General features: G+C 42.5%; 13 protein-coding genes across 19 annotated transcripts in view; 7 read left to right on the plus strand and 6 right to left on the minus strand.

Annotated features, from left to right (window-relative positions):
* The first annotated feature begins 574 nt into the window (after positions 1-574).
* LOC310993165 (putative methyltransferase-like protein 24) lies at positions 575-4,814 on the plus strand. Its single transcript, XM_083981480.1, has 5 exons — positions 575-1,013; positions 1,935-2,033; positions 3,194-3,330; positions 3,526-3,793; positions 4,429-4,814. Exons 1-5 carry the CDS (start codon positions 654-656, stop codon positions 4,732-4,734), a joined length of 1,170 nt encoding a protein of 389 aa, XP_083837606.1. The 5' UTR covers positions 575-653; the 3' UTR covers positions 4,735-4,814.
* Positions 4,815-6,118: 1,304 nt separating this feature from the next.
* On the plus strand, positions 6,119-16,044 carry wasf2 (WASP family member 2). Its single transcript, XM_083981902.1, has 9 exons — positions 6,119-6,576; positions 8,187-8,356; positions 8,567-8,701; positions 8,814-8,967; positions 9,970-10,087; positions 10,211-10,332; positions 12,298-12,456; positions 12,701-13,170; positions 14,551-16,044. Exons 2-9 carry the CDS (start codon positions 8,224-8,226, stop codon positions 14,706-14,708), a joined length of 1,449 nt encoding a protein of 482 aa, XP_083838028.1. The 5' UTR covers positions 6,119-6,576; positions 8,187-8,223; the 3' UTR covers positions 14,709-16,044.
* A 1,133-nt stretch (positions 16,045-17,177) lies between these two features.
* On the minus strand, positions 17,178-18,176 carry gpr3 (G protein-coupled receptor 3; the record flags this gene model as incomplete). Its single annotated transcript, XM_083981659.1, has 1 exon — positions 17,178-18,176. The coding sequence occupies one exon, from the start codon at positions 18,174-18,176 to the stop codon at positions 17,178-17,180; it is 999 nt and encodes a 332-aa protein (XP_083837785.1).
* A 5,512-nt stretch (positions 18,177-23,688) lies between these two features.
* Positions 23,689-25,190, plus strand: cd164l2 (CD164 sialomucin-like 2; the record flags this gene model as incomplete). Its single annotated transcript, XM_083981537.1, has 5 exons — positions 23,689-23,764; positions 24,151-24,237; positions 24,543-24,635; positions 24,726-24,767; positions 25,027-25,190. 5 exons carry the CDS (start codon positions 23,689-23,691, stop codon positions 25,188-25,190), a joined length of 462 nt encoding a protein of 153 aa, XP_083837663.1.
* A 2,305-nt stretch (positions 25,191-27,495) lies between these two features.
* On the plus strand, positions 27,496-35,472 carry sytl1 (synaptotagmin-like 1). Its single transcript, XM_083981469.1, has 15 exons — positions 27,496-27,587; positions 28,710-28,836; positions 30,649-30,797; positions 30,912-31,026; positions 31,133-31,232; positions 31,318-31,354; positions 31,437-31,477; positions 31,756-31,872; positions 32,073-32,239; positions 32,337-32,439; positions 32,669-32,830; positions 33,212-33,290; positions 33,413-33,512; positions 33,755-33,960; positions 35,008-35,472. The coding sequence occupies exons 2-15, from the start codon at positions 28,712-28,714 to the stop codon at positions 35,145-35,147; spliced, it is 1,641 nt and encodes a 546-aa protein (XP_083837595.1). The 5' UTR covers positions 27,496-27,587; positions 28,710-28,711; the 3' UTR covers positions 35,148-35,472.
* A 927-nt stretch (positions 35,473-36,399) lies between these two features.
* Positions 36,400-38,499, plus strand: LOC310993403 (uncharacterized protein). Its single transcript, XM_083981745.1, has 2 exons — positions 36,400-36,617; positions 37,276-38,499. Exons 1-2 carry the CDS (start codon positions 36,437-36,439, stop codon positions 38,166-38,168), a joined length of 1,074 nt encoding a protein of 357 aa, XP_083837871.1. The 5' UTR covers positions 36,400-36,436; the 3' UTR covers positions 38,169-38,499.
* A 92-nt stretch (positions 38,500-38,591) lies between these two features.
* pex1 (peroxisomal biogenesis factor 1) lies at positions 38,592-52,515 on the plus strand. Of its 5 annotated transcripts, XM_083981743.1 has the most exons (28): positions 38,592-39,113; positions 39,310-39,468; positions 39,841-39,945; positions 40,036-40,187; positions 40,365-40,469; positions 43,278-43,424; positions 43,582-43,665; positions 43,802-43,916; positions 44,173-44,876; positions 44,997-45,116; positions 45,257-45,377; positions 45,547-45,653; positions 45,770-45,855; positions 45,953-46,085; positions 46,183-46,279; positions 46,367-46,537; positions 46,666-46,820; positions 46,903-47,089; positions 47,217-47,383; positions 48,077-48,211; positions 48,313-48,377; positions 48,557-48,699; positions 49,188-49,291; positions 49,416-49,592; positions 50,176-50,418; positions 51,125-51,319; positions 51,458-51,588; positions 52,198-52,515. In XM_083981743.1, exons 1-28 carry the CDS (start codon positions 39,038-39,040, stop codon positions 52,280-52,282), a joined length of 4,269 nt encoding a protein of 1,422 aa, XP_083837869.1. In that variant the 5' UTR covers positions 38,592-39,037; the 3' UTR covers positions 52,283-52,515. The 5 variants fall into 5 exon arrangements, with proteins under 5 accessions (XP_083837869.1, XP_083837868.1, XP_083837865.1 ...); XM_083981742.1 differs by lacking the exons at positions 38,592-39,113; positions 39,310-39,468; positions 39,841-39,945; positions 40,036-40,187; positions 40,365-40,469 and adding an exon at positions 42,430-42,618 and having other exon boundaries at positions 51,436-51,588; XM_083981739.1 differs by lacking the exons at positions 38,592-39,113; positions 39,310-39,468; positions 39,841-39,945; positions 40,036-40,187; positions 40,365-40,469 and adding an exon at positions 42,430-42,618.
* On the minus strand, positions 40,487-42,276 carry rbm48 (RNA binding motif protein 48; the record flags this gene model as incomplete). Its single annotated transcript, XM_083981744.1, has 5 exons — positions 40,487-40,793; positions 40,881-41,446; positions 41,557-41,702; positions 41,796-41,986; positions 42,148-42,276. The coding sequence occupies 5 exons, from the start codon at positions 42,274-42,276 to the stop codon at positions 40,731-40,733; spliced, it is 1,095 nt and encodes a 364-aa protein (XP_083837870.1). The 3' UTR covers positions 40,487-40,730.
* Positions 52,516-60,339: 7,824 nt separating the features above from the next.
* elmo1 (engulfment and cell motility 1 (ced-12 homolog, C. elegans)) lies at positions 60,340-162,104 on the minus strand. Of its 3 annotated transcripts, XM_083982812.1 has the most exons (23): positions 162,049-162,100; positions 156,500-156,537; positions 129,437-129,593; positions 123,280-123,320; positions 122,998-123,070; positions 122,848-122,898; positions 122,568-122,737; positions 119,140-119,175; positions 117,441-117,540; positions 117,130-117,281; positions 116,880-116,958; positions 115,258-115,308; positions 114,554-114,676; positions 113,085-113,213; positions 111,095-111,199; positions 109,556-109,664; positions 91,137-91,273; positions 73,252-73,415; positions 70,495-70,607; positions 66,140-66,247; positions 65,740-65,822; positions 63,448-63,525; positions 60,340-61,846 (listed from the first exon to the last, which is right to left on the minus strand). In XM_083982812.1, exons 3-23 carry the CDS (start codon positions 129,512-129,514, stop codon positions 61,646-61,648), a joined length of 2,181 nt encoding a protein of 726 aa, XP_083838938.1. In that variant the 5' UTR covers positions 129,515-129,593; positions 156,500-156,537; positions 162,049-162,100; the 3' UTR covers positions 60,340-61,645. The 3 variants fall into 3 exon arrangements, with proteins under 3 accessions (XP_083838938.1, XP_083838937.1, XP_083838936.1); XM_083982811.1 differs by lacking the exon at positions 156,500-156,537 and having other exon boundaries at positions 162,049-162,104; XM_083982810.1 differs by lacking the exons at positions 156,500-156,537; positions 162,049-162,100 and adding an exon at positions 138,784-138,988.
* A 3,591-nt stretch (positions 162,105-165,695) lies between these two features.
* rp9 (RP9 pre-mRNA splicing factor) lies at positions 165,696-171,774 on the minus strand. The gene is made up of 6 exons (XM_083981924.1): positions 171,447-171,774; positions 171,172-171,202; positions 170,919-171,048; positions 168,928-169,019; positions 168,367-168,428; positions 165,696-166,591 (listed from the first exon to the last, which is right to left on the minus strand). Exons 1-6 carry the CDS (start codon positions 171,590-171,592, stop codon positions 166,354-166,356), a joined length of 699 nt encoding a protein of 232 aa, XP_083838050.1. The 5' UTR covers positions 171,593-171,774; the 3' UTR covers positions 165,696-166,353.
* Positions 171,775-172,389: 615 nt separating this feature from the next.
* rmp24 (ribonuclease MRP subunit p24) lies at positions 172,390-191,745 on the minus strand. Its single transcript, XM_083982416.1, has 5 exons — positions 191,465-191,745; positions 185,800-185,828; positions 184,883-185,103; positions 173,903-174,096; positions 172,390-173,601 (listed from the first exon to the last, which is right to left on the minus strand). The coding sequence occupies exons 1-5, from the start codon at positions 191,569-191,571 to the stop codon at positions 173,439-173,441; spliced, it is 714 nt and encodes a 237-aa protein (XP_083838542.1). The 5' UTR covers positions 191,572-191,745; the 3' UTR covers positions 172,390-173,438.
* A 23,478-nt stretch (positions 191,746-215,223) lies between these two features.
* poc1bl (POC1 centriolar protein homolog B (Chlamydomonas), like) lies at positions 215,224-250,943 on the plus strand. Its single transcript, XM_083981538.1, has 22 exons — positions 215,224-215,341; positions 218,348-218,799; positions 222,274-222,443; positions 224,247-224,436; positions 224,584-224,769; positions 224,873-224,990; positions 226,644-226,820; positions 228,141-228,272; positions 229,016-229,126; positions 230,806-230,958; positions 231,055-231,182; positions 232,804-232,831; positions 235,682-236,109; positions 236,442-236,611; positions 236,931-237,120; positions 237,377-237,562; positions 237,700-237,817; positions 238,264-238,440; positions 242,270-242,401; positions 244,866-244,976; positions 246,191-246,346; positions 247,551-250,943. Exons 2-22 carry the CDS (start codon positions 218,414-218,416, stop codon positions 247,713-247,715), a joined length of 3,612 nt encoding a protein of 1,203 aa, XP_083837664.1. The 5' UTR covers positions 215,224-215,341; positions 218,348-218,413; the 3' UTR covers positions 247,716-250,943.
* A 33,740-nt stretch (positions 250,944-284,683) lies between these two features.
* Positions 284,684-288,358, minus strand: part of LOC310993781 (hemopexin-like) — a 4,755-nt gene continuing 1,080 nt past the window's right edge. Inside the window, exons 2-10 of the mRNA XM_083982258.1 lie at positions 287,175-287,203; positions 286,988-287,065; positions 286,724-286,863; positions 286,453-286,606; positions 286,128-286,340; positions 285,908-286,003; positions 285,578-285,708; positions 285,342-285,489; positions 284,684-285,217 (exon numbers count right to left, since the gene is read on the minus strand). Of these exons, the coding sequence (XP_083838384.1) occupies positions 284,988-285,217; positions 285,342-285,489; positions 285,578-285,708; positions 285,908-286,003; positions 286,128-286,340; positions 286,453-286,606; positions 286,724-286,863; positions 286,988-287,065; positions 287,175-287,203 (1,219 nt within the window). The 3' untranslated portion in view covers positions 284,684-284,987. The remainder of the gene's footprint in view (positions 285,218-285,341; positions 285,490-285,577; positions 285,709-285,907; positions 286,004-286,127; positions 286,341-286,452; positions 286,607-286,723; positions 286,864-286,987; positions 287,066-287,174; positions 287,204-288,358) is intronic.

Below are 288,358 nucleotides of genomic sequence, written 5' to 3' on the forward strand. Positions count from 1 at the left end.
AGAAGTAAAAAGTAGCATTACGTCAAGTATCACCTTAAACCTTTAGTAGCCTAGTGGGTTGAGGAAAGAACCAACTTTAATTTCATTTTAACAAAGTGTTTTGGTGACAAGAGTAGGCCTTAAAGTTAGATTTATCAGACCATATAAAATGGAAACCAAAATAATACTTTGAAACCAAGCCGGTGAAGCAAGATTCTGTGTGGAAAAATAAGTAGGGCTGTGTTTATTCATCACAGGAAGAACAGTGGTCTCTGTGTTTATGGCTTTTTTCCCCCCTTCTTTTTAATAGGATTTGGAAACAGTTTATGGAACAATAACTTGAAAGAAATGCCCTTGATTTCATTTGTAGCTTAAGAGGTTAGGTCTCCAGGCTCGATTTCAGGGGGTTAATTGTTACCTGTGTACGAGTGAGATACATGGGTAAAAATAAAACAGCGGTCACTGTGTCAATAAGGCCACCAGGAATGCGCTTCGTCATCAGTGCTCTCCCTGGGGGCAAAGGAGGAGGAGGAGGAGGAGGAGGAGGAGGAGAGAGGAGGAGGGGAGTTCTCAGCTGGGACTTTCCTCGCTGCCCTCTGGAGAAGAAAAAAAAAAAAAGTTAAATCACTGGGCACCGCGCCGGAGATGTTCCCCGGTGCCGCCACGCAGGAGGCATGCGGACCTGCGCGCGATGGTGGGGCCGCGGGAGCCCCCCGCCCCTCCGTCTGGGAATAATACTCCTCTTGATCCCTCCGGTTCTCCTCGCGCTCCAGCTGCTCGTCGTCGCCGGCCCCGGGGTGGAGGAGCAGGGGCGGCGGGAGGAGGAGGAGCAGGGCGCGGTTGCCTTCTCCGTTATCAGCATCGAGCCGGGGAGGAGGTCGCTCCGTGAGGGAGCCCGCGTGTCCCGGCGACCGGGTCTCGAGGAAGAAAAAGAGGAGGAGGAGGAGGAGGAGAAGGAGATGAAGGTGGAGGATGAGGGGAGGAGGGAGGGGACGCGAGCCTTTGAGGATGAGAACGAAATGCACTGGCGTCAGGTAAGAGGTGAAATTACTGATAGAATTTAACTGGGATGAAACCACTTGTTTGAATCTCATAAGACACTTGTTTATGTTTTCATTATCAAAACTTCACTCAATTAAAGATGATTTCAAATGTAGTAAGGACACATTCAGCAGTGTATACGTGTTCAGGGATACAGATGTATAAAAAAAGATGCTGTGGTCGGGCTTATTCATTATGCTGGGTCAGTTTGTGCACAGCCCTGTGAATTATTACAGACATGATGGAACAGGTGAGCGCAGAGGGTGAGCGCAGCACTGACCCCAGATCAGAGAGAGGTGACAGCTGTTCTCTCTCTCTCTCGCTCGCTTTGCCCTTCAGTTGCTCACTGCTCCAAACCTCCATCTGTGTTTATGTGAGTGCTGGTTCATCTTTCCCCTCTTTACCTCAGACTCCTTCCCCTTCCCCTTCCACACACACACACACACACACACACACACACACACACACACACACACACACACACACACACACACACACACCCTCCTCAAACTCTTTTTTTTCATTCTCTTTTTCTCTCACTGTCTCTTTTTCTGCCCAAGGCAAAAACTCTCTGACTCATTCTGTGAATCATCACCCCCTCCCCGCCGCCTCCCCAAAGAGGTTGCCATGGTGACCACGGGGTTCAGTCTGAGCAGGGTGGGGGGGCTTTCTTTATACTGTGTGTGTTTGTATGTTACAGCGCCCCAGGCAAATGTCTTACCAGCAGGACTGGGGTCAGAGACCGTGACCTGCCTCCTCAGTACTCATACCTGGGGCAGCGAGTGCAAGGCAGCAGAGGCACCGACAAGACTCACTGTCGTTCCTATGCATTCAGCTCTCCCCTCTACTTTCACATGCATCTGCTGCTCTGTGGTATCAATATATTGATATGTATATATCTGTATGTATCCCAGGTTGGGTCCAGAGGGCTGGAGGTGCAGCCGTGGGCGTCTGACCCGCCGTCATTCACAGCAGAACTCGACCGTATCATCACCTATGCCACCAGGCCACAGGTAGATTACACAGAGCATCACATAAAACACTGTCCTGCTGTCAAATAAAAAAAATCTTAGCTTCTTGAAGAGCTGTCATTCACTCAAGTGAAACAAACTCATGAACACAAAAAAGCTATCGAAATTGTGCGAAAAGTCTGATGATCTCTATTTACTGTATGACACCTTTTAACTTTGTGAAACTTTTCTATAAACTATGAAATTAAAAACTATTTACATTTATAAAGGAATTGGGTCTCAAATCGGTAGGCCTATTTAACCTATAAGAAACCTTTTTTTTTTGGCTTTTGACCCTTTAAATCAAAAGAAAGTTCAAAAGAAAATGAAATTTGGTGTGTCTGACATGTTTATTCGTCTTCTTTTCTGTCTTTTCAATCATCTTGTGACCACATTTATTTTGTGACCCCACAAGACAAAAATCTGATCCTGAGTCTGGCAATCCCCAGTCGAATATACAGAGCTTTGCTTGAAGGTCTCAGGCTACACTCTTACTCATAAGGGACCTACACATGCCGTAGCCAGGAGTTAGACCTTGCCAAGACTTAACAATAATCAATAAAACTTCACTTTTTCAACTCCTGCTTCTTCTTCAGTTCACTTTTTCACTTCTAAAACTGCAGACTTCCAGTGTGGGGGTTAACATAGCAGTAATATGATCAGTCAGGCGCTGTCAATATGCTGGCAGCAGAATTCTGCCAAATCTGGAGCCAGTAAAGCCTTTCAGTTCCAGACTGAAAACTCCCGAACAAGAGTTACGACTTACATAACACCGCGTGCCGGGGAACTGGGAGGGAAAATTATATATCGACAGATTAAACCTAGCATGTTGTGTTGATTTTGTTCTCTAATTACCCAGTACGTGCCACAAATTAAAATGACTCTCAAATCTGCTCTTGCTAAATGAGCATCATTGACAGCATCTCACGTTTAAGAGTCGGTTTTACCTGAATTGTCTGCTTTAAAAAAAAAAAAAAAAAATGAATGAAATAAATAAAGTTGATTTGATTTGCTTTAACGAATGACACTTGGAAACACCACCTAACTAATTGTCAGAAGACAAGCTTTCACAACTTCTTTTTCAACTTCCTCTCCTCACCTGGTTTTATATTGGCTGTGTGTCCAACATGTCACATGACCTCTCTTCTCCTGCCCATCTCCAGCTGAGCTGCTCCAGGGTGTTATCTCCAGGTCAGGCTCAGGCATCGCAGCCTCCTGCGGCTTCACACCGCTGGCTGCTGTGTGCCGAGGACTGGCTCATTCCAGCTGCAGACAGACCGTGTGTTGCATACTCCTTCAGGTGAGCCCATATGTCTGTACAGTATGTGCATGTGTCACTGCATGTGCTGTGATGATTCTTCTGCATTCATATCACTGGCAGACTTGGAATAAAAAATGCAATGCATATTTAATCATGCATGCAATAATCTTCAAACCACCTCTGTGCTCCCCTGCCTCTCTGTCTATCTTTTTGTGTTTGTCTTTGTCTCTCTAGTATGGATGGGAGAGATGCAGACTTTCTAAAGACTGTGTCAGGGCTAGGGTGTGAAGTGCACAGTTTTGATCCCAGCAACTCCAATACATCCCATGGTCACCTTGACAACAGTTTGGCTAGTAACCATGGTGACGGAGGTGTGGTCAGCCAGCACAAGATGTGGCTTGAGTGGCGCACACTAAGGAAGCGCAAGCACAAGACAAGAGGCAACCTGGGTGGTGTTTCTCAAACACTGGCAGATATCATGACGGCTCTGGGACATCACACAGTAAGACACACACACACACACACACACACACACACACACACACACACACACACACACACACACACACACACACACACACACACACACACACACACACACACACACACCAATCAGAAAGATAGAGAGAGAGGGAGAAATTTAGAGAAACAGTGCCAAACAAACATACCTTAAGAGTCTTTTCACCCCAACATACCCAGAAAGCTCTCTTACTTGTACGTTCCCATGGCAACAGGGCTCTGCGCCATCCCTGGCTGCCATGGCAACAGTTTCAGTGAGTGAATCACACACCGGCCCAATTACATCCTGCAGCCACAAGAGGGAACTGCAAACCTACAGTTTGAGTGTGTGCTGGTTGACAGGATAAGAATTACTTTGATGCATACATTTTGAATTATTCAATAATAATATTATTTTATATTTAATATTATATTTGACCATACAGTTATACTACAGAAAGTAGCAAAGCTGGACTACATGAAAAATGTGACAATAAGAGCAGTAACATCATTTGTGGAATGGTCTTGTAACAGCAAATTAATAGGCTACCAAAAATGAAAAAAATAAAAATAAAAATACCCACTATTATACTGAATGTATAATGATGGACATTTTTGACTATTTCCTATTCTCTTTAGGTTCACTTCCTATATGCTGACCTGCTCAGTGCCGAGTGGAGAGTTTTCCAGAGCTGGATTGAGTCAGGAACTCTGCAGAGTGTCCATCATCTGGTTGCCACAGTGCACCTGCAATGGGCAGGGTTTGAGGTGGGAGGAACCAATGAGCAAGTGCTTCGCTATTGGTTCAGCATCCTACAGGGTCTCCAAGCTTCTGGACTCAAGCTGGTCCACAGCTCTGCAGGAGAGGGTCACAGTGTCCTAAAACGGACAGTAGCAAATGCTCACAGCTCCTACACACTCAGCTGGGTCAACACTAGATACTGACACTGCATGAATGAGCACAGGTGGACACACAGGACTAGACACTGTGCGTATCCTCAGACAAAGAGGAGAGGGGATTCAAAATAGTTAGTGGAGTTTGTCTATGAACTTTTCTTTTCAGGCAAACACATTTGTTAACATGACATCTCCCTCTAGTGGAGGTGAAAGGATTTACTTTTTTTTATGACTCCACTGTCAGAGGGAAATAATGTTGCATCTGACCATAACCCGGGTTAATTTGACCAAATATGAGCGAAGGGGGAACCTGCTGATTAAGCTGGGTAAGAGCGCAATAATATAATCGAGAGATTTACAGATTTATATTTTTTTCTCACCATGTCAACAGCGGGTATATTTAAATTGTAGCTACTGCTGGACAGCTATCTGGCAGGTACCAACACATTTTTTGATTTGTTAAGTTGAATCACAGATATAAATCACTGTATCAATGTATATCATATAATTCTTATATGACATTTTTTATTTTAATTGGATCCAGCTCTGGTTTTGTTGAATGGAAATTCAACAAAATAAATGGATTCAATTCAACTGATTATTTTATGTATGTGTGAGAATAAGGTGTTTTAATGTGCAATAAACACTGAATAGAGGATTCAATTTTATTGAAACCGAGTGCCTATGTGAAATATACAGAAATACTTCCATTTTGCACTGTACTCTGTACTGTATAACAAATGAAATAAACAAACAACACCAAACAAGACTGTGTTACAAATGTGCATTTATACCACAATAAAATCCCAAATAAAGCTACAAAGTCTGTACTATTAGTTTGTCTGTCTTTGGTCATCTGGGTTGTTGTTTCATAAGAGGAATATTTATTCTCAAAAATGAGGAAACATTGAACTTTGTTGCATCTATTATGCACAATGTTTTGCACGAATCTTTGCTATGCAAAATATTCAGGAAGGAAGTTTGATACATAATACAAATCACCCATATAGAAATGCACAGTTACAATTAATTTACATACAAGTTTGTTTTGCTCTAATGTTGAATGAAAGAAAGATGGACACACAGCGAGCATATACATATACTTGTGATTTATGTGATACCTAAGTTGATGTCAGTATTTGGTTTTCGCTTTAAACCTATTTGCATTTTGTTCCATTGAGAAAATCAAAGTAGAGGCTGTAACTGTAGCGTAAGACTGATACGCCCATTGGTGCCACACCGCAAGTAAATGCAATAATTGCATAACATACTGTAACATTCAAACAAACAGGTCAATACAACCATTTGCCACATGGTCATAGGTTGTGAACCACTGAATAAATGATTTACCCTTCACTGGAGGGGTGGTCGATTCTCCTACCATGAGCCTTGTCAACTTCCCGTTTGCTGGGCTGAGTAGAGTTAAAAGATGCTCTTCTCTTAACAGTCACCCGGTGAGGTTCACAGGACATCTATTTATCCTCTTAAGTGCTTTTCTCCACAGCGGGCCATTACTCACCAGGACCGATGCCAGTCATTCCTCGGACTCGTTCCAACTCGCTGGAGCGCACGTAGGAATGTGCTCCTCCTGCCTCCACCCTCCGCTACGCAAATTACGTACAGATGTTTTGCCACTAGTCAGGGTGGAGTTGCGCTCTTTACGTTGAAATTTCCACATCCTGTACTCGGCAGAGCCCGTCGACGGGCGCCGGAGCCAATCAGCTTTGAGGAACTCGGTCTCTCGACCAATCAGAAGTTCAGAATTCCGGGACTCTGGAGATCTGTTTCGCTCTGTCCGCAGACTGCACCGCTCAACATTTCTTGTGGAAATCTTGAGACAGGACAACAAACAGAGGGTATAGAGAGACTTTTCAGCCGCCGCTGTTGACGGTAAGTAAAGTAGGTTCAGTCGGTGTTGTTTTCATAAAGTGAAGGATGTAACTTAGCTGTTATTTGGCTGTTTCTTCGAGATAAGAGGCGCCTACAAGTTACTTCCTGCTCTGACAAGGCCGAGATCCCAAGTTACATTTTAGCCCCTAGCTAAGTGTTGGTGTAAAAGTGCTACGTTTCTGAGACTGACTGTATCTCATAGTTACTTATACAGCAGAAAACTCACAGCCTTTTCAAAACAATGTACTTCCAACTAGCGAAACCGTTGCTAACTTCGGCCTGTCAGTTTATTATCAGAGACTGGCATTGACTGTAACGAACTTATGTTAATGCCGAACATACCATTAACCACATTAAGCGGGGACTGACTGTATTTCAGCTGGAGGCAACTGTGAGAAGGTCGAGGCATTTCAAGAACAAAGGAATTAACCTGCCACTAACAACAGGCTCACTATAGAAATGCCTATAATAAGGTGGCTTGTCAAGTGAACTGCGGGCGTTTGAAACCCCACCGAGGAAAACTTGTGTCACCACTTCGCCTTTCTCACAGGGGCCCAGCGCTAACATGAAAAACTGGTAATTAGGCAGGCCCAAATGGGGAATAGGAAGCAGTGCAGGGTGTACTTACATCAAGAGTACAGCTGTGCTCTGGATGCCCCGCACACACACACACACACTGCAAACCTCAGAGTGGGAGATGACATTTTATAAACAGACTCCATATGGTACTGTAGGTAGACTAGGTGCTGCTTTCTGTGGAGAGATGACACAGTAACTTTAAATATTTACTCCACTGTAAGCTGAATTAGTTTGCAGAGTTTTCTCCCCTCTTTTTTTTTTTTTTTTTTTATCTGGAGAGACCGAGTGTGGTTCACAAGAAATTGGGTGTATTTTTGTTGTTTGCTGAGTTGAGCAAAGCTTTTAGTTTTGCTTCTGCTTTAGCTCCGTCTGGCACAGTGTTTATTTATATGTTCCTGTCTATGAGTCACATGAGTGAGAGATTTATTTAGGGATGCAAGTGGTGATTATTTGGTTATTTATTTCTTCTTTTTTTTAAATTAATGTTTCCCCCACAAAGTCTCATAAACCATTGAAAAAGAGCCGACATTATGCCTACCGAAGATGTTTTTAAAATGTTCCATTCAACAGTGCGGGACAGTTTTTAGATATGTACTGATAATTAAAGTAGCAGATATGAAGCAGGCATGCACATTACAGAGCCAGTGAAGTTTGTTTTTGTTTGATATGTCCTATCTATTATAGACTAATTATCCACCTATAAACACTAGACTTGGTATCACAGATAGGGAAAATAAGTATTTGATCCCCTACTGATTTTATAAGTTTGTTCCCCCACAAGTTTTTGTGGTGGATTTATTTTAACAGAAAAAGACAGAATATCAACAAAACATCCAGAAATAATATCATCATAAAAGTGAAACTTTCATTTACATTGATTAAGTGAAATAAGGGCAAAAATCAGCAGGGGATTAAACCCCCCACTGTATGTATTACATGGTAACACATCTCTACATCATTAATTCACTGCTGTGCTATAATCACTTAGTGTTTCTGTGTCTCAAAGTGATATTCCCTCTCGTCTCCATCAGGGTTGGACCCCCCCCAACCCCCCCACCCCACCCCACCATGCCTTTGGTGACGAGGAACATAGAGCCGCGGCATGTCTGTCGCCAGACCATCCCTACCAACATCCGCAGTGAGCTGGAATGTGTCACCAATATCAGCTTGGCCAACATCATCCGCCAGCTGGGCAGCCTCAGTGAGTGGGAGCTCTCTGTGTGTGTGTGTGTGTGTGGGTGTCAACATGCCTGTCATTAAAATGTGGTGTGAATCGTTCATAACACGTGTCAGGTGTGAATGTCGTTGTGAATTATAAATGTGTATGTGCTGGGTGGGCACATGTGAGCCGAAGGCTTTAATCTGTGGAGATGATTTACTCACGTGTGTCTGTGTGTCTGTGTGTCTGTAGGTAAGTATGCAGAGGATGTGTTCGGGGAGCTGTTTGTCCAGGCCGGAGCGTTTGCCATCAGGGTAAATACGCTGGGAGAGAGAGTGGATCGTCTGCAGGTCAAAGTCACCCAGCTGGACCCCAAAGAGGAGGAGGGTAAGTGCCTCTTATGTCAGTAGTAAAGTATAATTGGCTTGATATAACATCAAATATGAAATAATGAATATTCAGTAATATTCTCTCTGCTTCGTCCGTCTGTGTCTCTCAGTCTCTCTCCAGGCCATCACTACCCGTAAGGCCTTCCGTAGCAGCGTGACCCAGGATCAGCAGCTTTTCACTAGACCGTCTCTGCCGATGCCCGTGCAGGACACCTACACGACCTGTGATCCGCCGCCACCGCTCGACCAACTCAGCAAATACCGGTAGGACTCGGCAGACACACGAATAAACATCCAGGGCTCATATTTATTTATTTACTGGAGCGTAACACACGAAGAATAGTAAGACCACGTGCATTCACATGTGCGCTCATGGAAACACGCAAACATACTGTATTTTTGTCATGGTTTATGCATTATTGAAATCCGCCTCTCGGATGCATGTGCTCTCGAACCTCATCTGATGGTGGATTTCAACAGTCGTCCTACAGTAGGCTTTAGATTAAAGCCAGAAATCACCATAGTAGAATTACAGTATTTGTGACATCAAATATCACTGCAATGTCAAATGTTTTCCAGGACAAATGTAGACTATTACTACGACTCTCCAAGCTGTTATTGGGAAATTTACTAGAGCTAAAGTGTTTTGATCAACTTATGTAGCCAAGAAGATTTTGGTAAAGTTAATAGCAAACAGGACTGGATCATTTATACTATACTTTGTTCTAAGGATATTTAATCAAAACATTAAATCAAAGCAGCGGCGAAGAAATTCTGAGGGGAAAACAATAACTAGATATGTCACAACCCAACTGAGATATACCATTGAGCTCTCAATATAAATTATGCACGAGGCTTGACATGTCATCGGAAGTATGATTAGAGACCAGAACAAAAGGAGCTTGTGTTGTAGACGTTGAAGTCTGTATAATCAGTATCCACAGCAGTGGCTTGAATGATGCACAGAGCAAGAGTGTAAGCTTTTCCAATTATATTATAAAGGCTCTCTTGTCTGAATGTGAATTAATCTGACCATGACAGTTGTAGCATACAGACTAGACACAGTGGATGTGACAAAGGAAGATGGCCTGCGTCTATTAAAGCTCTGTTATATTGAGCTGAAAAGGGGAAGTGATATGTCTATATAATGCTTTAACACATAACACAGATAAAGATCTGTCTTTCTGTGGACAGAACATTATTTATGCCTGTGAACACAAGATAACATGAAGTGTAACTACAGCGGTTTTAAATGGTCATCTACAGGGAGGATGGGAAGGAGGCCTTGAAGTTTTACACTGATCCCTCCTACTTCTTCGACCTGTGGAAGGAGAAGATGCTGCAGGACACCAAGGACATCATGAAGGAGAGACGCAAGCACAGAGTGAGTCGGACACATAAGTATGCTCATGCACACAAACGCATGAGTCACTAAATTGAGACAAGTTAACTTTAGCCACATGAAATAAAAAGCACTGTCTTTTTTCACTGTCTCTGTTCTGAGCAGAAGGAGAAGAAAGATCATCTGAACCAGCGGATACTCAATCCTCGAAAGATTAAGACCAGAAAGGAGGAGTGGGAACGCCGCAAGATGGGAGAGGAGTTTGTGGTGCCAAAGAATGACCTGATGTAAGCTGAGAAAGTGACTGAAGTGAGGGGAGGATTAATGGGGGTGTGCACTGGTGCAGGGTTGTGGTCATCCACAGACCCGCGAGGCCTTTGAGTGCATTTCAACAATACCTTGAAATGAATGACTTCATTATTCCATCCGCTAGTTAACACAGTAAAAGTACACAGTGTGTACTTGCATGGCAAACTCCACTCTCTCCTTCCTTATCAGCCAATCTGTACACAGTGATATGGGTGGTATGTCCTGTCTGAAAATGTTCTCGGGGGCTTGGGTGTAGAGCCAGTTGCAAAAGGGCAGACGACAGTAAACAAGTGTGAGTCACACCAAGCCCAGGGGTTGTAAACCCAGAGAAAAGGCCCAAACATGTAACAAATAAGTATCTAAGAATCTCAAATTGATTAAGTTGGCTGTAGAGCGGCCGTGGCTCAGGAGGTGGAGCAGGTTGTTCACTAACCGGAGGGCCGGCGGTGGATTGATTCCTGGCCCCCACAGTCTGCATGTCAAAGGCTGTCTTTACACTGCAGGCCTTGATGCCCAATTCCGATTTGTTGCCTATATCCGATTTCTTTGACGGTCTATTTACATGTTCTATCAGAAGTGACCCAGATCTGATAATCTGCATTTACACCTGCTGTGCTTGCATGAAACAACCCGCTGGAAATAAACTAGTGATTTCAGGAAATTGTCACGTAATAATATAATAATATTTTTAAACAAAGGTGAGTCTGGTGTTCAGAGTTTATATCCGACACGTCACTTACAAAGTGAACGTTACAAAATAACGTTAGTGAAGTGGCTGCGGCGCTGCGTGGATGACGGTGACAGTAGTGCCACCGTTTGATCCTCCGTCGCTCACGTCGTGAGGACGGGACAGCCTCACACATTTGTATACAATGTTTGTTTTTACTCTCTTGATTTCTTATCAGCTCGGTTCAGTTTTTGCCGGTAGGAAAACGTGAAATCTGGTGTTTATCTCGCGCTCCCTCGCTTGCCCTCGTATCGATCCGCATAGAAATGAATGTTACTGTAGTGGCTATATGAAAACAAGAACTAGTGAGGGGGAAAAAAAACAGACGCGCAGACACCACAAAAAATATTTTTTTATTTATTTAAACCTTTATTTTAACTCGTTGGTCACTGAGGTTTCCCTCATTTACAGGGACGACGAGTTTATTAAACACTGTAACACCTGTGACAGTGATTACAGCTGGCCACAGCTAGCCACGGTAGTCCAGGTCAGCCCCACGTGTGTGAGCACGTGAATTAATATTATCATTGATGACATATGACACGCATTGCCAGGGAAGATCCGATCTGTCTGTTTAGACTGCAGACGCATTGGCAGAGATCCGATTTGTATCTGATTTATTTCCACATATAACGGGGGCCTGAATCTGATCTGACAATATCCGATTCCATGCGCATTTGTCCCGTTTACACATTCATGTTACAGATCCGATCTGAGCCACTTGAGAGAAAAAAATCGGAATTGGGCCACTTGAACCGTGCAGTGTAAAGACAGCCTAAGAGTCCTTGGGCAAATCACTGTACCTAGACTTGCCCTCCGATGTGTGTGAATGATTGAGTGGTCATGTGCTGCATTTTCTGTCTTTTTTTTAAAACACGATGCCAGACCCGATGAGGAAAAAACATTAAGTTGAATAGGAAACCTTTCTCTCACCACTGTGTAAATCACTGCACTTGTTTTGCGCTGCATATGCTGCTCATTTATAATGGCAGTGTAAACCAGTCACCTGAAGTGACAGTGTCACAGTTGGTGTCTCTTCAAGCACTCATGGTGCGTTCTCTGACATTGTTTCTTTGTAAATGCTCCTTATCAAACGGTGCATGACCCACCACCAGTGTCACGGGTTGTTTACCACAGTTCATTGGTTTTTCACAGAGCAGCGATGGATGAGATTCTTTATTTTGGGCAGATACTGATGTTTTGAATTTGTTTCAAGGAATTCCTCTGAGGGTCTGAACGGCAGCATTGGCTCTGGAGAAGGCTTCACTTCTGACGGCCTAGAGCTGAGTACCGGCTCCTATGCTTACGATTCGGGCTCCCCTCTCCCTCCGCCCGGTTCTGAAGACTTCCTGCCTCCTCCACCACCAGACATGGCGTAAGTAGCATTGTGAATATGAGCCCGCACTAAACACCAACATCACCTCCAACATGTAGTGAATGTGCAGCAGTCCTACACACAAGATTATAGGGTTTGACAGGATAAAAGTGGATTGTACACCAACTGCTCACTTTCAGCTAGTAAGTCTTTAGTGAACACGAGCGGCAGAGGTCAGGTGCAGAGAACCGACTGGTCCACCAGTGTTTCCTTTCTTCTCTAACTTTGGCTCCATCACCTGCAGGTACGAGGGAGCACCGGCCCCGAAGCGTGTCAGCGTGCTCAGTCCAGCCCACCCACCTCCTGCTCCCCCCATGGCTTCCTCCCAGCCCAATGCCCGCCCCAACCTTGCCCCTCCACCCGCACCTCCTCCACCTCCTCCGCCCTCTGGTTTCGGGGTTCCCCCGCCTCCCCCTGCCTTCGACAATCCACCCTCTCCTCCCCCTCTTTCCTCCTCTCCCACCTCCTATCCCTCCCCACCTGCTCCGCCTCCTCCACCTGCCATGTCCAATGTTGCTCCTCCCCCTCCACCACCTATGCCTGCAGGTATAGGTGCTCCACCTCCTCCTCCTCCACCACCTCCCCCTGGCCCTCCTCCCCCATCCTTCAACCCCGCTCCTCCTGCCCCCTCTGGTGCACCCGCACCCAAACCGCAGCCAGCGCCTGAGCCGGCCCCTGACGGCCGCAGTGACCTGCTGCAGGCCATTCGACAAGGTAAGACACAACCAGACTTCCTGTTTACAACGTAGTTAGTGGTTGATGTGACAATATGTGCTACAACCACTTCTACATACCTAACATTGTGGTAAAGTACAGTAATAACACCTGAGGGACAACATTTCACAATGATTTCACTATGTCTATGGTTACTTTTCAAATGAAGATTTTAAAAACCTATTACGATCATGTAAAATACAATTAAGTGTTATTACACAATAAATTAAAATATGTAACAGGTGGGGCGTCATTTAGCTCAGTGGGTAGAGCAGGCGCCCCATATGCAGAGGCTATAGTCCTCGCTGCAGTGGCACCGGTTTAGATTCCACCGGTATCATTCCCCCTCTCTCTGTCTCCCCATTTCCTGTCTCTCTACAGCTGTATTATCAATTAAAGGCATAAAATCCCCAAACATTACTAAAAGAAACCCCAAAAAAACATAACAGGAAAGTTGAATTAACCCTACTTCAACCAGAAGTATCATTAAATAACAAACATATAATTCTAGATAAATGCTACTCTACTTCAACCAGAAGTATCATTAAATAACAAACATATAATTCTAGATAAATGCTACTCCACTTCAACCAGAAGTATCATTAAATAACAAACATATAATTCTAGATAAATGCTACTTTTTGTTTTTAAGGATTTAAAGTAAAATGTGTTGTTTTCTTGTAAATAAAATTATGTTTGCATTAATACAAAGTGAGCAACACTTTAAAAAATGCTACATAGAGCTACAGGTGGCCAAAAACTCTAAGTAAAATGCTCAATGTAGATAAAACTGGGAAGAAGAAGAAAGGTCGCCCACCTATGAGCTTTCTGATAACCACGAGATGTCACTTAAAGGGATAGTAGCATTTTTTTTTAAAGTGGGGTTGTATGATCTACAAACAGCCCCTAAGTACTTTAATTGCAGTAGTAGCTAACCAACTGCTGATCGGCGGGCGCTAACCCTGGGCGGAGGGATACGTGAGTTGGTTAGGTCCAAATAAAAACTGCGTTTTTTTCCTGCACTTTGAAGGGCTGGAAAAAATTATATTATAGCGAACAATGGAACTGTGTATTTTTTTCCCAGGTAAAACCTCTTTTAGGCCGCGAAAATAGGCCGTTTCTTTGGGTCTGTTCACAACAATGTATGTTGTAAATCTCTGGGCAGGGCTATGGGCTGGCGTTGCTAACGGGAGGAGCGCAGAGAGTCTTCTACTGCAGTTAAAGTACTTAGGGGCTATTTGTAGATCATACAACCCCACTTTAAAAAAAATGCTACTATCCCTTTAATAATCAATACTATAAAAGAAATTGACTTAAAGACAATCAACCAAGTCTGTGCAGATGTGTCAGGCACACACTTAATTTCTACTCCCTGTGTAGGTTTCAACCTGCGGAAGGTGGAAGCACAGCGGGAACAGGAAAAGCGGGATCATTTCGGCAACGATGTGGCCGCCATCCTGTCCCGTCGTATCGCAGTGGAGTGCAGCGACAGTGAGGATGACTCTTCAGAGTTTGACGACGACGAGTGGTCTGAGTGATCACCGTCCGTTTTTGACGTCACTATTTCACCTTTGTGCCCCCACCTCCAGCCTTAAACAACATCAGAATATCTCCATTCAGATTTCATTCTTAAACACCAGTGGAGCAGAGGTCCATGTGCTGTTTTGTGTGTGAGTAAGACAGTTTGCGAGCGCGTGTGTGTGTCCATATAATGTACATGTGACCTATTATTAATCACATTCCTATTTATCATAAATGATTCAGATCAGAGGTGCGGCATTCAAAAAACGAGACGTGAGTCAGCTTGGCTGTGTCCCAGTTTGCCGTTGCTTTCACTGGATGATACACCACTGTTATTGATGCGAGGGTGTTATGTGATGTGATGCACGTGCCCCTGCTGAGTCTGTGCGTAAACACATCACATCTGTCCTTATTTAGCATCTATTAGAGTCAGGTGCCCTTTGCTGCAGGCTGCAGTTCCTGATTTTATCTGCTTTACTGTATCATGGCAAAGGATAAAAGAGAGGGAACACACACACACACACACACGGGCACGTAGGCAGCCCCTTCTACACAGTATTTTTTATATACTCATTGGAAAGACACAAGGTGTTGACATCAAAACGTTGTCCTTCATATATACGTTTTATGATATAGATGTAAAGTTTATGTTACACATCAGATCGTATAAAGAAAATTAATGCAATCTCTTTAAAAAAAAAACCTTTAAACCCAATTTCTATCACTTTCCCTTCCCTCACATTTATATTCAGTCTTCTTTTTCTCTGTGGTTGTCATGGGAACAATCGACTTGTGGATGAGACACAGTTGTAGCTGATAAACAAAATCATGAATGAATTATTCAGCGTGATAGGGGAAGTATTGCCTCATGTCAGACACCTGGGGTGTTTGGTGAGATCACAGAACATATGCAGACGTATATCATGATTCATTTTGTACTGCTTTTCAGCTCTGTGACATATTTCTTCCTGCCATTTTTATTTTGAACTTCTCTGGGGATGAACTAGGCTCTAATGCTTTAACCACAGGCAGCTTCTTTTTTGTTGCCTTATCCTGCTTCTTGATAAGTATCTTTTTTATGGTGCATTTCAGTGTCAGTGCAGGTGTTTTGTTTCATCCATGCTGGTCACTGATCAGCTTCTTCCAAAAAGAGTTTAACAGCTGCCATTAACAAGTCAAATGTGGAACTGACTGACTGAACAGTTTAATGTGGACCACACATTTTCCAAGTGCCTTTTTATTTGAAGTCTGTCTGTGTAAAAGCACAATCACACAGCATGCTTGGCCAAAGTTCTGCTTCTCCTGCCTTAAATTTTCAAATGATTATAGTTATTTCAATAAAGATAGAGTGACTTACAAGGATTGTCGAGATGATTTTTTTTTTCTCTGTGAGAATGCTTGAATAGCACTTATGCTTATGCTGCATTGTGTTAAATAACAAGTTCCCAAGAATGTCGAGACTTGGCAGGGCTTAGCAAGGCCTGGCCTTATCCATGACTCATCCTCTATCCTGTTGATGTCATCTTTTCACAGAACCCAGCGCTGGCTGTGTAGGGAGTGTGAAAACGAATCGACCGGAGAAAAGTTCAAAAACCGGGTAGGAGGAGAGAAAAACCTCTTGCATAATCACTGCATCATCAGACTAGGGCTGCTTTCTTTGTAGATTTTAAAGGCACACAGTGGCTGTAGGGTGATGGTAATAACACTGAAGATTACTTTAGCCACCAAATAATTTAGGATACAAGGACAGAGAGCAGCAGTGTGTGCCCTAATTGAGTTAAAGTGTGAGAGACAGAGAAAAAACACACACTAAAAGCCTTTGCAGCAGTGAAGGAAAGAGAGCTGACATCACGCAGTAGAAAAAAGCATATTTTTTATTCATTATAAAATATTCATTCATTTCAAAAAGGTTGTGCAACATGAACATATGGTCAGAACCTTTCAAAGTGCCTTTAACAGCATGTGCAAAATAGACTCTCAAAGATCTAGAGACACAGTTTTCTAGACATTCAAGTAAATAAAATTGGGCTTTGGATCTCGCATGTCATCACACTGTGACAGGCTTACATTTAAAACCCATCCCTTCTCTCGTCTTAAAGTGCAGATGGTCATTAGATCCACCATTTAAGAGTGGGGATAGATATACGTCCCCGTGATTGTTTCGTTCTCGGGATCCAGTGGAGCTACAATTAACTGTGGATGAGGCACAAAGTACACACAAGACAGTACGTTTAATCTTTGTGGCAGCAGTGGACCTGTTCCAACATGGCCGTCAGCCAGGACAGTTCGGTACATTCTGATCTGCAGAAGGACGACGTCTCCTCAGAAAAGTGCTGCCTCTGTATGTGTGTGTGTGGGAGTGTGTGTGTGTGTGTGTGTGAGGCTTCATGTTCTGGATCTGGACGACAGTCAACACAGCTATGTGTGTATCTTGGCACACAAACAGTGATATGTCTAGCATAGATTGTGTGTTGGTTTGGCAGTCTCTACACATCCACGGGGTAGTGTATGTGTGTGTTCTGTGTGAGTCTGTGGGGGCAGCAGGCCTGAAGCAGCACCTTGCGAATGTCTTTATTTCTCAGGCTGTAGAGGATGGGGTTGAGCAGAGAGCTGCCCGCCGCTGGCACCAAGGTGGCATAGGTGTACAGAGGAGGGCTGGACGCGTCTCCCAGCAACCCCCAGAGGGAGAAAGGCATCCAGCATCCCACAAACACGCTGAGGACCAGGAGTAACCGAGAGAAGCCCCTCCCACCGCCGTGTTTGCTTGCATATGATTGGTTGGCAGGGAGGAAGTGCCTCTGGGTAGCAATGGCGTGGGCGTGCCTCCTCGCCACCCGGCAGATTCCAGCATACAATTGCAGGGTCACCATCACAACCACCAGGAACCCACCACAGAGCAGCGATAGGTATGTCCGGGTCAAAGGTTTTGCAACAGAGCAGGACTCTGGCTCTCCAAGACAGTGCCATCCCATCGCTGGTCCCGCCCCGATGACACATGCACCAACCCAGACCAGCAGCAGGAGGATGGCGGCTCTGCGGCGTGATTCGCTTGAGCCGTAGGTGAGGGCGTGGCTCAGAGACAGGTAACGATCCAGAGCAACGCCCATCAGGCTGCTGAGTGAGGCGACCAGTGACGTCACCAGTAGTCCTGAGGTCAGCAGCTCCGACCAATCACTGGGCTCCACACAGAAGAGGAAGAGGAAGTGAAGGATGAGAGCGACGCCTGCCAGGAGATCCGCCAGCCCAAGGCTAGCCAGCAGCAGGAAGACAGGGGCGCGTAGAGATGGGGTGGCCAAGATGGTGGTGACGACGATTGCATTCTCAGCGGCGATGAGAGTTCCTGAAACACACAAGGCCACGCCCCAAACTGTGAGGGGTGGGAGGTCATATGTAGATGGGGTGGTGTCCTGCTGGTCCAAGGGGAAGAAGGGGTCTTCACCTCCTGAGGACTCGTCCCAGCCGAGGTCAGAGGTGTTCAGGATCATGGCTTGTCAGCAGTCAGACAAACACAGTCTAAGAGGGGAAGAGAAAAGGAAAAACATGTTTGACATTAGCTCTCATTGGTCATTAGTTTGTCTCCATTTGTCCATTTAAGTTAACAGCCTTTCCTTGACCAGAGTTGAGTGGTTGGAGTGCGGGAAGCTGCTGGAGGCCGGATGTGGCAACAGATAGAAGAGAAGATTTAATGTGGTAATGGAGTATTTAAGACCTTGGTCTCTTGTAATCCAGTGCAACTGAGCTATTGATTTAGTTTGATTAACACTATTAGTGCACTAAGTGGTATTTGTATTTGACATGCAGTGTGTTTTCTTCCTGCATCCTTTGTGGTGTTATTGTTTTTGTCAAAGAGGGATAAAAATATTACATTTGTAAATAACACATCCTATAATTGCAGTAAAACATGAACCAAACTAATATAGAGTAATTCAAAGTACACCAAATGATAATGATATTTCAATGACCACAGATTGTTTTTACTGTAGGCCAATGCTGCTGCTTTTGAAATGGCAGTGACGTCACAGTCTTGCGGGAAGTCACGCAAACTTGATCGATCTGTCGACTTAATGCATCGCGATACATAGAGTTATCACAGCATTAATTCGCCAGCAGGCTTACATCAGTGAAACTATCACAGATTGTTCTTCATCAGTGCGCTTCGTTTCAGGACCAGTCACTCTCAAATATATGAGAATCCACTGCCAGGTGAATCTCTGGGAGCTTCCACCTGAGGTTTCCCCTCTTGATACTGTCTGGACATAATGTTCAAGACTTGAGAAATGCCGCTATGAGAAGCCCGGGGTCAGATTCATGTAGCCCACCATGCACTGACTGCTGCATGTCTGGACTGAGGAAGCCTGCATAGTTTATTAGACTGAGGCTATTTAAAGAATCCGCCTGTTACAAGGTTAAGATGATTTGCGCTCTCTGGTATGTTATCATCTTGTATTGTACAACGTGTAAGAAATGTTCCTCTTGTAAAGGAACTACCACATCGTAGGCGTAATGCAATGATAAGATTGTTAGATTTGCTTACACAGGAGGAGATTTTATTTTTATCATTATTATTTTTCGATGAGTCCTTCGCCCCCCCCCCTCCCTCTCACGTTTCTCACTGAGGAGGTATATCCCACCTCCATGTGCGGAGGACCCTCTTGTATAATACAATTGCAGGTTCACTGCACCACAGAGGATGTCCCCCGCACATGCACGCATACTTGAACACGCACGTGCGGCACACACACGTATATACAACACATATTTGCATACACTGAAAAATGAATCTTACCTTATCAAAGCGATTCAGCGATTCCTTTGCAAGAGTTAAATAAATCAGGTCTCTTGTTAAGATCCGAGCCAAAGTGATGCTGTGGTGATGCTCTCCGCGTGGCACTGGTTTAAATAAGAAGGGCAGTCCTCGTGCTTGGTACTCCGTGCTCCCGTCTTCATCAAAAGTTGCGTTTCACTCTCACTCGGAGTCTCTTGTATCTATTTTTCTTCGGTCTCTCCGGAGCGCTTATTGGAGGCAGAATGGATGCTCAAGCGCGCGGACTCATCCACAAGAGAGCCTGTCTGACGTCAGTGACTGGGACCCTCGACCAATCAGCGGCCAGCACTAAGGATGCGGGGAGAGAAGGGAGGGGTCTGTATATGGAGTAATTTCATTCAGAAAAATGCGGCATCTCTATCGCCCCTCCCACTGCGGTTCACTCTTGCTCTCATTTCTTGTAATAATCACCACCGATATAACCCCCCCCACCCCCCACCCCCAACACACGTACATTTTCTCAATAAGACCCAGGGGCCTGGTTGAATGAGGGGATAGTGTTCCGAGATGGGCAGGGCTGGGAGGTGTGGAGCTCAGGGATGGCGCTGTCCACGGTGCTGAAAAGCATCTGGATGACTCATGGGGAGAGATGTCCTGCAGAGACACTGCAATCTGAGGGAAACAGACACTTCAAGTGAAATCTATCCTCCCAAATGAATGAATACAGGACAGTTTTGCACAAAATATTAGGCTATATAATTACCTTGGCATGAGGAATATTCTTATTATTCTTGGTTAAGTAGTGTTAGTCTTGGTGACGTGTACATAGATGAGGAGAACAATTGTCCACATAATACAACATCTTTTCATACATTAAAATAAATCACAGCGACAGACACTTCATTTATTAAATCTAGATACAATACAACATGCATCACACATGTCACGGCCCTAAAATCACTTAAAACTCTTAGTCCTGTTCTAGTAATGGTGCAATATTGGCATGAAGATTTGTGTCTTGGTGTAAGTGGTGAGGGAGGGTTTTCCTGCACCTGTTGTATTTATTTTTGCTTGTTCAGTCATGCATCGATTTGTCTAAGCATCAGTTCACAGAAACACCAGCACCTATACAGTTTCCTAACAGTAAGTATGTGTGTATGTGTGAGTGCGTGGGGGTGGTGGGGGGTGTCATGGCTTCCCCGGTTTGATAGTGTGAGCGTGGGTGCTGCTGCAGGATGGACTGTCTACGTGGTCGCGCATATCAATGCGCTAACTCGGGGGAATCTCGTCCGCGCTCGAGCCATATTAGGACACACTTCCTGCCGATAAACCCCTCCTACGTCACAGACAGGAACTGAGGTGCAACACTTCACAACTTGAAAAAAAGAAAGAAACTGCAAATTTCTGCAACATCACAACATCAACATTACACAATGAAGAGGTGTAAACGTGATAAGGACAGCACTATTGGCCTATCACATGATATTTATAGGGCATATTGTAAGTAATGTGTCCTGTGGAAAGTCCAGGTAATGTCTACAACACTCAAAACTGGGATGGATTCGTATTTCTTATGCTCCTGGACTCATGTCTTTTATTCAGACAGATAGATGATGTAACACATCGTCTGACAACATCCTACAACCAGGCTGTAAATTTCTGCATTATCCACCCGTTAGTCGCTGGTGTTACCGATTACTGCCAGCAGTGCGAGCATCAGTGGAGGAGGAAATCGTGTTTTACAGGATTGCGGAACAGCCCTTTGAATGTGCGTGCGTGCGTGCGTGTGTGTGTGTGTTTGAGAGAGTTTTATTTTTATTTATTATCACGCCAACACAGAGACCGAGCGTCCTGTGGCTCTGCACAGACAATGTTTGAGATAGAGCATACATAACATACATACAGTGCGAGATGTGGGAGTGGGCTGCATGAGCCACGTCGGTGTGAGTGGAGGAGGTGGTGATGGAGGAGTTCACTGCATTCAGCCTTATAGCAGCAGAAGAGTGTGTCGTGATGCTGGGATCAATGCACATGAGTGTGAGGGCTACAGTAGTTCCGGGCTATGAGTCAGAGCATCACAAAGCAGCACTTTCAACTTACTCCTTGTTCTGATGCAGGAGCAGGACCAGGAGAGGAGAGAAAAACCCATTTCTTAGTTGGACAACCTGACCTCCTTTTCACAAATTTGCACATAGCCTAATTAAGAAACCACCCAGTACACAAACACACATTCAAACATTAATTCACTGTTCAAATTTGGACAGCTGCTAAACACAGTAATACACATCTGTAATAAAACCTCAACTCAAGGTCATCTTGCTGTTATCATTCAACACTGCTTTATATATATATATATATATATATATATATATGTGTTCTTCTCTCAGTTGTTTGTCATGCACAAATCAATTATGGGTGAGAGGGGTTGACAAGTGACAAGACAGCACTGTGTCACAGACAGTGACACATTTGAAGTGATAATGGGCCATTGACGCACAAAGCTGTCTACTGTACGTAAATACATGGGATCTGATCGTCTCTACCACCCACGCCACTGTCATTCTGTTTTAAAATCATTCATACCTGGACTATATTTAGAAGTGTCTCAATTGGTTTGGATCAACAACCACACATTATTAAATGTACAATATGTAATTTTCCCTCAATCAAAACAATAACAAAAGACCAAGTTTGTGGTGTTGTAAAGTAGTTTTGGTTCATTGGCGTTTGAGTCTTCACTGCTCTTATTGCAGTCAGGTTCTCCTGGTTGAGATTTCTTCGTTGTCAGTCACTCATCTGTTTTTTTTCTTCTTTTTACCAACATTTTTCCTCTCCAAAACAAAGTGATTAAAACACTAAGCAGTTTCACATAAAAAAAAAAATCATCCCAGAGGGCCTGTGAGCTGAGCTGCTGTTAACGTTTGCTCAGTTTGTTTCTCTGATAACTAATGACCCAGACATTCAGGTGGTTTTGAGCCAAATTATCCACAGAAGTCCCCTCATCTCCAAAACAAATGGAGTTTGTGATTAAATCTGGTGACAACACAGAATAAATCTGCATGAAAATTTAGTATTTCCCCCACACTGTTCAGCAGACACAGAGCATTGGATGGGCTATATTGAGTTTGTTTCCCCAATACCATAAGATAAATCCATCTGAATCATATAAGAGACAACCATGACATAAAACATGTGTTGTGGCTTAGACATGGATACACATGTGTAAGGAGATACAACGCCATTTAGAAAGTGACAAATAAATCAATTATTACTGTATTAGTCCTGGTTTGAAAGTTGTTGCAGACATATTGGATAATGCAAGCACACAACTCAAAAAAAGTTATAGGATATTAATTTTTAATACCAACAATTACATATAATATCACATATTAATCAGATATTTTCATTGTGGAGAAAAGAAAATCTGTGTTTGAATCTTCAGACAAATTGATCTCAGATCTCTCATAACAGTCATTAGCACCTTTATTTGTCTTTATACTGCTTAAAATGCAGACACTTCAGACACCTTATCACCTTTCGTGCTTCTTGAATTTTAAGTGTAGAGGCCTGGATAGGTGAACATACCCTGTATTTCAAACATAAAAAGAAAAAAAGTCAGACAAACAATGGTTGGTAGCAGGAATACATTCAGCCATGAATGTTGGTCTGGCAGTCAGTCCCTTACTTTAGTCCTAATAACGATTGGTTATATTGCTGTGGGATTTGGTAGAGATGTTCACAGGGGACCCTGGGGATGGATTGTCAAAACTCTGATCTCCTGTTATTTCATGGACCCTGACAATGAGGATATATCGGTAAAAAAAAAGAAAAAAAAAGGCTACAAAACACCTGTGTTAACTAGTGCAATTTGTATGGTATCATGTGTGAATACTAGTGCGTGCATGGACAGTCAGCTGAGGTAAACAGGTGTCAGTCCATCCAAACCGGTGTGTATTTCAGGAGTGCTGAGCTGGGCCAATTGGTTGCTAGGAAACCAAGTTTGGGTGTCTCTCATGTTACACAGATCTCTGTGTCTCCTGTCTTTCTTTCTCTGTATCTCTCTCTCTGCGTACAGACAGGAATCATATCTCTATTTGCAACCACCGGCCACTTTTTGGAGGACTTACAAAAGACGTCTTTGTTGGAAACTTCTTTTGTCTACAACAATTCGACTCAAATCACAGAGGTTCCCAGCTGTCATTTTCAGGTGTCGCTGCTCTGTGGCTGTCAAGATGCAGCGGTGGGTATTGAAGGTCCTTTGCTCCACGCTGCTGCTTCTAGCAGGGGTGTCAACTGTATACTCAGCAGGTAAGGGTGCACATATATGTGTAACATCTTTTCTTCCTGTTCCCTTCACTTTTTTTTTTGTCTTGAAACTTGTTCTACATTTTCTATAGTGACTCTTTCACTTGATTCCACGATAATGTCTCTCTTCTAATTTGCTCTGATGATGATGATGATGATGATAGTAATTTTACAAACTGACAAAACGCAGGTGAATTTGTACTCTTCCATCCTTTCTCTGGCATGACTATGGTCATTTGCCCACACACTTTTGCCTTTTCTGGCTCTGTCCACACTGGTGAGACGTCTCTCAGTAATTACAACTTTAAAATGGTTCTGCGGAAAGATAATTGTGCAATTGGCATTGATTGACATTTCCAATTGACTGCCTGTTTTATTCCCTCCTCCAGACTGTTCTCAGGCCGACTCATGTGACCTGTGCGTTGGCGACTCCATGCTCAACCTGACCGGCTGTGTCTGGAGGCTTTGTCCAGATGGTGACGACACACACACACACACACACACACACACACACACACACACACACACACACACACACACACACACACACACACACACACACACACACACACACACACACACACACACACACCTGTGACCTCCGGTAGTAATTCAATCATCACAGCTACTGTAACATAATCTTCCCTGGTTTGTACAAGATGACTGAATTATTTAGTATGCCAGGAATGCACACATGACAGACAGACAAACACACACACACGCACGCACGCACACACACACACACACACACACACACTAAAAGGCTTGTTCTCTGTCTCAGGTAATGATACAGGCATGTGTGTGACTGATGAGGGCGACTCAGCAGACAACACCATGAACTGCAGCTGGACCCGAGTGTCTGATTTGTGCACAGGTAGTAAAGAGTTCCCTCTGAGACTGACACAGATCATTCCCATCATGCAACCTCACTAACTCATCTCTTTTGCATGTTTTCATTTTCCAGTTGCGGAGAACGTGGCTGAGGGAGGAGGTGAAGGTGACTCAGGTAGTTTGTATCAGCTCTACTCCAGCATCCCAGCTCCCCCTTCCTCTTGCGTCAGACATTAACTATTCCCCTAAGAGCTGAGTAAAATGTTCCCCAGTGGCACTCAATTAGTCATTTTTATCAGGAAAAATCTCCATCATGCTTTCTCTGAAATAAAAAAACAAAAACCTGACGCTCTCCTCTTTTTTCCCCCACTCTCCTCTTGCTTTCACGTAATCCCCTGCCATTAAACCCATTAAACCCTGTCCTTTCCCTCCAGGCAATGACAGTAACACCAGCTCATCCCCAGAGTTCTCCCAGGCCAAGTTTGACATGTCCAGTTTCATCGGTGGCATCATCCTGGTGCTGTGTCTGCAGGCGGGAGGCTTCCTTGCCATGCGCTTCCTCAAAACCAAAGAGCAGAGCAGCTATGACCCCATGTGAGTTTGTGCATGTAGGTGTTAGAGAAGAGAGAATTTAGCGCGACTCTATCAGTTTAAGTATGTGCATGGAAATATGTCTGTCTGTGTGTGAAGTGGTGTAGGGTTGGTGCGACAGCAGCCTCTAGTGGCAGGAGCGACCAACAGCAGCCAGCCCAGTCAACAAAGAGATTCACCTTCAATATCCTCTAGATTGTATTTTGATTCCGATCACTAACTTCATCTGTCCATATCAAAATCCTGTCTGTCTGTACGCAGAGAGCAGCCACAATGAAGTCAAGATGTGTGAAGGACAAGCATATGAGGGTGGAGGACAGCAGAGCGGTGACTCATCGACTTGTGGTGACAAGATTTTTTTTTCCTTTCCTGAGCCTCTGTCATTTTTGGTTTGGTCCCCATCTGTACCCCTGAGGGTTGGGCGTGTTTATTAGAGGATACTTCCCTCAGATTACTGCATTGTGTAAGGAGTGTCTGTGCATGTGTTCACTGTCTATAGCTCCATATTTACTTCTCAGAGATACAGGATATTGGCTGACACAAAAAGACTCTGATTATGTCACTGATTCACCTTTGTGATTGATATCAAACATAAATCCTAACTAATATTATTTTAACTTGTTCAAAGTTTGTCCTCTTGCAAACAAGGCTGTATCAAATGAACTGTTTTGACTGTGTAAACAGTACAGTGCAGTTATGGGAAAGAGTGATATAATCCCATGCAGACAGAGGGTCAGACAAGGTCATTACTGGCATTTTAAACTTTTTTTCAACAACACTAAAATAGTACAAAATGAGGACTGTGGGTATTGTATCTAGGAATACTTCTGTATGTCCTATGGAGTGTGAAATACCTTAGTATTTTATTGAAACCAAAACTTAAAGAACATATTATGTTTTATTTATTTTATATATATAAACTTCTAGTGTGTGAAATAGTTTGTCCAGGAACCCTAAGAAGCCACTGTGAGGCTTCCTGAGGGCATCCAGTCCCCACTTTTGGACCATAGGAAATGACTTAGAAGTAGTAGACCTTTAAACTTCATGCCCTCCAGTATGCTACTGGCACTTCATGACTTTGATTGGTGTGCTTTTTTTTTTTTTTACAAAGTTCATTTTCATGGGATGGATTTCAGGTTTGATTGCCCACATTTTTATGAGAAACATATCAGCTTTAGCCCTTACAACCCAGAGAGATGTGATGTGACTCTGTTTACTCGTGTTAACACTTGTTAGGTTAGCTATTATGAAATGTTTGGATTTTTTTTTTTGTGATGCCATTTGAATTTGAATGTTTAATAATGCTGGTTGTCTGAATAAACAAAGAACAAAAACCTGTTTCTCCCAGCATGTTCGTACAGATGTGTGTGTGTGCATACCTGATTTCTTGCATGCCAATGAGAACATGGTGGCAGCGAATCACTGTTAGGGATTGTACAGCATGTGCTGAATGCGTGTTTGCCTATGCCAGGAGAGCAAGTGAACAGATTCAGCTGTATTCTGGGTGCAACCGCAGATGTATGGAGATACGAAACTCTAAGACTGTATGTTGGTGTGGGTATGGATGCAGTGAGATCACAGCGCTTGGTGGAGGCCTTTAGGGGAGCAGCAGGATGGCTGGTTGGATGCACCAGTCGCTGTCTGAGCCAGAACCTGCAGGCTTGAATAAACCCACACAAAAAAGCTTCCCAACTGGGCAGACTGTGGCTGTAATCCAAGTCTGTTGACAAAAGACAGGACTGAATACATGGTCTTTTTTTCCCACTCTGAGCTCACCCTCCCCCTACACACACACACACACACACACACACACACACACACACACACACACACATTTCTAGTGAGAGAAAGGAAAATCCACCACACACACATCATTACAAGTCCACACTGAAGTTATGGGTGTTTTTTTTTATATGCTGCTGGCATTTCTAACAAGCAGGAGACTGTGTTTGTGTCATTGTGTGTACATACGGTGGAGTGGGTGCAGCAGTAGCACCCTCAGTGTGCAGCCGAGTGTGTGTGTTTAGCAGGTGTGGACGGCCATAAGGATGAAAGTTACATCCCACCTCCACCCTGCAATTGGTGGTAGAACATCCGTGTGTGAGTGAGTCATATCACACAGTCAAACAAACACACACCACACGCACACGCACGCGCGCGCACAAACACACTTGTCATCCTCCTTCTCTATAGGCTACTTTCTGTTTGTTTCCGCCTCGCGCCCGGCTCCCAGCTGAGTGGAGCCCCCGTGCGCACTGACTCTGGAGGGCGTGTTCACTGCGTTTACTCAGCACACAGACCTAGACACGCACATACACACACAGGCACAAACACACACTCACACTCAGGACAACTTTGCACTAAACTTTTTCACAGATGGAACCGACGGAGGCAGTAAAGTAAGGTAACGCATTTTGATTTTTTCACTCTCATGTTTCTCTGTGTGTGAGTTTTAAGGGGAGAGTTTTACCCTCGATCCAAAAAAGAAAAAAAGCGAAAAAAGTGGCGACAGGTGTCCTGTCTCTCGCGCTGGTTATGATGAGGAAAGTTTCTGCACGGGCAGACTTTCCACTGAGAGACTTCATGGAAATAATAACGATAGGTCAAGTGAATGATCACTCAGAAATATAGTAGTCGTGTTAAGAAAACAGAAGCAACTGTCCAGTCGGGTTAAGCAGGAGTGGCCAGGTATGTGGATACAGTTATATGGGGGAAATCACCCAAACTCTATTTTACCATCAGTATTTTATATTATTATTATCTTCTGTGGTGGTTTGGATATCAGGTTGTAAGAGCTGTGCTGCTTTCTTTCTATCATATCCTGTTCACATAACTTCTTGGGAAAAGAAAACCTTTTGCGCATGCGTAAAGTAGGTGCTCAACGGTAACAGCCTCAGGGCCGTGGACACACACTGAGAGACATTTAACTGTAGTGCAGCAGTTTAGTTAGTTTTGTGTCCACGGAAATTTGCGACCCTTCTTTTAAACACCACCTCAGTCTCAGTATCAGAGCAGGAAATGGCAGCTTGAATAATTCAAATTTCCTTTCAAGGCTATTTTCTTTTCTTTTTGTAGTTTTAGTAGACAGGTTACAGTAGAGAGCATTTGGCAGAGATTATAAAGTCACAATAACAGACAGGAATAACCTACCTGAAACAGCATGTGTCCTCACACACTGAGACACCGAGAAGCCGCATGAGGACAGGATTTCAAAGTGCACTTGGGCCTGGAAAGTTTGCAGTGCCTGGTTCAGTTCTCCTCTAGGGATGATAAACAGAAATGAAGGAGTTCACAACATATTATGTCTTTACTTAAACTCAAAAATAATCAACGACAAACGACACCAACTGATATACCTACACAGGACCACATAGAAAGGTAACGTAAAAAAGAAAAGAAAAAAGATCCAGGTAGTTTTTACACTGTCGTAATGTAATATGGTGCCGTTAGGACACAAATCTGACGAGTGATGAATAATTTTCATGTGTTTGTTTGAGGATGGTGTTCATGTGTGCCTCTCTCTCAGGGATGGATGGGGAGCGGGTTGACTCATCTCTTGACCTGAGCCACCTCACAGACCAGGAGCAGTCTGTCATCCTGCAGGTCTTACATCGTGACCAGGAGCTGCGTCTTCGTGATGAAGGACGTGTGAGGTGAGAGGCGAGTGTTTCTCCATTCAGGGGGCCACTTCCAGTAACCACAGTGTCCAAGTAATGAGCACTAACATTACAGACGGAGGTGACAAATTAACCGCAGGTATAAAGTCTCACCCTAAGGGCACAGTTGGTTTGACATCTGGCAACTACGAAGGCTGCAGTGTATGATTCATTTTCATACTCATCAAGCCATTCAGAGGCCTTTTGTGTGTTGTGGGTGGGAGCATTGTCAACGTGGAGACAACTGCTCCCGTCAGGTCATAGTGTCATCATTATCATTAACAGTGAACATTAGAGGTGATGTATTACAATCATTTATCTGTAGGACACCTGTTATATATAAACACCTGCATTAGCTTTGTTTCTCCACTCTTTTTTTCCCTTTAATTTGCCATCACCATATTGTAGTTTTATGCTGAGTAACTGAAACGTCAGTGGGCACTGGGCAGCGTCAAATAATTACTGCTGTATGCACTGCTCTTAAGGTTTTGATCTTATTCAGGATGTGATATTTGCATGGTATAGAGACATCTGGCCATTCATATCCGAGGGTACATGTTCATTACAAGATCTCTGATTGTCTGGCAGCAGCTGTGTCCTGATCCCTCAACATCTGATCACAGGCAGGAGGACGCAGTTTTATTTCTGGCAATTTCTGCACTTATTTTTTGTTTTATACTGACTACAACGTAACTTGAGTTGATGATGCACCTGTATACATGGTGCAGTTTTTCTTATTTATTTATTTCGGACATTGAATCACTTCATCACACACAATTTCAGTTACTCAATACAAGCACATGACCAAAAGGGAAAACGGGAGAGGCATAAAGCTTATCAGGTCCCGCCCCGATTACCATTCAGAATACATTAATTTCATCACAATTTTTCTTTCTTAGCATACGTGATACAACAGCAGAGCTGCGGTCTGGACTCCAGACAGCCAGTACAGAATATCGTTAAACCGCTTTCTCTAGGTTTAAATCAATTTATAATGGTCTAGAATAGAGTTTCGTATTTCTTTTTTAAAAGCCCACAAGTTTCTTGATTTTTTTTAACCTCATCATCTAGTTTGTTCCACTGTTTGACACCAGTGACTGAGATAGAAAAGTTAAAGATGATGGAAGTTTCTCAGGTTAAGACATTGAAGGTGACATGAACTGCACAACCTAATCACAAAGGTACATATGAATATTCTATGTTGACAAACTGGAAAACCTTTTTTTTTTTTCTACTTTATGTTAACTATTTAGATAATTGCTGTTTTCTGAGAAAAGTTTGCAGATGTTGACAGGTGGCCTCCGGTTGGGGATCTCCATTGTACCTCTGCCTTTGTTAAGTCTAACAGTTGAAACACCTAACTCTTCTGTTTGTTGTGCTTCTTATGATTAATATTTCTGGTTGGACCTGAGCTAATGACTTTTATTTATTTTCTTTTTTTGATCTATTTGAGACGCTAAGAACAAAGATTGTTTGTCATTTAAGGTGAATCTGTTACTATTACTTAATAGTGTAATATTTAATCAAAAATCTTTTATTACATTTTTATCATTTTAATATTTCATCGTTTATTTTATTTATTGATGGTCTCTATGTGTGAGGCGGGTGAACTCAACAGAACTGTGCAAACATAGACAGTTGTTAGTTACTGTGCATATTAACACGTGTCTTTTACAAGCCGAGTGTTCTTTGACAGCAGTTCCAGCGGCGCCTGTAAACCGTCTGTTTAGTTTCTGATGTCAGCTGACCTCTGAAAACAGGAGGTTGTGATTCTTTGCTGTTTAACTTGGCTACATGTCAATGCTGCAGGGACCTGGAGCAGGCAGAGACAGACCCGACGCGTCTGCGCTTCCTGTCAGGAGCGTGGTTCAGCGAGGAGCGCAGCAAACGTCATCGCAAGGTGTCAGGCTGCGACCTGGTCCACGCCACCATACGTCACAGGAAGACTAAGAGCAGAGGTGAGTTGTCATTCAATAAATAAGTACTAGTACTATGTCTGGCCTGCAGGGCTGCTCTCCTGTTGTTATAGGGATATCCCGATGATGGGTCTGTGGTTGTTTCCATGGTTACAGATGTACCCCTGGCTGGGCTGTTTAACGGAGGAAGAGACGAAACCTCACACAATGATGACGACTCTCTCGAGGCAAAGGGAAGACTGAAGGACAACAAGGGAGATGAGATTGGAGGGTGAGCGAGGGCAGGGAGTAATCACATCATGTGCTGCAGGATTTGTGTGAAACATTGAAACATTACATTAAACTTACATTTAATCCCTTCTTGTTGGTGTTTTCAGGAGTAAAGGAGGTTTTAAACCCCCACCAACGCCCACACACGCACTCACACCCACACTCACACCCACACCCAGAAGAAAAAGTCCACTGCTGCTGATCCGTGTGAGTAAGCATGTTTCTCATCTCCACACCTGAAATAATTTCCTAAATAATCCTCCACGTGTTAACAAATCATCTGTGATTCCAGGGTCTCAGACACAGGAATAGTTCCTTGTCATCCAAAGGTAAGAAAGTTTCCGTCTCAGCACCTCTGTATCTATCTATCTGCCTCTTTGCACCAATATTAACCCATCACTCTGCTCATAGAGTCTGAAAGGAGAAGTAACGGCCACTCAGAAGAACCTGAGGTGATTAAAAAACACATCCACATTCACAGATTATCAAGACTAATGGTTTTAATAAACACTGCTTTTAACTAGCTGATGGCTTTCACACTTTCTTTTCAGACTCTCCATCAACAAGGAGTCAATATCTGTAATGATCTGAATGTATAAATCAATCACACATATTCCAGTGGTGGGGTATAAGAGAATAGCAAAAGAACTTGATATGTAGGGAGAGGGTACCAACTGATAGATAATCAATAGTGGTGCTGTATCTGAGAAATGTGTTTGTGTGCATCTAGGATGACTTTGACCATCACAACAGAGACTCTGACTCTATGGGCAGCAGCCCGACAGAGGGAGACCCATGCTCTCTGAAAACCAGCAGCTCCACCAGCAGCCTTCAATCAGGCTACACGGTATTGGTCACACACACACACACACACACACACACACACACACACACACACACACACACACACACACACACACACACACACACACACACACACACACACACATTTGATTAATTGACTATCCAACAACGCAATGATGACTCAGCTCAGGACAGTGACGTCAGTGCTGATCTTTGTTCTGCGTGTGTGTGTGTGTGCTGCAGCTCAGTGGAAGCATGATGAGTCTGTTCAGCTCGGGGGATTTTGGGCTGGTGGAGGTGAGGGGCCGTATCCTGTTCTCATTGGTTTACCATACCCAGAAGGAGGAGCTGCAAGTCACAGTGTATCGCTGCGAGGACATCGCTTCAGCACGCAAGAACCGCTCCGACCCGTAAGTGACGGGAGTGTTGCGCGTGTCGTGCGTAATGCAGCAACAATGTTACATGCAAAAGCAGTCCCACATAACATTTGTGTGTATGTTTCTACAGATATGTTAAAACCTATCTCCTGCCGGATAAGTCGAGTCACAGTAAGAAGAAAACTTCAGTGAAGAAGAAGACACTCAACCCGGTCTATGATCAGACACTCCGAGTGAGACACTCTCTCATTTACATATTACATAAAGTGGCAGCTTCACATGAATCTTCCATCTTTCTTTTGTCCTTCACCTCCTCTCCACGTGTCCTGCTGCAACATGCACTGCACTCACTTATTTCTCCACTGACCCTGATTCTCCATGAATATAAGATCTCATAATTATTTGCCCTGTCCGTCCATCCTGATATATGTTAATACTCATACTCTGGCTCTGTTCTGTCAGTACAAAGTGAGGACTGGGGAGCTCCAGAGTCGGACCTTGAACCTGTCGGTGTGGCACGCCGAGCCCTTTGGGAGGAACGTGTTCCTGGGTGAGGTGGAGGTGGCTCTGGCCCACTGGGACTGGACCTCCACTCAGCCGCTGTGGCAGGACCTGCAGCCACGGGTAGGGAGAGGAGAGCAGATATGAATGGATTGCATGCAAATACACACTCGTGCGGCCACACAAATTAGCATGTGTGTTTGAATATTCCCAGACTAATATTTACCAAAACACTATGTGGCCCGCGTCTACATTTGTTTAGTATCTGAGTGTCTGTGCAACAGCAGTTTTGGCAGCTTTGTTGAAGACACAGAATACAGGGAGGAGTGTCTCTTGTGTCTGGGAGAGCTGAAGGGAGAGGAAGACATGCTGTGAATATCAACTAAGGTTTTACGTAACCTTAATCTTTTCCTGCTTCCACACTTCTGCTTCCCTCCTCCTCGCTTTTTCATTCTTTTGTCTTTTCCTCCCCTTCGGTTTTCAACTCATCACCTCACATCACAGGTTTATTTGAATCCAGACTCCATCAGCAGTCGTGGGACCATCATGCTCTCTATTAAGTTCATCCCAGAAGGATTTGAGGGTGAGCAGATCACATTTATCGTGAATGCACATTATGTCCTACAGTATATCACTACTGCGTGACTCTCATACATTTTCTGTGTGTGTGTGTGTGTGTGTGTGTGTGTGTGTGTGTGTGTTAAGGTGTTGGTCAGCCACTGACAGGAGAGCTTTACATCTGGCTTCGAGAAGCTCAAGGTCTCTTGTCCAACAAAGGAGGTGCTATAGACTCATTTGTTAGAAGGTGTGTCAGCTCTGCATCATATTTTCTGGTATTTTGACTCATCTCCAGTAGTGAGTGGACGTCAGTCCCCTAAATGCTGCCTCAAAACACACTCAAATCAGTGCATGCCTCCGTATACTGTAAAACAATGACCATAAAATACTAAAACAGTCAATCTGCCTACATACACCCACAATTTCAAACTTGACTCACAATTTAACACACAATCATTCATAATCATGTCATATTTTAAACCCCCAAAGCTTCATACTCCCAGATGCAAGTAGGCAGAGCGGCCAGAAGACGCGGGTGGTGAAGCGCTCCATCAGTCCGACCTATAACCACACCATGGTGTATGATGGCTTCCACGCCGGCGACCTGAGAGAGGCCTGTGCCGAGCTGACTGTGTGGCAACGTGAAGGGTTAAAGACACACGTCTTAGGAGGGGTTCGTCTAAGCTGTGGAACCGGTGAGAGTTTCTGTGATATACATATTCACATTAAAAAGAAGAGTTTGTTGTTTCCAGGAGTTAGCTCCTGTAAAGGGTTTAGAGAAAGTTTCCGTCACATCCTGACATATTCTTGTTTTGTTTTGTTGATGTCATATTCAGTATAAACTGTGTATGTGTGTTTCTTGTTGGTGTTGCAAGCAAATACCAGATGTTGCTTTCATAAATATAAAATGCTTCATGTCTTGAGCGGCTTACTACTTCTCTCGGGAGCCCCTGGGTGTTTAGAAAACTGAAAGCTACTGAAAAGTAGGAACCCCGTTTTCAGGACACTGAAGGTCGACAGAAGTGCCACCGCGACACAGGAGCTTTTCACCGTAACTGATCTGTTTTTTTGTTTAGCTGCTATCATTATACATGTGCAAAAGTGAAAAGTGGTAAGACTGGTTGCTTTAACAGGTTTCTTCCTGTTTGAGTGGAATCTCTTTGTGACGGAAAACAATGTAGGCAAGTCAGGCGGTGAACCGATGCTGCGGCCTTTACTGAAAGTAGCCAAGCTTCATCTGTAGGGGTGTTTAGCAGTGGTGTGGTGACAGTATTTTGGTCCAGTATGTCATGTTGTATTTCATTCTGTTGGCATTTCAGGCATCTCATATAGTCCTGCTGTCGGAGCGAGGTCGTTTCTAGGTGACGTCTAGTGCACTGCTGAATATCCTATATCAGGTTGTTGGGTGCTGAAATCCTCCACCTAGACCTACAGTAGGGTGGGGCAAAACTTATAGATGTGAGCAATGAGGAAATGATTTAAAGATCAGTAAACCTTCACCTTTGACTGTGTTGTGTTGCACATACCGTAGCGGATGTTGCTGTTGTTGATAAACTGTGTGCAGCATAGAAGATCAAACCACTGATACACTAGTAGCAACTGCTGCATCTTATGTCTCGCTGTGGGTTTCCTGAAGGAAGAAGATGTCAGCAGATTGGTGTGTGTGTGTGGGTTGCGGTGGGGATTTCTGTGGTGATGTCTTCAACATAAATTATATTGTTTTTTTTATTTTTTGATGGCAGGTCAGAGTTACGGTGAGACCGTCGCTTGGATGGACTCCACAGAAGAGGAAGTCGCTGTGTGGTCCTCCATGATTGAAAACCCAAACCACTGGATTGATGCAACACTATCAATCAGAACTAACCTCAACTCCCGGCCTTAGTGACTCAGACACACTTCATGCACAATCACACACTTGAACACACGCTCAAATAATGGATGGACTGAAAGAATACTGAGCACATTAGCACATTTAACTCTGCACAATGACACACACACACACACTGTTTATTTCTGTTGTTTATACAGACGACAACACACGCAGGGGGAGTCAGTAGCGGTGCAATATTGTGAATTAATGGTGTAGAAATATTTAGTTCTGAAACCAAATCGGTCTGCTTTTCAAGTGTTTTACTTGTATGTTTTGGGTTCAGTCTGTGTCTTAAAAGTGCATTTGCAATCCCCATGTAGTTTATTAATTAAATATCAAACCTGAATTCATGTAGCCTTTTGATTTACTTACTGATGTTATGTCAGAAATAATTGAATTTCATTAAATGAATTTCCCTTTGGGGATTAATTAAGTAATTCTTATTCTTATTATTCTTATTGAACAGAATTAAAACTTTTTAAATAGCTATTTTAATTTTATTTACAAAAATTGTTTTATAATTATTTTGTTATGTCTCAGATCTTTCAATCATTTTTGAGTATGTCAGAAACATACAAACTGCAAAATACATCCTCTGATTACATTACTTTAATTGGAATAGACTTAAAAAGCCTGCATTAATTACATGTACTCAACTTTCCCTTGTGCTGCACACAGACTGTAGGTGCTGCATTAGCTGACTGCCACCTTGTGGTCAGAGTTTGTAACAATTCTCATTTTAAATTTTCATGCAAATTAAAGAGGGAGCAGTGAATGATACAGTCAAGAAGACAAGCAGAAAAAACAATGTTGAATAATTTCTCCTAACTTTTTTTTTCATCGAAACCCCATCTTCAATCAATACATTCAAGGACATTGGAGACATTTATCATGTGAGCCCTATGTGTGAGCCATTTGGCCAAACATCCTCTCCAACAGGGGGCGATCTGCACATTCCTGCTTCAAGATGAAATGTAACCGGAAGTAGAGCTATTTGGTTTCCAAAATTAAATCTCAATAAAGGTATGTCTGTTTTTACTTTAATCCTTGTAATTAATTAATGATAAGTCACTTTAGATGCACTTCACTTCAAGATTTGTATAAATAAATTATAATTGATATGGTGTTTTTCAAACCCTCGTCCTGCTGCAGTTCCACTTTCCTTTATCAGTCGTTGCGTACTTTGCACTTTTATTTTGGAGGTTTTAACCGGATATAGGGACCTATATATCCCATAGACTGTTATATCGTGCTTGACAACACTGTGTGCTTCAGGAGGTGAGAGCTGACAGGTGTGTAACATGTCTGGGATGCAGCTGCTGAGGCAGTTCATCAGGGAGCGACTGAGCGCAGCGGCGGAGGAGATCTTCACCGCCGTGCAGAGGAGCATCAGGGAGGAGGGCGAGGGGGAGGAAGCTGCTCAGCCCAAAGAAAACAACCAACAACATGGGTTTAAACAAGAAGTGTCGTTACACGGCGAAGGTTTGTTTACTTATGTGTTTGTTAACATGTATTAGGAGGAGTTGAGATGGTAGGAAGTGAAACCGGCTGCTAATCCTCTTCTGCCTCGGGCTAGTTGCGCAAGAGACTGTCCGTTACTGGCACAACACACTTGAACCTCTGCTCTAACTGTCAGCAGTGGGCATTGCATTGTGGGTGATGTAATCGCAGTGTTATTAAGAACACGGCTCTCAGGAGATAAAAATAGAAAGTTTTGCCATATAAATGTGTTATTCATAACCATGTGTGCACTATAGACCGTTTCAGAGAGTATAAACAAATACAGGTGTTACCAAGGATACTAATTAAGGCTCCATTCCATTTAGTGTACCAGAGCGTTTTCTAATGAGCCACACCTGTCTTTGTTTATACTCTCTGAAAGGGTCTATAGTAGATCTTCTAAGTTGTCTTCAAAGCCGCCCTGTATAGTGACCAACAATACTGAAGCCCTATGATCACTGATGCCACTAAATGGTGCTGCTCCTGATGACTCATGGTCATACACGTAACACGTCACATGTCACAGTGTGTATCCATGACCATGAGGTATGACGAGCCAAATATTCTCTAATTTTAAATGCAGGTAAACTCATGTCTAGGTACTGGGCAAATTGACCTCTCACTTTTACCCTCTTTACAGACCCACCACAGGTCCTTGTCTGTGCACATGAGCAGAAACACTCTGGGGAGGAGTGGAGTCCTGAGAGCTGCCCGACTGTTGACTCCAGGGACTGTGGCCAAATCAAACAGGAACAGCAAGAGCCATGGGTCGATCCAGAAAGACAACAGACAGATACGGAGAACTCTGAAGCTGCTTGTTTGAAACTGACTCCCACCTGCATGAAGAGCGGCGTTTACTCAGACGTGGGTGAGATGAAAACTCATGACGAAGGGAGTGAAAACAGAAAGCCTAGCTCCTCAATGGACCATGGAAAGGTTGAGGGAAACTCTCTGTCAAGTGATAACTGTTGGACTCTTTTGCCGGGTTGTTCTGTAACTCTAAATAGCATTGGGCCTCAGCTGAGTTTAGAAACACTAACAGGCAATAGTGTCAGTAAAGACATGAAAGTCCACATGCACACAGGGGAAATCCAGCTGACTGAAAGTCCTGAACCACATAACCCAAGTCCACCAGACAAAGAGGCAAGGAGAAGAAACAAATCCCACTGCTGTCGTTTCTGTGGCAAAGAGTTCGGCCACAGTGCACATCTAGCTGCACATACTCAAATCCACACCGGGGAGAAACTGTTCCAGTGTGAAGTGTGTGGTAAAGAGTTTCGACATGGCAACAGCGTGACCGTGCACATGAGGATTCACACGGAGGAGAAGCCGTACCGCTGCAGGATCTGTGGGAAAGAGTTTCGTCATGTAGGGAACTTAAATGTACATATGAGAATCCATACGGGCGAGAAACCCTACAGCTGCAAAGTGTGCGGAAAAAGGTTCAGTCGAAATTATTTGATGACTAAACACATGGGTGTTCATACAGGTGACATGAGCGCAGGCAAGAGAAGTGTCAGTCTCACTTCATGAGATCTCAGGAGTGCTGGGAGACGGTTGCAGATTTGAGAAGGAAATTGCATTTGATAGTAATGATCAATTTGAATACCTTTTTGTAAGTTAATTATTGCAAATAAATTGTGGGTTATCAAAAAATGAAATGAAATGATATAAAACATGATATTCCATTATGCACAATTGTGCCATATAGGCCTAATTGCCATTTCAGGTGGTAATTGTATGACAGTGCACAGTATCTCTTCACTTTAAATGATATGGAGCTTTTAACAGTCATCTTACTTTAAGTGCCTCAGTCATGTAGCTGCTTAGATGTTATTAATAAACTTTAAATTTCAAGTTTTGATTCTGAATGTATTTTATATTCTGTATTCAGGCATTGCTTAATACACGGACCATGACACTGGTAGAATCAAAACAGGAAATGCATTACAACCATAGACTGTAAAAGATTACTCACAACACAACACAACACAACACAACACAACACAAATGTTTTAGTTAGTAGCCTGTATGGAAATGAATTATAGGCATGTGCAAAAGGATAACTCAACCATGCACTTTATTTCTATTGGTCATTTATAAACTAAATATCTGTATTTCAGCTATTCATGTTCTTTGTCAAAGTAATTATGGAGTATTTAATTTCTACAAACTCCTGTATTTTGTAAAAATGCGCCTGTAAACGCAAAGCCAGTAACTTCCTGTTGACCACCATCATGTCAGTCTGCTCTGCTGCTCTTTTCATACAGCAACACCAGCTTGAACACTACGCGGTTGCCGTGGTGACGGCATGTCAACATCGCCCAACGTCTCGAGGTCGAGGACTCGTGCTCAACCTGTGCGGCGACCTGCCTCTAAAGTTAACAAATAAATAAATAAAAATGTCAGAAATGTCCGCTATGAACAGAAAGTTAAAACAGACCCTCGCGGAAACGATCTCTAAACACGTGCAGCACTGTGAGTACTCAACTTTAAACTTCTTTACCAAAATATTTCATGCTAAACTGAGCTAGTTTGTTGTTCTGGTGGGTGCGGTCGGGGCTAACATTTGTTTTAATGAACTTTTTAATTAGGTTTTAAAATGCAAAATATCTATATAGAGTGTAAAAAAAAAAGAGAGAGAAAAACTCAGCCTCTGGTCATGTGATCCTAGTCAATAAAACAGAGATTGAGAGCCTTATCCGAGAGTTCAGTGTGCTGATGGGGGAGGCTGCTGCCCAGGGGAGAGCAGTCACCGGCCTGGACAGAGCCAAGTTCAGGAGCATCCTGCACAACGTCTTCGGGATGACCCATGGCATGATCATGGATAGAGGTAACGTTACTCTGTCGATTGCCTTTCATTAGATTTGCTTGTGCCATGTGTATGCTTTGTTCAAGTGTGTAAGATGACCTTTCATTCATATTTTGGAGGACAGACATTTCAAGACATTTCACTTTTGGCATCTTCTGCTTTGCTATTGTCCAACTTTCAGGGTGTGCTATCTTAGCATTAAAAAATAACAAATGTTACCAATTGACCACTTTTTGACCTGATATTAGAATCAAATTGTTTAATAAACATTTAATAAGATTACATGGAATTCATGGACCTGTAAAATAAAGCTTTGCCGAAATTCATAAACAAACTGCAGTGTTGTAATGTGTAATTTGTTGTTGGAATTATCACTGATTATCTGTCTTACAGTATTCAGGACATTTGACCAAGACAATGACAGCTTTGTGAGCATAAAAGAGTGGATTGAAGGACTGACTGTTTTCCTTCGAGGGACCTTGGAGGAAAAAATAAAGTGTGAGCTGTCAGTCTAACATATATCAAAATCACTATGACATTAAGTTATCACATGGGTAATAACTCTATCTCCTTTTTTGCATGGCTCAGATTGCTTTCACGTGTACGACTTGAAAGGTGACAACTACATCTCAAGGGAGGAGATGTTTCACATGCTGAAGGACAGCCTCATCAGACAACCCACAGAGGAAGACCCAGATGAAGGAATCAAAGACCTGGTGGAGATCACACTAAAGAAGATGGTGAGACATCAAACAATGTGGTGCATTGATGAGTTAACTCTACATGTGCTCTCTCTACAACTTCCTCAAATCTGGAAAACTAGCTATATGCGTTACTGTTTAGAAGGAAATGAATAATTTAATAACTAATAACTAAGTTGACCACAAGCCTGTTACCAGTGTTTCTCCCATTTGCAGGACCATGACCATGATGGCAGACTGTCTTTTGCCGACTTTGAAAAGTCAGTGAGAGAGGAGAACTTATTACTGGAAGCTTTTGGAACCTGCCTCCCTGACGCCACGGTAATTACAGAGTAATGGCTGATGAAAAATTATATACATTTTCAAGCCAGAGGTTTTAATCTTAAATTCTATTTGTATTCCTTTTCAGAGTATTGAGCTATTTGAGCAGCGAGTATTTCAAGAACAAGTGGAACCGTGAAGAAATCATGTGCATTTTCATCTGTGCCTTCTTTAATACAAAAGCTCATAACTCTTTACATTGTGATGCAAGAGAGAGTAAATAAAAAAAACAAGCTGCCATGAGAAACTGAGCTGGTATGATCAAATTCGACGACGTGGTTTTATCTTTTTCTCCGCTGGTTTGACGTCAGGAACCGATCCCACCTGAGGAAGATGACGACAGTGATTTCACTAGCAGTGAAGAATCAATTTTGTTCTGAATTGCTACAACCAAATCAGATTATAGCTCACCTGTTTCATTGTGCTCCTGATGAGGCTGACGGTTGTGTTCAACGATTCATCGTCCATGTCCACTTTAGGTGGTTCAGGTAACTTTGGTCCAATCAAAGGCTCATTTTTTCCAGAAACATCAGTCACCGAGTGCTCTGCTGTCTCTTCCATTTTGCGTTTCCTCTTCTCTAAGAGTGTGGTCCTTGGGACAAATCTGACTGCAGGAGCCTGATTTGAAGCCAGTCTGTGTTCTCTGCCTCTCTCTCTGTCTGAAGAGGTTTGATTGAAGCTTGAACTCTGTTCTGGCTGTTGTTTTGTGTTGGTTACGGCACTATGCAATGTCCCCATTTTGTCCTCTGTTGGTATAGTCCCATGCTGATGTTTATGTCCATAGTAAAGGTGTTCCCGTGGAGGCAATGGCAGTAAAGGAAAGCCTGAATAATGACTGATGTTTGAGGTCTCCCCTGTATTATCATTGCCAGGCATTTGTTTAGGGTTGTGATGAGAGATGATCCTCTCTGCTGTGGTGGCTGTGTTTGATGTTGTGGGCTCGTCATCTGCTGCCTCCTTCTGTTCTTTTTCTCTTGCTTTGTGACAATTAAATATAAAGAGAAGTATTAACCAACTTCAGCAATTAAGGATATTTTTATCCTTCACAAATGTAAAGTAAAAACACACAATGTATGTTACAGCATACCTTTATTCTGAACAGCCCTCATTATGTATCTCCTCCGATCCTGCAGTTTTAGCCTGGTGTCTTCCACAGTTTCATATTCTGGGACGTAGCATACGTGCAGCACACCACCATAGAAACTCTTCTCATCCATGTTTCGCTTGGCAGCTCTGTAACAGACATTTTAGAGCAAACTGTGTTTAGTAGAGCTTCTGAACTTCCCCCAGGGGAGTTTAATGAAGAGGATGAGACAGATCTTGAACCTGGCACTTGTGAGTTTCTGGAACTTGACAAGGTAAACCTCTGTGAAGTCCTCAGCAGGATACTCATCTAGGGGCCTGTACTCCTCCACGACCCCGTACAGGGCACACAGCTGGACCAGCTCCGTCATCACGCCGATGGCTGGGACCCCCTGGACCATCAGGTACCGGGACTCTAAATTGATGGTGTATACCTAAATAAACAATGCATAAACATACGTGTGTCATGTCTTGGGGACATTTACTGAGGTGCAAAAGGAGCATATCAACAAACACGTTAATGACACCCTGTAGCTAGAGTGTCTACAATAGATTAATGTGTTTTCTTTGCCGATATTTAGGTGCATTTTCTTACCTTAACTGCTTTTGCTCTCCTTCCCTCCCGATACTTGGGTCTTGAAATACACACTTTTCGCTGTTCATGGTGTTTATAAACCTCTGGGGCGCCCCAACAGCCTGAACTGTTACCGACAGGGGCCGCCATGTTTCTAGGAATAATTTCCCGGTTGACGTATTTCAAAATAAGAGCCTGTTCTTTCTCGCCTGAGTCTGTTGCCGTGCTGTGTCCGTGTGTAATATCTTATTTTGAAGAGTAACGCAGCCGGCATCATCTGCTTTGGTCTAGCTGGGCTCAGTCAGAGCACATCGATCGATAATGAACTTTTTGCACACTTAACGTCAGCCGAGCCTCTTGTGCACAGATGCACATGTGGAAATTATGTTTAACAATCAGGGCATTCAACCCATAACTGTTGTTTTTAACAACACAAAAAACTGCTTTCTTCACCTGCCCTCGAGGCTGATATCACATCTTTCCCTGAACGAGGTAAGTTAGCTTTAAGCTAACTTAGCTATCCACCTGTCATTACCATAAACCCTGTGTCAGTAGAGGTTTAACTTAGTTAGGCTAAACAACGTTTAAGCTAAATGACGAACACAGGCCATCTTGCATTTTCAGCAGTAGCAAGAAGGGATTTAATTCAGTTGTTCCCTGTTAGGGTTTAATAACATAGCAACCAATAACAAATCGTTACTACTTCCTCAAGGTACCAGTTGCGTGTTAGCAGAGACGTTGTTGGTGTTAGTTTGTGTTGCAGAATTAATCATTTCTTGACCTGTTCTCCTGCAGTCCCACTGGGTGGTAACAAAGCATTAAATTAGGAATGGAGTTGAATGCTAAGGCTCTTATAAATTACTGCACTGTCTCTTAATTTGTTTTGCTATGGTATTTAGAATACTTATAAACATAATAAACAACCCTATAGTTGTGTGATATAATTTAATGGAGCGAAATGGCTGGTTTGTCAGAGAAATTATCGGCAAAGCCCCCCTCCAACTTGATATCTTTACACAGAAATCAACCCTGCATTAGTTCTGTCAAGGATTATTGGAAAGAGAGTCCGATGACAAGGACCTGCATGCTGGTAGAAAAGTAGGATGATGATGTTTAATCTTGCTACAGATAAAATGTGCATTGTGTTTCAGAACCAAGCTTTGGAGCTGTCTTGGGGCCACGGGTCTTCACTGTTCCTTAGCTGGACTCTTAACAGAGCTTCCTCTAGCTTTGACAGCCACAGAGTGGAGCTATGTCGACAGCTGGGGGAAAAACTGGGACTGAAAGATGGAGAGCAGGTAGGGCTCTAACAGTGTGGATTCTTTTTTCCTCCCATTTGACTAGACTGTTATCTTTATATGACACAGTGGACATCTTTTGAAGTAATTCTCAATTATTGGTTATGTTGTTGATCTGGTTTTTGTATTGACTGACTGGTGGTGTGGTTTCCCTCAGGGCTTCCTGAGACCATGTCACCAGGTCTCATCAGTGCATCAAGTGTTTGTGGAGCCCCTGTCATCTGATGACTGGGAGATCCTGGTGGGTGAACATCATGACTTAAAGCAACGTGAAACCTTATGTCATCATACAAGTGTACATTATGTTTGATACCCATCATTGTTAGGATTTAGGACCTAAAAGTCATGTATTGGTTTCCTCTTATTGACACCTCCAGGAGCTTCACAGCGCCTCACTGGAGCAGCAGCTGTTAGATCAGATCAGAGTTGTGTTCCAAGATGCCGTGTTTCCAGTGTGGGTGGACAGCCACACAGCCATCTACATCCGAATAGGTCAGAGTTAATGCACTAACTATGATCTTTTGTCAGTTTCAGACAGTGAGTTGAAGGCACGTTGACTTATCCAAAGGTTAAAATTCACAAACAGAGGTTTTGATAACTTTATAACCAAAAAAATATATGTAATTCCGAAAAGAAAATGCTGCTCTGTGGTTTCATGGAGTGAATTTAACTTAAGAAAACATTTATCTTTGTCATATCATAAACGTTATTCATGAACACGGTTTGATCAGTGTCTTACTCGTTGCAGCATCACTTTCACCATCTGTGCCCTACGGTCGCCTGGAGCAGTCCACAGAACTAGTTGTTTCTCCGAAGAGCCGTGCTGGAAGTAGCGGTCTGAGCGGTTCCCCAGTGAGGAGCAGCGAGACACAGCATCTTCACAGACAACAGAACCCAGATCCCTCCTCCTCCTCCTCCTCCCCCCCGGGACAGTCGTTAGAAAACACTGCTTGTGTCCCTCAAAACCACCAGTGGGGTGGTATAGCTGACCTGGGGAGCCTCCTACGCTACATTGTAAAAGGCACTTATGAACCCGTTAAAGAGCTGCCACCAGTACCTGGGATCCCTGCCCTCTTTACTGACTCAATCTACAGGGTGAGTGGTGTCCCCCCTGACTCTCTCTGCACCATAAACCACGTTGCAAATGGCGTTATTCATTTATTTCCATGGAGGCGTGGACTAAATGCCGAACTAATTGGAGGACAGTCTTCAGTGACATATGGCCTACTCTCCAAAGTTCCTTCCCCCAAAGAATCGAGGAACAAAGTCAAGCAGGCCATGGACAAAAAGAAGAAGACTGCAGGAACTAAAGGTGCTGCTTCTGTGGTTGAAGGTGAAGAGAAGAAAGAAGAGGAGGCGGTGGTGGTCAGGCTGGTGAGCCATTGTAGTGAGAAGCTTGCAGGCACACAAAGGAGTCCTAGCAAGGGAGAAATCCATTGTGGACGGGTATGGGTAAGTATGCTTTCCAACAGCTGGTCCATTTATGCACCAGTTAACAATGGCCATTTTTTCTCAGTGCACTTCTGCTCTATTAACTTTCTCACAAAAATTATCTTTTTTTTTTTTTTTCAGATCCCTCAGCCCCTTGCCACGAGGTTGAATACCATCCCACATTCAACAGTGAGAATAAAGCCGGTACAATCGGCTATCAAAGTGGCCTCCACTATTCGTCTAAAGCCTATAAAACCACTGGTGAGTGCGGGACAAGCCATCTGTCGTTACAGTGTGGTGTACATCATCAAGTACCAACACGTTTCATTTGTTCAAAGCCGCATTAAATTGAATTCACCCTCTCCCTTATGTCTGTGTGATCTCTGACATTTTCTCTTCAGCCTCAGGAGGGTGATGAGGAGATCCAGACAGCTTTCCTTGGTTGGCTGCACACTCAGAGTCATGAACCTTTAGCCTGTCTGACTCCACGGTCTGGCACCATCCTCCTCCATGGAACTGATGGTAATTCATTACTGCACTAAAAAGCTTGTTAGAAATATATTTATAAATCATCTACAGACACATATGGAGATGGAAATATCAGATATAAGAGGCTAAAGTCATAATGCACCGTTTATATTACAGTTCCAATAATATGTCACTGTTCTCCTCCTTTGTTTCTTATGTAAAGCAAAGTTAGAGTTTGCTTTAACTGTGCTGAAACCAGAACCAGAGAATGATCCTCCAGACCAGCTGTTTTTATTAGCACACACTCTAATCCGTAAAGAAGACATACAGGTATGATCATGCACACATTGTGTTCTCATCAATCAATATTCATTTATGATTTCCACAAAGACAGATTCCTCCATGCCCATGATAAACAAAACAATGTTTCTTTGTGTCACCTTCAGGTAGACAGAGAGTCAGTGACGCCGCCGCCTATGAAAGCTGTAGCTGAAACACCCAACCCAGAGCTTCCCTCCCTCAGCACACTTGGGTAAGTGTAGCTGTTCCTCATCTTTATATGGTTTTAAGGAAGGATTTTTTCAACATTTATTTCTCTCTATATCACTCACGCCTCCGTTTTTCCCCAGTGGGATCGACACGTTTAGCAAGACTGGATTTGAGTTCATCTCCCACAGCCTTCTGGGTAGTCCCCTCTCAAGAGAGCTTTGTAAAACTGGACAGGGCCTCCAAGGAGGAGCTCTACTCATCACTGGTGCTAAGGTATTTCTTTACAAAACAATAATGTAGAATAAACTTAAGTCTACAGTGATATTTTTTTAAACTGAAATTTACCATTTACTAATGTTGTTACTTTCAGGGCAGTGGAAAGAGCACTCTGTCCAGAGCCCTCTGCAGGAAAGCGAGAGAAGATTTGGATGCACATGTGGAGGTGGTTGACTGCAGGAAGCTGCAAGGTCAACAAAACTTCCTTACACTCACGCCACTCACTGATTGGTTTTATTTATCATGCATTAACAGATATTTTTTTTTATTATTTTTAGGCAAAAGAGCAGACACCGTGAGACAGATGCTGCAGGATGTTTTTGAGCAGGCAGAATGGAAGCAACCCTCAGTTGTTCTTCTTGACGACCTGGACCATGTGACAGGTGCACCTACCTCACCTGAACATGAGCAGGGCCCTGAGGCGCTGCTGCACCAGCACATTGCACAGAGTAAGCTATACAAGTTTTTTTTATTTGTATGTCTCTGGGGTGATGGGTTTTGTCATAATTAATCACAGACAGTATAAGTAATTATTTTGGCCTTGATGTTAATTCTTCTTGTCTCCTTGTGGCTGCAGGTCTGAAGGATGTAGTGGACGAGGTGGTGGTTCACGCCAGCCTCGTGTGTCTGATCATCACCAGCCAGAGTGAGCACTCTCTCCACCCCTCGCTGACCCAAGTGCAGGGGTCCCACTTCATTCAGGGCTTTGTAAACATCCAGCCACCAGACCAGGTTATGACACAAAATAAACACCCACAGACACACTGTCAGTGTAAAAACAGCAAACCAACAGCTCGTGTATTATTGTTTGCAGGCCCGGAGAGCAGAGATCCTGCGTTGTCTGATCCTCAGAAAGTCCGGTCTATCTGAAGAGACTTTACAGAGTCTCGATCTGGGGGCCGTTGCCAAGGTGACAGAGGGTTATGCACCTCAAGACTTGGCACTGCTGTTGGAGCGAGCTGTCCATGCTAACACTGTACAAAGAGGACACAGTGACCAGGGTAACAAAGACTGTTTACACTCCTCTGCAGTTATAGAATTCAGAAAAAAGCACTTCATGGTTCAAATAGCTTGTTAAGCTAAAGTTTTATTGTTCCACTTAATTTGTCTGCGCTCTGTACTTCACAGGTGTATGTCTGTCGTGGAGAGACTTTGCACAGGCTCTTAAGGGGTTCACCCCGCCCTCACTGTGGGGGGTTGACCTCCACACTCCAAGCAGTATGGGACTGGAGAAGGTTGGAGGCCTGAGAGAAGTGCGACAGCAGCTAATGGACACCATACTGCTCCCTGCTAAGGTCAGTGTCGGTGCGACCAATCACAAGACAACTAATGTGTTTACATCCCGATGGAAGCTCCACTGTGCCATACAGCAGCAGGAGTTGCAAAAGTGAATGTGATGGAGGCGTATTTATCATTTATCACCATAAACTCTATTAATCTTTGTAAAGACAAGCAATTAGGAAGTGATAACAGCAGATGGGATCCAAATGAACACATTAATTTTAATTAATTTAACCTGATTTATCGGACAGATTTATTTAATTAAGAAGTTATAACACACAGGGGAGTTCATCAGTCTTATTTAGCCTACCCTCAATTTCCAAACTACTGAATTTATCATGTTTATTAGAATTAAAACGGCTTTGTTTTTACCAAATTGACCTGATGTAAAAATGTGTCTACAGTTTTCACAAATCACTTACCTTATTACATATTATATATATTATATTTTTTAAACCTGGCCTTTGAGCCAATTTCCCAAAATTTAGGCTTTTGTGGCAGAGGTCATCAGCCTTTAAGCCTGGTGAAAATTATATTGGTAATGTATTTATAATATGATAATGAAATAATAGCCATTATGTTTGATTACAGCAGATCTAACTTTGACCTAAGGAGGGTTTTTTCTCCAGATCAACAGACTTAATTGTCAAAGTGGGAAAATCAAGTGATTGTACAGTAAATTAATGTGTATCTTCGGTGTGTTGCAGTATCCCATCCTGTTCTCAAATCTTCCCATCCGCCACCGCTCAGGAATATTGTTGTATGGAGCTCCTGGTACAGGGAAGACCCTGCTGGCCCAGGCTGTGGCCAAAGACAGTGGTATGAACTTCATCACCGTCAAGGTAGGCTGGACTTTGGCAGGTGCAGTCAAACAGAAGTGTGTGTCTTTCTTTAAGAAAGCAACATGTGCCCTCAGTGACACAGGACTTGTTCCTCCCTCCAGGGGCCTGAACTTCTGAGTAAGTACATTGGAGCCAGTGAGCAGGGGGTCCGTGATGTCTTCCAGAGGTCAGTGAACATTTACACTCTTTCCAACACCACACTGAAACTCTATCATGACTCATTGCGATTTATAATAAATAATGTCAAATATTCATAGTAAATACAAGCCCCAGTAACGACTCTTCGTGTACTCCTTTTGGAATAATTCTCTCTGTCCTAATCACTACTCACTCTGTCTTTTCCAGGGCACAAGCAGCCAAACCGTGCATCCTGTTCTTCGATGAGTTTGACTCTTTGGCCCCCAGGAGGGGCCACGACAGCACCGGTGTGACTGACCGTGTGGTCAACCAGCTTCTCACCCAGCTGGACGGTGTGGAAGGACTGCAGGGTAGGCCATATACTGCATACATTATTATTAATATTATTACAGAAAGTCCTGTATTCAGTGCTGCTGTTAAGCTTTCAAAAGAATAGTCCAAAGCCTACATTTACATGATAAAAATGATTTTGTGTAGTTTTAAAGTGGTTGTGTGCCACTCTTGCGCCTTGCCTGTGAGCAATGACCTCGAAGTATTTCTACTGGTTTCCAGGCAACCTCATGATGATTAAAAGGAACCAGGTGACTGTGGCAGTGGCTTGTCCAAGAAATCGTCTGTACATAACCTTCTATAAAACACACAGCTTGTTGTTTTTTATGCAGATGAAAGAAACAAAATATAAAGGGTTTATGAGCTTTAGATTTCCTGTTAGCTAGACTGGCTCTGTCCAAAGGTAAAAGACAATTAATCTGTTTCCCCCTGCTCTCGGTCTTTATGCTAAGCTAAGCAAACAGCTAAGCTAAAAAAAAAAATGGAATGAATTTGTTTGTTTTTGTAGGTGTATATGTGCTTGCAGCCACCAGCCGCCCAGATCTGATTGACCCAGCCCTGCTGAGACCTGGACGACTGGACAAGTCCCTCTACTGCCCCCCACCTGACCTGGTATGTTGAATTACAATTATTATCAACACTATTAATGACACAAGACTCAATTTATGTGAAGGATGATTTAAGTATTATTAATCCAGCTGCTGACGAAGTATCTCGCCATGTGTCCAATCTCCAGGAGTCTCGTGTGGAGATCCTCAGGGCTCTTTGTGCCGGTGTCCCCCTGGCTGCAGACGTGGACCTGGAGCAGCTGGCGGCAGCAACAGAGCAGTTCACTGGGGCAGACCTGAAGGCCCTTCTCTACAACGCACAGCTGGAAGCCGTCCATAACAGCGTGGGTTCCAGCACACCGCGTGTATGTCTATTGTATTTTCATAATGCCACCACGGATGAGCTCATTGCATAAGGTTGCCTTAGGCCACAATAAAAACCTGAAGGTAGGGAAGTGTTGGCTTGTCCCCTTTCCAATTATTTATGGTGCATGTTGAAGCTGCCAAGGAGTTTTTTTCCCCCTCAAGGCTAATTAAACAAGGAGTTTGTGAGTATCTCAGAATGTATGAGTTGCTCTACTTGTGAGTCCATTATCAGCTTACAGCATAATTCAAATTACTCCCGTCAATAGTGACAAGGATATGACTAAATAACTTAAACAGCGAGGACTGCCAGAGGCAAAATGAACTTTAATTCGAGCTATCTTAAATTGCAGAAACACAGTCAAATTGCTTTGCTTGTTCATAAGTTTAAAAAAAAAAAAAAAAAGTAATTTTGGGGGGGCATTTTGCCCTTAATTGGATGGTACAGTGGAGACAGGAAAGTCAGGGATAGAGAGAGAAAGGGGATGACATGCAGCAAAGGGATTAGAACCTACTGCTGTTTTTTGGTTGCTACAATGCCGACTACTTATGTATTTGTTTCTTTGTTTTCTGTGTGAAAATCAGGACTTGACTTCTGGCTCAGACAGCGACATGAGCCTGTCCTCAATGATCTTCCCAAACAACAGCAGTGGCTCAGATGATTCAGTGGGGGAGGGAGACCCGGCTATGAGTTTGGACCAGTCCATGGTTCTCCTGGAGCCCGATGAGTTCCAAGCAGAGGAAGAGCGACATCGCAGCAACGTCTGGAGACTCTACTTTGGAAGCTCCTACGAGTCAGAGTTGGGGAATTCACCAATTTCAGGACTGGTGAGCAGTGCTGTCAAGACAAGATGTGTTAAGCTTTGCTTGGCATAGAGAGCGGAAACACTGTGAAACAGCTTGTGATGCCTGTGTTCAGTGTAAAGAAAAAAGAAAACTCACTTCTTAAAAATCTGTTCATGTACAGATAAGAAAAGAAGATATGAGATAGAAGCTTGTTTTTATATTTTGGAGTCGGGCCACCTGTTCCACCAGTTTTAAGATAAGCTAACACTTCAACCTCACTTTGAGGAAGAAAGCAAATAAGAATATTAACAAAATGTTGATCTACTCCTTTAAAAGACTTTAGAGCTCCCCAGGCAATTTTTTTGGTAGATCTATTACAGAAAGAAGTCCACAAGTATTGCCTTCAGTTTGCAGCAAATCCCTGTGGGCAAATGTGAAGTTAGCTGAACATGATTACAAACAAGCTTTCTGACATAATAAAAAATTAAAGATGGCATTAAGAAAATACTGTAATTTAAAGGCAAACACAAAATGTTAGATAATTGACTGTCATGGCTTTGGGAACTTTTAGCGAAAGCAGAGAGCATCATTTGCAGTGTCACTCGTGTGTATTGTGACATTAAGAGTGTGTACACACAATGATCCAGGCCTCTGCTCAGGTTGTCCTAGATACAACGGAGAAACTCTGTGATCCAGGAACAGTTGTTTCTCATATCTTTCATTTCTGTCCCTTTGCCGTTCCTGGCAGAACTCCCAGTGCGTCTCTGGACCCAACTCTGTGACCCAGGACTGCACCGGGGCATCAGTTCGTGACCCGGGTAGCTCTCTCCCTCCTGTCTACATGTCCTCCATCCAGAGTGGTTACGAAGAGCTAAACTCAGAGCAGTTGGAGCACCTACAACAAGACGTTAACAACATCAAGAACAACTACAGGAGAGCTAATGTAAGTGGCAGCGATACAAAACAATCTGTTGTACTGTTTTTGTTCTACTGTGTTCTACGTATATGGCTTCATTCAATACTGCAATCTTTAAAGCTTGTGTACTGAATGCATGATAGCTGTGTTTGTGTGTCTGTGAAGGAGGAGTGTGTTCGGGTCCATTCGGCCTCCAGCCAGCAAGGCCTCTTGCTCTGTCAGGCTCATGTGAACTCTGCCCTGGGTGCGACCAGACCGTCTCTCAGCAAATCTGACTGGAACAGATACAAAAACCTGTGAGTACCAGGACGTCAGAAAGGGCCGTGATATCTGCAACAGCCACAGCAAGTCACTCTAATGTTGACATGTGAAACCATTGTAACAGGAACACATTACTCTGCAGGAAGTCGTTTAGGTGTTAATTTATTTTGGGCAGAGAGAAAAAAAGTCTTTAATAAGTTCAGCTGGCTGCGAAATTTATCAAGTATTTGAATTCTCACCTATAGGAGCAAATGAAAAACATTTCATAAATAGATGTTTCAAAGCTGTTGCCAAGTAGCAACAAGAGGGATATAAATCAATAACATAATTCCTCTCAAAACATTCAGGGTGTTTTATTAAGTCAAATGACTTTGTTGCATATTTTGTGAATTCACTAGAAATATAGCACAAAGCTGGAGGAGACACATTGCATAGTCACTATATATAGCTGCTGACTCATCTCGTGTCAAATGAATGAATAAATAACTTATTAATGCTGGAAAAGACAAGACAAATACTGCAGAGCCTTCTTTGTGTTAATCAATCAAGTCTGGTCTTCAAATGTTGTATGTTAATATTTTCTTTCTTTCTTTCTTTCTTTCTTTCTTTCTTTCTTTCTTTCTTTCTTTCTTTCTTTCTCTCAGGTATGAAAGCTTTTCTGGTTCAAGAGGTGGACAATCTGCTCCTTCTGTCACATTTACACCTGGACAACGTGTGACTTTAGCTTGACCAAACACATTAGTCTGACTTAATTAAGTCACTAATTTGATATTAATCAATAAAGGTGGTGATTCATTGATAGTTAATTTAACAGGCTGCGAGTTTAATAGTTACAGAGCTGTAAAGACAGTGTTGATTGATAAAATTAATATAAATACTTGAATACTGTGTTTCCTACTTGATTATGAATGAGACATTTAACTACTTAAAATGTAATTACTGTACATATGTATAATGGTAGAGTGTTTAATTAAAAATGGACACCTCAAAGCTTGTCTACCTTATTTGATGAACCGCTTTCATTATTTTCTATTTACAGCCACTGGATGGAGACACAGTAAGTTGTTTTTAACGCTTGATTCAAAGTTTACTCGACATCCCTTCAGTTTAAAACTTTCGAAAGACGATTCAGATCTAGTTTTGAAATTATTTTAACGGATTGACTTGCTAAAATGCCACAGAATACCCATGTGATTTTACTTCCTATCCCTCTGGTCAGATAACAGCACAGTTGATGTGTGTTGGTCATGAAATGTCAGTATATAATGAGAACGATTTGGTGCAAGGTGCAAGTTAACCTTCCATGCAACAGTACAGGAGAGTCAGTGCAGACTGTCCCTCTCCTCCACACAGTGCTGGAGAAAACAATCTCATTAAAACATTGCTGTATTAAAACCAGCAGAGATAATAGCGATTAAACCTCCATAACTGGACAAATATTTTTCTCTCCCACATTTGGATTCAGTGTTTAATCTAGTAAATAATGTGACTGGATGTGACATAATCACATTACCAGTGGAGCTACACAGGTGCACCACATTAGGCTGAATGCCAATTAGCAGCATTTGTCAGCTGTCTTGCTGGGTCCAGCAATCAGCTCATTCATGTTTCAGTGAGTTAAAATAAGGTCCCATCTGTATCAAAGGTTCTTAAGACAGTCCTGTTTTCATTAACCTAAAAAAACAACAACAACTTTAGGTTCTCAAACACAACTTTCAGCATGCTGCACTGTGGTCTTCAGTGAGCTGCAGCAAAAAGCTTCAGTCTGGTGAAATCTGGTAATATGCTCAGTGAAGACACATAAAACGTACAAATACAAAACTGGACTCCCTTATTAAGGATCAAGGATATAGTTTTACTTTATTTTGTAGAAATACACCACGACTATTTTGAATCCAGAGTATTTACGATTTCAAGACTTGGTAAACTGAGTTTTGTTGAAATGTACAGTCTAACCTGAGATTGCAACAGTAGTCTTCAGCCTGTTCCTTGGCTGTGGCAGCACGCCATCTTGACAATATTTTCCTATTGAAGCGCTACGCCAGCTGTCATCCTACACACACTGGCACTGGCAGGTTCTGCAGTGGTAAATATAGACGCACAAGGCTGGATTTGGCTCGCCTTAGTCTTGTGTCAATCCCACACAATGCAGCTTGAAAAAAAAAAAAGGCCCGGTGGGAGACTTTTCTCTCTTCTCTTTTATTGATCTTGCTTTCTCTCATGCACCTGTGCAGAAAAAGAAAAGGAAATGAGGAACTGTTAGTCAAGGAAATGCTTTTAAAATACACATAGAAAAAGAGGGACAAAAAAAAAGACATGATGAAAAGCGTTATGGGACTGTCTGGTGTCCATGTACAGACAGGAGAGAAAAATCCTGGATGGATCTGGACACTATACTATTGATTTGCCACCTTCTGTGTCATGATGACACCTGGAGAGCAGTTTTTCTTCCCTTGGTCTTAAATCCATTAGATGATCTGGTTGGAGGACAGTCCCCTTCACACATTAGGTATTTGTTTCATTTGGTGCAGCCTTGGGTGGTGCTGGCAAAGGAAATCCAAGAGACATATTGGTGTGTCACACCCATCTTTTATTTCCCCACCACACAAATTCTTTGTCAAAGCCTGACACTGACGAACATATGGTGACTTTTGAAAACTCAGGAGTAATTACAGGAGCAAACCTCACGGACCAAAAAAAGAGACACCCGAGGCAAAAGCCGAGTTCATTTGTTCTCACATTAAAAATAGTCTTGCTCATCCTCTCCCCTTCCTCGGTGGGGCTCTGGCTACTCAAAGTCACCCTGCCTGATTCATGGGCTCTGGTTCGCAGCAAAGTACCTGTCCATTTCACAACATCAAGAGGTGTCAGCCTTCACCAGAATTAGACCCTGAGCGGCACAGAGGAGAACAAAAGACTCGCATATGACATGATCACTTGCTGAGAGAGAGCTTTTCACCAAAATAGAACAAAAAATGTTCATGTGTGTGTGTGTGTGTGGAAACAAAGGGGAGATGAGAGTGGTTTAGGGATATAAAGACACCATCAAAAGAGAAAATGCCTCAGTGGAGTTGAAATAAAATCTACATATTAAAGAAAGAGGCAGAGATGACAGGTGGCTGAGACCATTTTCACTCTGTTAGGTTTTATTTTTTCTCCACTGATAGATTCCCTGGCATACAACAAAAGGTGCGAAAAAACAAGTTCCTGAGAACCACACACACCATTATTCTTCATTCTAATTAAGACACGACGTGAGGTCTGGGTGTAGAATTTCCCTAGTTCACATATTGAAATGTGCTGTTTTTTTGACATCTTATTCAATCTTAAATAAGTAGACTGAGTCAGCCTCATACATTTTACTGAATTTGCTCAGGAACTTGATCAAGAAAAAGCAGCAGTATGATAAGTGCATATCAAAAAAAGAGAAAAACTGAAATTTTATCTACAAATCCAGTTATATGCCTGAAAGCTCCAGAGCAGCATTTGAATACACCATGGTACTACTCAGCTGCTGTTTCCAAGGCTAAAATACCTGAACCTGACTTCTGTTTTATTAGAGTATAACATGTCAAGATTTGCAGTCAAATTAATTTGATGGCCTTTAATCTACAATTTCAATTTCAGTTTCTATATAATCTATTTTCAGTAAGTCAGTGAATGCGTTTTGACAGACGACTCCTCTTCCAGCCTATTAGAAATGCATTAGTGCTGCACACCTGTGTTAATGCTTGTAACCACAGACACTGTCTGAGAAGCTCTTTGATCAGTCAGCACAACCACCACCATGATTGAGGATTATTCTGTGAGATTCATCACTGAGATAGCTGAGATTAGGAAGATGTTGGGGTGGACGTTAAATCAATTTCAGAGTTGTATCCGTTAATCTAAATCACACTCTCCCACTCTGCTGGGATGATCTTTGTCTGGGTTAATGCAATCACTTTGCCCTGCTAATCCTAGCCTAGGGCCTCTGGCGCTGCAACTGGAGGAGCAGGTGCTGTCGCTGCTCATTTACAGAGGAAATATACCTACCAATTATAGCTTTATGATTGAGGTGCAGTGGATTGATGCCTTTTCTAAATATTCTTATTTTCACCTTATCACTTTCCCAGCAGGGTCCTGGACAGGGCCATGTCTGTCGGTCAGTTGCTTTGATCCAAAACATAGTTTTCAGCATTGATTCAGCAAGTTGTTCAGCTAGCATTGCTTCAGCCAATGTGTTCAGCTGCCTTCAGCATTCACATGCATTTTCTTCAGGAAATGCTTTTACCAGCTTACAATCTTGTCCCTCCACTCATCAATAACATCAGTGTACCAGAGCTCTGGACGACTCGGATGTGCCCACACTGGACAAATGTCTCCAGTGATGAGGGACTCACAGAATAAACTGAGGAAACAAGTCAATACAAAAGATGAGCGGGAAAACTTGGCTCTCGCACATAATTTTTCTCTCTGCCCCTTAAGCTGCTATTTTGGCGCCATTAGATCTGTGATTTACTTGAGCAAGACGACATTTTGTCAATAACACCCTCAGGGAACCGGCTGGAGTATGGCAGTACATTCAATAATAAAAGACAGGAAATGGCGAGTAGTTTTTTGTTTGCACCAGTTTCACCCGTAATCCTATTCTGTTTTGAAGACACTTTCAAAATGTAATATAAAATATTCCAAAAGACCCTGAGCTTCCTAAACTAACATCTGACACTATCACAGATACAGATACAAGACAACAGCAACAACCAACTTTGAGAAATGTTTAGGGATTAGTTCATCCATATCACACAAAAAGAAAAAAACAAAAACAAAGAAACCCTGAACTGGAAGTTTATTTGCTGAGATCCTTAGCTGGCACTCTGCCAGCTCAGTGAGGAGGTGAATGCAATTTAATATAATGGTCACACTCAAAGCAATGAAAAATTTGACTTGAAAAACTCAATAGCACCATATGTCTCTCAGGAGACAGAGCCCCGAGGAGTCAACGACCTAGCAGTCAGTAGTTTTAATTGAAACCATTGCCTCAACACAAGTGTTATGTGTTTGTGTATTTGCCCGAACTGACTCTACAAACACAATCAAATGGGCACTAACAAGGGCTGAAGGCGGTCAAGTCAAGATGACGTGCCAACTTGTGTGAAAGCACGCTGTGGAGGAATGTGTGCCCACATAATCAGTCCTAGATTTAATCTGATTTGATTAGTGTGTCCTGTTGGACGAGGTGAGGGCTGCATCCTGCTGGCTGCAGCCCTCAGGCTGCTGTCACACACTCAGCGGGAAGCCTCAGAGAACTTGTGATGAGGCCAGGCAAGTCGTTTTCTCTGCTGCCTTTCACAGGCGAGTGTGCATGAAGACGCACACACACACACACACACACACATGGAAATTAATACCACAGGGAATCAGGAGGTCCAAGACTATGTTAGACACCATTTTTGTTTTCGGAGAAGACGAGGAGGTGGAGTTGGTGGAGGATACGGATTCCTCTGAGTCCACATTGAATAAGCAGCCTATACAGGAAGAGACAATTGCTACAGCCTGCCCAGGCAGCAGTATCAGAAGACGGCAAAATGAAAGAGCCTCTGGAGTTGGTTGTGGTGGGGCGGATGCTTCACAAACTACTGAATGTCATGGAGAACATCTCATATCCCCTGCACCACCTGCTATTCAAACAGTGGAGAGCTCTCAGTCACAACTTTGCCATGACAAGGAATCCTTTCGTTGTCCTTTCATTCCTTTTTATTTATTTATTATTATTTAATGTACCATTTTAAAATCACATTACTTGTCACATAGCCTACATCTATTATGTGTCGGAATTTGACCTGAGCATTTCAAAGCTTAAATGAAGTCCCAGTGCTTAAGTGTCTAGAAGAAGATAGAAGAAGATACAGATCAAAAGATGATAGAATAACAAAGATCAACTGAACCTAAGAAGATGATGGGATTGCGTTTGCAGTAATCTCCTCTAATGGATGAACAATCGTCCTTTGAAGACGTAGCTCAGAGGAAGTTCCTGGGCTTGGTGGTAGTAGATAGAGCCATCAAGCAGGAAATGGTGTCACACTCCATGGGGTAGGGGACTGCGACGACCTGTGTGTAGGGAAATAAATATCCTGTGACACACCCAGGCATGTAATGGGAAAACGCAGGTACCAAAACGAAGGACACACACACACACACACACACACACACACACACACACACACACACACACACACACACACACACACACACACACACACACACACACACACACACACACACACACACACACACACACACAGAAAATCTGAGATTAAATATGCATCTTAAAAACAAAGGCAGATCCTCACTCATTCTGGGTCATAAATTGGGGTGTGACAGATTCTTTTTCTCCACATAAATAATTCAGAATGATGACAAGTTTCACAGTGAGTAAGTAAACCAAGAGTAATTTGAGTCTGGCATTCAAATGCTCTTCATTGCTGCAGTATAGAGTTGGTGAGCACGTTCAGTGGACCAAAACTAATATTACCTTTTCAAATAGCATTTTCTGCCCTGTTTAACATGTAGGGAATCTAACTTAAGTTGAGTGGGGCTATTTTTATATCGGTCATTTAGGTTTAATAAAGATGGAGCGTGACATTTATACGCTTGAAGCCAGTTTGAAAATTACAGCTCTCAAAGTGATCAGACAGATGCAGCCAGGGATTGTCATCTGTGAGTGTAGGGCTGCGTCTTTGGCTGCAGCAGCTCACCGCACACCTGCAGGCTGTGCAAGGTAGACAGAAGGAGATCATTTGAGTTCCTAGAGGAGGAGGAGGAGGGATGGTGACCTGTGCACAAAAACTCCCACCCACCAAACTACAACTTGTGTGTGATGAGGAGCACTTTAATTTGAGCATTTGCTCCTCCTCAGGCAGTCACATATTTTGAAATGCAGCTGTTTATGTATAAAATCTTTTACATATCTGTAAAAGATGTGAAATGCAACTATTGTTATTGTAATAGTATTTTTTTGAGTTTTCATGTTGTTTTGAACGTATAATGTTGAGAATTTCCTTTATAGATTTTTTTTTCTAGTAGAAAAACAAAATAAAAAAAATGTATCTAAATGCTGAATGTGATTGCTGCATGGAGAGATGCAAACGTAGCTGAGGCATCTGCTGAAGCAATGCTGAAAAGGCAGAATCTCCAGCTAAAATGCTGAATTTGTAAGCTGAAAGATGAACGGCCTAAAATGGATTAAAATGCTACAGAGTTGTTCAGAAAAGGCAAACACAGTGGAGACTGACAGCCGAAGAAGGAAAGAAGAAGCAGAACTTATAGCTGAAGCTGAATGGCCTAAAATCGATGTAGATGAGTTCAAAGTTGATTGGAAAGACATTGAGCAACAGCTCAAACAGAAAACTTGACAACTTGTGAGGTCAGAGTTCAAAGAAAGGGTGTGGGGTGTGTGTTTTGCACCAAATGTATGGAAGAGGGGTGTCTGTTCACCTCTCAAGCTCCTTTAATTTAAGACAATACTGTAACTAATTTTAGCTAAATTTTGATGTGGTAAGAAGTTGAACCACAAGACCTTCATGTACATGAACATATCATTTTGGTGTTTTTAGAGTAAAAATTGTGGAGAAAAACAAACACACAACAACAACAACAACAAAGAGACTATGCCAGATGGGTTGAGTAAAGCTGATCGGTACCTACTTAGGGTCTTGCTGGCTGCAAGTAAAAAGGCCATCACAAAATGTTGGCTCCAGAAAAATGCTCCCACAACAGATTCTTTTGTTAATATTGTAAAACAACTACATGTACTAGAGCAAATGACATACTCAGTCAGACTCCAAAAAGATCTAGGTGAAAAACGGTGGCAGAAATGGCAAGCCTACCTGGTCAATGAATGAGACTGTATGCACGTACTGGATATGATACTTTGTCTTTTGGATTTATTGATCACCCCCGGACCTTGAATATGGGTAATTGTTCAATGTTTTGTATTTGTCTGTTGTTTTGTACTAAAAGATGAAAATGATCTATAAATAAAGAGTTAAAAAAAAAAAGGACAAGGAGACGGTTTTGCTTTTCTCCTGATTTTGTCTACAACTGTGGAAGAAAACCATATAGAATGAAATGTGTGGCCAACAATTTCAGACGTTTTTTTGACCCTCTCCCACTCTGGTGATGAAGTCACGCCTTCTGGCTAGTTGTGAATGCTAACAATGAAAAAGTGTCAGCAGTTCACAAAATGCACTCCTTTCGCATTTTGGTGGTGTCTTGTAGAACAACCTTCCATTGAAGAGACAAGTGGGAATTTCTTTTGTATTTTGTATTTTAAGATTTTGTAGTGTAAGTTGTGTGTGTGGTTTTTTTTTAGTCTAGAAGAAGACCCTTTTTCTACTCTCTATTATCTATTATTCTACTCTATTTGGGTTTGCATGTACAATCCGCTTGATTTTCAAGTTTAAGATTAATTTGTGGGTGGGGACAATTTGTACCTTTCTGTGCACCCTGTGTCACACTATGTAAGGAGGTCAGATGATTTAATGAGTGTTTATATGGATAATTGTGTTTCAGGAACTTATCCGTTCAAATTAAAATTGCCTCTGGGATGATTGAAGTCCAAATCTACAAGATTTTAAGGGACAGTCTGTCCACAAAAGTCTTTTGGAGTTTTCAAACACATGGGTACTGACAACTCTTCACTTCTGTGGCCAAAACACTGGTATAAATGTGCATGAGGTTCACAAATGAAGACAGGAACGGAACAAATGGTTACAGTTCTTAAATCTTTAATGTAAACAGCAGTTTTCAGGGGCTTTGAAAAATCCTAAAGAAAAACATCTGAAGGTATTAAATAGGAAGGGGAAAATATATAAATCATACTAGAAATAACAATCATGATCTGTTTTTAAATTAAAAAAATACATAAACTTTCAATTTTGTGGCCATATAGTCCCAAACACACAGAAAAAAGACAACTTCCCTTGACCAAATACTAACATCCTCTTTGTAATACCAACTACTTGGCAGTTTTCACAATTTTTAAATCACTAAATTATGACCATCTTACACATGATAAACAAAAGAAAAGTTCAAATATTGCTTAGGAATGTTGTGTACAGCAGTCATTACAACGAGAGAGACTCAAATGAGGGAGAGACGAGTGTGTGTTTGTGTGTTTCACAATGGGGATGCTTTTGCTTTTTACGGTTGGTTTTGGCAAAGCCACTGTGTAGGTGTGTACAATATGCAATAAGCAGCGATGGGATAATAACATTAACATTAAAATATTTAAAAGAGAGGCCTTTGACTGTAGTAGAGAGCCTAGGTTCTGACAATCGACTTATTCTAACAGTCTTCAGTATATGTGTAGCAGGGCAGAGTGTACAAGACTATTTTTTAAGTAGTATTCATCTTAAAATGTACTTCAACCCTCTGCTCAGCCTCTTGGAAAACACTTAGCTGCCACAAATACTGTAAGTGAGAATGTGACAGGAAATACTGCTGGGAAGTTGACAACAAAACACAAAACCCCTGTGTCTCGCTGCTCCTGAACTACACAACCACCATCCCTCCCCACACAAAAGCCCTGAGGAAAAATAATAAAATAAACATAAGAAAGGACAACAAGGAAGCTGAATCAAATAGAATTTCTAAGCATTTTTCTACAACGATCTTCAAGCGAGATGACGGCTGGCGCCTCGGCCGCGAAGAAGAAGAAGAAGAAGGAGGAGGAGGAGAAGAGGAAGCGAATGTTTGGAAACATCAGACACAGGAAGAGAGTGAGAAAGAAGACGCAGGACGACCAGCGACGGGCCCAACAAATACCTCCTGATTTCTCATCTCCATGGCAACCTGATGACTCTGCATCAAACCCCAAGCCCCTCAAGTGCCTATTAATGTGCACCTTATTCTCTCTTTTAGAGGTCTAAGTGAGAAGCAAGAGGAAAAAAGTTCAATAAATCCTTTTTCTTTCGATCACAGTTCTTTTTTTTTTCATATCGTACGGTTTTATTTATTTTTTGTTCCAGTTTATAAGAAAAGGGGATTGGTCCAGTGAGTACAGTAGGTGCTGGGTGGGTCTGGGTTCGATCTTGTAGGACTGTCGTTTGTCTAGTTACAGTCATAAACAAAGTCATAGTTGCTTGGTTCTTTGGGGATCGGGGGCGGGGCCTCGGGAATCTGGATATTCTCTAAATCCAAGAGTCGGAGCTTCATCTCCATAGAGAGGAGGGTGTCCATGTCAGATTTGGTGTATTCGCTGGTCATCTCCTTACCAAGGAGGGCGTTCAGACCGTCTGTCCACACGCAGTACTGCAGAGACATGGACAGAGGAAAATCCAAAATTAAAAACACATAAGCACCGGCCTAAAGGAACTAAAATGGTGAATACAAAACAAAATACCTCTAAAAATCAACAAACGCTGATTGAGAATGATGTGTTTCCTAACTCAACGGAGGCTGCTGACAGCGTTCAGATGCCACCTACTTTAGAGCGCTGCAGGCATGAGAGAAACTCACCACCAAGGGAGAAAGGTCTGTGTACACTGTGACTCAGGAGAAATAGAGCAGGGACATCTTCTTCTCTCTTGTCCTAATTACAAACTTCTCTGTTTTAAAAAAATATCTAAAAGAAAAAGTTTCTGAATACAAGCAGCAGGAGAATGACGTGTGTTACTGTCAGAGGAACTCATGCTGCTTCGGGCATTTGTGTCTAAAATAATGATGCTATGATCAATGAAACACAAGAGGGTTCCCTTTCATTTTGACAATTTGTCAAAAAGTTATAAGAGATAAGTATTTAGGACATTTGCCCCAAGTTCAAATCAAGTCACTTCCAAGTTGCAAGTAATTTTGAGTAAAATGACAAACACCTACGCTCAGACAAAATGTGTTTGTCTGCCAGGATTCCTTCAGTATCTCTGAGCTTTTTAAATCAGTCACTAAGAAGGACTGTTTAATAGCACCAGAGTGATGACACAGCTTCATCTGCCAGGCATTTCTTTGCTGGCTAAGATAAATCTTTCATCAATAGAAATATTAGATCCAAATGTTTCTCGGTTATTTTCCAGAAAACTTTCTCTGACATAAACTGATACTGAAATACATAACTGCATGTTTTCTGATTTAAACAATAATTGCAAACTATGTAATTGGAAGTATATGTATAAATATACTACATATAGAGCTGTGGCATTTTAATGATCGCCATGAAGATAGTATTCTCCTTTTAAACCTGTATTAGCTGTGTTTTAGACTTCTATAGCTGAGACCGCATATTTGAGGTGTAAGCTATCTAATAGTTTAAAATATATATATTATTATGGGATTTCAGCAGCTTGAACTTGAAACTGGATTGGTTTTTTGTTTGCTCAATAGGTCCCACAGTAACTGATAGCGGCAGCACAGCCACACATGATGGTTTCAGGTTGACATTTCAGGATTTATAATTACATTAAAGACAAATTAAATATGCAAATATTTTATGAAGGAGGAACTGTAAGAATACACAGTGTTTTTGTCAGTAACACTGAGCACCTTAAATTCTCAAAGCAGACACATCCAAACCAAATTTCAAAGTTACAGCTGGGCTGGTGATATATTTGTTAAGTTAGTTAACTTTATTTAATACTCAATTATTAATTGCTGACTTTTGTTCACAAACATTTTTTTTTGATAATATGTGCACATGAACATTATGCGATGTGCCAGAGAAAGGTCCAACAGGTATAGGCTACTATACACACTACGCATGGTGCAAATGAATAGGTTAAACATACTGTGGTGATCATTCCTAATACATACCCGACTACTACACTTACATATAAACCATAATTTCTCTTTATGCAGTCACACTTGTTCCCTTTGCCTTTGACACATTCAACAACAGCGTGGCCGGACAGTGTTGTGCTTACCTCATGCTTGTCAGGAGCAATGAAATTTAGATACTCGTCAGACTCATAGAGGACAGAGAAGGCCAGCTCTAACACCTCCTGGAGAGAGGAAAGAGTGAAAGGCAGAGAGGGAGGGGGTGAGAGAGAAAGTGGTGCAAACACAGAGCAGGGGACCGAATAGTGACAGAGAGGTAGAGGTGAGAAGGAGAGGAAGAAAGAAAAAAAAGGGTGTGAGAGGGGAAAAAAGAAGAGGAAATAACAGGTGAGATTTACACCACAGTGTTGCCATACTGTACCACCGCAGTCTGCCTGCCCTCCACATGTCTCATCACCTTCTGCTACATCAGATGCACATCAACTCATGAGGTATCAGCAAGAGAGAAGCCAGAGACCTGATGATGCCTTTAGATTCTAGACACTGAATATAATGTGATGTGATTCCAGGCATTTTCCCTCAAAATCCACTACGGTTTGCTCTGGGAAATAAATTGAATGCAGCGTGAGGACACTGAGATCCAGATTTGCATACATGAAATTAATTCATTAAATGCGTGCTTGCAATCTGCGTGAAATTAGTGTCTGATTTACGGAGGCAGCAGGTAATTACACAATCCGGGTCTGCAACCTAGGCACAGTGTGTGAGGGAGAGATTAAAAGATGCACTTGAGTGGTGGGATTTGTCTCACATCAGGAGGCTCAGAGAAGAAAACGTGTAGTGATGTTGAATAGAGGCATTTATTATTGAAGTAACCTACACAATTTCATGCCAGTACATGGGCCATTTGCGGATATATTTCTTAGAGCTGCCGTCATGGATAAATAAGAAGCGGTGTTTACAGATGACAGTTAGCTGCAAACACAGGCCAACATGAAGGCAATTGCACTTTTTTATGATTCAAATAAGTATAATCTCCACAGTGAATTAACAGCTTTGTTAGCAGTTTGAGTTTATAAGCAGAAAGACATAGCTCTGCTCTTTATTTGGTCTTATAAAAGGATACTGTGTTCATTTGTTAATGTTTGTTTTTTCTTTTTGTTCATGAACTAATTAAGTAAAGCCCTACTTCTGGTGCTGCCCTGTCTGCTATCATTTTGTTTAAATGAAAACCTGCTTCATTAAATTTCTCTTCCCTCCCCCAAACAGCCCCATTTTAATGTACTGTTGCTGTTCTTTACATGCAGAGGATTTTCCACACAACTTGGAGCCATCCAAAATTGTAATGAACATCCCTAAATGCAGCAGAACATGTAATCATCCACGCTTATCCTATATTCACCAGTTATTTGTGTGATCCTCCTTTCAAAAGGCACATAAAGCCAAAAAAGGTTTGCTCCAGTAATGAGATTCAAAGTGCAGCTTGCATGACAGGCAAACTGCTCTTCCAGGTTGGTGCACCTGTTTTCAAGATGCCATGCACGTCTTGACGCACAGAAGGTGTCTCTAAGGAGGCAAATATGGGAGATATAATACGTCTAAAATAATCATAAAAACATCTAATGTAATAAAAGCGATGAAGAAAGTGCCTTTGATGAACACAGCTGACGAGAGCATCTGACAACACTGTTTGCAGCCTCATCCTCCCACCTCTGTCTCTGTGTCCCACAAATGGTCCACATGCCAGCTCTGCTATAAAGCCTGCAGAGGTGACTTTGGCTGGCCTTGTAACAGTGAGTAATGAAATGTGCTCGTGTTGTGTCATTCCCAAGGCTGGGACAGGCCTGCTAGACGGCCCAAAGACCCCCCTTGGGTCATTCTCCTCGACCTGTGCTTATCGACAAGGTAATAAAAGAGACAAAGCAGGAAGGAGGCGCGCTCCTTTGTCTTCAAGGCTATTTATCCAGGATCCAATATATCAGAGTCCCGTGGGGTGGGTGGAGTGAAGGTCTGCAAAAACAGAGTGCAGGGAAAGAAGGTCTGATGTGTACACAGACACAGAGCAAGATGGCTCTTTCATCCTGGCTGAGGTACCGCAGAGATCTCACCAGTGTGTGACTCTCAAATTTAAACAGCTAAGATATCAGTATGTTTTTGGCAGCTCTTGTGTGAATTGTGCAGCTACAGGACAACTTAATTTATTTCAACACAGCGTCGCTGATGGACACGTCTTTCTGTGTCGAGCACTGACACACAAGTTATTGTGTTATTTCCCAAAGCAAAATTATGTAACTGACATGATGTTATGCAACTCTCATGCACACAGAAAAACAATCTCCCGCCTGGATGCACACCCAACCACCCACACATATGCACGTGTGCATGCGCACGCACGCACACACGCACGCACGCACGCACACACGCACACACGCACGCACCTTGTTTTGCTTCAGGGCTCCTTTCTCCTTCATGTGAGGACAGTCTTTGCCGGTGATAACAGCTTTGATATCAGCCACAGGCACTGCAGAGAGGACAGAAGTGAATTCACAACAACGACAACAAAAACAACAACAACAACAACATTCCTGTGACAACTGTGTCATCCCAGACTCAAGTGATTAAAACTTAAATCCTCCCCAGGTGCAAGAACCATAACTCAAACTAATGTTAACACTGACTCTTGGTGTCAGCTGCCTGTCACTGCACATATACGTAGTAGAGTAGGAAATGCATCTTTTCATACAAATAATGAGTTAACACCACAGTGAGTGAAGTAAAAAAAAATGTTGGGGTTACATTAGTTGGTAAAGACTATCAATAATTGCAATTGAAACTTACATTTGTCCTGCAAAGAGTCGTGGGGCACCTCGCCCTGGGGGCTCTCCTCCAGATCTCCATAGTGCAGGACTTTATGGTTCGGAGACAGACGGCAATACCAAAACTTATCTGGAGGAAGAGATTAGGAAAAAGAAAAACAAAGGGGCAGAGGAGACCGATTTAGAGGAGTTATGAAATAACTTGCTGTTATAAGACATCATATGGGATTGCGTGAGTCATCAACAAGAGAGAAAATTAGTGTGCCAAAAGATTCTGTGACCGCAAATAAACAGAAAAAGGAAAGAGAGAGAAAAAAAACAGCCTTGAGGAAAATCCGCAGATGGGTTGCGACGCTGGGAATGAGGGGAGAGGTCTTGATGGGCAACAAAACAGACAGTTGACCTTGATCGTTTTAACAATGATTTAACAACAACATTCACATTCAAGTCAAGATCAAGAGGGGAGGTGCTGGGCTTTTATCTGGCAAAGATCTGACCCTGAAGAGAAAAAGCTAAATCCAAACATGTAGCAACTGGCCAACAGAGGCACGAGGTCCAGACTGTCTGCCCTGCCCACGGCAAGCACCAACTATGGCTGAGATAATTTGAGAAAACAGTGGCAGCTCTTTGGTATCACTACATGTTAAAAAATAAATGATCAATAATAAAGCCCTCCATCAAGTTTGGTACAAATCAGCTCAGTATTTCTTTTAGGTAATTCCTCAGACATTCAGATCACATGTTGCCCAAAATACACCGGACTTCAGAGGGAGAAAAATCTAATTCTAACATGCACACTGATCAATCTCAAACTCTCAAACTCTTGATGTGCACTTGGCTTCAACAAACAACAACAATCAGCCATTTGGGAGTCTACAGCTGATAATACATGTTAGGTTCATAATAAAAAACAGATGGTAAAGTAGTAGTAGAGAATGGTTACAAGTTGATCTGGATTTCCTACAAATAAAAAACAGACTTCTTTATGTGTAAGACTTTTAGATCAATCATGTAAAAAGGAGGAAGTTACTACTATTTGAGTGCCTGAACTCGCAATATTGTTCGTGTTTCATAATGCCAGTAAATACTTGTTGGTGTCAGACAGTTTCTCTCAGGTCTAAGCTTAAATGCAAAACTCTTAAACTCTATAAAAGGTTTTATTTTGTGAAAGGTGACACATAATTTGAGTACGACTTAATTGCCACATTAAGAAGACATAAATCAAGTTGAGTGTACTTTCTCTTGGCTGAGGGAATCATTCAGCAGTGGGGGCTTGTATGTATCTGCCAGCTGTGTCTATAAAGCGCCGCTCGCTGCCTCCACCAGCAGCCTCTGCGTCCAGCCTGGTGTTCTTTAGGAGCTTCCCTGCCAAGGTGGGCACCGAGCTGAGCTTGGCACTGAGCGGGCACAGACTGGGGAGGTCTGGCTGGCGTGTACATGGGTGGCACAGTCCAAATCCTAATTGCTGAAAATAGACAGTTGGTCGTGCCAGGATGGTGCAGGGTGGCACCAGTCCATGGGGAGTACATAGAGATGTGTGCGGCGGCTGTGAGGGGAGGGACACACTATCAACTGATTTGTGTGTGCTTGTGTGTCTGTATATAAGCACATATGTTTCTTTCTTTGCCTGGATTTAAGATTTAATTTAATTCTTGTGTAATTCAGACTACACCTTGTCTTAATTGACTCAAACTAAACTAAAACAGGACCAGGCCAAATTTCCAAGTTTACTTTTCTGCCTTAATGCAGCTTTTTTTTTTTTTACACAAAGCACACTTCCCTGAGCCCTAAGTGGTGTTACCTGCCAGTGCCCTGCACTTAAAAGACAGTACAGGTGGTACTCTTCTTCCAAAATTCAAAACACCATCAACCTGAGCTTTTAGAGAGAAGCCTCTCCTTGTAATGGGCAGACTGGCACTTTGGAAGGTAGAGAGAAGAGTCATCTGCACTGAAGTCAGCTAAATTAATAATTGATGTAGGCACTTCAGTCCCTGCAGGCTGGAGGACTTTGAAATAGTTGTACAAGATGCTGAGGGAAGAGTGGGAAGGAGAGAGGATGAGAGGATGAGAGGATGAGAGGGGGGTGGGGGGGGGCCGGTGCACGTTTTATGAATAAAAAAAAAAAAAAAGATGGGTCAACAGACATTTAACAGACAGAGAGTTACTATATACAAGGATAAAAACAGAAAAAGTTTGCCGGAGAAAAAATAGACTAATGAACAAAACTTCAGTTCAAGCATTCAACGCCCTCATCTTGATTTATCGTCTCATTTCAAGTGAGAAAGAAATCTGCTATGGGGCTCATTTTATTCATGTTCAGCCTGCCTCAAGTCTGCAAGGCAAAGGGGCTCTTTACATTGTCAGAGCATGGATATACTGTGATGTACCAGCATGAGAACAATAGCTCAGAGAGGAGGTGGGAGGCAAGGATAGACATGTACAGGCTGAGGGAAGAGGGATCAGAGTGAGGGTTACTGATGAAAAGACAGGCACGTCAAGGTGGGGGCATGACGGTAGATGGGAACAGGGTTGCAACAGTAATGTGGAGAAACAGCATGTCCTTGACTTGAGTGTCCTCAGAGGGAAAGACAGACACTGCTAGCTTGCAGCGAGCAGACAGCTCCCCTACAGTCAGTGGACTGTTGCAGCAGATTAAAGCCAGTGTAACCCTACAGGCTACTGTGCTAAATTAAATCCAGGGAGGCTCATGAACTGCTTTATATACTGTGTGTGGGTCTACTCTTCCTGAATGGCTAACAGTTTTGTTTTTCTATTTAGTATGCATGCGGCTGCTTGCCTCTATGTGCATGTGTCCTAAATTCCTTAGACAAGCTTTCTAGGATCTCTTAAGTAACGAGCGTGATATGGTAATATGATTCACAGCATGTCACTGCTGCAAAAACCAGACAAAGCATAAATCAGCCAACCACAAGCAGCGAGAATGATCTGATACTAAATCTGGATGATGCTTCCCACCTCAACATCTGTCCTGCAACAACTCAAATCATTTTCCCCACCTCACTCCTGTGTTTCTCTTCAGTTTTTTTTTTTCTTTCTGTAAACCAGCTTTGACAAAATCTGGATGACAGCTGCCAAGACAAATCGAAATCAGGCTTTAAAATGTCACAAGGAAAAACCACCAGGTTGTGCTCAAGTTGATTTGACTTATTGGAAAGCAGAGTTTTACTGCAGGGGAGCTGATGACAATAATTCAATAACAGCAACCTCAGCTCGTGACCAGGTTTCTATTGTTCTTTTTTTTTTTTATTTCATGTACAGCATTTGGAAGTATGTGTGTAGATGGATAGAAAAGTGACAGAGAGAGGTGAAGGAAAGTGCAGGAGGGAAGACAGAGAAATGAAAGGATCAGGTCTCAAGCAGATTTAATCCTATTTGACTGAAGTGCAGTATATTATACCGACTAAATGCTATCACTGCTTCTCCTCTCTATCCCCCTTTCATTCCTCCTCTCCCTCTTTCTCTCTCGTGGCAGCGAGTGTGAAACACGATATTAGGCTGAATGATTCGAATAGGCTCCTGTCTGAGCTGGCTGCTGGGATTTTCCCTGTGTATCTCTCTTCCTCTCTCCTCTCTGTCTCACTAGGAAGGAATACATCAACGCTTTTATTCAATTAAACCAAAGAGTTTGCATCTGAGGGTCATGAATTTCTATCACAAAAATGTCTACATAGCATGGCACCGAGGACAAAACAGACACCCTTAATGAGCGTAAATGTGAGGATGTAAAATACCTTGTGAAAGTTACAGCCCTTGATGTCTGCTATGCCACAAATTGTCTGACTCACACCCTCCATGCTGTAGAGCAATATCATGTTGTGCAACTTCTTTCATTTCTTTTCTCAAAGCTTTCTCTTGAATCTATCTTGACAAGTGCAAAGTATTAATGTGTGTTCTTGCCTCTCTTGGCTTTATGTTGTTGTATTTTATTCTATTTTGTATCGCCATGTATTTGTGTATGCAGAGGCAAAAGCGAGGAAGACGGTGTGATCGTGCATCTCGAGACAGAGAGACATGCCTGTGCTTGAATAACAGAGGCGGCCTGTCTCTGTGCGTCTGTGCCTCAAAGGCTGAGAGAGTTAGAAAACTCATGACAGCCGAACCGCAGCTGTCCACCTTTTCGAGGATCTCCTGTGATAAAATATCTCCTGTGGGGGTTTCCATATAGCAAAGGGAATAAGGCGATGAGTGTGGGTGTGGAGGGGAGGGATGAAGAACAAACAGACTGAGAGAGACGGGGATAGAAACAGAACAAGGGCCTGTGTGGATGCAGCATGTACGTGGTTGTGATCTGTGAGCGAAGGCCGCCTCACGCCTCACGTCGGGCTCATACGCTTTGAGTGTGCGCGTGCTTCTCACCTTGCCTCCTGCGACTACTGATCTTCCTGAAGCAGGTTCCCTCACACAACCTGTTGAGCCTCTGCTGTTTGATCAGCTCCATGATCTCTGGCTGGATCTTCTCCCTCAGCTCCCTGCAGATACAACAACAAGCACACATTATTGGTTTAAGTGAATTATCAAAATGCTGTTAATAACCGCGCCCGTCCGCTGAGGCGAGCAGGCGACAGCCAGCGAGCGGCAGCATGCTCCAGGACCTGTGAAGTGAATTCTATTACACTTAGCCCGGTTTTCTGCCAGCGTGCAATATTCATCTGTCAAGAGGGAACAGAGAATAAGAAGCGTGCATACTTCCACGCAAACGAGCACATGTACAGTGCACGCACGCATGCACACTCAGAACTGTGTGATATAGCATCCCAAAAGGCTGATCAGTGGGAAATCTGTGCCACTCCAGCTCTTGCTTGGATGACTGTCATTTATTCATGCATCTACATGTATGTGTGTATGTGCTGCATAGGAATGTGAAGCACACAACACGAGTCAGCATGAATTATGTATATTATCTGCCCAAGCAGCGCTGCTCCCCTTCTCTTCTTGCCATAATACTTGGGTCTTTTCTTTTCTGTTTCAATTTTCTTTTCATTATTTTTCTACTCTAGAAATAAACTGGTTTTTAAAATATTTCATGTTTTCTGTGCCAATAGAAAATGATATTTCTACCAGGAGATTTACACTTACTTCGGTTTCCTCTCTTCGATGGTCATGATCACATTTTTGTCCTTGTTCTCCTCCCCCTCCCTGTCAGCCTCATCAGCACTTGTCTGCCTTCATCTGTCTCCCTGCTCACCCTCCCTGTCTGTGTGTTTGCCTCATCAGTGACTCCAGTCATTACATTGATCTGTGGTCGCACATTCGCTCTGACATCTTTAAAGAAACAGCTAGTGGGGAAGGCGTGGCTCATCACTGGAGAGGATGGATGCTGATAGCTCGACTTCAGCGCCTCTCGTGCCATCCTTCAGATCGAGCTGCAGACATGTGAAGCAGCTTTTGTTTTACTCAGTCTGGCTGCTCTGTCTTCTGAAGGAGTGGCTCCACTTTCAATTTAAACTCCTTTCCGGCAAATGCAAGAAAATCACACACACACACACACAACTGAATTAATGGATTGAAGTGTTGCACTGGGAAACCTCAATAAAAGAAGCACTTTGTTTGGTATCAGGTTAAAATGATTAAAGAAACGAGGCAGGAAAACCCCTTTCAAACCTCGTGGAAATGTACATTAACTTCACAGTGCATCAGAAAAATTATGCTGAACGCCAGTGAAGTGAATCAATAATAAATTGAGCTCAGCCACTTTTTCATCCTAATTTTCTGGAGGTTGCATTAAAATTAAGTTGCGTGTTAACATTTTCTCATTAGTGCATCCTCAGCGGCGCGGAGCTGACCTGCTGCGTGAATTTTTTATGAGATAGCGATTTCTATCTGGGTATAAGCAACTTTCAGTTAATCTTCCAACATACATAGGAAAAAAAAAACACATATCAAAACAGCTCCAAATTCTGCTCCAACAGGAGTCAAAACGACATTAAATAATTCTTCAGCTCAGGCATTTTACCAGAGACACAGCTTTGATCTGACGCTATAATGGCTCCTCTTCACCTTCTTTTGATCTCTGCAGTCATTTCCTACAATAATTGATGGCAGAAAACTGGCAGCGGTGGTAGCAGGTGATAGGAGGCTCCTTTAAATATGCCGTCTGACATGCTCTGCTCATTATGTTTACAAGTCATGACGGTACTGTATTGATTAGAGGAAATTTCCACCCTTGTGTCTTCTCGTGCTGCTGACAGCAGACTCATCAGTCTTTGACACTCCCTGCTCTCCAACAGTTATGCTGTGATAAAATGTTAAAATGGGCTTTTTCATGTCAGTGTCTGATTCGTTTTCAATTACTTATCACATGGAATAATGTTTAACAACAGCCTGAGCCTGGGTGGGAACTTGTTGCATTCAACTACACGGTTATTACAATGTTGAAATTAGGTCAGAAAAATTAATTAAAAATATCTATTTAAACAAAGTTTAAGTATTTTCTGGTACAGTTTTCCACAACTTCCTTCACCTTTATTCCGCCTACTCCCCTAGGATTAATTGGCTTCAAAAGTTTGGTCTCTACCCCTCAAATATCGATTTAATAAGCCCTTGGCTCAGCATTGATTACTGTTCAAAGGGACAAGCTCACTCTGTGAAACGATTTTTCAATAGTGCTTGCTACTCCATTAAATACAAGCAGGACAAAACAATGTTCTCCATTACAGAGACTGCATCCATGATCAGTCAGTTGGTGATCTATTCCAGACTAGCTCTCCATGGTTAATGAGCTGGAGGGTCATTAATGGGACATTCACTGGGAACGCCTTTGCAGACAATTTGAATTTGATGCATATTTTCAATTAGGAAAATTAAGCACAGGTGCAACCTGCTTGAGGCCAGTGGCCGGCATTTGGTTGAGAAATTGAAAAAGGGAAAAGGAAATAATAAATTACAGCATATTAATGACAATGGCTGTTTTTGTACAGTGCAAAGCATACCCCAGTTCCAGTCTTAGGCTTTATTAAACACATAAGAGAGCGACTCCACCTCTAAACAAAGCTGTCACGCATACTGTAAAACTGAAGACAATTATAATCATTCTGTCACCCAGCAACAACCTTGGAGAAATGTGCACAGGTGCAATATGACACAATGATACCGGCGACTGATTGGTTCACTCACAGGATGGGGCGGGACTGGAAATCTTCCTGATTCATTCTCTCGGACTGGCGTATCTTCAGGATCTCTGTGTAGCTCAGATTCTGCAGGCGACTCTTGAACTGGTCCAGAGAATTAGGCTTGAGAGTCAGCGCTCGCATGATCTGCTCCCTCACCACCTGCATTACCTACAGAGGAGAACAGAGAGGTGATGGATGAGTGAGGTTATCACGGTACTGTATCAGTGACAGCATAGCCATGACGTCAGAAATAAGCCCCTCCCTGTGTCTCGGGAGTCGGAGGAGCATATAAACTGTGGTTCTGTTCCCGGCAGGATTAATGATGTGATTTTTTTTTTCAGAACCAGAGCCTATAATCCCGTCTGGTGCCACTGAGCCTTAAGGGGGAAAGAGCAAGGCAGAATAATTTAACACTGGCTACTCAACTGTTAGCCCCTGTATCATGCATCAGTAAAATGCATGACAGAACTTTTCCTATAATATTACGGCAAGCTAATACCATTAGTCTGGCTGCAGAACCACGACATGAGTGCTGCTGTTCCAAGTCATCAGTCCCAACGGAGGGGTCTTTGTGATCAACAGAGGTAACAATACAATAAGAGAGTGCTCCACGACAACACATAAAACACATCATGCATATCCACATCAATTAGCCTAATGCATATGCATTACTGTCAGGAGATAATTCAAGTCTACACACACTCTGCTCAATTGGACACGCGGGCAATGTGTAACCACAGACACACACACACACACAGAAGAATGATGCACTGAGGATCAATGGGAATCAATAAAATTTAACAATATGAACACTGAGGAGTGAGCAGTAGTAAGCACCATCAATCCCCTTAACTAACAAAGAACACAAATAAAAATGAGAAAAAATGTGTCATCTCAAATTCATGCAGAAGAGTTGAGTTAGACAGAAACAGATGCTAAGAATAGATGCAAGATGAGATTGATTTGTCTATACTTGATATTCTCTTATAAAACCTGATATTAAAAATCTGATTTAAGAAAAATGTAAGAAAGACATATACAACACATCACGAGAAAACTCAAAATCCTCCACATAATCTGTTATTTGTTATTTAGTACAGAACAGCTTCAACACCTAAATAGAAATAGCTATTGAATAACTGAAGGTTTAAGAAGTCGTGACTTTTAGTGATCCCAAAACACTTGACCCAATATTGCTTTCAAGCGAGTCGATGTCTTTGAGCCTCAAACACTAAATGAGACAAAAACCAGTGACCAAACAAATCAGGGGTCCTAAACACAGTGGTACTTAACCTCATTAAGGTGTGAAATGGAATTAAAGCCGAGTTTGAGGCAGTTTACGACAGCATCACACTGCATTTTAAACACAGTTAATAAAGCCCTGATTATTTCCAAAGTATAAAATCTCCTCATCCCTGGGCACGTAATGCTTAGACCCCCGTAAAATGAGTCCTAAGCTGAAATCTTCACTGACAGCTGCTTCCATTTAGCTTTGCACTCTGACAAGTGATTTGCATTTTGCATAATTAGGATTTGAACACTAATATAAATCAGGTAGATTCTGTATTTGGGAAGGTACTCGGCTCACACACTAGGGAACTGACTGGGAGCGAAGGTAACTGCTGAAATGGTACAAACACAACAAACCCCTGAAAACAGTGGTTTCCCTCTAACAGCTGAGAGTAGCTTACAGAGCCTGGGCTCAAGTGAGCCTGTAAATCCTGACCACACTATGTGTGATATCTGGCCATTAAAACAAACTTGACTTGGCTCCCGGGCTGCTCCAGCTACTGCAGTAGTGGTTGTAGATGTGACGAGCAGCCCTGATTATGGATCAGCCTTGTTAGCAGCTGCCTCTGGGCCTGCAGATGCTGATTCACCGCATCAGATCATACTGAGGTGACGGAAAGAATTAGACCGTCTCCTCGTCTGTTGGCTTTGCTTTTGGATGCGTTGTATTTTCTCTGCTCGCCTTCTTGATCAAATGCTTGAGAACACACAAGTATTTCCATTCTTCCTCTGCAATCACACTTCTCTCACAATGTGGCATCGCTGGTATATGACAGTCCATAAGATGCTTGTACTTGTACGTGTACAGAAAAGTCTATGGACATTGCTTATAAATGGTCTGGTCTGCTGTTCTGTAGTATTCGGTTTCATCTGGTCTTCTCAACCTTAACAACCATGCCAAAGCCCAGCGTGCCAAGATCCCAAATATAGTCTTATGTAATATTGTTCTTGCTGTTTGTGCTTACTGCAAGGCGATTACTCATCAACTTGCTAACCTCTGGACTCTCACTAGTCTGACTGAGCCAGGGGTGAGCACATTAAAATAGAAGACTTCAGTTGGTGCAAATGAAACATGAACAGCATAGAGCTCGACCCAGCGCTGCAAAAAAAAAACAAAAAAAAAACTAAAGAGGACACAGGCGATCGTGGATAATCCTCTTGAATCAGTGTCACATTTGCTGTGTTAAAATGCGTAAAGAACTGGTCTGGACTCAAAATGCCCTTTTGGGAGATTGTACAGTGAGAGTGCCAGAAAAAAGAATGAACCCATTTCCAATTGTAGCTTTGATAAGCCCTGAAGGTAACACAGAGCTTCCCCTCATAATAAGACCAAAAGAAAAAAAAAAACATTTTAGAAATGATTACACAATTTAATCCAGGGATTAGCCTTCGGAATGCAAATATGTTCAGAGGCGGTAATCAGTGTATTTTTCAACAAATGGGCAACAAATTGACCTTGGAAAATAAACACATGCACAAAAAGGTGACAACTGCAGACAAGAGGTCTGTCAGGTCACATGGATTTATTTAGTTTAATTTTAATGCTCTAAAGCACTGATTCAGGAACTGAACAATGCCACAGCTGAGCTCTGGAATTAGTTTAAATGACTCTTGATTTGGACCCTGTGTAACCCTTATTGTCTGGTTTATTCACAGAAGCTCCTACACAGACCCACAGCAAAGCACAAGCTTGTCTCTGCCGTGATCCAAATCAAACTGGCATTAAGGCTGATGCAGGACATCAGTGACTCAGCACAAGCATCTTCTTCAAATCCCCTTTGACAGAAGCAGACACAAAATTCACATCACCATTCTGGACTGGGATCAAGTCCGATAGAAGAAGTAGAATTTGATAGAACTGTATAATGTCATAACCTAATACAGAAACAACTGAAGGATTGATGATTATTTTCATGATGAAAACCATGCTGCCGTACTCATGGAGCTTAGCCATGTTTCAGTAACAGAGAAGCACAAATGGGTAGGGATGCAACCACTAGGGGGCAGAGGTCAAGTCTTCTCCTGTGTAGAGACTGGGCTGAGCTGCTAGTTGGAGCAAGTTTTAAGGAGGTTTTTGTTTTTCTGTCCTTGCATCTGTCTTTCTGTCTAAACCACCCCGCTACCTGTTCATCCATCAATAAAGACAGCTGTCCACCCCCTCCTCAGATGAAACCTATAGGGACCTATTTTTGTTACCTCTCAATGGTAAATGCCATCTCCATGCCTCTTCTGTCTGTTCTGCCTTTGTCTGTGCTTTGATGTAATCTGTAAATCATATCTTCATGGGGGGGGGGGGGGGGGGGAAACAGGGGTGGTCCAGCCAACAGAACTGGCCTCTCAGCAGCCCCCCTCCCCACCTTGAGCTGAAAAGTGTCCAGACAAGTGGAAGCAGCCACAGCTTGCAATCATGCTACCAGAGATTCATCACTGCTGCCCACCACTTTTAATCACAGCTTCACCAGAGCAGCCTATCATAAATTTTCACATGCATACACATTCTTATAATCCTGATAATAAAGACTCAAATTAATTTCTTTTCCCATTAAGATTACAAATGGCCTGTCAGAGTGTCTAGAAGGGACATACTTCCCTTAAGAAGCCATTTAAAAATAAAGGAAACAATAAGACGGGGGAGAAACAAAGACAGAGCTCGGTTATAGTTATAATGTGGGATACAGAGACGATTGCATTGTACACAAAAGTGAATTCTCTAGTTGTTTCCTCAAATCATAAAAGACAGATCTCACTGTCACCTGCAGCCTTCTTCCCAACATAATCCCGATCTCCAGAGACCGGAGTGCCACGCAGCCCTGGTGTTTCAGCGGAGCCGTCCCCAGGGAATGTTCATTAATATGCCTTGTTTGCAGTCATGTCTCTGGCAGGAAAACAATTCTGTCGGCCCATGTGGCTGCACTCATGCTAATTAACACTGTGAATATTCATCACGTTTAAAACGAACACATGGTCCTTTCACAACAGGTCGTGCGTGTGTGTGTGTGTGTGTGTGTCTGTGGTGGGGCGGGGGCATTATGAATATTTTATCCCCATCCTCCTTTAGTCGAGCTCAGAGAGCACCTTGGCAGAGGTGAGGTGACGTCAGCGCTGAGACTAACTTTACTGGGTGAGCTCACTCTTAAAGACAAATTTAGGTTCAGTTCAGTTCGCTTTTAGCTCCGCTCTTGCTGATCGGAGTACATACTGTATTGTTCATCCTTTGCTTTTATTCTTGTTGATCCAAGATTTATCAAATCCATCTTGTCCATCTTTGGGCACACATTCGCTGTCACGCTCCCTAATCTCTCCCAGACAAGACGCCACCATTGGCTCCTGCGGCCCCTTTACGCAGGGGGACGTTAGACACCAGAGCAAGTGTCAGCAAAAGTAATTAAACGCTGTCCCACGAGCCATCCAGTGCGCGTAATAAAGAGATTGCCGCACTGACTCATCTGCCACACTCTTTCATCCTCACTCTCCTTCTCGGTACTCATCGGTTTCTGCTCCAACAGGACAGTCGGCCAGCTCCTCTTTCTCCCTCTCCCAGAGTCGCACCCATCATCCATCATAGACGACGCGTCAGCCGTAACAAATTACCGTCCGCTTCCCAGCGACCAATTGACTGTCGCCGCTGCTCCATTTACCTAAGAGGATGCTAATGACATCATTTACCAGCTGTCAGTCAACTGCTCACCCGCCACTCAAACCCGGGGTGAAGGAACGTGGAGAACGTGCAGGAGAGGCGCAGAGGTGGCCAAATAATAGGGCGGTAATCACAGAATAATGACTTTGCCGAGACTCCCTGAAAGCAATCAAAAAGTCAATCTCACGTGGTGATAATGGGGCCTGCGTTGAAGAGCATCTGTGCATTTAGGGCTTTAAGGGCGACAAAACATGCATACCAGCATATAAGTGCACACATACACACACACGCACATGTTTACTTCTGTCCCTTTCTTTTTAGATACAGAGGAGTAACAGAGGAACACAGGGAATCCATTTCCCTGTTATTGAAATGGTAATCACATTTTACCTCTGTGCCGCCATGTCCCATCTTCAGTTAATAATTATCTCACTTCAAAGTTGACCATGATGCCATTAAAATAAAACAATGCCACAGAGATGGACATGAAAGGATGCCTATGTCTTATCACACAGTACAGAGTGAGAGGACTCTGATAGGAGTTGTATTAAATTTAGAAGCTGACAAAAATGCACTAGATAAAAATGCAAAGACGTCTCTTGGAAGCTGATTTAAAAAAAGAAAAAGAAAAGACAAATCTGTGATTGGAGATAAATGGTCAAACTTTAGACAGCTCTTCTGTTGTCACCTTTAAATCAATATTAAAGCTGTCACATAATTCTGTATTATAAAATATGATATTACTGTGAATTTAACCATGAGTGTAGGTAACGGCGCAGTCCACACTAGATCGTATCATGTATTAACAAGCTGTTTGTGCACACAGTATGTAGACACACAGACAGCGTTTCCGTCTGGTTTCTTTTTATGAAACAGTAGTGACATTAATCTATGCCAACAATGCCAACTGTGCCGGTTTTTCCTATCCATCACCCCCGTGGTCTGTGAGAGGGGACATTTGGGGGAGGCACAACAAAACACAGATCTCCGTCTGACAGCACACACACACACACAAACACATACACACACACTTTGCTTTGGTCACAACACAGTGTTGTGCTTCAAATGCTTCCTACTGGTTTGGACTAGAAAAAGCTTGATCTGAAACAACAGCCCATGCTGCTGGGCACATCAGCTGTCGTGGCTGTGACAGACATGATGGTTGCAGAGACGAGATTTGTGAGCAGCTCAGATGAGGTGACATTAAGGCGACACAGGGGGAACCTTTATCAGCACTTGGACGGTGAGAGACTGCCTTCACCTGTAGTGGGGAGTGCTAAATGTGACAAAATCAATACGGGCATCAGGAAAAGTAGTGAAGTGTTGACAACAACTCCTCAGCATCACTGAGAGGATTAGTTTATTAATTAGATTATCAATCAAAGACTATACAGACAGAGCAAATTAATCAGTGAACAAACTCTGACACATCTGAAAACACCATCTAGGGCACATGGAGGGAAAATATGTAGCATTTTTTCATTATATTCTGATTTGTTGTTTCTTGATGGATTAATCCAAACAACAATCAGCGCATTCAATAATGAAATAATTGTTGGCTGCAGCTTTGATAATGATCTTTTAAAGTGTCACAGCATTGTGACGTGTACATGTCTGTAATTCTATCTCAGACATTGCTGAGACTGGTTGACGGCCATATTAATAGTATGTAACACCAAACAAGAGGCTGTCAGGGTGAGAGTGGTGAATGCTAAACAGCAGCCAAACTCCCAGATTTCACTTAGTATATTCAGCGTTTCTCGTTAGACTCTCCTGACAGCCCTGTCATGGTTCTGGGTTAAGTCTGCCGAAAGCATCTAAGTGGAAAGACACCACTTTCATCCATTAAAATTTCAATTATGTATCTACCCTACATGGCTCCAATGTAAGGAGTCACTATATGTGGATATTTCAATAAAATAAGACGGAGCACTAAAGGGTACACATAATTTAAAAGTGTCGAGAAAGGCAGATCCTTGCTCTTCTAGTGAAATGCCTCAGGGACCTGTTTGACGGCATTAAAGCACCACAGGGAAGGAACAGAACATACTGCACTGAGGGCTGATACACACACTCTACTGTAGCTCCTGCAGATATACCAATTTATTCCTTCTGGTACTGTACATGCATTATACAGCATGAACAAGTACCAACACACAAATCAAAAATTGAGTGTAAATTCCAAATGTTCGTATTTACACATACACACACACACTCAACACATCTGGAGACCCCCTCTCAACAGTCCTGTTTGCAAGAGTGATGCAGGTCAACGCTGGCTGTTGCTGTTAGCTGTTGTTGTTGCCATATTTAGAGGCCCAGTACTGCAAGCCTAGACAAAATGTCAGAGGAGCTCTTTTTCAACAACCAGCTCGATGGTAAGTGCAGCACAGTCCATATGCAAGACTGTAGAGCAGAGCCGCCTGGGAAAGCGCCACTTACGGTTTGTCTATCAAGAAATGCTGATGAAAGCCAAGTGCTGACCTTGGCTTGTGCAACAGCATCGCATTAATGAGTGTTTTATTATGACACGGTCGTTGCTGGAAATATGAACATTGTGCATTAATTGTCCCAGAGGGATGAGCAAATTGGTTGTGATTAAACATCTATTCAAGGACATCAAAACAGGTATTATTTCATTATATGAGATAAGCCTCATCGGGGACCAGCACTATCCTGCAGTCTGCAGATAATGCATCATTGTTGGGTAGCAATACTATCTGAAAAATCTGTTTCTAATGCATTTTTGGATCTGATTGAACTTGTCTGGTGAGATGAAGTCATCCAAGTTCTCCATAAAAAATGCAAACATCATCCATTTGGGACAGTTGCGGGGTTTTACACCAAAATTGCAAGTGCGACATCGCACATTGCAAGGCCATTTTTAGCCTACAAGGAGAACTGCAGCATTTTCCATCAAGTTTTGCAGCAGATGCATTGATTTCCACAATGTGCAATGGGATTCAGGGATTGACAGGAAAGGGAGGTCACAGTGGCTGGTTCATTGTAATTAAGATGGTGGTAAAATGCATTTTGTGCAAATAGAGTCTCAAATCATTCCAGGATCTGAGTAAAAAATCTCAAGCACTGCAGAGCAAATCACAGAGAGTGATATTCTGCTCAATTATTTTGCCATACTATATATGAGCCATTTTGTAAAGTGATGTGCTTCTCTTGACTCTGCTGTTCTCTCGTGCAAACTAGTTGCTTGTGCGTGTTCAGTCTTAATTGTCGCCTATCTCGTCATTCCCAAGGTGTTCACTGAGAGACACTGTGACCACAGACAGAACTTCTGAGTGACAGACATCTGTTGTTTGTCTCCCTTCTTCACATGCGTCATCGCCCTCACACAAACAGATGAAGTGCTTCAACTTAAGGCAGTTTCAAAGATACATCAAAAACAGATTATCATATGATACTAATGATAAGGCTTACCGCTCCCATATCCCAGAATGCATTCACAATAAGTCACACCCACACACAAGAGCCTTTGAGGAGACTTTTCATTGTCTGTAAGCAGTCGACAGTGTGTGCACTGCATGAAAAGCATTACACACACATCTTCATAGCAGCGCACTATCACTTCTTAATAAAGAAACAGACATAGATAAATGAATAGCTGGATAAATAACTAAATCAGAAGAGAAGCAAATTAGTTTACTTGTCTTTTCCCCTGCTGATTTCCAGTGAGATGTTGTGGGGATGAGACAACAAGATCATTATCTTGATACACAACAAAGCAAACTGTTAGCTCTGCATCTCTGCTCATGCAACTCTGACAGTTTGATGCTAATGGTTGATGATCCCTTGGTCTGATTACTGAGTTTAGCTTTGGTGTTCTCAGTGTGAGTGGACCAACGCTGCCTGAGATCAGAGATGTCCCTTTAGGCACACACACGCACACACAAAGACACACTCGTAGAAAAAAAAGAGGTCCCTTATAGGCACAAGGCTTGGCATTGAACCTCTGCTCTTGCTACACACTTGCATACAAGCAACATACAAAAACAAACAAACGATTTGTCGTGGCACACGCACAAACACACACTCATGCTCTGTCCGAGTGCGCATACACACGTGCAAAAACAATAAAGCAAACCTTGTTAAGGGAGTGGGAGGTGAGGCAGCCAGGCAGAAAGATATAAATAGCCTGTCTGAATTCAACAATAGAGGTGGAGGGGGGTCGAAAGACAAGAATGAGGAGGTGGAAAAGAGAAGAAAGCAAAAAGAAGAGAAAGAGAAAGACAAAAAAAGGGAGCAATACAATAGATTAGGGGAAGAAAAGATGTATGGAAGGATCCAGACATTAAATAAAAGCAGTATGGAATAGGAAAACAGCAGGTCTCATTGCAGGAGAGGAGAGGAGTGGGGGAGGGGCCGGTTTACTGAGTCCTGATATGTGTCATAGATGTACCGCTTCATGCAAAACACGACAGCAGCAGTCATGGTTGCTGACATATGGCAGCGTGCGCAGCGCTTCCACCAACTGTCCCAAGCTGCTTCCTGGAATCCGCACAAGGCATCTACCCCAAAAACCTTTGGCACCCGAACTGGCATCATGACTGTCACAGCACCACCAACCAGACGCACCAGCACCCATTTCATTACATCACATATGCATTCAAGTTAACCTTCTGGCAGGATGGAGAAAATGTCCTGATTTAGCAGCATTAAAATAATTTGCATTGATCAGCACTGACGTCAAGACTGAACACATTATTCTTAAATAGCAGCTGATGTATGAGGGTTGATGAGAGGGTCACTCAGCTGCAGTTGCCGAGGTTTTTGAGGATTGCCATGTGAATAATCCCACACGGGACAGGTCAGTCTTCAACATGGCTGAACAAAGCAGATTATCCTCTCTCCTCTGTATCACCCCAGGCCAGAACAGAAATGTCAAATACCAATAACAAAAGGGCTTCGCTTTTACGTCCGTGCTTGGTTCGTTTTGCCGAAGCGCTCATCTACAGAGAATTACCAAGTTCAAGGTTTCTTGTTCAAGGGCACTATTTTAAACAGGACACCAATACATGGAGACAGCAAAGCTGATTTTAGCTCACAATTTGGGGAAGTGTATCATTACCAGAGCCATGACGATTAAAGTAACAGTTTCACTTTTTGGCAAACAGGCGTGTTTACTTATTGAGGCTTAGATTTGGGGATCGACACCCCTCGCATCTCTCTCTGTTCAACACAAAGCTACAGGATCCATTTAGCTTAACTTGTTTACATGGTGGGTTATTTTTTTGCTGTGATAAAAGAATTGACAAAAAAGGAAGAAGAGGAGCTATAGTATACTAATTGAGTGAGTAGAAGAGGTGCTAGTTAAATGTTTCCGGTGTTTGTGACACTGCCACATTGAAGGGCATGTTAATGAAAGCACGGGCATTAACTGTTGTGCTTTGTTAATGTTATCATATAATATTGTTTATGATATGCAAAATATGTGTATGTTACAGCCTGGTAAAGTATGAGGTCTCCACTGACGCACGCAAACATGGGGGGTTTTGAATTACTGGAGCCCAATCAAAGGCGGCCAGACATGACTTATGGGATAGGCTAAGAGTCTAAGGGGGGTTGGGAGGGGTGGGGTAGTATATATTGTATAGTTTTGCATGTTGTGAAATCTGTACTGATTATCAGACAATTTCCTATTTTTTATTTTGCTGGAGTCTGGACTATTAATCAAAGAAATATTTGTTTGGAATCGGGAAGAGGGAGGATACAGGATTATTTTCAGTGACTGGATCAAGACTCTTCTTTTCTTTGAATGGACTTCTTATGGTAACTGTTTGTTTGGGATGTTTGGGTTTATTTGTTTATTATTAAAATCATAACCTGGTATCCAAAAAAATTAATTTAACTGACAAAGTTTCACTATACAACCTTGAGTGTTTTTTTAGCAACTTATTCCACTTTACTCCCTCTTCATCTATGACTGCACACCAATACATGGTTTCAGTATCATCACTAAGTTTGCAGATGACACCAGGGTTGGCGAGGACAATGACTGCCAACAGGGAGGACGCTTGGCACCTGGTGTGCTCGTCCTGAACAAGAAGCCAAAGAGATCATTGTGGACACCCAAGCAAGAACAAAGGCAAGGGATACACACTCCAATCTATATTAAGGGGACGTTACAGTTTCTGAGAGTCAATACCTGGGACCCAAAATGCTTTAACACTGGTCAGGATGGCTCACTGGACTCAAGAAGGTCCATCTGTCTCTTCAAGTCCTGGTGAGCATCCAACACGATGCATGATCAAGAGCATTCTTACCACCCGCATCTCTACACATTTTGGAAGATGCTGCATTTCAGAGCGACGGCATGCCGGTGGTGAAAACTAGCCCACACTTCGCAGGGCAGCATTGTTAGGGACATCTCTCGCAGCCTGTTTGCCCTCCTCCCCTCTGGGAGGCACTACAAGACTCTCACTCACCCACTCACTTACCGCTGCCACACTACTGCAAATACACTCACCTGCACTCTCTATTCTCCCACACACCGATCCATATCTATACCACTGTCCATTATACTATACATATCACACCTACTGTATAGTGTTTATACAACTCCATATCCGGCTGTTTATTCTTCATCTAATGTTTACTACTAGCATTACTCCTTCTTGCACCTGCACAGCATATTTACACTTACACCTGCTGTTCATAATGTAGCTTACTCTATTTACAAATACCCCCAGCTATTATTTATATATATTATTACGACATGCAAGCACGCCACTCTGTATTTTACTGCTTTCTGCACTTTTGGCTAGGTTCTACGGTGCATTTCATTGTCACTACTTGTACTGTGCGTAATACAATAGAGCTGAATGTAATCTAATTTAAAAGTCAGGTATTGGCAGTATTTCACAGACTCCTGCTCTACAGTCTGGGGCTGACCTCACTCTAATCCTGTGTCATACCCCTCTGGCTAAAACACTGGTTGAAGCTCATCCAAGGCGGAGCGACACAGTGTGGAGCAGTAGTAGTGGCATTGAATTCCTCTGGTGACAAACGGTGGGTGTTGGTGATGTGGAGTAATCCTATTCACAACAACAAAAGCCCCAACCCCCCACCTCACACGTGCACACGCATAAAGACTGTACACTGCAATACAGATGATGCCTGGAGTGTAATGGGGGTAAGGGCAACAGAGGGTGTGTGGATGCTTGCATGTAGTTGTGTGTGAAATTTTAATCTAGCAGATTATATGTGTGTGTGTGTGTGTGTGTGTGTGTGTGTGTGTGTTAATGAAAAGACTGTGATCTGGGTCCTTGTCTAACCTGCTTACGCCTCGCCGAGTCTACATGGCCCCATCTGTCCCTCCTCTTTCTCTTCCGCTCTGCTCCTGTCCCATCTTCTCCATCTCTCCCTGCCTTTTCTTCTCCTCTCCTTCCTCACTCCCCCCTCCCCTTTTCCTCCTCCTCCTCCTCCTCTTCCGTCTCCTCCGCAGCCAGGCAACAACACAAACACTCCCTCCCTTACTACCACCACCCCCTTGCTCCATCCATCCATGCTAATTGAAAACCCCTCTCTCTCTCTTCCTCATCCTCACTTCCAACCTTAATACTTACATGTCACCTCCATGTTTCCAAGCGTGGTGCGATACTCTCCACAGTGACAGATGAATCCTCGTGCTTTTGCCAGAGAAGGAGTTTTTAGCGCTCTACGGGACACAGGGATGGCTGGGGGGAGCAGATGGCTCCTTGCAAGAGCGGTCTAGCTGATTGTGGACAGTTAGCCTCAGCGTTAGCCACAATAACGGAAGACTCGTCTGTCAACACAGCCGTGCACCTCCTCCTTTTGCCTGCTCTCTTCTTTCCTGTCTTGGCAATTTCCCTCAGATGTCTAGCTGATTCCGTATTTTAGTGTATTATTTTGAAAAAAAAAAAAAAAACAGCAACTCCTTGCTTCTCCCTCTCTGACAAACTCTACCTATCTACCATCTACTATGATATTTTTGTATGCTTCTCTATCTGCCTTCCTCCCTCCCTCTTTGACTGTAAGAGCATCAGCCAGGCTGCTCTGCTTCGCTTATGTTGATCTCTGGGCTTATGCCCTGATTGGACACACGCCACGATCAGAGACGCCAATGGTGGTGCAGCAAGTGGATCACATGATAAGTGTGTAAGTGTGTGTGTGGGAGAGAGAGAGAGAGAGAGAAAGAGAGAGGTTTAGACGGAGGGGGAGGGAGAGAGGGATGAGAGGAGGAGAAGGAGGAGGAGGGGTATTTTGAGTGGCTGCAAGCCGCTACATCGATGAGGGATTTTTTTGTCCCCTCCCCAAGCGCCTGAGCAGACAGAGTTGGAGGCTTTTGTTTTTCTCCTGTGGGGAAGAAGAGAAGGAGGAGAAGCTCTCAGCGCAGATGTTTGGATGAAGAGACGACAGGCAGCCGTACAAGACGGAGTCTCTGATAGACTGATGCTAGTACACACAGCCGTGCCCACATGCAGCGGAGAAGTGGCTCCATCATACAGAAACAGAGCCAGAGTAGTGCAACGCAGCAGCGGTAATTGGACAGGGGTTGCTATGGAAACAGGGGAAACGGTTGCCTGATGGCCAGTGCTGTGCCCTGGGAGCATCAGACTTGCCTCCATTAAACACACACATACGTGGATCATGTACACACAGCAGACACACACCTCTTGTTCTCTGTAACCACGTATTTCACTTAACAAATGTGGAAAGCAAACAGGGCAGCATAGTGACCCTACCATGGAGTGTGTGCGTGTATGTGTGGGCGTGTGTGTGTGACGCTTCATTTAAGCCTCCGTGCCCGTGTCTTAAATGCCCATGTATTCATGCAAGACCCAGTGTGTTCACATATTTGTGTGTGTGTGTGTGTGTGTGTGTGTGCAGATGCTCAGTCAGCCATGAAGAGCCGGCCGCTGAGAGAGCCATCAGTGCTTAAGACATGCTCACACACTCACAGGCCACAGCGCCGTGCACACCTAAACATCGATAAAACCTGAATGAGGTGTGTTTTTTTGGGGGGGTTGGGGTTCCACACCTGAGAAGGTTCAGTGCTGTCTGTATCTGACAGCGACTGTGGGAGCTGCAGGGAAATCTAGCCATGCACTAGCTGTGTTTTGAAGTGGACGCCCTCAGAATTATCCTTGACACGGCTTATTATCCTCCCACACACCCTAAAGAGGATATATCCTCATTTGCTGTATGTACATGAGAAATTGAATGGTGACATGCTCATATTCACATACTATACACCCTTCCTTTTCACAACACAGCCAGGATCATTGTGGAGAACAAGGCTTAAGAAAGAGCTTCTTTACAAATATAACAAATAGACACCCTTTCTTTGCTACACTCGTTAATCTGTCACATTGTACCATTGTAATTTCCCTGATAGGTGTTGTAGATATTTTAAGATCCTTTGCATATCAAAAACCAAAGCATACTCACAATGTGTTACACATTGCAAGTATCATTTTCCACCATCTACCATTAAACTAAAATTAACAAACGATTAAGTCCAAATCTCTATCAATACACCACAAAAACAGAATATGGATGTCTTACTCAACTGAGATAACTAGTTGCATGACTGATCGCCTGAGAGAGGTCCACTACAAAGTCCATTAGTCCAGTTTAAAAGAGTAGTATGATCATTTCAAATCAGTAGTAATGGGGTGTACAATTTAACTGTTACTATATACTGTATATCCATTTGCTGTAGCTGTTATTGTGCCATTCATCATCTGACAAGTCAGTAGTTACTGTTTACACAAGTCAATATTATATTGGAGATTAACCCCTTTTGCAGACACAAAGTTTTTAATTTCATATTCTCTTATTGAAATAGTTTGTTTCCTCCCTTAAAGACACAGTGACATAAGAATAGATTTATCAAATTTGAATCCTCTGTCCATGATCATTTTTCTCATTCTACACAAGTTAAAAAGTAAAATTTAATTCTCCTCTTTTTTGTCCATATGAAATATATAAACATACATACATAAAATCTTGTACTAGCTAACCCACTACATGATATAAAACCAATTTTGACTATTAGTTTTTGGGATGAAGTCGCTACCAGAGTGATATCATGGGTGAGACATGTGTGTGTGTGTGTGTGTGTGTGTGTGTGGCTCTCTGTTGAGTGAATGTGGTCTAAATTATTCATCTCTCCCTCACTCTGTATTCGTTAAGACAAACCAACTTCTGAGAAACTGTGAATCTGAATAAGTCTCACCCCTAATTACACCCCACATATATTCCATTTCACGACACAGTGTGAAATTTAAAGATGCTCCAATTCCCATTTCACTTGACGTTAAATGCTTATATCTGTGATTTGTATTTTGCTTTATCCCCTCATCTTATTCCTCGCTTTATTGACTTTGTAAAGCACTTAAAACTCATGTTGGTTGTCTTCTCATTAGTAATGCTAATGTTAATGCTCAGGGTTTAACAGGATCTACATAGAGCTTTCCCATCTTGCATCTTTGGGGCATGTTCCTCCTCTACCGGAGAGACATTTCATTTTATAGGATGTGTAGTCTGTGACTCTGCCAGTTACGGTACACATAAACAACTTGATTTGTTATTGACAGAACTGGGTAGAAAATGACAACTTTCAGACATCGTCAGAGGGGCTGATGTCTCCTGAGAGTTTCTAAGTTCGTAGCGGTTACAAACTGAGCCTCAGTGTTCAGGGCTGGAAGCGCAGAGCTCCACACGCACCATTTAACTGATAGCAGGCCCTAGAGACCAAACAGTCTTACTATCGACAAGCTGCTGCTGAATTTCAAACTCCCAAGGTACTGTATGATGAAAGATGAGGTTTGGGGAGGGCAGAGGGGAGAAGGAAGGGAAGCGTCATCTATCCCAGCTCAATCGAAATTGACTCTCGGCTTTGAGGGAGGGGATGTGAAGGATGGGGTTGGAAAACAGGATTGCTTGCTAGAGGAGGTGTGTGTGTGTGTACGGTGTGTGTGTTTCGTTCTCATCCCAAAATGAACTAGAAGCAGAACTGAAGTGAGACAAGGTAGTCATTCCCAGCCCATTAGAAATGGTCTTATCACTCCTGGTATATTTATCATTCACGAATCTCAGAGTTTCAGTTTCTAATTAGAGGATTTACATCAGCAGTCAAACAGACTGACTCAACAAATCTCCTGTGTCACAGTGACACTGTAGCTCCTTCAGATTCTGAATTCATAAAACCAACAACACAACCATGCTTCCAAGTGATACCATTACTGTTTCAGTGAGCTGAAAGACACATTTAGTGATGAGGACTTCAATAGATGGTAGGTACATTAAACATTTACTCAACAACTGCTACAGAGGATGACTAGACATTCTTGTTTTTCATCTTGACTACCATATGTTATGACCATTAATTCGCAGCCTCTTGAAGCAGATGAAAAAGTGTCTAAACAACAAAAATGAATTTTTCATATCACTCAGTTACATCCTTTGTGAAAGCTGAGAACTCAACTTTATTCACAGTCTCACATCCAAGCGCTAACTTCTGTTTACCAGACTGGCTTATGAAACTCACGCTGCTGTTTTCCATCATTAAACTCACAGCAAAGTAACAGAGGATGATGCAACTTCAGCATCACTCTGCATTCAAACCAAATGAAGTTGTGAAAACTTAAGTATTTCAGGGTCACCTCCATGTCGGCCAGTGTGTGGCCCTTTGCAGCGGTGACATGTTGGACCAAGGGCAGAGAACCTGCAGAGCAAATGCTGAATTAAGCACTGGTTCACTTATGAGTGAGACACTTTTCCAATGCTGGCCATAGCCGGTGAAAATGAGCAGAGGACTGAACCACGACAAATCACTGTGTAAGCAGCGACTCGGACACAAGGTGGCTTGTAGCCTGTGTTGGTTTGCTTGGTGTTTGACACCATCAGATAATCATAATTTGTTTGACAAATCAGGGAAAAGTCACACGGCATCTGTTGTCTGCTTCAACCGATGCCCAACTGAATACACAACATACAATATCTTTCATAAACACCTCATTACTATCACCGTCTGGCTCCGCACACACACACATATTTCCTGTGTGAGCCGACACAACGTTCGCCATCTTGCAGGAAGTTTTTCATCTTCATCCCAGATTCCAGTGAGCTCCAAATGAAGATGTAGGAGCCTAATCAGCGCCTGGGCAATGGAGGCAGCTTATGTTTCATGTCAAAGAGACAGGAAAAAAACAATGCCGGAAAAATTCAAAATCTAAAAAGCCCTTAAGATATGATGCATGTAGTTCTTCCTCTCAATTTGTACTCAAAAAAAGCAACCCCTAAAGCATGCTCATCCATGCAAACAGGAGGAAAAACACATTTCCGTGTCTCTGCACCTTAATCAGGACTGATATTTGACTGTGCGTGCCGTCTCAGTAACTGACAGAACACGAGATATGATTATCACAGTTGTAACTAGGAGGGACCTACGTGACTGTGCTACATCACAATGGAAACTCAGTGATGTGCGACAGAAACCGTGTGTGACGATCCCACACAAAGACCTCACCTTAAAATAGCAAAAATGGCCCATTCTCAAAAAAAGACAAAATTGTTTTCATTCACACTGAAAGGCAAAATTACACTGAAAGGCACAATCAAAGCATTTTTTTTTCCAAAAAGCAGCGCTTTGCACTGCAAACAAAATCAGTGCAGTGAAATCTTACTGTGCTCATCCATTTTTAACTACAGTAGTCATAGATTTTAGCTGTGTCCCAATTCCAGACTACTAGTTATTATTACTAACTAAAGTAAATGGCTCAAAACAACATCTAAAAATTGGCTGCAAATTTCAAACTGTAAAATCAAATAGTATATACAGTATTAAAGTATCTAAAATATACTGTGTCATCAGTATGTGTTCTTGAATTTGCACTTGGTACCCTGAACCTGTACTGTGATTACAGTACATGGAACTGGGACACAGTGCTGGTTTTTATTCAGTTTAGCCTCCCACATACTTTGTTGAAGTCTTCACTTGTGGCTCTCATCTCCTTCCAGGTCTTGTTGAGCAGCTGGATGGAGATGCAGAAGAATTCCTCAAAGGAGCGATCATGGGTGAAGAACATGGGGTGGAAATCGTGGCAGTTTTCACTGGCTGTGGGCACAAGACAGACAGACTGTCACTGACAGCAGCGGCTGAGTGAAAGCAGATACCTGTGATAGAAACCATTTGATGCTTGCATTACTGTATGTCCAACATAACACGATAATAATGATTCATACAGCACTGGAATCAATTGCAATCAGTGCCATAAATAATTGGTGCATGTATTTGTTTTCAAACTTTCCAGGTATGTTACCCCATTCAATCATGGTTAAAACTAATCTTACAGCCAGACTCCCATCCACTGCATGTCTATATACACCGACATGTTGATAAAAGAACAGCTGGGTGGCCAGGAAAGGTCCATTTACTTTCTACTTCCTTTTCTACTCTGTTGAATGACTCATAATACCATATGTTGGCCTTCAATGTATAAATACGTAATTGGGCCTGAAGTAATGTGGCGCCAAGTCTGGACCAGAACACCTGAGTAATGCACAACAACAGGGACACACGCACAGTCATCAAATAACCACTGCTGAAAGGTTCTGAATTACGTTTAAAAGCAGCAAATGCTCTTGATGATCATACAAGATCATTCTGACACTTAGAGTAAATCATCATCAGACGCTGTGTGATAGATTCAAATTTGTGTCTAAACACGTCACTTTTCACGAAATAAGGAGTGTAGAGCAATACGAGATGTGACAGAGTGCTCATGGGAGATAATCTAACTGCCCCGAGGGGGATTCTCAGATTATGCATTACAGATGTGGCAGAGGGTTGATGTGTTTATAGGTTAGATGCTAGAAACAACAACTAGTAATGAGATCCAATCCTTCAGTGATGCACGATTGTGTGTTATTGAAAAATTAGACCCTCATCAACCTCAAACACACAAATAGCCCCTGGAGACAAATTGTGACCAACAAACACTGTTCCATCTGGATTAAGGTGAGATTTTTTCATTTTCCAAAGTCAGGGGTGGTTTATTTTCTTTATTAGCAGTGAACTCAGGCATCTCAACACCCACTATTTGTGTGAGTGTGTGTTTGAAATTGCAATGAGAGGGAGGAGGGAAAGCCAGGGCTCTCGAGCCCCCAAACCAAATTAACCAAGAGGTACAATAACAAGGCTTGACATTCATTTGAACTAAATTTGTCTCCCTCTCATCTTGCTGAGATGAGTGGCGGCCTTGTGCCAAAGGTTGGTTCGTTTAAAGAGTTTCAGAGCCGAGCAGCAGGGGCACTGGCCCACCACAAGCAGCCATGAAATTGGATGAAAGGGGTCAGGCGGCAATTGAAACTTCACAGTATAATGAGTGATGCCCGCAGGCCACGGGCACAGCGACCGGAGCCTTGATTTGGAGCGATGGATGGGAGATCAAGAGGAGAGCGAGGTGGAGAAATCCAAGGGGATGTGCTACCGGTGCCGGTAGTCAATCAAGAAACTAATGGAGGTGAGCCAAAACAGATGCTGACTGGCTGCTTAGTCAACAGTACGCTGACCCTCAGGGACAGAGAAGGAAAAAAAGAAGAGGAGATGAAAAAGGGTGAATTCAAGAAAAAAAATCTTTCTTCAATCAAGTAGTCTTTTTTGGCCGACTAGCAAAACTTCTTGTTAGGGTGAAGTTTAGAGTGACCTCTGAGCTAAATGGACTGTTTATTGATAGGACCAACAGAGCCCTGAGGTGGCAAGGTGAGTGGAATTACATGCCAAGGCTTATTTGGGAGATACAGACAGTGAGCAGTCTCATGTGGCTCCGCAGAAATTTCTCCATCCAGATTTTTTTTGCGAGGCGTAGCTGAGGCGCGGGCAGTTTTATTACCTCTCGCAGCGCTCAGCAGGACCCGAAGCAGCACGACGATGAAAAAACAAAAAAAAACATGTTCTGGTGCGTTGTTGCTCAAAATAGTTTGCAAACAGAGTTCTCCATTATCATACTCTTATTGCAAACTCACCCAAATGGCTACATCATGTGGACCACTGAATATTTCATCAAACAAACATATTTCACCCACGCTGAGGAAATAATTTAAGAGGGGAAATCTGGACGCAGCTGCTCAGCATTTCAGCAGCCGTTAGAGAAACACATCAGTATGGGATGTAATACTTACATCTACTGTACTTCATGAGGGGAATCTAGATATCATCAGTGTAGTCTGTATTCAGACAGGGTTTTCAGTCATTTTAGTTGTACCTCACTGCTCTAGATTTCATGACATGCCTGTTTTATTTTTACCTTCAGGGCGAGAGTATAAAAAGGGATACAATTTCGACACCGGTTCATTGAATTTGGAATTACACGCCCTCAAAGTCAGCACTTTCACTTTAGAGTTACTATCTCATTTCAAATTCAATGCTCTGAAACAGAGAGCCAAAACAATACTATCTTAATGGACCTGTGCTATACATCACTGAGCCCCTTAGGCATTACCAACTGTTTGAATGTACTGTCTGGCTCTTCAAAAGAAAAGTCCACAAAGGGGGGCAAAAATCAACAATTTGGTTCTTCCTTTTTTTTTTTTAGAGCTGCAGTTGCTTTCCAGTGAGCTGAAATGTCACAGCTGAATCATTCTCAACACTGCACCAATGCACTTAAAATGATCCGCCTGAACGGAGACGGCACGGAGTGAGTGCAAAGTCATGTTACTGTGATTAGGTAACTATTGCTTTAAGCCTTAAACCAGCCATGTTTTTTTTATGTTTTAACCAGAGCGATGCAGCGTTTTTATGATGGACACTGAGGCGACAATGATAAAATGAAACATATGCTACAAAATAAAATACTGCGTCACACCAACACCCTGGCTATTAGGGCTTTGCAGCTGGATTGATGTTAGAAAAGGGGAAACACAAACTCCTCACCACCACTCTTGCCCCAAATCGTTAGGCTGCACACGACCTTAATCTGAGGGGGACTGCAGTCATCCTGGGTGTGTGTGTGTGTGTGTGTGTGTGTGCGCGCGTGGCCTTAAACTCCCCTAATGAGTGAAGCTTCCTCCCCCTACACTTGTTTATCACATTAAGAAGCAGTGAGTGAATGAGGGTGGTTTTGGACATAGTGAGTGAGGTTAACATCAAGTCTCAGTGTGCAAAGACCTTAAGATGTGATGTGGTGTCCTTGCTGTCTGTGGCCAGAGAGCAGAGCAACAGCATTTGAGTTCAGCTGTTCTGTTCAGCTGAGAGTAAGTAGATATTGAAAGCTACATCTGCCATGACCTGTGCTCCTTGGACAGCTATATAACCTGAGGCTGAGCACTTATGTTCTGGCCTTGTAATTGGTTGAAACAGGTTATGTAAAAGCCTTTTTCACTTCCTTCCTCTCGCTGAGATGCAGCCTTCTCTCCCACAGGCAGCCTAACATACTCATGGATATGGGCCGGACGACCAGACACATCAAGTGCCTGAGGAGCTGGACACTTTTTGATGGAAGAGTCACACAGTCAGTGGTGTGAACGCACACACACACACACACACACACACACACACACACGCACTGCTTGTGGCTGGATGACATGCTACAAAGCAGCAGGGTGGATATGAACTCTCTCAATTTAAGTCACAATTTATAACTCTTTCCGGTCAAGCATATGGGTCCACACAGCAGACGGTCTGGATAGATGGAAAATGGGCCGTAATGACTTTCCTTTGTTCCGCACACTTTTCATCCATCTGTGCAGCCAGATGTTCGGTTCCTGTACCACCCGTGAACTAGGTAACAGGACACCGTGACAACCAGTTTAGGTTATGCTGAACCATATGCCCACAAGGATCGACAGAGCTCGATGCTTTACATGTATGCTGCAACACTTCTGTCACTGTCCAGAAGGCATGAAAAACCAAAGTCCAGGCACACAGGTTGGTTTGGAAACATTTAAAAGCCTTTTATTTTATTTAATGGGCAAGAGTCATTAAAAACACCAACACGTGTCGGCTTGCGCCTTCCTCAGGGTGTGTGAAGACAAGAGAGCAAACAAAGCAATTATAGTAGCAATCACTTCAGCTGTGAATCATTCAGTCTGTGCAATTTTCTTCCAGGCCTCCAGGAGGCTTCAGTCAAGACCAGTCAAGAACCAGGATGACCAAGGATACTTGCACACCTCCATCTTTACAAATACAACCGATCGAAATACTGTATTTCCTGCAGACAGTTTTCACCCTCCATGGCTCATTAAGAATATCCCTAATGGACAAATACAAATACAAAGACTAAGACGTATATGTGATTCTGATCAGGGTTTCAAAATCAGTCCATGGACATGCAGCAGCACTTTAGACAGAGAGGGTATAAAACCTAGCTTCTCACTCAGGCTCATAATAGGGCTCTGTCACTGGAGAGGATGGAATTGCTCAGCCCTAAACCTAAACAAGAGCAAGTTCAGAAACCCTATTTTGTAACAAACTACAGTAAAGAAGCTGTCCAGATCAAGCACATTATAAAGAAAAATTGGGATATCATTGAGTGACCCTTCTTTGCAAGAGGTATTTCCTGAACTGCCAGGTATCAGCTTTAGAAGTCCCTACAATCAAGGATAAACTAAAAATGATCTTCCTGCTCACAAACCAGACACCTGGCTTTGTCGACCAAAGGGCAACTTTTGCTGTGGTAACTGTAAACTCTGTGAAAACACGGTGAAAATGGACACTTTTAGGGATTAGAGTTTTATTAATTGTAACACTACCAATGTTGTGTACCGACTTGAGTGTATTTGTGGCTGTTTCTATATAGGCCTCACTAAAAGAAGACTGAGGGACAGAGTGGCTGAACACAGATGCCATTCGAACTGGGAATTTGCATGTTGTGCTTCCATGTAATGTTTGGCCATGGGACAATTCAAACGACTCATCTCTAAGAGTGTCAGGTATTGAGGTCATTAGTTTTGGTGGCAGGGGTTGGAGTCAAACACCTCAAGCAAAGAGACACATATTGGTTTCATGCCCTTAAGGTTTGACAGTCTGTCAGTTGAGTTGCCCCAGAAATTATAATCTTGCGTTCTTGTTCTGTATTGGTTCTTGACTGGTCTTGACTGAAGCCTCCTGGAGGCCTGGAAGAAAACTGCACATACTGAATGATTCACAGCTGAAGTGATTGCTACTATAATTGCTTTGTTAAAGCAGATATCAGTGGAATGTTTTTGTTAATATAAGTCCTAAATAGTCCTATTTTCCGTCAGCAATCACTTACATGAAGTATTTCAGCCTAAACACGAGTCTCTCCGTCACTCTGCTCTGCTGTAACCCGAGGAGAAAATTTTCCTTGTGGAATACAAGTGTTATCCAATGAGGAGAGAGAACGGCATGAAGGGCTGTGTGTGCAGCCAAGGGATGCGCGTGAATGTGGTGACGTAGCACGAGGACCAATTGATGCCTGACAAGGGCGGGGGCTGCTAACTCATGGTGCGTTCAAAGAAACTCGTACTTTGTGTTTTTCCTTCCTGTGAAGTCATACCAGTTCGATCTGGTACGAGTTCACGGGTCGGAAGTTACGAGTGGCCGTTATAGGGAACTTTCACAGACAACAGGATGGTAAAAACACGAGCTACGGGTTACCTGGAATGCTACCAAGTCGTAGTTGTGACTTGAAGCTGTAACTTACGGTTTCAAAAGCCTGCCTTGAACGCAGCATTAGCCGAAACGGCCGTGAAGCTGATATCTGCTTTAAATGAAACTGTTGCATAATGTGTTATTTTTATCTTATTTATGTTTGTTGTATGTATGCTGATCTGTTTCACCTGACTCCGTCTTTAAGTATGGCCTGAGCAAGCCATAAAGAATCACCCTTCTTAGTATAAATAAAGTTGCTACACAGCAGTGTTTCTGATGCAGAAGAAGGGTTTACACATTTGTTCCAGGATGGTGCGAATGAATCCTTTAAACTGCAGACTTTTGCTGCAGCTTGTTCAGCTACACGCCAACAGTGTGCCTCTGTTCTGCCCTTAAAAAGGACTGAATGTTTTCTATAAGGATCAATACTATTGAAGTTAGATGCAACTTTGCAGCTACTTTGTCAACAGTTTGTGGACACACAGGTCTTTTTACCATTAACTGTTTCAAAGTTTCCATATTTATACCTAGGAATTACAACCCAGAGGCTGCTGTGAAGGTTTTTCTGCTTCAGTTGCTCATGATTATGATCAGAGCCATATGACGTAAATGCTTCATAAGCTCTGTGGGCAGGGAGGAGTTCCAGGTCATTGGTTTCAGACAAATTAGACACATCGGTGCGGTGATGTTCCACAACATCACACAATATCATCAGGAAGGCAAGACGATGCAGAGGGTGCAGACAGTTCTCCTCTCTATTCATCTTCCCTCCATCCACCCATCCATCCATCCATCCATCCTTCTACTGAGATGTGTGTGGCTATGTGCCGAGGTCAGGTGTCACCAACATCCCCCTAATGTGAATGTGCGACTCTGTTCACGAGCATGTGCGTGCATGTGAATGTGAACGCGACAGAGTGTGGGACAGCTGTCGCCTGTCATGCTCTTATCAGAGTCCATTCAACGTGAAGACTCCGAGGGCTCGGTGACGTCAGCAAAGAGCTAATTACTCAACTGGCCACCACATGAGCGCCGGGAATGGGAGAGGTGACTAAGCATGTGTGTTAAGAGCGTTTGTGTGTGCAGCTGGGAGTCTGTGTATGCATGAGAGAAAAAGACGAGAGAGATGTGTGGGCTGAATGCCACCCTGACATCTGTCAAGGTCCGGTGTGTATTTGTTTGTGTGTACGTGCGCACAAAGTAAACGAAACAACCCTCAGAGTCACCTTGCAGCGATGCCACATGATGAATACACAGCGAAAAGTGTCATCCTCACTCTAATTACAATACCAGCATGCCCTGATGTCCAACTGTGACAAGGGGAGTGTGTATGCGCGTGTGTGTAATGTGTGTGTCCAGTGAGCAGCGTCAGCACCATCTTTACAGTCCAGTCACTGTTTACGCGTGTGCAGGATGCCAAGGCAGCAGGTACACAGGGATGAGATGCAAACCATGGTCGTCTGGATGACTTAGCAGGCTAACAGCAGGCACTTCTCATGCATGTAACTTCTGCCAGATTAAAAAGAGCCTGCAGTAATGCTACTTATTAGAGCAAATCTATCAATTTATAGTCATTATCAGATCTGTGCGGCTCTAATTGGTTAAAAACTCAGTCATGTATACACTGTGGCTTTCTTCTGTCTGCCATTTTGATCTAGGTCCTGCACAGTTTACACATTGTCCCCAGGAACAACAGTGAACTGGTCATGTGATGCTTTTAGACTCAGAAACAGGGAACATTATTTCTTGCTTCTCCACAATTTGAGTCATGGGGTCAAATAAAAATGTTTATTTTTGCTGTTTCTATGCTTGTTTTCTCTAAGTGTTTGCTGTGGTCTCGCCAACACTGAATCCTCTCAGAACCTCCTCCAGTGCGTGCGCCTGTTGAATAACTTGTTTTGAAATGAGGCACCATCTTGGAGCACTGCGTGTAGCTCACTTCATCTTGCTAGCTGCTCTGTAGAGTAGACTCTAGACCAAATAAGTCACTTTAAAATGTGATGTCTCAGCGTTTCTGAGTTTGGAGCCTGTGGAATGTGAAATGATAAATCAGTTTTATAATGTTTGGGCCACACCGGCAGGACCGTCTGGTTGTATTGATCACGAAATAAGGGGCGCCTGGAGAATGAGGTCACGGGCGAAGTCTCTTCTCTGAAATGCAAGATGAGGAAAAGAAGCAAGAGCTGTATAATGCTGCACAAAATATTTGTCCACAGGACTGAATTGGTTTTTCAATTCATTTTGAGTTTATCTACACTGTGTATTTCATTTCAGGGAGGAAGAGAAGCATGTGAGGAACCTTGATTGGATAAGAAATAGGGAACAAAAATAGGGAAAAGTCAAAGCCTGGTTTCCTCTGTGGTTTCTAATTACATAACTAAACCATTTTAGCATGCAGAGTCCCCAACAATGGTCAAGATGCATTAGAGGACAGAGGAAGAGCGAGGCATAGCGAAGCGGCAGATGGAGAGAGGAGAAAATGAGACAGAGGGAGGCATGTAGCGAATCCATCAACGCTCTAGACTGAGACACATATCCAACAAATTTAGCAGTACATCTGTTTCCGCAGACATCTCATATTCTCACAAATACAATAAAGCTTGTTCATCCGCATTTAGCTGTGAGTTTTCTATCAAGGCAGAGCTGCCCCAGGATGAATTCATATGAAACACAACTCCTGTTTTAGACTACAACAGACATCCTGCCAGACTATTCTGAAGGCAAATCTCAGATCAGACGTGGTGATTCATGCTCATGCAAACAAATTACATCTGTCTGAGTTTGCCAAAAACAGAAACAGAATTGTTTAATCATAACAAAGCAACTGAAAAAAACAAACTTAGAAGCACATATGTGCTCACACAGACATGGAGGCACACAAACACAGCCTGGATCTGTGAATACGTCAGAATTACGCTTGAATACTAGAAATAGACACTTTTAGAGTTATGAGTATTTGAGGTATGGGCATTTGTTTCTCCTGTCACCAGATACAAGAGCTAGACATTAGAAGTTTTATTTTATTCATAACATCTATATTTATGTGATCACATTTGTTTGTAATCTCTCTTTAATGATTTAAGATGAGAGTCTAGTGCTGTACTATGGTCTTTAAATGTTTAAAGAGTTCTTGAGCCAGGGGTTTAATCAACTAAACTGTTAACAAGGTGCGCTGTGTTTGATTACCCGTCCACCAAGGGTTGTAGAGAAGTGACATGGGACCAGAGCGTCTGAAAAACTCCACAGATGTTCAGAACTTGAGATTCTGGAGCAGCCATCTGCCAAGTTTGTTGTTATTTGTGCAATTTAAAAACCTTTCGCAGTTTTGCGACTGGGGCTGTGAAGTGGAAAACCCCGAAGAACGCTCTCCACCAGTATCACAAGCCTAAAACTGACAAGTGAAGTGTGAAGTGGCTGCTGACTGCCAAATAGATGCTCATGTCACGACTTGAAGGATACTTGGGATTCCGAGCTCGGCCTTTCGCTCACTCACCACCATCCACTCTGCTCATGATTCACATTGGGAAACTTATGGGAGGGATTATCAGATACAACCTTGAGATTTAACAAGCCATTTCCAATGGGGTCAAGCTTTCCAAGCTAATGTTCTGCTAATGTTAGCATACTAATGTTTGATCCACACAAACCGGCAGTAATTTAAAAACAAGTATAGAAAACTAAGACTAAGATTTATTAAGAACCCCTTAGAAAGTCATATTCTCCCCCCTAGCCACTGCTAATGTATCGTATTAATTACTAGATAATGTAATGGCTTGTCAGCATGTGAGGAAAAATGTCTCTGTGGGTCAGAAATGTAATTAATCCAATTGAAGTGATAATCTACTCCAAGTCTATTGAGTTTCAAACACGAACCCCCTGGAGGTTTGAAAGGTGGATGTTACGTTTGCAGTCATTATGCAGAACTACAACAGGAGCTGATTGAATCCATATTGGTCACAACCTATGATGCCTGGAAATGAATCAAAAAGTATGAAATTAATAATGAATAAAATAAGAGTAATTATTACATCTCACAGTGGAAAATGTGTTACCATTAGTTGAATAGTAGAGACCCATGTCCTATCTAATATGGATGGCTTTATGAGGGATTATATATATATATATAATAGTGTATAATATAAATATAATATTTTATCCTATGCATATTTTTTTATTTTTTATTTTATATTTTTTGGCTCTTTTTTTGCCTTTATTTGATAGTACATAGTGAGATAGACAGGAAAGGGGGAGGCAGAGAGAGGGGGAATGACATGCAGGAAAGGTCTGCCCGACGCGGGATTCGAACCGGGGACACCTGCGTTGAGGACTGTAGCCTCTACATGGGGCGGCCGCTTTAATCACTGCGCCACGCACCATCCTATGCATATTTAATATTACACTGTCCAAAAAGATGAAATTACTTTTACCATTTCCTGTCAAGTCCTTGGTGTATGCATGCATGTTCCAACGTAACATCTCATTTTGGCCCTGGCTGTGTGCAGCGGAGCAGTGTCAGTGGGAGTTGTTGTGGCATTGAGTGTAGAATCACTTGCTAGATTTGGACTTACGGTACATACACTGTAAGAGGAAGTGACCAGGCAGCCAGCAACAGCAGAGACTTTATACAGTGGGATACAGTGACTGGATGTTGCCTTTACTTGACTCGCTCTTAAAGCACATATATTCAAATTTTCTTCCAACGCTGTGATTCACTACTAATGAAACCCTGAAAATTAGCAGGGTTACCAGGTGACAAGGTTCAGACAAAATCTGCTTTCAATGTTGAGAACCATTAAAAAAGACATATTTGATTTAAAACTGAGTTGACCAATAACCAATCATAAAAAATAAGTTGCCCAGGAGTTAAAGCACCACTCATGAACTTCCTAGTTTCTTTCTTCTTTTTGTGGCAAGCAATTTCATACATTTTTATTTCTCATATCTCATTCCGCCACTGTCCACTATCAATAAAAACAGATAAAATAGCCCCATTATCCTAAACATAAAAAACCCCATTAATTTTCTGAAACGACACAAAGCACATGGATGCCTAAAGAGGCAGAGAGAACCCACATTTACTCAGCTGGAAGTGAGCAGCACTTTCTGATGCTAAAACTAAATGACCAAGGAGGGACATATAAATGTTAATGCTGTTCTTGAGAAGAGACAATGAAAACAACAAAAAAATCAATCCAAACATCCCAGAGACGTTGTGTTGTGATGCTGTACAGCTCGGTTGTGTGACGGGAGCTGTCCGTGGTGCTGAACATGGCCTTTTGTTCTGACCTTGGCTGATTGCTCAGTGATGGAGGAGACAGCTACAAATATAAGGACATCAATGTGACCGTCAGTCTGGAGCCTGGCCAGACCTGCCTGTCATATACACTGTGTGTGTGTGTGTGTGTGTGTGTGTGTGTGTGTGTGTGTGTGTGTGTGTGTGTGTGTGTGTGTGTGTGTGTGTGTGTGTGTGTGTGTGTGTGTGTGTGTGTGTGTGTGTGTGTGTGTGTGTGAGTGTGTGAGAGTGTGTGTGCAGGTGCATTTTTCTGGTCCTTTTTCCAGTTTCATGTGTGAGGCTGCTATGCATGTGTGTGTCCGTGGCCAGACCCGCCATAGCTCACCACCCTGCTCTCGATCTCAGCAGCGAGACGCCACGCCGTGAATCACCAAGCAGGGCCATTATTCCCCATGCCTGGCCCTTTCTAAATAACTTCATAAATATTCCATGGGCCGGCTTAAACAGGAGAGTCGGAAAAGTCATGGCTTGGTGCCTCACCGACGCAGATTCCATTAAGCCTGCGTTTCAGCAGAAACATGGTGGGACAATTAATCTTTTAGGGATCTGAAGCAGGGCAGCAACAAATGCACGAGTGGGAGAGAAGAACAGAGAGGTTATGAATTAATGGAGGAGGGTGGGAGAGAGAGAGAGAGAGAGAGAGAGAGAGAGAGAGAGAGAGAGGAAAGAGAGAGACAGGACAGAAAGAGTGACACCTGGAAAGTGTTATGAATTATGTAGGATCTAGCTGACAGCTGATTCAACCAAACAAGCTCCCTTGCCTCCTTTCCCCAGACCAAATCTACATAGAAATATCTTAGCAACCAAAAGGGAAAATGTCAAATGTCTCAAAATGAGCATGCTGCTAAATGGATAAGTGGAATAGAAGAAAATCTCTTGACCTGAAAAAGCATCGGCAACAACTGTCATAAAACATTCTTGACTGGCGTCTTTGTTGTTTATGAATGTGAGATGCTGTTTGTCTTGTGGTGTACTTGGTGTCAATTTCATCAAATCCAAGCGATGGAGAAAGAGAGCCAGTGCATGAAAGCGTGAGAAAGGATTACAAGTCTGAGAGGGACAGAGCCACAGAGAGGGAAAAAACAGAGAGCCCGAGAAAAAGAATGAAGAGAGAGAGAAGAGTGAGGAACATTAAACTGGAAAGAGGGCTAGATGAGACGAGCCAGGAAGAAAGGCAACTTCAATAGCCTCGGGCAATTCAAGACTCCCTTGGTGTTTTATCCTCATGAGAAAACAAGAGGACAGTGTCTGGCCCCTGCCGCAGCCACACTGGCATTTCACATCGATGGAGAGAGCAAATGAGCCACTAAGACGTCGCCACCATCACAATTAATCCGCTGTCTTTTTCTTCTGCTTTTATGCACATAGGGTAGTGGGGCAGAGGAGGGGGAGGTTAAAAAAGGTAAATGAAGTGAATACGTTTTTGCACCAGGGGTTCAGACTTGTTTAATAGAAACCAGGTTTGAAAGACCACCGTGGCTTTAGAATTACAGAAAATGGTCTCGTTGGTTTTGATGAGGTTTTGGAAGCTGCTTTGCGTCTTGGTCTGGCTCTGCACTATTAAACATTTAGAGGTTACAGCTGCTTCTACGGCTATATTAACTTATTCTTGCATGCTTTGTATCTGCTACTGCACTGAGGCTTATGTTGGGTGAAGGATTATTCACAAGAACATTCAAATGTCAGCTGCTGGGTTACAGCAATGGATGACCAATACTACAAGTCTAAAGCCAAGCTAGCAGGTCTGTAACGCTAGCCTATCACCACAACAGTTAAATTAGCATCCTAACGTGCTTACAATGGCACTGCTAACATGCTGATGTTTAGACTGTTTGCATGATAATAATTGCTAATTAGAAAAAAACACAAAGTGCAGCTGATGCTGAATGTCCTCTGTATTGCAGGAATTTTGTCAAAAACCAAAGAAGTGCATAAATTTACAATTTAATGTGATGCTAAATTTTAACTTATAAGATCCACAAAGTCATTCTGATGAATTTTAATGGAGCGTGCATGTCATGGCCCTCCATCCAAATGTTGTCAAGACATTTGATCCTAAAAATCACAAATGTCAACCTCACTGTGGTGGGAAAAGTCAGGGGATCAACAAAATCATTAGGATTCACCCTCTGGGCATCGTGAATGTCTATACAAATATTTTTTTAAATGGCATTTCATCCAGAAGCTGTTGACGACTGACCAACACTGCCATCCATAGAACCACACTGTCAGATATAAACGATGTTGGCATTCTTCATCTAGTGATTGGCTGTTGCAGAAATGATTCCTCCACACTGTGAAAAATGGTGCGGTGCAGAAAAAATAATCCGCTTGAAATACCACTGTTACACTTTAGGTTATGGATGGAATAGTGCGTCACGGTTTCTGATACTACTTGGACTCAAATACCACACTATCAAAACTGATAAAACGTTTCAGAGACACAGACGCTCCCGCTAACATCCTCATTAGTGTCAGGTATTTCATTGTTTCTCTGTTGAAAGGTCAACCGAATGATGACAGTCAGTGCAGAGCAGAGACTCATTTCTCTCCCAGCTCTCCCCTGGGAAATGTACACTCATGCCCTTACATCACACACACACACACACCACCTCTAATGACCAGCCGTTACTCACGGAGCATTTACAACACCTGCCCGGCCCATGTTACATTCATCTTGCTCATATATTCATTAGTGTGTGTTAATATACACAGGGCTAATGGGGTGTGTATGGAATTGCATTTAGTCCTCTACAAGAGAAGACGCAGTGAGGATTATGGCTGGGACACAGTGGCTTCCTCCCATACGAATAAGGCACATATAGAGCTCCGTGAGTATGAGTCTGTGCAAATATTTACTGCAGCTGTGACAGAGATGGATGGGAACATTAAGATTTGGGACGAAGTAAATATAAATATATCAAAATGTTGACATTCTCCTCCTGTACCCAGTGATTTCCTTCAAGGGATTTGTTTTATTTTATTCCCTTTACACATTTCATTTTTCAGTGTGTGCCCATAGATGACCTACTTGTGTGTACAGGAATCCTGTCATGTCTCATGGCAGCAGACGGTATCTATAGACGGATGGGCCATTCTCTGCAGCTTATGGGTTCACCTTACCAATTCTTATCTGTCCCTGCTTTTTACACATACACACATAAACACTGTACCACATCATAAATATTAATAGTAGGTTTAGTCTCCTGGGATAACAGCCTCAGTAAAGAGGACATTATACAGCTACTGGGAACAGAAAGGCCCCAGAACTACAAGTCAAGGTCATCGACATTATTCAACTCAGGCACTCGGTCCTGCAGGGAGATTTCAGTGCCACAACACAACACTAGTTTCCTCTTCATCAAAATAATAGAAAACACAATTTGCGAAAGCGGAATAATTTCAAAAGAAGGTTTTCTGCTAAATAAAGAACGCACAAATCGGGAAGAATCTGTGGGTCTGGCTGCATATTCTCATCACAGTGCCAGAGTAAATTACGTGAAATCCTGCATTTGCCCAAGCTCTACTTATTTGAACAAGCAAGTCTCTCAGAAACAAAGTCTTATTCATAATGACGGCCTGGCATTCATCCTAGGGATTTAGCCATATTGCATAAGCCTTCAACTACATGCTTAGAAAAGCCATAGAGATAAAGATGTTTTCCCTATTTTGGGACCAGTCTGGTCTCCTAATCTGCATTTTGATATGAATGAGGTTAAAGTGACATTTCAAAGAGACAAAAGGGAAGCAATTTTGGTCCACTAAGTGCGAAGGTCAAAAGGCCATGTGCAGGGGATCACATTCGGATAAAAAATTCCTCAGATAGTCTGCATAAAAAAAGTAGATACAAGTAGATACACGCACAAGTGAAAAATTAGGACTAAAAATAACCACCATCAATGAAAGAAGTCAAGCTAAAAGCTCAATATGTGCGTTCACGTGTCAAAAGGCTCCACAGGAGACATGACCCGGCTCTTCACCTAGACTAGAACCCTCCACTTACCCACCCCAGGTCTCTCCAGGTCAGGGCAGCTACATTAGTGTAATAAAGCGCTGCAGACAGCCTCTTTACGGTTGATATAAAATATCGAGATCCATTTGCCTTTGCTGACTGTGTGCTGAGAATTTGATGAGGACAGGGAGGAGGGTGGAGACATTTTGCATTAGAGCAGAGTCTGGCAGCGATAAGAGCAGCAAAGAAAAAAAAGGACAGGAAAATTACAATATGCTTAGAAATGTTTAAAAAAGAAAGTATTCCTGCACCTTCTTATCTTGTATTGAAACCTAGCCTGGCTCTTTTATCAGTAACATTAAGAAGAGATGAGAGAAATCGGGCGAACTTCCTTTGAATATTTCTAAATAGGCATTGAATATTTCTAAATAGGCATAGAAACATAAGTGGACACTATTCTTTCAATAAAGTCTGATGTTCTTCATGCAATTTACAGACAAGAGAGAAGAATATGGGGTGAAATTACTGCCAAAACCCCACAAACCCGCAAAGCAGGTTTTACTCACGCCCAAACAATTCACAAACAAACTCAGTGTGTTTTGCAAATACAAAACATCATTCACAAACTAATGCATTTGTTCACAAATAAGAAATGCACACTATCGAATAAATACACCATGCTTCAGAGACAAAAAACATATTTCTTCAAGTAAAAGGAAAAAAATCCTTCAAGTATAAAAACACAATTCTACAACTACAACTACAATTCTACAACTACAAACACAATTTTACAACTACAACTACAATTCTGCAACTACAACTACAATTTTACAACTACAACTACAATTCTACAACTACAACTACAATTTCTACAACTATGGAACTGTCACGTGACTTTTGGCAGTAATATTCCACCCTCCGCGCTGATCCACACACTTGCACTCACAGCCAGACCTGTAATTCGCACTCCACAACAACAGGTGGTGCTGCTGAGTCAATAGGCCTATGTCACGGCACAGCTCATAGCCCGAAGTGCAGTGTACCTGCTCAACCTAAACAGATGACAGATCTCCAAAAGTGGGGTCTAGACGATGTGGTGCCACTTGAAAACGAACAATAAATAGTTATAATAATTGTTATGAACTAATTTAGGTAGAGTGTGGCGTTTTGTTCATGCAGTTTGTAGAAACACCGGCAACTTTATGTTGTTAACAGACATGAGAGCCGTTGTGGTGGGCTGGGCTCCTGCTAGCACTAGCACTAGCACTAGCCTCAGCCAGAGCGATAGATATAACATCCTTGTAACAATTGTTATATCTATCGCTCTGGCCTCAGCCTCCTCGCACTAGTCCTCACAGTTGAATAAGGTGTGAAACTGACTGCTGATTAATCTGATTCTCCCCCAGCTGCTCCAGGGAAAGCAGCTAAGCAGCTGGATGTAGCACTGGGTTTTAGCCTCTTCCACCCACTTTGGAGCCGGGTAGGCCTACTACTACACCGGCGTCCGGCGAGAGGAGGCTGCCTTAGTTTATTCCGTAACCAGGGTGACTATCGGAGGTGGCTGTACACTGCTCGGCGATTTTGGATCGTTAAAAATCCCTGGTAGTCACCCTTATATCCACCACTTCCTGGAGAATGACGCTCCATTCCACCGTTAGCCTGCTGTATTGTTGATAGCATAGACTGGTTGATAGACATTGGCCGTGATGACTTTATTTATAATCATCGCGTAATTTTAATGAGAACAATACGGACGAGGTTTTAGCTTTACTCTGATGTTAATTAAGTCTATAAAACGAATTGTTGACCAAACATTTTAGATTAGCTGGGCTAACCGTTAGCTGTTAGCCGTTAGCAATGTCAATAAACAATAACTCAATAAACGGCCCATGAAAAAAATATTATTTTCCAGCGGATATCCTAGTTCCAACATGCCTGAGCTAACTGGAGTAGTTTCATGTCGTGTCCCACAACGGGAGGGTTTTGACAGCTGACGTCCTGATGTTAGTTTGCTGCTGCTGTCAACTTAGCTGTCAGCAGCAGCAAAGCTAACAACTATGACAACCATGACTAATTACAAAAACGTGCACACAGAATACACAGAAATAGTATGTTTTGTTCAATAATTAGTTTTATAAACTTAACAAACATCAGATTTAGTCACAGCGGTTTTGGCAGCCCAGAGCCCCCACATTTGGTGCCTACACCAAGCTGGTAGCTAACGCTACCAGCTAGCCGCTAATGCTACCAGTTAGCCGCTCGCTACAATGCTACTAAAACCGTGGTGTGACGCAATGGATCAAGTGGTGATATATAATAAACTAAGGCAGCCTCCCCTCGCTGGACGCCGGCGTTGTTGTGGTGTACCGGGCTCCAAAGTGGGTGGAAGAGGCTAAAACCCAGTGCTACACCCAGCTGCTTTCCCTGGAGCAGCTGGAGGAGAATCGTACTTCGGGCTATGAGCTGTGCCGTGACATAGGCCTATTGACTCAGCAGCACCACCTGTTGTTGTGGAGTGCGAATTACAGGTCTTGCTGTGAGTGCAAGTGTGTGGATCAGCGCGGAGGGTGGAATATTACTGCCAAAAGTCACGTGACAGTTCCATAGTTGTAGAATTGTAGTTGTAGTTGTAGAATTGTAGTTGTAGTTGCAGAATTGTAATTGTAGTTGTAGAATTGTGTTTGTAGTTGTAGAATTGTAGTTGTAGTTGTAAAATTGTGTTTGTAGTTGTAGAATTGTAGTTGTAGTTGTAGAATTGTGTTTTTATACTTGAAGGATTTTTTTCCTTTTACTTGAAGAAATATGTTTTTTGTTTCTGAAGCATGGTGTATTTATTCGATAGGTGCATTTCTTATTTGTGAAACAAAATGCATTAGTTTGTGAATGATGTTTTGTATTTGCAAAACACACTGAGTTTGTTTGTGAATTGTTGGGCGTGAGTAAAACATGCTTTGCGGGTTTGTGGGTTTTGGCAGTAATTTCACCCCATAGAAGAACCCTGCAATGCAGTCAAGTCTAAATCCTTTATGGGAAAAAAAACAGACATGAGCAGAGGAAAAGGGCACATCGTTTTTAAAATGGAGCTAAAAATGCCGTCTCCCTCCCCACAGGGAGCAGCAGGGGTCAGTCGGGAGCGGAACTGAGACGGACTCACACATTTAAACAAGTAAAGACAAATGAAAAGGGCACATCAATTTGGAGTGGACGTGGGCACAGCATCTCTTTCTCTGCACAGTGTGTCTCCCTGAGGCGGTATATCATGCTGAAAGGGGCTCAATGGGGTGAGATGCATCACTAAGTAATGAACCCCTGGCAGCACAATTACTGAGCATGATGGTTGCTTTCATCTTAACAGCGAGGCGACGTATGGACTTGTGACAATGTGTGTCCAGATGTTTGTACTGCTGGACACACAACTGTAAGCTCCTGTGTGAGTAAAGCACTCCCTGAGCCGCTTCCTACTGTCTGTATGCTCACTCTGGAGATAATGTGAGCCATGTGGAAGCTGTGTCGGTGTGTGTTGCTGATGTTGTAGACTTACGAAGCTCGCCCACTTTGAGAATCTCACAGAGCATCTTGGTGAGCTCGATGCTGCTGCGCCCAAACGGACACTCGTGCTTGTCTTCTCGGCTGCTGTTCTCCAGGACGATCTGCAGACACAGGCGATGTAATAAGGCGAATGAGTGTGTGGTGATGATGGTTTGGTGAAATATACAAAATGTGACAAAGGTACCAGTAAATGATGAAGGGGTGAATGGTTTGGTGTCACCTACAAGACTGTACTAACATGATAAAATGAATTTGCTGGAACAAAGCGTTGTGGTCTATAAATTCCTATACAAAGCCTTAATATCACTGAAATGTAGGTTAAAAATAGAAAGTAAATCTGGATGCAGATTAAAGCCCTTTATGTGAAGATTTCTTATTTGATATATTGCATTTGGGTATCTTTCATCCCATTCATCCTCAGTGGCAGCGGGTGGTGGCAGCATGCACTGCCATCTGCTGCAGCATCTTTCTGACACTGCAGCTTGGCTAAAGAAAAATGTTGGTGTCCTACAGTTTAATCATTTTATATGAAAATAACACATTTAGACTATTTTGTGGCCTTGGCAGAGATATGCAGTCTCAGAGTGCCCTTTGCTTTCATATTTGCATTAATTCCCAATGCAACATTGGCTTGTCACATTGAAGGTTATAATGCCAAAAAACATTTCCATTATGGTTGAAAATATTAGTCATTATTTGACCTTATCTGACCCTCTGAGCTACTGTTGGAAGGCAAAAAAATATAAATTAAAGTCGCAACAGCAAAAGTCACTCTAATTATGTGGGTGGTGGCAGTGTGCCATAAATGAGGCCATCAAGGTCCCAATCATTTTAGCTGCTGACAGTTTCATTTGGGAAATTGGAGGCTCTGTTTTCCCCCTCTGGTCGACTGATAAGGGCTGAGTCGGCTCAGCTAAGACATCTTTTTTCTCACTTTCAAGTCCACAGGCAGAGTTACACGCCGGCATAATGCCTATTTACAGGTGTGGTGATTAAATTGCTGCTTAAATGTGGACTGTCCATACTAATACACACACAATATTTAATCACATAAGACAGCTGTGTGGCTGCCGTAAATTTGTTCCAACTAACCTGATTCAGCAAGAGGAAGCGCAAACCACTAATCACCAAAGCCAGTGAAAACACAGCTTTTAGACTAAAAATAGAGCAGTTCAACTGGAGTGATGGTTTCTATTAATGTAAAGAAAAGTTATGTTGCATGTGGTGAGTGTCTTATACAAATAACATGAATAAAATGCTTTAAGTCATCCCACTGTTGCTTGGGGACTTACTCTGAAAAGAATTAAATCATTTCTCTTGTCTGGGCTGAGTAACCTCATGAAATGTAGTTTTCGCTGAGTGAAAATTTGGGCGCGAGCCAGAAACCACAAACAAGTGAGCGAGTGAGCTGGAGGGAGGAAGGTTTGGTAGGAAGCAGAGGTGACGAGGAGAAACACAACACCAGAGAAATGACCGAGCCCTGTGTGTGTTAGTGTGTCTACTGCACGTGAAAGTGTATGTGCGTGCTTACCCTGATGTAGGCGTCCTGGTGATGTCGAGCAAAGTACAACATGTTGTCCAGAGCCAGCATGCCTGGAGGAATCTGGGTGAAATCCACAGCTGGATTCACATGGTTCTGAGAGACACAGAGGAGGAGGAGGAAGGTGAGACATTTACTTCAACACATACTAACAATTCACTTTATTCTTTTAGGTATAATCCGCTGCAGGCCGTATTTACCCAGTAACTGAGTGTCACAGCACAAAACGTTCCCAAATGGGAGCAACCTGGGTTCAAATTGACAAACAGAACTGTGATAGGATTTTTGATATAAATATTGCAAAATTTCGATTAAGTGCACACAAGTACGTGACTTCAGCTTTTTCCTCCCAACAAACCTCCAACCACTTCAAACCAGGGAGATAAGTAAATGCAACAAACCACCAAATTTACATCTTCCATTTAACAATATCCATACCTACCTTCTTTTTTGTCAAACTCAATTTCCAACCTCAATTTGAATCATTTTTCTTTCTGAGCCAACAAACTCTTCACCGTGATGGATGATGTGTCACTGCACTGAAAGCAACGTGTGATTGTCAAGTTAACGGACAAATTGAAGGATTAAATTCTCATTTGTGGGTGCAGACAATTCTGCGATGTGTCAGGGAAAGTCTCTCTGAACATCAGTGAGTTGTCTAAAAATGCACTGTCATCAAGTTTGTCTTTCTTATTTGATAAAAAGTTGATGTTTTGAGTTAGATTTCTTTTTTTTATTCGACAGTGACACTATCTTCAAGCAAGTTTCAAGTTAGAGTACTAAAGTGACACCCTGAAAACTTATATTGCGCTTTGTAAAATGGTCAGAAAATCCAATGTATAATGTACATGATTTATAGCTTATGATAAAACATTGATACCTGAAATTTCTATGGTGAAACCCTAAACTACACCCACTTTAATTCACTCCCAGCACCTCCCATGACGGCTAAATATAAAATTGGACTTGCAGATATAGACTGTCTGTGCTGTCATGGATTACCACATTTAATCCCTCCCAGATACTGCAGAAAAGTTGACTAATGATTAAAACATTGGTTAACGCCTCATTTTGAAGCTCATCGCAAATTTAAAAAGGTGGGACAGTATGTTGAAGAGGAACGCGACAGGAAGAGGAGGAAGGAAAGTGGAGGATGAGAGAGGAATGGAGGACACTGAGATCTGGCTCATCAGTTTTGTAATTCTGCCCGATAGGAAGCAGACTTATAGGCTTAAAACAGAAACGGACACTCAGGGACATGCATATCTTTAAAAAGGAAAAACAAAAAAAGCCTCACGCACATATAGACCCGTGAAAAGTAGTCCAGCATGTGCAACAATCCCTTCTTAAAAAACCTGAAGGCACCAAAAGGCAAACAAATTTTCTTAGCGGTGATAAGGCCTATCTGGAGAAGTATGGCCTGTGGATGTGTGTGTATGTTTGTTTGTGTTTGTGTTTGTGTGTTTGTGTTTGTGTGTGTGCGTAAGCTGTCTAGCATGAAAAGCTCAGGCTTTTAGGGTGGGTTTTCTCCACACTAGTGGAGACAAGGCAGTCCAATTGGCCTTATCTTTACAGAACACACTGCAGTGGGAGTGTGGATGGGAAGAGCCCTGAAACAGCTGTGGGCTTACACCAAAACACAGTGGGTTTTAGATCAAGTTCGTATGCTATAGTTAGACCACTGGGTACACCACAGTCACACACACAGACACACAAATAAGGAATAAGGACAACGTAAATAATATACATTTTTCAAGGCCCGAGGCAGAAACCCAGTGTATAATGAGATGGGTTAAAAAACACTCTCTCTCAGCCCATCTCTGCTGCCCTGCCTGGTCCGACACACATACAAATATCTTGTCCAATTAACATCAGTCCCCTGTGGTTAGACTGGTTTGTGTTTCCCCACCCTGATCTCAGTCTAGTACAACAGTACAAGCAGACTCATGAGGCCCTCTGAAACGCATCCTCGCATACTTACAATAAAGCCGAGCTTCTTGTAGTCGCGGGTGTACATGGACTTGCGTTTCTCGATGCTGCCGCTGTTGTTGGGCTCGCACTCCACATCGAAGGCAATTCTCCGCAGCTCAAAGATGATGTCCCTCTGAGCCTGCACACACAGAGAAGAATATTAAAGTGTTGCTCATAAATCCATGTGTCTTTTCTTCCATTCACCATTATAATTTAAGAATGCTTCAGCCTCATCTCTACTGTCTGGGGTCTTTCAGTGCCCAAGGCAACCTGGCCAGCAGCCATGTCTCTGCTGTTTTTATTACTTGGCCAAACCTACAATAACTGTTTTTTTTTTTTTTTTTTGTTTTTTTTTAAATCAGGCCGGATCAGACCCAAACTGCCCACAAGCTGCTGAATAAAAGATTATTAATGATTTACTCCTGGCAGCTAAGCTTGCCTGGCTGTCCGGTCGGGGGATCCCCTCCATGAGATGTATCTGTTTTTCCTTTTTTGTTGTTGTTTTATTTTGTTTTATCTATTAAATGTTTTCTTGTAGGAATTGCTCTTTGTGCCCCTGCAGGGTCTGAGGTCACTTATACAATGTAAGTAAACTCAGATAGACAGACATGTGGTGATATTCTATTGTTTTCTCACCGTCAACAAATCTCAAGACCAAAACCAACAATAAACTGATCCCACTAAGTGGAATTTTCTGTCTGGCCAAAAGCTGACAGATCGTACTCCTCTGTGCCAAACACCTCCACTGGCTTCAAACTAACACTAGTTAAAACACATCAAAATGTTACACTGGATAACACGTTGTTTCATCATGATGAACATGAGCGCTGTTAATTTTAGACCAATCTAACTTGCACTGTCATGCTGCAGAAAAAAATCACTTATGCACCAAATGTGTATAAATCCACTGCTGAAGATAGTCCCTGACAAATACACTATTTACTCCTGTTTGACTAGCGTTCACTAAAAATGGCACAGTGGCTCTGCCTGGCATGTTTTTAAAGATTAACGTCTTCAGTAGGAGCAAATGAGCCTGGGGCTGAAAGCAACAGATAGTCCGGGCTGGGGTAATCGGAAAATACTGAGAGAAGGGCCAAAGCATTGTTGGCCATGGACTTATCATGGGATTTGTTGAGGGTAATAAAAACAACAACAACAACAACAACAAACAGAATATTACCACCCTTATTCTGTTGTGATTAAGTGCATTCTAACTTATCATTACTCACCTCTTATGAGTTAACTGAAGAAATGTATGACTATAAAACTAATTTAAGAAGAGTTTTTCTTGCTGTTGTGTTGCTTTTATGCTTTTATACACTCTTATACACACAGACACAAACACACACGTAATTAACATCATATACAAGCTTAAACAGGTGAGGTCTAATCTCAGGTGGAACAATGTTATTGGATATTAAGCTTTTGTCTTTTAATTTCATTCATTACTACTTCCTGAATGCATTATTCAGTCTCCACCTGGTCCTGGGGATCCATCTTGGTCATCATGCGGTCCTCCAGCAGGTTAAAGGTGAGCACCTGCAGCACATACAGCTGGTGCGCCATCTCATCGTTGATGGGTGTGTTGCTCCGGATCACATTCTGCATGGCATGATGGACAAAAGTGGGAGTGGGGAGGGAGGACAAGCAGGAGAGGAGAGATGTGTTAGATGTACAAAGAGAAGGTGAAGGAGAGAGGAGAGAGGAGAGAGGATGGGGTCAGAGAGGCGAGACGTGGATTTTGGAGGAAGACGGTAAGAGATAAAGGAGAATAAGAGGATTTGGGAGTGAATGACGAGGATTAGAAAGCAGAAGTCAGATGAAGGAACAGGAGAGAAAGAAATTAGATTTAACACAAGGGAGAGGATGAAAGAGAGAAAGAGAACAGGTGTGAGAAAGGGAGTACAGTAGATAATAACCAGGGGGGTGAGACTGAGGCAGAAGTGGCAGGTGTCATTTTCCTCTCTGATATCACACTGGTGCAGACGCATAAACCCGAATAGAGAGAGAGAGAGAGTGTGTGTGTGTGTGTGTGTGTGTGTGTGTGTGTGTGTGTGTGTGTGTGTGTGTGTGTGTGTGTGTGTGTGTGTGTGTGTGTGTGTGTGTGTGTGTGTGTGTGTGTGTGTGAGAGAAAGAGGGATACACTGGAGAGGTAAAGAAAGGAAGGGCATGATTAAACTTACACTGAGAATGATGGAGCGCAGCTGTTTCTGGGCGAGAATATGGGCCATCTCCTACAGAGGGAGAAAGAAAAGGAGCGAGAAATAGAAAAAGGGATAGAGGGTAAAAGACAGAATTTAGGGAGAGCAAGGAGAGAGTGAGAGGGACAAAAATGAGAAATGACATAATATCACCAATAAATACGTTTTTGTTGGGTTCTCTATATTGGAAACGAAAATGGATGCGGGCAAAAACCAAAATAAAGTTGCCGTGGCACACCGCAAATGTATGCAGTGAGAGGCTGTAAAACAAATAAAATAACATAACATAATGAAGAAGCCATCCCAAAGAAGAACTTAATCTTAAAAAGGGATACTAAATGCACTAACTCATGTCTTCTACAGTGCAAACTACAAAGTGTGCTTATCAAGGGTGCACTTACTGTCAAGGGACAATTTAGGATGTCCACAATGTGCTCATCAAACTACCATACCGTGTGCAGTGAGGAAACAAAGTCAGAGACAGAGAGACAGAGATGGTGAGTGAGTGAGTGAGTGAATGTAGAAAAAAAAGAGAGCCTGAGAGGAGGTTAAGAAAAAAAAAAAATTCTGTCAGCGGTGCAGCTTGTGGAAGGAAGGGGGGTTGAGGGAGGGAGGCGGGGGGCAACGGAGTCAGCAGACTGGTGAGAGACTGGGGTTCATAATAATAGCTTTACCGCTGGTCGAGTCTCTACCACAAACAGACAAAGTGCACACCGTCGTTTATCTGAGAACTAACTGTGTCACTGGCCGCTTGCATATTTTAAGATGTGTCATCTATAATCTGTCTGCATACTGTACAAAAGAGGCTGACATGACGACCAGACGCCGTCCCACAGCGTTTCCTTACAAACCTGACTCTCTGCAGACGTAAAATGAGCTGCTATAAACTTATACTACTACACATGCCTATACCTGAGCGTAAACAGACATTATTCACTTACTCAACAGTAAAGTTGTTTTACATTTTCAGCCAACAGTCCTCGTGAATCTGAATCAAACAGGCTCCAACGCCAAATTGTCGACATTTAGCTAATTTAACCTGAGCAAAAAGAAGCACTGCAACATCTGAGCGTGCTTGAATTTGTATGCAGCGGTGCTGCAAGGCTTATTTCTGCATAGCGCATCCTCAGTTTTGTATGCTGCATAGGAGAAAAGCTGTGGGTTAGCATCATTCATTATTAATGTCAAAGCAAATCCCAGGACCCTATGGTGCTGATGTAAGGGATCATGTGATTAGCTACAGGGCAAAGTGTGACATGGGTGAGGAAGCTAGAGAGACAGAGAGAAAGAGAGAGAGAGAGGGATGAGTGGAGAAATTAGAGGATGTTTGAGCTAAAACTTCACTTCTGCAGAGAGGAAAGAAAAATAATTTATCAATACTGTACTTCACTACTAGATTTTATTGTTGCACTGCCCTGCAAATGTATTGTCGACACTGATTCTGCACAAACACACGGACACACACACGTTAAGTACACTGTTACAGGACAAAATGCTGATGGTAACATGGGATCGCACCGTTCACAGCTTGGTGCATCATGAAATGACGCACAGTAGAGTCAGTGGAGTGTGAAAGTGCTTGTGTGTGCAGGCTGGAGCCTCACCTGTCTCTTCTCCTCAGGAGCTTTGAGGAACAGAGCATTGATGACAGCAATGGTGTAGGTCTGTATGTCCTGATCAGTCCTGTTATTGGACAACAGCCCAATTATGAATATTTATCGCTGAAATAAGGAATTCATTATCATCTGCACATATGGTTTGAAATGAGTTTATCACTGTGTACATAAATGAAACCTGCAGTTTTAAAGTAAAATGGATCAAAAATAATCACCGACTACCGATTCATCCACTCACCCCTGAAGATGTGGGATCAGCTGTCCAATGGTGATCTCTTGTGCCACCTTGTGGTAGAGATCCTGACTGTTGAGCACCATGGACTCGAGGATGGCGAGGGAGCGCTGCAGCACTGCTGTGTCCATCGCTGACTTGTTCACATAGCTGGCGATCTGATGTCACAACAATAACACATTTACACGTTTTAATGCTGGAAAGTTTTGTTTTTAAATCACAGATGGCGTCAAAGCCAATACACGAGTGTTATTGCAAAACTTTGCTTTAAGTCCTTCTCATCCGGCCCTGTTGTGCAACTCGTTTTCTTGGCTGACCTTCTTGATGAAGGCCACGGAGAAAGTGTCCCAGGAGACGATGCCGTGGTCCATCAGCTCCACAAAGGCCGTCAGAGTGAAGGACAGCAGGTCGCCAAAACTAAGAGACGAGACACACACACAGACACACACAAACCATAGGAAACTTCTCTCTAGCAGATGGCTTGGAGCGGTGTTTAGCTGCAAAGCCCAGATGGCTGGGAACATAACGAGGAATGAGTGGTCAGCAGAGACAAAGAGAGTGGTGGTGGAGAGGAAGAGAAGAGGGACAGAGGAACAGAAGAACAGAAGTTCAATGCTGCGACCAGGCTTGCTGAAGAAAACCAGAGACAAAGAGAGGAGGAAGAAAATGGGAAGGAGGTTTGCGATGCAGCGCAGACAGACTGGCCTTCAACAAAACAGCAGGGGGCCGTCAGAGGGCCAGCAAGAGCCGGGCAGCACAGTGCAGCATTCAATCAGGACCAGAAAGCTACATTAAAGAGTGAAGTCATGCAGTTACACAAATACCAGGAGAGATAAATCACTCTGCAATATTCACGGGAGGCCAAAGCAGAGGGAACGCATTAAACGGCTGTTATATCTGAGACATATTACAGCTGGAGGTGCTAAATGAGAAATTTAGGAAGTTTTCACAAGCAAACCTGATCAAATTAAACATTTCAACTTATTCTTGCTGATTTATGTTTAAAAGCCTGTCACGGTATTATGACAGAACAATAGACTTGACAATACTGACCTCTACTGCTCAAATCTGGCACTGCAGATCTGTATAATATAAATCCTAACTGTGGAGCTATAACCTAGTAAAAAAAATGTTCATTGAATCTGAAGTAAATCTAAAGTCTTAAAAAAATAGTAGTCTATATATACACTTCATAACTTAGATAACTTAAAATACTGATTACAGAGATGAGAACCCTCAGAAAAGAAACAGTGGATCAACAGAGAGCATCATGGGTCAGTGTTGCTGCATGGCAGATGATTAGTGAGTTAACAGTTAAATGGACAATTAGTAACCCACAGCTGAAGGACGAAGAAGCTTTTGCAGGTGGCACTGGGCATTTAGGTGATGAACTCTGGTTGGCTATTTGACGCTACATGGAAAAGGAGAACGCTGACATTGGTGGAAAGATTGTTTAAGGCGGATAGAGTAAAAGGAAACCTGGTTGATGGATGGATGGAGGATGTTCCTGTACTGATAAGAGGCTCATGGTGTGGAAGAGAGAAACCTGGCTGACAGAGAGCCAGTAAAAAAAAATCCCCTTCACCCTGAGCAGCACCGATTTGTAAAGAAAACCAAGTTTTATTTCAGGGGGAAATATAGACTGCACTCGATGTAATGATCTGTTTAACTGTGCTTAATTTTTTCACTTCAGTACTGTATATTGATTGTGGCAATGTGTTTTTCTTGATTTAAATTTTTCAAAAATAAATCTTGGTCTTCTTTCAGTTTGTGTTGCATAAATTAGTAAGTTGTTTGAATCTGTTGCCCAAAACCACATGCAAAGTAAGTGATTTTTGAAATGGTAGCCTGTGAGTGGATGTGTTAATACACACTGTATAGATAGACATATATATTTCCCATAAGGCACTGGGGGCCAGAGTCTTAATCATGCAGACTCAGCCAGCAGGTTAGGAAGAGCACAGAGCCAATGACATTACCCGGCTGTAGGGGATGGGGGGGAGGGGAGGGGCTTACCAGGGCTTCATAATCTTCTGTAGTTTCTGATAGCGCCTGCAAAGATTTGAGAAACTTTGGCGTCACAGTTGGTAAACAAACAACCAAACCTTAAACTCTCAGCCAGCCCAGAGCAGGGAATAACACACATCACAGTCGGGTGACAAGCTGATATGAAAAAAAAACAGTCTTTGAAAGAGAGAGAGGAGGTCCAGTTATAAAACATCATAAAAATACATTTCTTGTTGTTCAACTCAGACATGGGCAAAATGAAATTAAAATGTCAGCATTTCTTTGAGCATGAACTTTTACATATTGACACCTTTAAACAGTCAGTCTACACAGACACTGAAAGCATGCCAAGCAGAAACAGATGAAAAAGCATTTTGCTGCAAACTTTACTCACACACACAGGAAGCTCAGGTGAGAGATGTCAATACACACAAATGATCAAACACTTTCATTTAACAAGAAGAAATGAAGATAAAATATGTCTGTACACGTCAAATGTCTCAAGTGACACGAGCACCGTTTCCTTGTGTGAACTGTAACCTCAGATCTCTGCTGCTCTCTGGACATCCTGACATGTCTGGACATGTTATACAATGATGCAGCAGATAAATTACACACAAATTAAGACATCGAGGGATTAACAGAGTGGGGGGGAAAAACTATTTGACTGGGAACTATTTCTTCAGTAGAAAGTAGCTCTGATAGAAACAACTGACACCGCCCTCTGTGATATGTGACCTTTTCAGATTTTTCTGTGACTATTCTGAAGAAATAGCATTCACCTCTTTTGTATTTTCTGTGATAGCACAATCAGGAAGATCAATATAAAAAAAATAATGTGGGTGAACTCATCCTTTACAACACACGCTCCTGTGTTATTTAGATATAATGACACATCTTAATGAACTGTCTGAAGTTGCACATTGTGAACAGCCACTGCATCTCAGCTCATTAGTAAAACAGCAGTTCCGGGTGTCAGTCAGAAGGGGGCGATATCTGCCTTCAACTGGTGGAGCTGGCAGCAGCCGACCAGCTGATTTCCACATGAACACAGTGCAACATCCCTGGCAGAGGCATTAAATCACAGCAGCGCTCAGCCCAGGAGAGCTGCCTGCATTGAGCCTCTTGAATAATTGCGGTTCACCAAGTTGGATGTCAGACACACTCGTGAGTGTTTGTGTGTGTGTGTGAGAGAGAGAGACCGATATCCATCTACGTTTCATAAGCTCCTTCTGTTGAGATGAAAATGCAGAAGAACCACTTGCTCTCTCTGTCTCTATGTCTCTCTCTCTCTCTCTCTCTCTCTCTCTCTCTCTCTCTCTCTCTCTCTCTCTCTCTCTCTCTCTGTCACACACACACACACACACGGACCACTGTTAAGCTCTCCACTCCTGAATAACTGATGTGATGGTAAATTTACATAAAAAACATACTTAATGAAAAGAGCCAGGAACTGAGTGCAGTGAGCATTGGTGCTGCTGAGATGGCTCCTTGCAGTTAGATCAAACAGGGTCAAATATTTGCTAATTTGAACATTAGATTTCCAAAAAAAGAAGAAGAAGCCGCCTCAATGATTTTCTGTCAAATTGTAGAAGTGAGTGTAAAGCTAAAGGCGCTGTTGTCTAATAAGCTGAAACATCATTGAGATCATCAAGTGGCTTCTGCTGAGTGAAAGATATTAAACACCAGACTTGGATGTGAACCTCTCTGTACATACAAAACTATCAGGGGCACCAAAGGTAGAGAGAGAGAGAGAGAGGGAGAGCGTTCACTTTAAGAAGTTATTGATCAATTTCAAGTGTCTATCAGTGTGTTGTTTTGTCCTGCACACAAGAGTTTGGCTCTTAACTGCACTGTAGTAAAAAAACATGACCTTGTGAGTGTGTGTGTGTGTGTTTATACCATGACTGTGTGTACTGTGTTTACACCACGGGTGTGTCTTTGGAGCAAACTTCTCATGCAAGTAAACAACTCTTCAATCCATCTTTTCTCTCACTGGGAAAAAAGGGATGAATAATGAGAATTGCATGAGGCAGAAAACGAGAGCGTCCCGGATGACTGGCTGGCTGCTGCTGCTCGCCCTGCCAGTCTGCAGCCTATGCATGTGTGTGAGTGTGTGTGTGTGTGTGTTCATTTCCATCCCCTACTGTAACTCTCGTCTGGGTCTCAGCTCTGGTTTTGCCGGGAACCTTGCACTCGCACAACATGCTACTGGCGTGAACGAACACACACACACACACACACACACCACACACTTCCCCCCTGGCATCGGGACTGAGAAATTCCACCTCAGCGAAAAATGCCCTCGCTTTAACCTTCAGTTGAGACGGTCTCTGGGGGGCTCTAGCCCCCGTCCCCCTCGACACACACACACACAGTTTTTGGATGTGCTGAACAGACAGAAGCCGGTGCATCTCTCCCCTCTCAGTTGAGTGTAATATCACTCTCATGGTCAACAAGGACAGAGAGGAGCCCATGGGCATGTACTACATATATAATAAAAGCTGCTTCTTTTTCTTTCCAGCAGTAACACACTTGGATGACACCTTGAGAGAGTGTTAGGCAGTTACTGCTTTGCTCTGGATCCTACCCAAATAGCAGCCGTAGCTGTGGTGTGGCCTGTGTAGACACACGTATGGAAATAAAATAGTATTTTTTACTAAGGCTGTGCTGCTTGTGTTTTATCCTACATGTTTCTGCTGCTGTTGGATGTTTTTCATAAGAAAGACGTGAACAAGCAAGATGAAGAATTTGCTCCTGATCAGAGCACAAAGCATATTTCGATATCTAACAAAGACACTGCACAACACTGCTCTGCCACACTCTATTATCCAGGTAGAGGAAACACTGTAAACAGATTATGGGCTGTTAATGACTGCAGGGCAGTATTTTTCTTTTTAGTAGCAAGAGAGAACAAATGTTCCACTATCACAAGATGAATGTATGAACGTAAACACGATTACTGAGGACACTATATATAATGGATTTTGCAACACGGCCCGAGAATAACACATCTATCCAGTGTTGCAGTGGTGCCGTGAAATCCAACGGTATGAGTATACCCAGCTACAAATCAATTTACACACCAAATGTGTTTGCAGTGCAGATGACCGGCCACAACACATGATGCAAAACACCATACATCAAGTTTAACTCAATGATTTGAGGAGCATCACTGAATGAGCAGGTCAGTCAGCTGCTTTATGTAACCGGTCAGAACGTACAGTGCAACTCCAAAGATCTTCATCTCACTGACTTCAGGTCTGTGTCTGTGGAAGCTTAGCCTGATCTTATTAAACCCACAATGGACTTAACTCAGGCTAAAGATGGTTCCCTCTAACAAATCCCTGCTTTGTCACATGAGCTAAGAAACTGTCCGAGGTGAGGAAAACACTGCAGAGATGGAGGCAGGAGAGATGGACAGACAGTGAACTTACTCAGTCCCGCTCTCCACCATCTGAGTGAGCAGCGAGATGCCGTCCAGGTTGATGAACTCCTGGGCGAATGTGATGTCCCGGGACGCGTTGGCCAGGTCCTTCAGAGACTCCAGCTTGGCATCCATGCTGGACGACTGGATACGCTCGTGAAGCTGGAGCGCAGTCTGGTACTGGAGGGGAAGAGAGACAGAGAGGAAAAGGGAAAATACATTAAATGCAAATCAGTCTGTTCATACACAATAATTACATTTTCCTACATAGCCAAAGAAAAAAAACTTACAGGAGAGGTGGTCAGGCGAAGGATTGAACCGTTCTTAATGTCATTGCGATTCTGTGGGGGATTACCAAAATAAAAGCAGAAGTTGGTCAGCTCTTGTGGTATATTTAGACACTACTACTACTTCTTACGGTTAAAAACAGATAATCAAACCTTTTCAGTGATGTAAAAATTTGTTGAGTCGGCAATCTGCAGAGCAAAGTTTTCATGGTTCCCCAAGGACCACCTAAAAGCCATTGAATGGAGAGGAAAACATTTGATAATTGGTTTAAAAAGTGGAAACATCTTCTCCGACAGTTAATACGATTGCAGCATGGAGACAGAGGGAAAGGCCTTTTACAGGAAGCCCTTGGAGAATAATTTCAAATCCAAAGACATGTATTTATGCACACATACAGTATGCACACACACCGACAAATGCAAATGCCGACTTACCCTTCACACACTTCTTTAATGATGGCTGAGAGAGGCTTTTTCTGTGGAGAAAGGCAAAACTACATTTAGTCCATAGTCCAAGTTTGAGTTCCTAAAACAACAGTCAGCTCAGAGTGGGCTGCAATTATTTTATATTACAGGACTGGCACAAAGAGAGGCTGTTCTTCAGGACCCTGTATTTATCTAACTGTCCAACTGCTGATGTGGGAACCATGTCTGCTCCTCCATTTCATTCATTACTGTATGTGAAACTGCTTCAAGATCAGAAACAGGGATATTCTGCTCCAAACTACTGAAAAGTAATTCGCCGTAACTTTCTGAACGGCACTTACAGTAAGTTTATAAGTTTATTTTGATTTTATTTGACTATTTCCGACAACTGCCAAGTTGGTTGTTGCACTGATATTAGACCATTTTAAACATATTTTACTCAGTTTTTCATAGACCAATTAAACTACTAGATAAGAGATAAATAAAAAACAACAACAACAAACAAGAGAAAAAAGAATAAACAGATGAACCAATCTGGCAGTTTAATACCAAAGTTTGATGCCTGATACCTTTTGATACTCAATGACAACCACATCAAATCTCATTTTGACTGGCTTCGACAGAAAAAGCATGTTGATACATCAGTTAAAATAATCTCAATAATACTGTTTGATACCAATATATGTCATTTTGTTGGAAAATCTCAATAAAAATATTTGAATATTAAAAAAATCTCAATAATCACAATAGGATAATACAGCATTACTGTAGCTATATACTTTGTTAATTTCTTTAGTAACACTTCTGTGAATACAGGATACCGTATGTACTTGGATTGTTTCAGGGGACCTATTTTACACATAATGTTTACTCATTACAAAGACAATTGAGCCCGTTAAAAACAGCTGGAAACTATCTTCAGTAGCTCTGTAGGAAACTTCCTAATGTTTGAAATGAGACCGTTTGAAAGGAGTTTGAAAGGAAAAGAGAAAGTCTGTGTTGCAGACTGGATATGCGGGTTTGAAAGCAATGAGCTTTGAGCCATTAGGCAGGGAGGATCTAATGAAGATATCTTCAGTTGCACGATGGGACTCAATATGCATTATGCATTTTTTGAGCAAGGCCCATAAAGAGACCAAAAGTCAGGATGTCTTGACCTCTGCTCCAATTCCAGCCAGCGTCCCTTCAGACTTACAGAGTAGCATAGTTCCAGTAAAAGATCTGAAGACTGCACTTTCTCTAGTGCCACCCCATCCACTGGCACAGGAGTCTTACCCAGAAGTCCATGTTTAGAGCCAAGACCCCCACTGTGCCAAGCTTAATCTTTTCAAAGCAATTTCAAACCACACAGTTAAAAACCACGCACTCCAGCATACACACATGGTAATTTTGTGAGCATCTATATACAATGCATTGTATATAGGATGTGACAGTTTTGCTGCTTCTTTGCAGAGACAGAGGCTGCTTCACAGGAACACAAGCTGTAGTGATGAAGATTACAAAGAGAAGATAATGGTGGCAGGATGTTGGGGATATATGACAGGGTAAGAAAAGCAGGGACGTGACAGAAGTAGACGAGGAGCTGTTACATGAACAAAAGAGGGGACGGAGGATGAAACTGTGAAAAATGAGCAAATTGGATAAGATGAGGGGAAAACAACAGCTAACACGGGAAGAGGGAGAATGGATGATAATAGTGAGAGAAAGCTGGAGAGTGGCTGTTGAACAGAGAGACAGAGGGACTGGGGGGAAACGGAGTGGGGAGGGTTAAGGAGAGTGTGTGTGTGTGTGTGTGTGTGTGTGTGTGTGTGTGTGTGTGTGTGTGTGTGTGTGTGTGTGTGTGTGTGTGTGTGTGTGTGTGTGTACAGTGCCAGTTGGTATGTACTTTAATATCTGCTAGCTCGCCAATGCTGTCATCCTCAGGCTCACTGGGACTTACAGTATGCTGCCAGACTACAGTGAACACACACACACCAGAATATTTCTGTGTGTGTGTGTGTCTGTGTTACATGATGGTATGTGTGAGTTTCAAAAAGCCATTTTAAATCTTGCCCGAAACTGAAATTAAAAAACAAAACCGTTGAACTGAAACAACCTTGAACTGACGATGAAAACAGACAGAGGGTTAAAAGGAAAAGCAAGGAATGCAAAAACGCCACACACGCACGTAAAAACAAAACCCTGATGATAAAACACCAAAACTGCGCTATAGTACATCCTACAATTTTAACGCAGTTCAAAATTTATTTTCTTTTTTGTGAGTTATCTTGTAATCTAATAAATTATCAGATGAATAATAAAAGGTTGGCAAGGTCTACAAAGACATAAAACAACTAGTAGCTACATTTGCTGCGAGCGATTCCTCCATGATCAAAGCTTTTTCTATTGTGGACGTGTAGCCTATTATTGGTAATAAATGAATATACTTAAACGAGTGGACATTCAAATTGTATAAAAAGAAGGGTTTTATCATATGTGTAAAGTTTTGCATAACTTTTGTATAACACTTCCTGCTCCATTTATCCTGGCGTTGCAGCTCAATGAATATAAAGGAACATTTTAAAGATACATTATACCTAATAAGTTTTCTGAAATGTCTTTAAAAGTCTTGTTTCTATATGCTGGATTTTTTTTTCACATGGTGACTGGATTCAATGTGTCATATGAGTGTATTCTCCAACAGAAAATGTCTTATCAGGTACTGCTTCATTAAGTGCTCTCGTTCAGTTTTCAAGTGTTTTCCCCCTCAGCAATTCAGAAAATGTTACCATTGAATTTGCAAAACTAAAACAACAACAACAACAACAACAGTCTATGCTTTGGCATGAAGGTTCTGTGAGTCGATACCATCTTTTAGCTTTTCAGCTCAACAGTCTGCTTTTTAACTGGGAGGATAACACGTACACTTCTCTCTTTCTTTCCAAGGTCACTGGATTACACAACAAGCAGACTTCCCCAGCCAGGACCAATGACTGACAGCAGCAAAGTCTACACTTTCATGACAGGCATCTTAAACCATTATTACATACAAGGATGCTTCATATTGGATATTTACCTACTTATTTCACATTTCAATTTCACTGCTTTTATAGGTCATTAGGTATGCATGGAAAAACATCCCTAAGAGGGAATGAAAAAATTATCATTTGGAGGCTTATTGGCAAATATATATATATATATTTTAATCTCTGTCGGGTTTAAAGCAACAATCACATTCAACTGCAGCAGTAAAACATCTTCATTGTTACAGGTGCATTAATTACAACAAATAGACTAGCTTGATGTATACAATACAAAAAAATTGTTTTTACTTTGATATTTACAGATTTATTTATTATTTTTTTGTAGTGTTGGATTGAACCCCTTGTGCACTGACATTCGTTGTTGAAATGCATAATGGAAAACTCATTAAAAATAATTTTGAAAGAAAGAAAAGAAAAAGAAAAGTTATTAAAACCGCAAATCATGGAATGAGCAGTATTTTCTTAAAAAGCACAGAATGTACTGAAGCTGCTGTAACCACTAATGATGAGCCCTCAGATAATTAGCACCCCAACTCTACAGTTCCTCTCAGCTCTACACAGCATTTCAGCATCATTCAAATCATAATTAATTAATTAATGAATTATTTCATTAATGTTTGGTCCTGAAACTGTACTGTGTTGGTTCAACTCCTGCTGCTGTCAGGGAGTTGTTTCCAAAAGACCAAAACAGAGCTACACAGTGACACTGGACTAATATCAGGCAGCCAGGCAAGTGACTCCTAATGAAGGATGATGTTGCTCTGTTTGTTGGATGTATAATTAAGCTACTGCTTGACAACAAGATTGCTGTATCAGTTAAAAGGTGATAACAAGCATGTCATTATTGTATTTGCTGCTCGTTTCTGCTGCTCCAAGTGGATGCTATTTGAGAATGTTTGGGTCAAATTGTCAGACAAGACAAAAATATTTAATATAGAAGTCCACAGAAAACTGCTGCTATGCCACAACAGGCTTTGCACCTAATTTCTCAAGCTGAATTTGCCTTTATTTCTACCAGCAAACAGTTCTCTCATCACCAGAAACCTCATCACCTTGTCCTCCCACTGTCTCTCTGTTGCACTTCAGACAACAACTTGTTCCCCAGCATCCCCACACAAATGTTGGACTTTTCTGCCTATGGCGCATTGAGGGTGCACACACAAACAAACATACATAGGTGTACACAGCTGCACCTAAACACTCCCAACTAACGAGCAAAATGCACCAAATCACATGCACACATGAATCCCCGTACAAATGGGTACAAGTAAACACGCACACACACGTGCACGGAGCTGTCAACACATTAATCACACACGCATTATGCATGAATAGTAACAAGTATGCATGTTGCCACACAAACACACCCACACACGATTTCACTTACCCACATAAACAAACAAACAAAAAACACACTCACAAATTCTGATTCACGCACACACAGACACACACACGCACGCTTTCTCTGGGCCTCAAGACAGATCGAGCAGCCGAAGCCCACTCCCCAACGCATGACTCAGACAGCCATATGCTGCTGCAGGGCCTATTGTACAGGGGAGATGCAGAGGGAGGAGGAGAGAGGTGGGGGTTGACGACGGTGGAGGACAAGAGAGGAGGAGGCGCAGCGCAAGTTTCACAGTTACAACAAAAGACGGGGAGGAGGTGTGAGAGGGGGAACGAACGGGAGAGAAAGCAAAGAAGGAAAAGAAGGAGGAGGCAACAGAAAGGAGAAACAAGAGAGAGATGACAGGGAGAGATAAGAGAATAAGAGAAAAGCGGAGGAGGAGAGGAGGAGGGGGGCTTAAAGAAGTGAAGACGACAGAGAGACCAAAGAGGAGCTAAAGACGTTTTACATTTCAGACTGCAGGAGTGGTGCTGATAAGAGGTCATTAAATACAAAAACGACATCCCCAAATCTTTGCTTAAGTGCTTAAAGCACCTTGCAGCAAACCCAGCAGCACATGTCCTCTGTAGTTCAATGTTTCATTCAGTGGTTTCATCCATTGAGAAGGGCAATCACGGCTCCAGTTGCCACGGTGACTCATAGCTTGTACAATCATTAGCCCATCCATGACTCACACACACACACACACACACATACAAACACACAGGCCATTTCACAATCTGGATGTGTAATCAAACAACATAACGGTAAACATGTCAGCCACCACAACCCCACACACATTAGGTAGTCACTGTTTGGGCTAATTACTCCATTAACATGTTATCCAGTGTTTGTCAGAGCCAGGTGTTGGCCGACACACAGCGTGCTCTGTACCTGTGGATTACTATTTGAGCATTGAGCTCGTACACATCATAACATTTTGGTGACAGATTTCATGTCAATTACTGCCATTTGTTGTGAGACCCTGAGGTGGTTTGATGCCATTTTATCAAATTCAAATGCATCACTGAATCCCTTATCTGATCTAATTCTGTCTAGTGGTCAACATTTTGAAGAAACTGGAGTTAAAAAAAATGATCAGGATCTCAAAGATTCAGCCTAGATCTGATGATCTACAGCCGATATAAACCTCTGCCTGTGTCGTCTGAACCAGTGAAAAGCAACAGCAAGTGGGTGAAAACGTGGAGCTTGGCCCCACTTATTGGAACCCAACCCTGCACCCCGATTTGATTCTGCCTTCATACTAAACCTAAATGGACCAACAAGACTGATCCACTATTTAATAATGTTCCTTAATAAGTTTCCTTAAAAAATAATAGGCCTATTTCTGACAGTAATGCAGCTTGTTTGATTTCAGCAACAACTAGATACCAGATTACCGAGGCACCTTTAGTGAAATGTCTTTTAAGTTATGTCAAAGCTGTGGCTGTGTTGGCTGTTAAATGTTTTAATTAAGGCACTTCCTTTAGGCTAATTAGTATAACTGCAAGGAGCACTGACAAAACATATCAGGCCCTGATTACATCCATCAGCCACCTCCTCCCAGACATTTGAGCTGCTTCACAGTTTACACATAACAACGGATTACAGTACATAACGGTATTCAGACAAAACATCTGCCCTGTTCATGGTGTGTAAATCTGCAAGGTGACTGTTGCACAGACAAACCGTTAACCACCTTCTGTCTGGGTGGATTTAAAGGGCATTTATGTGTATATAGTTGTCCCCAGACACTTACCTGGTCTATCTCCATGAGCTTGGGGAAAGCCCCCGGCCACTCAATGGCCACCTTGACGATGTCTGCCGGCGGCGGCATGGCTGCCGAGGGGGGTGGTTGGTGTGGGTCTGGCTGCCTCACACCTCTGCCACGACTACTGGAAGAAGGTCATCCAAACCTTTAGGAAGAGGAGGAGAGGATGGATAGAGAAATGAGGAAAGAAAAAGACAGGGAAAAAACACATTAGTAAAGGAACAGGTCTACTTATTTGAGATCAGTATTTAAATTAAAAATTATTTTAAATTTCATTAGCTTCCTCCAAATCCAAAAATGTATTATTTATGACCGAGCAAAGAGGGTCAACAAGGGCTGTGCTGAAAAATACATGAGACCAAGATACAACAAAATGAATGAACGAATGAATGAACAGCATTTAAAGGTTTAGAGCAAATGAGTCAACAGGCTTTCTAACCTACCAACCAGTTGACATTTATTTATAAAGGTGGAAATACAGCACATACTCTGACCTCAGATGATTGAGGGGTATGATGACATATGGAGGTCAGGCCACCCTGCTACAAGACACACGTTTCTATCCTACGGGCTAATACAGAAGCCACAGGTGACACCTATAATAGAACAAACTCCCCTGTTGTGTGACAGTTGACCTTAAAAAACTGAGCTCTTCATGTAAATTTCTGCAGACTCTGCTGCTGAAAATTATATTCAAATACACAGTTCAGTCTCTCAGACCCACTTTCACAAACTAAAGCAGACCAACACACTTTTCTATTCAAACCATTCAATCATTTTTTGCGGCAGTAGACCACTTTAATTTGCAGTTGTTGACACGTACACAGAGCATTAGGACGTGCCGGTGGGGCTCATCCACTCAAAGAGTTTAATTCAAATCAACGTTAAACTGCTAATGAGGTCACAGCAGGTAAGAGAAGTGAAAAGTTACAATGTCTTGTAAGAGCTGCTGTGTTTCCCTGAGCTGGCCTCAGTTCAGTTGTTTAAACTCAGCAGAGACAGACACAAACCGGATGGCAACATCTTACTACAACTTCAAGAGCCAAGTAGTTCTGCTTCTTTGAGTCTGTTTAGACAGTTTCACAGTGATCAAAGTGCAAGAGTTCCTGCTGTCAGTGAATTAGAGCGTTACTTTATGTCACAGAGGGCGCAGACGTTTCAGCGCTTTAGCCACAATAGCAAGTGAGCGTACGAGATCCTGCCATCACCCATTGAGAGATTTTCCCTATGTTCAAAGGATAAAACCAATAATGATAATCTGTTATTCTAAACAATCTTAACCAAATCTGGGAAAATCCAAGTCACATCTCCAGGGCATTTTAGCCTCAGCTTTGGAGTAACACAAGTTATTTCTCTGGTTAACATCACCATCCCTCGTCCTCAGGTCATGAGACATTAGCAGAACTAACATTTTAAATCTACTTGAAACACATCATTGTTATTCGATGTTATTCATTCACATGATATTCCCTGTTTATTAGCTTGCTGTCTTCTGTATCGACTTGGCACGTTACTGCGACCACCTGTTGTATCAAGAGAGGAGTGTGGTGGCAGGAATCATTGTATCGTTGCGTCATCATGCGTGATACAAACTAAACTGCAACCCAAATATAAAAACAACCAGCAGCACAGAAAAAAAAACATTCAACACGCTACGATTAAAACAAACCTTTGGTGCAAAGTTTGTACATTTTTTTCCCTCTCTGTTCTCAAACTTTCTGCAAGTGCGACCTCAAGTTACTGGTGTTGCCTTTTAAAAGTGAGTGTAAAACGGGGGGTGAGTGATGCTGGGAGAATAAAAAGAGGAGAGAAAAGGAGAGATCAGAGGAGGGAGGGAGGGAGGGAGGGAGGGTGAGAGAGTGGGAAAGAGCAGTTTTGACATCCTGTTTCTGTTGTGGCACAGAAGTGAGGTTCTAAGAGACAGCAGCAGTAAGTAAAACCACAATTTATTTTTCTTTCATTAGTTGAAGAAACACACAACTGAAAATACTTGAATCTGACTCTGACTGTGCACACCCTGGTTTGAACGCATAGCAACAAGCTCACCAGCACTCGCTCCTCTTTCATGCACACACACACACATTCTCCAACAAGTCTGTATCTTGCGTGGCTCCTCCCTGATTTCTGTGCCTGTGCAGAGGACTCCTGAGAGGACACAAGAAAAATAAGCATGCTATCTGACAGAGGAACAGGTAGCCTGACGGACCTGCAACCCTGTGGCTTTCCAAGATAAGCCACGTGGCGGTCCCATGATGAAAAAAAAAAACAGCCAAATCACAGTCACTCCAAACCACACAGGAGGGAGCTAGTCACTAGCCACTTCTGTGCGCTTGCAGGGGGTCGAATGAAACCCAACGACCCACAGTTATCAAGTGGAGAATGTAGCAGATATATCCCAAAAAAACGACTGAGGAAGGCATCAATTATTTACTTTCCCAGCCTGTCTAGAAAGCTTGGATCATCCTAGTTCCTGCTGGAGAATCCTGTTTACATATTTAATCTCAATCCATAATGCATAAAGACTGGCTCAGACTAATTCCTGGGGGACAACTATTGAGCAGAAAGCAGCAGTGTTGATATAGACAGCATGTCTGCATAAGCACACGCAGCACAGTGAGTGATGAAATGTGTGTGCACAAACACAGACCAGGATTGTTTTTGTGTGCACGCCTGCAGTGTGTGTCTGCTATTACAGTATACGACACTGTGCGACTGCACGCATGTGTGTTTGATGATGAGCAGGTATTCATTTTAAAGATAGTGTACGTAATGAGACTGGCCTGGCATTGTGAGTGAGTCACCCCATAATAATCCACATAGCCTTTATTCAAGGGCCCGTTGCCATAGCAGCCGCTGCATCAATAGCTCGAGATGTGGATGCATCTTTCTTTCCAAAGCGCGTGTCATACTCAAGTCACGTTTGTCACAGCTCCACCAAAATGACTCACTCACCCCCCCCCACTCACTCACCCCACCACCAAAATATGAACAAGCATGTTCATTGACAATTAGAGTGGTTTTGTAACACATGTTAAATACTTTCTTAGGCACTTAGGTGACATTCAGTGAATGCAGCTGCGTTGCTCTCCGTTTCCCTCCTCCTGCCTCTCCCCCCTGAGGAACACTGAGACAGACACACATCTACATAAGCACAACCCTGCACACATTACATGTAATAGGCTAATCGCTGACTCAAACAGCAGTGGATTCCACACTGCAATAACAATGTTATTCATAAATACAAGCCTTATATGTGTCTATGCAGAGAATGTGATTCATTCATTTGTAAGACAAAGCCATATCAGTCATCTACTGCAGGCACATTACCATCTCTCTCAACACTGAAAGCAGCTGTCAGTGGAAGATATAAAACAGCCAATCCTCAGACAGGCTGTCAATTTTTTTAAGTCGTGTTAAAGCAGCATGGCTCCAGGTTATTTTAATGTCGGTCAGTTGGTCCACCGCTTTGACTGAAATCTCTCAACTATCTGCCATGAAATTCTGACTTTTCCTTCAGTTCCACCACCATGAGGTTCAGGTTTGTGGTTTTGAGGGAAAGGTCTTAACAAGCTGTATGAACTGTTATGACATATAGTGAAGAGGTTCATCGTGTGCCTGAGAAATTAATGGCCTCCCTGTTACCCCGAGCTGCACTTTGTATCTGGTGCTTATTTATTTATTAATTAATGATGAGCAGGGTGAACATTATATCTGCTCAACACATCCTCAGACTTGCTACTTATCTACTATCCATAATCATTATCATTACTTAGATGGTCAAACTTAAGTTATATTGTCCATAATTGATTGTCCAAATTCAACCACTGCTTTTAATGTGTTTGTTTACACACATCATGAGGGATTATTACTTCAGAGAATTTCCTCTCAGCTTTATTATAAGTGGTTTAGATAATCTGTGTAAACCTATTTGTTCTAGACATAACCAACTAAACCTTTCTAAATAAGTCTGAATTAGTGTTGCTATATCCCCATCTAAATTTGCTTGCTGGGGACAACGCTGTCAAAGTAACAAATATGAGACAGAAATTGCAATAAAGAGAAATAATCCTTTAAAAATGGAGAGTGCTGTGTGTAATTGTGCACAAAGTCAAAATCTTTTGATTGAGGGTATCTATTTGGTTTTCCAGTAAAGATGGTGTGTGTGTGTGTGTGTGTGTGTGTGTGTGTGTGTGTGTGTGTGTGTGTGTGTGTGTGTGTGTGTGTGTGTGTGTGTGTGTGTGTGTGTGTGTGTGTGTGTGTCTCTTTGTACTTTGCACCTTTAGTGTGTATACCGAGCACCTTGTCATCATCTTCTGAGAACCACAGATGACTCAGAGATGGACAGCCTTGAGGCCTATTGATTGAACACACGCAGGCTCAATAGTAATTGAGAGACACAGTGGTTCGACACACCGACTCACCGTGAGCACGGCTACAAATGGTCCAGCCCTCATTTGATCAACATGTTGTTCCTGCTATCGACACAACACACACTGCTCCAGGGAACAATTTCTCAGAAACAAGGTTTTCACACCAGGATTTTTCTCAGGTGTGTGTTTGTCACTATATATTCTCTCCATGTCATCATGAGTGTTTACTATAGTCTGGCGGGCTGTGTATCAATTTCCAATCTGTCGCTCTGGCATCTCATCGCAGCCTCTTTACACAGTAAATGGACCCTTGTTATCGAGCTCACTGCTGTCAGATCTCATCATGCCAGAGCAGGTGATTTGCTGCAACCTGGTTCAGTTGCGTGTGAGTGAGTGTGTGTTTATTTTTACTCTGCCAGAGGGTTAAACAGGCTAACAGGACACAGAGCACACTCCATCTTTTTTTGTTTGCGGAGGAAGTTTTTTTTTTTAAATATCTGATCCTGCTTTCCTTCCTCTCCTTTTTTCCTCTGCTCATTCATTTTGTCCACCACATCAGATGTTTCTTGCCTTCATCAATCTCTCTTCTCATTCTTGCCAAGTTTCTCTCACCTCAGAACATATTATTTTCCAGAACCTGATAAAAAAGATCATGAACCGGTAAAGAAACAGACTCCACCATCTCTTCTTTCATTTGTCTGACACATATTTATAATCTTTCCACTGGTTCAACTGCACCAGTGTGTTGTAGGCAATAGGATGTAGCCAATACCATCAAACCACTGGTCTAAGTGGGCCCTAGTCCAGCAAGGTATTGCAATTGCTTGATGTGTGTGCAGTTAATATATCCTCAAACATTCGCCCACCTGCTGCAACCAGAGATGCATGTGCCGCTGGGTTACAGTGGCCATAATTCCTTAGGATTAAGTCCAAAAGAGAGGACAAAAACTAAATCTCATGTTACCCTCAGAAACCTGTGATCTGATCTGTTGCCAGAGGTCGAAATTAAAGAGCAAAAACATCAATAAAGAGTGGAGAGAGGGTAAGAGGAGAGGAAACAGAGAGGGGAGAGAAGTCCTGTGATTTGTTGCACAGCAGAACAGTGCTGGGTTTCACCTCAATAATTCATGATGTGTAATGTGAGGGTCACATCATCTGTAGATGGGAAAGGAGAGGAGAGGGGATGTGATGGCAAAGGTGAGAAATGCAAAGGAATATGCGAGGAGAAAGGGGGAGGAAGAAAGGAAGGCAGACACTGACAGAAAACACAAACTAGCGACATTAAAAGAAGATTAAAATCAAAGGGCTGTGGTGCGAAAGAAAAGTGCAAGTGGCAGAAAATGCGACAAGACATCATGAAATGTGAGACAGCCCAGAGAGAGGTGAGGGGAAGAAAGCTAAACAGAGCAAGTGAGGAAAGATGAGGATACAACAGCAAAAGATAAACATGCAAGGCAGAGAGACGAAAAGAGGATTTGAAAGAGGACAAATTTCAAAAAGCCAGATGTAAGACTTCCTAAACTATAACTGGAAGTGAAAATAAGAAGAATTGTCCACACGGGAGAAACCAAAAGCTGTATACACACGTTGTAGGCAATATGACATGCTGTTTCAGAAAACAACAATGGCCTTGTTCATATATTACAACAGAATAATTCATAACATTTGTCTTGTTTCATTTCCAACACTGCTACAGAATCCATCATCAACACTGTCGAATGGCATGAAGCTGCTTGCAAGGGTTTCAATTAAAGCTAAAATAAATAAATAACGATGCCCATATGCTTTATTTTACAGGACTTTAAAACTTTGAAATTATTTTAATTAAGGCTTTTTAAGGATCCGCTGATGGAGAGAGAGAGCCAGAGAAAGTACGAGTATGAATATCAAGAGGAACTTGATCTAAGTGAAGCACAGCCTCTCCTGCCAGCTCCTCCTGGGACCTTTTAGTAGGAACCCTAATTGTGAGAGAGAACATGAGGCAGCAGTTTTCACAGACAATGTCAGGGTGACCAGACCAGGCGGCACTCAGGCCTGATGAACATCAGCCTTATATGAATAGAAAATACTTGGTTGGCACATTTACCAAATTGTTGTTCTTCTTTTCTTCCTCGGGCTTTGATTGCCACTTCATTTAGAGCAGTCAGCAGAACCTCATACATACTGAACACCACAACGCTTTAGACCTGCCATCTCTCCCCCATGCCATTTAGTCTCAATGTCAGTTTATTAGGAACCCCAAGATAAGACTTATAAAACAGTCTCGCAATCAATACTACCCTCATGAGGGTTACAGTGTCCAGTTTAGTTGATTCCACATTATCATAGTCTGTGATTATGTTGAAATGTTTGGTGTTATGTTTAAAAGTGTGTGTGCCTTTCTATTACTTTGTTCACCCCATTCAAATCAATGAAACCAGGCCAAATAACATTCCTGTATATCTGTGTATAATGCAACACAGTTGAATAACACTGCAGACCAAAGCCTCTAAACAGATCATGTGGTTGATTCAAATCCTCTTTAACACTATTTCAACAAAAACCGAAGAGTATAAACTTCAAGGCAGAACTGTTGTATATTAGACCACATTAGTCACAGCCAGGTGTTCCTAATAAATTGCTAACTGAGTTTATGCGAGTCGGTACGGTTGAAACTTGAGGAAATCTTCGTAATAGAAGTTACTGATGCAGGGTCACATATCTCCCCCTCTGTCACATTATGTTTTTTTTTTTTTTTTTTTTTTTTTAACTCAGCCACAGTTGGACCAATCTAACCACTTGTTTAAAATAAACTGTAGCCCAGCCACTTCTTAGAAACCCTGAATCATCCCAACTATTTCATTTCACGCTGTAATTAACATTGTTTTGGAGAAAATTTTAATCTCCTATTCTCATAAACAGTGTGTAATCAATTACAGAATACCAAGCATGGTAACAATAAATGCCTGTTTTAGCTATACCACAGACCATGAAAAACAAGCAGCAGCACCCCGAGGTCACCCTGTCAATCAAAACAGTGTTTCTCTTAAACTGTAAAAAACTGAAATCCTCTTATATTTCCGCGCCCAGCTCTGGTGCGCTTTGAGTTTCACACCGCCGAGTGCATTTTGACAGTTGGAGTGTTCAGTATGTGCCTCGGTACGTAAACCTTTACATGCAGATATATGTGTTAGTGTGTGAAGTAACCTGCGTGCAGGGTAGATTTCAAAAGGACACCAGCTCTTCATCCGATGCCTCTACAAAGGGCCCATCTCGCCACAGGGGCCATTTGAGAGCTGAGACAAAAGCCCAGTGACACGGTGCAGATGACTATGAGTTATTGTTGCTCCGAGCGTGACGCCTTCACACACCTACACACCAGCCACACGATGGTCATGTTACGCCCTTGAGGAGAGGTGTGTGTATGTCAGAAAGACACAAATCTTCACATTCTTTTAAGTCCATATACAACAGTGAAATTTTTTTTGTCAGACATACTGACACATCAGCCTTTTAGTTTATTGGTTAACTTAACTAATTTGTTGAGTTCCAAAAGTTTTTCAACCATGACACTGCAGTAGTAATAGCTAAGGTCCTAGTAGTCTTGATATAAAAAAAACCTAAAAAAAAAACAGAAAGACTACGTTAAAACAAGGAATGTTCTTATTCTTAGTTCCTCCCCATTGTGTACCAACACACACAATACAAAGAGTGGAAAAGCTGCTGGCAAGACAAAAGTCTGACAAAACAGCTCCAAATAAAGGAGGAAGACAAAAGGAAAAGGAGGAAGGCTGGGGTCAGAGTTTAGAAACGATGGCCTCCAGATTCAAGCAAGGAAGGAAGTGCCATGCTCTAAGAGGCTCGAGTGAAAAGCATGACTACAACAGCAAGACAGACGACACCCAGACCAAATGACTGCTGCATAAACAACAAAGCAGCGGATCAATTTTGGGGAATTTAGTACAGCATCTTCTGACGCTGCAATGCCTGGCTGTGTGTAAGTGTGTGTGACTTTCAGCAGGCCTCTTAATTTGTGACAAACCCGCCCTGGTTCTCACTACACCTCTGCAACCAGGATATCCTGTCAAATCTTAGTAGGCTACCAGCAGCTCGTAACAACTCCGTATAGCAGCTAACCGACCTCCTGCCGAGGTGTGAGCCCACTATGGAGACACACAGTCAACTCGTGCACTGTAAACTGAGCACATATAAGGCAGGAATCCACTGTGTGTGTCCCTGTATCTAAATCCACACACACACACACACACACACCCACACGAGAACAAGCAAAGCATGGAACTACAGTGTATTGCTGAACAAGGTACAAACCCGGGCTAAATAATGTGTTGCGAGCAGAGCAAGCCAGCAGTTTGAGGTAAACATGTGAGTCAGAAACAATTAGAGGTACTCGGATGGCATTCTGCAAAGCCAGATATTCAAAACACTGGAACATTTCGACATGAGAAGACAGAAAAAAAAACAAAAGAAGAACACTTGCCAAAATTAGGCCTGCAGGCAAACAGCTAACCCATAATGTGTACTGTGAAAGAAGCTTAATATTGCCAAGTAATTACTTTCCAATGCAGCAGATTTATCAGCTGTGTGAGCATGCTCTTTCTTTATCCATTCCAAAATCACAAACTGACACCACATTTCCACTCCCCCCTCCTAAACCATGAGGCCACGGCACTCAACTGTCTTCAAAAACACATCCGTTCTTTGACATTTCCATTCTTTTCTGGTTACATGGGGAAAACCAAAAGCAAGACCCATCTTGGATCGGCCAAACAAGCATGTACAGTACATACCAGGACATTTACTACTCCAGAATGCATCTACACATCTAACCACAAGGTTCGTGCCCACTGGTGACACACAGGAGAGGGAAAGAGGCAGGAGATTACACAGAGCCGCACCCTGAGGCCTACTACATCCTGTGCAACATGAAGAAAGAGCAAGAAACACCATGAAGACGTGAAGACTCACCCGGAAAACTTGACACACCAAGCAACCCTAGTAGTTTCTCCTCCCAATCAACCTGCTTCTGCTGCAAACGTCTTGCTAAATTCAGATGGAGAAGGCAGATCTTTTCTAAGATAGTCTAGCCTGAGTGTCTGGCCACAAGTGAACCGCCTTCAGCATCATAAGCTGTTAGACAAAGACCTCAGACCTCAGGCAAAAAGAGCGACCAAGAGACTGCTGAGAGAGACGGGCAGAAGGAGGAAGTAGGCGTTTGTCGAGAAAAGAGGAAACAGGTCTGTCGGCGAAAAAAAGCGGCAAAATTCAAAGTGAAGTAAACAGCAAGCAAGAGGGGACTGCAGACATCTGAAGTCAAGTTCCACATGTAGAGAAAGACGAACAATACATCTGAAATATTGCTCCGATATGTGCTCCGATTAATAAACCTCATATATATATCATTAGTGTCCTCTTGCTAACATGTTCACTTATCTGAACATAAAGACTGGAAAAAGTGGGGTTTGCAATGACATTACATTTACTCTTTGGCAGCTGCTTTCATCCAAAGTGACTTACGAATGAGGGGCAAACTGTAGCTTCAGTGCAGCAGGAGATTTGATTTCCTTCAGGCAGGCCAGTTTATCTGATTTCCCTGTTTCTAATTGTCTACTGGCTGTGCTGTAGCCTGACAGAGTGGGATCAATCCTGTCATCTAACTCTTTGCAAGAGAGCAAATAAGTTTATTTCACGCAATGTTGAACTACTGCTTTAATAATCTACCACAAATTTAATTCCCTCCTCCTCGTCTTAACCAGTGAACCAGACTTGCCATAACCAAGCTGAAACCTCTGAGGGTGAAAAGTGAAGCCAACAATGGGAGAAGTAAAAACCGCTTTCAAACTGGCCACTTGAGTCTGGCTCCAAAAGTGAATCAACTCCCTTAGACTCCCATGTTAAAACTTTACAGCAGAAATAAACATGTTTACAACCTGGTCCAAAAAACTGTTTTGGTTTCTATGACTAATTTCCTCCTTCATGACAACTGTACAGGGAGTGAAATTTTATATCTCTTGTACACGTGTTTAAGTTTTATTAAGGTTTACAGTTCTGCATAATTGAGGGTGTGCTGCTCTGAGTGACAGCTGGGTGAGCAAAGACTTCCCACAAACCCACATGAGCCGAAGTCTGGGCTCCACACACAGGTACCGACAAGATGGCTACCGCCGAAACTACTATTTAGAAACCTATGGGTGACTACATCCGTCTTTATTTACAGTCTAGGCAGCTTACCAACGAACCATACAGCACACTAGCTCACAGGTCAATCTTAGAAAAGGTGTTATTGTTTTTACAGCCAAGTTAAACCCAATGATCCATGTAATACTGTTGTTTAAAGAGAATAGGTATCATACCGCAGCAGCTCACACTTTCACTTCCACCTCTAGTGACCCCCATTCACTACTGATGCAACAAAGCCAAAGCAGGCTACAACAAGCGTCAGCAGAGTGAGTCAGATGGTTCGGGCTGTCAAAATAGCACTGATCATGAACTGGGAAGCGAAAATACCCAAATTAAACATTTAATGTGTAACCAGGGTGATGACATCTTCATTTTAAACTCAATAAGCTCAACAAACTGTCTGCACAAGTGTCACACAAAAACAGATGTTTACTCCACCCAGGCTGAGGTCAACTTTTCAGTTCATTTTGAGAGTCGTAAATGCAAACATCCAGGATTTTTAGTTCTGAGTCAAACTCCCACGGAGCCTCAAAAAGACAAGCATCCAAGTTAGCGAAACATTTCCAGCCAGTAAACACAACAGGCTAATAGAAACACACAATCATATCCCGACGGAGTCGTTTTAGAACATGTGAGGAAGAACATCTCGGCTCGTGAACTGAGAGGTCATGTGTTCCAGTCACTGCGTCGACGTGTGCATGGAAAGCTGAGGAAGTGAAAAAGATTAGAGAATGTCTGTCACTAACGACTCCCTGCTAGGCAGTGAAAAATATTTGTGCGAGCGACACACAGCCGTCTGTCAGGGAAACAGAGTGAACAGTGCTGAGTCAGAGAGCTCACGGGGGACTCTGCCCAGCTCCATGTCAAAGCTTTAATAATCTATCCAAACCATCTCAGCCCCCTCGTGAATACCCCGACTGTGCACTCCCTCAGCCCGACTGACCCGTCCAGGATGCTGCATCGTGTCTGTCGTCAACCTTTCAAAGATCTCCCCCCGAGCCACCCACCCCCCTTCTGCTCTCCCTCCACAGGCTGCTCTTGCCAAAATTCAAAGCATATATGTCTGGATACGACACTGTTGAGGAATTTGCATCTCACTCCTTCGAAGCAGTCCAGCTATATTTTTGATAGATATTCAAAAAGTTGTCATTTGTAACTATATCTCCAAACCCACACAGTGCTCCCGACTCTTAATCCCGTATGGATAGAGCAAACAGAAACATATCCTGTTGGAGATGTCTGGAACATATTTGGCATTATGGATGGAGAGGTTTCCTGATGGTTTGCAGTAAATACTTGTTACAAACAAAACTTCAAGGTGACCACAGCTGTTGTTCTCTCTGAACTGTTAATAGCCAGTTTTACAGCCTACAAAAGATGAGTGGGTGATACCAAAGAGCCGAGTATCAAGTCTTCGCTGGAACCACTGAGACGTCTGTAATCACAACCTGCTATGTTTGCATGCATGTCGTGTGCTCTGGGTTTAGATACTCCCCCAGCAGAACTAAAAAAAAATGAACAGGGTGTTTTAAGTCGATCAGGGAGCAGCAGACTGTCGTTCGGTCAGGGTGCTAACCCGTCCACACATGTCGGCCTCTGCTGTTTGTTTTTCCAATCAGATACTATTCAGCCTTGGCATGCAGAACTGGTTGTGCTGAAGCAATGTTTGACAGAAGAAGGTGATGGGGAATTACTACTTATAAAAATGAAGAGCTGAGTTTTCTTAAATATTAGACAATGACTGGCAAAACAGGGAATTGCAGTGACTGGGCATGACAACATTTAAATTTGTGCAGCAATAAGATACCAGTGAAAGGTGGCTAAAAATATGAGGAGTGCAGGACACCAGATTGTACTGTGGCCTGTACGAAAACAAAAATAGAGTTAAAAATAAATCACATTTCAGAAATATTGCACATTCTTGCCTCATTTCACCATTTCAGCATTTTACTTTTGAAACACTACAACTGACAAGCAGTGTAAGGGGTACGAGGCATGGTTCGCTTTTGAGTCTTTAGTCAGCTTGATTACAGAATTTGCATTTTGCACCTTTAAAATAAGAAACACACTCCATAATTAGCATATTTTTTTACACCTGCCATTCTCAGTTACACACCAGGTAATTGTGTAAAATGTTTGTTAGTCATTGTGGCAGCAGCCTGACTAATAATGGAAATAGATGTTGATTATTTTCATTTGACTATGTCAGCTGTGGCCTTGACCCTGCGGCCCACACTCCTACCGTATAATGCTGGTGATTCAGAAAGTTTGAGCGTATTATTACACCCAGCTCTAAATGGCTCTTGATGTAAAAAGCGGATTCAGAATAATATCAGACAGGTGTTGACGTCATTCAGTCGTTCAGTGTTTCATAACCTCTTTTTCACAGTTTTTTGAACATAATTTTAATTTGCACATTCCCACAGTCAGCTTGCAGAGGAGGTAGTAAGGCAAAGATAATTCCACAACACCTCAGGGGATCATCTATTATTCAAAACCGCATTCAAATGTATTCCCCTTGAAGAGGAGTAAAATGCGTTACTTGTAAATTCAAGTGGTTATGATCCATGCATTTTGACATACAGCGGTCTGGGTTACATATTGTTACTCAAACAGACAATAGAAATCTGGAGCATCTTTCAGTTTCAATACCATGTGAAACAGCTCCTCATTCCCAAAACGACCCGAGCTCTAAGAAAAGACTTACGTATACCTCCTTTGACCTTGTTCACAAAACTGTGGCTGGCTGCTAAGCTAACATACGCAAGTCGTTTTTATGCAAATCATTAAACTCCAGCTATTAGCCTGCAGAAATACAGAGACCCAGTATTCTCACACTGAACAGGAGACTGAGAGAGAGGCAGAAGTCCTGCTCATTAGTCTGAGGAGGAAGTCTGAACTGGATGAGATTTACTGGGGGCAACCTGTAATGAAATTATAACGGAACATATGTAACAGACCATTTCTACTGGGCGGAGAATCTCCATTAAATTACAGTTTGTAGTCCAGATCTTCATCATCATGGACACTTCTCCATGTATACATGCTGGTCTGTGAACGCTTAAAACAAACAGTAATGCGTGATCACATTACAGAGACGTTAATTCAAAGGAAGCCCATAGCGAACTTGGCATGAGCATTTTACAAAAATGGGACGTGCATATAGCATAAGTTCCTTCCTTTATTTAGTGGACACAGACATGGACAGCATGTTGACGGTTAAAAATGGACTTCCTCTGTAAAGTAAAGCATCAGTGAAGACCACAGCGGCACGGCTAATAGGTGCATGACCTGCAAGCTACAGCAGCTAATTAATTGGAGCAAACACTCCTGGGTCTATCTCACTGCATTAAATGTCAAGTAGAGTTACACTGGTAGTTTGGGTCTAACTGCCCACAGGTTGTGCAAGTATCCTCTCATTATCCTCTGATCGTTTATACAAAATAATTGGGACATGGTCACACAGCTTATTGTGCCGCCGACTCTTCGCCCGTCTCACAGCAGTTTATAACAACACAAGTTTAGTTGAAAAGGGACTTGTATTAAATCATTATGGGTAACAGTTTAAACCAGACAGCTTGCTTGAACTTATGCTGTGATTATGCTGGTGTAATAAATGCCTAATTTAGGGCAATCTTTGTGCAAAATTGTACGCTTTTGTTTTGCTCGTCTACCATTAGCAACGGTGTTAATTACCCAAATCCGTACACTGTCTGTGCACGGCTACAGAGAGCAAAGCAGCAGCAGGGCACACACTCAGATCATCGAGCCATTTAACTTTTTTCTTTCACCCCATCTGTGAAGCTGCAAGAAAAAGCAGAGCAAATATCTGAGTATCCAAACAAGCTCATAATGCCCTTGCCTCTATTTCTCTGAGGTTTTTCCACCTTTGCTTTAACAAAGCAATATAACGTGTTACTTAGAGTTCTACTTTTACTGCTGCCACTTTTTATGCTACGCAGACATAAGCAAACTGGCTGCTGGTGACAGCTTCTTATTTACCGTTCAGATCATACATCTGTGGTATCGATCTTCTAAATATTTTTTCATTTTAACTTTTATCAGCAGCCAGAGATTCACAAATTCACAGGCTGATATGACAGAACCAAGTCAGTTGTGTGGATACCAATACCGTACATTTTTTTCATTTTTATAAAAGAAAGAGAAAGAAGGGAAACACATAGAAAGAACTATATAATACATAAACAAATGAATAATTAAATAGGGGGAAAAGGGCATACAGACACGATAAATATTTCCTCAATAGTTCAGGGGAAGCGGGGATACACTGAATAAACAAGTACAGTTCATTCAAGCTCAAAACAGCCGATGGACCGAACTCTCAGCAAGAAGGTGAGCATATATCCCAAAAATATCATTGTTTATAATCCTCACTGTTCCCTGATCAGTTACATCTCATGATATTTTGGGATATTTAAGTGCTTATGAAACATCACCTGCACCATTAAAATACCTCAGTGTGTGTATTTTAATCCTGTGCACTTAAAGCATGTGTATTCGAGAGCGTTATGTAAGGTGACTATTACACATGTTGTTTTTCCTCCATTGCTTCCCTAACTGAAACACAATAGGCTATGTGCTCTGTTCGCACACATACAAACACACACATACACACAATCTCTTCTCTCTTTAGATTTAAAAATAACATGCCATCCTCCCCCATTACATAACTCAATATCAGTCAGCATCAAGGTCGGCAGTGAGAGCTTAAAAACAGAAAAGAGGAGCACAATTAGGTGTTTACCCTGGAAGCCTTTTCACTGCCAGTTAGGTGTGTGTGTGTGTGTGTGTGTGTAAGAAACAGAGGGAGAGAGAGAGCCCACAGGCTTAGTGAGTCACTGACAGTGTGACCTTCTGCTCTCAGGCTTCGCAGCCCTGTCGGAAACGGCCTATCCAGGTCAAACACCCACTCTCCACAGTGTATTTCTTCCCTCTGACAGATATAGGAGGACTGAGTTATGGAAATACTGTCTGATCTGCTGTTATCTTCAAAAGTCGATCCAAAACCCGAAAATTCCTGAAGCAGCGGGAAACATTAACATCGCTGGATTCTGACTGTGATGAGAGCAATCAATTCACCATGTTGTGCATATGCTGACTTGTGCAATTAGCAACAAGACGTAAGTATCTATTTCAGTGCAAGCAGGCTGAGATTCCCGAGACATAAAGATTTACTCATAAATAGAGCCAGTGTTACCATGAAAAACACCGCACCATCACAATCTCCTCCAAAACATTCAGCGCACTCCACCACTCGTCCATTCTGATCTTCACCAGAAGGCTTTTACGAACCTCGGATGAAATTCTGAGGCTGATAACAGCGGTTTCTAAAACCTTAAATTACCTCAGCTTTACCCAGAGCAGAGAAGCGGGTTAGGGAGATAGAAATGTCAGCTATGCTATGTGCGTCCCCCCGCAGACTCCACAGAGGCTGGTCTGGCTGCAGGCCCATGGGGTCTTTGGCGTAATCAACTTACATAGCTGGACCATTAGGATGGAGCTGGAGAGAAGAGCCTGGTTATTTAAAGGAACAGGCTGGAATCAGCAACGTGAGTTTTATTAATCGGAACAGCAGCAGTGTATGGATACAATCATCATGCAGAACAATGGAGGGGACTCAACCAAGCGTTTACTCCAAAGGCTGACGCTGGTACTGTTATTTTACAAAGACATTTCTTGCAAGTTGTTACACAGAAAAAGTCCTGATGAGGGTTCAGTTAACCAAGGAAAGGGCTATTTCCACATTGCACAAGGCTGACAGTGTGAAACATGATATGTCCAGATTGGTTTTCTACAGTGTAGTGTTTCAACAATCAGGAGGGTGTCAAAGAAATTGGGTAAATATTCTGATTAGTTTTTCTTGCCAAGAGTTTGATTAAAAGATTGAAATCGTTTTCATATCCGTTGATTCGGATCTGTTAAATCACTAATTAACATCTGATTAATATCTTAGCTGTATCTAAACCAAAGTGATAAAAAAAATGAAAAGTTGCCACTTGCCAAGCAAGCAGTGGTGACCCAATGAAGCCATTGCACCCAGCCAATAGTCTGATTCATAGCTCCATATAAAACCACAACGGGCTCAGCTTTTACATTTTGGTGTGCCTCGTCTTGAAAGTAAAAGAAGAAGAAAAAAAAATCAAAGTTCTCTCTCTTAACACTGACCCATGGGGAAATAGAAAAGATCGAAGAGCAGAAAGAAGGACAGAAAAACATTTTACCACTGTGGGATTGTTAAACTTCCTCCATCTTTTTTAATCAGATACCAAGTTAGTGATGAAATATCAAATGACTGGTAAAAACTGGAGCAAGCTCAACAGTCAGAAGAAATGCAACACAAGTGTGCCTTGTTTCCAAAGACATAACAGTTTGTGATGGTCCAAACATCAAAGTGCAACTTTTCAAAAGCAGCACAGAGTGGGGGCAGCGACAGAGAGGTTTGACCAGAGCTTCCCCCCCTGACTGATCACTGCACACAACAATGACTGGAGCCTCTGGGGCCACGCTTCAAGGAACAAGGCATCCTGAAAAAGATCAGTGGATCAGTGTGTGTGTGTGTGTGTGTGTTTGGGTATGTAAAGAGGGGATGGGACCACACAAAAACCATGCCAGGTCATGTGAGTGAGGCGGGGATGAACGGTGCTTTTTGGTTGGTCAGGGAGGGGAAGTCATGGAAACAGGTCTATAGTCCCATTGTCTGTGAAGCCTGTGTGTGAGTGTGTGAGTGCTGCATGTTGGAGGAGGCGGGAGGCCTTGTGTCGTCAGGAGGGAACGAGCACAGCGTTCTTCATTCACAAGCAGAAAAACGCCTCCATCATCAAGTGACCTTGACTACTCCAACAGAACAGACAGTGCATCCCAGCATCTCTCTCACACCCCCTCTCATTCCAAGTGAGATCATTTCAGAGAAGGCAAACAACCACATAAATATAAACTGATTTTTTTCTCTGCAACAACACTGACACAGTTACAAAGCCAGGCTGTCATTGAGGGGAAAAAAATAGACATGAAGTTATAACTAGCTCCACATTGTGTAACTAATCAAACCATGTTACTGCAGGGCAAATCAATAACTGCTCCTACACAGTGTCATGACAAGCATGAGCACATCACAAAAATAAAAAATAATCCTTACAAAAGCAGCAGTTAGGAAATTGCTTTCCATTCTGTTCTTTAAAAAACAAGGTTTAAAAAAGATAGAAATTCTTTATAAGGACAAAAAAAATCGATACTCATTCACAATGTTTCATCTGGCCCTTTGTATTTAATTCAGCTGGGTCAAGCTCAAGTGTCTTTCAGTTCTACCAAAAGTTTAGCATTAAAAAAAGACTGAAATCCCACTTCCTCAAAGTGCTAAAATTACACCCGAGGCAGCAGGGGGGGGAAAAAGTACCAGACAAAAGGTTATTGTGGAAAAGATGGGCACATAACCACACGCACACATGCAAGCAAAAGACAACAGACATAAAACTGCCTTTTATAGACTCCTCTGTGGGGCTTCTCATTCATAAAACACAGACAGTGCTTATCACTTCCCAGCTAACCCAATACGGCTCTTGAGGGATCACGCATCCCTCAACTGGATTATTGCAGTTCATGAGAAAGATAATGTAGCTACGGCCTCTGTGTGCTAATTGAAATCCAAATTATATTTAAAGAAAACCCAGCAGGTGCTGGAAGTTACTTCCACATACGCAAACCCACCAACACACAAAAAGAGCAGTGCACTCTGCCGACCAGGCATGAGTCGTGTTTAAGTCCCAGAATAAAACAGTGGGGATTATGCAAGAACAATGCTGTAGCTAAAGGCTTAGTTTCACTCATTTAGAGAGAAAAGAGAAGTTCTCCTTTCTCCAGAGCATGGGCAGTATGGAAGAATATGGTAATTACTCTAAGTGTTCGGCTTCATATGTTAAGCTTCACATTTTGCTAAACAACCTTCTCTGCAAAAGGACTGGAGAGTGGGAACACAGCCAAACTGTGAAATACTGGTACAACCTCCTTTCATATGTTAATGGTATATTTCTGTGTACGGTACTTGACTGTATATTGCATAGTTTGAATTTTGGAAATGTAACGTTTAAGAGGGAATGTTCATGTAAATATATGTTCATTTCAGTTAAAATGGAGCTGCGGTTCAATTGAGATTCAAAGAGTACTGAGCTTTGAACCTGGTTAAGGTTTCTTTTTTCCACAACTGTCTACGAGAAAGAACAAGTGCATTCACTGCCCGAGTGCTTTCAAGAGAAGAAGAAAATAATATGTTTTTAAATTACACTTTAATGCAAGGTAGCTACTGAAACATGGAGCTGGAGCAGGCACATTTGATGTTGCTGCAGCATCACACCCCTGCAGACATGTTTTAAGACTAAGAAAATAATCTATTTGGGACAAAACTTTGTGACTGAAATTGTTTGTCCAGAAAAAAGTAAATATACCCATTTCAGAATTTTTTCCTCCCTCATTAAAAATCTACTATGTGTGAAATAGAGTTTCTTCCTCACACCATGACCATGATGTGTGAGACTTTGAAGTGTTATAAAATCCTGTCTGTGTACTGATTTATGGTCAGCAAGGGCAAATTTAAACCCTTTAAAGTGGAAAAATGTGAAAACAGTCTTCCAGCAGTCTTTGGTTTTAATCTTATACGGTGTTGTCAGGTCACATAGCGGCTGATTTGATGTTTTGGGAAAGGCTAATATCAATCTTGTGAAAATGGTTAATACTTTGCTTTGGCTAATCAATATCTTTTTACAAACATTAACATAATGTAATACAATCAATTATTTGATAGGACCTACAAGTATGTGGTAGATCTGAGGGATCCTCACTCCATGCTGTCATTTTAAATAAAAAAGTTACCGTACACAATACACTTGAGCATTTCCATGTAACTGTCCACTGCAGAAGCTTTACAGTTATGAATACAGTCTTAGCGCGGTTTTAAACTAAAAGGTTAGCGGCACGCTGATGACTAGACAGCTTTTTCAGACCTGCTTTGTGACATTATAGAAGCTTAACTCCCTCTCCTCACAGCGCTGGCAGAGCTGCCATGTGTTCCGTCGAGTTAAATGGGATTTGAAGGATTGGGCATCTCGGGTCAGGGAATTTCCATTGCAAATGATTGCTGAGCTACCAAGACCAGGTTTTCACATTGTTCAGCATTTAGACAAACATATACAACCAGGACTGCTGTCAGGGAAACGCACAAGAAGACAGTGCCACAAGTCTTTGCATTGCATTGCAAAATTTCCCCCTTTGGGTTTCTGGGGGTTTTGGTGCAGAGGTTATCCAAAGTTCAACACGGCTCACTTTTCTGCTACAACAATGTTTTTGTCGGGAACACAGTTGGATGGATGTGTTTGTTCTTGCTAAAGATGTAGCAGAAAGTTGTCTTTGATTCTGACTCATTCTATTTTATTTTGTTTTTGAATCGTATTTCTTTAATCTCTCTCTCTCTCTCTCTCTCTCTCTCATACACATATTACTTTTATTTTATTTTTCTCTCTGACCATTCTGCACATGAAACCCTGTTCCTATGGTGCAACACTGTTTTTCCATTTGCTTTTGTAACTTTGGGAGAAATTAGAAGCACTTTGTTTGATGCAATGGAGCTCCCTGCTGCTTCCTGCAAACAGTGCAGTCATTTTCATGTGAGAAGGACTCTGCATAACAGGCATGAAAATAAATAGAAATAAACTCTTCAAGCCTTTAGCAGAAACACCATCAGGGTTTTGGGCAGCGCCTGGCTAAAATTGCAGCTCTGTCTTGCTGAAGCGAGCTTATGCTGAGAGATGTGATACCGCAGGCCGCACTGACTGAAGTGGCTCCAGACGCCTCACCTTTCAATTAATTTAAATGAGAAAATGTCAGTGGTTATTTGTAAGAATGATAACATAAAGATGAAAAAAAACGGAGATACAATTTGTCTACATTATGGGGACTATTAGATACTGTTAAAAGGATGGTTTGTGCATGTTTGAAGAAAAAAAAGAATATGAATATGAAGATGTATGATTGCACTTTACCCGCCTGCTGATGAATGCACATTACTCCTCAGCCCTGCAGGCCTTTTTATTTTTCCCCATCTCTAGTGGAATCACACACACACACACACACACTTTACACTGTGTGACATTTCTGTGCTATCGATAATTTGGTCTGTCATGAACTGCTGCTGCAGTGCTGTACACGTCATATACATCTCTTAATGGAAACATGGTCTCCACTTAGCTAAATTCAATAGCTCAGAGGATTACCATCCTCACTGGAGCATGTAATAACCAAAAGGTCATATCATCATCATAACTCAACAAACCGTAATCCACTGCTGCCTCTTTAATGGCTTTTAAAGTGTGTAAAGGCTTGAATTGCGGTCACCAGTATGTTTTTTTTTTTTTATTTCTTATGAACATGGTCCCCTCTGAAGTGCCAGTCATTCTGCCCAGTTCAGGTTTGAATGCCGTGTCACTCTATCCCCTGTTGGGTTGCGCTAGCCTAGATCGAGATGTGCGTTTGGGATTGATTTGTGGCTATTTTTACTTGTCCTACTTGAACTAAATGGTTCAGATACTCAGAGGAAGAAGTCAGGCACTGAAAAGCCTTATTGAACTCCTAAAAAAAAAAATCATTGTAAAGCTAAACGGTGGTGGACGAGTGAACACTTCACTGTAGAGCTTTCAGAGGGGGGGGAAAAAGCACCTTTTAATAGAAGAGGTGTAAGCTATAGAGTACATCCTCCAGCCATTGGTCTATTATTTAAAAGGGTGCTGGCATTCTGAGGGGTGAAAATTAATGTGCTGGGAAAAATAAATACCCTTGTGATCTTGTGTAGCAGACAGGTTTAATAAAAGAACGGTGGTATAAGCCGTCTCAAATGACCTTGCACCTTGATAGACTCAACGCACACAGTAGCAGCATTTCTTCCAGACACCACACAGGACTGCATACAGTTCCTCTCTCCACCAGAGATATTACTCCACTTATTAAACCATAACTCAGGAGAGAACACCGGTCCTCAACAATACTCATTATCTGAGCATATAGCAAACAGGCTACTGTTCAATGTTGCTGGCGCTACAATTATGTTAGCACTGATGACTATCATCACAAGCGTAATGAGCGCTCTACAGGAGCGTTGACATGATGGGAGACGGTGCTGGGCTCTCCTGTGGAAATCTCCGACTGCCATTGCCAGCTCTCTGTGGTATAGAGTCATGCTAACACACTCACACGTGTACACACGGGGGGGCTGTGGACAGGGGGGGGGGGGCTAATGTAAAGATCGACTGTGTATCTGGTCTAGGTGCTGTGAAAGGATTCAGTCACTTCACAGATCAGCCATCTACTCGCTGTGACTGGCACAAGTGAGTGGGAACAAAGGAGTCACTGTGGCTGTCACACACACTCCTCGTTACACTCACCCCTTTGCTCTGCCAGCTGTCTCTCTGTCCCCTCCCACAGCCCCCCACCCCTCTCCCCCAGCTGTGGCTATACATCAAGCAACACGTATTTCACACACACACACACACATGCAAAAAGGCGCCCACCGGTGCACATGATTCGGGTGGCTTCAGGACCTGGCTTCACCAAAACACTGTCTTCCTCCCTGCTGGGTGCTCTTTGCCTATCCTCCGTGCTGTCTGACTGGCTGACTTACTGCACTGTTGGAGGCACTGTGTTATTCACCAACCACCAACGGCTCATCAGTATCACACCACTGCACACAGCCACAACCCCTGAGCTCATGCTTTGCTACCAATAATACACGGGAGCGGATTTTCAAAATATTTTCCACGTATGTCTTTTTTTGTACCGTCTCACAGTTGCCTGTTATTGTCTTTTTGCTCTTTGCTCCGAGACTTTTTTGCCCAACCTCCGCTTCTTGCATGCCACACCCTTTCGCCACAATGTCCTCCCCCTTCCCGACAGATGCCCCATGCCCAGTTTTTGGGCTCACCCTTTAATTTGCTAACCCCTAAGCCCTGCCCTCAGCCTCCCACTCTCCACTGCCCTTTTCATTATTTATTTATCCCCCACATCTTTCTTTTAAACCATATGCTACACCCATGCCCTCCCCTCTCTGTGTTTACCCACTGACAGGCCCCAGCCCAGCCTGCCTGGTCAGTCACGAGCCAGCGCCGAGGCCAGCTCGGCCTCCACCCTAGCAGTGTGGTGACTGCCGCTGTTTAAACACTTTCATCCCTCCTGCGTGCCCAGCCCGATCCCTGCAAAGCCCTTCATTGGGGCTGTGCTCGTGGCTGCCTCATTATTGTCAAGTTATAGTACAACTGAGGGAGGGGCTTCACTTGTGGTACAGAGCCAGTGACAAGAGTTGAAATGAGGCTGAAGTTAGGCTATTTATGGACTGGGGCATAGGATTCAAAGGACTTGATTTTTCCCTTTTATGGGTTAATTGCATGTAACCCACATTTATATGAAACGGAGAGACAGAGGAAAAGAGGGGGCAGAGAGGGGGAAAGAAAAACACAAGTGGAGGGCATTCCTCAGGCCAGGCTTTCATTGCTGTGGGTACGATGTCATTGAAATGATGTAATCTGTGCATAACAACCCCCCCATACAGTACATCTATTCCCAGTACATGGAAATAGATGGGACATGTGTCACCCGTCATCCTGCCCTGTAATTGACAGTGAAAAACATTAACAACTAACCACATTTATGACGACTTGTGGGGTTGCGTCTGCACTTCTTGACCTTTCTCGTGACACTTTCTGTGAACAGGAAACAGATCGGTTCACCTACCGAAACCAACAGGAAGTGGCTCACGTTCCAACTTCAGTTCAGAAAAGGCGCATCAGCCACCACACGTGCTCTTCTTAGAGAATTAACTCACACCTGAAAGTGCTGCTTTTTTTGTGACATGACAAACTTTTAAAGACTGCTCTGCATCTAGTATCTCTTCCGTTATTGTATAAATGCCTCTGGTATTTCCTGTGCCTTTCTTCCACACTACTGTCTGGCTGGAAAATGCAGCCAGACAAGTCGGACACACACATGCACACACAAAAATACAAACACAGAGTGTTAAGCTTCCCCTCCAGACAACAAAAGAACAGACACAGCAACAAGCCCCGAAGGCAACATTAAACCCAGCTAGTCTGCCACTACAATACCCCTCTTCTCTCAATAGAGAGCCATGCTGAGCCCAACTGAGCTGAGCTGTACCGTGTTATTCCTCAGTTTTTAGCATTGCTGGGAGTAAGACAAGGACTGGGCACGCTGACAACGTGTAACATCCACAGGAAACGGAAAATATTGATGCGTGGCCAGCACAGACCAGCCAGGGTGACACGGGGTAAGGCAGGTGGTTTACAGATGGAGAGAAGCTGCTACACACCAACAGAATCCGAAGCTCCACACAATAGCTGCACTGATTCAGAGAGACAACAAAACACTCCTTGCTTGTTTGTTCTCAGATGACAGAGGAAACCTGCATCTATAGACACAACATGATGGCTGGCAGGAATGACAAGAAGCAAAAACACTGATAAGCTCAAGACAGGAATAGGACACCCAGGCAGACTATCCTATGAATCCTCACTGTACAGACAGACATATACCATTTCACACTAGAGTTTATATATATATATAGAGAGAGAGTTTGTTTTTTCCCCAAGAGCCTCATGATTTGTTGTGATTACTCAGCTCTGCCTCATAAGGCAGAAAAGAGACAAAAAATTATATCTGTATGTGTTTACACTCATCCATTAATACACGTCTGATATGCCTATTAAGCGAAACCTACTGGGAAATGAACAGGAACGATTTTAAAAACCTTAATTTCAGGCCGGCAAATGAACATCATGGACAGAAAATAGAAACAAGGATGTGACTGAGGGCGAAGGCAAGTTGAAACAACTCTCCCTGCACACTGTGAGGAAAATATGAGCCGTCCACCAGATCCTTGGTGAAGCCACTCAGACAGCTTCACCTGTTGACCTGTTGTCCTTTGACGGCATCAACAACCCCGTAGGCCACGCTTTGATACACCTAAGAGAAGTCTTCTCCCTGCGGTGGTTATTTTCCGGGCCACAGATCACGTTTACTTGTTGTTAACAAGTGGTGAAAGGCAGCGTCAGGGTGTGAGGGTGATTATGGCTTGTTTTTAACCAGCCGGTTACAGCCAAAAGAAACTCACCTCAGGCGGCTACTGAGCTTGAAAGTGACGACTGCTAGAGCTCTGAGCTAGTCGATGTTTTCCAGACGCCCTGACAAACACTGCTGCTGCTGCTGCTGGTGGTCAACGTGTCGACAGCGAGGGTTCAGAAACTGGGCAACAAGTAGGCCTACAAGCAGAGTTGTTTAGATGGAAAGCTGTGGTGAAAACATGAGGGTGGAAGATGGGGGGAGCAGAAGGATGATAAAGGAAGACAAAAATAACAAATAAAGAAAAGGGGAGCATCAGCTAGTAAAGTCTTACGAGGGAGATGTGAAGACGGAGCGAGAGGGGGAGAATTTAAGCGTCTTGTTTCACAAACGTCCTTCTGCGTTTTGATTTATCTGGAGGCAGCCCCGACATAAACCAACACACCTCCAATCCCTGCAGTTCGCCAGCCAGAGAGAGCGAGTGAACGAACGAGTGAGCAAGCGAGCAAGCTGGTGACCTTGGCATGTTAAGAGAGGCCCTCCGTTCCTCCTAAATCTCCTCTCTCTAGAGGGAGCCTTGACTGTTTTAATGGAAAACACTGCTGCTGCACCATGTTGACATCAGATGGGGCCGACGTCGTGACAGAATGGGTTCAAATCCGTAATCTCACCTCATACATTAATTAAACAACATGTTTAGCTATGCGTTATTCCACCTCTCTCTCTCTCGAGTCCTCCCAACAGAAATGACTTGAGGGGAACATGCTCGCTGTAGCCGTAAGTAAAACGAGTTGGGAATGTACCAAAGGGAATTACCTCCTATAAACAGAGTTTGTGTTTGTGAAGCTCGAGAGGCAAAAGCAGCATGAAAAATATCCAAGACTGCACTCACACCGTTACACATTTTTCCAGTATCTTCCATTCACAGTCGGGAATAAATTAAGTCTTAACAGAGTCATTTTGTTACCAGTATCCTACATAGGTTCTATAACCATCACTTGTTTGATTATTAAAACAGAATGAGAAGGGAGATGGTGATGAACACAAGAAAGACAACTGAAAGAGAGAGAGAGAAAGTATGGTGATGATGATGAAGTAGTAATGTACGGTTTAAAAAAAAAAAAAAGTAGCATATGCAGGTTTCTTAGAAACAGTGTTGTCGTCCTCCTCCTCTCCCTCAGCCAGCAGAACAACAGGCTACTTTTATTTCCGGTCCACCTCCCTGAACCGCCAGTCATCCGTATGTCCTGTCCACTCTTATCAAGGGACGGCGTTGACAAGATCATTGTTGTGTGTGCGCAACTGTGACACACACACAGACACAGACACGCATGGGGCTGACCTCTGATTGGACCCAGGATTTAACATGTGACTCACTGCTCGCAAACACACACACACAGACAACGATATAGAGTTTTCCTTTTACTACATGTTCACCCTGATCCTTGAGCATCATATCCTTGGAGATATTAATGAAAACAGTCATGTTACTGTTACTGGCCAATTAGGAGAAATGCTCATTTGTGTTTGCTGCTCATTTTCTTATCATAATACCAGTGTATTATCAGTAATGTTCTATCAGATGAAACCAAATCAGCGTGACCATGTTTTAATAAAATAAATCATGTTGTTCTTGGGTTTTCAGTTTCAACTCCATGTGCATATCCTCAGCGCAATGTGAAGTGTGGAAATTCCTTCAAGCAAATGTCTGCAGCATTTAGAGAAAGGGCTCCAGAAGTCAGCCAAAACAGCCCCAGAAGGACTTATCGGGACTTCACTGAAGTAATCTTTAATTCAATCTCTACAACTGCTCAAACTGCGTTAGAAAGCTCTGTCCACATACACAGAGACAGTCCTCCAGACGAGTAAACAGATTCTGGTGTGTAAAAATCTGCAGAGGTTCCCTTTAGTGAGTGAGTTCAATACAGCAGTCACAAGATGAAGGTAAAACTAAATCTGCTGGGAATTTTTAGTTCTTTTAATATGGAAATGCCTGTGACCTTTATCTGTACTCCATCTGCTTTGTTACTTTTATTGGAAGTGAAGCAGTGAATCGTGCATTTTCCTAATTTGGTTTACACCTGTATATTGCACAGCAGGTGTGCAGGATTTATTTGTTTTATTATTAATTTTTAATTCTAAACAAAAAATATCGAGTGAATGTAAATGTTTACAATACATTTCTCAAGCAGCAAGCATTGTTAAGCACAACACAAGAGGGTATGACACTTCCTGCCTGCTCTTAGAATCTTCTGATACACTTCATTTGACTAGCTCACACTTAAACTTTCTGTGCGATATACAGGGTAAAAAATTACAAATAGCACTGCGGCAAAACACACATACACATGCATGCACAGTTGCACACACTCACAAAGTTCATGAAAATCCCTCTTGAGTTCCTCCGTGGATCTAAGATCAAACAGAAAACTCATTACCACATCAGACAAAAACTTCCATGAACTAATGGTTCAACTTTTCTGGAGATACCAAGAGTCAAGTGCACGGTTTGGAGAGAGAGCAGCGCAGGAAACTAGGGCACCTCCATTGACTCACACTCACTTTAAGACAGTAGTAGGTGAGACTGTCGGCGGAGGGAAGTGCACATCATAGAGTCTAAAGGGATTCACACTCACACCTCTGAACCCCATCCAAGCCACTGAGCTCATGGAGGGAATTAGCAATAACCAAAAAACAGCAACGGAGGGGATGAAGTGATGGACAGGCGAGGGAGTATGACAACAGCTATTGCAACAGAGATCAAGTGATGACCCATACTATTACACAGCACCTAAAGGGCTGAGAGACACACAAACATGCACAGAGAGATGCACATGCACAAGGGATAAAGCTATAATTAGGTTACAGCTGAAGAAAACCTGTGTTTAGCACCTGGGTCATACTGACGCACCAGCATGCAGCTTCTGTGAAAACGATGCAGGCAAGCCTCGGAGGAAAATAAAAACTGACACAGCAACAAACAGCAGCTCTGAAATTCTGCAAATCTCTGCAGCACTTGTGCATACATGCCATAAATCATAGCCTCAGAGATGTTAACACTCATGACACATTAGCACTATCCCACAACAACAGCTGCACCAGCGTAACAGACCCCAACAACGCCTACTCGCAAATGGGCAATCTTCGCAAAAAAAAAGTACCCACCTCTGAATGTAAAGTCGGCTCAAGCCTCTCACACAGCTGGAGTGGGGAATATACTGGGTATGCTGAGAGACTATCTGCCCATTTATCATATTGGGTCAGTAGGCTGAGAGGCTCTTAGCTCAGAGATGCTAAATACCACAAACACACAGACTCACACAGAGAAGGGGAGAAAGCTAACCTCTCACTCAATATTTACAGAGCTCTGCGGCAGCTCCACAGCTGGAATGCAGCGGGCAGAGCGAGCACACAGAGGGAACCGTATCAGTTTCTGGGTCATCTAAGGCTGCTTCACTCCGCATAAAGTCTAGACTTGGACTCAGAAACACGCCCGCGGACGCTCACCGCTTAAACTGATTCATATTCTAAGAATGGATGGACTCGGTGCCTGAGGAACAGAACATATATACACTTATAAAGCACGGGGTGAAAGGTCGCAACGCATTCATGAGTGTATTCCCTTATGCAACCGCTAAGAGATCAGAGTTGGCCATAAAACGATAAGTTTCTCCATCGGTTTCACTTGTTTATTTGCTTTTTTTTTTTTTTTGGAGTGTTGCTCTGAATTTAGCCAAAGGCAACAATCAGGGAACCAAAGAGCAGAACATGACAGCCGTGCCTTTGAGATCTCTTCTCACCCACCTATGTCTGACTGGCTGTCTGGCACCTTCCCATCGCACCTACAGTACCTGCCTGCTGTTTTAATTAATTTCATACCACAGGGAACAATTATGCAAGGCAACGTTCATCTCATTTGGACCTGCAAATTAATCTCACCTCAAGCTACAGAAGGACAGACGTACGAGTTTGTAGTGCAAGCAAAAATGCCAGTGCTTTAAAATAGCAATGCTTATTTTTCCCAACAAGCATTGTCAACGGGAAAAAAAAGAGAAAAAAGTAACAGAGCGATGACAGGAAACTTTTTTTGGGGTGTCATTTAATGCTGCAATCCTGAGCTTTTAGGAGAAAATTGGGGGAAATGGGTTCATTAAGATGGACAGATAACAGGCCAGGCATACATCAAGGAGAAAACAATTTACATACCTCCATTTCCTTGAGGGAGCGAGAATAGAAAGCGAGAAAGCTAGATGGGTGTGTGTGTGAGTGTGTGTGTGTGTGTGTGTGTGCGTGAGAGAGAGGGAGAGGGTGAGCAAAACGAGAAGAAGGTGCAAGAGAGGGGGATAGAGGGAAGGTGAAATGAGAGAGACAGCACGATAGCATGTGCGAGAAAGCAAGTGTAAGAGAGTAAGCTAATGAGAGAGAGATAACAAGCGATGGAGGGGGTGGGGGTGGGGGGGGGGGCTGACAAGCGAGAGGAGAAAAACGCAGCTCTGAAATTGGCAAGGTTGCACTTGGGGAGGTGGTGCAAGGATGCCAAACAGTAGGCAGTGTCAAATAGATACACAGCAGGATCTCTCGTATGTGATGCAACTCAATAAGAGGGGGCAGGCACCCAGCCTCTCGCAGAAAGCGCTCCAACCTGCTTGCCTCCACTAATCTGATTTTCTGGATTATGTTTCAGTATTTCAAACAAAAGACCAAAGTGCTCAAGTTTAATTTCGTCAGTTGTTTTGGCACATGAGTTATGGTGCGAAATGAGGCTGCTGTATTTCACCCTCTCGGTTTTCATTTACTCCTCTGTTGCAACACTTAATTTCTCTCGCTGATTTTTAAGACCCAGCAGGGATTAAGAAATATCTATTTTGCAAAGCCAGTTAACAAGAAAACGAGGTTTGCTGTGGCTAATAAAACTAGTTTTCGCATGTGTACGCATTCTTTTTGACATATAGGTCCCTCAGGTGGCTGTTAAACTGAAATATTAGCCTACTGGCATGTTTCACTCTTTAACTGGGCAGCTACTGGCTAAAGCTCAACACGCACACTGAGCTTCAAATACCAGTTTAATGGGAGAGTGAATTTGAAGTTAGTGACTTGTTCCAAAGTATGAGATGAAAATTGTCGTTCCTTGACTGCTCAAGCTTTGCCAGACCTGAATCTAAACCCAAGCATCAATCTCTAAAGCCACGGTCAACCACATCCTCGCAGTGAAGTATTCTGCAGGAGACGGAGGCCAATTCTTCACAATGCATCATGAAATCACTCAGCTTAAGGCTCTCCCTGCGATGGAGACTCAGATTTTACGACTGTATCCTCACGGAGAACTATTCATCCATTCATCCCTTGCCCTCGAGGTCTTGAAAACTTCCCCAGTATCCGTCTGTCTGCCTCTGACATGGCTGCGTACGCCCCTGTGCTTCTGGATCTAGGTTATGTTTAGTTGTGTTTGTTGTCAAGTTGACACAATAACACCGGCGTGCGTGCAGCTCCATCACATCGGGGGACATCTCTGGTGGCTAACAGGGCATGTAAATGCGTTCGCACTCTATCAGAAGCCGCCTGGAGGGGCAGCAGTGGGGGAATGAATGGGGAGTGGGAGGGGTGGGCAGAGAGAGAGGAGGACGCAGCAGCACCTGGACCGTGGAGAGATGAGGCACACTGCGTTGAGGAATAAGTGAGGAAATATGGAGGAGAGGTTTCCCAATGTGGGGTCCACAGACAACCAGGGGCCCTTTAGGGACTACAGTCAGGCCAAGGGTCATTCTTAGTTTCGGTTTCTCACCTACAGCACTGATTCCCAACCTTTTTTGTCCAATGATCTCCTACAATCCAATCAGACATGGAGAGGATGCCATCATTCAGTCATCCATTCATTAGCTGTACCACTCATTCTAAAAAGGGTCGGGTGCCTTTTATTGGCTACTACAATATAAACTTCTCACCTTCTCTCAACTACAAGATGGTTGTAACAACTGACTCATCTGGTCCTGTCAGAGCTTGGCAGGTTACTGAGGAAATCTAATTCATGTTAATGCATGTTATTCTCCTCCAGAACACAAATATGTGGAAAGTCTCTCCTAATTAGCTAAATCTGAACTCGTGATTTTTCAAATTAGCAGAGCTCTCTGCACATAACTGCACCAACTGCAGCAACACCTCTGTTCGAGAACCGCCGATCCACAGACTATAAACATTTTAGCATTCTGTCAGACAGAAACAACAAACCATCTCAGGAAAAGTCTACCTGGGGCTAAATCTTTTCATACAGGCCTGATGTTATCTTATCCAGATCTTTCATACCTGGGGAAAAAGGGAGATTGCAAGATATTTCAGAGTGGCTGTGCAACTGTAGTTAAAGGGATAGTTCACCCAAAATTCAAATTTCACTCATTATCTACTCACCCTCATGTCAACTAAGAGCTGTGAGAATTTTCAGAGTCCTCCGTTCCTTCTCTGAGTTACGGGGGGGTCTGCGCAGCAGTATTTGTCCATATAATGGTTGTGAATGGACACCAGAGCTCTTCGTCCAAAAAGACACACCAAAAAACATCCAAATACCTCCATACTGCTCGTCTGTAATGTCCCTCTTGTATTGAAGCCCCGACATGAGAAATTGTTCCGCCGGTCAGTGCAAATCACGTGAGATTTGCACTTACACAGGCAGAGCAGTGAACTGAGACACTGGGAGCTTCCGCTACAAACAAGCTTAAAATATAGACTTATTTAATTTTTTTCGGAACAATTTCTCATGTCGGGGCTTCAATACAAGAGGGACATTACAGACGAGCAGTATGGAGGTATTTGGATGTTTTTTGGTGTGTCTTTTTGGACGAAGAGCTCTGGTGTCCATTCACAACCATTATATGGACAAATACTGCTGCGCAGACCCCCCCGTAACTCAGAGAAGGAACGGAGGACTCTGAAAATTCTCACAGCTCTTAGTTGACATGAGGGTGAGTAGATAATGAGTGAAATTTGAATTTTGGGTGAACTATCCCTTTAACTTTGGTGAATATTGCCAACCTTAAGTCATAAGCAGTCTGTTTTTAAAGCTAAAATAGCTTCATTTTAAGTGGTGAAGGTGATCTAATGCTCACAAATGATAAACCTGTGGAAAAAACCCCTTCTTGGAGGATATGCATCTTCATATCTTTGTTTTGCATCTTATGGAAGAGGGTAAAGAGCTTTAACATGCATCAGGGTGTCTGGCTTTCTCCTTCCTCTGCTAATCACAGGCCCATGGTGTGGTCACAGTGCTGGGCTGGAGTTACACCCTGACCCGCACACACACCATTAAAGCAGCTCTTTAATTAGCAGCTACTTAGGGACAGAAGGGGGGGCATCTAGAAACGCTACACTTTTTTGCATCAAGCCAACAACATGCAAGAAACAAACAAGTCGGGGAGGAGCAGCAGCAGCAGCAGCAGCCTGGCTACTTCACGACAGCAGATCAGCTGCAGAAACACACAACTTGCAGCTGAAACATGGGTTAGTTTAGGAACCGCCAGACCTTTAAAAAAGGAGGAGAGGTGCACGGAGAATGGGCTTCCAGGCGTTTTCACCGCTGTTCAATGTGCGTGTGAGAGAGAGAAAGATCGGAGCGATGCTTTATCAGACATGCATGTCAATAAGAGAAGAACAGCGCCCAGAGCCGCTACAAAGGCCACTTCACAAAGTAAAACAGAAAAGGCAGGGAGACCGTGGAGGAGACGGTTATCTCGACACAGTGGCACGGACACGACGAGGCTCAGTTACACGGCGGCGAAACCCCAAACACCCGTGAAGCCTCAACATTTCACACCGACAAGAAAATAATATTAATGGGGGGGAAAAAGCAACAACAACGCCACGGAAGTGAAGCTAAGACACTCCAACACTCAACATTTATGCGAGAAGAGGGGGAAAAAACGTGCTTTGACAAACCTGCTGGAGCGAGGACACTTCTTCCACTGAAGCGCTGATGTCCGAGTTTGCGTGTGTGTGTGTTGTGAGTGAGAGTGTGTGTCACTCTGTGGTGTTTTCTCCCTCCCTCCCTCTTTCTCTCTCTCTCTCTCTCTCCCTGCCGTAGAGATAGCGCTGATGTTTCCACTTCCTCTTTTCTTCTGCCGTCTGCTGGCTGCCTCGGTGATGCCACACTGAGTGGAGGATGTATATGCATTGGATGTGTGGATGGACGCCTGCAGGCAAAGCAGCACTAACACACAGGTTAATGAAGGGACACTGTGATTTTTAAAACATTTACAGTCTAAAAGTCAGTAGGATTACTTTAAAACAACACTACAACTTCATCTAATGTAAGGATGACATTATCTGATATATGGGTAAATGTGTCTGTATACATGAACTGTGGCATAAGTAAAGTTGAAATTCAAAATGTCCTCCAATCAGAGACGGGTCTCAGTGAGTCACCCTGCCACCCCTGATGTTCAGCCTGCAGGCACACACAAGCACACACGCAGAGAGAGATGTTGGTTGATTGCCTATGAGAATAGGTTGCTTTTTAAGTGTATACACTGAAGCTTTTAGAAGTATTTGGAAAAACACACAGTTGCTGTGGAGAAAGACAGAAACAAACAGTTCCCTGGATCCTGCCATAGCAAATTTACCATATCAGTATAATGCATAATGAGGATTGTCCAGTTAAGGCTGGTCATAGGCTGTAGTATAGTAGCCTATGTTCATTGGATTTCACCAACTACAGGTTTTGCAATGAAGTTTCAACTATTTGCATGGTAAACATGAATGGCACAGTTAAAAAAAGAAAAGAAAAAGGAAATATGTCATAAAGTGGTATTGGTGAGTCTTGAACTCCCCAAGTGAATTGTATATAAACTAATTTCTACTGGCATAGCACATGTAAATAGCCTAGGTGAATCTATGAATAAGGGATTTACAATATGTTATATCTGAATAAATAAACTGAGGATGATGTTCTTTCTCTCCATGATGGATAAAACAAAAGTGCCGCTGCCTTCAATCCTGCAGGAGGGGAAGGCAAACAAGAACAAAGATTTCAATAATTCATGGTTATTGAACTCTCCCTGCAACTCCATACACACACAAAATCGTCTGGAGGGTGCGATTATGACCCTCTAATGTTATTATTATGTTGGGAACCATTTTGACACAGCTCAACAATGGCTCAAAATAACACAACGCCATACAGTGGTTCAATTAGATCTCACTGATACAGGATACACTGTAGGAGTGCATCACAGACGACAGCAGCCCCGGAGCCACATGAGGCCACTTCCTTTTAATTTTGTCGGTGATTACAGACCGTTTCTGATATTAAACCCAGGTTGTGTGTTTGTGAGCAGAAGACAAAGAGAGAATAGCGTACAGCAGACAGTCCTGCAGCTCATCCTTGTCTCCACTCAGCAGGAGCAGCAGGAAGAGGATTAATACAGGAGCCCTGTCTGTCCCGATAAATAATCTGGAACGACACATCCAGCAGAAATCTCTCTCTCTCTCTCTCTCTCTCTCTGTGAAAAACACAGGATACAGAGCTCTGCTTATTGAAATGACAGTTTTCTGTCCTCAGCTACATTATTAATTTGACTGCATGGACAAGCTGTGAAGGTAAGCAGGAAAAGGGCCAAGACATCAGAAAACAAACTGACAATTTAAGTTTTTTCAGGAGGCTGCTGTTTGAGATGGCATTTTGAAACTACACAGACTATTCAGATCACATACTTATATCAAATTATTGTTTGATTTCGTGTAAACAAACATCAATAATTCAAAGAAGGTATATAATTTACAGACACCACTTTGTTGCTTCCTCTTGGTTTATAATTGCTCTCTTTTTTTTTTTTGCTCATTAGAGACCTGGAAATAAGCAAAACAATTCATTCATCTCTCAGTTTCATTGTTGTCACGGAGTTACGGTAACTTTTTCATCTGTGACTTCAGCTTTAGAGGGGTGGAGACGACATCAGGGCGCTCAGAGAGGATGTAATCCTTTTATGTGAGACAGCAAAGAGACAGTGCAGTGGTTTTAAGCCAGCCCATGTGGTTTAAAAAGAACAGCTTGATGCTTTTGGTGAAGTGCAGACTCACAATGCAACTCTGCAAGACAAAATGCAGAGTCACTGGCTGTTGTTTCTCGTTTTGCATCTTGCAAGGTAAGGTTTCAGTATAGATGTGTTTCTGTTGGTTACCTGCTTGTGTAACTCGCTCTAAAGTTGGACACATCCTGTTTCACAAGCACTGGCTGAGCCTCCACCCGTTTGCACATCTGGTGTGAAGATGATCTCACAAACCCGAACCAAAAAAAAAGAGAGGCGCCTTTACTGCGTCTTTCTCATCTGGAAAACATGATTATTATCTGCGAGGTAAGTGCACAGCTCTGCTCCGAACAATTTAATTATCTCCTCCTTTTTTTTCTGCAAAATATTTTAGGCCTTTAATACAACCGGCACAATCAGTCTGGCACGGCACTCAATCTGACCTGTCCCTTGTCCAAGAAGACAGAGTGCTTCAATAAAGACTCTCCGCTGAGCAAATTCTCTCTACGTGGCACAACCTCCCTCTGAGCGGCTTCTGTGACTGAATCTCATCTGGGAGATTCATTGTTGTACTCATAGAGAGAGAGAAAAAGTCAACGTGGAACAGACTGTTTCAATGAAGCTGATTTAGCTTTGGTTACTGGTCCAAGCAGCAGAGAAAGGATGGACAGAACGGAGGAAGGGAAGAGAGGGGATGAGTGAAGAAATAAAAATGATGCTCCCACTCAGAACCATAATGCTTTCATGTCTGTATAATCTGTCAGTCTTTGATGCGATTGTAATTTCTCACACAAACACATAGACTCCCTACAGCGTTTAAGCTTCTCAGAAAGCCCAAGACACAAATCTAAATGGATATCTAGTCTGCTTGTTCCCTGTAGGTCTACTGTAATTGTCTCTCTATCAGGGTCATTAGGAAGAGGGAATGTTTCTAGTTCATTTCCACAGGGATTCCTTCTCAAAATGTGCTGCTCGTGAAGGAAAGAGGCGCCGGACTTACTCAAATGCGACCCGAAGGGCAAGTGCTGTGTGAAGCAAACAACCATGAGCCTCTCTGCTCGTCTCTGTTAACTTTTTGTAATGTAAGTCAGGTCTGTGGTTGGAGATTTGATTGAGTTGTTGATGGAGTCTCAGCTAGAAGAGGGAGGATCGCTCCGCGTTGGGAACGTTACAGACTGTGAAATGACTTTTGAGAACTGTTCTCTGAAGTATCTTCAGACTGCGAGCGGGACAAGATCAAAATGAGACGTCACTCGGCACTTGAGGCCGCTGCAGTTCTGCGTTGTGTGCTTCATAATGATCAAACTTGTGTGTGTGGAGGTTTGCTGTGCTCTCTAAGGATTGAGCCGTTAACGACATGAAAGTAGCACCACGCGACGCGTTACATCAAGGCAAAAATGATAAACAGTGTTGTTTTTGCAGCCTTGAGCCGGGTAAACATTGGAGAAAAAAAATAAGCCATCTTTATTCTCAAAATATGGGAACACATTCACATACATTCTTTCCCTCTATGTGGCCTTTTAAGAAAAAAAAAAAAAAGCAAATAAGCATTTTCCAACCTCAACTCATTCCAAATATTTATGTATAGTCACAAGCGTTTTGGCTTCTGTGGAAACTGTAACTGTACTCAAATGTTTCATTTAGACTTTTTTTTTCTTTCCATCTCTCTGTGTTTAACAGACTCTACAATCAAAGTATTTAATACCAGCGAGATGGCAGGGATAAAATAAATGGTGGAAAATACAATCTCTTAATGACACACTACTTGCTGACATGCTATCTTATTAGACTCCATAAAAGAACATTATCTCTTACACCAACGGGCTCTTTTCACATCCCCTCGGATTCATTACCCATGCAGTTAATGCTATTTGACACACATATGCACCAAGGCCCACGTTCGCACACTTAACTTAAGCAGCTATTCCATATGACCCGGTGCTGTATGATCTAGCAGAGGGGATGGAAATGCGAGTTGTCACCCTGGAGTAAATACTCTAAGACGGCTGGGGGAAGTCATGCGCAGTGGATGTACAGTCTGAAAGTTTCTCCCTGCAGAGAAAAGGCTTAAGGAGATCTCCATAGTGCAGCTCGTGCACTCGGCAGAACACACGTCGCTACTGTGTAAGATCTACCTCTGCTGCTACTTCATTCACAGTCTCTTCCTACGTTTAAAGCACGTAATATGCGAGTACATACATTGTCATGTTCCAAACACTCAATCAGAATCTGAGCGTGCACTGGTTTTGGAGGATTTGTGCTTTCGCTTCCTCTTGCTCTTCTTCTTATCTTTCTTCTTTTTGTCCTTCCTCTTTTTCCGCTTCTTGCTACGGTGGTGGTCGTCGTCGGAGGAGGAGGAGGAGGAAGAGGAGGAGGAGCTGTCTGTGTCAGAGGAGGAAGAGGAGGAGGAGGAGGAGGACGTGGTGTCCTGGAGCAGCTGCTGCAGCTGTTGGATCCTAGAAAACAGGAAGGGAACGGAGGAGAGGAAGGAAGGATTAGAGAGAGAGTGGGAGAAACACAACTGATGCAGACGTGGATGGTCGGGTGGGGTTGGCAGGAATCCGAAGTGTCCTTGAGCAAGTCACTGTCTTTGTCCCAGTACCAATGTTTTTTCCTGACTGTGGAGTTCGCCACATGTCGATTTGTGCTCCGTATTTTCAGTAACTGCCAGCAGAACCCGTGAAAGCTGCAGGTGTGGAGCTGGGACACGCCTGGATAATGAGGTCACCCTGTCACTGAAGTGCAAGACTCAACCTCAGATGGCTTTTTAAAAATGTTGCTGAGCAAGTAGGAACAACCAGAGGGAGACAAACAGTGACTTCACGGTCAATTAGATTAAGATCTTCATTAATCACACACGTCTTTCAAAAAGTAATTGAACCTTCACATTCTGCGCTGTTTTGACCTTCAGAGAAACAGGTCACTAGTAAAGGTAGTTACGTAAAGTAAGAGGAAACTTGAGCTGCCACCCTAACTAGGTCAGACCAATATACATCTACATGTTGGTGCCAAAAAGAGTTCAAGAAGCAAGATTAAAACACCAACTCATTACAGAATTGGGCAAAAGGCAGGAAGTGTGACATTTGATGTGCAGAGCTGGAGCGGGGAAAGCAAGTGATGAGCCCAGAAATGTACAAGTTTTTGGAGACTTTCAGAAACTGTGAACTACTCAGCCATGAAAGAGATGTCTCTGAGAACAAAGGCTGACATGCTCTGGTGAGATGTGTGACAGGCCTCATTACAGTGAGTGACATCACACAGAGCAGGATGACCATCTGATGCCACGCTACCCCCTTAAAGCAAAGTCCATGATGAAAGCAAAGCGTGACCTACGGTTTCATCTCTAAATAAAAAATAACTCATCTGTCACCTCCGCGGTCTCCGTTTCATCAAACGATCTTTGGAAAGCAATGGTTTCAACTCGGGTCCGCTGGCAATCCGTGTACTGTATGTTTATCAGGTATCAAATTCAGGATGTCAAACATTCACATCAAAAATAATCAAATGTAACGAGGCAATGAGAATATGATATGAGACAACCAATAAGTGTTTGTTGAATAAAGGTAAAAAAAATATAAGAAACTGAGCGGAAAAATCTAGAGAGGATTAGATGACCATTAAAAAAAAACCCCGTCATTATGTTTTTAAACAATCAGCACTTTGTGATAAAAGGCTGGGACCTCCAGCACAACTTGAGACACGACACTGCCCTTGAAATTGGAACTGGAAATTGGTATGTCTGTTTCACTTCCCTTTTTAAGATGATGCCACAATTAATGTAGCACAGACATTCAACGGCGACTTCAAAGGCTGAGACTTCAAAACTGGCCTTTGAATAACCTATTCTGTAATGGGTTCAAAAAAACACACACAATACACATGTGCGGCTCTTCTGTATGCATGCACGCACACATACACACACCTTGCAGTGAGCCTTCATGGGGAACAAACCTCAAATTCAAACATCCTGGTGTCAAACAATATTTGCTAGAAAGTGGCACAGAGAACCAGTCACCATGAAAGAAATTTCTAGGTCATCTGAGACTGTCCCACTGCTCTGAGGGAAGACACTCGAAAACTGTAAAGACTATGATCTAATAGTCTGACTGTTGCCTTAAAACTGTCTGTTTTGTGTGTGGTTTTTTTTTTTTTGCACCATTTCAATTAATGTAATTCAGGGAAACAAAATATAAACACTTGATCAGCTTCCATGAAAAAAAAGTCTATGTACCTGGTTTCTTTTTCGTTCCTTTTGTTTTCCCGTATTATATCATACATTGGGTCTTCATGAGCCTGAAAGAATAAAACACAATTTGTCATTTCCTACCATGAAGGAATGACACACAAATGAAATGGGCTTACTAAAACAACAGCTGCTGTTATTCATGATAGATCTGGGAAATGATCCCAGCACATGTCAACCATTGCACTGTTTTAACACCGGGTCAGCACTTTTTAAAAACCTCCCAGTGACAATACAAGCTGGGAAAATATGAAACACTTGCATTTATGGTAATCATTGCAGAGGCTTGTGAGCTCCTGCAGTAGGCATTGTTCCACTGAAGGCACATTGGAACAAGCTGTGAGAGAAGAAGCTGCTGCCCACATGTTCCTCTGCGTGAACTCAACCTGCCCCAGACCAGTTGTTAACGTCCACACAGGTTTCAGACACACACTTTTGGTCTGCGTCGCACACCTTGCTGACCCAGCCCTACTCTGTTTAACCGTCATGTGACGTTTTTTCAGTGATGGTTGGGATTTTTTTTTTCTCCCGAAGCTCTCACAGACTCACCACTCTGAACTGCTCCAGTTTCTGGTTGCCTTTGATGAAGAAAGGACACTCTCTGTCTCCTGTCCTGTGACCGTAGCGCTTACATCTCCAGCCTGAGAAAAAGACAAACAAACACATAAACAACCACACAAACATGCAGGTTGTAGCTCATTCTGATCCCTTTAACTGAATCTCTTTGCTTCATTAGCAAAATAAATGCATAAACATAACTACACACATGTTTACAAGTGAAATACAATATTAGCTGACAACTGGTAAGCACTGGGAAAGGTTAGTTGGGAAACCTGGGTTTTATTTACTGTAGTTTTTTCTTAATCTCCACAAACACACACTCATTTGGACTAAAGAAAAAAACATTTTCCTTCTCTATGTGATTTATTAATACAAAAAGAAGCAGCTTGGAGCCACACAGTGAAAAGTCCTGCTCATGTTGCAGAACGTACACCTTGTTATCAAAGAGACCTTTTCAATTCATTGTCAGTCAGTCCTCACTGAGAAGAAGTGAAGCTTCAAAAAGCCTTTTAATATTTGACACTCTGAGTGGCAGGGTAGCAACCATGGATAACTTGGGGAGTCTTTAGGAAGCGAGACAACACAAATTCTGTTTATACAGTTAAAGTCGAGCGCAAAATTGTTTACTCAGTCCTTTCATGCCCATATCATTCACAATGAAGTGTCTCCGTTCCTAAACAGGATGTCATATTCAAACCCCTTTCTCAGAGGATTAGACTGAGCAAGTCATGCTCAGCTTCTGCAGAACAAATGCCAACTTGTGGACAGGCCCCGGGTGTGTGCCAACTCCCGAGGTCTCTGTCTGTTCACACAGCCTTTATTTAGTGGCATGTATATATTCAATCTTCTATGGTTCTTGTGGAGTGTCTCTATTATGTTTCCTTTACTTGAAATCTATTGTTGTGCAGAGAGGACTACATACTCTGCTTTTAAACTACATCTCCCATCTGAGCAGGAGTGGTGCAGCACAGGTGTGACTGATTTGATGAATCACATAAGACTGTTCATTGTACTGTTACCCTGATGAAGGTCCTCTGACCGAAAGCTTGGTGAATTAAAGATACTTGCATTGATCCAAGTCTGCAGATCCTCTTTTTCACACAGGACACTGAACATAATGACAGTCTTTGTCTGATCAAAGGGACAGAAGGTGATCTCCGCAACATCATTATTAATCTTTGGTCTGTCGTGTTCGACAGATAAACAGGATGTTTGCTGTGTTAAATGTCGAGCTCTTGCTGTTATATTTATCCTCTCAAGGCTGCTGCCTACTCATGGTGGACGTTTACTCCCACCTGCAGCTTTAAGTACCACTGTTACTTCTCCAACTAATATGAGCTTGTTATACAGCGTAACCTCAGAGGTGTTTCAACATGTTAAGACTTTCAGCACCAAGTAAAGGAATATGAGAATGTGTCAGTCACCTATTAATAATGGTTTCAGCAACAATGTCTAGATTACAGCATTGAATTTAATGTGTAGAATAGATGTGTAATCATATTCAAAATCCTTTAAGGCCTAGATTTCAAATATAATACCATCAAATGAAGATGTTTCCTGGATTTGCAGACTATTTTTCTAACTTCATGTAAGAAAAATTAAGAGAAATTACAGTGAACATCAACACTGTCAAAATGAGGTTAAAGATTAAAAATGTTGTAGTTACCACCAGTGGTTTAAATATGCATATCAATGGATACTGAAGTGAAGTCCCAACTACTATGATCTGTCTCTTGTGCCCCCCACTCTGACAGCAAGGGGCCGTATCATGACACAAATATGCTTTTATTTTACAAGTGCGTTTTCATTAAAGATGAACTTCTTCATCCTGACATCAACTCTGCAGCTGTGTGAAGACAGAGTCCCAGGGGTTTGTGGGGGGGGGGGGGGACCCAGTTAAGGGCTGAGAGAGAAGCATGTTTTTCTCTCTCAGTGAAAACCTTGGGGGTACATGACTGAAACAGTGTTGCTGTACTCACACTGCATCACCTTCACTTCCTTCCCCAGGGGCATCCACAGCCCCTTGGTGGGGGCGTGAGCCAGGAAGCTCCGGGCTGCCTCGTTTCCTGGTTCAGCAGGGATGCAGTCCTCTGGTTTCTCCTCATTCTCCTGCAACAGCAACTCTGACTGTCACCACTTTCAGACATAAAGAGCCACATGTGTTAACAACAACAAGCCCTACACAATCATTGCCTCCACATTCACTCACTACCTGCTTTGGGTTAACATTACCTTTATGAGTCCTGGGGGAGGTTTTTCATAGCTGCAACAAGGAAATATGACTGTTAGACTGAAATTACCTCCATGAAAAACTTATATCACAAACTTGTAACTCCACAATCAACAATTTAATGTACTTAACGAAGAGCAAGTCTCTGAGATAACATTAACAGGAAAGGTGAGGAACTTTCAGTCGTACAGTAAATAGCTGCAGATTAAATCATATTTATAATTCATGCACAAGTTTGCGAGCTCAAACAGAGCAGCTCGCCACTAATATCACTCACAACGTCTCGACGTGTTTCAGTTTTTGGACTTCTTGGGTGAGTTTTTTCGAGTGTGTCTTGAGTTTGTCCATGTCCTGTTTGCATGACTTGTGTCTCTTGTGGTCTCGTCTGTCCTCCTTCTCCCTCGCTCGCTTCCTGTCCGACATGGTCCCGGTGTCGAGGAACCGAGGCCCCGTAGACCCATGAACTTGTAGCAAATAGCGCAGCAGCTTTCAGAGTTAATGTTGTGGTCGCTGCTCTGGAAACAAACCCACGGCTAACGTGCTAAGCAGATGCTAACTAACTAGCAAACATTGCCGTGCTGCTGCTGCTGCTGCTGTGCTGACTGTACTTCCTGTGCAGACTGGTTGGTTTAGTTAAAGTCCAGCGCCACCTGCAGGACACAGCGAGGAACTGACCCGAGTACTGCTTTGTATGGTTCTGGTTGTGTACGGTACTTTTTTTCTTTTTTCCCCCACCATATAAGGTTATATTTTGTTCTCTAAAATACACCAAGCACCTTTAAACTAAAATATTTATTTCCCTTTGTCTGATTTTTTTTTAAATACATTTATGTGTGTCTCTGTATTTATTTTGTTCTATTTAAACAGCACCGCAAACAGAGAAAAACATAATTTCAATTTCTATAAATCATGTAAATAGCACAATATAACAAACAAATAAAGCTGACTTTGACTTTGATGCTGTATCTTAAAATATGTTAAACTCAGCTTGACTTCCTAAGTTGGCAGGTAAGCTGCCTTTTAATCTTTAACTAAACTGAACTAAGCAAAGTCCTTAATGCCAATAAATAAATTACTTTAGCTGGATTTGATTCTTGATATAATTTATATTCATAAGGGAACAGATATGGATATGAAATCTGCAGCACTGATGTTGCAATCAAAGACATTTCAAAGCACTTATCACTGCCAGTCTCAGGACGTAAGAATAAACAGGCAAGTTTCACAGACTGAAAAGGTTTTTATTTCAGAGAATCAAGATGTAGGCAGAATACAAATGTGAGGTATTTCAGGATTTAAACACGTACTGTACATTGAACATCTAATGGACAACAGGTAGTCAGGCAGTACAAAAATGCAGTAGATATATATTTAAATTCCTGCTCTTAACAAAAAGATGAGAAGAGTAACCATTCACAAACACATACCTAAAGAAAATAAGAAAAGAGAGCATTGACAATAGGTATTGTCAGTAAGTCTTTGTGCACAGGTTTTAGGCAACTGCGCCTATTCAATGTAAACAACAACTGATGAGTCCCGTTTTAGAAGATAATCACGTAAAATCTTCATGTGTGACTTGAACAGTCTCAAAAATAATTTGCAAAATGCAACAGTGTCAAATCTGTCATGTTCCGGCAGAGCCGTCACAAATACACATACACATCTCCCCACTGGAGAGGGCCAAAAAATAAAGCAAGAGATTAAATTCAAATAGAAAAGTTTCAACATTAAGTAATAATATATACCAAATAGATTCATATTCATCATATAAATCTGTAATTATAACTTTAGAAAAACAAATCCAAAAAATGGCAAAGGATATTGGCATGTCAACCGGCTCGTCATGCCACAAACGCCTCCAAACCAAATAACGGTGGCTCTTTGGATGTTTCAGTCATTTTGTTAAATACTGAATAACTCCTCAAACATTCCACTCAAAGTAATATCCACAGTTTAGGAGATTACAAGAGGCGTGTGCTGAACTAGACAAAAGAAGCATTCTTCTCTGACAGGCTGAGCAGAGGATGTGATAACCCTGATTAATACTTGAAATAACCAGTGCAGTGCTCCTAGTTTCCGCACTCAGGATTTCAGGAGCGTCATTCCTAACAGCCCAGCAATAGTTGCGTTATTGGTGGGCAAACCGTAACCCTTCCCACACGGGCTCGGAAACCAGAGTTACTCTCTTTAGTTCCCCCTTAGCCTTGGGTGTAAACAGGTTACAACGTGGTCTAAACCCTTGCTTTTTTTAAGAGCATATAGAAAATCATCAGAGTGAGGAAAGAAAATCTTTCAAGCCCCCCTTTTTGCTGTCCGGGTTGTCCTGCCGCATGAGGAGCTTGCTGAGACGCTGGACGACCCAATTTCTAGATTTAGAGGAAGACTTTGAGGAAGATGAGCCCGTCCCTGAAGTGCTAGAGGAGGTGGAGGACCTGCAGGGAGAGACAGAGATTTGGTGAGGGATGTACAGAGGGTGAGGAGGGAGTAATTAAGACACAGTAACTTGAGATTCTGTTGCACGGCAGGAAATGTTAAAAGTGAACTGTCAACAAGTATATGATCTGGCAAGAATGGATACCAACACGTAGCATGCGTACAGCTAGGTTCGGCTTAATGCTGACTTAATCATTCAAATCCTAACATGCCTGACACATCATCCTCTCAGATGTCTGCAGCACCTCCTGAGTTCAGTCGAGGAAAAGTTATTAATACCAGCAATCTTGAGTAACTCACCTAGGTGTAAGATTGGGTGTCTTGTCTTTGCCCGGGGTCTTGGGGGTGGTCGTGCTGGATCTGCTGGCTGATTGAGGAGTCTTGTGTTTGCCACTGCTCCCTGGGGTGCTGTGGGTCTTGCCGAAGGTAGCTATAAAGTCCCTGTTCATTCCTTTGTGTCTGGATGTCTTACTGCATGTGTGGCAGGTGGCCATCTGGAGGAAGGAGAGAAAGGGGAATATGCATTAATATTGCATGGCGTGCATCTATTTCTCCAATGCATAATTAGGTTTTGAGTTGATAGGATACAAGATTTCCAAATTTCGGAAAAACAAACAAACAAAAAAAGAACCTGATTTCTCAAAGGTCCTTCAAACCACCCTAATGTAAAATTGAATATTTTGTAATTCCAGCTATTATTGTTGTTGTTTTTCATCAGACTGTGTATTGCCACCGCTGTCTGACTCGCAAGAGTTTGGCAGGAATTAGTCTGGACACTGATTGCAGCAACAGATTGACTCTGGGGACACAGAGTGCAGGACAGGCTGTAGTTGTTGTAGCAGGCAAGGAGGCTGTAATGAGCACTCCCTCCTATGCCCCGGGTGACGCAGGCCAGCTCAAACCCTCACAGATGTCAGGCAGACGCACGTATTGCCATCCTCACAGCTGAGAAATAGTTCACAATGGTATCCAGGAAGAAATTTGGTGACAGGGACGTGATTCACTTAACAGCTGAGAGTCTTCCCATCGGCCCTGCCAAAAAAAATCCCCACGATTATCTTACCTTTGAATGTTTATGCACTTATGAAAATAACTGGATTAGTTCGAGCAGGATGGGAAACTTTGACTTTAGCCTATGAGAGAGCGAGGAGGGGCTGTTGCCATGCAGCTTCACCTATTCAGGGTATGGATGCCATAAGAGCTGTCAGCCAGTTACTCTTTACTGCACCTCACTTCACAAGGCCAAACTCCAAACAATTTCCAGACACAGATTGGACACGCGTATGCAAACAAAAAATTATGAGACCCTATATAAGGCAAAGCATCCAGACACTTATGAGAGTTACGAGGCACAACTGTCGTTTCATGAGATTCTCGTGATTCAATTTAACAATCGGCATTCCAGATGTCTACCTCACTGTCTTGTGTCCCACTAAATAGGTATACAGTAGTGCGTGGCGTGCAACTATGAATATGACAAACTACAGTAAATATCTGTCATGTTTATTGATGGCTGCTGATTCCATAGGAACTAAATAAAGCACCAATCACACAGACACTCCGGTACATTCCCAAACACATAATTAAAACTGGCTCTGGTAATCGTCACAGCCACTCTTTTGCATTTACAGCTTTTAGCAGATGCTCTTATTCAATTGTTGTCACAGCGAATATACCATCAAGCACATTAATCCCAGTGATGAGCTTCCACTAATCATGAAACAAATTACAGGGACTAAGGTTTTTTGTTGTTGTTGCTTCTTAACTCCAGTTAAGAACAGTGCTTAAACAAACCATCCAGTTACTCTTTGAGGAAAACTTTTTCCCTCCTTAATTTTCAAGTAGGAAATGCAGTTCAAACTCCTGAGTGCTATTTAGCTCTTCAACATTCCTCACAACCCAACAGTCACTTAAGTTCCATCAGTGGCACAAGCCCTCCAGAGTTGCACAAGGTTAAAACCGGTCTAAACAGACCACCACTGCAGAGGTCAGCAGGTCTGAGCCGAGCTGTTGACAGTCCTGAATGCTGATGAGATGGAAAACTCACCGACACGAACGTAGCCATTTCAGATTCTGACAGGTGTCTGTTGGCGGGCGTTGGAGAGTTGGGTTTCGATGCACCGGGAGGACAGAGTTGCTCTTTCTTTCTATGTGTCCGACCGTGTGTGTGTGAGAGAAGTGTTTACCACATGAGTGCCGCCCGTCCAGCTTTATACAGGCCAAGCCCAGCAACTGACCCACCCATCTTTGCACAGGGGTGTGGCTCAAAGGAGGACTGACCAATGCACGGAGAGAAAGGGTTAACTCATCTGTGACACAGCCGGCACTCTGCTGCCACTTTTCAACAGTGACTCATCCTTGTTTGCAAATAACAATCTATGGGACAAAACCATTCTACCATTCTAAGCATATCCACACACAGATAGATATGGCTGAAAGCTGTGTTTGAAATCTTGTCAGATGAACATTTTATTATTATTATTTATTTTTTTCCCTTTTAAAGTAGTTCATGGTCTTGTTTCTGCATCAAATTATAAATGATTCATATTTATTTCTATGTACACAAACTTTGCCAGTTACAATCAGTGGAACCAGAGTCAAAGATGATAAATGATAATACTAAATTATTGAGGAGCTCAGTGCAGCACATAACTACTGGATGAAATGTTCAGAGAAAACACGTTGCAAAGCATCATAATAAAAATGTTTGGCGATTTTTATGTGTTATATCAAATAACCTAATTTTATTCTAAAAATAAAAATGAACACAATATAGGTACGTTTGAAGGGAACAAATACATTTCAGCAAACTGGATTGTATTAATCATTAAAAAGATGGGGGTGTTTTTTCCTCAATTATTTCAGTGTCTACTCATCTACTCTCAGGATAAACTGTGTTTTAGGTTTTGCGTCCTGTATGAAGTTACAGTGTGATCACGTAAGTTTTATGAAACTAATTTTTAGACAGGCAAGCCTCTATTTCAAGAGAGAGCTTCATCCTTGCAAAGGACAGTCAACAGTAAAAGCATTTCTTCAAACTAATTATCTCCTCTGTGAGTGATCTCCTCTTATGATTACTGCTGTATAAAAAGAAGTAACAAGTCAAAAAGCTGGAAGAGAGTGTATTTAACTGGCTGGAGACTATAAAGATGTTCAAGCTTATTATTCGGGAACATGCAGTCTTTTTCTCTTCAGCCAAGAAAAATGCATTAATATTACAAAGACATGGCAAAGGATGTTATATTGGCAGTGCTTTCTGATTATAAAAAGGTATTTCAGAGTAACAGAGGTGATCTATAATGGATAAAGTAGCACTCTACTGCAGGATGTGGAGTCACAGTTATAGGAGGAAATATGTATCCCAGTGAAGTGTCCTCAAGCCCAATACATATTACTAGATATTAAAGCTGAATTAAACAGATAGACAGTAAATCCTGAATTTGCATACTTGGAAAACAATTGGCACTTATGTAGAACATAATGTTTGCAGATAAAAGGCTGAAATGTGCAACTACTTTATTCAAACTTACAAGTCATTTTATAGCTGCACAGCTGTGGTAATAGTAAAATAAAACAAAAATCTGAACTGAGACAACAATGTGGTTTAAGTTAATAATGTCAAGGTAGACATCTATCACATATGTTATGTGTCTTGTCTTCTGGGGGTGTAATAACATGAACTGTGAAAAGATGTGCTCATTCTTTAAATTTAATGACGCCGAGCCGATGGCATATGCACATTTTACACACTGCATCGTTACAGTTTTCCCCCCCATTCCTGTTTATGTCTTGACAAGTGTTGTGATGAACTGTGGTTTACTATTTCACACTGTGTTTGCTTTATTGTCATTCAGAACATTTCCATCACCTCCCTCTGTCATTTCCTACTACTGCTACCCAATTTCCTCCTGGGGATCATTAAAGGTCCATCTAATCAAATCAAAACAGGACATCGGTGCTAAATCCTCAAACAAAAACCATTTGCTAAAGTTATAAATGGTACTGTTATCTCAGTTGTAACACATATCTAGTGATCAGGGCTGTGGACATTTAGGTGACAGCCTAGATTTAACGGATTTGAACTCAGATGGCTGTCCAATGATTGCCAAGGATAAAAAAAAAAATCATCTTAGCAAAACAAGAGGTTTGGTTCATGGTGAAGTGGATCAAACACAGACAGACAGCTGGCTGCAGATGGATGTTTACAAAGAGAATGACCTCTCGCTGATTATCCTCTTGTCCTCTAGTCCCCACTAGTGGTCCCACTACCATCGGCTGGGCTGCACTGATATGACAGGCTCTAAGAAAAGAAACCTTTACTTGGTGAAGATGTAGGTGTGTGTGCGTGCGTGTGTGTGCACGTGCTCATAAAAGCATAGCGGCAATACTTTCATGAGTTCAACAACATGAAAGCGTCGACAAAGCGGCACTGTCCATTCCAAAACAAAAAACAAAAAACAAAAAAACATGTATGGTATGGTTGCCGCATAGTGACGAGAGATCATGGTAACCTGAAATGAAATCCCACCCATCACGTGTACCCGTTTAATTTACGCTAATCCTTTGACATGTAGTGTATGCACTTGGGAGGGACACACGTGAGCCGGCGCCACAGAGAGATTTCATTTCCTCATCTTGGGCTGCTGATCCTGGCAGCGGACAGACCTACACAGTGGCCACTCAAGCATGGCCATATGGTGACAGCGACATGTTGGAGCTTCAGGGTATGAAGTAAATAAACAACCACCTATACACAGCTGGGGTGGGGGGAATATTACGGACAATTGCATTTTGCAGGAACTTCAATTTCTGTGTGGAAACATTGACATTCACCATACGGTCACAACATTAATCTGAAACCCACCATACAGGGACAGAAACCAAGCGCTACGTCTGACCTGTGAATATATTCTCTCACTGGGTCGGCCTTGACCTTTCACCCTGCTCCAATCAACAATGAAAGAAGCCTGGTTTCTGTCGCACATTTGCATGCTCGCGTTTGTGTTGCGTTCAGTGTGAAATGTGAATCGACACAGACAGCCACAGACGTAAAGACATACTTAACCTTGATCCTGCGCTCATGTATCACAGATATTTAGCCGTAGCAATCCAGTATGTCCACGGACTGCCAACACCTACTAAATCACAAAAAGAGACAATGTGCAGTGATTATACACTGCAATAAAAGCAGCTATTTATGGCTACTTTATGCAATTATTAAGTCAGAATAAGCCTGCTAATTCTCATGGTGTCTGTGCCACGACGGGCCGACAAGGAGTCAGGGCTCACCTGCATGCCGCATGCCCACACATCACCGGCCATCCTTTGATTTATGAGCTTTGGCGTGCATCCGGTCTCAGTTTACATAAATGTGCATGAACAACAGTATGAGCGTTAATTCAAAGTACTGAGAAATAGTTAATACATCTTACCATTCTCTGTGAGACTGTGACATGCAACCCAACACCCTGAGATTATTCATAAAGATAGCATTGCTTCTGAGTATAAAAAAGAGGAATAGCGTGAGAAACAGTGGAAATGGCACATGCACACAGACACGCAAACACAGGCATCGATCTTGCAGATGGACCTTTCTATCTATAAATAGCCCCTGTGCCATAAATATCTCCCTTCCTGTCTTTCTCTTTCTGCTGCCAGAGGTCAGCATGGGTTGATTAGTTTGACCTTGGCAGTACGATACCACCCAAGAGGAGGAAAATGAGAAGAGTAACAAGGTGAGAGACTGAATTAGGTGCCTGTAAGAGCCTTTCAAATTGAACATAAGCCTGACAAAGTAAGTGCGTTGTCGACTGCGTGACGTGAGTTTTCAAAATGTCTGTGTGCCGGCATGCGCCCGTAAGCATGAACATCTGCATGCGCATGTGTGCAAAAGTCATTTGAGAGCACATCGATACAACACAATAACGCTGAAAGCAGAAGAGCAATTGGGGGATCAATACAAGGCAAGCAGTGTAAACTTTCGTCCAACCATGGCCTTGCGCTGCGATGGCGCTGGCAGCCATTTAGTCACACTGTCTGGAGGCCGGCTGCCCGGTAAATACACAGAGACATCTGATCTGAATGCAGAGCCGCTACCCAATGCCATTTAGAAATGATGTCATATCTGTACCTCTCTTTCTTTTCTGTCTCTGCTGGTGGTGATAAAGGTCACATTTTATCCTGTAACACACCAGGAAGTTTTGCTCAGAACAAATAGAGGAGACTGGAGAAAAGATATCAAGACTTTAACTGATGATTTATCCATAGTCGCCGTCTCGCCGACCACCAGGATTCATCCAGATTAGATCTGAGAATAATATGTTGCCGAGGGTGCTTTGATTCTTTCATCAATTATACGAGACCTTTGATGTCTCACTCTGAAAAAAAGTTTGATAAAGTTCTTTCACATATAATGTATTATCTGGGGAGGTTTTACCAGAGCACGAGGTCACATTTTGAATTTATCTAAGTTAATTCATGACATTTCGATGACTTCAACCTAAATTATTTGTTGCCTCAACTTCAATTACTTTGATCTGAGGACACATCTGGATATCCCAGGTGTGCTGCAGCTGCTCGGTGCACAGGTGGAGGTTTGGGGTTTGAAAACAAAACTAAATGGCTCAGAGACAGATCTGGTTTCGAAGGCTCATTACTCATTACTGATCATCAAGGAGCAATACACTGTAAACACTGGTGAGTGATGATCCAAACAGTGGTCGCTTCCAAACCTTGGCACTCGCGACAGTTTACAGTTAAACCAACAGTGGGCATTGCCAAATTCCAGTGAAGAGTTTTAATATTGCTGAGGAAACTAAATGAAGTGAGAGACAGAGGCTAATAGAGAGATGACATGCTGTTATGGAGCGGCATCAGGTTCTCTTTATGGGGTTTATCATGCTTGTGAGCTGGGCAACAAACATGATGACAGCAGGGAGCTCCGACTGCATCTGATCCTATAGCCCAAGGATTATTGTGTGCATGCGTGCTTGTGTGTGTGTTTCAGAAGAAAAATGTGTATGTATTCTGAGTGCATTTGTAAAAAAATACTTCAGCACAAACTTCTCCCCTCACACGTGAGTCATGAGTGAGCGTTTGCACGTCCCAGTGAGCCTCCTCAAGGCCAGTCACCTCTGTTGCTGTTTCACATTCCCACCCAATCTTTCTCTACCCCAACACAACCGCCCCCCCCCCTCTTGACATCCTGCCACTCGCTGCCCACCCTTGAGGTTTTCAAAGCCCCCATTGGAGCTCTTCCTCTTCCCTGAGAGACAACAGGCCGAGGCACCATCTAGACATCACCGTCTCCTCTTTCCTGTCATCTCCTCAAGAGGCACATTCTCCAGCAGCATTACCCCAGTGAAGATAAATACAACAGAGAGATGCGGCAAACAGACGGCCAAGAATGGAAAGAGGGGAGGTGAAAGATGAGGATAAAATGAGGGGGGGGGGGGGGGGGCGAGGCGGTGGTGAGTTGCGGTAAAGAGAATGACAGGGATCGGAGAGCATGAGGAAAAACAGAAGAATATGGGATGAGGGGATGAGAGGTGGTCAGTGAGGTCAAGAAGAAGTGGTGACATAAATTACAAAGAGAGGCTGGACTGTCAGAAAGAAATGGCCCTTGTGGGGAAAAAAGAAAGATTTTCCAACCACTTATGTTGTAGTAGGCACTCTCTGGAAACAAGAGTTGTTTTCAGGGAATGGCATTGTGACTAACACACTCAGTTACATGCCTCTGCATCTGTCAGAGAAAAAAGGAGCCATTCTCTGGGTGAAAGAATCACCTTCTGTTTCCCCACTGTTGAATTTAGATGTTGCACATAAATCCCACCCCCAAAACAACATGAATATATACGATGAAAGACAAGCGGGAAATGTGTACTTTTTCCTCGTAACGAGCGAGCCTGCCGGGAAGTATAAATCTACGCGCAAGGAGGGAGAGCGGAAGAATGAGGGAGGGGGAGAGACTGCTATCCTTCGCTCCATTTAGGGTCTCTGTCTCTCTTGCGGGGCTACAATCCAACTTATTTCCATAACCGCTGTGAGATAACCTGGCCCGCATGCACAAACACACCTGATTTATAGCACCTCTACAACACAACTTCTCAGAGTTGAGGACAGCATATCACACACTGGCATCTATCCTGGAAGGGGGGTGGGGGGCACATCCTAAAGGGAGACGCAATATGGTGTGAAATGGAGGGGATTTACACCCTGGAGTATAAATACTGTACACAGCTCATGTGTAAGTGTGAATATGCATCTCGTGCTCATGTGTTTGTGATGCTTTTCTGCTTATATTTCCTTGAGTTCAGTGCACATACTGCAGATTTTATGAAGGACGAGTATAGAAAATGATGCATTACAGCAGTGTGCACTGTGCACTATGTGTGCAGTATGCAAATTAAGCAGGTAGCAGTGAACAGTATACAAATTGTTTGGAACACAAAAAAATATTTTGCCGACAAACGCTGCAGAGACTTTATGAATGAAATGTGTGGCATTTAAAATGACCTGAAAAAAACAGAACAAGAGGCTCTTCAAAGTGTTCCACAACACCGCTCATCCACAGCATGATCCCAAAAGTGTTTTGAGAACACTGAGAACACAAGCAAACACGGACATCTGCGTGGGCAAATACTCACACTTGGTTTTAAATAAACGCCGACCTCACATCACCCCCCCAAAAAGGCATGAATGGCAATAAATTTATACAACACTTGTGTTTTGCTTATTTCTCCAATAAAGCCTCCACTTCTTCCTGTGGGCGACACGTGACTGACAGTAAGAGGAGCAGAATATTGTGTACACAGCCATAACACTTAACTCTGGAACATAGAAATGAATGATGAACCACTAACACTAACAAATTAAGCTCTTGTGGTTACCGTGACGATCTGTCTCACTGGGTGAGCGTGTGCAATGTTTTTTTTTTTATACGATTAGAAAAATCAGCAGAAGCATCTTCTCGTGAATGACGAATGGCACAATGATGAAAAAAACAAAAAACAAAAAGCAAAACACTTCTTGTGATTCACCCACATTTTTTGTCTTTAAAGAGGAAGCAAGTGGATGCTAATCTCTTTGTTCAGGCTCTCGCGCTGAGCCCCCCTGCCTGGCAGGGTTGCTGTGCTCTGCTCAGCAGCATGGGGCCAGGGAGGCAAAGAACCAGTCTACATCTCCTCTCTTATCTCTCCGCTCCACCACTCTGCATTTTAAGGGTATCGCCTCGCTATCACCCTTCTGCCGAGCACAGGTGTGTTTCGGCTCACATACACAGCTTTGACTTGTTGCCCCTTCGCTTTCTGACAGGCGAGTGACCATGAAAACAGAGGATAAAAATACTTTGGAGGACATGGCCAGGGTGTGTTGGTTTACAAGGAAGTCACGTGATGAACGAGCATCAACATTCCCTGTGATGACCCAAACAGTGTTGACAAATGAGTGAGAGCAGAGGTGCACAGTCACAGCCGAGAGAGAGAGAGGCCCGTCCGTCTGTGTACAACACACAAGCCAGTGTGACGTATTAGCTGAGAGTTAGTCACACAGCTTGTCATAAATCCATCGTCAAATTGTGTGTAACGTCCTTTCAAGTTCTAACAAAATAGTGATTTACAAAACTGGGTTGCAGCATTTAAAAAGGTGCCTCAGCTATTAAAAACTGTAATAAAATGTAGAGAAAGAAAAGAAAAAAACTATTAAATTAGCATAGTCACTTCTATTTTACTTTTAAACAATATTAATCAAATGCGAGCTCGGTCATGGTGAGCTCTGACCTACGATCTCTCTTACTGTTTAGTCCATGCAAGTCATATGTTACCAGGCTAACGTTTTTGTGTAAATCTTCCCTGCATAAAGATTCAAGTTAAAACCAGGTGTGAAACTAAAGCGTGACTGGCTGTGTGTTGTTTTTCTGTGGTTCAAGAGATTTGGAAACCTATTAGTTGGATGTTCTGGAGATGGTTTCATTTACAAGGTCTATGTGACATGACACCACACACAGCAACATTACATAACATTATCAAAAAGGTCACATATCCGCTGTTAGCAAATTTCCTAACCTTTACCATAATTTGACTTTTACTGTTCACCTTTCTAATCTTTCTAATTTCCACTCTCTTGGATTTTTATTATCATCATTGTTTTTTTATGATGCTTTTTTCTCTTTCAACCTCCTATGTTATTCTCCTCCATGTCTCTCGCTACCTTTTTGTATTCCTGCTCTCTCACTCCATCTCCGTCTGCCTCATTGCCCTCAGAGTCAACAGACATATAGCGGAGAGTGGGTTCGGAGTGCTTTGTGCGGTGAATACCTGGAATACCTGCATAGTAAATGAGCCCAACCAGATTTTAATAAGGCAGCAGCATTTCCACTATGGCTGCTCTTCATTAGGTTGATGTCACATCACCAGAGAGCCTCTTCAGTGGTTCTCTCCTATCGCTGCCGTCTGATGCAGAGGGGAAAATGCCACAAGCTTCACCGCTGGTTTCCTCATCTAAATGGGCTTATCAGTTGAGTGGGCGGTTGCTGGCCAAAATAAGCTTTCCATGTTGTTCCTGACTGGTGCTATCCATTAAGAGGACAGGCAAAAAACAGCACTATAACAATTGAGGGGGCAGTGGGAGGGAACAGGGTGAGTATTGACAAAGCACTGTCTGGCAACATTACAGTTAAGCTTAATGGAACCACTGTAAAGGCTGTAATGATGAGTGGAGCACCATAATGAAACCAAACACTTTGTGTGAAATGAATACAAATGACTTCATCAGTCTTCAGAGCAACAACGGTTAGAAACAACAACACATTAAGAGACGACAAAGAGCTTCTTACATTATATTAAATAATAATGTGATGCATTTTGATTACCACTTGGAAAATTCTTTGGCTTGCCTCTTTCACCGGTCAAAGATCAACACTAGTTACAAAGTAAGTACCCAGCTCAAAGACCTTTCAACAAGACTGATGTTAGCTCATGTCAAATTGAGAAGAAAATAAGTAAATTAGAAAAATTAGAAACTGTGTCATTAGTTCCCGAGATGGTTTTTGTTCTCCCTAAATACCAATATCAGCATCTGTCTCAAAACTCCAACTTCCAACTTAATCAGGCAGAAAAAATAACAATCCATCCTTCAATCCAAACCCCCACTTAGTTCAACACTACTTCTGCAGAGAACAGCAGATCAAGCGTCTGTCGTTGATGTTTTTTCTGTATGGATAATATGCTGCAGTGCAGTGCAATACATAACCAAGTCTGGGTTGATGTGTTTTTGTCTTCTCACCAGTACTGAGGAGGATTTCTGGAAGTGATGCAGCAGATTTTTTTGCACCAGGGTGAGTCGTTTGCCCCGGGCCTTTCTGCGAAGGATGCTCTGCACCCGCGCCGATGGACGCCGCTTGGGCCGGAGTCGTACCCGGTGATTGTCAGGCTGCAGCCACTGATGACAGTAAGGACACACCAACATGTTCTGCAACAGATGGGAGCATTTCTGCTTCGCTGGCCCTGAGAAGAGGGGAGAGGCAAATTATATAAAAAGCTGAAAGCATATATTCTGGTGCAGTCAGGCATATTTGTTTCAAACAAAAGAACACCCAGGTACCCATAGGTGCTTCTAAAGGTGAAAATGAGTTTTTAAAAATTGTTTTCTATGTCTTTTATGTGAGGATATTAAGCAAAAAGGCAGGGGATATCTCTTCATGGTTCATGGTTAAAGAATCAGTGTTGGAAATCATCTGCGGTAAAACTTCATCACAACATCTTATCTGTCTCTATCCACAATCACATTAAAAGTTCTTGCAACAAATAAAAAAGGTTCTCCCAATGGACTGATGGACAAACACATTGTTGCTCTCTTATTGATCAATCCTGGTGTTCTAGAAGAGAAAAGCCTGAATAGCACCACTATGTATTGATGTGGCTTTAGCTGGCATGTGTGTGTGTGTGTGTGTGTACGATCGTGTGTGTACGATCGTGTGTGTGATCCCATCAGGCAGTCTGCCACAGACAGCTGGCTGTCTCAGTGTGTTTGGCTAAGGGTTTAGTGAGGTTTATCAACCTTGACAAACCGGTGACAAGGTCCTACTTACTACCGCTCTACATGGCTATTACACTCCAGGGCTACGTTGATGAAAACATGCCAAAATAAAGCTTTAAATTAAAATGGTGTTTCTTCAAATAAGCACAGGTCGCTGAACTTACCTTTGGCACTGGCATTCACAGGCCTCTGCCTAGAGAATAAAAAGAAGAGATAAGATCAGACACTGGGGAAGAGATTTACCTGTTGAGAGTGAAAGTTATTTGTGACTGGCATTTAATGTTAGAAACCATTAGTATATTCACAATTGGATCTCCTCTTTAATAATGTTTTCAGCTGTTTGGCTCTAAAATACTGGAGAAAACCATTTACATGCCCATTTGCTGTTTTATTCTCGTCAATTTCCATTAGAACAGCTCCTTTCACAACAGAACAATGCTATAAACAAGTTAAGAGGTTGAGTTAAGAGAATATTTGGACTAATTTCCGTCCACATTACTATCAGTCCAAATGATTTAGTGAAATGATCGTGTACTTAACAATTCTATTCAAATAAACCCATGCAAATGAATCCATTACTCAATGGAAACACCACTTTTGAAAAAACAAAAACAAAAAAAAAACTTTGTCACAGACATCGTTCCCATTAGGTGTAGTGGAAAACATGCAAGCGGAAAAGCAAATAGGTCTCTCCCCAACAATATAGGACAGCTCTCCAAGCCATTTCAATGCCCCCCCACCCCCCACCCCCCTCCTCCTGCAGGGCTGTGACTGTTAGGCTGCCTCCAGTTTTGGAACTCAGATATTTCCACAAACATTTCAACTAAGCCGCAGCTAAGTCCCCCTAAAATTAGCCGCAGGCTTAAATCAATGAAGGGAAATTTGCTGTCCGGCAGCACGTGTGGTGGAGACAGGGACGGGGACGGGGACAGGCCTGGCTGTTTATGGAGAGGACGGTGGGACTTAATCCGGAGCTGACCTGCTGGCTGCTGTGGCCGCGTCTGGCAGCAGAGGTTTGTTGTCACTCTCCACTTGCACTCTCAATCACCTCCGTATGTGAGATGCTGCATTACACCGCAGGTTGATGTCGGATACAGCTCCAATCAGTCATCCCACAGTCTGAGTCACTGTCCCTTGACCCCTCCCCGCCACCCCAATTTAATAATCAGTGACTGGATTAAGCTGTCAGATTATATAGAAGCCCTGTCAGAAAATGCTGGAAATGAAGAGACGCTGAGCGGAGCTGGCGTGGCGGATTGTGACTCTGTAGAGGACTGATAATGACTCATGGCCGCTGAGCAATTCCCCCGACACTTTTGGCTTGTCATTCAGAGAGCCTTTTTCATTATTCTTTAGCTGACAGGAAAGTCCTCTTCAGAAAGTTTGCAGGCTTTGAATACATTTCCTGAGGTGAATGCTTTGCAATTGATAATCAATGATCATTAGATCCACTTGACACCAGTGACAAATATATTTTGACTACACTTTGTATCACTTCTCTACGCCACTAACAAAAGCAAATCATCTGACAAAATACTTGAAATGTAAGGAAGCTGGATTCCTGAAAAAATGTTGTTTTCCTGCATCCTTCCTTCCCGCTAACACTCCCCTGATGAGCCAGCTCTCAGAAACTGTACACCACAAAGACCTCTTCCACTAATCTTATTAACATACTTGTCATGCATCTCCTTTTAAGTGCACACTTAGTTGCGGTGATAAACACAAGAATTTGGCTCTACACATGGACTGCTGACAACTGGGAGATGCTATCAAAAAACCCCACAAGATGCAAAGGCTCAGGGTAGGGGTGGACGTTTTGTGACATTATGTGTTGGCTACAGAGCGTTATTGTAATTACAGACAGAAGTACTTGCCAAGGGAAAGCGCACAAAAATTAAAAGCTTTATGGACATTTTATTGCTACCATCAGGGAAAACGGTGCCAACGGCTGGCAAATCCTGAAAAACCTCCAGTGATGCTTGTAGACGTTTTAGACACAGCGGCCTGGCACGGACAGCGATGTGGTCAGTGTCAATCTGTGAACACTCCAGATACTGTATCCCTCTAGAGCACAGATTGGCAAGAGTCTCATTTATCAGCTGGCTGTGACAGAGAGAGAGAGAGAGAGAGAGAGAGGACAGCAGGTGCCTTCAAGTCTGGGGCTGGGGCGGTAACGTCGGCTGGCTCCAGCTGAGAGCGGCCGAAAGATGAGATACAGAACGAGAGGAGGTGAAAGCCAGGGGTGGATGTAGGGGAAGGGGGGGTGGGGGGGGTTAGGAGGATGAAGAAGAATGCTCAGAGAGGTGGCAGCTGTGGAGAGAAGGGAAACCATAGAGGCCGATTCTGAGAGAAAATTAAAGTTAATCAGTCAGAGCGTAGTTATTATGAGATGGACGAACAGCGGCCACCGCTTTGGATCTGAAACAATTACTTAGTAGGAAAGAAAATCGATCAGCAGCTATTTGCAAAACAGAGTAATCACTTTGTTCATTTCTCAAACAAAACTCTTTCATAATCAGTCGTTCCAACATTCAAATATGAGGACTTGATGCATCAGCTTAATATATAATAGTAAATTGAATATCTATTGGCTGCAAAACTCTGACTGCAAGTCATCTGAAAAAATCCCATTGGTCTCTGGGAAATGACAAGCAGCATATTTCTATTGCCCAGCCCCATACAGTCATCAATTAAATGATTAACAAAATAACTGGAAGATTATATCAAGCCCTACTCTGCCTTAAATAAATTCTACCCAAACAGATCCTCGCTGATTAATCAGAGTTCCAGTATTGCTGCGTATTATAGCACTGAAGATCAGAATGTAAAACACGATGGACAAGTATGAGGGAAAAAAAAAAATCCCGTACATAATGCAGAACAAAAACACTGGAGGCTATTTAAAAACACCAAGACATCATGACACTGTCCAGCAGAGACATCCCGCATACTTTGGTAATCAGAGCACTTCACTGAGGCTTTGGTTATTATGAGACACACAACTACGATGACGAACTTACTGGAAAACAACTTCTCCAGTCGGGCAATCTGAGCCACAACAAAAGGGACGTCATCTAAACACACACTCATCATCACTGCCTGGCAGAGGGCGAAGACAGTGGCAGGAGGCTGTAACAAGATCTCCAGCAAATATGTGGAGCAGTGTGTGTATGAGTAATGATGACACACACACACACACACACACAGCCGTGAAACAAACAAACACTCCAGCCACGGATGAGCCAGAAGACACCGGAAACCCCCAGAAGATCACGGAGAGACCGCTAAAGGTTCACTGGGACCAGTAACATCGTCACCGGCCAGCAATTTGAGCGGATGCTGACAAAAACATTTTCATTTCCACTCATTGACTGACTGCATCCAAGACGTCGTCTATCTGAAACATTAATTCTTTAACAGTAATTCCCCTCTTAGTTGGCTCTCCATATTATCTCTCTGGCTTAATTAGCTCATCACACTAAGTGTAAATGTTGGATGTGGCTGCTAATTGTGTCTCCTCTGCCAGGCACTTTGGCATGAGACCAGTCAGGTCTTACAGCCACTGGTCCAAACATTTAGATTTGTGTCTTGCCTGCTGGACAAGCTGCTCGTAGTTAAACAGGGTCAAAATGTCTTCTATAACCACAGCTCATCATGGCCGCAGAATCATCTGGGGAACAGATCACTGCACAGTCATGGTCAAACATACTGGGGAAGTCCTGACTTACAGCCCATTGAAAATATCTGGAGAGCTGGAAGCCATCATTGAAAAAAAGACTCCTGTTAACTTAAAAGAGCTTGAATATAGGAGTGAGTGGAAACTACTAAATGAGGCCAATAATTGTGCTGGGGATGTATTGTCTGTTTTGTATTCTTTCAGTGATACAGATTTAGTTATTTTTTCTTTTGTTCAATAACCTTGGATATTGTTAAATTGTCTGTTTACACAAAATCGTTTAATTTGCATTCTTTGGAAGACATTCTGAATTATGTACTTGGAATTCAGCAGAGCCAATACTGTGCCTGTATTAAAGGAGCAGTGGGCTCACACAGGCATCCGTAAAATGACCTTGACTTGAGGTTTTACTATAAAAACCTCTGGTTTAGTTTCCATTCATGGTTCTGACCACAAATTTCCTGGCCCAGGTGAAAGAGAAAACAAGCTGGAAGGATACAGGGACATGGTGGGAACCCAACTCCAACTAAAGTCCCCGTTCATAAGCAGACAGCAGGTTACCCTTTTTACAAGATGTCTTGCCGTATATTATAAATTGAAATTGTATTTGGATTTTAAAATGATTTGTAAATAAACAAAATGAAACAAGAGTCCACACATGCACACACACACACACACACACACACACACACACACACACACGATTACACCTGTTAGACGCATTAATTTCAGTATGATGGAATTTGAACACTCGCCATGGTCCATGTGCATGAACAAAAAATGTCTTTCTCTGTCTCTCTCTCTCAGTCTCTCCCACACACACACGCACGCACACACACACACACACACACCAAAGCTTAAGAGGATTTTTTCTGAAATTACTTTTGGCTTTCACTTTCCACACAATAAGGCAATCACCCCTGTGTGGGATATGCCATCAGAAGGAAATGGAATAGATTCCCATTTTGGCAGAAGCAACAAAACTGAAGCAGTGGACTGTAAATGATCAAATAAATTAGAAACAGGCATTAATTACTGTGTTATTCTGATAGGAATGAAAACACTTGACTACAGGAGGCTAATTAGATAAAGACAGCTGGTATGTTGGAAAAGACTTGGTGCTCTGTATGGGTCCTTTTAACAACTATGAAAAGGATGTAAGAGGAAAGGGTTACAGACTACCTGGCTCTCAGCTTTCTTCATACTGCTCTCATTTTGTGAAGAAGGTAGGCTACCATAATCATCCCACCAATGAAATCTACTTCAGTCTGCAAGTGCATTAGACTGAATGGCAGTCAGGTCAGTCTCAGTAGCATATACATGCTGCACAGACTCACCCACTCCACCTACACATGAGCAGCCACTGGACTTGAGACTGGCTCACGTCCAGCTTCAATAGGCCATTGATGTAACAAAAATAGCAGGCACTCAAGTGGAACAACAGAAGCATTTATGCCTCACAACAAGAAGCACAATTCAGAGTACAGATAAACAACCACATCATCTTGATTGAGATGTCACCTAAAATCTAGGCACAGGCAAAATCTTCAAATTGTTAGTTTTTTCAGGTACAAGCACGCAGATAAAGCAAACTGTGGATGCAGATGAATGTGTCAACACTTAAGATGGCTGGAACAAAGACAAAACCACGCCTTTTTCAGATTTTAAATGCTAACATGTGCACCACTGTAAATAATAACGGACAATTCTCAAATACCCGCAGATACTCAGCCCTTTGAGCAGTAGTTCAGTATTAACACAAGAATCACAGCAGAGGCCCACCACCACCAGTGTCTCCTGTTAGTCCTATCAAACTGATTGACAGGTCTTTTATGGTGTTAGACATCCATTAACTTTGTCATTTATGTTTTCTGATACCTTTATAGGTCTATTAGCATCATTTGTTGACATGCCAGAAAAACAGGTCTGTGTTGAGATGAATACTGATTTCTCAGTGTAATGTTATGTTACAACCTTCAACCATAGACTGTAACCTGGAGAAATGTGATTTCCCTGACAGGAAGTGAACTGTTAACCCTGGTCGTGCTCCTCCCCCTAGCGTCTAGTTACCGCCATTGCAACAATATAGGACAGAAAGTAAGAGCCACACCGTCAAAATGCAATTTATAGAGGATTTTAAACAATTTTCTTACAGTAAGAACCGCGACAGCTCCGGACACGTTTCCTTGTAGAGCAGAGAAGCGTTTATGATAAAGTTTGTTGTTGTTTTCTCACGGGTAGTGGTCACCTCCATCTCCATGCTGCGACGTGTGAAACTCGGTTTTTCAAATGTTTTTCTTCGCTCACGTAGTCAACAAATTGGTGCTGAATGTTTAAATAGTGTCTACACACACGAACAGAGCCGCTAAAGAGCGTGGAAAGTACGTTATTTTGGATAAAACTAACGACACCGGTGGGATACACGACAGATGTCCACGCTGGGTCGCGAGATTCTGACGCCGCCAGCGGTGCATTGTGGGAAAGTGAGTCAATCAGAGGCACTGCGGAACAACTGCTTGGTAGTAAAAGTGGCCAGTCCTCCTGATAAAAACAGATTGAATTAAATAAAATAAATTAGTCTATGTTAATATACAAAATTAAACTAATGCAGAATTATTCTCACAATCACGAATGTGACTTGACGTTAACTTTTAAAGGCTTTAAGGAGATAGGGTGTAGTCGCCTATGAATTAGGTTACAGCTGGTGTGTCGACTGTCAGCTCAAGTTAAAAATTAACTCATAGCTGTTTTCTGAGATATTTAACGATGACAAGTTAATGTAGGCTAGCGCAAGTGCAGTTAATAGATAGCCTACTCTTTTATGTCGTCATTCCTCAGATCTTATTGGACAGTTAGAATTACCAATGTTAGACGACAGTGGGGTATATTGACATCATTAGGCTATTGCTTTATCCTGCGCATATCAGAGCACAGACAAACCAGGTTCCTTGAGCATCTAAAATACCCTACATCGTTTGTGAGCCGGTAAAAACAAAACCAAAAAAAAAAAAAAAAACTCCTGCTGGATCCAGTGAAGCGGATCTGAAAGGGGATTCTGTTGGGAGAAAGAGAGGCACAGGCACAATGTGAAATTGGATATTTTAAAGCGGCAGCAGGGAGGAGGGTAGAGTGCGCACCGATGGGTACCCTCCGGTGTGCGGATATCAGAAAGAAGCAGACCGGTCAGACACGAGACCGGTGGAGCAGAGACGTGAAATGACAATCAGAAGTTACAAACTGGTTCTGTTCGACACCACAGAGGATTTTCGTTCGGCACCAGCGACAACAAAGCTCCTGCTCAGCTCGTATCCAAGGTCTGATCCTCGGACTGGCGCGTTTTACGCACATCCATTCCCGGAATATCCATCCTGACTAACAGTAGGTTTTCAGTCTTTAATTCATGACAATATGATTTTAGTCAGAGGAAAACGATTTCACAACATCGCAGCTTAATATTTATTCGTCATGTGAACCTGAGTGAGATACAGAAGGCTCTAATGATCATCAATGATAAGTAATTTTTCTCCTGTAATTCTCCTTTTGTAACTTTGATATAGAAAACTGATAAACAATATGATTTATCAACACAATGCATTGAAATTAGACCTAACCCTACAATGCAAACTAACTATAGGTCATCTGATAGTGATTAATTCCATGCTTAAATAACCTATTGTGTGAATCCATTGTGGTTTAGAATTAATGAATGCTTTTCAATAGGGGGACATTGTGCTGCTGAAGTCTGGAGGCTGATACAACGCTGGTCTTTACAGGTCACACTTGTCTTTGCAATGCGTGTGCGCGCGTCCGTGGCCGTTTATGGAGGGAAGGACTGGAGGTGGTGTGTGCGGGGGTGGGTGGAGGTGGATGGGGAGGGGGTTGCCACCAGACACAGAGGAGATATTAAATCATCGGGCCAGTGTAGAGCGTACAGAAACTGATGGAGTAGCCTGAGCTAAAGTGTGAGGGATTGCTCCTCACTTTGTCCGCGAGTAAATCTTCACTTTATCAGGCGCTGTCAGGCTGGTGCTTCCACGCGAGGCTGAAATAGCCGAGCGCTGCAGCTCCGCGTTAAGTGTAGTCTGCGGATAAACGGATTTTCCCTTTACTACCACGATTAAATTGACTCGCGGTTCCGAGGGAGACTTAGTCAGACAGACAGGCAGGCAGAGAGGCTGATGATGGTGCTCAAAGCGCGACCAGATCCTCATCCCGTCTGTACTACTGCCGCGCTGCTGAAATCAAAGAGGAGCAGGACTGTAATAGAAAGGTAGGATGGATGCTTTTCTTTTTACAGGTCTCACAAAAAATAATTAGCTAAGAATTGTTATTGCAGCCGTGACGGTCCCAGACAAATAGCTATAGCCTTAACGATCAAAGACTTGTAGAATAAGCCACTTCTCTAGTGATGTATACAGTTTTAAATTAACCTTATTTTCCTGCAGGTTAGATAAAAGCTGAAGCTTATATTGAGATTAATAACCTAACTATCAGACAGTATAGTGTTAGTAAATCTGTGAAGCCTGCCTTAAAGTGTGGGGAGAAATTAAATTCCATATATAACATTAGAAATTCCAACGGATGCTTTGCAGCTTTTAAGTTCAGAGTAGTTGACATCTTTTGGAGTCAGTTTTACCAGTGGGAATTTGAACTCTAAAAGTGTCTGAAGAGTGCGGTGCTCTGCTGACTCATAGATGATGGAACCTGCAGTCCTGTAATGCACCTCTCACTGAGCCTCACAGGACCACACCTGTCTCCACTGTGCTGTGCGGAGAGACAGAGTCCGGTTCTGGTGCTCTTTTTTCACCTTTACAGGGACCTCACAGGGGGCGCACAGACATCCCAGAGTGTCCTGTCAGCATCTGCAGGGTAAAGCCAATCCCAGCAGCAGCAGCAGCAGCCACTGAGCCAGCTATCACTTCTGAAATGCAACACCAACTCCAATAGTGCTGAGAAAGCTCAGGAGAACAGGCACAATGCGCTGTAATGCTCTCTCTCTTTCTCTGTGTGCGTGTGCGCGTGCTTAAGTGCACTCGCGTGCGTGATTGCAGTCACTTTGTGTCTGTTGTGCATCTTTGTGACGACTTCTCGTTGCCGTGGAGTTTCAGCAACTCAAGGGTCCACTTCAATCAGTTTTCCCCTGCACAGCGATGTTAACCGCAGATACGTCTTCATCTGCTGTTATCTCAGGTCATTCTCCTGCAGAGACTTTACACATCTCCAGCAGGAGCATTGCTGAGTTTAACAGTATATTCTCTAATGAGTGTAATTATCCACTTGAATGAATAATTAATAGGGTATAAGGTCACTCTCAGTGAATCAGGCTTCGTGCTGATATCTAGCTGCATTTGTTTCAGTCCTTAGTGCATTAAGATCCTGACAGTGCAGTCTTCCTTAATCCTGAGCTGATTTACAACTTTTTCAGCTGCCAGTTCCCTTCCCTTCCCTTCTGTAGTGGTACAAACATGATTGTGCATGTTTGACCAGTCCTCTCTGTTTCTTTGTTGTTTCTGGCGAAGCTTTTCTTTTTTTAATGCATCATTTAAAGAGTACGTACTCTGGGAGCCTGAGATGCATTTATCACAGTCATTCCTCGAATCACGGCACGGATGAATAGTCTGATGCAGGAGCACATAAGAGAAGACCAACCAAGGTCACAGCATCACTTGCTCAAAGTGATTCCTGGCAGCGTGCAGATTGGAGGTTGCTTTTACCTCTCTGGGAATTATCACAGACTCCTAAAGACAATACTTCAAGGACAACACCTCTCACATCCCACTTTGTCAAAATTAGTAGTCTGGTGGCTTTGAAAAGAAAAACTACTCTGTGAGATAAATATAATTTTATATTCAATATCTGAAGTGATTGTACCCTCCATGGAGATTATTTGTGAAGAGGGCTGAATCACTCAAGAAGCTGCACATGTAAAGGATGAGAGACTTTTTTCCTGCACTATTTTCAACTACATCTTCCTGCATGTTCTATACTTCTCGATGGAGGAACATGTGAAATCTCAAAAGGAGGTGATCTGGTTTTTTGACCTTGTTACATATTCTTCCTTTAACACAGTTTTTTTTAAACAATGCCCCAGAGCAAAATTCTTTATAGATCTCAGTATTGAAGTCCTTTTTTTAGACAATGAGAGCATGTGTGTTTTTGTGTCTGAGAACAAGGCAGAGTGCGCGAGTGTGTGCGTGGATGTGCACATTTATGTGTGGATATACGTGCACTTGGGAAGCAGAGCCATTGGTGCAGACTAGTACTTTTCTACACCATGCATAATCAGGTTGAGGCGAACAAAGATGTTAAGTCTACAAACAGGGTTTGTTTGGATCAGGACGATCCCAGCATCCAGAACCCAAGAGAACAGTGGCTCATTCACAAGATACCAAGGGAGCGGACCCGTTGGAGGGCCCAACTAAGGTTGCTGTAAAAGCTTGTGTATCCCTGGAGAATAACAAGGAGAGGAATGGTGAAGAAAAGTAAAGCCTTCTTCCATTATGTGATTTTCATAATAAAATGACAGTGGGTAAGTGTTCAAAGACATGCCCCGAGAAGCACTGAACAAGTTCAAACCAAACTTTCACGGTAGAGTAAATATTAGTAATCCTCTTTGCACGTTAGTTCAGAATAGATGGAATAAGAATATGCCACTGCTGTTGCTGTGCTTCATGGATACCAAACAGGCAACCTTGGGTTTACCTAAATGTTTTGATTTGATTCATCCAGTGGATAGCATTAAAGGTCACTATTAAAAGTTGCCTGCTGCATGACAAGGTTTAAAAGTTTAGAGACAAATAAATGGTGTAAAATCATGGTGTGTACGATGCCTATTTGTTTGTTACTGCCCAGCGGCCTAGATTAAAATGAGTGGGCACACAGCCTAACACCCAAAATGGCTGCCAGACAAAACTTTCCTGCCTCTCTTAAGTCAAATGCCAGATTGTTGATTGTTGCACAGTCAGTCGGCAGCTTCAAAGACCTCCAGCGTACAGACAAATTTAATATACACATGCAAATGAATGCACTTCTATCATTGTCACCCAGTGATCCTTTTGTCTGATGTGTTGATGAGAAGCCTAAATAATTGCTATGAGTACTTTGGCTTTTACATTGTCTCATTATAAACAAATTTATCCAAGAACGTTTATAATGAACATAACAGATGATGTAGGGGCAACAGGAACATAGACATTATGTAAATATGTGGATTTTGTATGCTGATGTTCTGTTGTTTCCTCAAACTGTTTCCTCATGAATGAGACTCCTAATAATGCAGTTTAAACCATGGTTCCTCTCTTCATGGTTTGCCAGCAGAATAAAATTCTGCCTCCATATCACGCACTAATCAGAGGAGCTGCACCACTGTTACAGCTGGCACAATGCACCATTGTTAAAATGGCTATTGTGCACTGTGTTGTGTTTGAACAGAGGAGGATCTTTTCAAACGATAAGGTTTTGGTAAAGGGATGCTCGGCACGTATCCATTACAGTCTGTGTGATCATTGTCCTGATTATGGAGAATAAGCGGGACTTATTACTCAACATCAATACTTTAATTACAAGTCCCATTAATTGCACACAGCGTCTGCGGCATTTTCATCGGGCAAAGTAATTTCGACTCTGTCAAAGCCCATTCTTGCTGCAGTAATGAAAGGCAATTCACGTAAACGATTAAACGTAAAATCTGGGTGGCCTCTTTCTCACCATCAACTTGCCTTGAGCAGTTTCCAGTAGTGTGCCATCCATTATTAGCCTCTGTTTCTATCCTAATGTCTTATATGAAGGCAGGGGTGCACTGTGACTTCGATTACAAAAGGAGCCAACGCCTGACAATGCCTCGTGCACTTGATGTGGGAGATCAAGTGTTCCTGACGACATACTTCAAAAGGATCATTCACAAGTGTTAGGCAGCCTTTTTTTCTCTCCTCCTGATATAATATCTGTGCAATCCTATCCGATATTGTTACCTTTACTCTGACCCAAAAATCCATTCAAAATCCCAACTGTTCTACTTTGTCTTTTTCTTTTTCTTTTTTACCCCAGAAATAAGTTCTCTTTAAAAAAAAAAAAACAGCATAGAAAGTTGGGGTTAAATGAACTGAATTCTGCCCCTGGCTCTCCTTTACTTTCTTATTTGCTTGCTTCGTCCTTCAGCTCCTTTCATCTGTCCTCTGAGTTCATATCCCTCTGGTCTCAAAATCTAGGTTGGACCCATTTTCATACAAAGAACTAGGCGAGGTAGAGGTGCTCATGTAATTGCCTAACCGTACTGCATCACAAAAGGAGAAGTCTGGTTTAACCACTGAGGCTGATGTAAGTATCTTTGAAGAGACTGAGTATTAAGCCTGACAGGAATATACACCACAACAGACATTTGGGGTAAATGTCACAAAAAAAGGGACTTTATGGTTATTTTTTGTTGTCTTTCCTGTTGATGCTCCTTGTGCAGATATGAGGACATGTCTGTGAAACCATGACATTTTCAGACCTTTGTTTGTGATACACATGCAGCTTAGAGTTCACTCAGCTATGACCTTTTAATGCCTGTTACATCGTGGACTCCCTGAGAGAGACAAGTAGAAAACGAGAGAGAATAACAGAGGCTTTGGGGTGGTTTGGGAATTGATTGCGTGCCCTCTACCTCTTTGATGACAAACTGCTCTCCCATGAGACCAGTCGACAGCATAAACACCGGTTTGCTTGCACACATTCCTAATTTTTACACCCAAATCACGCAAATGGATCTTAATTCTGTTCAGCATGAAATGCGCAGCTATGATAATGATTACATTTATTCTCAATGACATGCTCCAATTCTGCCACAGGGCTTCTATATGAGGACATTGCAGACCGATCTTTTTCTGTGGACCCGTGGCACTAGTAGTCATTAACCTTCTAGTCAGGCAATTTGGGCCAGAGGAATGTTTTTCTCTAGATGTGGAGCAGGGTGGATATGAGATGAAGCTAGGAAAGCCAGCCCCCACTTCACAAGGTGAAAAAGGCTATTTTCATTGGCCAGGTGATGAATGTGGTGTCTGTGGAGGTGCATCGCCCTTTTGCGCTCTCACTCTCACCCTCATTCATTCTCTATTAGTATTTTCCGTCACTCTGTTTCTCTTCTCGTTCATTTTCGTCCCTCATTCTCTTGTCCCACCCCTCTCTGTCACTCTCTTCCTCTCATTTTCTCCCATCTGCTCCCTCTGTCTCTCACACAGAATCTATTGTAATTGACTTTATCTCTTTTTCTGCTCCCCCCTCCCTCATTTCCTTCCTTTCAGTCTCCCTGTCTTCCTCTTCACAGTGGATCAGCTGTTGCCAGCCGGAGCTGAAGGTGACCTGTTGGCTGGGCCAAGGGCTGCAACACAGGACATGGGTCCAGCTTCCCCTCCCCGCTCGTGTCTTGTGTTGCAGCCAGTGGAGCTGCCTGTCTAACTCTCCGCCGGTCTGTCAGCCCAGCGCTGATGGACTGAGCTCCCAGAACAGATGGATCCGACCAACCATGGACCTGCTGACCCTGCTCCTCATGTCACAACAAAACAGTGCCTTATCAGTGTCATTTTCAGTGTACTTTTTAATGTCAACATAATGTTCTTGTTCCCAATTTAAAAGCAATAAAGTACTTGAAAAAAATGTAACCTCCTGTTGTATTTGTAATAATAACAGCAGGATTCAAGGATGATTTATTTTTGGTATATGATGGTGTAAACCTAATGTCCCTGGATCAGATTTAGAAGTTGTTTCAGGCCTTGTCTTATCAAGCGCACAGCTGCAGCCCTCAGAGAACTCCTCCCTGATGATATTTGAGCTATGACATTTAAAGCAAAGTTAGCAGCATCAGACATTATTATTCTTTAGAAAACTGTAAACACAAGGCATGCCCAAATAGGATTTTAATGAGGCTTGTCTTGCATCAAATGAAGCAGCACCTATGACTTTCCAGGGACCAAACATCACAGTGAAACTATCGCTCCTGACAAGGTCAACGGCAATGTACCTCTGGGCGAGGCAGGCAGGTGCTGGGGAGGCACGCACTGGCTGTCCAAGCCCATTTAAATGCTTCCTTATCTTCCCCCCAGGTTGCAAACGGACAGAATAGAGGAAGAGGTTAACAGAGTCACATGAGATATAGCTTTTTGTCTTTGTTCTCATCTCAATAACAAGAAGTGAGATGCAGAGGGGGTGAGGGAAAGGACAAAGATGCGGGACAGTGCCTCCCTCTACCAGATGTGACCAGTCACTTTGCACAGTCACTCCAAGACCTGACCAGAAATAACAGTGTATGCGAGAGACAGAGGGGAGGGCAGCGCAGAGAGCTCAGGAGAAGTGGCTGTGTGTTTGTGCACGTCAGGTATGCTTGTTTTGTATGTGTGGTTGGATCTCCGCAATAATGGAGTTTGTGTGTGTGTGTGTGTGTGTGTATGTGTGCTTTAGAGTAGAGAAAATGAAGCCATTTTCAGACAGGGGTGTCACTTGATCCGGGTGCGGATGCTTGCTGTTTTCAATCTCCCCCTACCCAGACTGTTTACCAGAGGGATTGAAAGGAGGCTGTGTGCTGAATGCGGCGTGAGCTGATATTGGCTGACTGTGTTTACCCCGTGTTGGTGCGGATGTCTCAGAAGCAATATAATATTATTTATTTACCATTATGCGGCCCTGACATGCCGCCTGGAATGTTCCCTGGCCTGATGTTAAGATATGCTTTAAGTGAACAAAACTCACAGCATGTTATCATTGGTGTTCATCTTTTTGTGGTCTCTGCAAGCTTAACTGTAACCACTTCAAGGTAACTTTTTTCAATTCAAAATTTCCTCTCCTGACACTCGGGTTGGATGTTTACAGTTTACTGTTTACAGTTTTCAATTGCAAAGAATTTCAGAGGCATGTTTTTGTCTGAAGATTAAATTACATGAATACTTTTACTCTCTCAACTTGTCAACAGTGCGGCACAGAGTTAGATAAGATGTGATAAGAAGACTGAAACTTTCCTTGGGTCAATGTGGGATACCGGAAACCGAGACAAACAGCAAGATACCTTAGTATAAGAGTATAGCCTAAGTATAATACTGGAAACAGTTACCTCTGCCAAAGGATAACAAAACCCCCCATTATTTTTACATTTTATGTTTGTGTGAAAACAGGTTGAAAACTGCAATTTGTGTTAAATTTATAATGCTAGGCTAAGGTAGCAAGCTGCTGGTACTAACTTCTAATTCTGAACAGACTAAAGGGGTGTTCACACCAAACGCGATGCTGCGTTGTCGCGCGTCGAGATTAGGTGTAAAGTCAATGCACAGATACGCGACGATGCCGCGACGATGAAAATCGCGTCAACGCGCGAGTTGAAAATATTGAACTTTTGCGGCGACATCGCGTGACGCCGTGACGCGACAGCCTATCAGCGTTGAGATTCTGACACAACAATACACTGCTACTCACAGATGGACAGGCACTCCGCAGCTGAAATGAAGCGCCTGTAAAACTTTAACTTAATTGGTGTCCTGCCTGGAGATCCTGGCACCAACCCTAGCAAGCAAGTCCTCAAACTGAGCAACAGTCAGTCTGAAGTAGGTACAACGGCCGCAACGCGATACGTAAACGGGGCTGAGCGGAGTCAAGGATCAGCTTCACCTCGTCCATTGTCAAACCTACGGTAAAATAAGTGCACTTCATGTGTCTCAACACATTTTTACATCCGTCCTGTTAGCTGGATTGACAGTAGAGGGGAGGGGAGGGGGGACGCGATGATGCGATGACGCAAATTTACACAAAACGGTCACGCGTCAAAACACGAGCGATAGCGCAACGGATTCTCATTTGTCGCGCGAAAAAATCGCGTTCATCGCGTTTGGTGTGAACACCCCTTAAGGGGTCTCTGTATTCGCATCTAGTTAAAATGTGGAACTATTCCTTTAATGAAATGATAATCAATGACACTGTATATTCCCTTTCTCACCCAGCAGTCAGAAACAAATCATACGCTAAATCCGATGCTAACAAAATCAAGACCTTTATATACAGTTAATAAATGAATAAAAAATAAAACATAAGCATCTTACGCCCAGAGAAATGAGCAGGACACTCAGAGGTCCAACAGATTGCTGGGTTTTAACAAGGATTTGCTGTGCCGCATACTTTTCCACACCAGTGCACTGTGTCTGCAATCAGCAGTTGCAGATTGAGGGAAAGAGAACGATCCCCCTTGCTGCCGTGGTTTAAACTTCTAACACCCTGTGTGGAAATGCTACAGCAACAATATCAAGTCAGGGAATTTATTCAATTCCCAGTGAGGGAGATGAAGAGAGACTGGAGGCGGGTTCTGGAGTGGGAGGGATGAGCCAAGAGCAAAGTCCTCTTGTTACAGGTGTCTTGTCACTTTGTGTTAAATTGAATGTGTGCATCACACAACATGGCAGACACCCTGGGCTGAATGTCAGGCCACTAGAGTTAAGAGAGTGACATTCGTTTGATGATGACATGTGATGAAATGTAGTCAGTGTTGTGCTTTCAGTTAGAAAAAATAAAAATCAGAGTGGGCGTAATAATATGAGAGAAGGGGATATAATACAGCTCACAGTTATCAGCTCCACAGCATTCCCTGGCTAATCAACGGTTATTTATGTGCAGGCATTGCTGCTGAAGAGCAGGTATTGACAAAGGAATGAATAATGATAAGGTTGGATGCTCATAGTCAATTACAGCACATTAAATGTACTCAAAGACAAAGAGTGGACACCAAGGCCTCATAAAATCCATCTCTCTCACTGTGATAAAAGATGCCAGTATGCATTGGACTCATTTATGAGATGGAGTATGTGGCAGCATAATCAATTCTTCAGTCTACTGACTGTAGATGCTTATAAGGTCATAATATATTTTGTGTTTTGATGCCTGTTACAAAGGACAGGAGGCAGAAGGTGTGGGCAATAAGAAGAGAGAAAACATGCTGAAGAAAGGAGAAAAGTGAGTGTAAGGGAGGTCCTTCTCCATTAATTATCCGACATCACTGCAGAAAAGTGAGCAACCCACATTACCTGACTCCATCCAAGGACCCTGAGCTTTTAGAACCGGCTCAATATACCAGCACTCCCAGGGGAGATGACAGAGGAAAGGCTCTTTTTGAGCAACTTAGCAATGATAAGAGGCCCTATAGAGAGATCGGAGAGGAGAGAGAGAGTAATAAAGACGGAAGTGGAAGCCAAGTATGAGAGCGGGGGAGTTGGAGATGGTAGAAGAGGGATGAAGAGATTGGCAGCTGGGAGCGATAAAGACAGACTAGCAGAAAGGAGAAAGTAAAGGGAAGGAAAGGAAAGGAAAGAGAATGGCAAAACAGAGATAGAGAGTTGCGAGGAGGGAAGGCAGCAGCCTTAGATAAGTGGTGAAAGGGACCAAGCATAGAGAGGCAGAGGACAGCGAGTGAGAGAGAGAGAGAGAGAGTGGGGGACAAAATGACTGGGGTTGATTTATTAAACCCGAGTGAGGCGGCACTGCAGAGACAGCTGCCACTTTTCACTTTTATTTCAGACAAGTCGAGTGACATTGACGGATCAGTCAATAGAAACAAAAACTTTGCCCAAGCGTTTGACAAAAAAAAGTTCAGAGCGATGTTTGATAATCTGTCAATGGAGTTCACTGACCAGGAAACACTAAAATATGAAAATCTTATTGAAGTATGCCAGACTTATTGTGTGGTCTCTCTACAGTTAGTATACAAAAAGAGTGATGGTTCCATTCTCAGTCCCTATACACTGCTCCTGTTTTTCTTTTGCTGCTGCTATTTTCATGTAGTTTTTCTATGCAACTCTGTTTACCCAGTGCAGGCAAAACACAGACAAAATAAAATCCCTGTGCATGCAAGGATACACTCCCCATCACTGTGAAATGGAAAAAGCAGTCTGATAGAAAGAATGAGGGAAAGACTGAATAAAAGACATTTTCACCCTCTGCAGAGTCAGCACACAAAACAATCATTACCAGCACGACAATGAGTGCCTTCTTCAGTTGTGTGGTATAGATCTTTCCCAGGTAATGGGAACACTCCAAAAATAAAAACATAATAGAAACAGATTGCATAGTAACTTGATGAGAATCATATAAACACTGCTAGGTCATATGAGGGTGAATATGAGCATTTGCCAGCTTTGAAAGCACTCCTGAACACTTTGATGTGAGTTTTCAAAGCAATATCTTGCTCCAAAGGAAGAAAACCATCAGTTCTGTGGATTAATATGCAAAGAGGAGCGGTCTTGGATTCTGCCAAACACAAACTGAATTTCAAATTTAGCTGTGTTATAGGGGAGTTAACAAATGCTAACTGACATGCAACCTTATGCAATCTACTTTCATCCATAAGTGTGATGGGCGTTTGATTCCTTCATATTTAAAGCCTTTTCTCTCTCACACACACATCTTATCAACCTAAGGCACATATTGTGCCCCAATAAGTGACTGTGTGTCCACATCTGCACGTGTGTGTGTGTGTGTGTGTGTGTGTGTGTGTGTGTGTGTGTGTGTGTGTGTGTGTGTGGGACCTGACACCAGGGGAACGCCCTTGAGTTGATAGACAGATTCAGATCACAGATTTCCTGTGAACTTGTCGCGCCATGTCGCAGGAACAGGCAGGCAGACGTTTCCGTGACGCCCCTGGATGCTCTTGTAAGCTGCTGGAGTGTGACTTTGATAAAGTAAATGTCAACATATGCTAAGCCTGTCATGATTTCTGTCTATGCCCTGTTCTGTTGGCCTCCTGCCGTACTCCACCCACCCGCCAGATGTCCCTGGACTTTCTTCCTGTTTCCACCTGCTCACCTGTTTTCCATTTCCAATTACTGAAATCTCCCCCGCCCACTTACACACCTGTCCGACACCTGTTTCACTCATCTGCTCCACAATATTTATAGCAGTCCTTTACCCCCCACTGCACTCATCCTGTGTGTTTTTCTTCTGTATTGTGGATTCATGCTGCCTGAATGCAGTTGTTCTCTTACCTGCAGGGCCGTTGCTAGGAATTCTGGGCCCCCTGAAAGAATACTAAAGTGGGCCCCTGACTTTTCCACTTTTATTCTTTGACTACGTACGTATTATCATTTTTTATTTAGCCTACTTTTTTTTATGCTAATGCAGCATTACTATGAGTATTAGTCAGGGTCTTATGCAGAATAATTCAGTCATACAAAGATTAGACTACTGGGTTATCATCACCTTTCTCCCCTATACAACAGCCCTGCTTACCTGTGCTTGCTGCTCATCACTGTCTGTTAAAGTTAGTTCATTGTACCACAGCCTCTCTGTGAGTCTTTGCTTTACTCCCTCTGTCTGTGCTTCTACCACTAGCTGTGACAAAGCCTCACCAGACCGCTGGCCTGTAGTTTTGGGGGGAATGTGTTCGCGAATTTAATGAAATCCTCCGTTTCACCAGCATGTTGACACCTGAGGTGAAATCGATTCTCGCTGCTTTTAGTTATGGGGAGTGGATTAAAAATCATGCCGCTTTTCAGAGGCTGTCTCTTTGCTGAGAAAATAAATAGGCTTGAACTTATTTTCCCAGGCTGGGACAATTTATACAAAGTCAATAAAAATCAAAGTTTGTCCTTTGAAATTCACATTCACAACAGAACGGCATGACCTGATGAAGAAACGTGAATGTGAGGGGGGGGGGGGGGAAATGTTCCGTCTCATCTGCTGTGTCGGATTGGGTGACCGCGGTTTTTCTCCACGTCAGCTCCCATGAGCACCACTGTTCCAGCTCAAGGGCTGGTGGTGTGCAGGTTGGGCAGGGGTGTGTGTGTATGTGTATGTGTATGTGTGTAAATCTAAAAAGAGGCAATGAGGCAGGCAAAGAGACAGGACTTTGAAAGTAACATCAACATTTCTATAAGTGAAGCGGATGAAAAAAAAGAGCTTAACAGAAACAAGGACTGACACATGCAAAGTTATCATTCAGAGACAGGCAGAGAGAGTCAAGGAGACAGAAGAAATGGTTGAGATCAAAACCAGGAAATTGTGTCAAGAGAAACAGGCTAAAGCAATTAAAAACTTGAGAAACAGAAACGATAGAGACAGAAGATGGAGAAGAAGTGAAGAAAAAGAAAGACTGCTTAAAAAATTCTCAGAGTAAAAAAGACCAGAGGTTCCTGAGGTAGCAAATGTGAGAGGGGCAGAGCGAGAGAAAGACAGGACGGGAGAAGGAGAAAGAGAGGAAGGAGGGAGAAAAAAAGATGAGAAATGAATCTCCAGTTGACAGCAGATAGGGTCCAGTCATGATAAGTGTCACCCTCTCTATCCACAGTGGGAGTATAGTCCAGTGCTGAGTTATCAGCTGCCAGTCCCCTTGCTCAGGTCCCACAGACACAGGATGACCTTCTGTGAATCAGCCAGTCGGAGGCAGGGAGCTGGAGACTGCTGACAGTGACAGGTGTTCACTTTCAGTTCCCAGCTCCCACTGGCACACTGTCATTATGGTTTATTCATCCATCCTGAATGCACACAAAACTTTAAAGGGTAAAGAGGTCCCCTGCAGGGCGGACGTGAATCAAGCATCTTGGCGCATGCTCCTGTAGTCCCCTTCCCGGTTTTAAAACAGGTTTGAGATGTTCATTGAATGAGGGAAATCACAACGTGGTTTGCGACGCAGAAATGTTGACACCCTGTCAAATCCACTCGCAAATGATGTGAGGCCAATTATGATGCTGGTTCCTTAAAGCGACAGAGCTTTGAAATGGATTAAGAAGACAAAGGCTAAAGTGATGAATTGCTGTGTTTCCTGACTGCCTGGGATAATGTGTTTTCAACAGAGCCTGCTTTTCCACTGAAAGAGATAACGATTGCAATATATCAGTGAAATGTGAATTTAATGTGCTCAGGTTGCAAGAGATCTGGAGAGCGAAAGTCAGGTTTTTCTTCTAATTTATGACCACAACGCAATTTTCCATTCCATTATCAACACATTTTTAGTTTATCACCACCCACGTGAAAAGATTCACCTCAATGGGTGCAAAAGAGAAAAGAGCTGAGCCCTGCATCCTGATGGAAATAAAGCACATGCACGTGTCTCTAAAAAGAGACAGGTGTGTAAGATGGTTATAGGGGCTAAGCCTGATAAGAAGCTGTATAAAGGCTTTTATAACCTGAGTGTTAAAAAAAAAGGCATTAAAAATCCTTAGTCATGCACAGACAGTTGCTCATTTGGGAGCAGGACTTCAGTGCTGCTTCGGCCGGTGGTACAGTATACATTATTTGCCGATGCTTGGATGAGGATGTTTTTTACGAGGCCAGCGGCCATGAAAGCAACACTGTGTGGACAGGCTCTGAACAACTGTATTGTCCAAGGGCTTTTGATTAATATGAGGAGTGGCTGAGGAACAATTCCAGCAGTGTTATCAGGAGCAAACAGAGGGACACAAGGGGCCCCTGAACTCAACAGGGGCCCCATCAGTGGGTCCCCAGGATGCCTGGCTATGATTCAGACAGCTGAATTGATGCTGTCTGATCTGCGTTGTGTTTTTGTGTGTGTGTGTGCATGTCTGCTTGTGATCACAGCTGGAATGGAGGGAATTGTGTCTCTGTGTTTACCCTATGATTGAAAATCTCTCTTCCACTGCACTTAACCGCTGATTGGTTTGACCTTGCCGACACAATCCATTTGTATTACCAGCTACCTCGGATAAAGAACATCCAACACGCTGCATTTCACTGCTGAAGCCATCTATGATGTAAATACTGAAATGAGGACTAAGATGAGCGCGGATAGTTATTCATCTGATGTGAGAGATCCTTTGAAGGAGCAATAGCAGCACATACCATCATTTTTGAAAGTCTAGACATGCACTTTTATCTTTGGCAGCTGCGTGATAATTCCCTATGATGGTAATCTGTCTTGGTTCTAATTACAAATACTACCCTGCTTCCCTACAAATGAGGCCGATGTATGAACAACTCGCTCATCCAATCTACCAGTCCACTGGTAGACCCAAACGATGTCGCAGGGAAAAAAGGAAGAGAGAGAAAGAGAGAAAGAGAGAGCACTTCTCTTGAAGGAACCAGCAGCTGCCACGCTCATTTAAGGAGGAACCAATTATAGCAATTTGACAGTTGTGCTCATTTCTGAACAGATCCTGTTTCAAAAGGAGCAGACCTGGCGAACTGCCTGGCACACAGAACTTTGTGCCTGTTTCTGGCAAAGGAGCCTCGTTTACATGCCACCCTCCTCTCCTCTGTTTATCCCTCAACCTTTTCTGTCCCTCTCTCCCTCTCCCTCCCTCTCCATCTCTTTCTTGCCATCCTATCCCCTCCCATTGTGAATCCGATGTGAAACAAACAAGTTAGATGCTCACTGGACTGAATGTGATGCGTTGCCTGGACGACGGAGGGGCAGGGTTGGGGGAGTCTGGTGCTGGATGAGAGATTGGAGGAAAGTGAGGAGTCGGCTCTCTCTCTCTCTCTCTCTGTGTGTGTGTGTGTGTGTCTTTTAGACACTCCCATCGGGCCCCCTGGCTGGCGAGGACTGACTGCTGAGTGGGCTGATTGGCACACAGACATAAGACCCCCACCACCACCACCACCACCACCACCACCCCCATCCTTCTCCACTCCGTCTCTCTCCTTCTCCTGCTCAGCTCCCTTCTCGTCTTTCGCCTCCCTCGCTCTGTAATCCTGATGATACTTTCTGCTTCAGGTCACTTCATCTGCATAAACAAAAGGATGGTGCCCTGTCCTGCAACCTTGGCGTGGCCATCTAACATACACACTGCAACAAAAAAGCAAGCATACACACAGACTCAGCCTTGGTTGGCAAACGTAAAGAGAACCTTGTCTTCAGTGATTCACACTTTTTTCTGTAGACAATTAGCATGCAGGAACAATGCAGCTCAGCACACTGACCTTAACAACCATATTTCTTTGGAGCATTAAGTACACACTGTTGCAAAGTTTAAAAAAAAAAAAAAAAAAAAAAAAAAGAAGAAGAAGAAGAAAAAGCTTTATGTTAGGTACATGTATAAATATCCTCTTTTTTTAAAACCACTTTCAAACTGATATACTACATCACAATGTGCCCTTTTCACAGCAGCCATCAGAAAAGCACAGGTGTTGCTAATAGCATTAACACTCGCTCCAGGAACTGAGCTAACTGGAATTCAGCCGCAGTTAATTCTATTATTTAGACTCACTGTGATACGTCAAACTTGTCTGCAGTAAATAAAGTATATTCCACACGCTGCCACAGGACTGAGAGGCCAATTAGCAAAAATCCGTGAGCCACAGAGGATTTGTCAAATGGCCCCTGTGATATGTCATGAGACAATTAACATAACTCCAAACAGCTACAGCTACATCAGCTATGCAGAACACTGATCTCAAGAAGCAACTAACCAGCTGATACCTGAGAGAAATAAACAGCTCTAAAAATGTCTGGTCTTAAATCCCAGTATGCCTCAACTTTGTGTGGCAGGGTTTGCAAAACTCACAAGAGATTATAGTTACTTCAAACCAAAAAGTTTTATTTAGTGTCTACATTATTTATTGGGTTACTTTGCATATGCGCTTACTGAGATTACCTGGCAAATCCTCCCTCTTACAGTGACCTTTAAAAAAATGTTTTTTTAATTATTAAAGCAGATATCAGCTTCACGGCCGTTTCGGCTAATGCTGCGTTCAAGGCAGGCTTTTGAAACCGTAAGTTACAGCTTCAAGTCACAACTACGACTTGGTAGCGTTCCAGGTAACCCGTAGCTCGTGTTTTTACCATCCTGTTGTCTGTGAAAGTTCCCTATAACGGCCACTCGTAACTTCCGACCCGTGAACTCGTACCAGATCGAACTGGTATGACTTCACAGGAAGGAAAAACACAAAGTACGAGTTTCTTTGAACGCACCATGAGTTAGCAGCCCCCGCCCTTGTCAGGCATCAATTGGTCCTCGTGCTACGTCACCACATTCACGCGCATCCCTTGGCTGCACACACAGCCCTTCATGCCGTTCTCTCTCCTCATTGGATAACACTTGTATCCCACAAGGAAAATTTTCTCCTCGGGTTACAGCAGAGCAGAGTGACGGAGAGACTCGTGTTTAGGCTGAAATACTTCATGTAAGTGATTGCTGACGGAAAATAGGACTATTTAGGACTTATATTAACAAAAACATTCCACTGATATCTGCTTTAATCACTGTTTAGGAAATAAATATAAATGACCGAATCAAATTAAGTCTGAAAATATGTGTTTTGTTAATCTGCTTCCGATGATGAGCAACAAGATGCTACATGAGCACAAAAGTTTCATTTATGAGCCTCCACGCGCACCGTACATTTCTTTGACCGGCGCAAGACAGACTCATGTTTTCATTCATCAAGAATTAAAGTCAGAGGTTCAAAGAGGTTCACATACCACCGTAGTTCCGACCATAAACGGCGATTCGGCTGCGTTATTCTCATGACTCGCCAAGAAACCGAAAGTAAGGAAACACTGGTCGGCTCGCCCAGCACTTCCACCATTAATTAAAATAACAAAATAACGATAGAGACAAAACGATATATTTATCGAAAATGGAGCCATTAACAAGTGTGGGTAGCGTAGATTCATCCACATTAACGTGAGACTTTTTTATAACCAAATAGAAACTCCTCGTTGTCCCTTTAACTTTGGTTATTGAGTGATTTCTGTTGTTTTAAAGTTATTTTGCTCAGCTGCTGTCAATCAGGTATGATCATCCAATACACAACCCCGATGAAGCACAATAGCCGAGTTTATGTGCTCAATGTTTTGTGAATAATCCCTTCTAGTGATATTTTATTATCGTTTAATTGTGAATGTTTTAGAGAAATATTTGACAATATATTGAAACTATTTTTGTTAATGCTTAAAGCAGAAGTGAGTGGTCCGGTCGTTTTCGCTAATGCTGCGTTCCAGGCAGGCTTTTGAAATCGTAAATTACAGCTTCAAGTCACAACTTACGACTTTGTAGCGTTTCAGGCAACCCACTCGTGTTTTTCCGACCTGTTTTACCGGTGAAAGTCACTATAACGGCCACTCGTAACTTCCGACCGGTGAACTCGTACCAGATCGAACTGGTACCACTTCACGGGTCGGAAAAATACGAGTTTCCTTGAACGCACCATAACAGTCCTCGTCGCTACGTCACCACATTCACGGCGTTCCTTGGCTGCACACACAGCCCTGCATGCCGTTCTCTCTCCTCATTGGATAAAAACTGTAGGATACGATAAATGTTTTCTCTTCGGCTCAGAGCAGAGCAGAGTGACTGAGAGACCCGTGTTTCAGTCCAAACACTCTATGTAAGTGATTGCTGTCGGAAGATATAACTATTTAAGACTTATATTAACACAAATATATCACTTACTTCTGCTTTAAGTGACCTTCAGCCTAACATCATACTCACTATCTCATATAAAACACCATGACCTCAGATTCATTGAGGCGTCTCATGCACACATAGCCTACACAGCAGCCATCTTTGGCACAAAATCAAGCGTATAGTGCCAACTCTATTTTCTGATTATTCAACACACTGTGCACAACTCTCCTTTTTTTTTTTTTACATTTTCCTTCATCACTTGTGTCCTTATGGCCATGAAGATCAAATGTACTTTTTTTCTTGACTGTTTATCTGGAACAATGCGTTTTGTCACCATGTCTTTCTATATCCCTGTGTGGCTCAGTCTGAACCACTTGCATGTGCACCCACTTCCACAGCAGACTGCAGACACGCCGACCTCTCAGATTAACCAGTGCAGTGGTGGGCATAATGATGCATCTCTGACGGATGTTCTAACCCATCATTTTAAGCACACAACAAGTCAGATCTGACTGCTCTATGTAATAATAGGCTATTCACTCATATTGAGACCAAGGTCATAAAAGAGGCCTACCCTTCACTATCAGAATCACTAATTGATAACCATGCTCAGTCCTTATGGCTGAAGGTCACTGTGTCTTCCTCTCTATGGGGAGCTAATAAGCTAAGGGAGAGTGTGGGCCAGAATCCATCTCCATTAAATTAAAGGAGCCTGGTCCCACAATGTGACCTCTATTCACTATGATTTATTGCACGAACAGACTAAATGAACATCAGGCACAAAGGACACCTGGCTAATGAAATCATTGGCCCAACAGTTAAGTCAGTTCAGATGTGAATAGAGCTGTAATTGAATTGTAGAGTTGTAGAGAAGTAAAAGGACCAGACACAAATCCCTCAAAGCACTGTTGTGCTGATCCTGAAACGTATTAGTTCATTGACAAACTCAGCATGTTTATCCTCAGTTCTGTGCATCTAAATTCAGTAGTGGAAAAGCAGTGTCAAAAAAAAGTGTGAAACTTTCATCCTAATACATCCCAGCACCCTGAACTCCTGCCTGCTAAAAGAGGAGTCGATGTTTCACCTATCTTTAGTTATCTTATTTTGTGGAGAGAAGAGTATTTTGGAGCCAATCTGGTCTTAATTGTTATTTCCATTCAAGTGGTAAGCCATAACACCTTTGTGAAGTCTAATTAAATGGGACACATTTTATGCAGTCACTAGATGGCGTTCTTCACTTGGACTGTTTCAGCTGATCCTGCTGCCTATGGCACCAGGTCAAATACTGACTGATGCCGCATCTCAAATCTGTTTGACTCATTTTCTTCAAATCTGTGAAATGAGAGTGATCTCAGTCATAAGCTGTGCAGCTGCTGAACTGAGTCCAAGTCATGATTATCGTAAAGGACCGTGATAGGCTAAGTCTCTGGGCCACAAAGTGTGAGCCACTACAGAGCTGTTTAAAAGAGACAAACACACTGAAATGACTTTGGATTTCAATCAAACCTGATTTTTTTTGTACAACTTATTAGGATGGATATGTTTTGGTGAGGGCTGAGGTTAGGGTAGGTTAGGAGAAAACATGTTTCTATTAACACATAACTAAATCTGCTGCTCTCTCATGATGGTAAAAAAAAACAGCGCTTAATCCTCAACTGATTATATGGGCTTTGGCACGAATTTGGAATGAGTAACTTATTATAGCTGTAAACTAATTAATAGTGTGAATCTGGCAAGGTTGAAATGCAAGACCTCTGTCCTTGTCGCTGGGAAAGCCACAGATCCCTATCACGGAAACGGGTCCCTTTTTAGTCGCGGGTGAGAGCACATCAGCCTCATACAGAGAGGTGTCAACTGGTTTCAACTGAGGAGAAGAAAGGGAGGAGGCAAGAAGAAGGAAAGAGAGGGAATAAAAGACATTGGCAAGTTACCAAGTGGTGCAGGTGCCTGCCTAACAACAGTCAGCAGTAGGGCATGTATACTCTAGGCGAGTGTGGTCCGGCCTGAGCAGGACCTAGAGACTATGGGAAAACAAACCAAGCCTATAATGGCAAACACACAGAGAGGAGGCCTGTTTGTGTGTCTGTGTGTGTGTGTGTGGCACATTGTCCATTCATGCAGTGGAAACGAATAGATCCTTTCAGCGTCCAGACAGGATTTAAGACACTTTGTGACTTTAAATTTTGTCAAATCTATCCAAAGCTCAACTAAAGCTGTGTGATATAACCACACTCAACAAATCATTAATTCTGAAAGCTTAAAAATCTGAATCCCATCCAAACATGCCTCCTCCAAAACACATTTTCTAGTCTCAAAAAAAAAGCAAATCTCTCCCATCTGATGGGTTGCATAAATTTAGCTACTGAATAAACTCGGATCTATATTTAAAGCGTTTGATCTTTATGACAGTTCTGTAAAAATTAATCAGCCGTGGGCGCAATCTCTAAACTGAGTCGTAGCTCTACACCTGTTCCACTATCAGCCTTTATACAAATATAAAGCTAAATTTGTATTTGTCGATTTATTGTACAGGTATCATGTCGAATTAGATATTTCGACAAGCCAGATGCTTCCAGGGCAGAGGTCACCCTGCTCATGTTGTCAATTCATAAATCATAAATAAAGTGAGAATATGCACAGCCATAAATAAAGTGGCGGTATGTTTCACTTTCTCTATAATTAGTGTGAATGCTGAAGGCATTCTCAATAATTATTAGTGTTATCTCATTAGTGTTATCAGAAACATACAACTTCTTGATATTATTTATAATTTTAAAAACATTTAACTTTTTCTGCAATTTTTTGGCACTCACAGAATATTTGGAAAAGAGATGAACTTCAACAACTTCTGCATACTTTCAACTACAGACTTCATTCAGCCTTTAACTATTCACAAAATGTTCAGCTATTCAACTTAATTCAGCAACAGTTATTGCTTTATGACAGTCTAAAATTCATTCACACTTTTGACATATTTTGATTTCATAATAGGTGTGTATAGCACAAAATGTTTGGGGGTAGAATGGGTGACATCATTGTAGTCCACACGTGATTTTTTCCACAGTTGCAAACTTATTGTCTTTCAGACAATGTGCTTTATAACGTAGACAGACTTACAGAACTTGAACAATGAGCCAGACAGACCTGCTTCACCACACTGAGCAGGTCCTCTCCAAGTGCCACTTAGTCATGGGTCACATGCAGTTCACACCAACATTCACAAACAAACAGTGCCGTATAGACATCTTTGCCCACGTCGTCTGTTCTACCTATATGTCTATACATGAATTTAGCCACATGTCCGTCAGAAGATCATCACATAAGATATTCATGTCAAATTTGAATTTTAATATTTATTTAGTTGTGTCTGTGCTTCCATGCGTCCTACATCTCTGACACATTAAAATCTGAAAGGACGCAGTGAACTCACTCTCCACATGTTTTGTTTTGTCACTGTTTCCTACTGCACCGCACTCTCTGACCCAGCATGTTACACACACACACACACACACACACACACACACACACACACACACACACACAAAGCTCCTTATTTCTCAGTGTTCAGAGAAACAATCATGTGTCTGTCTCATTAGCTCTGTTGTTACAATGTGTGACTCTTGATGTTATAAGATCTTGGCTTTGTGTCCAAAATTTGCAAAAGTTTTCCAACTTTTCAACTGCAGGATTTTCTACATTTCTTCTGAATTGTAATATTTCTATTGCGTTTAGTCCTTTTAAAACCATTCAGCTCTCAGGTTTTAAGTTCTGCTTGATGTCTTTTACTGTAAGCAAACTGCCTTCAGCCTCAAGCACATGCATTTTACAGTTTTTCTCTCAATAAAATGATAAGCTTTTACTCGGCACACCATGAGACACACGTGTTTTGAAGCAACATTTTTTTTTTATAAAACGATCCTTAAATGCCAGTTTTCATACTCGTGTATCACTGCATTTAAAAAAAAATCACTTTAAACTTTTAAACTCACCTCTGAAAGTTGTCACACCCAATCGTTTGGCTTTAATTATAAAGTTAAACTTAGTCATTGGGAGAAGAGTACACATACTGAAAGGACAGTTAAAACTAGCGACAGGATTATATATAATACATTATATAGGTTGAGGTAAATCTTATGGGAGACAGATTACAGCTAGCAGGCTAGCATGGAGTGCTGCGTCAAGCTAACGAGGAGCATCACTAACAAAACCGGAAATACGATTTAGGTAAGTTTTCTTCTTCTTCTGACAAACAGTATGAGGAAATAGTAGGCAAATATAAACTGACACTATTGATCAGAAAACTTTAGTTCGTAAATAATTGGACAGAATCAATAATTAGGCGTATTTTTCAACGAAATGTTTAGAGGTATTAGCGACATTTTTCAATTGTATGGCCCGTAGTAACACAAAATACTTATAATAACGAAAAATCATTCATTCTATATGAATTGTTCAATTGGCTATGTGTTGTACTTGCCGTGTAGCTGCCGTCAAACCTTTAGTATGCCCCTGTTGTGCTTTTATTGCGAAAGGCTGTACCGGAACCTCCTCGGTTTTTGTCGTTGCCATGACGCAGGTCAGAAGCCCAACGTGGAGGAGAGGATGTGGGTATGCTGACATCTGCAAGCCAGAGGTTTAAGTGCAAGACAACCGCAGACAGGCGGACAAACAACGGCCATAGCAACCTCGAAGAAAGTCCCAGACATGTAACTTTCTCTCAAGGTAAATACTTTTCACAGAACCAAGCCAGACTCTTCGTTTTCTTGTGGGAAATGTTAATTTGTGACTGTCACGCAATGTTCTTAGTTTAGTTTGCATGTTAGCGTAGTCGATTACTTGATTTGCATTTCCGACTCCGCTCGCTTGTTTACCCGTTAAGTGACACAGTCGTTCGCCTCGGGGGTTTGACAACGAAGTAAATGTGGACTTAAAAGTGAACAAAACGTCACTGCTTCGCTACTTTTAGTCGTTTGTCGCTGACGCTTTTTGGAAGTTGAGTTTTGTTTTTGGTATGTTTCTCCTGTGTCACTGCTGTCAGTCTACAAATGCGCTGTTAACCAAGGGATCGTCTTGAGATTTCACCCCCTCCGCTGTCTGTTGGACAAATTATGATCCTTACACTGATTCACTTTGACAGACCAGTAGACCTGTTGCTGAACTGTGTGTTTTGACGGCAGTCAGACCCGTGACACGGACCCACTACACTTGTCTCCTCAATCCCCAAATTGCCTTCAAACGCATTTGAATCCTCTTTCATTGTAGATCCGATCAAAACCAGACTAATGACGATTTCTGTAACTTAAAAGTTAGGCCTACATCAGTAATCCGGCCGATTTAGAGAGCCATAGGCTGACATTTCACTCAGTGTAAATGCAGACGACCGTGGGTGTTCATTTTGCTTTCAAGTTGAACATTTTTTGGCATCGTTTCTGTTGAAGTGACCCAGGAGAAGAGAATCAGCATTTCTCAAAGCTTTCTGTTTTATAACACTGTTCAAGTCTCAAGCCAACTTTTGAATTAAGCCTGTCATCAGTCACCACAACCTGGCTCCTTTGAAACACTCAGTGTCAGTGTTGTGTACACAGATTGTAATCAGCAAAGAGCTGTCTGAGGAGGAGCCACTGATCCACTCTCCTGGTTCTGTAACAAAATAAAATAGGGTGACGGGTGAGTGGGGAGTGTTGCTTTGTAACCTGTTCCACTAGTGCGTGCTGTATATTACGCATGTTACCACTATTTATCCTTCTCTTTTGACTTGCTGATGAGGAAATGAGCCGTGTATTGTGTGCAGAACAGACTATTCATTTCAGGCAAACCATGGAGAGGAATGTGTCTTCCTCCTGTGACACGCACTTAACCTCAGAGCTAACATTTGAGAATGAAGTGACATCAACATCGAGCATATTTTACTTCCTCTACATACCTGTAAAAGAGATTATCGAGCCATCTTTTTCCATCGCTCTCTCTTAAGTATGTTTGGGTGGTGGAGTGACACATGGCACCACAGATTGCAGTAGCAAATCTTATCCCTCACCTTCTTCTTTTTTTGTTTGTGCCATTCCCTCTCAAACCAGAAAAGTGGGGCAAGATTTAAGCTGCAGCCCTGCTGCTTGTTCCAAACAGCCCTCCAGTATGGCTATCGGATTCAGATCGAGTGGAAGGTGTGATGGACAGTCAATAAAAGGGGGTTTTGTCTGCAGGCGTCTCCATTTTGTAATCTCAGGACTCCCTAGTCTTCTGGCCCGGGCCCAGACTGGAGTGAAAAGGCTGTGGTGCTGCCTTGAAGAGCTCCAAGTGGAAACTGAGTCCCTTCTGACTTTGTAGCATGGAAACGTTCACTCTCCCTCATGCTGTTTTATTTCATCTAATTTTACCATCAGAAAAGTCAGATTATTTGCAAAAATAACTTTTTCTTTTGCAGTATTAGGAAGTAATCATTGGGCTCTACAGTGAGGAAAGAGGAGGGCTGCCAGTGTCTGTGTGTGGCTGCACATCAGTCATGATGCTAAATCTGTCTGGCACTGGCTGGCACTACTGTAAGCGGCACTGTGCTCTAATATTAATGCTACACAATTATGTGATTACATTCAGTTCAGTGTCAACGTGGCTATGTGCTCTGTTTTCACCACAGCCCTCTTTCAAATTCTGGCACGCTAAGCTGATCTGTCAGACACGAATGTCTAAATTGCTTTCTTTGTGTATCTACAAACCTCGGATAATCCTGTTTTTAAGGTAGAAAAAAAAAAAAAGGATCTGTCCTCGTCTAAATATTCCACCCAGGTTTTTAGGCAATCTCTAATTTTGGCTCAGTGGAAGAGAATGATAATCCCAAAATGAGGAACCCTTCAAAGAAGCCTAATTCCTAATCCAAATCTAAACAAAAGGCTTGTTGTTGTGCAAGAGCTTGGCATCCTACGTACATTGCAAGTATATTAACACAAAATTGATAAATTACGCTGTTGCATTATATGTTGGGAAGATTGCAATATTGTGACTGATGACATTGAATGTGATGGACGGAGTCAGACTCTTCCAGAAGAGATTACATCTGTAGCTAAATCTATTGCTTTTTTGTTTGTTTGTTTTGAGAGGAGGAGCATCAGATATGATCTTTTGCACACAAGACTTAAGCCCTCCGAGGTTGCTCTTAACATAACGATGCCCGCATGAACAAGCATGAGTCGACTGATTAGAAACTTCACATGACAAAATGAGTAGCATCACAGTAGCTCTTATTTACTAAAACTAAAACTACTCCGTTGCAGCGAGGTTCATCAGGTTAACACCACTCTTATTGGATTGCATCACAGACTCAATTTATTCAGTACATTACCGGACTGTAAGGCATAATTTAGCCTCTTCCATCTTTGTGATTTGAATTTAATGAGCATCTTAATGCAAGCGTAGGCATGCGATTATATTTATGATGCTGGTGTTGATTACCAGGGCTCTGGTCTATTGGAGCTGTTTCTCCTCGGGGCACTTGAATGAATTTAGAGTCCAACACTTTCTTTCTCGGGTTAGTGTTTAGACGAATAATCTCTTTTAATTGTGAATGTGGTTTGCTATATTTAAACATCATTCTAACAGGGAGAGCTCTTCAAGTTCACTCTTGAAGATGTCTCATCAGTGGTATTTACTTGGTGCCATGGTTACACTTGTTCCTTGTTCTGTTTTTTTGTCTCTGTCATGTTGAATCATATTTCTCTGTCTCTTTCTGTCCTCCAGAGACCCGTGTCCTGTAGGGCACCCTGCGGCTCAGCCTGTCACGGTGCCTCCCTGGGGCTCTCCATCATGAGGGGGCGTTGCTCTCGAAAACTGGGCGTGGCGGCCAAGGCTGGCTTCCTGATCTGGCTACTGTGGCTGGGCTACCTTTTGTTGGAACGCGCCTCTTTCCCTTCTGCCGCCTCTGGTGGGGAGGATGAGGAGGAGCACGATCTTCAGGCGAGACAGCTCTCCATAGAGGAGAGTGGTGCTAATGGGCAGCTGGCTAGGCCTTACTATGTGAAGCCTCCAGCAGACAGCAATTTACCGGGGGAGTGGGGTCGGGCCACGCACCTTACCCTGAGTCCTGAGGAGAAGAAGCAGGAGCAGGACACTGTGGAGCGCTACGCCATCAATATATTTGTCAGTGATAAGATTTCCCTCCATCGACATATCCAGGACAACAGGATGATTGAGTGAGTAGAGCGAAAAGTCATCCCAAAAAAGAAGGGGGCCCTTGTAGCTCACCTGGTAGAGCACCTGCTGTGCTAAAGTCCGGGGTCGAGTCCAGCCTGGCCCTTTTGCTGCATGTCATTCCCCCTCTCTCTCTCAACCCTGACTTTCCTGTCTCTCTCTTCTCTCGCTATAGGAATAAAGCAGAAATGCCCCCAAATGAGATAAAAAAAGAAGAATGACCCGTTTGTCACACACAGACCAATGACTAATGGGCTATGACAGCCAGTTGCCAAATATTGTTTCCGAGCAAATCTCTTATGTCTTATTGCTTGCTATTTTCTTTGAGGCTCCAGCCAAAACATATATGTATCTCTGGCCTTGAACACTGCATGGAGCTGATAGCTGTGCTGCAGCTGTGTCAGGGATAAATTACTCAATAGAGATTAAGTTGAGCTCTTTACTGGAATCAGTTTTCCACTGACAGTTAGAAACAAAGATGAAGGCTCTCATGATGCATTGCAGAGCTTACTGAAGCTGAACTGAAACTGGTGTAAGCAGCTCCCACCCCCCCAACGGATTTATTCTATCCAGAGTTGTTGTCCACAGCTCAGCTTGTGATGAAAAACAGGGTATGATGTCTTTTATTAGTAGTTTTTTTTTTTTTTGTATCTCTTACTGGCTACCACCCTAATGAAGCCCAGATGTGGTATCCACCAGTGTGGTGAGAACCATCATTTGACTGTGTTCAAGACCATGTGTTTGTTTTCTATGCCCTGGAGGGTAGCAGCGAAGCATAGAGTCTCTTAAGCAGAGGATTCAGGATTACGTTTGAGAGTAACCTTTTAAAGATTACTGGCGTTAAACATGTCATGTCGAATTGTCTCAAATCACTAACACAGAAAAACGAATCTCATAGGTCGCTAAGGTGAAAGGTGAAATTTTACCAGTGAAATGATGGCACTCCCGGAGATGGACTGATAAGAAGCTTTGATCTTCTCGCTGGGCTGAGGAATCTGCCTAGAAGGTGGAAAGTCAACCCCTGTGTTTAGTCAAAGATAGCAGTCACACAAGAGATATCATTATCAGACTCCGCCACTCTGTTCAGTGATTTAAAAAAAGGCCTGGCTTCCTGTGCAGGCTGTCAGTGTGTGACAGAGCATGATGGGTCTTTGCGGTGCCATTTTTTTGACATTCATGACAAGTTCAACTCCTCTCCTGCTGCCTGTTGCTGTCTTAGTGACTGGCTGTGAACCTGACAGAAAGTGGGAACAGAGGCACAGTGAGGAGTGTGTTGGCAGGGGTTAAGTTGGGTGTGAACTCCTGGTTGCGAAAGGTGGTATGTAGTTTTGCTATTGCTACACAGCCAGTGTTATTAACAGCTGTTTACTCATCACCAGTGTAGAAGAAACATTGTGAGATCAACATAAAAAACAAGTACCTACACCAGGCCTGGGTGGAGCATGTGTGGCGCTGTAATGCTGCCACACACAAACACCAAAAACAGAGAAGAAGGCGGAAAGTTCCCCGCTGTATTCAAACTCTAAACGTTATGTGGATTAAATGTTGACTGGGAGTCGTGTCAGTGATGATCGATGATGATTTAACAGGCGTGATTCAGCCGCAGTGTCCGAGGGACCGACAGTGTCATTTCTTGTTTTAAATGTGTCTCCTTTTTTATCGTTGCATACAACATGACAGGGAGAACGACTTCACACTCCCATGTTAAACAGAGGCTTTTCATGAAAGTGACAAATAACTGAATTTGAATTTGAATTTGAATTTGAATTTGGTTGGCCGTTGGTGTTACGTAACTTACTGTAACTTCTAATGGTGTGGCTCAGGTTATAGGTAAGAGGGGTGGGGGTATGACGTCATCGTTTCACAAAAGATCCGTTTGGGTGTCTACACAAAAATGCTGGGGTGGCGTTTTTTCACCCCCCCCCAAAATACAGTTTCCATCTGGACGAAAACGATAAAATACTTATGCAGATTAATTAAATCTGTATTTCCGTATTCGTGTGGACGGGCTTGAATACTAAGCGATAGTAAATCACTGTAGCATCCAGTGTGATCTGAGTTCAACATGAGAGAATGAAGAAGCAGCATTGATCAGAGTGTATATTCTACTGTTTTGTCTTATAAATGCAGTGATGGCTGAAGCTCACCACCAACCGCTCCTGGCAAAAGATCACATTTGGTGGCAGAGAAAACTTGAATATTGCCCATTTAGGGAACTCGTGTCCTTCATTGTTTTGTCTGCTCGTGTCACGGTGCATGTGCGTGACACAAGAAGACACAGTGGTGCTCTGTGTGCTATTTCTGAATGAACAGATCTTATTCACAAGTTAAGGGCTTGGTGTTGTGTGGATCATATGTTGTCCAGGCTTACTAAGAGAAATCATATCTATGCTGTTGTGTTGGAAGTGGCACTCATTCAATGAAGAACTTGCGGTCAGTCATTATGGGCTGTTATACATGGAGTGTGATTTGTGGATTGCGTCATTCACAGATGTTGCTGAATGGATGGTAAACAGCGCTCCTTCCTGTTGTTTATACTGTCCCAGGTGCGCTTGTGTCTCTGTCAGGCTTTATGCCAACAACTATGTTATGTGTTATGTTTTCCCAAGATAATTTATTCTAAGGTGTAATATGTATGTGCTTGTTGCAGTTCTGCACCGACTCCATAATTACATCAGTTTCCTCTTGGGAGCAGGTCTTGTGGCAGATTCACTTTGGACTGCTCTGTCTGTTCTCTCACAGTAAACACGTTGCTGCTGAAGAAATGGAAAATAGTTTATTTGATTGGTCGTGACTAATACTTGGGCATAACATATTTGTTCTAATCCTGACAAACTTCCAACCATGTCATAATTGTGGGTTGTTGAGCCTCTGGTAACAAAATTACCAGAAGTCATTCAGTCTGTGCCAATGGTTACACTCTCACAGTGTTGTACACACTGAGTCGCCAAAGTACAGCTTATTGTCTTTTCCTTCTCTCCCTCGCTCCATGACTGCTTTTGTTCTCATTCCATAAAGTTGTTGGATTCACTTTAATATTCATTCATTTTCATCCTTTTTTCCCTGTTCCCTCTGTTCTGCTCCCTTTTTGTCTCTGTGTTCCCAAGTCTCTGTGGTCTCTCCCAGAGTGCTGCTGTGGTATGTTGCTCATTGATGTGATACCCTCCCTACCCCCATCCATACTCCTGCGGCTCTTTATTGCTGTAATGACTGCCATCTGGATTAAGACCAGCCGCTGCCTCTTGCCACAGTAGAACTACTGGCAGCAAAGTTGCTGAAGTCCGTCTATGGCCAGAGTGACTTCAGCAAAGTTGCTGAGGTCACTCTGGCCATAGTCAGTCTTTAGATCCACTCAGGGAGCCATGTTTTATTGCTGTTTATTTTCTTTTATAAATATGTACTCTACATGTGTGCTGTTGCTTATGTCTACTCTTGTCTCTCCCTCCATGCGACCCACCTACACAAACATACTTAAGATGCCGAAGTAAGAAGTTTGACTACCGGCATTTACCCACCACCTCTGTGATCATAGCCTTCTACAACGAGGCCTGGTCCACCCTGCTGAGGACCATTCACAGTGTCCTGGAGACCACGCCGGCCATCCTGTTGAAAGAGATCATCCTCATTGATGACTACAGTGACCGAGGTCTGACACTCAACATTCATAGATGAACCAATGTTTTTTTTTCTTTCCTTTTTGTACGTAAAAATAAAACGGACAGAAAATGGAGTCTTTTAAGCTCCGAAACAAAGAGGACTCGACCTAGTTTAGTGAAGTGAACAAACCAAACCTTGGTTGTGCTTTGATTGTGTCACTTTGACAACGAACAAGGGAAAAAGACCCATGCAAGACTCTATATATAGACAAAAGATGTTATCTGTGGTGCCATGAATAAATAATGTGTCTAGCTGTATTCTGAAAGCAATTAGGAAAACATCCTCACAAACAAGTCAGGCAACATTCGCTTCATGATGGAGTGTAGTTTGAAGTTACTGCATACCAAACGAAATGGTTAGCTTTTAATTTGTAAATATTTACAACATATTATTGATTTGAATTCCATGTCATTCTTGAGTCTGACATGTTTCTATACATTGTTGGTATATTTATGTTAAAAGTTACTTAACAGAACTTACTTAAAGGTCCAGTGTGTAATAATTGGCAGGGTTTATTGGGAAAATCTGAATGTACGTACTACCCATGAATATATAAGTGTATAATCGCTATAAGATAAAAATTTGTTTGGTTTTCATAGCCGTATAATTACTGTACTCGACTCGTTTTTATATACATATAGCACCGCCATGTTTGTACGGCAGCCCGAACGGAAAGTCCAGCCCGAGAGCACGTTTCGCAAGTTTCGCGTTCAATAAACCAACTAAGAAGAAGTCGGAAGGAAAGAAGAAGGAATAGGAAACAGCAGACATATCGTAAAATGGTTTAGATCTTCACCTCATGGCTCCCTGCCCCTGAAATACTCCCAGTCATCCCAGTCGTGGTAAACAAGTTTTTTTCCCCCCATTTTACACACTGGACCTTTAACTTAATTAAGAAATATCACTCTCGACCTTGACATCAAATATGTATTACTCTCAACTCAAACGTCCACTCACTAGTTTTTTTTAGCTTCCGACTATCAGTTTCCATCAACAAATAGAATATCAAGAGAATGACACTACTTCATCTCAGAAACTCGATATAGGAGTAGCTGTCTTAATGGAATAAGTATTCGGTCCCAACTCGTCTAGTCTGTGTGTATCGCAGACATTACACCATAATGATGGCTTCAGTGAGCACTGAGCTGCCATGACATCATTTCCTCTTCTCTGACCACCCTGACCAATTGGAATGCCAGAAATGTCACTCCCCGAACAAGAACCGGTCGTGTGGACAGACAGCCACTGGAGAACTTGACAGTCTACTCTCATGTTTCCAAACTGGTTGAACAGGGTTTTACATACCAAGCCTCATTGTAACCTCAATCATGCTTTGTATATAAAATGTGTGTTCGTGTGGCCTCTCTGACATTGGAGTTTAGGAAACTGTGAAACACATTTGAGTAGGAATCAACCCATCAGCAAAGGTTTTAATGTTAAATCACTCTCAGTCAACTGTGTAGTCTTCCCAGTATCTAATTCTTTGGTCTTTCAGCCTTCTAATTAACTTAATCTGAGTCTGAGCCACACTCCTGAAAAGCTGCTGAGCTGCCGTTTACATCAAAAAAGCTCTGATGATGAATCATTGCAGGGGCGTTACCTGCCCAGCACCATTGACAGGGGGATAAAGTTTATAGCAACATGGTCAACAAATGTGGGCGCCTTGCTAGATGAGAATGGAGGAGAAATTGAATATTCGATTCAAGAGGAGACACAACTCCAGATAAAAGCAGTTTTTTGGTCTGCCTGCTTTGAATGCAGACAGTAATTGTTACTTATCTATTTGTGACAGGCTACCTGAAATCCCAACTAGCTGACTACATCAGTAATCTGGAACGCGTGCGGCTCATCCGGACCAACAAAAGAGAAGGGCTGGTCCGTGCGCGCCTCATTGGTGCCACCTATGCTACGGGTGACGTGCTGACGTTTCTTGACTGCCACTGTGAGTGCGTCCCTGGCTGGATTGAGCCTCTGCTGGAAAGGTGGGTGGACCAAATTAGATGAGCAAAGACACCAGAAACTCATTCTTGAAACTGTGCAAACTCGCCATGAACACAGAATGCAGGGCAAAACAAAAAAACAGAGTTTCATTTTTTGTCTTTTGCCTCCTGCCCATGCTTTGTGTTTAGGATTGGTGAGAATGCCAGTACCATCGTGTGTCCTGTGATCGACACCATTGACTGGAACACTTTTGAGTTTTACATGCAAACAGATGAGCCAATGATCGGTGGGTTTGACTGGAGACTCACCTTCCAGTGGCACTCAGTCCCGGAAGTGGAACGGAAGAGGCGCAAGTCTCGCCATGACCCCATCAGGTGACTGTTTGATACTTCATTGGGTCTTCTCACATGAAAGATCACTTTGTCAGATTGACACATGACCTTTTTTTTTTTTCTCCCTCATGCATTTGTTTTCCAGGTCTCCTACCATGGCAGGTGGGCTATTTGCTGTGAGCAAGGCCTACTTTGAGTACCTGGGCACATATGACATGGGTATGGAGGTGTGGGGAGGAGAAAACCTGGAGCTCTCCTTCAGGGTGAGTTCAGTGCAGGCCACAGCAGCACTTATCCACTTAGCAATTTGAGACAGTGAGCGGTTTTTAAAATGTAGGGAAAGAGTGACTAATGTAACTACAAATCTAGCAGAATCTCTTACTCACAGACAGAGCATCCATTGAATCGGCTTGTTTTTTTTTTTATCGTGTAATCATCATAGACAGAAAGATCAATAAATTGAGGTTTATCAGCATCTGATTAACAAAGGGAATTATTAGATCATTATGAATGCCCCTGATGGTTTTATCCAACCAATGAACATCTGACTGATCTTACAGTCTGTGGACGTACACAGTGTGAGAGACACATGTCAGTGTCAGATCGCAGTCAGCCATGGCATCTGAAACTACACCCTGATATTGGCTGATACCTTGTTGTGACATTGGTGTCGCTTTTCACTTGTTTGTGTCAATCAGATTGTCACAGATTTTAGCTATGTGTGAGTTTGCAGCAGGAACGTGCAAAAGTAAGAAACATAGATGGTGTGTGTATGATTTATAGTGTGTATGTGGTTGCAGTGTGAAGACGAATGGGCTGCTCCCCGTAGTGATGTGTTATGCATGTGGAAATAAAAATGCCTCTCACTGGGACTTAAACATAAATAATTTATGTTCAGTGAATTGGTTTCAAGTCTGCTTCTGGAGTGCTAGAAATAAATGGTGGGGAGTAAAATGCCTCTTGAATTAAGATGGAAGCAACTGTCATGTATTAGCTGGTTTGGCTATGTGATATGTGATGACGATTTTGCCTTTTTTAATTGGAACTGCCAAGTATTAAGAAATACCTTGTCAACAGCCTTTCATCCTTTAAGGATATTTGTTTGTTTCTTTTTGTTTTTCCACGGTGAAAGATCAAGCAATTATACAATGCAAATTGATCCCATAAATCAGCCGTATTCAGATGCAGTGGTATGATTTGCAAGAAACTGGGTGGATTTTCACAGTGAGGTTGAAGGGTAAAGACCACATCACTTTGTTTGTCATTCAGAGAGGATTCTTAGCACAGCTCAATCTGTGCAAATATTATCATTTCATTCAAAGGAAGGTGTGTGTTCTTCAAGAAAGGATTTAAGCCTTTATAGGTCTGAACAAAATAGCATCCGAGTATATCTTAGTTTGTGCAGAAGGGCTGTTCTTTCTTTTTGCAACTCACAAATGATCTACTAGTTTATTGGCAGGTATGTCAAACATGCGTAACAGACAAAGTCATAAACAAGAGCAATTAAGTTCCTAAGTTCAGTTGATAATGTATCTGGTTAATGATGAACACATCTGTGCTACCAGAACCAAATACTATAGCTACTACATGGTTGGTGGACTAGCAATGGGACAATAAGGAGTGATAATAAATTGAATGAACATTTGTTGCTGGTTCCATTGTGCTGACCTTTGTTTCATTGAAATGTAACATGGATCCTTTTTTATTAGTTGCTTCCTCTACTATTATTAATGATTAATTAACATTGAGAACCACTGCTCTATCATGGTGTGTAATACACATAGGGATCAAATAAACTTTTCTCTGTGGGCTTAGTATATAACCACAGAAGTGTCAAAGCTGTCTTCCATTTAAATATTAAAAAGGAGCAGGTACATTATGAGCATCTTATTCATGATATGTCATGTATTTACCAGGTGTGGCAGTGTGGTGGCAGCCTGGAGATTCACCCCTGCTCTCATGTGGGCCATGTGTTTCCTAAAAAGGCCCCTTATGCGCGACCCAACTTCCTCCAGAACACTGTGCGAGCTGCAGAGGTTTGGATGGACTCTTATAAACAACACTTCTACAACAGGAACCCTCCAGCCAAAAAGGTAAGGACGCTGACAGATGAAAGGAATCAAGTCTTGTTTCGGTTTAGCCTGGCATGTTGCTGTGATGCTGCCTGTAGCATCACATTTGGACAAAAGACTCGGCAGGCACTGAGCTCTGTCTTAATTGGCCTGTTACATGTTTGTGTTGTCATTCAAGCAGAGCTAAACTGAAGCCTTGTGCTGATGCCGTGTCCCGCCGAGCAGCACCATGTTACTATGCTACGAGGAATGGCTTATCTCTGATGTTAGATTTAGATGATTCATATGATATGATTCACCTGTCTAGGTGTCAACATATGATGAAACACTGTCGCTGTGACTGGGTCAAGCGGATGTGTGTGTGTGCGTGGGATACGTGTGGGATGCCTCTCAGGTTCTGAGTATTGCGCACCATCAAAAATTCATGTATCTCAGTTACACCTATCTGAAAAAAGTACATTATTAATGTCAGGGATCTTTGATCAAACAATAAATTACCTGGTCAGGGGGAGATTGAACACAGTACTGCCAGACCATGTAACCAGCTGCAAATCTATTAGGTGTATTACATAACAGAGTGTGGACAGTATTATTCATTTGGACTGATATAATATACTTATTTTTCATTTCATTTATTTTTTTATTTGTAACGGGACTCTGCGTATTCATGAACATCCAAAATGTAAATACACCAGATTTAGCTCTAGGCTAATTTCCATCCGTAGTCCCGCTGTTCACACAACAACAACAATTATGAATTATTTTCATTAAGTACTTGCTTATATAGAGTTGGTATTTGTTTTTAATTTTTAATATCTTGGAAAATGACATTTATTGTGAAGTGGCTTTACTGTTTTCGCTAAGAATTTTAAAACATGATTTAAATCATATTGATTTGTTTTTCCCCTATTTTCCGCTGTCCATCCCAGTAACATTTTCTACCTATTGTGATCTAAAGAGGCTGACTGGAGTACTGAGTTAGTGATGAAACAGTTGGGTGTGTCTGTATTTACATTTCACAGGAAGTTCAAGGGTGTGAGGTGTGTAAATGTCCGGACTTTGAGTTGCTTAAGGTGGAGTCTCACACTTCTGCAAACACAGCTATGGAGCACATAGTATGTATAAATGGGTGTGACTAAGTCAAAATCCAAAATGTTGTGTTGGACTCAGCTGTCACATCCAGGATATAAATATTTACTTTTATGGTGTGACCGATGCCGCAAATACATGAGAAAATGTCAAATGTGCCGCAAGAGAACAATGTGTATTGAACAAAGGCGAAACGTAGATATGAACTGATGACTTTTAGTGGCTTATATGTTTGTGCACTTTATTTTACAGGAAAACTATGGGGATATTTCAGAGCGGCTGCTACTGAGGGAGAAGTTAAAGTGCAACAGTTTCGACTGGTACCTGAAGAACATCTATCCTGACCTACATGTACCTGAGGACAGGGGGGGCTGGCACGGTGCTGTGAGTGTCTGCCATCTCTATCTGAACTCCACTTATTTTGATCAAACTGCTGCATCACTGTTTCATTTACTCTGATCACACTCTGAGCTAATGTGCACCCAGAACCTAAATTCAAAAGGAGATGGCACTGCAGTTTTTTTTCTGTTTTCATTAATTCCATCTATTTTGAGGCTGAAACGGGTTTCTGGGCATGATGGGGGGAAAACCTTGCTGAAATTGAGAAGGCTGGGCAAAGACAAACAAAAGGCTTTGAAACCCATTTGGACTGAGCTCAACATCATTATGATCCAGACACCTGAGGTCTTTTCTAAAAGAAAAAAACCCCCAAAGTTTTCTCTTTCTCAAGCCTTTACATCCAAAATTCCACAATCTCTCCATGCTGCTACTTGTTTCACATGGACAAATGTGGCATATTTCACAGGTGGAAATATTGGCATTTTGGTAGCAGAGAAAATGTAAAAAACACTGGTCATCTATTTCATATTGATTGCGTAATAGATGTGTCTTGATGTGGAAAATAGGAAAACAGCAGGCAAAAATCTGTTTTTGTTTCGAGGTGATATCCCGGAGACTCATTTAATCAGGAGACCTAATCTACTGCTCTCAGGGGTGCTGTTCTGTATGTGACCTGAGAGGCTGACCTGCCTGTTGAGGATAAAACCAGCCCAGACAAACCTCTTAGAGCAGTCACTATAGTGCAGCATTTTAATTTTTATTGATATTTATTGCTCTCCTCTCCACAGCTGCGCAGCTCAGGGATACATTCGGAGTGTCTGGACTACAACGCTCCAGAGCACAGTCCTACAGGTGCCCACATCTCTCTGTTCGGCTGCCACGGCCAGGGAGGCAACCAGGTACACTAAGCATTTCACACCTCGTTTATTCTCTCTCTGTCCGTCTCTCCCCATCTCTCTCACACGCGCATTCTCTCTTGTCACAATCTCGCGACCCCTCTCAGCCCAGTGGGAGACTTATCTTAAAATGTCAGCGCTTTCTGTGAACTCCTAAAACGAGCTGCCACAGTTGATTCAACGTCAGAAAATTGCTCTCTGCTGGTGTGTTCAGCCTGATTCGAATGTAATGAAGAGAAAAACTAACTTTGGTATTGCGTCCACATATAGGCTACCCCAAAAAATAGTGAGCAATTGAATCACATGTCCTCTTAACCTGAATGCCTGCAAGCTGCGGTGATGGATGGTTTAGTGAGCGGCAGATTATTTTCCTGTGAGGATGTATATTTAATGTAGGGAGTCAGGCAATAGGCAGAGCTCCTTTCTGTGAATCTCCAACCTGCTTGATACTCTGATTACCCCGCTGATGCACCGCATCAGGTGTCCCCAGCCACAAAAAGCACCATGTGTGACTGAAAATCAATGTTTGAATGGCTCACTGCTGAAACAAAAACCTTAGGGCCCTTTACTGCCTCCCTCCTGCTCCCCCTACCCTGGCCCACATAAGATCCAAGTTCCATTTAAAAGATACATGAGCCTCGCAGGCAGAATGAATGGCACAGCCTGGGTAAATAAGTTTGAAGCCAGACACAGGGGCCCCAAGTGAGTCTTTTATTAGAAACAACCATTACAGGCCCCAGTGCACCTGAAAGATGTATGAGATGTGAAGAGCAGGATGGGGAAGTATGAAGATTGATTACCTGACCCTCCGTTTAACTGGTAGCCAAGGGGATTGTTGCATCTTTTGTCCCAATGGGCCAGGATGTTGAAATGACAGCAGAAAGGGGAGAGATGGGTTTGTGTTTATGTGTGCGTGATTGAGAGGACCATGGCCTCATCGTCACTGATGCGATCCCTTGACACATGGAGACACGCCACACAACTAGCCAGGACCTGATCCCACAGCAGAGCAAGAGAAAAACATCCTGTAATCCTAGTAGAAAAGAACATGCCAACATGTAATGTGCTTTCTGAAAAGCTTTCTGAATAAAGAGATATTAAAGAGGAACTATGCAAGTCTGGTCGCGTTTCCGCTGTTTTGCTAACCCTCGTCCTGGCCATGTGCATTTGTTTACAACAAAGCCGGTGAGAAATCAATCAATAGAGCAGTAGATAACGTTATATATCATATACGATGTTACAATGTCTATATTTGTGTAGTTTAATCTGTCATACACAAGAGATTACAGTTCATGGGGTGCATTTGTGTCGAGCTGGGACACTGGGACAGTGGCCCCGATCTTGCAAAGTTGGTTTTCAGCCAAGTGACACGCACGTGGAAGGCAGAGAGCCTCCATTCTCCCTCGTAACAAGTTAAGCCATTTAATAAACCATCACAATTACTCCAAAGCTGTTTGATTAAGGTAAAAATGTAGCATGGTTAAGATATAAATCCTGCATAGTTCCTAGAGAGAGATGTACCACAACACCTGAAGAGGAACAGTGTTTTTAATGAGTCATTACTGTTTTTAATCTGAGTCATTACTGTTTTTCGCCACTTGGGTTGCTTTCAAAAGAAATTTCCTATTGCAACAATATCCATGTTGCAATAGCCACCTAACCAGCTCTTTCTTCCACTTCAGTACTTTGAATACACATCTCAGAGGGAGATCCGTTTCAACTCTGTGACAGAGCTGTGCGCCGAAGTGCCAGAGGGTCAGACCACCATCGGGATGAGGCACTGTCCCCGTGATGGGGAGCTCAAGCCTCCCAGTATCATCTGGGAGTTCAGACAGGTAAGGGGACGTGCACATGCATTACGCCACATGACTGTGTTTCACACATTTCTCATCGAAACCTTCACTTCCATTTCCCCCTCGAATCTCTCTCAGGACGGGACCATTTACCACCCTCATGCAGACAAGTGTGTGACGGCCTACCGCACAGCAGAGGGCCGCGCAGACACCCAGATGAGGCGGTGCAATCCAGGAGACAAAACCCAGCAGTGGAAGTTTGAGTGGTAGGGGGAGGAGGAAGAGAGAAAGTTGCAGGAAAACCTCAAGTGGCCTTCTTTGACCATAGTGCAATTACTAAAGTGGACGTCTACTCCGCTGCTCCCAATTCTGTGGCTCTCTCCAAGTCTGCACTCCATTTGAATGGGAATGATGAGCAAATTAAAGATGGTGAAAAGTCACTTTAAGCCAATGGTTCACCCAGTTCAGTACTTTTATGCCCATGAGAATGACTGCAGAAGTGCAGATTGTTGTGGAGTGAATGAGAATTTTCAAGATGAGGTTTATTCGGTCCTCTTAAAGGGACCAGCTCAACTTGAGACTTTTATCTTCACGTTGCTTTCATCCAAGTGCCTCTGCAACCAAAACAGAGTTCAACGCGCACCTTAAGTGTTATTATAAGTGTCTCATGAAAGCAGTGAAACCGGTTTGACTGTCCAGCACAGGAAGAACAAGTGCCTTTCAGATGAAACAAAGAAAACATATTTCCTGGAAGACTAAATGCAAAAAATCATGCTGCACTACAAAGGATCACCTTAATGTGAGAGTAATATTAATTATTATTGTTAAATTATCATGCTTAATTCTTTGGTTGTGGGAGAAAAAAAAAATTTAAAGATGGGCTGCTCAAAGAAGACATGCCAGGAATTTTAAGGTCAGCAGCATTTGGCTCCAAACCATCTTCATGCTAACACGCCTCATCATGTGAGAGAACGGGGAGAGAGCGCTGTGGTCATACGGCCAGTCAAGGCCATCAATTCTGTCTCTTGCCTGTGGAGCCAGTTTCATAGTTTGATGCTGCCTGAACAAGACTTGAAGCAGAAGCATGCACTAAGTGCAATTTGCCCCAAAGGGCTTAGTGAGATGACAGGAATGTTGTAATCTATTCTTCCCTGTTGTGTAAAATTAACAAGCCCTTTAAACCCATCACTGTGCCTTTGACAGACTGTCATCCTAAGAGGAACACGTTTGTGCCGAAATGAAATGTGCCAGTGGATGTCAAACGTATTTAGAGCATTTTAAATGCTGCAATCTAGAATAACACTGGCTTGATGCACTTGATATTATTTAGTCACAAAAAGCCTTAAAGGGAGCGCCTGTTTATTTTAATATTTCAACTTGGCTGTGCCAGAATGTTTTGTTAAGACTCCTGTGTGTCTCCTGTACTTGAAACGGCATCAGAAACACTCCTGTTTTGTTTTGTTGTTTTTACTGAAGACCCCGTCAGTGTTTCTACTGGGATGTAAAGACAAAGAGATGCAGCGTAAACTGTTGAAGTGTTTGTTGAATAGCAGCTGTATTTGCCGTAGACTGCTTTATCAATGAAAAACGTTTGGTCTCTGTGGTCTTTTGAATTCACAGAGGGGATATTCACACTAGTCAATGGATACAGTGGATAAACATGTACGATGGCTCCTGTTTTGTGTTACCTTTGTAAATAATTTTTTGAAATAAGGGACCAGAGGGGGACACTCAAACTACTGATAATGCAAAAGGGATGATGGTGATGATTACTTGATATGAAGAGGAGGAGGACTTAAATAAGATAAGATAATTGTCAGGATAATTGAAAAAATAAAAAACTAACCACAAATGCATCTTCTTTTTGCTGTCTCTATACACACTCAGCATATTGTACTGTGAAACTATCAGAACGGTAAGCAAAGTCCTTACTTAAACACAGCAATGAAGTGAAAACCAGACATAAAAGCTGGCTTACTTTTCAAATGCCAAAGTTTTAGCTACAACATATAACAAACATGTTAATTTACTTGGGGCTGTGGCATTTACTGAAAAGCTTCAACCATGACGCTCACTCCCTGTTCCTCTCTACAGACTGTATAAAATAAAAAGAAAAAAAGAGTCAGACAGCACCCACAGTCATGTGGCACCACCTACTGGCAGGTAAGCAAAAAAACCAAACAATAACTGCCACAAAATCTGGCAACAGGGCCAAGATGGAGAATATTTTCTTTGGTTGGTGAAGGTAATAATAATCTTGAGGAATTGAGACAGTATTACAGCAATAAATTATTTTAAATATTCTGGCAATATTAATTTCTGTGTGTCTATGGGCTCACCAAATGAGTGATAAGCTGGATTTGGTGTGTTCATTACATGAAAAATGGTTCACTATTACAATCATGTGAGTTTGTGTTTTGAATTGAAGTTTTGCACTGCTGTAAACACTCCTAACATCACAAAGCCTGGAATGGGTGTGCATGTGCATGATCTGGAAGACAGCTTTAAAGGTAATACTTTATATCAACACTATGAATGTAGTTTATTTTTTACATTTCTTATAGTCTGGTCTTGATATCTGAGGGATGATTTTGTGAAATTAATATAGAATAGTATATAATCTTCTATATATAGAAGGAGGGATGTGCAAACAGTGTTTCTTTAATAATGGATGAAGAGAGGAAGATACAGTGGAGAACATAAAGAGGTCCAGATTGAGCTCCAAAGAAGTAGAAGCAATTGTCAGCATTAATTTGGCCACAGAAAAAGTGAACAGTCTCGTCTGGACCTGTCTGTATGTACTATTTCTGTAATATTTTGGTGTAGCTGTTGTAGTCCTTGGACCCTCCATCACCTTCACTCGATCATTCCTCCTCTAGCACTGAATTCCCTTTAATCCCTTTCACACATTAAGTCTTTAGTTGTTTTTTTGTCAGGGATCATACTTTAGGGATTTATAGATCTCTTGATGCTGCAATTGTTGCTTTCCATCCACTCTCCCCATGTTAGTCATAAAATCTTTTAGGTGCTTTATCTGTTGCCTTGACACAACCAAGCAGTCATCAACCAAAGTTGCACAATTTGGCATCAAGCAAGGACTTGTTTGTATGCAATGCACAATGAAATGAGTCAGGTAGAAAAATTGGAGCTGTTAGTCTCGTCTTATTTATTATTTGCCACATATATAGCAGCCTGTGGTGAAGTGACAACAGACGGATAATATGCCAAAGGTTGGTTTATTTATTTATTTTTGTAATATTCCTGTGAATAAATTTGCACCAAATATCTGTTGCATGGAAAATGTTATCTGTCATGCAGTCCTAAATGAAAACGCCTTCATGCATTAACAGCAATATTGTGTCTCTGACAGACACGACAAGCCCATTCTACCGTGGCATATTACAACACTCCGGGTGACTTGTTGCCTTCCATTGTCTCTTTGTGGTTTTCACAATATGGGTACTCGATCAAACAGTATGCCACTCAAATTACCTTCTCGCCTTGAATGATCACTTTAATAATTTAGCATTTTAATTTGCTTAAACATACATTTTGTGTCAGATTTCATTACTGGTGTCAAGAGTTTTCATATCAGTTTCATATGAGTGACAACTGGCTTCACATGAAATAAGACTATAGGTAAATCATTTCTATTGGGTCCTGGGTTCTTCCCGGGTCACTCACACTAATAGAGTCGCACTGTGTTTTTCTTTGGCAATGTGTTAATAATTGCTCAAAAAGATTTACCTGAAGACATACAGTAGTAGGCTATTGTATAACGGTAATCTCCATTTCCGGATGAACTATTTTGCCTTAAAAAATAAAAGCGTAATTTGCCTAAAAAAAAAATGTTTAGGCTATGTGAATTTGACCGTTCTTGTAAAATGAAAATTAATGAAACAGGCAAAAGGGAGAACTGGGCTGGACATAGCATGATACAGAATGCTGACAACCATGCATTCAACATTTAGCATGATTAGAGACTTAAAAAGGGAATAAAAAATATAAACAAAAGTGGCGATATCTGTCTTAGCTAGCTGAAGAAATAGTACTACATGGCAGACAACAGCCTTGACGCAAAGTTTATCCCTGAATGCCCTTTTGCACATTATCATGGGCGCAAAGTAATTATTATAGACTGTGACTGTGCTTTAATTTACTGTGCACTTGAATAAAGCGCGAGGCAGACATTTATTTTGAAATTCACACACCGGAAACGCAGTGGCTACTTCAGCTGACTTGACACTTCTGTCTTGAACTTCAAAGCCAGTAAAAGTAGCATAACTGGGAGGAAAAGTTTAGCTTGCTGTGATAACATCAGCTGGTAACGCCGCCTACTCATCAAAGGCAGTTGTCGGATACAGGTTATCACTCCTTCATCTGGAAAACGACTCGACATTCGCCATTTTTTCGCTGAAAAAGTAAACAAAATAGCATCATAGATTTGTTTTAGTGCCCAGCGGGTAGCTACAGGTTGTGCAGCTAGCTAAGCTCAGGAGATAATTAATCTGAGTCATTGCGTTAATCACCGTTAAGACAGCCGAAGGGGCGGAGGGAACCACACAGACGGCTGTCGAGATAAACGTTTTAACGTTTCTGACCGCACATAGTAACTGTTGCTGAGGGGCAAATTGTGAAAACTCTCGTAAACGCACATTGATGCCGTAAAAAAAAAAAAAAAAAAGTAATAAAAATATGCGGGATAAACTTAAAGTCGTTACACGGAAGCGTGATAAGGCTGCTGTGAGTGAAGGCGTCACCTCAGCTAACGGAGTGCTGCCCTGCGGGGCATGAAACCTCCACACGGCTGTGCACCGAGGAAGGGAGCGACACGATGGCACCCTGCGGAAGAAGGAGTCGACTCAAGCTGTATTTCTTCCTCTTTGGTGCCACTCTCCTCGGGTATCTGATATTTTTCCGACACAGCTCCGGGGACGTGAACGCGACAAATCGACGAGAGGCCCCCGCTGCAGTGGAAGAAGAGGTGGGAAATGAAGATCTTAAGAAGCCCGTGTACGAGAAGCCCCCCCTGAATTTAAATTCCCTGGGCGAGATGGGGAAAGCTGTCAAACTGAATCTGGACGGAGAGGAGAAAAGAAAAGAGGAGGAAAGCATCAATAAGAATCAGATTAACACTTATGTCAGTGATAAAATATCGCTACACCGCAGGCTGCCGGAGAGATGGAACCCGCTGTAAGTTACTGGAAATACCATGATTACCCTGAAGTAAAGTTAAGATGTGTGTCACAATGTGGATCTCACAGCAGAGTGAAAAGGACAACTCGGTAATTGCTTTTGAGACATGGTTCTGAGTTGCAAAGAGTTATTTGCTGATGGGGTGGAGTAGTGGCTGTTGCTTAGGCCTACTGTAAATGGAAATGTTTTATTAGCCACTGAGTGTCATTATCCAGTGGTATTTACGTTTACGTTTGCTGCCCTTTCCAGTATGTTCAGTATGGAGCATCCTGTGTGTCACACCTCCACTAACTTGTTCTGTCACCTAACAGTTCAATTGTCCTTTGTAGTTGCAGAGAGCTGAAATACAATTACAAAACCTTGCCCACAACCTCCGTGGTGATCGCCTTCTACAACGAGGCCTGGTCCACCCTGCTGAGGACGGTCCACAGTGTGCTGGAGACGTCCCCCGACATCCTGCTGAAAGAGGTTGTGCTGGTGGACGACTACAGCGATAGAGGTACAAGCACAGGGAGACTGAGACAGACAGTCGGATGGACAGGGGGAGCGGCATGTGGACAGGCAGGCTGGCAGACTGACACTCACAAAGGACAGAGAAGTTGTCAGAGAAACACACAAAGAGACATCCAGATAGGTGGCAGGAACAGGTGGCAGAGAGAGTGGCAGACTGACATTAGAAAAGCCAAGCAGATACACAAAGTTGTGTAAACATTAAGACGTGCCTTGGAAAATATATTTTGGACACACACACAGTCAGAGTCGTAACATGTTTTTATTTAAGATGCCTCATTTGAGTTTATTTGTTTAATTTCTTGAAGATTATCTGAAGGACCCGTTGGAAAAGTACATCTCAGGATTGAGGAAGGTGCGTCTGATTCGGGCCACCAAGAGAGAGGGGTTGGTGCGGGCCCGGTTACTAGGGGCTTCCATTTCCACGGGGGATGTGCTCACCTTCCTGGACTGCCACTGCGAGTGTCACGAGGGCTGGTTAGAGCCCCTGCTCCACAGGTGAGGAAACCTTCAGGCAGAATTTTGGCAGTATACGTTTTTTAGGAATGCTGTCAAACCATGGCCTTGTGGTTAGACAGGTTGTATGTCTCAGTTTGAATGTCAATGAGTGACGTACTAATTATTGTATGTGAGTGCTTTAATAGGACTGACTCGGTTGCTTGGTAACTTGTTGTTACGGACACATTCTTGTTATATAGTGTGGCCTGCCTGTGTCAGCAGCTTTTCTTTTTTTTTGTTTCCTTTTCACCACAAGAATCAAAGAGGAGCCAACGGCTGTGGTGTGTCCTGTCATTGATGTGATTGACTGGAACACCTTCCAGTATTTAGGCAACCCCAGTGAACCTCAGATTGGGGGGTTCGACTGGCGTTTGGTCTTCACCTGGCACACCGTCCCAGAGCATGAGCAGAAACGCCGCCATTCGCCCACCGATGTCATCAGGTGTGCATCACTTATGGATAACTTCACAGAATCACCAGGAAAGACTCTGTCACTGATAGATCACTCACTCATTAATCCAGATTAGTTAGAATTTATCAGATGGAGGTAAATTATTGTCTGAACTGTTTCCTCCTTAGGTCTCCTACCATGGCAGGAGGTCTGTTTGCAGTGGGCAAGAACTACTTCCATTATTTGGGAACGTATGACACAGGGATGGAGGTGTGGGGAGGAGAGAACCTGGAGTTCTCCTTCAGGGTAAGAAACTATTATCTCTGTGTGTTTGTTTATGTACATGGAGTACATGTGTTTGACACCATAGTGCAAACTATGGTAACAAAGGATAATGTAAACACACTCTCCACACTGACTTGAAGTATGGAGAAATGTTGTCGCCAAGCCACAATACAAAACACAAAGCATTAAAGAGGCAGTCCTATCTGCATTACATTTATCAAGACTTGAATTATTATGAGACTGTCAAAACCACCCTGAAATAATTATAACTTAACAGCCTGTGGAAACAGGCCTGATATTTTAATTGCAGAAGAAGAAATTCTACACTCAGGGGAGGGAACTAAAACAGGTTTTTTTTTTCTCCAAGCTCTTCAACAACAAGGCTGAGCTTTGTGTTGTCTGATTGACTGATTAAATCATGGCTGAGACACTAACCAAATCCTTGTGGTGATGTTGATGTTTCGTAGATTTGGCAGTGTGGGGGCAGCCTGGAGATCCACCCATGCTCCCATGTGGGCCATGTGTTCCCTAAAAGGGCCCCTTACTCGCGGAGCAAAGCTCTGGCAAACAGTGTGAGAGCTGCTGAGGTTTGGCTGGATGAATTCAAGGAGGCTTACTACCATCGAAGCCCCCACGCCCGACTGGTGAGTCTGTTGTTGTCGTGTATGTGTTTAGCAGTGGCGGCTGGTGACTGAAAAAATTAGGGAGGACAGGAGGAACACCAGTCCACGGCCTCATTTTATTTTATAGCACTACTTCTCCCTACTTTATTATATTCAATGAAAATTAAACAGTAAAACAATGTCTTACAAGATTTCTTAAAAACAACATAATTTTATTAAATCTTACTGTTTTCAGATTAACACAGGCCTAATGAAAAAGACAGAGCCATGATCTTGGATGTGGGATGTAAAAAAAAAAAAAAAGCAGGCCAGTGTTCAACACCTGTAAATGCCACAGTGGGGATTTACACCCTCTGATTTAAAAAGGAAAAACAAAAACCATGAAAATCTGTAATTATTAATAACAAAACAAAGTGTTCCACTCAAATTACATACATATTTGGCTTTTACCTCTTAGATATAGCTATGCTTTTACCTGAGCTGATGGCGGAGAAAAAAAAAAAAAGTCCGGTCTTGTCTTTGTTTACCCTCCAGCTGCCCAGGTCACGTAACTGAAAACTATTAACAATCTCTCTGACTGCTTCTCTCTGATATCTCCTAACAGTTTATCCAGAAATCTGCTGATATTTCCTTTCAAATCGATGCCAATATCTCTGAAAACTCCGTATTTCTTGTGCTAGGAGCAGCATAAGCAGCACGGCTGGGAGTGAAAGTTTGGCGCACATAGCAACAGTAACCAAGGGGGGTTGGAGAACTGTCATTGGACCAACCTGCTGTCAATCTTGTGTTCTGATTGCTGATTGGTACAGAAGAGCCTCCTCCGTCATGACGTCATTTTACGTGTCTTAGCCAATCACAGGTCAGGATGAAGACATCCTAAATGCATTGAGTCAATGGAAGAAGATCCCGCCCCGAGGCCAGTTAGGGAGGTAAAAATCTTGCCACCTCCGTAGAGCCCCCACCTTCCTGCTCCCTGCTCCTCACACAGCCTGCTCTGTCTCCTGAGCCTGCTGGCGGCGCAGTTGAGCCGTTTTAAGTGGATTTTCTTCCAAAAAACAAACTTTTTTTATGATAAAATACATATATAATATTTTATAAATTATACTGAGATTTGGTAATGATTTATTTCAACCAGTTACTCTTTCTTAAATAAAAAATAAATTTTCCTTTTGCCTCTCAAAAATAGAGGAGGACCAACCTCCTCTGCCTCAATGGACCAGCCTCCTCTGGTGTTTAGTTGTACTGAAACACAGAACTAATCTTCGAGCATTCTGGCGTATTTAATAACTGAATGGCTTGTTTTCTTTGTGTAGCTTTGTGACGGCAGTGTATTTTCTGTAGCTGCACTCATCACAGCTCTGTCTGATTGATTAATGACTTGATTTCACCAGTGACACACTCTCAGTCCCACACGTACGCTTAAAATTACATGCACTCCTTTCTCTCTCACACACACACACACACACACACACACACACTGCACTCCCGCTGTGGTGAAATAGCTCCCCTGATTAAGTGACACTTGGGATACATGAGCGGTGGACACCCAAGGTGACAGGGGTGTCAGGGCGTTCCGGTGTGTGATTACCACCTTTCCATGTCACTCTGTGCCAACGGGTGTCACCAACCTGTCCTTGACAGGGTGAGAGCAGCGCTGAACCCATGGGGTGCCCTGCCTTTGTATGTGTGCATGCGTAGGAGGAGGTGGGTCAGTGTGTGACAGTGTAGTTAAGAGGAGAAGCTCTTCTAAACACAGATCAGGTGGCGTTCATCTCTCTGAGAGGAGGTATCCTTTCAAACCTGTGGCATGATAAACCCAATACACCGAAGCCTGCTTATTGGCACTGCTTGGTATGAACAGACACGTCAACATAAACAAAAAAGCTCTCTCGACATTTTGTAGCATGCTTTAACTAGTGGGATTCAGTTCCTATTATTCTGTGACCCACCTCCCCCCATTTCATTTCCTTCAGGAGTTTTCAGATACATAAATGCAGAATTTGTAGAACTTCATGAGGATGTTATTATTAATGTCTGTTGTAAATGTGAACACTAAATTTGTTACAATACTTTTGCAAATTCCTGCTGAATCTCTTGCACAAGTAACCAACCAACATCCATTTACGTTCTACCTGTGGGCCAGACCATAAATATGTAATACACTGCCCGCCCCCCAAAAAAGTCACACACTCTAATATTTCGTTGGACCACCTTTAGCTTTGATTACGCCACGCATTTGCTGTGGTGTCGTTTCAATAAGCTTCTGCAATGTCACAACGTCCAGAGTTGCGTTCATTTTTCAAAGATTGCTTAAAGATGATGGTTCCCCACTATCCTTCCAGTTTTTAATATTGCGTTGGACAGTTCTTAACCCAATTTTATTAGTCTCAGCACTCTCCTTAGATGTTTTATTTGCTTGATGCATGCCAATAATTTGACCCTTCTGAAACAGATCAACATCTTTTCCACGGCCACCGGATGTGTGTCGACATGGTTGTTTGGGACTGCATCAGTCAGGGTTAAATAAGTTGTTGCCAGCTGAAACATAATCATCCATGCAGTAATTATCCAATGGGAGACTTTTACCTATTAGCTCAGTTAAATCTTTAAGTTAACGTGTTGACAGTGTATATGTGTGTATGTATTGCTTGAGGTTTGGTTTTACCAGATGCCTCCACCTTTAGTTCTGCATTGCTTCCAAGCCCACAATCTAGAAAACTTGAGTCAGTCTAATACATATATTTATACCTGATTGTATTATGCCTCTTCAGTTAGGTGGGGCATTACATTTCCAATCCCTCCACAGAGCAGAAAACGTAAAATATATTAGGGGTTGCAAGATGCCGGTGTTAATGTCGCCCTTCACTTCAGATAAATGATGTTTACAGCTCTATGCTAATAAGTAGTCAATCGGTGTGAAATCTAAATAAAATATATTACTAAAAGGATAAAGTTGGGAAAATCTATAAGCACATTTCTGTTGTTTTACCCACTATCCTCTTTATCCTCTAATCGACCCCTCTCTGGCCCCTCGTGTACATTACATTGACCTCAACTTGTTCCATTAATGTTTTTCAGTGACTCCTCCCTGGTCCATATAGTATGTTGGATTGTCATTGGGCTCCTTGTCACTCTTGTTTTATATTTAAGTGGCACCTGTAGTGGTCCTTAATTTTGCTGGTCCATACACTTCCCTCCCACCGACAACAGATTGTCTCCTTTGGGAATCCCGCTCTTGACCCAATAAATTGATGAGGGGCCAATTAGAGCTGTGCTCGGGCAAACCACCGCCATCCATCATCATCCTGCAGCGCTGCAGAAGGTGTGCTGAGCATATGTGCTTGAGCAGATCAAAGTGGAGGCCGTCTTCTTCCCCTCACTGCATCTCACTTGTTTCCTGATCACTGTGGCACATATGCGAGGAACTATTTGTGTAGGTATTTACATAAGCACACATGCAAACACACTTGTAATAAAAACGTCGATGCTCTCACTCTTGTTTGACTAGGAATGATTTAGTGGTAGGAAGTTCTGTCGGAGGTGGTCATTAGTTGTAATGTCTTGGAAATATGTAGGGCTATGGAACAACTATAGATGGTGCTATTGTACGCCAATTCAGCACAGAGCTATGCTATGAACACGTCCTCTGAAACAATAGCTATATGAGTCTATGAACATGAAGGTCTCCCTTTGATTATGAGATACCATCATCGACTGATACTTAACATAATGTCATTTCCATTTTACAGCAATTCTGTCCTTCCTGGTATTGTTGTGGATCTGAGGGCATCAGGGCAGAATGGTACAGAAATCATGAGGCAGAACTATCATTTGTGCTCTTTGTTTCTAGGAGGCCTTTGGAGACGTGACAGAGCGGAGGATGCTTAGAGAGAAGCTGGGCTGTAAGAGCTTCAGGTGGTATCTGGATAATATTTACCCTGATCTTCACGTCCCAGAGGATCGGCCAGGCATGTTTGGAATGGTGAGAGGCAGCACATCTGCATTGCTGATTGTCGGCCTTAACCCCTTCAGACCCGCATTTTTTTGGCTGAGCAAAAAAAAATTTTTTTTATGTATTCTGACTCCTCTCAAACATAAAAACAAAGTGGAAAAAAAACATTTTTGCTAACTCATGTTTTTAATAGTATTTTTTCATGTCCATTCCAATGGACGCCAGGACTAAAAGGCTGTAAAATGTCAGAAAAACTTAAGAAAAATAAGGTTGTGTTTTTCCACATAGTAATCAATCAGTTATGACCTAAACATCTGGAACTGGATGTTTGCATGGTTTTGAGTTTGTGTGCAGTTCTAAACATGTACATCAACTTGATAGAAGCCTGCAAGAAGAGAGGAGGATGTCGCACTTTGTCACAAAAGATGTGTTTTTTCATGTATAGTCTTCATCTGGTAGCCTCGTTGTTTTCATCATAATCTGGCATGTCAACCATGTCATACTGTATTTTAGGTAGAATATAGGTACAGTGGCAAGAAATAGTATGAACCCTTTGGAATTTCCTAGTTTTCTGCATTAATTGCTTTGCTTTCCATTGCAGGCCTGTTTGCCACTCCACAACACTAATGGGAAAATATTTCGTCAACTGTTGAAACTAAGATTTAATTTTTTGTATTTATTTTTTAAAGTAAAAGTTTATCAAGACTTCCTACAGGATAATGTCAGGGTGGCTGTCCACTAGCTGAATTCAGTAGAATAGCGTGATGCAGCAGGACAATGAGCCTAAACATTTAAGTAAATCTACTACCGAGATAATCTAGAGTAGCTTCAAAAAAAGAAAATCCACCTTTGGGAATGGCCCAGTCAGAGCCCAGACCTGAATCCAATAGGTATGCTATGGAATGACCTCCACTCACACCAGACATCCTAAGAACATGGCTGAGCTGAAGCAGTTCTGTAAGGAATGGTGTTGTGCAGTTCTGATCTGCAGCTACAGGAAACGTTTGGTTGAGGTTTTTGCTGCCAAAGGAGGTTCAACCATGTATTAAATCCAAGGGTTCACTTACTTCTTCCACCTGCACTGTGAATGTTTATTGGACATGTTCAATGAAGACATGAAATATTATAATTGTGTGGAATTAGGTTAAGCACATCGTGTTTGTTTATACTTGTGACTTAGATGTAGATCGGATCACATTGAATGGCTAATTAATGCAGAAAACTAAGAAATTCCATATTTTTTCTTGCCACTGTATACAGTATATTGTTTGATGTCTTCATAGGGCCTATGGGATCATCCTCATCAATTGGAGCATTCTAAAAAGGACGTGCCCATGATTGTAGTGAATGGCCTGTGACGCCACTTGATTTCTTCCTTCCTTGCTACTGTCATCTCCTCCTGTCCTCCTCTTTCACTATACTGTCTCCTCTATCTCAATCTCATCTGCCACATAAGTTCTTCTGGCATGCATGTACTATAACCTCTCCACTGTCCCTCTCTGAATCTAATAACAAAACAATCACATTTGAACTCATTTTATGTATTCTCACTCTCGAATACTTATCCATTCCATTTAGATAAGACATTAAATTGATGAAAACCACATACTAAGAATTAAAAACTGTCTTAATTTCTAAATTTAGGCCTACCACCTATCTCACTCCTGGTAACATCCTCCTCATTGCCTGAATTCAAGGAGTCAAGTTCAGATTTACGAGACGTTTAAGGGAGTCTTTGACACTCATTATTATGATTATGAGAACATTATGAACAAAAAATATATATGAAAAATGTTATAATCATGAATAAATAAACTGTTACACCATGCTTTACCTATGAAAAGCTTACAGGTATTTTGTTTCTTTATATACTGACACTAAGCATTTGAGTGTTGGCTTACCTCGCCTAACTCCTGATGTCCACTGCAATGGACATTGGACTTTGAAAAAATCCTACAAATTAATGATATGATATTTGTTTAAAATAACTTCAAATATTATGACTTGTAACAGTTAAAAGTATACTGACAGCAAATTGCTTTGGCCAGCATGAACATAAATTTATATTTTTGACTGAAAATGGGCGCTTCCTCCTCCCTCTCTGCAGTCGGTCCACCATGCTTGTCTTGTCCGATGTCTGTCACTCTCTCAGAGTGTGCTCAAAGTCATAACATGATTGTGGTTGGATAATCAGGACCCAATCAGTAACTAGCATTGCTGACATCATTGAATTACAGAGTATTTTTTTGTTTAGAGACAGAAATATGTCATGTCCATTCCAATGGACGCAGGGTCTGAAGGGGTTAAATTAAGAGTATGAATTTATCAATTATCACCAATGTGATTGTGTTTAAACCAGCTGAGCAGTTCAGACCAAAGACTTGTCAGAAAAAGCATATAGATAGTTAAAGTGTGGTTTCCCCAGCGCTGTTTGAGCTCCTGTAAGCTCTACTCTATAAATGTTTAGTTATAACAGTTTTTTTCCTCATTGCAGCTTAAAAACCGAGGCATGATCAACCACTGCTTTGACTACAATCCTCCAAACGACAACGTGGCAGGCCAGAGAGTCACCGTCTACCCCTGTCACGGCATGGGTCAGAACCAGGTACTGGACCTTACTCTTTCAGGCTTCATGTACTGTAATACATTGCTTTGTTTTTTTTTATTATGTGTGTTTTTTCCCCTCTAAATTGACTTAAAGGTCTTGATATAAACATTGTAAAATATGAATATTCTTATCAGTCTCAGATGTTGTCGATTTAGAAAGCCTTATGTTTTATGTTTATTGCTGATCTGTGCCTTCACTGATGCACATATTTGTTTACAGGAGTTAGAAACAGCTCTTCAGATGTCCCTGTAGTCACACAGCCCAGTCATTAGCCCTGTTCTGATTTATCTTCCCCCCTTTTTTTATCATCCCTCTGTTCCTCCTTATCTTTCCTCTAAACTGAGACTCCTCAGTTCTTCTTACATTTTTTATGAATCATCTCCTTACATGTCCTCCATGACTCCCTATTTTCTATTTAGCTGAGACAGCAGTAATCATAGTCAGAAATAACTGCTCATGCTCCCTCAAAGTAGTGCCACAATGTTCTTATTTCATGGTAGACAGTAAGGGTTAGTTGCTGTACTTTTACAAATTTGGGAATAGTGGTTTGGATGTGCCTGTCCCAGACTGAAAAATGATATGTTGGCCTTGTTGTTACAAGGGAGAATATATTCCACAACAGCTACATCCTCTGTGGTTGACGGCAGACCAGGAAACGCTGTGAAATTTACCCTTGTTACTCCAGCAGTCCTCTGTGGACACACACTGATGTCGTCTCTGCAGGAAGTGGCCTCTGCAGTGCTTGAGCTGTCTGCCCTATGAGAGTGTTCACACTTACTCCACACTTTCATTTGTAGGCGGCGCACATAACGTGTGTGTACAGACAAACGATCCTTCAGGACAGTGTATCCATTTGCCGGTTATCTTTTACCCATGAGTCACACATAAAATGTATGTGCACAAATACATATACATATTCGATTATGACTTAAATATAATAATAATAATACATTTTATTTATAACACGCTTTTACAGGTGCTCAAAGACGCTTACAGTAAAATAGCGACATAATTAAAATACAGAAACAATGCAGAATAACAACACAATTAAAATACAAAGACAATGTGGAAGATCAAAAAGAGATGCACATTAAATCAGGTTTTACAGTGAAATTTACAATTTTGATTTAAAAAAAGGCTTTAATTTGACACAACACAATTTGCATGAAATGGTTCAGATTGAAAGCCGACTGTGTCATCTCCACCCACAGTTCTTTGAATTCTCCATGGACGGTGAGATCCGCTATAACACGAGGGATCCAGCAGGATGCATCGCGGGTGACAACATAAGCACTTACCTGACTGTCCAGCTGTGCAGAAAACGAGACCAATCCATGCCTGAAGATCAGAAGTTTATCTTCCGAAAGGTAACGAGTCCATACAAAACAATTTGTAGCCATTATAAAGACGTCACACACCAGGATTTCACACAATGGTTAATGGTTTTATGACTCTGAATAAACAAGGATGCAGCTGTGAACTAACGCATACGGTGGAGGCATCGATCCACAAAGCAGTACCTCTAGTTTTCTAAATAACCTCTGAGAATCTCACAGTTTTAACAAAAATAAGTGGATTCATTTCTTAAATTCATATGACTGACATGTGAATCTTTATTTGCTGTTGTTGGACTGACACTGGATTAGTGAATTACAAGGTCCCCACAAGAGTCATATCACAGTCCAAGTCATGTCAGTCACACTGCTGAGCCTCTCCACAGGTGTAGAGCACCAGTGTAGCAGCTGATGATACTGTAAACTGTAAATCACAAAGCATCAGCAAACTGGGTCTTCACTACACAATACTGAGAGTTGTTTAGCATGTGTTTGAGTGTAGATATGCCATACCCAGTGTCGGTAGCTAAACCATGCTATCTAAATGTAAATGGGGCCAAGAAAGACTGAATGGATGTATGAAGGAGGCCGGATGTATGAAGGAGGCCAGAGGCAGAAGAGTGGTGAATTTAACATAAAGAGAGGAAGAAGAGAAAGTAAAGCAAACAAACACATTAATTTGGAGAAACGAAATGAGTAGATGAATCAGTGCAGAATCTCCCAGCAGCAATACTAAGCCTTGATACTCTTAAATGGTGTCAATCATAAGTCAGTGGGTAAAAATGATACCCACTCTATACAGAGCAGCACCTATACTAAAAACAGTACTGTAATGTTGTTTTTTTAATAATAACACATTTATTGTCATTGTATGTTTAATTCAACAATATTCTTTATGGAACTCTTTTAGAAGTGTAACATTCACATATCCACATCTATACAGCCCCATAGTCGTACACACTCACCTACAACCTGTGAAATAGAAATAAACCAATTACTCCCCACACACATCATTACACTTCTAGTAACATTTAAAAAAAGTATGAAAAAGAGAAAAATATTACAAATAAAAGCTTCTTGTATTGGCTTCAAAATCCAAATATTAAATTGCCTTATATCATATTATGATATAAGGCAAGTCTGTTTCATGTGTATCACAGTGGTTTTGCACACATGGTAGACTTACTGCACACGCAACAGAATTATTGCACCTTTAACCAGCATGCAACTGTTTCAGTGTTGTAACAGAACATGTCCTCGTAACCGGCTCTTTGCAGGACGGGAGTTTGCTCCATGTGATGAGCCAGAAATGTGTCCAGGCGGTGGACAAGACAGACAACGGGAGACCAGCCCCCTCACTCCAGCCCTGCTCGGACAGCCTCCACCAGAAGTGGTTCTTTGAGGAGAGATGGCAGCAGAATCAACTTTGAACATATGAACAAGTCAGTTTTTTTTAAATCAGGCCAGTATCCTGGGGAAGGATAGTGGTGGATTGAATTGCTATTTTTTTCTTCTTTTTTTTTTTTCCTTTTTGGGATGTGTGTGCCTTGCTCTGAAAGGAGCCCACATGAGGAAGTTTCTGTATTCCCTTCCAAACTTCAATCTATGCACATTTCTGCCAGCTGGATTTAATGGCTCAATGAGAGACTGTACTGATAATCACTGATTTTCTGATGTACTTTATATATGTATGGGATTTTTTCATTCAGATGCTGATTCTGGGAGACTGGAATGTTGATTGTTGCGATAACTTGCAGTTCTGTACATGCTGGCATTTTTTCTTATTTTTCATTTACGCACTCCACAGCTGCTGGAATCTTAGTGAGATCAGTTCAGCTCATTTGGTTGATGTGCACAAGGACAAACGGTGAAATTTGTGTGCATATACCGGAATGAAAACGACTGCCTAATACCTCTGTCATCATACCCGTGGCCTCTTACGAGCTGGTGGCTGGAATTACAGCCACCTCAAAGCCACGAGATATTTCCATCTTCTCCTGTAGAGGGGGCCAACGCACCTCTCTGCACTTTTCCTCTTTTCACTGTGCTTCCTATTTGTCAAGAGAAAGTGGGACAAATCTTCAGGTATTTTGTTAGGAACCTTTTTCAGACAGTTTGAGTGCTTGCTACTCTTACATACAGGCGGCTTAGAGAAAAGCCTTAAATCACAGGCATTAGGCAAGTACCCTAGCAAATCCTGAACTTTATCACCTAACTACTGATAACATGAGAAACTCCTGTCTTATGCTGTTAAGCTTTTTACTGAGGTAATTTCGAAATGCATGATCTCACTGAGGTAAAATGACATGGGTCATTTAGACAGCTTTTGTAGTCATTTTTATAAAGGAAGAAAAAAACCATACTGTAGCACTAAGTGTACTTGCCTATGCAGCTTCAAAACAGTTAATCAGAGCCATATTTTATGGATTGAATTCATATGGTGTCAACTATGTTTATTTATAGGTTGTATTTGGTGAAGAGACTAAATTACTGTGATATGTCATAGCTCTGACATAGCTCAACTTCAGTTCTAAATAAATGGGAATTTATTCATTTAATGCTGGTAAATGGGAAAGGGTCCCCTCCTCATCGGACTTGTCTGTTTAGGGAAAGTGCTGGATATATGAAAAAAAGATTGTAATTTTATTTTCAGATTCACTTTCATGTTATTAGGATTCCGAATAATGCTCTCGAACTGAAACACAATGAGACAGACAGAGCAGTAGCTAAAGCTCTGACGGAGTGTTTGCACACTTTGAGTAGGTATGCACCTCTGCCGAGAATATGCACCAGCACAGGAGGCATTCCCCAGAGTGAATGCATATTACTCTGGTGGGCTGTGCTGATTTGTGCACACCGCCTCTGGTTCCATCCGTCAGAATTAGACAACTATAGATCCCTCTGTTTGGAGCCGTGGTCACTTCTGTGGCGGTCCCTCAGGCTACGCAGGGGGAATAAGGGGAAAACACAGCAGAGGAGTAGACAGTTGTTGGTGTCTCCAGAGTGCTGGGATGGCAGATGGCTTCCTGATTGATTTTCTGGTCCTTTCCCAATTCGTTATCACCACCTCTCCCTCTCTGTGTCAGAGGTGTGCAGCAGCGGACTTATCTTTTGGACTCATGCCAGACAAAATCCTCGCAAGATGAGCACTTGTATACTCATGTGCTTGAAGTTTGATTTATGAAGGGAAATCATCAAGAGTACAGTTTTTGACAGCAGAAGCAGATAATGGAGGAGACTGACTGAAGCAATTTGTGACCTCTTCCTTACCATTAACCTTCACAGGCCGTTGGCCCATCAGTCTCAAAGGAGCTCCGTTCGGAATTGATGTTAGGGGATGATCAGACTAAAATAGATTTTTTGCTATTGATTCAGAATGTATACTCACAATAAGATAAATGGGAGGTGGAAAAAGATTTTGCCGGGACCACAGCTGGGACTTGAGTAGAATCAGAATCCCTCCCTGTTGCCAAATATAATGAATGCGATGTGCAGCGGTGACGGGAACACGGCAACATCTGTGCATATGAGCTCACTTAGTACAAGCCTAAAGGGACAGGGCAAGATGTGCATTACTTACCACTCTGAACATACATTTACAGTTTAATTGCAGCGTGCAGAGCAGTGTAAAGGAGTATCATGGGATAGCTGTGCAGACGAAGGCATCAAATAGGTTCAAATCAGACTGGAATATGGAGTAATTCCCAGGGTTAAAGTTCCCAGTAGTCCATCAGGGCTTTTGCTGCCATTATGGAGACGATGCTCGTAATAAATCAAATGGACCAAATGACCAATAGGAAGATTATGGTCAGATCCACAAAGGGGGGGTTAGAGCATCTGTCTAAGGGTATTGTGTCACAATGCTTGATTTTGGTCCTAATAGCAGAGCACCATATGCCCGAGAACGTCTCAATAACAGGTTGTTTGAAACAGTTTCCAGACTCTGTCCCATGGTCCCTGGCTTTCCTGCCAAACTCCTGAGGGCTGAGCTTTTTGTGAATTAATAGTGTCATCCATGAAAGATCAGTTTCACCAGGAACAGGTGAAGGTTTTTTTTTTTAACACAGTGCTCATGCTTTATGTATCAAACACTTAAGAGGTGACAGCTTTCCCATTTTCCACAGTTTGTGTCTTTAGCCCGTGAGCGCAGGATAAATATTCTTCCTGTTATTAAAAAGGGTAATTTATTGTTCAGTGTGGCCATCTGTTATTCCAGGCATGTCCTACATACGCTGGCCTGATATTGTATGCTAATTTGATATTCTACACACAGCTGCAATAAAATTGATATTCGCCCGTCGGGGTCACATCTCCTTGGCGGGTCATATAGGGCTTTTTATATCAACCAAACCTTTGTCGTTAACGGCGGCGATATTCCAGGAATCTGTTGGAGAACTTGAACCTGTAAAGTGGCTGATTGCACTGTCGCTCCAACCCTAATGGACCAGGCACTGCTGTTCTCACACCAGTGTGCACATCTTCTGTTTATAATGCTAAACAACTCCCAGTGGAGACATTTTAATTATTTAAGTGGTAAACGTGCACAAATGATAATGCTGGAATTCAACACTGTGTCCGGGTGAGTTAATGCTGTTAAAAACTCCAGTGGCCTTATATTGTTTTTAGGAAAGTGAAGGATGCAATTAATGTTATTTTTGTATTTGTTGGATCCAATAAATGGACCAAATCTGATGTCGGTGTGCTTATTTAATTGTTGACAAAAAGTAAAAACAAGTAATGTTTGATATTAATGCCTGTTCTTGCTCATCATTATGCCTTTTTTGTTTTTTAAATGTTCACTTTTGTGTCTTTAAATTGTGCATCAGCACTGGAAACACTTGTGGAGAAAAAAATATGTGACTAAAAATTCTTTTGATCTCACTGTATGCCATTGTTTATCCATAAGACTGTGACTCATCCACATCCAACGCAGAGTAAAACAGGCTATCATCCACATTTAGCTGTGATGGAGACGTGAATCAAGATGCTCAGAGGGTAATGAGAGAAGAAAGAGAAGAGATTTTCCAACCATATCTGATTGGTTTGATCACCAGCTGCTGAGCGCGATGGAGAAATGCGGCGCCTGCGCCAAGTCACTCCGTTTCCCCTGGTGTTGATGCTGTGCCCTGCAGTCTCTCTCAATTACTCATTGATGATGCTCTGCTGTTTGTCTCCTAGTACATGCAGTGTGTGTTTGTGTGTGTGTGTGTGTGTGTGTGGACCACGGCGACTGATGCGCCACATCCTTACATCAACACTGCAAAACGCTAAAGAATTAGACAAGGTAAAAATTACATTCAAGTGTTATCTTTCAATTTAAGTGCACCACGCTGCAGGAAATAATAGCAGGGAATATTTATGCCTCGGTGAAGGCACCGTATAAGACGAGCTGGTTTCTGTCTCGTACAAGGATGACATGCTCTGATGGAAAACTTGCCAGAAATCTTCACATTTCTGACAAACGCTGCACAGACAACACTCGGCTGCTTCCTAGGAAAATGAGGAGCCCTGCTGCAGAGGGCTGTGATGCTGCCGTCTCCAGAACTGCCTCATCCTAATCTTTTGGGTGCATCTCTGTGAAGTATGCAGTACGAAATCGCTGCTATAAAATATCCGCAAATTTCAGCAAGCTCTGTATTTTGTTGGAGCCTGAATTTGACGTAGACCTAGTTTTTTTTTTTTTTCTATTCTCACAGCACCACAGTCTCCCACACCCTATATGTGTCTTTAATGATAATGCAAAACAAGACTCCCCGTGGTGCAAGTCTTTGGAGATGCTTCAGTTGTCAGGGAGTGAGAGGAACCATAGGAGGAGGAGCACACACACACACACACACACACAGGAGGCCATCTCTACACTCCATGATGGTTTAGTTTATGTAATCCCCAATACCCAGAACAGCTCAGGAGCAGTGGCTGCTGGCTGCATACATTAGATGACACACTTTCACTTTCAGGAGGGCCTCCAGACGGTGCAGCAAACATGTGAGGCCTAGATACAGAGATAGCATAACATTTCTTATGCGCTGCCACTGCCTCGCATCTGATGAGGTGGGTCATGCAGTGAAGAAAGCAGCAAGGCTTTCATGGAGCCTCTCAGTCGGCAAATTCGTTTAGAAAACCATAACCGACTATTCTACAGTTCATCAGCTACGTCGGAGCAGTATTGTGGTTTTATTCACCGCATCATGTGTGCCCTCTCCATTTGGCAGAGCTATACCCACTTTAATGGAGATCAGTTTTTCAAAGAGGCAAAGACCAACTTTAACAGCAATTAACCTTGCCAACTTTTCATGAAAAATTGACATCTAATTATTAAGATATGAAAAACATGAATTAAAGGTATTTCTCATCCCCCAAAAATATGCATTTGTAAAACATCAATGTCGGATATAAACATCATAGTCACACTGGAGCTCAGTGAGTATGTGGAGATTTATCTGTTGTAAATGAGGTACTCAGAATTTCTCCAAATACTTCAGGGACCAGTTTCCCAGACGTGCTTCGACTGAAAGCCTGTTTCAGCTGAAAGCCTCCTTCAGTGCAGGATCAAGCTCATCTAATCCATTTCTGTGAAACCAACCAATGCAGCATCAAAGGCAGATTGCTTGTTGCTTATTTGCCTTGAGTTACCCCCTGTGTCTCTTTCTTTTCAGAGGAGTTGGACCTCCCTAGGATCTCACTCGAGAAACAATGTAAGAAGGCGTGTCTTTTCCAAAAATACGATCCAGCCGACACCCTGACAGATCACAAGAAACTTTGAATTCTGCTGAATACGAAATGCACGCTCGGCTATGAACGGCTGCACTGGTGGAGGTAACGGATAATTTGGCAACTTTTTCATCTTCTCTTCATTCAGAGATCCTCAGATCCCATCACCATCACCCTGAGCAGTTTCAACATAAGTGTGAATCATTAAAACAAGTCAATGAGAATCTTTGACTTTGATTATGAAGGTGATTGTGGATAATATCTCACGATTTTCAATTACCGCCACAGCTTTGAGAGTATAGCTGTAAATTAGTGGACCACATCTTTGTTAATGACATTAATGGACTAGTCCTTGATAATGAGTCACTTTTCACTTGCTCAGAACTGTTACATAGATGATTCTGAACATGGCTGCTCCAATGGGTAATTAAAACCTTTTCTTTCATGTTCCTAATTTTGCCAAACTTGAAACAAACCTATGTCCTGGGCATATTTAAATTGCAAGTAGCACGTTTTCCTTAAAATGGCCGGGTTGTGAACAGCATTTTAAGACTGTGTGACCATCTTTGCTCTTGTAATACATCAGAATGGCAGAACGCGAATCTCAAGTGGTATTTATAGTGACACTGCTGATGTAATTAATTATCAGAAGCATTTCCATGGGTGAGAGAGAGGAGAAGGAGTCACAGCACATATCACACTTGTCTGCTAAAAACTGGAGTCTGTCGCCCTTTTTCTCTTCCACAGCGAATGGACATGGCAGAGCCTGGAAATATGAGTATGTGTTGAAAAGCCATGGATGGAGACAACAGTTTGGACTATATCGTCTTATTCTTTACCGCATTTTTCTGTAGGCTATGTTGAAGTTTTGACTCCTCAGACTCTGATGTTTCTCCAGTGAGTTTTCTAACTCACATCCTCTTTTTTTTTTTTTTTTTCCGCTCCTCCTGTCGGATGCGATGTTGAATCCTCTCAGAGAGCAAATCATATTTGGCAGAAATTATGTATTCTGCTAAAGAGAACACCAGAGTCACATTGATTCACACCCCGGCAGACTGTGATTTTTCACAGCCTCCCCCAGTGTAGCCTACATTGACAGAATACCTCTTTAATGTGTTCCTACGAGATAAAAATGCTTCCACAGGCGATTAACCATTCCACCCTGCTCCCATTCATTTCACTTCATCAGATTACTTGATTGCTTGCCAAATGGACTGTCTCTCCCCCCCTTAGGGAAATATACTGTATATATTTCCTTTGGACAGAATGAGACGTGGTTGATTTATTTCTCCTCACTCACTGTGTTTTTAGACATTCAATCGGCTTTCGTTCAGTTCAGTCATGTTAGAGATGTTATTAATCCCTTCAAACACTTATTTTCTATCCGGATTTACATAGTGGCCTGGAGCTGTTTTAGAGTTTCAGGGTGTGAATGGTGAAACTTGAAAAGTATCAGTTTACAAATTAGACTAAATTAAACAGTGAGGCATGTTTTTGTGACATGTTCTTCTGACCACAAACCGTGCCACATCAACTGAGCTTCAGTTTCCTGTGTGTTGTACTCACTACTACTGTAGGGATGAGATACACTAGAGAAAATATTAACATACGCTTGATGAGAGGATTCAGTTGCAGGTGTTGTTTTAGACACATTGGAGAGTGAGTGAGATCTCGCTGCCTGATGCTGTTTTCTCATCATTCTCCCTGGAGGTAAAATAAGTCTTAACACCTTGACGTGCCCCAGATTTAGAGTGCTAAAGACATGGACACTGCTTTTCATAGTGTATGATTAAATTAAATTCTGCCTTCTCTTGAGGGGCTTTTTTTCACTAAAGGGGTGTAGCGATGCAGGTCAAATGAACAGATCCCTTGCTGTCTGTGTGTAGTAGTCATGTGTGAATTAAATGCCTCATCACTTTGCAGAGGCAGTGTCAGTGCTTAAGTTAATTGTGAGGGTTTTCCACATGTACAAGATACACACATACGCATTCATGAGTGTTTGTGTACCTAATACAACCCAGCACACCGGTCTAAGAAGTGTGTTTTACTTTATTTTACTCTCCAGTGTGCTTGAGATGTAGCGTTCCCAAGCTCCACGCTTATTCTGAATGAAAACACTTTTTAAAACATAATTTTCCTGCCAGAAAATTAATGACTGTAGTGTATTAATATTATTTGTCGGTGCAGAGGCAGTGGATAAGAAACTGGGGGGGTGAGTAGCAGGAAGCAGTCAAGCTCCAAGCTCAAGCATCTGAGAACTGGCTAATGTTCTTTTAAGAGAGAGGCAGTACTTAGAGTTAGAAAAAAAAGACTATCTCTGCCTCTGCATAATTCATTACTGATGTGATGATGATGTGCTTGGTCAGATAGACAACCAACTGCCCTGGCAATGGAAATGTAACTTAGATTGATGCAGCATGCACATGGTATTAATCATCTAAGTCATTAAGCTGATGCCTTAGTCAGAGTTGATAAATCATATTCATCAGTGGATGTCTGTCAGTGTGATTGTCCTCCAACTTTTTTTTTTTTTTTTTTTTTAAACAGTAGTTTTACTTCCTAAAGAAATAGTTCTGTTAATATGACGCTATAGCCAGCAGCTATTAAGCTTAGCTTAGCATGTAAATTGGTTACAAAGATGGTCAGCTAAAAAAAATCTACTTATCAACACCTCTGAAGCTCTCTAATTAACATGCTTTCAATTCGTTTGTTTCATTTTGTGCTACAAATTAAGAGTGCACATGACATGACACAGCCGAGCTAACTGTTCCGCCTGTTTGTAAACTAAACCAGCTTTAGGCCTATTGCCTGTGTATTCAACATACATCAGGAGAATCATCTACTTCTCTGCAAGAAAACAAATTGGTTTTGAACTCAATAAAAGATAAACATTAAGCAGTTTGTAGTAAAATTAAAGTACACTAAATAGATACAGTAGATAAAGTTCATATTTCCTTACATAAGCAGCAGAGTAGTCCCGTGTTTATATGCCTCCTCTCCTCTGGCACATGATGCCAGCCTGGTTGGGTAGCAGCTCATTGCGGGTGCAGCATTTCCAGTGAAATGCCAGAGCAGAGGGGTGAGGTGGGGGAGATGAGGGGGGGGCACTGAGCCAAGTCACTGACCTTTCCAGCGTGCCGATCGATAAGGCTCAACATCGCAGGGCTCCGGAAATCTCTCAGCAGAGAGACAAGAAGTAGTAGACTCACACTGTCAGATGATGCGCTAATTGCTTGTGGTTGCTAACCTCCCTTACCCCTGCTGGATGGAGCCGGGCGCTGAGATTCAGGCTTCCTGCCCCTGGGGCCCTTCTGTGGAGTGTGGGCCCTCAAATCACTTGGGGCCAGGCTTGGAGCTCATGCTGTGTACCTGCTAAGTCACATAAGGTGGCATACAGTTTATATCCATACACAAAGTGTCATTGTACACAGGAAAATACCATAATGTACCGATCATTATAATAAGCCACAAAAGCCTCATGTAAATGCTGTTTCTGCAGACATCTGTTCTCTATCAGACATCTATTTTACAGGCTTGATGAAACGTGTTGCATAATGATGAAACACAAGTTGTACTTACAGCTGTTTTAGATGCTCTTGCACTTCTACACTGATATGACAAACGAAAAGAAACTCAAAACACTGCAACATGCCGCCCCCCCGCCCCCCCCTGTTTCAAATTACCAATGAAAGCTGTCTTTTCACCTCGGAAAGCTAAACGACAAGTGCTCACACTGCTCTGTATAAAGGCCCAGTTCTTTGAGTAATAGTACACCAAAGTGACAGGTGAGTAATGCTCAGCGGGTAGTGGTATGGAAATGGTGCATGTAGGATTGCACTCATTGAGCCCGCTTGCTGATAATGAGCCCGCAGACATGTGGAGGAGTGGCAGCGAGCAGGGCCAACTCCTCTCACTGCCTAACTCTGCTTTCATCGCCCGGCTTTCATCAAGCTCAAGTGCCACAGCTATTAGACCTTTGTGCCATGTTGAAGGGGGGGAAGCTGAGTGTGCCAGCACGGTTGGCTAGGTTACTTCCAAACTGCTTTCCACAGCAGCTCTTTGATTAACTACTCAAAATTATGATTAGTCTTAAGCATTTAGATTTTTTTTCACACATACTGTATGAATACATTTTGATTGAATTTCTTTGTGATGCTTTGCAGGAACAATCCAGTTTACAGATGCAGAATTGGTTTATTTCAGTAATGTTGAATCAAACAACATAATGAGACTTCACAATAAATTATTCCTCCTTTTGCCCATCACATGTTTGAGCAGTTAGTCTAGTTTTATAATGGCAAAAAGTTTCTCATCTCTCTCTTTTTTTTAAACCGAATTGTATTGTATTGTACAAGCAAATGGACTTTGCTATCGAGTCACAGATGTAGAAAGACACAAGAACTCACATTTCCTTTCATGTCCTCCACAGTTCCCTTCAGTGGTCTGACCTGCTCACTACCTGTGCTGCCTTCTTCAGCTCTTGTTAACTAACTGATTCCATTTCCATGTTTTTCCCATACTCCATGTTGTTTTTCCATAAACCGTTTTCTTGTCTGTATACAACATCTATTGCATGTCTGCCCTGGGTGAGGGATCCCTCCTCTGTTGCTCACCCTGAGGTTTCTCCAATTTTTTCCCTGTTAAAGGTTTTCTTGGGAGTTTTCCCTCAGTTGATGTGAGGGTCTAAGGGCAGAGAATGTTATGATGCTGTGTAAAGCCCTTTGAGAGAAACTGCTTGTAAAAATGGGCTATACAAATAAAATTGCCTTGCCTTGCCTGTGCAGGCTTTCGCAATTACTTCACCCTCTGCTGTCTTTCTGTTTTATTCTTTTCTTTCATTCTCTACTTTCACTTTATTGTTGCCTCCTGATTTCTACACGGTTATGTTGCAGTGTCCGACCGTGTTCCTTCAAAGCGTTGGTGTACCTTATCATATCAATCACTGGTGTTTGCTGCATATCTTCCATTGGAGGCCAGAATACTACTTGTGATGGGTGTCAGCATGGTGGCAGGTATAGTATGTAGTTTTCTCTCTCTACTGACACACTTTCATGAAGAAAACACACAAAAGGATGCGAGAGAAGACACAGAGACACAAAATCTATTGAAAGGAGGCAGCCAGAGGCACACAATGGAGCTCTTGCCAGAGCGGAGCTGGTGAGTGAGTGGCAGGTGGCCTGGCCCCAGGGACTCCTAATGAAGAGAGTCTGCCTGCCTGCTTATCGATCCAGCCACATCAGCTGATCTGATGCTTGGCTGACTGGCAGACTAGAGGGGGGCCTTAATGGGCACCCGGGGCCACACACACACACACACACACACACACACACACACACACACACACACACACACACACACACACACACACACACACACACACACACACACACACACACACACACACACACAGGAGACAGATACCGTCTGCTCAACAGGTGTGTACTTGGGTACACACATCTTGCACAACTGACTCATACCTATATATAAATAAATATATAGGTATGAGTCAGTTGTCTTTCATGTTGAACCTCTTTCCTGTATTTTGTTGAACCGTTGTACCACAGCAGAGGAAAAGGCAGAGGAGACAACAGCTGCCCGCCTGTCAGACTGTAACACAGCATTTCTAAGCCACTGTCCAGCATAATCTATTCACACATACACACACGCGCACACCTCTGCCACCACAGATGCTCCTTCAAGCTCATTATTTCTGGGACTGTCAGCTTATGGCTTGTTGTGTTGGCTGGGTAATGCATCTTAAGCCCAGCTATCAAATATGAATGAAGCACTGACTTCCTCATCTATCTTTCATGGCTTTCATTTGTTAAGCTATTTGCCTGCAAAAATATTTTTGGATATTCCCTTACTGTTGTGAATAATGTACTCAGGCAGTAGCAGTTGGTCTATTATGAAACTGAACACGCAGTTCTGGTTTTTGTGAATATTACTGTTTGAGGGGGTGGGATTGGTTGGTATATTTGTGTGAATGGGCTTTATAATCATAAATGATATTAGAATTTTTCATTTCATGGTTTGTGTTACATCATGATTGAACTGGCATAATTGACAATACCATGCTGTGTCTAGGAATGTGAATGTACAATTTACCATGTATTTAGCTGTGTACTCATCCTTTTTAATTATGATCAATGTTTGTGTGTGTGTGTCTGTGTGTCACTAGGACCAGGTGCTAGGTTGTGTGTGCATATGTTGTCATATGTGTCTGTCGGTTTGTATTTTTGTCCTTTTCAAATGAGACTGTACATGAACACATAGATTTTACATGTATTCTATATTTAAACATGTTTGTATACAGTTATAGCATCTACATTTGAAAGTGGAATATGACTGCACATTATGTAATTCATATGGCCTGAGACAGACATGTCATTATGTGCACATACGTAGAAACGCCTCTTCCCCAAAAGCGAACAGTAAATACTTTTATATTGTATTTTTTGGCTTTTCATGCCTTTTTTTTTTATAGAAAGAACAGTTGAGAGAGACAGGAAATGGGGAGGCAGAGAGAGGGGGAATGACATGCAGGAAAGGGCTGCCCGATGCAGGATTCGAACCGGGGCCGCCTGCAACGAGGACTGTAGCCTCTATGCATGGGGTGCCTGCTTAACCATCTCTAACTTGTGTCAGCAACATGCTGGCCCTGACCCTAGCCTCTCCATAGAGCATCAAATGGAGATTTCTGGCAGATAAAGGAACTTTTTTGTGCTTGTACAGCTAACACTGCAAAAGAACAAAGCTCAGGCAAGTATACAAACTGAAAATACTCTGTGGAATCAAATATCAGCATCCGATTCACTATCTTATAACAGTTCACGGGTCTGGCATCTTGATGATAGATAACCCAGATTTAAGTGTAGCTCTCTGAGGTCTGACGTTAGGGGAAAGTTGTCCCTCTCCAGAAGGGACTGTCCTGGATTTGAGAAAACACCAACAAGACTCCTGGGACTGCATGGGCAGTATTTCTGCACAAGTGCTTGTGAACTTGACACTGCACTGCACAGTTCACGTTGCTGAGTCATGAGGATGAAGCCGTCAGCATTCCACAAGCAATCACTGATCAATACACATGTTGGGGCTCAGAGAGGCTGGGCGTCTCCTGTGTCCATTACAATCACCGGTGAAGAGAAATAGAAACTACATCCCCGAGTGCTCTTCATGCACCCCATGGAGCCATCCTTTCCATGGAGAGTCCCATCAGCTCACACATAGATAAATTATCCAATGGCTTTTAACCTCTTAAGAGCGGGCACCTCTTGGTCTTGGTGGATGGAGAGAGGCTGTGTATAATTAATGCCGGTGGGCTGGGTTGGAGTGGGAGGTCTTGCAAAGCTGCCGTCCACCCCTTCCATCTCTGAGCACATACACTGTGGGGCGGCACATGCACATGCATCAGTGGCTGTCATTAACTTGACCCAGAGAAATGCCTAGAGATTCTCTCTTTGCGCCTCTTTTTTGTGCAGCTTATTCTTCATCTCTCTATCCAATTTCCCCTCCATTTCTCCTTTGAACTATTTGCTCTCTCTGCCCTTTTCTCTATCTCCCTTTCACTCCCCTGAAAGTGTCTGCATTATCGCTTTGAGTGAAAGTTTGTACTAAGATTTTGTGTGTGGAAGAATGACCATGCATGTGATGAGTGTGAGAGTCTGAGAAGCGTGTATGTGTGTGTGTGTGTGTGTGTGTGTGGATGATGTGCCTCCGTGCATATTTGTCAGTGTAAGCCAGTACACTTGTGCCTGCTTTTCTGTGTATCTGCTCTTATACCCACTAATTAGAGTGACAGTTTTTATTAATAGTTTTGGGCTAATGTGTGATAGCGTGACTCCAGCTTTCCTACTAGCTCGTTTACCCTGCTCTCTTGCTACCCCAGGCCCTAATTATCGAGCAGACAATCTGACATCCAACCACTAAAACAGAGATGACACATTGACATATTGTCACTTCCGACTTTAGACTGGACCTCTAAACCTGAGGTTATGCTGTATTCCACAGATTTGTTCCATGTTGTTCATTCACCTTTAAGCATGTCTGAAAACTATGTGGGGTGCAGATTATGAAAATAGATATATATTTATACATACCAGATTTCCCAGTCTGAGATTATGCACATAAATTTGCATGTCAAGAGTGTTTAATCAATCTCAGACAACAATATTAAGACATCAGCTAGCTTTGTCTTATTAATGCCACTAAAATTTGGGTGTTTTAATATTTCTACCAATGTTGTTTAGGTAAGAATGCACCAAATATGATTCAGATGCAGCACTTTTTTCCCCCCTGTTTGAGGCTTTTTTTTTCTTACACGCGTAGATCAAAAGGATGCTGGATCTTCTGACTATGTTCTTTGCCAGTATGGAGATCATTTCCTCTTTCATATCAAGACACAAATCTTTGCACATGTCACATGCATGTGAGGATATACATAATGTTTTCTGACAAATCTGTAGACTGTACACTTCTTTTGTGGACGATATCTATTTGTCTATCTACATTTGCTTTACATACACATTCTTCTATAGGCTATTCTCTGCTTTAATCGTATTATATTCATCCTGCAGGCACGTGGAATTGCTGTTGAAACAATCACCCTTGCTATGAGGTGGTTATGCTGTAGATGATGTTGGAAACATTCATTGTAAGTGTGATTATGTAAGACATAGTTCTTGCTATTACTAGGACTTGACAGTAATCAAAATAGTGTCCTCCCACAGCAGAGCTGCAACTGAAGCTCTTTTGAAGGCAGTGGCCTACTTTACACAGTCTCTTCTCATATTCTTGATTTAATTTGAGAATGGAATAAGAAAGGCTATGATAACCTCTTCTGACCAGGACAAATGTAGCATGCCCAAGATTATCTTTCTGGGGTGCACGGCACAGGACATCCTTTAATTCAGAAATATGCTGTGTGTAGCTATTATCTGTCCATTCTCACACAACCATGAGCCTGGAGATCCCGATTGTACAATGCTTACTGTGTTACCAAAATTTTATTTGTTTTTATTTTATTTGTTTTTATTTTATTTTAATATCGTTACAGTTGACACTTTTGCAGTGATGGCATGAATTAAAATACACAATTTTCTACAATATGGGCTATAAAGGTAAAACAAAATGCATAAAATAGCATAGAGGTTATAGTTAAAAGTAGTATCATCCTCTTCTATCCTGTCCTATGTAGCTAAGTGATGCTGCGTTCATGACACGTCAGAAATGACCAACTCCGGACAGAAAAAAAAAGAACAGGCCTCCCTTGAATACAGTTGCACCACTTCAGAAAATCACCTTGTCATGGAGCCATCAGTCCCTGTACTACGTTTTTTTTTGGCTGTCCCTAATACTACTTCGTAGATGGTAAGGTCATACCAGAATCGCTCTGGGTCATACAGTTGAACGTTACATTGTATCAGTATAATCACAAGAGTGCTTTCCCTTCACTTGAGATGTTTTCAGTCTTGCTCGTCTTGTTCACCACAGGAAGCAGCTGCAATACCTTGTTTGTGTGTTGGTATGGTTTCTTGTGAAGACGACAACATGGTGTGTCGTGTGAGGTTGTCGCGTGTACCAGCGGCATGAAGGCGGCATTTGACTGGTGAGTGGCAGCACCACCCCAAAGTTATCTTAAGTACGGTAGCTACGTCACATGTGGCGGCCATCATTGTAAAGGACAACAACAGAGTTAGGCCACAACTGCTGCAACAAGGTAAAACGCTTCTTTATTCTGTGCTGTTCACTCAATAGTTTGTTAGACTTAGATGAAAGTTTGCTTAACACTGAGGAAATGTTTTCAGAAAAGCTAATGTTTTTGTGTATTAGCATATTCATAGTGCTATTGTTTCTGCAGAGATCCTAGGCTAGCAGTGGCATAGTCTTCATCGAAGCTACAGTAACAGTAGGCTACAGTAGGCTATACTGTGGCCTATTTTGTTTTGAATGTTGGTTTGATTGTTGCAGGCCAGTTTAAATTTTATATGAACACACGTGAAAACATCACCACCACCATCACCAAAAAAACATAAAAAAAAAAAAAAAAATTGATAAAAGTTTCTGTATGGTGAAAAGCTTGATATTTTATCTCCAAGTCAACTATACCTTACTCAAACATAACCATTTACAGTAGGCTACACCTTTACAAAGTTGAACATCTTTTTCACATCAGGTAGCCTAGTTTGCAACATAATAGGAGAGGTACAGGCGTATTTACTGCAGTCATGTTGATGCCCTTACTCTCATGTCCTGTAACTCATGTCACAGGTGACTTTAATTATCCTGACTGATTAGACCTCCAATGAGGGCTGAGTGGGTTTGTACAGACCGGGCTTGATTGGTCCCCACCACCACCTGAACAAATCTGCCCTTGAAGACATTTTGACATGTTGGCATTAAAACAGACTGCTATAACCGTATAACCCATTCGTTTCTGGATCCTGCCAGTGCGTGCATGTTGGCTCACTGCCACACTGTCAGGGCTTACTGGAAATCTTGATTAAAACAAAGCGATCGTTAGTCGCGCCTGTGTTTTCCCTAGAATGACAAGTAAAACTGTCTGCTTTTAAAAACGACCTCTCAATTGTGTATGGTTTAAATGAATTTCTTCTTGTATTTGTAGACTGTCTGTGGATGATGAGTTCATGGGGATGTGAGGTGTGTGCAGCTGTCTTCTTCAACATTTCAAGGTGAATTTCTGTAGTGAGTATATTTTTAAGTTACTTAAGAGTCTTTATGCCATGAAACTTCATGTTACGTGCAAGCTCTCAGCTTACCACAAAAATGACTCGAAAACATACTCTGGTAGTTATATTTTTCTTTAAAGCAGAAGTAAGCGGAATTTTTTTGTTAATATAAGTCTTACATAGTTATATCTTCCGACGGCAATCACTTTTATAGAGTGTTTGTTCTGAAACACGGGTCTGTCAGTCACTCTGCTCTGCTGTAAGCCGAGGAGAAAACTTTCCTTGTATCCTACAACCTTTATCCAATGAGGAGAGAGAACGGCATAAAGGGGCGGTCCTCTCTGTGTGTGCAGCCAAGGGATGCGCGTGAATGTGGTGACGTAGGGACGAGGGCGGGGACTGCTAACTCCATCGGCTGACAAGAAGTTAGCCAAAACGACCGGATCGCTTACTTCTGCTTTAATTCTGGCCAGTTGGCATTTGAAAGTTAATTGTCTATTTTTATTTCTTTGTGTATAGCATGAAATGACAAAGTGATTTGTTTGTCTACTCCAAGTGGTGTTTCTTAGATTTCTGTAGCATTGATGACCAACAAACTCATCACTGCTTTTATCCAGAGACTGTCTTCACAGAGTGTATCTCACTAAATGAGTTGCACAAATTCCTTTAGATCACAACTGAAAAAAAATAATTAAAAAAATAATTAGGAAGCTCCAGTTCCAGGCATCCCAACAAAGGCTGATGTGAGTCATCCCTCCTCTTTATCCCAAGGGGAAATTTCCTAGTTGACAGTCTGCAGTGTTTTCATGTTTTCCAAGCTCATAAAACATGCATTCACCACTGCCATGCATGGAACACGCCCTGTTGAAGAATTGCTCCTCAACTTGTTGGTATGCATGGAATTCACAGGACTGTGACTCCAGATTTTGAAACCAATTATTCAAATAGCTGCCACTGTAACTGGCAGGGCAAGCGTGTCGAGAACAAGGGAGAGAAGTATCTCAGAGATTCATAATAAAATGTTCTCTGCTGTATAGTGCAGCAACTTGTCTGTGCCATTTCGAGATAGTCCGTTGTCCTTGGCGTGGTGTTTTGAGATCAGTCATGTGTGAGATGACTGTGAAGTGAGGTGTTGATCTGGGATAAATGAAAGTCTATTCTAGCTCTTAGTTCTTGTTCATGTACTGTATCTGAGAAGATCACAGCGAAGCATTTTTTATGCTCACGTTTGTGCATCGTGATAGCAAATCAAACTGAGCCTTCATAGATTCAGTATAATCAACATAAATGTCTCAGTGTGAATTAATAGTGAGTTGACTGGATGGATAGATAAATGCACTAACCTTTCCTCCTGTCTTGCACTACACTCTCCAGAAATATTAATCAAAACAGCAGAGTGGTGCGATCAAGTGTAGCTATAAGAGAAAAAAAAGGCTACAGAATGAATTTGCATGAAAGTGACATGAAGTTGATTAATTATCCATCAGACCATTCAGTCAGCGGCTCATTCTGCAAACAACTCACAAAAGATGTACATGGATATTCTGTCTGTGAGCACAACCATCTAAGCTGGGAAATATGAGACCATCATAAATACCATTTTTCATTCACCCTGTTCTGAATACCTGGCATTTAAAATTCATAGAGCATTTGTGGCGTATTGTCAGAGTTTTGGTGAGGGATGTCCTCAGGCCACCCCATTAATCTCTATTAAACAGGGACATGTGAGCCATCTCTGTGTGTATGTGGATTGGATCATGTGTGTCAGCCTCCTGAGTATTGAATGTCAGGTGTTTGGCAGCACAATCGCTTAAACCTTGATTATTCTTCAGTGTGTTTCTTATGGGTACCACAATTCAAAAGAATTTGTTATGGACAAACCACAGCTCTGGCCCAAGCTGGTACATGATCATGGTCGCTGATTCTACTGCCATAATATAAAATTTCATCTTTGATTGCTCAAGTACCAACATCGGCATAATTATTTCACCGTGTGCCCCTCATACCACACAAGTATGTTCCAATTAGTGGTGATATATTGGCTTGACATCTCGTTTAGTGAGGACAGGCAGACTGTAGGGCCATAATTGAAAGCTTAATGAATGATTCATAATCTGGAATGAAATGGACATTTTCATTTGGGTGTCTGCAACATTTTTTTAGCTGGATACATAGCATTTCTACATAAAACAAAAAACTGGAGTTTCCATTTAGCGGTGTGATCAATTGTATGTGGAGAAGTGTCTGTAGTTTCCTCACCTGCAACTACAGAGTTTCATTTGCTGTTGGATGCAGTGTTCTACCTCACATTTCTGTCTGGGTGTTGAAGGAATGTTTAGAGCAGGGAGCGATGTTGTCTTGTGTGAAACAAACAGATGGGATGACAACTTGACCTACTTCTTCATCTGGACTATTCTGAATAGAAAAGTGGGATGACTACAGATAGGATAGTGAAAATAGAGGCATGTGATGAGTTTATTGTGTGGATGAATATAATGTGCATTAATTATTTCTTTTGGATTTTTAGTTGTGCTTTGTGTTAACCATATTTACTGCACATTTTTTTTCTGTGTAGTGTTCTGTTCAGACCAAAAGGTCAGAGTCTAGGTCTGGGCTACCTAGTTCCTTTGCCTGTGATGTGCATGGAGCTGCCTTGTGATAAATTAGCTGTGTTAAGAAGCCAGGAGGGTCAGCTCTGCCATATCAATCATGCAGCTTTATTCTTCAAAACCCTAATGAGAACTGAGGCCATTGGTTGTGCTATGGGGAGGAGGACATCATATTGGGATCAGAGGTATTTGCTTTGTAAAATGTACTTCATAACGCCTATTTTCTGATAGCAAATTGAACTCATCATGAAAAAATGAAATGCTCACAGAGCATACAGATGGTATTTTTCATAGTGCTGTATATGTACTTGTATTTTTTCACCTGTCTTGCACTTTGAACTTCAATGTTTTTTGGCCATATGGCATAGTCGTCTTAGGAAGAAATACACTTCACTCCCACTTATGTTTTTATGCAATCGCTTTTTAAACAAACCCCCTTGACGCTGATTGTAATTGTGCATGTGATATAATTGCGTAGGTCAAACTGTTTGTGCCTCTGTTTTGAAATACAGTTGCAGTTGATAACTTGAAAGGCTTTCATATTTTCCCACATGTGGAGAACGGTTACCCCCTCGCAGCATATTCTGTTCTCTTCCCACGCCTCTTTAACAATACCATGAATTGTGTTGCAAACTATTGCAATAATTGCCTGTTTTTTAGACCACTTTGCCACAGGAGACAGCAATGCTCATGCACAGAGACATGAATAAAAAGTGTAGAATTTGCCCTGGGCATGTACAGGTAATGGGCCAATGAAAAGTATACACTATTAATGAGCAGTACAAATAAAATACAGTCTTTTAAAGGTGTTCCCTATGATGAACTGTTGCAGAAACACTGTTGTGTCCATTACAAATAAAATTGTCAATACTAAACAGGAAAACGATAAAAGGCCATGTTGCAAAAATGAGAGGACGCTTCTGAAAATTACAAAATAAAAATGTGTTCTGGTGCTAGTTAAGGGCAATTGAGCAGCAGCTGAGTCTGTTGAATCACTAGCAGACTTAATACTGACAGCAATGCCACCACATGGGAGAGATTTGTCTGGAGACCTGAGAAAAAATGATTTCATTGCACAAAAGAGGACAAGGGAAGAAGTGGATTAGAAAATCACTGTTATTAAAGAACACAGCAGCAATAGGGAGACAGAAACCCAAAAACTATAAAGTTGTGACAAACTCCCCGAGACTTTCAGGCCGTTGCTTTAAGTTCCACCACTAGACCACAAGATTTTGGATTAGAAAAGTATTGCAAAGTGAGTGTCTTAAAGCTGGCCAGAGCTTTGGAAAACTCAATTACAGTAGCTGTTTTGTCTCACAGTAAGGTACATTGTATAGATGTGGAGGTGCAAAGGTGAAGGCCTCTGGGAATATATACTCTTCTGGGTCTGATGACACCAAGGTGTTTGTTTTGGTCTGGTAGCCTTTAAAATATGAGTGTGTGGGGTTGTGTAAGCACTGAAGGTGTGTAGAGATTAGGCTTTACCTGTGGGGCATTTTGAAATTGTATTAGTTGTGACAATCTGTAGTCGTCTGATGCACATAATGCCAACAAACATGGCAGCAGTAGCAGGAGATGGATTGAGATCTTCTGTTACAGAGTTCAGTACCATGGACAGCGCAAAGGCTTTGCAGGAGTTTTCTGTCCTTGATGCTGGAATTCTGCTGCCATCTGTGGTTCTAAATCCACTGTATGATTATTTACTGTCTAGACATTTAGTTATTTGTGGACATCATCACTCGGTTACATTTGAAAGATAGGGTTCACTTCTGGTTTAGTAAAAAAGCATGTCATGTGATGTCTGAACCTATAACTTCAGTGTGTTTTGGCACAATCAAATTACATTCAGAGTCCCAATCCTTTTAACTGTCAAATACAGATTGTAGGTAGTTATGTATTTATTATTAGTCCTAGGGATTCTGTTGCCAACCCTTGAGACGTACAGCCATAGGCCATTTCTTGAGATGCTCAAGGATACTTCGGCAGTGGCTGCAGGTATAGTGGATGAAAGCCCAGCTGCCTACGGTAACAATCTCACCATCCCTGAGGTTCAGCATTTATAATGAGTGCCTGAAAATATATCTGGAAGAAGTGTTTTTCTTTTTGATATGACTGTTATGTGACGTGCAACATAACAGAGCTATACACGTGTATACAGCCCTATATATTTTAACTAGCTCTATGCGCGTCTGAAACGGCGTCTGCCTCCTTTAACATAAAAGCCCAGTAAATCACCCACGGCTGTCAAGCCACTGATGAGTCTGCCCTGCACAAAGCCTATGCAGTCTTTCCACAAGGCTGTTGTATCCCTCTCCCCCCTCCCTCCCTCTGTTCCTCTCCTCCTCCACATCCACTGCTCCCTCTTGCGCGCACGGCGAGCAGCGGCAGCAGTAACGGCTTCAGCGCTTCTCTGACGCACCATCGGAGATGAGCATCCCAGTCCCACAGGCTGTCAGGGAAGACTCTCTCGACGTCCCCCTCTAGGACCTCTGCGGTTAGGCTTTCAGCATAAACTCTACGTCTCTTTAGTCTGTTTTCAATTTCCCTCGTTTGTCTTGTAATTTTGTCAGATTCGGCGCTGCGATTGGCGGGGATGCCCGCAGTTGACATCTCTTGACTGGGAATTTACTTCGGAGGTGATTTTGTATCCGCAACAACTGTCAGCGAATGATTGATTTCTGTCTTCACTCATAGGGGGTTATCTATGCGGTTACGGAGCATCATTTGGGACATTCTTGTGCTTCTAAGATAAGTGATTGAAATTAAAGGTGAAAAGCGGGGTAGAAACAGAGGGCTGTTTGACAGGAGATCGTTTGGATGACGGACACCGAGAGGCAATAGCTCTCCCTCTGCAACGCAAATCTCTGCGCCCTTGGAATATTCTTACAGAGGCGCTGTTAGAGTAGAAATATTTTCACAGTTTGCAGTCATAATCCATACGACGAGTTTGCCCACTGCAGGGGCTGTTGCGGCTTTCGTGTCTGCTCTGTTTTGAAATACGATTTGCTTGACGGGCGGGCGTCTGAGCATCCCGGACGAGCCCGAATTTACGATGCCCAAACAGTGAGAGTACGGTGGGATCTCATTCGGTCACCCTGCACGGTAGCATGGCTCCAGCCCGGAGGGACTGCAGCGGCTGGGAGATGTTCCTCCCGACGGGATGCCTGCTCCTCTCTGTTTTGCTATTTCACCCTGCCCTGGCCAAGGTGTGCAACGACCGCACCAAACACGGACAGGACAACAGCTGGTTCTCCAGGGACGGGGAAAACTTGCCCATCATGGTTCTTATGCCCATGAACGAGTCGGCCCTGATGAGCAGCATCAGCCAGGGGATCGAGCCGGCGGTTCAACTGGCCATCCAGCACATACGGGAGTCCAGGAAGTACTCGTTCTCACTCATCACCAAAATTTACGACACAGAGGTAAACACACAGACTAAATCATGTCATGATGCTGCTCGGAGTGGCTTGTTTAATACAGTTGTATATGGCTTGTGTGAGTAAGTCTGTGTGTGCCTGTGTATGTGTGCACGTGTGTATGCGCGCGCGCCACTGCCCCGCAGCGCTCCACACTGTGCGTCCAAGGGGAAACGCTTGGTCCTGTTATGTTTGGTATCTGCGCAGCCTCGTTGTTGATGAGCCTGTTTTCGTTGCGCTAAAGTCAACTGCTGTCGCTTTCCCCAAAAATGATTCTGTTTCCCATCTTCGTCTGTGTCGCTGCTGTCGCTGCTCATTGACAATGAATTTAAATATGCTGGCACCAGGAGGCTCTGCATCACCCGGACACCCCAGACCCACACTCTCGTGTTCTCCCCACATTTCAATGGTTACAGCAATCTCAGGATGAAACAGGATGACCAATTTGTCTGATAATACAAATGTCGCCCCTCACTGACACACAGTGGAGACGCTGTATTCGGTATTTTTTCCGTCGTCACTTTTTATAAGATGTATGAGCGACTTAAACTGGCTGTGTTAGAGAGATTTTCAGTCACGAATCCAGTGTATCCTGCAAGGATTAAAGGGCTGCTTCTCATCGTGCCTGAAGATGGCGGTAATTGGATGTGCGATTTCTTCTGACTCCTTGCACCTCGAATCTCAGTTTTGCAGCTCCAAATTAAGATCAGTTTACTTGATAACAATAACAAAAGTTATATACAAGCTTTGACAACGCAGGCCTATTCTCCATAATTTGTTTACACTTGATTTATTTGACTCAGTCAACAGTGCTTACAGTGGCCTAGAAGGCTTTACTGATTTACATGCTTTTGAACACAGGATGTAGTTGAGGAGCTTAAAGCTGCTGCATACAGACCTCTACGGATGTTGTGTGACAGACAGTTCAGCTACAAGAAAAATGAATGAAAACGACTCTTTACTTTGGTAAATCATTTCTGTATTTATAGTGTGTAATTATCTTTGGTTGATCCAGTTTTGTCACAGTAAAACATCTCATGGTAACTCTTTCCCCTCATGTATTAAATTACAGTATTCTTTGTTTTTTTCCCCCGTGTAGCACTTGAGTCTAGTGCACACAGGTGTGTCTGTGTGAGAGCACGCAAATCTCTGTTGACAGAGGTAAGCTCCTACAGTGCGCATATGCTCAGACCATGGGATTAATATGCTCTTATGAGAGTTATGGTTTTTCTCCTTCTATTCCCCTGAAGAGAGAGATGAGCTGGAAGCAAGAGGTCAGTGGGCCAGCCTGACATTTGCTCACTGGGAATATCCTACGGTGGTGCCAGCTTTTCTAATACTAGCAATCAATAGGAAGAATAGAGAACAGTGTTATTTGATGACTTTGTGGACAAAGGCTAAACTCTATTACACTGTGGCACTGCCAATCCCGTGGTATTTGACATTCGTTTTGTTTACAGGCCAGCTGAAAATCCATGCTCTGATCATGCTTTTTGAAATGTCACAATGAAAATATTCTGTGCCTGCTATAGAGCTCAATGTTTTGTCATCATTACAATCAATTTTTGCACAGTGCACAGATACATACAGAAATATAGACAACACACTTCCTATTTCATCATTTTACAAGTGGGAGGATTTATAGACTATTTGTAACTTTGAGATGAAATGTGTTAATGTGGAACGCTGGCCAGACATATCCTATCATTCTGTTTTAATAACTCTGAAAAAGAGCACCATGCCAACAACTTAAAGAGTATATTACTGCAGGAAATCGTCTGGTATAGGGTGGTATGGTAAAAGACAACAAGTGACCACAGAGAACACTGTGAAGTGCAAATGGCAGTATACAGCACATTATTGTTATTGTATATTTACAGAGAATAATAAAGAAACAGTCAGGGACTTTAGTGAGAGAAACATGGTTCCAATAACATCTTCAGATATGAGAAACTGTTATTGTTTGTTTATATCAGATGAAGTGGTCTGAAGTGTTTGCAGTGTCTCGGTACTCAAGAGCTTTAAAGGTAGAGACTGCTGTAGTGACTATATTGACTATATTGGTTTTGGAGCCTCTGACATGTTTATCGGAGCAATAATATGACGTTAGTGATGGCCCTGCCATTAAAAATTTACCATACATGTTTTCATTATACATTTATTGCCATATAATCTCTTACTTACACATGAATAATAGTCCTGAGCTCGCACGCGCACATGCACACAGGCTCCCCACATGCCACATGCTTATGTCAGAAAACAATGCATGCATCAGTGCGTTCGTTGCAGCTAGCAGCAGGCCAAGTGTGTGCCTGTGTGTGTTTGTACACATGCATGTGTGTGTATGTGTGGGCACTGGGATTTGGCCTGGCAGATGTAAGTAATCAGTCCCTGAGCAGAGGCTCTTTATCCCTTTATCCCCTGTCGGTGGAGCCATGGGTAGACTGAGCAGGCCCAGTCCATCCCCTGGTGGTGTGGAGCTGGGTGGTGGTGCTGATGAAGGGGGTGGCGAGGCACTGAGGGGCTGTCAGTAAAATGCTTAAGAGCTGAGGCTATGTTGTTAGAATGAGACAGTTTGAGGTTAGAGGATTGAACAAGCAGTTACTGGAAGTAGAGCAGATATCCAGATGTTGACTGTCTGGAGATGATGATCTAATGTGGCCATGGTGTGAAACTGGTCTGAACAGGCTGATGAAAACATTTCACCTATGTACAGTAGGCTGAAGCAATGGCAGATTTTACTTTTGCTTTAAAAACAGCATTGCAGGTAGAAAAGAAGCAGGATGGATTATATCAACTGGGAAGCTTAGTGCTGGAGCCGGAGTTGGTCCTCCACTGCAGCTCTAGATGTGTGAGTGTGGGTTTTAGTGTAACCGAGGACTGATACTGTAACTCTGCAGGCTTAGAGGATCAAAGCTTTGGAGAGGATGGGAAGCACTGGAAGAGGATGGAAGGGAGACTTTGGGCAGTGAGAGCGTTCTAGGCTAAGCTACGCTAGTTCACGGGCTTATAGGATGTGTGACAGGCTTTTGAGATGGGCCACTCAAGGAAAGATCACTTTTTAGCAGAGTAGTGAACAGTTGTACGCAAAGTTTTTGAAATCAATGTCACCTTGTGTTCATGGTCAATCATATCAACCGATGGGTAAAAGATTTAAAACATACACCAGGAAGGCAAAGTTTGATGTTGTACATAGTATCACACCATTTCCAAAAAGAAAAGAAAAATAATGAACAAAAAAAAATGCTAATGTGGGAAAATATTTGTACAAAGAGACAAAACTTCAAACGGAAAGGCCTATTTGTCCTACATCCAGTCAGCATAGTACACTAATTACTATTAGTACAGTAGCTGCTTGGGCTAAAGCCCAAGGCCTGTATCTGGATATTGAGAAATGTTTGTGAAACAGGCCTGCTGTGTCACAGATTGAGGGAAATGGAGAGAGAAGATGACAAAGAATGTCTGAATCGTTTCACTTGGCCTCATACATAGTTTCACCCACTAGGCCTGTCACTCTTTCAAAAAACAAGTTTGAACAAATGAGAACTAAAATGTGATTCTCCCAGATTTATTTAAAAGCAAAGCCCTTGTTAGAAGAGAATCTGCTTGGTTACATTAATTAGCTCTGGGTCTACAGCTGACTTCAGATTTTTATTCTTATGCAGTACATGTCAGATGGTTTGGTGCCATCACCCATTCAGTATGGCTCACTGCCTCCATTTTGCATTCACTAAACTCAGCGACAGTGCAGTTAACCTAAATACAAGGAACAGCTTATTGGCCGTATATATAAATTTTCCATTTTAGATTGTTACAGACTGAATATTTCATTTGTGCACATGTTTAAATAGTTGTTTGAACTTTGAATAAAAAGTGACAGTCCAATTGCAGTGACCCAAAACGTTTGTTTGTTGTGGAAAGGGGAAATTAGGAGATGTCATATGATAATGTTCTGGCTGACGCCCTTTCTCAAGGTTGATTGTTTTCAAAGCCCTTAGATGAATTATTGTAAGATAGTATGTTTGTTTTTCATTTGTAAGGATGTAACGTCCCCACTCCCCTGTAGGTGAATGTGTGTTGTGCCTGAGCTCTAGATCTTCCTCCTCGCTCGTCTCATTGCCTGGTGGATCCTGCCAATGAGACCTGCAGGCAATGCCGTCCATTCACTTTTTTCTGTTTTTGGGTACTGATATGATTTAATGTCACACATTCCAGGTTATTACATCAGAGGTGGATGGTGCCATCTTAAGAAACAATCAATCAATTTGATATCAATTTTTGGAAACTTCAAGTCTGCCATTATTTTCGATGAGCAGTCCTCATCCCTGCAATTCAATTAACATACTTCAAGGGAATGTGTTCCTGTGCTATCACGTTTCCCGTTTTCTTGCAGAGTGAACACGTGTATTTTAAAAGCAAATCAATACAACCACAAAGACACGGAGTCTACAGTTGGAGATCTGGATCTTCCCATGTATGGTGCACCAGATACAGTACGAGTATTTATAGCATATGGCTGTTCATCCATGCAATACTGTGGGCCTCCTGAGACTATGTTAGCAATGACCTGTGATCAGAGATACGGCGCACAGATATGGACAGTATGAACTGCCTCCCCTTCTCTCCTCAGAGGACTACATGCAACATGTCACATTTGTGCACATGTTGCCAAGCCGCCTGAAACCACTGTACAATACACTTGTTCACAGGAGGAAGAGCACCCCCCGAGCATATGTGAGGCGTTCTGTCATTTTGTCAGAAGAAGTTAGGTTTTCTGTTAAAAGGCATGACCATAATGGAGGTTGTGCTGCTGCTAAGCATAGGTCTTAAGTCAAGACAAGCTGGTTCAAGGCAGTTGGCTTTTTGTAGGGTTGAGGACAATTTATTTTAGCATTGCATCATTTGTTTAAAGTGGAGGTCGTTTCTACATTTATTCAAACTGAATATCTCAATGTGCGCTTTACAGATCTTACTGATTCACACAGTGTACCTTTTGTGTAAAACTATCTGACATGGGCCAAATGAAGCAGTGCCTCTGAACATCTTGGATGTCAGAATTTCATACTGTACGCCACATATTATCTAAATATCGGACACCTATTCAGCGCCATAGCAGTGACCCAGGAGGGTCAAAGATTACCTGTCATTGTTCCTGAGAGGGTGAATATTCAGGGATAGGAGGGAAAAGCAGTCTTTAACAGCCTGGGTACTCTCTAGGCATATAGAAAGTGCTGAGTGTGGCTGTAATCACTGACCCGACACAGATAGTGGGGATCAATGTGCAGCAGCCCTTCTCATAGAACGAACAGGATCTCAGGGGAGAATCAGAGAATGAGGCGAGAGAGAGAGCGAGAGAGAGACAGAAAGAGAGAGAGAGAGAGAGAGTGAGAGAGATGTGTAGGGTTTTGAGATGGAGATCCTGAAATAGGATTATATCATCTTCTGTACAGGAAGAGGAAATGGCCAGCCTCTTAATTCTTATTGGATCATAATGTAATACCATTTGGGTTGTTTCTCTGAGGCTACATAGTTTAATGGCCATGTAAAAAAAAAAAAAAAAAGCAATTACTGCATTCATTGAGGTATGAGCATCAGATCAGTTAAAGGCTCCAAAGATCTTGTGCTGTTATATTGCTAATACAATTTTGCAGGTTCATAAGAGTATTGTGTTTATTATATCATTGTATCCCCCCCCCCCCCCCCCCCCCCCCCCTCCAATTCATTCAAAATTGGAGAATGTGGACAACTGTGTAATAAAGTTACTGAATTTGAGCATTAATAGCTGACCTTTTTCTGAGTCAGGCTTCCAGTGGCCTGGAGGGTTGAGCAAGATAACCAGAAACACGAACCTTCTTGATAAAAGAGGCTCTTGATGTTCCCTGGAGCTTCACCACAAATACAGGGACACACTGGCACACTTGTAATCTAGCCCATAAATGAACAACAGTATGCTTATGAACACTGTAATTTTCATTTTCATGCCAACCCAGACCCGTCACACACACACACACACACACACACACACACACACACACACACACACACACACACACACACACACACACACACACACACACACACACACACACACACACACACACACACACACACACACACACACACACACACACACACACACTCCCACATATGGTCATGGCTGTTGTTGTTGGCGTCCCTGCAGCACTGCCTGAGGTCAGGACAGTGTGGTCAGTGAGCACTCAAATGCAAAGTGTTGTTCGGTTCCAATAAAAATGGAGTCACATTATGGTCAGATTGCTTTGTAGCACATTTGGTACCCCCACCCCTCCACCTCTGCTCTGGGCAATATAATAAAAACAGTTTTCATCTATCATTAGAAACCAGTGAAACAAGACAGGTATCTCCTTGCACAATGGGTTTTTATTATTATTTTTCATTTCCTTACACTTTATTTCTATCCCTGTCTTTTTTCCCTTGTTTGTAAGAAGAGGCACAGCAAGCCTCCCTCTTTCTCAATGGATTCTGAACTTCATCCTTCCCATCTTATGACTTCTCATCAATGCTTTTTAACAACAAATGTCCTCATATCTTGACCACCACCTCAAGTTTATCCCAAGCGGAATAAGTCAAGTTTGACTGCTCCCCCTCTCTGGTATATTATTCTATATTAACCATTCAGCAACATCTTCTTGCTAATGTGAAAACAACACAATGCTTTATTTCATGTGATATTGGTATTCTGAGTGTAAAGTTCAATAGGTGAGTTCAAGTGTGACAAAAACAAATTAGCCTTTTGGCTCTCCCCACCGAACACCTTGTGTTTGCCTGGAGTAGATTACAGTGTGTTTGACTGAATCTCATTGTTTGTGTGAATATGTTGCTAATTTGAGACAGCAAGAGTGAGTGTTTGGCATTATCTCTTGTCTGTTGAGTCACCCTGCAGGGCTCAATGTGCTGACCAAGTCAAGGGCTAATCACATGAGAGAGGCAACGGCTGAATCCAGTTTCAACAGCCCCGTGAGCAAGTCCTGTTGGTTGCTTGCAAGGCAGTCGAAATGTGCATTTTACTCTGAGTGCTGCAGGAGGTTGGGAAAGGATGGTAAATAGTCTGAACACTGGGTGTGTGGGTGGAGGCACTTCTGTGAATGTGATTCTTAGAGATGGATGCAATCACCCCACTGATAATGTTAAGAATTGTGCAGTTAGACTGTTGCCTTCTGCTGAAATACAACATGGCTCAATGTTGTGGTTCTGGGCGTTGCTGTGATTACATTTTTCTGCATTGGTAAATCTCTCTGTGTGACTGACTGGAATCTAATCTAGCTTTTTGTTAGCCCAATTGAACAAAAATAATGTACAATCAAGTGCCATTGAAGCCTTAATGCATTCCTAGTGTGGTCAGGGGTCTGTACTGTGGTCAGCACCATCACTTATGGGTGTTAAATGCATGACAACCTAGTGGAAATGTATTATGTGTATGTTTCAGGAAACGCAGCCTCCCCTACAAAATGATAATGATACTTTATTTCATTGCATGGCACCATAAATATATTCTAGCGTTGTACCCAACCTGAAAAGATTAATACAGTTTCCAAAACTCTGCATATGTTGCCCTGAATTTATTGCATCTTAATTACAGCCAGCTCGACACACTCGTATAGAAAAGCTTTAATGAATTTAGTTTGTGATAATCAATTAGGCGTCAAATGAATTTGTCATTGTCAAATTTTAATCTTCTTTTCTTTATACCAACGTATTGTGTTTCCAAGCAGATGCTTCGATGAGACATCTGTTGGTACGTCCTCTCCTCCTCTTTTTCTTTCTTTTCTCCGCTGCTGACGAGATGCACAACTACAAAAGGTGGCGAACCAGGCATCTGGCTGCCATTAACATTAAACCAACAGTTACTCTCTGATTCACATGGCTGTACTGTGGTACTGAGGGACACCCGCTGGGAAATCACCCAGGAGATAGAAACAGGATTGGGGGGGGGGGGGGGGGCATGAAGAGGTGGGGGAGCCAGAAAATGGGGACTTTAGTTGGGACGAGACAGGGGAGGTGGAGAGTGGTGACATAGCAGGTGAGCCAGATAGACTGGACACTGAAAATGAAGCTTTTTAAGCTAGTGATAGTCTGGTGCTGGGATAAGGATGAAAATCCCCCATTTTTATTCAGTGCTACCAAAAATACTGACAAGATGGCTGCTGCCATGTTGAGTGCAACACTAAGTCTGTCTGTCTGTCTGCTTCTGCTGGTGCAACTATAAAGCTGCCACTGATCCCCAGCCAAGCCATTTGCACAGACAATTAACACAGTGAACATTTATCTGCTGCTATAGCATGTTTCACAGCAAGCCAGTGAAAAAATAACTGCCTCCAACTCCCAAATGTGGTTTGAGCATTAGGATTCTTTCATAATGATATTTGTGATGTTGCAGTCTGTTTACTGAACTCCTTTTCTGCAGACAAGATACAGGAGAATATCTGTTTGTGTGCTTATGGTTACCAACCCCAAGAGAGGTGCCCTGCTGTTACATGTCTGGAGAATTTCCATCACTGAAAGGCTGCGTGTATGTGTCTGAGTGAGAGAGACAGGCAAAGGGGAAAGAAAGGTTGTAGGTGTGAGATGGTTTTCAAATGTCTTAATATTGCTTCTGTTCTAATGGGTTTTGACCTTTGACCCTTTAGCACAGCAGAGTGACCAAGGCGTTGCTGTTCCAGATGACCTTTTTGAAGGATGACTTGTTTTCTACTCAATATTGCCTTTGTCAGCCATTATTATGCCTTAATCCTTAAAATTTTACATCCCCCCTCTCTCCATCACTGTCTGCTTTTTTCACTCTCCCATCCCACACACACACACACACACACACACACACACACACACACACACACACACACACACACACACACACACACACACACACACACACACACACACACACACACACACACACACACACACACACACACACACACACACACACACACACACACACACACACAGATTCACCTCTGTGCCTCGCTGGCCCTCTCCTGTGAGTGGACAGAAATGAAAGGATTACTGTGGAAAGGGTGTGCCGTTGTCATTAGAGATTGAACAAATACTCTGTGCATGTTCCTATCTGTGGCTCTTAAGGGGGCCCAGCACAGAGCAATAAGCAGAGAGAGTGTGTCCTTGTCAGTCCTGTAATTACATTAAAGCTCATGTAATTCTTGGACCAAAAAAAGAGAGAGAAGGCAACCGTTGTCTGCTTCTTCTTGTGAAGAGATGGGTGCTTATGTGCACGTGGATACACATGTGTAAAAGGAGTGCATGAGTATGCTTATGAAGAGACTATTTGCTTGTGTTTGCATGCATCCATACACATGGTACAGTACATGTTTGACTGAGGGCTGGTGACTTTGTGTGTGTGTGTGTGTGTGTGCCTTTGCAATTACGTGATCCTGGTAGCACGCAATGTGTATGACTGTAGCATGTGTGTGCATTCTGTTCCCAGGGGTGAGTGGCAGTTAACACTTATTCCCAGAGGATGGGCTGGCTGTCATGGCCACAGCTGGGATGTGCGGAGACTCGGGCAGGTGCCACATAGAATAATGACCTTTCTTGCTTTGTCTCTTTCTTTGTCACCATGACATTCAGCTATGTGAATACACATTTGATGCCAGTCTTTCTCTCTCTCACACACACATACTCACTTACACAAAACCCTGAATCACTTGTAAGCAGGCCATGACTAGACATAACTAACTATTCTAATGGTCAACAGAGGGCACCAGGGTGCAACCCTTCCTAAAATGGCTGTGGAAAACCTAATTGGACCTTTTGGTAATTTAATTAACCTCAGACTGATATACAGATGATGACTAACACATATTTTCTGTTTATAAGAATTATCAGCCAGTCACTAAAAACATTTTCTGTGCTCAGATACAGTACAGTACATTCATACACACATCCGCACACATATAAAGGAGTAATTGTCACTCACCAACAGCCTCACTCTCCTGCTAGGTGAAGTGTTCCAGCAGCGTACACAGCGGCCACCTGTAGTCAAGGCTTTCTCACTGTTTCACAAGAAAAGGCAAAACTGAACTGTGTGTGATGTAGACTACTGCAATGACGACAACTTGTGACTGTATTACCCCTTTTAGAATTATTTAAGAATTTCTCACCCATGGTAAGACTAATACACAGATTTTATAGCTCTTATAAAGGATCAGGCAGAATGAAGGAAGCAGTTCCGACCATAATGCACTTCGCCACTCTTGGCCTTTGCTTTTCCTATCAGAACAGGTCATTGTCATTGCTGCTCCTCTGTCCTCTTCTAGAAAGAGATGCTCCACTAGAGGAGCGATTATACAGTTTCAGTCACACCGATAAGGACCTTCGTGGAGCACCTGTCGGAAGCTCAACCTTCACAGTTATTATTTTACAGAAATAGACTGCTGGATTTAATACATTAAAGCTCCCTTGAGCAATATCTCATGCTTTTGTGCTCATCCAGCTGTAAGGTAACAAACTGTCAGTTTGAGTTTTGCGTTTCCTCTTACGGTTTGTGCCATTTAGATTTTGCGGTTGTCAAACACTGTAATCCTCTGTGTGTTTTCTAGTATTTCTCTGCTTTAACTGACTACCTACATGTCTGTATGTACAAGGGTTGTCTGAAAGTGTAACTGTTGTGATTTGTTGCTGGTAGTGGGCCTCAGCATGTGTCCATGTGGCATGCTGCAGCTCTTTGCTCCAGCAGTCTCTGGATACACATCAGACCTTTGTCCATTTGCTGCCCGCTCATAGTGGCTACAGCTTCTCCATCCCTGATTGCTGGGGCCTGTTAGCAGAAAGCAGTTGGTGAGCCCATTGTGTGCCAAGAGCGATAACAACAGACAGTAGAATCACAGATGTACCCTACACACAAATACACACACACACTCCCTGCCACACTCTCTAAGTGCCCATGCACGGTAGCAGCGGTATACACATCTGTCATGCCCATCCAGAGCAGGCAATCATGCCACATGCAATCACAAAAGCCTGTGCAATGATGATAAGAGATCGTTTGCTCTATCTGCTGTGGCTCAGTCCTAATCTTTGCGCATGTACGTATGTCTGTGGGTGTGTGCACGTGCTTGTTTTCATAGCCGGATAGTTGGATAATTGGAAAGCAAAAAGGATTAAATTGTCCTTTCTTATGTTGTGTCAGTGGAATTGTGTTTGTCAGTACATAAAACAAAACCAAAACGGTAACATGCAGGAGTGGGTAGCATTCTGTTTTGAACAGTCCCCACTCCATTTGGCAAACAAACCGCAATCCTAACTACATATTCACATTCTCTCCCTCTGCACCACGATGACACATACAGATGCACACTGAGCAGTGACTGTCGTTCTTAGCTGCTCTACATGTTGCTTTCTCTAATACATCTCCGAACAAACCATGTTACGGAGCAGGAATTATAGTTGTAAAGAGTAGTTGGTGTTACAGAGTCCTTGTCAGACTGCGGCTGATAGATGGGGTGGGGCCCTGATTGGGCAGACCTGCAGCTGCCTGTCTGAATAATGAACTGTTACTGTAAGGCAGGAGCCTTTTATTGCTGTCTTTATGGAGAGAAGAGGCTACACTGATGACTTGGCCTGCTTTTTTCTTTTACCAGTCAATTTCTCGCTATGCGCGCACACGCACACACAAAGCCTTGCTTTACTAAATCTACTGGGACCCAACTTCACCCACCGCATGTGATGCTACCTGTAAGCCTGACATACAAACAGCTTCAGAAACTTTGAAATGCTCCATTTTAGTTTGAAGCTCCAGGATTGCATTCTGTTGTCTACTGATTGAATCTAATCAGTCACAACATGTCCTGTGATTTTTGGACTGGATAATGCTCCTCCTGTCACCTCTTTAACATGTTTTCATATTTGCTTGACAATGACTCCTATCTGTCTTTTATGGCACCATGACCACCCTATACTCATATTATGTTCAGTAATAGTTCCACCTCATCATCAGTCCAAGCAAAGGAATGTCAACTACAGTAAGCAAACAACTGCAGAGTAGCCAGTCGGCCACTGTAATCCCGTTACATTGTTCCTGAATGGACATGTGATATGCATTTTGATATTGCATTTTTGATACAGAGCTAAAACACTCCTCTGCTCTGAGATTGTTTTTGTTTTCAAATCAAAACATTTTAGTTATGATGTAGCTTAGACACCTAATTTTCAACCAAGCCTCAAACAGTTTTGATGACTGGTCTAATATACCCACTCCATACGTCTAAAATCCAAACCGGCCCTCATGGAGATAGAAACACACACGCACGAATGCAGGGGTTTCACATTGATCAGCAGTCTGGAGCCATGTTATTAAAACTCTGTCAGTTTGGGCTCTTGGGCCTTTTTCATTAAATTTGCAGCATGCAAACTGATATTTGCAATATGCAATCACTTATTTGACATGTCACAAATAAATTACAAGCTCAAGAGGCAAAAGGGCCTCACAATGAACAGTGAAGGAGGCAATCTTGATCTCTTCTTCCCTCATCATTTCAAAAAACATGAAGGTGTTCATCATGACACACTCTACCTGCCCTATGTCTTCTTCTTCCCCCTGATAGAAAAAAAACAATTTTAACTGGTATGTACAGTGTACTCTTTGAGAACTAATGTGATATTTTTTACTTCAAATATCACATTTAGACATAAACTTGTTTTGACATAACCTCTGAGCTTGTCTCGCTTTGAGAGATTTTGATAATCACAGCTGCAGTAGACTTTAAGCATTGAAACATGAAACCTTGGGAGTTTTATCTGATTTGTACTCATGAAAACACAGCCTGTTAAGACATTTTAATGTCTATTCCATTGACTAATTAAATTATTTATTTGCTTTAAAAATGAAATGAGGTGAAATCTGGATATCCTGGGTTGTCATGTAATTAACATGTTGAAAGGTAGCATTTCCTGTCTTCTGTCCAAATGCTCAACAGTCTGTCCAGAAAGCAGCTCCTCTGTTCACGTTGCCCACCTGTGTGTATTGGTTACATGGCTAAAAACAGGGTGATGGCAGAATGCCTGTTTTGTTCTTCCTTTTGGGAAACATCCAAGAACAATTGATGCCCCCATTTTTGCCGTTTCTTAAAAATTGGCAGAGTGTTAAAGATCCAACTGCAGCTGAATTTCTTCGCTTAAATCCGGTCAGTTAAATCATATTTTTAAATAGTCTTTTCTTTATATCCTATTTTTTACTGGATTTGTGTTCACCACATTGCCTTAAACCTCACACCTTTTCCATAATGTGATGTTTCATGGCCACACTGGGATGCTTGGGGAATGCGCTCCAGGGTTTTCACCACTGCTGCCAAGAGATACTGGCCCTTACTTCCTCTGCCAGCAATCTTTTATTAAACCCTTTCATTATGTTTGAAAATCCAAGGTAAAGGACTGTCTAGGGACTGAATGTCAACAGTTGTATTCAACCACTTCAACACACTGTACAAGACAGATGAAGCAATTAAATCACCAAGGTAATGCATACCCTAGCCTGAGCTGGCATGCAGTTTGTCTTTGAGATGGCAGCCTGTGTTTAGAAGGAGACCCCCATTTTACAGTATGGCATGAACATCCCTGTCATGTATCATTCCTGCTTTTTGTACTGTGATGGTTATTGGGCTCTCGTGAGCTTTTATTGCCTCAGTTGTCTGTGATGGATGTGCCCAATGAGTGCTGAACACTGGTTGGGCAGATGACACCCCAAGCTGTGAGAAGGAAGGATGCCTATCACGGTAATTCAATAGAAAGCAGTTGGATAGTGAGTGAGATTTCATTATCCCACGTAAAGCAGATAATTCCAAGGGCCATCTGGGCAGATGGAGGACATTACTCCAAGGCGTATTCATATCAACGTTTATATTCACATAGACAGAGCTATCACAGCCCTGTGCTGATGTTTTTGTAAACAAGCTGTCCATTGGCCAACATGGTGTTAGGTTAGCTAATTTTGATCTGATGGATAGGACACAAAAAAGGTCTGCTAACTATGACATTCTTGGAGTTGCAGTAGCTTTTAGTGTTTGAAAGTTTGCTAGCATTAAGCATCTGCCAAACAAAACTAAATGCTAATTTTAAAACGTCCACTCCCTGCCAGCGATTTAGTTCCATTTTACAGGCTCTTCAAAAGGCAAAAACCAACTCTTGTCCATGCTGAGCTACAGCCCATGTTACACTAATTACTACCCTTATTAGTATTCTAGTGGAACATTAGCGATTAGCATAGCCATTAAAACCATAAGGATCTCCTGTGGGGGATAACAGAAAAGAAAAACAGAAATGATACTTAAATGTTTTAAGCCATTTTTACATGGCTCTGTTGATGCAGTTACGTTACCACCTTTCGGCCTTGGCAGACAAATGTTTAAAGGGTCCTTTGGCAATGCAGTACTGTCTAATGTATGCAAATTGTGTGAAAAGGGGACATCAATTAGAGTTGGCAGTGTGCACACGGCTGTGCATTTATTCATGAGGTTGGTAAACCTGTTAATTGTATGTGCTGGAGACATCCGTCATGGGTGCTGTTGACTGGATTAACACAAACACAACTAATGACACGGATGCACATGATGTGTCCCACGGAGTGCTGTAGCTGTGATCACAGAGCGTCACAGTCGGTCCACACCAAAAATCATAATCTTGAATGATCAAAGGTAGACCAGAATCGTGGACCTGGCCTACACACTGCACGTGTACATTAACAGAGAATAGTGGGTTGGCCTCATTGTGTGTGATATTTAGGAAATTAGTGAATTTGTTCAGTCAAAAAGACACAGGAAATGTGTGAAATATAACCATGAAACAAAATGAGTCAGTATTTCTTTATGAATCTCAATAAATGCAACAAAATAATTATTGTTAAAAATAAATGTTTTAATTTTTTTTTTTAAATAGGTGCAGCAATAGGCACATTTTTTAGTTTATGAGTTTATTTATATGTAAAATACAATTTTACAACACTGCACAACAGGAAATCACAGACAAACATGGAGGACCCTTAAACTCTTGAGTAGCACTTTTTACATGGAGGACCAGTGAGCTTGGTTATGAATAGAGAAAACCCTTCCAGAGAGATTTACGACAGATAGCAGGTTATTTTGAGGTTAAACACAGACGGGAAACCACTAGTGTGAAATATTGCATGTGTCTGCTTGGCGACTGGTAACTAAGGACCTCCTGTACGTTTCCTCTGTTGTATGTGACGTTCTGTTGGGCGAGCCTCTTAGTGATCGCAGCCGAAAAGCTCCCGGGATATTATGTGCTTCTCAGGCAGGGCCTTGGCAGCTACCATCTCCATGGGGCTTGCAAAGTGGTAAAAGTAGCTGTCAATGAGCACTTTGACTCCTGTAGCATCACACATGGCAGCGTCAACCCTTCTGAACATGTCCGTTGTACGCGCTTTGCCTGCAACGCGGGGGCTGGCCCTCAGATCCACATCAGTGATCCTATTACCTGGAGGACAGGAGGTAGGAAGACACATGAGTGGATGATGTATTAAGTTGTGGAGATCTCCAGAAGGATGACAGATTAACCCACGCTAATGCTTGCTAATGTTGACCCTCGATTGTGCCCTTACCCCTGATACAGTAAGCGACGTGATGATCCTCACAGACAAAAAAAGCATCACAGGTGCCAGGGTAGCCCAGCTCATCATAACGAGACATAGGGTAGGTGTCCAGGTGGGTGTGGGGCTCAGCAACTTGGTAAGCGTGTACGTTGTTAAACTGAGGTGGGCAGAAGAAAGTCATGTGATTTAAGCGTAGAGGAAGAAAAGACGACAGGATCTGTGTGTGTGTGTCTTCTTTAGTTTACCCCCTCAATGTAAAGTTTATTGTCATAGATGAAGGCAGTGCCCGCGTCATTGTCCACCTCCTTGAAGGTGCTATTGATGGTGTCAGCCTTCCATGTGCCATTACCAGCATCTCTATGCAGGAAGTGTTTGGCTGCAAAACAAGATGAACACTTAGGACCTGACTGACTAAGATCCTAAATGAAGAGTACTGAATTGCATGCTTGTTGCAAAACTTTGAATGATTGATTAGCAGTATTTCAATGAGGGTTTTGCCTGTTGTAACTGTTTCCGCCATGGAGAGTTTGGAAGAAGAGCCGGATGGCTGTAAACGCAAAATTAGCCGATCTCACCTCTGAAGGCAAACATGTTTCCAGCGTTGTCAGATGCGATGGCATCAATGGGAACATGGCTGCAGCGCTCTCTCTCCACATGGTCGCTCCCATCCCCTACACGGTGGAGAAGCATGAAGTTACTCAATTATATAAATAAATATTCTCCACATTTGTCCGGGCCACCATTGATTCCTACCTATCCCAGTCAATATCTTATGAAGATATGATTTTCACTTACTGAATTTGTCACATCTCATGAAGTAGTCACGTGCCTCCTTGGGATAACCGCTGGGCACCTCACCAGTCTTAGGGTCAAACCTGGAGAACATGTGTCCATGGAAGCAGTAGTAGTGGTCATTGAAACGGAGGGCAGATGTACAGTTTGGCATGGACTTGAACTCTTTCTCATCCACAGCCTTGGTTTTGACATTGTACTGGTAGATGTTGTCTCCTACAAAGAGCCATAACGAGCAATTATGTTAGAGATGTGTTTCAAGACTCTGAGCATTCAGAAAAGTCATTTTTCTTTTTTCACAATGAGGAGGGCAAAAATGTGCACTAACCCTTGAAGAAGATAACAGAGTCTTCATTGCAATCTGGCTTGGGGCACTCCACAGCAGCATCAAGGTTGTCAGGGATGCCAGGGAAGACCTCAGAGATGTCCTTGGGGTAGCCCTCCTCCAGCTTGGACTTGTAGTAGTTGAAGACTTTGGTGTCCTGCATCAAAGTACCACCAGTTAAAAATTACAGATTGGTATAAATAACTGTCCACTGTGGGTTTGTGCATGGTCAGAGTGGTACTGTGTGTTTGCACAACCAAAGACTGGACCGTACAAAGAAGAAGAACATGTGGTCATGGTCAGCTTGTTTGTCCTCCCTGTGCATGCTGAAAGCAGCATCTACGCGGCCCAGCTCAGCGAAGGTCCATTTTGTCTCCTCAGGATGGATATATAGGCCCTTGAGCACATGGTCATCTGACAGTAAGTATGGACACCAGAACATGGATGGAGTTCACAGGAAGCATTGCTTAGTGAATGTGAAATGACACACAATGTTATATAGTAAATTACCACAAATCCTCTAAGTGTAGCAACTAACCTTTGAAAAAGTATGGTAGTCCCTCTTCATTCACAGCAACAGCGTCCATCTCAATGCCCTCACAACGGTTATGGATAGCTACAGAATATCATGGGCAGGTGAAATAGGAAAGAAATGTTAAGTGTTAACATTAATGATGAGAAACATCAAAATGAGAATGATTATTGAATGTTTTCAATTAGCTCACCAGGATCTGGTCCTGACCCTGGTCTTGTTCTGGATGAACAGAAATAGAGAAAATATTTTTAATTATTCTCATTTCGGAGGGTGAGGTTGTTACACATTTTAGGATAACAGGCATCAATATGTGTATGTTAATGACTGTCAATCTAGCCAAATGTTAGTTGAAACGGGTGTTCCACAAGGTTCTATTTTAGGTCCACTCCTTTTTTCCATTTTCATTAATGATCTTCGTCAATTGTGTTCAACCTGCCATGCTCATCTTTATGCCGATGACACTGTTATCTATCATTCAAATCCTGACATATCACAAATCCTGTTCAATCTACAGCATGATTTTAATATTGTTCAACACTGGTCCAACAACAACAGGCTTGTTCTTAATGTGAAAAAAACCTGTTCTATGGTCTTTGGCACAAGACATAGTTTATTACACTCACCTGAACTGCATATTCATTTCTGTGATGGAGCTCCAGTAGAGAGATGTAATGTATTTAAATACCTCAGACTCTGGCTGGACCCTGAGCTCACCTTTAAACCACATATTGATTATGTTTGCAAAATAATCTATGGCCACCTGGGTTCTCTTTACCGATCTATTAACTGTTTTTCATTTCAAGTCAGGAAAATAATTATTACTCAATTGATACTTCCTCTACTTGATTATGCTGATATTGTCTATCAAAACACCACTGATTCTACCCTCAAACCTCTCAGTATTTTAAATAACTCTCTATGCAGTTTTGTCTTGAGATGTCCATTTAGAACCCACCACTGCCTTATGTATGATGCCCTCAAGTGGCTTCATCCGAAACCCAGGCGTCAGTTTCACTGGTTCTTGTTTCTTTATAAATGTATCCACTTAGATGTTCCACCATACTTAAAACAGTTACTGGTCCTTTATACATCTCCTTATCCTCTCAGACATATGGCAAATCCATTTTTCACAGTGCCCAAAATTCATAAAGAAATAGGCCGCAGGTCATTCAAGTACAAAGCTCCATCCGATTGGAACAATTTACCTCCCGTGTTAAAGTCCATCCCCTCCTATCTTTAGAACAAATGTATTTTCCCACTTAAGAACAAGCTGCTAATGTTTCTGATGCAGTGGCACTCTGTTGCTCCTGATGTTGCATTGTGAGTATGATGTTGTATTGTTATGTGTATTTGCTTATGTGTATATGCTTACGT

This window comes from Trachurus trachurus, assembly GCF_905171665.1.
Source record: "Trachurus trachurus genome assembly, chromosome: 11".
Classification (NCBI taxonomy): Eukaryota; Metazoa; Chordata; class Actinopteri; order Carangiformes; family Carangidae; genus Trachurus; species Trachurus trachurus.

Coding starts and splice junctions, on each gene's coding strand:
- LOC310993165 (XM_083981480.1), top strand. CDS start 654: ATGCGGACCTGCGCGCGATGGTGGGGCCGCGGGAGCCCCCCGCCCCTC. Junction 1,014..1,934: donor ACGAAATGCACTGGCGTCAG/GTAAGAGGTGAA, acceptor TATGTATCCCAG/GTTGGGTCCAGAGGGCTGGA. Junction 3,331..3,525: donor TGTGTTGCATACTCCTTCAG/GTGAGCCCATAT, acceptor TTGTCTCTCTAG/TATGGATGGGAGAGATGCAG.
- wasf2 (XM_083981902.1), top strand. CDS start 8,224: ATGCCTTTGGTGACGAGGAACATAGAGCCGCGGCATGTCTGTCGCCAG. Junction 8,357..8,566: donor CCGCCAGCTGGGCAGCCTCA/GTGAGTGGGAGC, acceptor GTGTGTCTGTAG/GTAAGTATGCAGAGGATGTG. Junction 12,457..12,700: donor CCTCCACCACCAGACATGGC/GTAAGTAGCATT, acceptor CATCACCTGCAG/GTACGAGGGAGCACCGGCCC.
- sytl1 (XM_083981469.1), top strand. CDS start 28,712: ATGGATGGGGAGCGGGTTGACTCATCTCTTGACCTGAGCCACCTCACA. Junction 31,478..31,755: donor GCCACTCAGAAGAACCTGAG/GTGATTAAAAAA, acceptor GTGTGCATCTAG/GATGACTTTGACCATCACAA. Junction 33,961..35,007: donor TCGTCTAAGCTGTGGAACCG/GTGAGAGTTTCT, acceptor TTTTGATGGCAG/GTCAGAGTTACGGTGAGACC.
- LOC310993403 (XM_083981745.1), top strand. CDS start 36,437: ATGTCTGGGATGCAGCTGCTGAGGCAGTTCATCAGGGAGCGACTGAGC. Junction 36,618..37,275: donor AGTGTCGTTACACGGCGAAG/GTTTGTTTACTT, acceptor CCCTCTTTACAG/ACCCACCACAGGTCCTTGTC.
- pex1 (XM_083981743.1), top strand. CDS start 39,038: ATGTCAGAAATGTCCGCTATGAACAGAAAGTTAAAACAGACCCTCGCG. Junction 39,114..39,309: donor CTCTAAACACGTGCAGCACT/GTGAGTACTCAA, acceptor ATGTGATCCTAG/TCAATAAAACAGAGATTGAG. Junction 49,593..50,175: donor TGGGTTCCAGCACACCGCGT/GTATGTCTATTG, acceptor TGTGAAAATCAG/GACTTGACTTCTGGCTCAGA.
- elmo1 (XM_083982811.1), bottom strand. CDS start 129,514: ATGCCGCCGCCGGCAGACATCGTCAAGGTGGCCATTGAGTGGCCGGGG. Junction 122,738..122,847: donor TTCGCCTGACCACCTCTCCT/GTAAGTTTTTTT, acceptor CTTCCCCTCCAG/TACCAGACTGCGCTCCAGCT. Junction 111,200..113,084: donor ACAAGAAGCTCGGCTTTATT/GTAAGTATGCGA, acceptor TGTGTCTCTCAG/AACCATGTGAATCCAGCTGT.
- rp9 (XM_083981924.1), bottom strand. CDS start 171,592: ATGTCGGACAGGAAGCGAGCGAGGGAGAAGGAGGACAGACGAGACCAC. Junction 171,203..171,446: donor CTGAAACACGTCGAGACGTT/GTGAGTGATATT, acceptor TCCTTGTTGCAG/CTATGAAAAACCTCCCCCAG. Junction 166,592..168,366: donor AGGAACGAAAAAGAAACCAG/GTACATAGACTT, acceptor CCTGTTTTCTAG/GATCCAACAGCTGCAGCAGC.
- rmp24 (XM_083982416.1), bottom strand. CDS start 191,571: ATGGAGATGGAGGTGACCACTACCCGTGAGAAAACAACAACAAACTTT. Junction 174,097..184,882: donor AGAAATCCTCCTCAGTACTG/GTGAGAAGACAA, acceptor TCCTTCCTCCAG/ATGGCCACCTGCCACACATG. Junction 173,602..173,902: donor ACACCCAATCTTACACCTAG/GTGAGTTACTCA, acceptor CTCTCCCTGCAG/GTCCTCCACCTCCTCTAGCA.
- poc1bl (XM_083981538.1), top strand. CDS start 218,414: ATGAGGGGGCGTTGCTCTCGAAAACTGGGCGTGGCGGCCAAGGCTGGC. Junction 222,444..224,246: donor TGATGACTACAGTGACCGAG/GTCTGACACTCA, acceptor TATTTGTGACAG/GCTACCTGAAATCCCAACTA. Junction 224,437..224,583: donor ATTGAGCCTCTGCTGGAAAG/GTGGGTGGACCA, acceptor CTTTGTGTTTAG/GATTGGTGAGAATGCCAGTA.